General features: G+C 39.1%; 3 protein-coding genes and 2 long non-coding RNA genes across 13 annotated transcripts; 2 read left to right on the top strand and 3 right to left on the bottom strand.

The window, feature by feature from the left end:
• Positions 1–3,323: 3,323 nt before the first annotated feature.
• On the bottom strand, positions 3,324–9,613 carry LOC107205686 (ferritin light chain-like). The gene is made up of 3 exons (XM_015630379.2): positions 9,384–9,613; positions 6,545–6,691; positions 3,324–5,302 (listed from the first exon to the last, which is right to left on the bottom strand). The coding sequence occupies exons 1-3, from the start codon at positions 9,564–9,566 to the stop codon at positions 4,790–4,792; spliced, it is 843 nt and encodes a 280-aa protein (XP_015485865.1). The 5' UTR covers positions 9,567–9,613; the 3' UTR covers positions 3,324–4,789.
• Positions 6,717–23,063, top strand: LOC109022689. Of its 3 annotated transcripts, none has more exons than XR_004497882.1 (5): positions 6,717–8,548; positions 8,679–8,806; positions 18,269–18,480; positions 20,185–20,280; positions 21,966–23,063. It is a non-coding gene; the product is annotated as an uncharacterized LOC109022689 (long non-coding RNA). The 3 variants fall into 3 exon arrangements; XR_004497883.1 differs by having other exon boundaries at positions 6,719–8,548; positions 18,303–18,480; XR_004497881.1 differs by lacking the exons at positions 6,717–8,548; positions 8,679–8,806 and having other exon boundaries at positions 10,575–18,480.
• A 25,595-nt stretch (positions 23,064–48,658) lies between these two features.
• On the bottom strand, positions 48,659–51,870 carry LOC117244593. Of its 2 annotated transcripts, XR_004497989.1 has the most exons (5): positions 51,722–51,870; positions 51,417–51,532; positions 49,807–49,961; positions 49,571–49,648; positions 48,659–49,317 (listed from the first exon to the last, which is right to left on the bottom strand). It is a non-coding gene; the product is annotated as an uncharacterized LOC117244593 (long non-coding RNA). The 2 variants fall into 2 exon arrangements; XR_004497988.1 differs by having other exon boundaries at positions 51,417–51,870.
• Positions 51,871–98,808: 46,938 nt separating this feature from the next.
• Positions 98,809–184,653, bottom strand: OTOG (otogelin). Of its 4 annotated transcripts, none has more exons than XM_033515254.1 (50): positions 184,553–184,653; positions 183,985–184,190; positions 182,290–182,420; positions 181,310–181,416; positions 180,287–180,396; positions 179,363–179,488; positions 178,051–178,159; positions 177,169–177,215; positions 176,547–176,692; positions 170,942–171,074; positions 169,782–169,959; positions 167,926–168,050; positions 166,821–167,033; positions 165,072–165,237; positions 164,502–164,576; positions 162,017–162,060; positions 161,399–161,552; positions 152,579–152,686; positions 148,246–148,384; positions 147,865–147,999; positions 146,640–146,786; positions 145,921–146,040; positions 144,941–145,057; positions 143,946–144,102; positions 142,967–142,993; positions 140,406–140,573; positions 138,045–138,323; positions 130,822–130,939; positions 130,091–130,170; positions 125,963–129,705; positions 125,156–125,324; positions 124,141–124,223; positions 122,822–122,911; positions 122,270–122,453; positions 119,455–119,675; positions 118,448–118,586; positions 117,380–117,574; positions 116,334–116,546; positions 115,475–115,579; positions 115,017–115,127; positions 114,025–114,126; positions 113,486–113,584; positions 113,085–113,125; positions 112,489–112,564; positions 111,813–111,991; positions 110,915–111,019; positions 110,366–110,485; positions 109,503–109,548; positions 104,862–104,941; positions 98,809–103,563 (listed from the first exon to the last, which is right to left on the bottom strand). In XM_033515254.1, the coding sequence occupies exons 1-50, from the start codon at positions 184,582–184,584 to the stop codon at positions 103,363–103,365; spliced, it is 9,999 nt and encodes a 3,332-aa protein (XP_033371145.1). In that variant the 5' UTR covers positions 184,585–184,653; the 3' UTR covers positions 98,809–103,362. The 4 variants fall into 4 exon arrangements, 3 of the variants coding, with proteins under 3 accessions (XP_033371145.1, XP_033371146.1, XP_033371147.1); XR_004497928.1 differs by lacking the exons at positions 98,809–103,563; positions 104,862–104,941 and adding exons at positions 105,502–105,756; positions 106,365–106,474 and having other exon boundaries at positions 124,087–124,223; XM_033515255.1 differs by lacking the exons at positions 98,809–103,563; positions 104,862–104,941 and adding an exon at positions 106,365–108,847 and having other exon boundaries at positions 124,087–124,223.
• Positions 184,654–198,090: 13,437 nt separating this feature from the next.
• Positions 198,091–244,755, top strand: USH1C (USH1 protein network component harmonin). 3 transcript variants are annotated; one of them, XM_033515329.1, is made up of 27 exons: positions 198,091–198,194; positions 202,088–202,155; positions 204,096–204,239; positions 204,779–204,917; positions 210,463–210,571; positions 210,678–210,702; positions 211,396–211,453; positions 212,225–212,328; positions 213,513–213,597; positions 213,920–213,979; positions 214,221–214,277; positions 216,088–216,230; positions 216,876–216,941; positions 219,430–219,554; positions 221,845–221,894; positions 224,589–224,741; positions 225,085–225,201; positions 227,464–227,715; positions 229,592–229,648; positions 231,206–231,325; positions 235,445–235,507; positions 238,952–238,993; positions 239,307–239,360; positions 239,509–239,608; positions 240,794–240,903; positions 241,603–241,658; positions 242,554–243,407. In XM_033515329.1, exons 1-27 carry the CDS (start codon positions 198,159–198,161, stop codon positions 242,651–242,653), a joined length of 2,493 nt encoding a protein of 830 aa, XP_033371220.1. In that variant the 5' UTR covers positions 198,091–198,158; the 3' UTR covers positions 242,654–243,407. The 3 variants fall into 3 exon arrangements, with proteins under 3 accessions (XP_033371220.1, XP_033371219.1, XP_015487644.1); XM_033515328.1 differs by lacking the exons at positions 221,845–221,894; positions 224,589–224,741; positions 225,085–225,201; ... (3 more) ...; positions 235,445–235,507; positions 242,554–243,407 and adding exons at positions 221,026–221,099; positions 243,416–244,755 and having other exon boundaries at positions 198,092–198,194; XM_015632158.2 differs by lacking the exons at positions 221,845–221,894; positions 224,589–224,741; positions 225,085–225,201; ... (3 more) ...; positions 235,445–235,507; positions 242,554–243,407 and adding exons at positions 221,023–221,099; positions 243,416–244,755 and having other exon boundaries at positions 198,092–198,194.
• The last annotated feature ends 12,867 nt before the right edge of the window (positions 244,756–257,622 follow it).

Genomic DNA, 257,622 nt, shown 5'->3' with positions numbered 1-257,622 from the left:
AGGCGGAGAGCCGGGAGGTGCGGGGCAGAGGGGACAGGGGGAGAGCCGGGAGGTGCGGGGCAGAGGGGACAGGCGGAGGGAGAGGAGATAGGGAGCCCGGAGCGGCGGGACGGGGCAGGTGGCGGCCACCCGGTGGCGCTGCGGGCCTGTCCCAGCGGGAAGCTCCGCCGTGTGGCAGCCTTCCCTCGGGAATCCCCGCGAACGCTGGCATTCCGGGTTCCTCTTCCCTTTCACCTTCGCTCGGAAAACCTTTGTAGGGATGGATCTCACTCCGTGCCGTGGCGTTTTGCTGCGGTTGCGCTGCAGTTGGATGAATCGCGCGATAAGGATTTGTTTCCAGCAGTGGGAGAGTTTGGAGCACGGAGAAATGGATGGGTTTTGGTAACGTCTCTCAAGGGTGCCAGAGTTTTTACTTTGGTTTTTTGAGTATCATTTGAGATGAGAAATTAGATTCTTCTCAGAGGAATTCAGTAATTTAACTATATGGTTTCACTGACTTAATGATTAAAATACTAGTGCATATATTTAATGTCCCACAAACTAAAATTAATTTCTGTTCTGCAGTTATAAACATTGGCAAAATTTCAGCTCATTCAAAATCAGCAGCAAAACTCTGTCTTCAGTGGGACAAGGGGTGACTGACAGAATCTCAAAAGGTAAAAAACATCCATCAATGATCAATCCCCAGTTCCTGTGCCTGTGATTTCTCTGATGTCATGATGGTGGCTTCTTTTGTTTTTACATGATTTGGTTTTTTGGCAAAAATTCCTAATCTGCAGTCTTCATTTTCTACTTACCTAAATAGCTTTGAGTACAGACCAAGATAAGAACTGTAAGTCACATTCTGTCAGTATCTCTAAAAGATAAAAGTTTTATTTAAAAATAAAACTATATGTTTGGACTCTATAGAAATTCATTCTTTCACTGTACCCGATGCTGAAAAGCAATGTGTCCCAAGGAGGGAGATCAGCTACTGACCACTCCTGCACATTTAGAAATTTATCTCCCAGCTGTTTCTAAGAGGCAGAGTGGCAAATTTGTGGAGACACTTCAATGTTATTACAGACGTTCTTTGAACCAGAAGGAATAATGATAGTTGGTTTTAAATCTTTATTGAACAGCTAACAAAATAAAAATAATTTGTATTCAAAATAGTGCAAGGTATACAATAATGTAAAATACGTTTGAGTGAGAAAGGGTTTTATGCTGTAACAACTGAACATGTAAAATGGGCTTGGGCTGAGTGTGACTCACTCAAGACACTTAAACTTTCTACAGACCATTGGCTTAAGTTTTGAAAAAGGTAATTTTATCTAATATTTAGTCCATATTGTAGCCTATTCTGTCTCTGTGTGTTTCTGGCTTATACATGACCCCAGGAAAAGACACATAGGGACTTGAGTGTGAGTAGGGGAATACCTTGGGCAAAGTGGTAACAGTGGGGCATGCACTGGCTCACTACTGGGAGCCGGCCAACTATTGTCCATGAATGTGGGCTCAAGTGCATGAATTCCTCCAAGTGGAAAGGTTGAGAAAATGCTGTGACCACACAGTGAACACAGTGAATTCCACATAGTGATCTTCCAGTGACAGTGCCCTCGAGGATACCTTCCTTTGGGTTTGGACATGCCGATCTCCAGACCTCTCATCCAATCCTTACAATTCTGATTCTGTGATTCCCTGTGTCATGGTTAGTCACACCAGGACACCCTGCTGCTGCCACTGCTAACATCCACTTTTCAGTGTGATTCCCAAAAACAGGTTTGTCCAGAAAGATGTTGCCATGTACAGTGAGGCCTGAAAACACATCCTTGCAAAGAACAAACCTTGAGATGCTCTTCTTGGTTTTGTGTGGAGAGGATGAAGGACAGAACAATCTCCACTTGGAGACTTTTATGTGCATTCCTCACTTTGAGAGCAGGCAAACATAGGTAGTGCTTATGGCAAGCATTTACAAGGATTCCATTGTTAAACCTCTTTGGAAGCCTCTGGGGCTGTAACTCATAACTTCAGTAAAGATTAGGTCTCTCCTGAGCTTCCAGTTTGGCTGCTATGTTTAGGGTACTGGTGCTGCACTAGCTATTTAGAGATGTCCCAGATTTGGATTGTTTGGGCACTGCTTTGGAAGTGTAGATACAGAGAGTGTGGATCAACAAGCATTCAGCAGAGAAAGAGAATTTGCAATGTTTCTATAAGAGCTGTTGCCCTTAATCTATTTTACATTTGTCCTTGATATTTTTCAGGATGGGATTGAAAAGAAAGCTGGGAAGGCAGAAGCAGATTGTACTTCCTATGTTGAGAAACATGGATAGACTCAACCTATACACAACTGACAGGTATTGTTAAATCTGAGATCATATTCACAAGCATATGTACCCTCTCAGCAGAAGCAGCATGAGGACAAGAAGAGTTTATTATCTACAGTAACCAATTGATTTCTCTTTTTCAGAGGATAGAGGCTGAGGAAACAGCTGGTTGTGAGTTTATCTGAAATTAACAGAATTGTCTTTTCAGGCAGAGGGCCCAGAATATGTTCTGGCAAAGGAAAAGGGAGAGAAAAAGACTCAAATTCTTAGAGTCTGTGGATACATTTGCTTAGAAGATGAATGTGAAAAGTCTTGAGAAACAGACATGGCACTACTTCATGGAAAAATAAGAGGCAAGTAAGTCTTGCTCTCAAAATTTTTGAAGTTGGGTTGTTTGTTATGTTGGACATTGTTTAAGGTAAAACTTTAAGTGCTGTAAACCATGGAGGAGGCTGTAACTACGTTTCAGAAGGTCATCAGCTTTTAAAAGGTGAAGGTTGTTTTACAAGTAGGTCAAACATTACTAGTAGTATATGAAGTAGAAAACTAATACAACACTAGTTTAAAATTCAATTAGTAGCTTTGCTCTGCTCCAACTTAGTGGGCTGTATTTTAATACCGAGAGGGACAGATTCCATTGTTCTTATTCATGTTGAGTTGCAGTCAGTGGAACTAATTGTTGAATAAGGTATGCTCAGCATGAGGATGGGTGATGGAATCTAGCCCAGATGGAAATATCTTTTAAACTCCTTCTGTATTACAGAGCAGCAATCTCAACACAGGCAAATCTAGCATGTTTCTGAAAGTGCTTTGAGACATTCCTTTGGCACATGGCAGTATTTTTATAAATGAATGCAGAGATTGTTTTAAAGTAGTTGTGTTCCCCATCCCCACCCCAAAGCTGAACCACATTCACAGAAAAGATTGAGGAAGCATCTGCATTGTAATTTTCTGTCCCATGTTACACCACCAACAGAAGGTGGGCTTTGCAGCAATTGCTACTCAACTGCAGCTGGATCAGAGTTTATGAAAAATGTTTTATTGTGCAGTGCTTTTATAGTAATGCAGTTTTCTGGCATTTATTTTCACTCTGTCACATACTCTTCCATCATGCACAACTTCCTTAAATGTAGAAAAATATTGGCACAGTTTTGCGTACATATGCAAAATCTCTTGGGTAAGAATACCAGCATGCCTGAATTGAGGTGTGGTGGTGAATTGAGGAATGCACTGCAGATGCAGTCATGGAACTGAATTTATTTTCAAGCAAAACAGGAGCATTAGCTAAAGTATTACATGAAAGTGTGAGGCAGTCTTCCAATGAATCAAGCCCCAACTGCATAAAAGATGTATATATGACAAAAAATCCCTAACTGCAGGCAGCTGATCTGGCCAGTTGCTCTTAGGTGACCTTGGGAGCCAGGGTACAGAATGAGGCACTCTAGTAGGACACTAATGAGAGGAATTTGGACAATTCTGCCCTTGAACCAAGTTGGTTAACACTGCCCTAATTGAAAGACAAAACTAATGAGTAGCCATTCTCTCTGATGCAATTCTAGTTAAGTGTGCTGTTTTTTCACTAGGATCTCATGCCCCTGCTTGGGACCAAATAGGGAATATAAGAAATAGCAGGAGTGCCACAGTAATACCTTTAGTGAGCTAGTTGAGATTGGGCTCTATATCATAGCTAAAGTAATTATCCTGTGTTAAGTCTGGACACAGTCCTATAGCTACTGTCTTTGGTGACACAAAATATTCCCTAGAACCTCTAAAATTCTCACCTGATGAGAATTCCTAATTTCTCTCTCATGTGCTTTCTGAGGACAAGAAAAGCCAACAACTAGGCAATAACTATAGATAAATCAACACATTTTCTTATTCCCACTGTTGAGGAAATGTTTGCACCCTTCATCCTGAAGAAATATACTACTTGAAATAGCTGATCATAAATGCATTAGACTACTTATTTAAATTACTACTAAGATAAAAATATAAGACAAAAAACCTTTTTTTTAAAGTCTTTTTAAAAAGTTCATTATGTTACTACACTTGCTAGTAGTAATATAAAATATTCAGAAATATAAAACTAAATATTTGGATTTTCTGTCATGTAAAAGTTTCCTTGGCACTAAAGGTGCAGCAGTTTCTTTTTTATTTATTTTAATAAAAATTATATATATTCTTAGAATTATTTGCACTAACTAATCCTGGTAATCATTTGAGAGAGAAGTAGCTTAAGAACTTTCGGCTTCTAGGAAGAATTGCATGGATAAATGTAAAAATCTAGCTGGCAAATCTTGCTATCATTTTAAGCAAAAAGTGGTACTGGCTAGATTTTGAGCTGTGACTCAGCAGTGGATGAGGGGATGGGGTGTAAAGCAGCAGGAATTACAGAGCATTGTGTCTCCTGAGTTCTGGTCCCAGCTCCACCCTTGGGACAAGTTTGCCTGAGGAGCTGCCCCTTAGCTGCAGGAGCCTCGGCACTAAAGGCCCTCCCTGCCCTGCTTCACCTTTGCTCCTGTGCCATCATTACACTGTGGCAGCATCGTGGTGCAGTGTATGGTTGCATATATTGGCCCTATGCCATTTCTGTGCTGGGAGCATTCTCTCTGGGGTCGCTTCAGACCTTCTGAAGCTCCTGTGCACTGCTGGAGAGGTGGGCAGGGGCTGCAGTGATCAGTGTGATCACTAGACTCTGGCTCTATGCTGGTCCTGAACTCTTTCTGCAGCCGGTCCATAAAGTAATCCCCAAGACTATTTCTGCCATCCTGGGAACAGTCAAGCCTGCGAGCATTGGTCAGCAGATCTCCCATCAGCTTGATCTTCCGGATTTTGGGCCCAATAAATTGTTTCTTGATAGTGCTTGCGCTATGAGGGTCTGCATTTTCAACACTCAGGGCATAAAGCTCTTCAAAATACCGTAGCATAGTTTTCCATTGTACCATTGCTAGTTCCAGGGCTTTCATCAGACCAACTGCATAATCACAGTTTGGTTTCTGAAAACAAAAACAGAATTGCATTTACTCAAAAGAACAGCTCATGTATCTGTATTCATCAATGGATTCCTGCAACTTAACCTGGTGTTCTTAACAAGTTGTACTAGGATTTTGCAACAACTGCTTCTAGTTTCAAGCATCTATTGCTTTTTTTCAAGCTGTAAATACAAATGGCAGAATCCAAGCACCTCTTCAAGGAACAGATTTACATAGCAGCAGCTATGCCTAAAGAGGACTCTTACACCAGGAAATCCAATCACAGAATGATTGGGGCTGGAAGGGACCTTAAAATCATCTTGTCCTAACCCTCTGCCATATTCCACTAGACCAGGCTGCTCAAAGGCCCATCCAACCTGGCCTTGAATGCTCCCAGGAATAGGGCATCCTTTACTACTCTGGACAATTTTTCCTAGTCTCACTACCCTCACAGTAAAGAGGGGCTTCCTACTATCTAACCTAAATCTGCCCTCCTTCATTTAAAAATCGTTATCCCTCATCCTAACACTGCATTCCCTGACAAAGAGTCCCTCTCCCTCTTTCCTGTAGAACCCCTTTAAGTACTGGAAGTCCTAAGTTCCTCCTTGATGCAAACTGATTATTACGAAAGATTTTTACAATAGCGTTTTTACTTTCTGCAGCTTAAAAACTGCTATGATGGACCAAAGAGGAGCATTCTGTATTAACTAATTTTGTACAGGAGATTCAGCCCCTTGGTCTTAAACAAATGAGGTGGGTTATTTTTTCCCTGAGAACTTTTGAGTTCTTCCTTTGTACCTGTGCAAGCCCAAGTTAGATCTTAGTTCAAATTCTGTCATGAGCTGTGCTTTAGGAAATCAACTACTGCCCCAAGCTGGATGGTTCTCCTTCCTTACCACTCTTTTTAGGTGCTAGTTATGTCTAAGCTTCCACTTAGTTCAGTGTGAAGGAGACAAGTGGGCTCTTTCAGCACAATTTAAGAAGTCATAACCCATTACAGCATACTGGAAATAGCAGTGTCCAGCTGAGTAAAAGGAAAGGGGAATACTGTCCATATTCTTTTGGGCTGGAAAGCAACCTCATAGAGTTAGGACTGCATGTCTGATAGTTCCTAGGCATCACAATCAAGAACAAAACCGTGTACACAAGTATGCCAGATAAATTGTATCTGTAAATCTAATAGTGCAGGGATCTGAAGTACCAACAATATAATTCAGTAAGTTAAATGGATCTCAGCTGCTTGAAAACTTGTTGACTACTACGCACCTGGATGGTTTTAGAGCAGTAATGGCCTCCTCTTTCTTGCTGATACTTCATCAACGCCTCCGTGGCTTTTCTCTCTTCCAGAGCTTGATGCAGGAAGAACTTTGAAATATTTGGTAGAGCCACATGTGACTGATCAAAATATTCACCCTAAGCACACAAAACAGGAGGGTTAAGATTTCCTGGAGATGGGACTCAACTGCAGCAGAACGTGGCTTTAACAGAACTTGCGAGACCTTTCCAATAGAAGGTGTTTTGTTCACAAAACACGATCACTTTAGAGCCCTTGATCTAATTTCTACAGTAAATTGAGTAGTTACAGTATGACATGAAAAATCTGTACTTCTACTAGAACTCCTTCTGTTCTTTAATATTGGTCAGGCAGAAGTAGTACTGATGTTAGTCTTGCAGTAGCAGTTAAGAGATCTTCAGAATATTTTATTTATGAGTGGTTAGCATGTGTGTGTTTTGTAATTATGGAGGGTTTTTGTTTTGTTTTTTAAACATACTCCCAGAACAGGGAACATAAAATTTATCCCTGCAGGCCTGCATTCCAGTCAAAAGTTAGTGTTCAAAGATATGAGAAAGATGAAGCAAATACCAAAAAGAGAACAAACACAACTTTGCATCTGTTTATCAGCTTTATTATAGACAATGGTATTCCAAAATAATGGATACTGCTACTGAACTATACACCTTCAATATTAGATGTAGCTCATGGCTGGGAAGGCCTGTCAGGAAGAACATAAATCTGTTGGAGTGAGTCCAAACAAGGGACACAAAGTTATCAGAGGGATGGAGCACCTCTTTTATGAGGAAAGAGAGGTGCTCCTCTCTTTTGTTCAGCCTGGAAAAGAAAAGGTAACCTAACTGTGTCCTTCCAGTACCTGGAGGGAACCTACAAGAAAGATGGAGAGGGACTTTTTCAAGAGCATGCAGTGGTAGGACAAGGGGAAATGGCTTAAAACTCAAAGAGTGTGTTTGGATTAGGTATTTGGAAAATACTCTTTATTATAAGAGGGTGGTGAGACACCAGAACAGGTTGTCCAGAGAAGCTGGGGATGCCCCACCCTGGAAGTTTTCAAAGCCAGGCTGGCTATGAGCAGCCTGGTCTTGAAAAAGGTATCCCTGCACATTGCAGGGGGTTTGGAACCTGATGATTTTGAAGGTCCTTTCCAACCCAGGCCATTCTATAATTTCAGAAGTATTACAAGCCTAAATCCTCTGCAGGCCTTGTTCTGTTCTGTATGGGAAAGTAACAACTTAAACCACTGCCATATTTAACCATGCTGACAGCTCTAATAACTTATATTTAGAATATTTTATCCATGGTCTGGCTGTCTCATAAAGAGAAGTATTACAGGCAGGTAGCAATGACACCCAATGTGTTAGACTGGTTTGAACACTGCTCTGATGTCAAAAAGAATGAGAGGCACCAGATGGAACTATGCCAAGAACCAAACTGAGGGAGCTACAGCATCCTCATCTGCTGCTGCCCTGACCATGTGTTTGCAACACAGCACAGCTTCTGTCTCTTGGACATGCTCTGCACCAGAGTACACATAACTTCATATCGAGCTGTTGGCTTGTAGCCTGCCCAGGAGGGACAAACAACAAGTGTATGTGCATTTCCTAAGTTCTGCTTCTGATTGTCTTTCCTGCTTTCCTCTATTCCCCTGCTTAAACAGGAAATACTTTCATTCCACCCATGCTCAGAAAGAAAATGAAAACATGTCAAACACACAAGTTTATGTTTTTCTCTTACAGTTTAAGAAGCATCTTGGGATAACCCAAACTTGTGACACACATACACACATGCGACCATAAACCATTGAAAAGAAAACACATACTGGATTGCTTTATTTGCAGAATCCTTTTCAAGTCACTCATTCCTGTTTCTGCTGACAGCACAGCCAAGGTTGAGTGTTTTATAATCAGTTCCTCAGTGCAAGTGTGTGGCAGAACTTCAAGCGGAGCCCAAGTTAACACATGTACTTAATTGTTAAGGTAAATATTTTATGTCAATCTTTCACTATTTAGGATGTTCACATTTTTAGGTTTGATTTATCCACAGGCAATTTCTGAGTTTTCTCCATCCCATCCAGCTGCCAATTGCTACAACTTTTTTCTTCCACAGGTTTAACAGGTTTTACTGCATACTTAAATTTTCATTGAATGAAACTGACACCAAACTCAGTTGAAGGATCTTGGGGATATGCTGGATATAGTTTGTGTTGCTTCCCAGTGGATGCTCGGCATCAGAAGGTATGGCATGGATAATTTTAATCTTTAATTTTAACGTCTCTGTTAAGTTATATCTTTGCCTTAACACTTGATATGTAGCCAGATGCAGTTTGGCATGAGTTTGACATGGTACCAGTGATACCTTTTATAATTTCATGTCCAAAATTCATGCCTGTAGAGCAAGAAACCCATAGCCATCTGAGACGTTCAGACTATAGTTAACCACACGTAATTATTCAACATAGTTTGGGGAAAAACCCACTCAAGCGTTATACTCCAAAGCTGTTAGCATTCCCTGTTCCTGTCCCTTTTCCCCAGGCCAAAGATCCTCTGTGAATTACCCAAAACACACGAGCGCTCGTTTCGTAGGCACGGCCGCGGCCCGGCTCTGGTAGGAGCGGCAAAGAGAGGAGGGGGGTGGAGAGAGAGAGAGAGAGTGAGAGAGAGTGAGAGAGACTCCAAACCCCCTGGGCGCCGCTGTGCCGTCTCTGCCCGACTCTAAACCCTCCACAGCCTGCACCTCCTTTCCCCTCCGCCGGTGGCTGCCGGCGCAGGGCGGTGGGGGCACACGCCGTGCCCTCCCGTGGCCGTGCCTTACCAGCGCCTGCAGGCAGTAGTGCAGCTCCAGCTGGGCGCCGGTGACGCCGCAGAGCGCCTCCTCCACGGCGGGCGGGAAGCCGTGGCGGACGCGGCTGGCGGGCAGCGGGCGGTGCGCGGGGCAGGCGGGCAGCGTCACCCGGGGCCGCTTGGAGCGCGGCTCGGCCATGGCCGGCGCCGCCATGGAGCCGCCGCGCCGCCGCCGCGCCGCCTGATATAGCCCGGCACCTGGGACACACCTTGCGCTCTGCCGCCCGCCCTCCGAGGGAGGAGGAGGAGGAGGATGTGGGTGTGCGTGCGGATGTGGATGCGGGGGGGCCGGCGGGGACAGACATGGCGTGCGTGGCCCTGGGCAGGCGCGGCGGGAGCGGGGAGAGCTCCGGCCATCGGCAGGTGCCAGTAAACACCCCAAAGACTGAATGACTGACATAAAGGATTTACCCTAACAGTTAAGTAGATGTGTTAACTTGGGCTCCACTTAAGTTACCGCACACTTGTGCTGAAGAAGTGGTTATAAAACAGTGAATCTTGGCAATGAATGACTTGAGGAAAAGGATTCTGCAACGAGTGTTCTTAATAAAACACTCCAGTATGTGCTTTCTCTTCAGTGATCCCTCATTACACGTGTATATGTGTCACAGGTTTGGGTTATCCCAAGATGGTCCTACAAACGTTAGAGAAAAACATAAACTTGTGTGTTTGACATGTTTTCATTTTCTTTCTGAGCATGGGTGGAATGAAAGTATTTCCTGTTTAAGCAGGGGAATAGAGGAAAGCAGGAAAGACAATCAGAAGCAGAACTTAGGAAATGCACATACACTTGTTGTTTGTCCCTCCTGGGCAGGCTACAAGCCAACAGCTCGATATGAAGTTATGTGTACTCTGGTGCAGAGCATGTCCAAGAGACAGAAGCTGTGCTGTGTTGCAAACACATGGTCAGGGCAGCAGCAGATGAGGATGCTGTAGCTCCCTCAGTTTGGTTCTTGGCATAGTTCCATCTGGTGCCTCTCATTCTTTTTGACATCAGAGCAGTGTTCAAACCAGTCTAACACGTTGGCTCTCCTTTGTTTTCTGTCTCTAATACATTGTCTTTATGGAACAGCAGTACCATGGATAAAACTCTTCTAATGTAGGAGCTTAGCCCTTTTCCAGGTAGTCACATTCCTGTGACACGCTCCTGTTCCAGCAGCAGCGTCTGAGAGTATGACCAGACTGGCTGAGGCTGGAGTGGCTGGTGAGAACATGCAGGCAGAGGCAATCCTGAGAGGGAGTGAGCTCTGAAAAGTCCTGGAAATTTAGCAGTGTGTGTATATGTCTTGGCTACAGGGTAAATTCTTTAGGTTTTTTGGTTTGGTGCTAAAAATGTTGGTGTTGAACTGGTCCTAACTATGCTTGTTAAACTCTCTTCAGTATTTTAGTAACCAGTAATCCCCAACTCGTACAGTAACTTCAAAATACACATTACTGATTTTTGAAAGTGTTCTACCACAGCTGAATGGAGCTTGGCATTTCTTGTGCATTTCTTTAACAGATTCAGAGCAGTGGAGTGGAAATATGAGTAATTTCAACACCCTTCAAAAGCAATAATTTTCTGTTCAGTGACTTTGTTTAGTAAGCTCAGTGTTATGTGCTGTTTTGGGGAATATTTTTCTAGCAGATCACTCCCCCACCAACCCAGGATGCTAAGGGCAGAATCGTTTTCCGTTGCCTGTTTTAATTGTTATTGGATCTGACTGCCTAGAGCCCAGCATGCATCATCTAAGAGAAGTCACGTAGAGATGTGAGAACATTCCTCATGAAAAACTTAAATAATTCTTGTTCAGTGCCTCCATCTCATGTTATTTAGCCCTCTTTGTTTGCTCTAATGATCCATTTTTTAGTTTTGATTCTTCATGTTTTAGTAAATTAGAAGTTTAGCTTAAAAAAATCAAACAGCATTTAAGCATTTGGGTAAAATTTCATGTGAGTAAAGTATAACTAATGTTTGCAAGGCTAAAGTAAGTATCCAAAGTCATTAAATCTCAATATATTGACAAGACACGTGAACAGCGTACAACCTTATTCTGAAGTACTCAGTAAGCATCCTCTTCTTCACTGTAGCACTAAGGACTTTTGCTGGAAGGATGTACCTTTATCAAGGAGCTACCTTTTAGCTCCTTCCATTCCAACTGTCCTTGTTTTGGCCTGTAAGTAGTTGATAGTGTCTTATTATTCCAGAATAATCCCTTGATTCCCGCAGAGGAGGAGGAAGAGAAGCAAGTGTGATGCCTCTGTGTTTGTATGCATTGACATCCCAACCTAAATAAATACTTGATGATCTCCTTTCTTGGCCAATCTGAATAATTTGAAGTGTGAAATGGCAATAGAAAGCAATTTAGCCAGTGTCCCCATGGAAAAGTTTGCAGTTGTATTTTGTTAATTGGGCATTTATTGTGATAATTTCTGAGCATATCAGCTCATGGAGGCTTGTCTCTGCATTAGTGAACTTTGGAGTCTTGGAAAGCAATATTAAGTTATCCCATTTCAGTGATGGATACCTAAGAGACAAGGACAGTTCTTAAGGCCATCTGTGATGCCTGGAGCTGATCTGAAAACTGACCCTAAAATTCTTTATACTTACTCCATGTGTTCCTTTTATGAGAACACCATTCAATTTACTTTGCTTTGTGCTTCATGGAACTAAAGGAAATACACACCATTTACACTGTTATCAATTGTATTATGGAAAAATTCCATGACAAAGTAATATAGGGATTCTTGCTACATAGCATGAAGAGGTGGTATTACGTGCTCTTTGTATCTGGACTGGGGAAGGTATCATCTGCTCCTAAAGCTTGTGACCTCATGAAATGCAGCATTCCAGGGAGCAGGCACTTTGTTCAGTTTCTTAGTTAAAACTTTTCAGCACAGAATATTCTGTGATTCTGTAGGGACCTACAAGGATCATCAAAGGGTCAGTTACAGGCACATAACTTGATAAAAGGTATCTTTTAATTTTTGTAATTTTGCATGATTTTGGTACAACACATTTTAAAGTGTGTTTGAAAGTATATGGCAGAGTGGGAATCCAAACCACCACAGTGTGGTGTACAGAACTACAATTAAAATTCCATCAAAATAAGCTCTCTTACACACAAACCCATACCTTCAAAGTAGAGAAGGTCCCCACTACTTTTTTTTTTATTCTTTGGCAGAGTGCAATAGAGAGGATTGTTTATGTCAGTGGGCTTTAACAACGCTCTCAAAATATTCTTTCTCCTGAGCCTACTTAGCAAACATTTAGTTATATCTGGCCATTTTCTACCCTGATTCTCTCTCATTTAAAGCTACTAGACTCTTAAGGCTGCACTTTGTGATCTGGTGTTAGTATTGTTTATTCTTTCTCTACAGGTAGTGAGAGTTGTGGCTGTTGGTTCTCTCCAGCCACCATCTGTTTGTTTCTTTCTGGCTGTGATGGGTTTTTCATGAGCTTTGCAAATAGTCTATCTAATGCTGACAGACTTTTCTCTCATTCAGTGCCCATCAATGCCTATGATGAAAACAGAGGGTTGTCTGAAAAAAAGTAATAAGCAAATACAAGTATGATATGTGTGCTTGTGAATTGGTCTTCTTCATTCATCATTTTGTTTTGTAATTAAGTGAAACCAAAGCTGTCTGGCAGGAAATTAAGAATGATTCATATGAACACCTGTGAACTCACAATTGCTTTTATTGGACTTGAAGTCCCTTAACCCATTTTCTTATGCTTTTCTAGTCTCAACAGGTGCTTCATCTCACTATTTTATCCAGTCCCACTCTTTTTTACTTCCTTTATCCATGGAGGAAAAGCCAGCAAGATTGAGTTGTTTTGTTGTTTTTTTTGCACTGTATGACTCATAAAGTTAAAAAAGAAGCCTGAAATTTGGGATGTTACTACTTAAATAAGCATAGCAAAATAACCTTTTTTAACTGACTTTCAGTAAAAGTGTTCATCAGCAAAACACAAGATGGCTCTGGGGAGGCAGCAGTGTTGTGACCAGGCTGTGACATGGACATTCTGGAAATTACTTTTTGTCTCTTTGTCACTGAGCAAATGGCAAAGGCTAGCTTGCTGTAGTGCTCTGAAATCAGCATATTTTAGTGGTACAAGAGAAGGATTGCTCAAAAATAAAGCCTAATCCCTTTGAAGTCAGTCTTGTTGCTGTCAAACGGAGCAGACAGAAGCCTCTATTTTGGGTTTATAGGTACTGAAAATTACTATACTGTGCCAGATTTGCATGTATTTTGCATATATTCAGTTTAATAAAATGAGGTACCATAATGAAATTCTGTTTGAAAAATACTTGGATTAACCTTTAATTTTGGAAGTAATTTTTTAAATGCCTTTTTTTGGCGCTCTCCTCAAATACTCCAAATCTTAGTTTTCAATTTCTTTCTTTTTCTAGAGTCTCAAAGATTTCTTCCTGTCATTGAGATGTTTGTGTTTGCCAAACATCCATTACTGCAGTTTTTGAAGCCAGATGAGATGTTTAAGGATGTTCCCATCCCTGGAAACAGACATGTCTTTTTTGCCTCCATTGAGTTTTCCCACGTTGTTTCAGTAGCTTGATAAAGTTGTAACACTTTTTATTTCTGTAGTATCTTTTTATTTCAGGCAGTTTGTTTCCATAGGCTTGGCACAAGTCTGCATGGCACAGATATGAAAGTTGGCTTATTGCCTCTCTTCTTTCACAATGAAGTTCTTCCTTAAGGAACTTTCCAAATGTTGGATAACATAAAACACTGTGATGTATATAGAATTATTTGAAACTTTACTGATTGAAATCTGTCTTTCAAACAGAATCTGCACACAGTCCACAGGCATATCTCTGCTGTGTCTAAAGCTAACATAGGAGACAAACTTGTAAGAGTTTCTGAAATGCAAGCAAAGCTTATCTTTTACCTTGTGTCACAGAATACATATAGGAGGGTTTTCTAATCAGTGCTATTTTCTTCTCTTCAATATTTAAATTAGATTATCTGTAATTAATGCTTGCTCCTACCATGGAGACCCTTTTAGGAGCAGAGTTTGGAGATGGACAGCCTTCACTGCTTCTCAGTTGGGAGCTGCTCTGGGGCTATGGTGTACAGGACACATCCTGCTTTGTATCACCAGCCCTTACCCTCCTACTGGTCCCCAGGCCCCCCTCCCTTCTCTCTCTCCCTGGGGGGCTCTTTCCCACTGCTGGACAACCACAGTGCTCAGGCACACTCTTCCTCTCCCTTTGCTCCACTCTCCCTTCTCTGGAGCCCAGGAAAAGCTCCATGCTAACAGGGTCTGTGTGTAGCTCTGCAGTCAAACCTAGAAGATGTAAGTGCATCTCAAGTGCATTGACAGACTCGTGCTGTCACTTGTTGTGCCCCAGCCTGGTTTGCATTTGCCGCCTTCATCTTTCCCGTAGTGTCTCAAGTCCAGCTGCACGTGGCTGTGTTTTTGTGACTGCCTACATGTGTGGGGCTGCAGGTCAAGCTGGGCTGTGGCCACTTTCGACATATGTCTAGAAGCTGTATCTCACTACTTTCTCTTAAGCTCTTACCAATCTCTCTGAAATTTAAATGTTGACAGATCACCTACACTGAGTTGTTCACTGTTGTCTTTTCTCCTTGTATTTACAGAGTCATTATATATCCTGACTCAGTTTATCAGCTCACCCATGTCTGTAGGAGCCCAGGCTCTGGCAGCACTGAGGAAGGCCATGGCTGGGATTGGGCAGAGGCAGAAGGGAGAGCTGGAGCCCAGGGGCATTCTGTGCTCCCAGCCTGGTGGCTGCAGAGGACTAGCAGCCTGGCTAAGTAAGCTCCAGTCTGGCCAGCAACATTGGCCCTTCCATCTCCATTTTTGCTCTTATAAATACACTTGAGTTTTAAGTGGACTGTTCATTTCAAGTGCATTTCACTGGGTAGTACTACCCTTTTGATTTTTCTAAAGAGGCTATGCGTAGGAGTAAATTTCCATAAATTGGCAGGGTTCATCTGCCTCTGAGATTTTGCAATTGTTATTTCAGGTCACATTTAAAAAAGCATGGGCCAGTAAATGTAAGGCTCATCCATGTAATCTGTCTGTGGTATATCACAATTCCAGTCAGTAATTGCAGGTGGAAGGCATAGGGCCTCAGCACTGAAGTATATTTAAGGGGATTCTGTGGAATTTCTGAAAACATGAGGCTTGCCCCAGGCAATGTGTTGCATAAGGGAGTTGTGCAATGCCCAACTGCCTAAAGTCAGTCATAATTTGTATACTTTGTGTACTTGCCTTTCTATCCTACCTTCCTTTCCACAGCTGTGGGTTAGAATCTGTACTTACTCTAAGACAAATGAGAAAAATAAGACTTGACATATTGAAAAAGGCAGAGCCTTTTTTTTGTGTGTGTGCAGCCTGTGCCATCTGAATTCAGTGACCAGGTAATGCCTTCCAGGCAGTGTAAACTTCAGGAGGTGCACTCAGTGTTCCAGGTGGCCCTTGAGGGGACATCAGACCTCTTTGAGGTCTGCATGAGCAGGTGCACTTTGTACATACTCAGAATATCTGGGCTAGCAGAAGTAAAGTGTGGGCAAGGAATGAAGGTCCACAAACCATTTATTGTCTTACTCCTGTATGCTACTGATAATGTTCACAGAGTCCCTGATAGTACCAGAAGAACCTTATTCTGGAGTACAGGGACTCCTGGGAGTTAACTGGTTTGACTGATGCCATTTTCTACTTGGCTTGAAAGAGAGGAAATTAAAGCTACAGTTGTGGTAAGAGGAGTGTGAAATGTTTGCAGATGAAGAGGAAATTATTCTAAATGTTTTGGCTTTCATAGTCACCAAAAATAACAAATCATAATTTTTGTAAAAGAATCTTTTCAAAGTCCAGGTGAAACTGCTTGAGAAAAAAGATTTGAAATTTTAATGTGAACATTCATCAGCTAGATGTTTGTTTTAAATTTTGTATAAAGATGGAGCCCATGATGGTAAGTAAACAAAGCAGAAGTGGATAATTTCACTCAAACATCATGGACCTTAAAGGCAATGCTTAATTCCAATGAAGTAATTCTTGTTCTAGTTCCAGTCACAAATGACCCTTTATTGCTGCTTTCTGGTCAAAGCACCTCTTTTCGGCCATCTTTATTGTCTAAGTGTTGTAAATCCCTGTTATCTCCTTCCCTATCATCTTCTGCCTAGTTGTATTTTAATATCTTTAAATATATTTTAAAAATCTTGCTTTGATAGGTGTTAGATTGTATTAAGTTTGTGGCAGTATGTCCCAGGCAAAGTCTTCTCTGCCACTTTGCAAGGATCAAACAATTTGTTTTTTCAATTTCAGTGTATTTATGCAGGGCTGTTGTTGAATTGAGCATTCTCCTGATTTCACTGGAATTATGAGGTAGAACTCAGAGTGTGTTTGGCTCCTATCACTTAAAGCAGTCAGCACCATTAATTGGTAATCTTGGGAAATTATTTATTCTGATCTTTAGGACACAGTGGCATTACCCACAGTGATGCAGTGAAATGCTTTAATTTTTGATTTTTAAACCACTCCAGTTGCTATCTCTTTTTTTTTTTTTTTTTTTTTTTAAGAATTTATAATTTACTGGACTGAGTATTTACAAATTTCACAGAACATTTTGTTCTCTGATTTAAATCCTGCATACCAAGTGCCTGCCTGGGGCAAAGACAAAAAAAAGAAGTTAGCTTTGATACTCCAAAACTGGCTGAATAAATCCTGTGCAGCTGGCCTGCGTGAAATGTGCCCAGTGACAGCAAGCAGCAGCAAGGATTCAGAGGGATAGGGAGAGCTCTGTGCTGTCAGATGTTACAGTGTTTTATTGCTTTGGCTGGGAAGGGCAGGAATGTGTAGGTATCTCTACTATTCAGTATAAGGGTGCAAAGTGGTTCCCTCAGGCATGTATGTGGACAAAACTGCTGCACAAATGTGCAGTGTTGTCTTCTGCATGTATTTGTACATGCTCTGATGTTTTCCAGCTTTGGAAATGTAGTTAAAGCCTCAAAGTGAATGTGTGAGTCTGCAGCAGCTGAGAATACATTTCCAGAATTGGAGGTTCTCGTGTGGATGAGTGTCTGTCCCATCCTTGGTGTGGAATTGTCTAACCTGTACTGTGGTATTTGTTAAGGGAAGTTCTTGGAGACTTATTGAAATGTTCAAGCCAACACAGTACAGGTTGCACTTGTCTATACTCTAGGGCGAGATGTCAAGAACTGTTACAGATTGGAAACTGGTGTTTCTGCCTGTGCTGTTCTCTGTTCATCCAACTGTCTCTCATCACTTTGTTTCTCTGTGTAATATAACCCAACTGAGACGTGGTCCTGAGGGAAAAGTGGCTTAAATCTGAATCCTGGAAAGTCAAGAATTAAAAGATTCATAGTTTAGGAAAATAAATTCTGAAATATGAAGTTATGAAGGCTGTGACTGGTTCACATGAGCAACTTGCAACAAGGTCATATTTTCCTCTGCCAGTGCATCAACAGGAATTTGGAAATCCTGCTCTTACCTGGGTGGTGTGAGCAGAGTGCTTTTGGCCATGCTCTGTAGTGCCATCTCTGTGAATCCAGCTCTATTCTCAGGCTCCAGAGAGTTTCCAGGTTATCTAGAAAGAAGCACAAGGGTAACTGCAGTGGGACCAGATTTACAGAACTGGCCTCTGCAGCTCAGAATGGCAGGACTCAGAAAAGAAAAAAACATAGAGGCTTTCATTAGTTCAGGTTTTTATCAGAAATACACTACGAGGGACTTAAAAAGATATTTATATATATTGGATGGTAAACAAATTTTCAGCAAAATGAGGTGAGAATCAAACTTCCCTTGGAGACAGTTTGGCCAATAGTTTCTGACAGGGTTTTGTTTTTTATTTCCTATGTCATTTGTAGGGATCATACATTGAAATCCTGCTCTGTCCTACAGGGACCACTGGCTTGAACAAGTGCATGACAAGTCTTAGGATGCTTGTGCTGAAAGACTTCTCTTAATGGACCCTGATGGGATTTAGTTTGATTTGTTCCAGAATGGAATTGCCCTTGTTCCTGCTGCTGCAGGCTCATGATCTGGAACCCGGGACTTGAGCAGGACTGAGGGATGCATGGTAAGATTGTGTTACCTGTTCACAGGACAGTGGTGAAACCTGGGACATGTCACTTGTGACTTTGGGCTGTCTGGTCTGAAGCAAGGGACAGGAAAGTTTCTTTATTGATGGAAGATAAATGCAGAGCAAGGAGAAAAATTCTTAGGAAAACCAAAACCAGAAGAGAAGTAGTACTGAGTGGACAAAATCTTTTGCTTGTATGTGAGCATTACTCATATAACTTCAAGAGGGTACATGCTTTAACTGAGCATGTACCAGCTGAGGACTTGGCCCATAATGTCCTTTATAAAGCTCTGGTTCCTCCTCAGATAGTTTTTCCCTCCCTCTTCAAAGGGCACCTGTTGTTGGTGGAGTTGGTGATGATACTGGATTAGAGCACATGCGGTCAGCCTGCTTGGCCTCGGCCCTTTGGACCTAAAAGGAACTCCAGCTGCTGTTGCCCAGAGCAGGTGCTTCATCCAGCCTGAGCAGCTGTTTGAATGCTGTTTGAATGTTTGCTGTCACAGCCATGGGGTGGGGGGAAGTTCCCTGAAGGACCCAGAGGAACAACTGATCAGCAGCAAGGAAGGAAGGGAAATGTGCCATGGAGACCTAGTTTTTATACCCAGCAGACAAAAGTTGTTCTAGCATTTCCTTGTAGAAATAGGGAACAGTGGCTGTCACTCTGCATCCACTGAGCCTGCCCAGTACCATGATGGATTATGGTTCCCAAAAAGAGGCTGAGGGACCGCTAAAGACCAGCAGAGCTGGTTGTAGTCACTGGTTTAAAGCTTCAGTGAGTGGCCCAGCAAAACTGAGATTGTGTATAGAGCAGTGCACAGGCTAATGGCCTGCTGCCTATGGTATCTTGGGCTTCACACTCACACTGCTAGAGGGAGGAAAACAAAAGCAGAGATAATCTGGGTGCTAAGCAGCTACAGGGAACAGTGCCAGGTAATGGAGGCAGAGAGGATGACCTGGGACTATATAGAGATGTGATGGTTGGGAGTTTGAGGTCAGAGTTTGAGGAGGGGGCACAGATAGTTTGTGTCAGAGATAAAGCAGCAGCAACAGACACACCTGGTTGTGTCTACATATGTCGCTGTTGGCATTAACACCAAGTTCATTATGACTCCTTAGGGTCCCATCCTCTTACCTGTATTCATTAAAGTTAGCAGAGTCCTTCCACTTTCTCTGATAGGCTCACTTTGTGTCCCTGTCCTGTGCATGGCTTTTATCATATCCCATCAGCCAGACTTCTCGTTCTGTGTATCTTTGCTGATTGCTCAACCAGGTTTCCACTGAACCTCCATAAGGATGGTAATGCTAAGCAAGGATACTTCCTCATTCAGCTATAAAAGGATTATTCAGGCCAGATTTCATTACAGCATTGCCTAAGAGTAGGAGAAAACATGAATATCGGAGGCCTCTCTTTGTCAGGAAATGGGATTTCCGCAGGTGCTCAGTTGTAAATGCCTTGCATGCTTCTAAGGCTTGGTACATGGCATTGCTGAATCCTGATTCAGGATGCAAGAATGTCTCATGACCCCTGCCATGAAAACTGGTGTCTGGCCATGTTTGGAAATCAGCCGTCGATGATGACAGTAGATGAGTATGGGTGAAATGAGCAGCTTGGCTTCAACACTAAACAAGACTTGTTAAACGTTGTAAGTACAGATGTCCAATTCATATTTTGAATAATGAATATTATGAACTTTTCTGTAGCAAGTGGTAAGAAGCTGGATCATCTTTCTTCATCTGCTCACTGCCTTCACAGAATTTGCAAGTGTGACAAAGTATTTCATCCCTTTACAGGATTAGGTAAGATTGGTAACCATAATTCATGTATAGAATTACACAGAAATAGTCTAGATAGCCAAATATATTGATTTAAAATTACCTGTGTGGTGGGAGGGAAATTGTTTCCATTTTGGTTTATTTGTTTCTTGGGTTGGTCAGGTTATTCAGCTAACTTCAGCTGTTTATTCTTTTGGATGAAAATCTGCAGCTGTACAGGCCTGTAAAATTTCTGTCCCAGTGTAGGTCTTCCATCCTGCTTCATTCCTGCAATTTGGTTTGCTTCTTTATGAAAATTAAGGAATTGGAAAAATAGTACCAGAAACTGCAGGAATTAAATTCTCAAGGCTGTTAAAGAAAGAGATGTGTTAGGAGTAGGGTGTTTCTGTGCTTCTTCTGTTCTCACATCCATTGGACTGTTGCATGTGGAAAGAAACACCACACACAGCTGTTACCAGTGTGTGATGTAGCTCTGTGCGAGGGGAGACATCCTCTGACTTGGTACCGTGGATGTACCAGCAGTAGCTCTGTGCTGCCTCCTTATCTGCCTGATAGCATGGCACTGATCAAGTGGCAGCTGCTGCCCTGCCTCCTTCCTCTGCCCTTCTCTTCCTCAGCTTCCTTGAACTCAGGATGAATGAAAGTACAGCTTTTCAAATCTTGATGGAGTAGTAAATTCTTGCTAGAAACTAAACCAAATACCATTTTCAGAATGGCCCTGTATTTATGTGTGGCAGCACATTTAATTTGGTATTCCAGAGATTTTTGACCTACATGTGGATAAGAATTTTTTGAAGCATCTGTCTTTTGCTGATTAAAACATAATTAGATACCAAATATTTAAACCATCTTAAAAGATGTGTGGCAACGTCCAATGCCCTGTCTGGTGAAGAAAAATAGAGTGAAACAGTTTGGGTGTGGTAGAATAATTTACTAACTGCTGGATTAAGACTAAGGGAATAAAGAGTTTATTAGCAGTCTTTCACGTTTAGGGGATCTGGAGAGCAAAGGGATTTACTTTATATGAGGCCCATGTTATGCTGTGCAGGAATTCCCAGTTCAGGGTCAAAAATACTAAGAGTGCCCTTTCACCAGAGAGCCGACAATTAGCTTGCTGCCAGTAGGAAAAACAGCGTTTAAGTGGTGAGTGAACAGAGTGTCAGCAATGGACCTGGAGAGAGGGGCAGCACACAGTCAGAGCCAGTGACATTCTTCACACCTGCTGCGGGGCGTAACAGTAGCTGGCTGCCTCAGCCCGTGGCACTACAAGCAGAGCATTGTGCTGTGACACAGCCTGGACAGCGATTGAATTACACACCAGTTAGGTCTTCAGCTTCTCCCTGTCACTGTGGACAATGGAGAATCAGAGAACTGGACATGAGAGCTTTAGCAGGCCTTGTGCTCTCCAGCAGAGGAGGATTAGTTTGTAAATGGTAAATTGTGTTGGGGCCAAGAGTCGTAAAACTGAACTCTTGCCCTGCTGCTGCCTCAAAGGCAAAGGCTCTATAGAAAAGCCCTTCTGCCCCCCTTCTACTAAATGCTGTGGTCAGGGGAGGGGTGGGAATATGTAATCTGCTCCTCCTTTCCTCTGCCAAAGAAGGAAAAAGAAACTGGTACATTTGTGTAATTTTCACTCCTCACCATCTCTTACTATCTTTTCTAAGGAAGCACATGGGATTAAATTAATCAGTCTTCTGCCCTTTCCACAGGGATGCGGATTTGCCTCTCACCAAAGTGCTGCTGGCTGCCTGCTGGAGGGTGTCTCTAAGACCTGATTTAACCTGAAACATGCACTTCCTCAGGAGGTCTGCAGCAGGGCTGGAGGACTGCAAACACTGCATCCCTTCCCTCCTGTCACCCGCTTCCACACAACTGTGCAGTGCCTGTACTGTGCTGTCAGCTCCCTCACTCTGAAATGTTCCTCATGATGGTTTGTACGGAGGTGCCTTGGAGCAGGCTTTAGTTTTGGTGGCAGTCCCCCTTGTTGCCATGTCATTCAGGAAGATGGCTTTATCCTTGCCTTTATTCCACTGGGACCAGCTGCTCTACCCACAGGCACCAAAAGTGGCAAATCTTCCATAACCTTTTTTTAATTTTCTGCTGAAGCTCTACATCACATGAACTTCTTTAGTTTTTTTGAGAGGTAAAGACTTTTTTTCCTTTTTTTTTTTTGAAACCACACCAAATAAAAACCCAAACAGCAAAACCCAACAAAGCCAAAACTGTCAGAAAAAAAATAAATCAAAACCCACACGTTCAACCCAAGTTGGAGAAATAACTGCATTGTGTGACTGATACAGTCCATGGGAGTACAAAGCATTCGCAGTCTGGTCTTGCACATCCACTCCCTAAACCTATTAATAGATTTTAGGCATGAGCATAGACATGGAGACGGGCAGGAGCAGTTTGCCATGCAAACATTTATCTGTGAGCCCCAACCTATTTTCTAGAACTGAAAATCTTAGTGTGATAAAGTGGACATTTTAAAGCACTGGTGGAGATAGAGGGGATGTAACTGCACTTAAACGGAGGGTGGATTAGGTATTCTCATATCTTGGAGTCTGCCAGTAAATAGCAAAGTATATAAGCAATGGGAGGAAATATGTCCTTCTTAATCTGTAAAAAGAAAAGGACAGTTTTGAAAATCCATCAGTGTTTCAAATCATCTTATGGCATATTGATTTTGAATCATCACAGGGGTGTTCTTGTTAGTGATCTAAAAATATAAATGTAGTTGAATACATGAAAAACTGTATCTTATTCCAGTTGCCTGTATTACTGCAATAAATGATACTAGCTCTCTCTTCCTACAGACTTTATCTCATCTCTTTATAGTGCTGGCATTTATTTTGTTTTAAGCTGAAAAACAATGCATACCTAGGTACTGTAAGGTTATAGAGGCTTTATGAACATACCATTTGAAAGAAATAGTTTCTGCTCTGGTTACTAGTTTGAACTGAGAAAAGATACTCATATTTCATAATTCCAAAAGAAATAGCATAATTACCACATAACTGCTGTGATACAGCAGTTCTGTGTAATCTGCTCGTAAACGATCCATTCCAGAAAACTCCCAAATCTCTCCCACCTATTTTTTCTAATAGGTGTCAAATCCTTCATAGCTCTCAAAAATGCTCACAAGTCTGCAGGGCATGAAGGCTTTGCTTTGGTTTATTTTTTGTAAAGCTTGGTAAAAAAAAATAATGAATGAGAAATTCAGCTGTTGTTCAACATAGTACTGATAACTGAGAATCCATTTTCAAAACTGCAAAATAAATGATATTAGAAGTTGTAATAAACTAAAAGCTATTCTATGTAATAAAAGCTATTCACTGGTGGTTTTACTTCTATGGAGTATTTCAGAGGTAAGTTTTAAAGAAAAAAAAAAATAAGGAAAAGCAGTCATTCACGAGTGCTGATACAGGAATGACAGAGGTTAATACTACTGACATCATGTTGGAACTGTATAGCATTTTGTTAATGGTTATTAATGCCCTGCTGCTGGGAGACAGACAGTGCCAGCTGCCTTTAGTGTGGTGCCTCTGCGGGTATGCCTGGGCCTCTGCTTGGGAAGGAGAGGGCCCTGAGGAAGGCTCAAATCTGCTCCTTCCACTGTAACAGGAGGAGAGGAGACACTGAAAGAAGGCACTTGCAGTGTCTTGCTCAGAACAGGGCTTGGAAGGTGAAGCAGGAGCAGCAGACACCTACAAAGCCACATCCAGGAGATACTGAGACCTTCTGTTTGATTAAGATCTCCAGGACTAAACCAAAGATATACATCCTTTGGAAGAAAACAGCAAGAGATTCAGATAAACATGCAAGGAAATTATACCATTAAGCCTGGGGATGAAGCCTAGGTTCATGTAAGAGAACTCAGAGTTTGTACATCTGTGGAAAGGAGTCAGAAATGTTGTAGACTGAAGGAGAAAAGCCCTTGAGAGGAAGGGAAATGAACTTTGTAATGGCAGAATGGTGATGGATATGGAATAATTAATTAGTTTTGACTACATCATATTCACTGTACATCTAGATTTGTGGGTTTAGCTGTCTCACTTGTGGCTAGCTATTACTTTGTGTAATACCTTTCAATTTCATCCACCATAAGGGAATGAAAAAGATACAAAAAAGTGCAATATGTCAGTATAGCATATCAAATTGTGACAGGCATTTTTAGCAATCTGTACTGAACAGAGGTTTGAGCCTGCATTAGATTATTCCTTAAGTGTATTGTTGTTATGACAAATTTGAAAGGAGCTAAAAGCATTTCAATAGATCAGAAAAGGAAACTTTGATTTCCTTTCCCACAGTCTGGACCCAAAATGGGATTGCCAGCCAGTCTGACATGGCCTGGCCATGTACCACTGGAGAATGGGAGCAGAACAACTGGAGATGAGTTGTGAGTCCTGTGGGAGTAACTGGCTCACCAGGCCTCTCCAGATTGTTCAGCTTCTAGATCTCCTTAAAAGCTGGTGCTCTGTAACCTGAATAATGCACAGACAGTGTTTATCCAAGAAATGCCTGATGGCCCAAGGACATTTTAATGATGACTGCTACCTGATGGGCCACACAGACTATTGTACTCTCTTCCACGTCAGTTAAAAACTAGTCTATCGCTATTTATGTCTTCTAAAAGGGTAAATATGAGTTTGATCCCATGAACCTCAGGTCTGGGGACACAATTTAATTTTAAACCCCATTAATTTTGCATACCCATTAATTATTAGAAATAAATGGAAACATCCATGCAATACTGTATATGTAGTCCCCAATTATGCAGCCTAATTCAAACACAATGATTTATACAGCATTTATTTTCTCTGGTAAGTTTTACAAATAGAATTACCCATACAAATAGTTTGCAGTCAGTTTCCCTCAGTGCAAGGTGTAAGCAGCAGGAGCAGCAGGTCAAGGGGAGCAGTTTTTCCTTTTTGCATGGCATTCAGTGTCATCATTACTGCAGGTAAATTGTTTGTCTGGTTTTAAGTACTTTCTTTGTTATTTTTTCTTTTTTTTTCTTTTCTTTAGCTACCTAAAATGGTTCATGTTACTCTTCCAGTAGCTCAGACTTCTATAAAAACATTTGCAAGGAAAAAAAATAGTGTAACACACTGCCTATTTTGAAGAACGTCAAATTGGAAGAAACATTGGAATTCTGTATTTCTTCAAGAAAATAGACTCTTACTAATTAACTTCTGGTTTTTGATTACTCTCACTTTTTTGGTAGATAATATTTAGAAGAATTTAGAATGGCTGGGACTCAAACTTCACTTTTCATTTGCATTTCAAACTGGAGCAAATGAAATAAAACAGAATGAAGCTAGGGAAGCTTTTACTCACCTCAATTGGTGTGAGATAGCTCCTGCAATCTGATGTATTTCTAGGCTTTGCCTCTTGACATTTTTATTCTAGGGGTGAGGAAAGAGGAGAAATTGTCTTAAGTTAACAGAGCAGCAATGAGCCTCTAAAAGGTACTTTTATCTTAAAGTAATAAGCAATCAATACAAGGTCATTTCTGATGGATATGTTTGGCTGGGGTGCGGTTTTTTTTGTGGGTTTGGGTTTCTTTGCATATAAGGAAATATGGTAACTGGTGCCTCTTAACTATGCCTATAATGTAACTGACTCTGGAAGCTTGATTTACTGTTTTGGATTTGTAGCTGGTGAAAAGGAAGTTAAAAACAATTTCCAAAACCTGTTCTCTAGCAGATGAAAGTCTTGCAGAAAAACAGTCAGGTATGTTCCAATGCACCAAGATCTGGGTCTTGCATTATGAGTCTGTTTAAAATACTTAGTTTCTTTCAGGTTTTGACTATGCTAGCATTTCCCTATAGTTGCCTGAGTAGTGCCTGTCTGGATATTAATCATCCTGTATTTGTGTAAATATGAAGTGCTTGTCTGGAAACCTGGGTGGAATGGTTGAATGTTCCATGGGCTAGTTATTAGTGTGTATGACAGCTATATACAGAACATCGAGCTGTCTCAGGCTGTGTTTGGGGGACTTTGAGCTGAATTCTGGGTCTGTTTATTGACCCTAATGTGTGTGTGGAAATTCTCTCCATGGAAAGAGAATAGGACTTTTGAATTGGTAAAGGCAACAGTCAAAGACTTCGATGTATCACTTGTACGCTGACTGTTGAGAAAAGTAACTCCCTAACTTGAAATCATGTGTGCCAAGTTACCTTCACTGGCATTGTGAGAGCAGCAGCAAAAGGTTGGTCAGAGCCCCATCCAACCTGGCATTGAAACACTTCTATGGATGGGCCATCCACACTTCTCTAGGCAACCTCTGCCAGTGCCTCATCACTCTCACAATGAAGAGTTTCTTCATATCTAATCTAAACCTATTTTCTTTCATTTTAAAACCATTCCTCCCATGCCATTGCATGATGAGAAGTCCCTTTCCAGGTCTTGTAAGCCCTCTTTAGGTACTGGAAGATGCTGTAAAATCTCCTCAGAGCCTTCTCTTCTCCAGGCTGAACAGTCCCAACTCTCTCAGCCTGTCAAATTTCTTCAGTGTTTGAAAAATGCTGAGGAGCACTTGTTTTTCTGCCTTTCTTCCCCTCCTCCTTAAGAAGTTGAGAGACTTGCACTCCTGTTACTTCATGGGAGATATGTTAATTCAGTGTAGGCTTTTCTATATGAAGAGATTTACAGATTGTGTCACCAAATTGATAATACCAGAGTAAGGTGTAACAGCGTAAGGGAAACATGAAACTGAGTGTCTTAATTAAAGGTGCAAACTGCAGATGTGAGCAAACTGCAATAGTAAAAAGCTATTCAAACTGTGAAGGAAATGAGGGGAACTGATTTAATTGAGAGCTGAAGATGTTAAATAAGCACCTTGAGTAGAAAGGATGCCAGCAAACACTGGGGATGGAGTTTGGCTGCTGGGGAACCACGTGATGCTCCAAAGCTAGTGTTTTTAAGGGGCACAGTGTAGAGTTGAATGGGCTTGTAAATATGAGCACTTCAGTCATGTGCCTCAAAAGAACATCTCTTCAGCCTGTAGCTACTATAAATAAAGGAGATTAAAAGGGAGAAAACTGAAGAACTTTGTTCAAGTGCTTAAGTATCTGGAAAAACAACCAAGTGAATCAGACTTGTCTTGCAGAAATAATGGTGTAGTAAGTCAGTCTTGTAGGCTACCATAAACATCTCTCTCTGAATCTGCATATATTCATCATTTGTGCATATATGCCATCATATTGCAAAGAATCTGGGTTTGTAAGAATAGTCAAAGATTTTGGTTAGTAGGGCTTAAGGTTGAAGCTAAAGCTCCTTGTCTTTAGAGCCTGCTTTATTTTTAAAAACATGGCTTAGCTCCCCCTGCCACAACCCTGTGGCGATGGGCAGCACCTCAGCCTGATCTATGAACTTAAAACACATTTGATCTATATGCTGGTGCTTACTGCCAGGTCCTGCCACTCCACCTGAATAACTATAACATGCTCATAAATCAGGGGAGAGCATTCCTTGCTGACACCATCCCAAATGCCCTACTGAGCTGAAGCCTGTGTTAGCCATCAATGCCTCTTACATAAACATGTCATACTTTAAAGTGGGTTCTTGCAAAAAGCACAAACAATATGCTGGTATGGAGGGGCCACACAAAGTCAAGAGCTGTTAAGTGGGGGGAAGAGGAGGAGAAGAATCTCTTGATGATATATCTATCTACCAGACACATATGGAAAGAAAATAGTTAAGTCTAGCTTACATTTCTTTCGAAGTGAAACTGTCAGATGTGGAAATGGTTGTCATATTCCCTGGGGAACTTGGAAGCTAGGAGCCACAGGAAAATAATGATGCACGATACTTTGGCTTTTGTTGTATTCCCTTCAGCCTGTTATTCATCCTACACCTCATGCATCAGATACCCAGCAGTCTGTGTGTCTGATTAGGTAGTGAGAAAACCTCAGCTGCATTCGGTTTGCTATAGAAAACTGAGTAAGAGCAATGGCTCAGTCTTGTGTGTGCATTCAAAACCACTGCCTAATCCTAAAAGTCACCCAGCAATATTGTGGCTGGTAGTTCCTGTCTCCTGGAACTTAATCCTCACACTGATGCCAATGTTTGGCATGGTGAGAGAAATGGTGAGGAGCATCCCAGGCACACCTTTGTCACAGTACACAGCTGAGTGACTTGTAAAACTCATGTGTTTGTGTCTGTAGAGGCTTTGATGTGAATTGGTAAGGAAAGTGCTCTGCAGCACAGCAGCTGGAACACACACAGCCAGAAGTGACACCAGGCTGTAAAGAGCGTCTCTGGCCGCCCCTGTCAGATGGGTCACAAATCACAGGGCTGACAGGTGCCTTGCTGGATCCTGGCCAGGGTGTGCCTTGGTGTGCAGCAGCAGGTAGGAAACCTGCGTGGTGGGTGGCCAGATAGTACAAATGACTCAAATTCTCTGCTCAGGGGCAGCCTGTTGCACAGCTTGGTGCAGAATTAGGAACATTTGCTTTTCCTTATATTGGGCTGAGTCCTGTTTATGCTCTGACTTCAGGTTGGGTTTACTTCCACACTCTTTAAAAGTCATGATAACCTTGAGGTTAATTTGTAGTGTTAAGGCAAGAGGTTTTTGTGAAAAAACACAGGCACAGAACTGGGCCTGCAGTTCCCCAACTGCTCCTATTGAAAGGGTTGGGCCTTCAGCACCCATGTTGCTTTCCTAAGGAGGGAGATCCAGCATGCAAGAGGAAGGTTTAAGTACTCACATCCTGGAAGGGCTTCAGGGTGTTTGGGCATGGACTTTTCTTACAGAATTTCTAATCTCTCTCTGTGAGTAATTTCTAACTGATGAGGATGATTGATGAGTATTACTCTGCTGTGGGAGCCTTAACCATAGTTAGCATTTGTGATGGTGATGACCTTCCAAAAATGCATGTCGGAGACATGGCACAATTTTTTTCCACTGCCTACTTAGAATTGTTTTTTACTGCCTTAGCCTCTACCCATATATATTAATTCCTGAGCTGCCCTTACCCCCTCACCACCTTCTTAAAATAATTTAAGATCTTTAGGAATTGATACAAAGCAACCAGCCTGCAGTGGATTGCTGTTTTCATCCTAACACCTTGTTGGTGTTAACTGGCACCAGCTTTCACCTTATGTAGTGCCATGTGGCAGGTCTGTGCTTTTACATGCCAATGCTCAGAGAAGCAGACAAGCTTTTGGTCAGAGGCAATAGCTTTAACATGACTTTTTTTAGAACCAGAAGGCAAAGGCTGAGGCAGCAGCTCTGAACATGCACTGGCCTCAGGAGAGGCTCCTTGGTGCTGTGCAGCTGTTGTGAGAGCTGGGGAGGACATGGGGCTCCAAAGCCGGGTGCCACATGTGCTTAGGCAGCCCCTGGCAATTGGCAACCCTGCCTGAAGGCAACTTCTGTTAGGCGATGGTGGTTTTTTTTCTTTTTCCAAGGAGTTACTTGATAGGGTATAATCCTGTAAGATACTCAGCAAAGAAGTTGATATAGGAAAGTATTTCTGCAGATGCTTAATTTTCAGCGAATAAGTGGTCCTTTTATGTGGGTGGGAGCACTCATGTGCTTAAAGTTAAGCACATGCTTAAGTGCTTTCTTGGATTTGGGCCAGATAACTAATGTGATGGAGGTTCCCTTTCTCAAGTAACTGCAGTGTTCAGGACTTCAGGACTTCATGTGGGCCTGCAGAATAAACCTGTGACTGGCAAATATTGGACACTGGTTCTTAAACTTTTCATTTTCAACAAAGCTTTCATGCAATGTCGCTATATTATGACTTTTACACTTTGCATGCAAAGAATAGTTCTTTACTGAGCTTGTGGCAGACTTGAAGGAAAACCCTATTGCTGACATCAAATTGTTTTTTTTAAGATGATATTTTAGTTTTCTATTTGAGTACTCTGACCCCACTGCTTTACCTTTAAATTGTTCCTACAATACTTCTGGAAGAAAAGCAGCCTTTGACGGGCACCACTAAGATGTTGAGTTCCAGCTGCTGGGAGTCTCTTGTGTGATGTTGCACTTGCCGACGGTAGTCTGCTTTGATGACAGCAGTGGTAACAAGCCCAGAGCACACATGTGTGGGATGTGACAGGGGTGTGCACCTGTCTCGGGCAGGGGGCACCAGGTCTTCCCCGTGGCAGCCTCCTCGGTGGTTGTGCTAATCACCGGCAGTGACACGGGAGTGACACTCGCCGTGCCCGGCAGGCAGGAACAAACAGGGTGTTGAGCCTCTAAGTACACAGCTGCTTCTCAAATTATGATGCACAGGGTCAGAGGTGACAGTAGCAAAAGCAGATAAAATTATGCTTCCTACTGCTACCATGCCACATCAAAATGGTAAATTGTTTATTTTATAGTGGGTCTGTCAAGCTGTTCTGCTGTAGCAGACACATGAATTTTCAGCTCCCTTGTAGCCCTTTAAAAATAAAGGGGTTTGTTTTCTAAATATTTGTGGGACATTTCTTTCTGTTAACTGTTCTTCTTTGATTGCTGCTACAAAATAGAAGTTTTTAGACATTTTTAGTGTTTGTTCAGTGGTGGGGGCCAGCAGTGCTGCAGGATTTGTCTGCTTTGGCCGTGTTGTGTGTGGGCATGTCAGCTTGTGGACTTCCCTTGGATACCTGGGACGTGGGATAAGCTGTGGGCAGATGGTTGTGCACAGGATGAGCCATCTAGGTTAATGATCTGGGCATTGCTATCTGCCTTTCTGTTCATGGCTACTGCTTTTGTTCCTGTTTCAGAAGTAGGGCAGGTCTTTATCCTGTGTGTAGCATCCACTCACTTTTCTCAGAGTTGACACCTCTCTGCTGTCCTTTCTACTTGAATTTGTATTGAACAAGGGATAGTGCTTACAAGAAGCTTGTGGAATCAAGAGTGAGAACCAGGCTGGAAAAACTGTAAGAGTTCAAATATGCAGGGTATGTGATGCTTTCTCCAGCTTTGGCTTTTTTTGAGTTCCTTTTTATTGTGAATGGCTTGTTAATTTTTTTTTTAAATTCTTCTACCATAACTGTGACCAAAGAGAGGAATGCATTTGACAAGTGCAATAAAGCAACTGTTCCATGTTTATGGCAAGTGCTATACTTTTATGCTATTAATTCAAATTGCCTGGATTTTTATAAAACTGGGACAGTATAGGATTACCTACCTTGCTAAAACAGTTGAAATGGATCACACTACAAAGTAGTCCACATCTCCCTATCAAATTTTAGAGGAAATAATCTTGGAGTCATAGGGGAGGTGTATGTCTCTGGAGCATGGCTTTTAGATGAATTTTTGTATCCAGCAAATGTTGGGAGTCCCAATAAGAAATAACAGGAAAATGCCATTAAGTAAAACAGAATAGTTTGGTGCAAAAAGAAAAACAGTTACACTGCATGTGAGGTAATGACACTTAAGAGGACACACGTAACTTCAGAAATGAGTTTTGCTACACTATCATAACTAAGCAGAGAAGGTGACTGCAGTATTCAGTCCTCTTCCAAGAGGAAAAGTGGTGGGATCTATACATGGGGACAATTTCCTTGAGCAGACTTGTGCTGAAAACCAGAGGTGTGCAAATAATTGGTTATTTTTCTTCAGTTTGATGGTTCTACAGGCAAGGAAAAATCATTTGGGACCAGAAAAGTCTTTAGAGAATGAAGAAAGCATAATGTGTTCCAAGACCAATACACTGCTTCAATTCCAGGTTTGTTTGGTTTTTTTTTCTAAGCAACACAAGGAAATCTGGGATCTTGTTTGTTTGTTTTTGATTTTGTTTTTGTTTGATTGTCTGGGGGATTTTGGGTTTTTAATTAAGAAGATAAAATTCAGAAGCTATGTGCAGCTCCAAGAGAGAGGGAGTGTTGGCATCCAGCAGCATTCATGTCCAAAGCTGTTGATGCTCTCTTGTGAGCCTGGCAGAGCAGAAGGAGGGTCTGAATTCAAGTTTCTGCATTCAAAAATAGTTCTGACCACTGAACGAAGGATAGGAAGTGGAAAACCTGTACATGAATTCCCATGCATGTATAACTTGTTACGCTGAAAAGGAATGATGGGGTTGAGGCAGGATGGACACCCCCAAATAAGCTGGGAAGGTTCTCTCTCCTAGTCAAACCTGGCCCAACATTACTTGAGTTTAGGGTAAGTGCAAATAAGTCATTAAATGCCCTTAAGTGCACTCAGACTTTCTCTGAAGCCAAGATTTTTGGTACAGAGATAAGCTGTTTTTCTGCCAGTGCCCGCTTCCAGGGAAGAATTGGATGTTTCTCCCTGCTGGATTTCATGTTCATGGCACTCTCAGTCACTTCTGGTCAGTGACTGCAACCCAATAGCCAGTGCTAAATCCCCAGTGTCTTCTTGAAGGGACTCCATGGAAAAGGGATAGTCAACGTGGCAAGAACAACTTGTATTTGTATTAGGGCCTGAATGGAACCAAGGCATTTGGATTTTGGAGGTGGCTGCTCATGTGCCAAAGAAGCTAACCCCTGTTTTTGTCAGCTCCTCATCTTGATGGGATAATGTCAGCTCTCAGTGCCTACTAAGCAGTTGGTGTGCAAATGGTGGCTTTTTGTATTGCAGTATTTGTTTGAGCCTCAAGTGTCACCTCACCGTTCATCTTGGAAAAATTCTTCTTATACTGTCAGGCTTCTGTTCTGGAAATGAAGTTACCATCCTTGCTGTCATCTCATGTGTGACAAATATAAAGCAGCAAAAAAGGACTTACCACTAATCCTGCAAATTTAAGTATGTAACAAAGTTGATCACTGAACAAGAAAATAGAGCTGGAAAGCCAGCATCAAGATATCCCCATTTGGTTGGAGCCAACTTTTTCCTGATTAACAAATGTAATATATCTTCTTTATAATACCATTCTTGAACTCTTACATTTTATACCACTATCTTAATCACTTCAAAGGTACAGTGTTTGCTCAGGTCCTTAAGGTGACTTCTAACACTAGTAGAGGAAAGAAGGATCCACTGATTCTTTGTGAGTATAATGCTGAAGTCTGTGGTATGTCATCAACAGAGTGTGTCATTCCCTGTCCATTATGTTGATTTTTTTCTTGTACATGAGAAGCAAGCTTGTATTTGAGGTTTTCACTTTAGACCTGTGTCCTCTGTTCTGAAAACAATGGTATTCAACATTTCTATTCCCTAAGAAGTTCCTGAAGAAGCTTTTCCTCAAAGGTTTGGGTGGGTAGAACTAGAAAAGTGAAATTGTCTCCTTCTAGGGCAGACTTTTATTTCATATGCTTCTTTCTTGGAGTCCACTGTTAAATGCACTGTGGAGTCTGGGATGAACAGGTCATCCCATGCTATGTGTTACCCTACAGCTAATGCCAACTGCAATTTCAAGTGCTGCCTCCTAATCTCTCCCTCTCATGCATTATTTCCTTGCGCAGCATTAACACACCACATGCTGATCCACTGTTGCTTCATGGATTTAGAAAATAATCTACAGGCCTGCAGTGATGTAAAACATTAAATATTGTTTTAAATATCGGAGGCGCCATCCTGCCTACACGGTACTTAGGGTGGGCAGCACGCCAGCGCCTTTGCTGGCATGTGCCTGAGAACTGGAGCATGCCTGCTCCCAGCGAACAAAGCAAAGCCCAGGACAATAAGGCAGGAACGATGACAGACAGGGAAGGGCTGGCTTATGGCTTGTGCTGCTTGACCATAATATCAGCTTTGGAGACTATACTGTCTGGAGGGCTAAGAGTTTCTTTCTACACTCCTGCCTTACTGCCTGCACCTGCCCATTCGAGGGCAGGCAAGAATGAAAGGACACTTTATAGAGCTTCCAGGGGCTCGTCACTCAGTTATTGCACAGTGGGATTTCAGTGGATGCTTCATACTTGTTCTCTCTCTCAGCATTGCCAGATAACACTGGGCTGAGTGCATTTCTTCTTTCTTTGCTTCCCTCTTTCTATTTGCAACAGCAAAAAACTGGTTTGTGTCTGGGAGGGGAAGGGCTGGGGAAGCCTGTGTGCTGTGCTGTGCTGTGCTCTGTGTGTGGAGGGAGAAGAGGTAGTGCAGAATGCCTGCTGCACTGTTTTGTGATACCTCTGAGCTGTGCCTTTCTTTTCAGCTCCAGAGAAGTAAATTCCATCTACAGCCCTGCCTGTGGATTGACTGTCTTTCAGCCTCAGGTGTTCAGTGATGTATCCACACCCATGCTCACTATTTGTACAGGGGCAACTAGAATAGAGCGTGTTTTTTCCTTGCATTTACTTGGACAGTAACCATCAGGAGTTATCCTGCTTCCACACTGAAAAGCTGCAGTTGCATGATGTCAGCCTAAAAGCTGCAGATGCTCAGAGCAGTGTGTGCAGCTGCTCAGCCCTCTGGACGCAGTCTGCCCCTCTGCCTGCATTGGGCAGGCATAAACTGGGACATGGTTTTAGGCTGTGTTCACTGCCTGAGGATCTTGTCTTTACCTGGAATGTTCCCGATGTTGGGAAAATGTCAGACACCTTTAACTTTCCCATCAGCACATCAGCTCCTGTCTTTGTGCCCATGGATCCCAAATTCCTTGTGAGGGAGACAGCTCAGCCTTTGCAAGGTGGTCCTTGGCACAGTGAATGACATTTTGGAAGGTAAAGCCTCAGATACTGTTAGAAACACCTCCCCTTGAGCTGCTTAAGATAGTCCATTATATTGGAGTGTCTGCATGAAAGAGGCAGGAGAAAAGGGTTGCCCACAAATATTATCAGTACAAATCAGCATGGTATCAATGCAGCCAAAGGTATGGTCTGTTTATACACCCGCTGTTTCATGATGTAGATGTATATTTCACATGCATGTGAATGTGCTTAGTTCTGTGAGAACTTGCAAAGCCAGGAACTATATGAACTTCGCTGCCACACACTTCTTAAAGCACTATTTCTCCTTTTGCCCGCAGATCCCTCTAGTGCCAAATGGCCCAAGAACTTCAAAGACATACCACATTAAATCTGTCCTTCATGCTTTTGCTTCCTTTAGCATCTAGCTGTGGCAAAGCCAGCCTCTCACTGGCTCTAGAGGCTCTCTCTTCAGATTTTTAAATGTAAGTGAATTATAACAGTTCATGTTACCTGGTCCAGCTGCACTAGAAATAGGCACCTTGACTCATTAGAAAAGCAGGCATCTCTCTTCCACTGGACCCAAACTCCTGATTTAGCTTTGAAATATTTCAATCTGCTCCCATGCCTCGACTTACAGCTTCTTTGGCCAAGTTTACTAGTTCTTATTTCCAGAAACTGCTGTATCTCAGAGGGCTTCTGAACTGATTGCAAGGTGACTAATACAGGTAAGGTGCCTGACCTAATTTTCATGTAATTGGCATAGATTACTTTCTGAAGCTGCTTTTTTCTGCGAGAGATGGAAGCACAGAGTATTGATGTGCCATCTTGGAGCATTTATAGGATGAGAGTCCTGAATTTTCTCTCTGCTCGCTTAAGTCTTTGTAAGCTTAGCTTCTTTTGTTTGAAGAAATGCTGTAACTACCAACTTAACTACTGTAGTTACACTGGAACACAAAATTATTGAAAAACAGAAATGCAATTTAGGTAAAAAACCCTAAATGCAGTATTCTCATGTTTTAACCCAGCTGACTGGTTAAGAGAGCAGGTGTGGCAGCAACACATCCCACTCCTGGCTGTCCCAGTGTGCTGTTCCATCCCTTGCTGGCCAGCAGCAGGCAATAGTGTTCTGTCATGTTCAGGTGTTAGTGGGTCTCTAACCTGGACTGCTAATGGATGGGATTAGCTCTGAATGTGTTCAATAAACTCAACAAATGGAAAGGAAGACATTACTATAAGACTATACATGTTTTTGAGATATGTGTATATCTTTTCTTTCACTGGGCTGTGGTTAATCGTAAGATTCATGCAGGGTTATTTCTGAAGAGACTCCCTCATTTAATGTCCAGCATAGCTTGTTGTTTCAGCCTGAGCATGTGTGCTTTAATTCTGGTGTCTTGGAAAAATGTGATTATGTCTAAACCAGAAAATGGTGTGGGAAAGACACAAAGATGCACAAAATGATGAAAATCCATGGGTAGAAGGATCTTGTTAAGTGGATTTAGGAGATTCTCATAAATATAATTTTAATGTGATGTTGTTCACATGATAACAAGATATTTTGTTCCACCAGCAAAATGGAGCCTTAGCTTAGAGGACTGGATTACTCATGCCACAAACATGGCTGTTATGTGCAATCTTTCGATGTTCTGCCAAGGTCAGTTTGTGGGGGTTGAGATGAAACTGTTTCCTAAACTGTGAAAGTGATCCTGGGTACCCAGCCTGCTGGAATGCCAGGAGGTTTTATGGATTCTTTCCCTTTTAAACCCACTAACAGGGTATCTGCTAATGCAGGCTCCCTTTTCCTGTCTGCATCGCTCTAGTGAGGCTGGCCTTAGGAAAAACATTGCTCTGACTCCTTTTGTTTTCTGACTTCTTGTTTGCCTGCAGAAGGAGCATTTACAGCAGCCTTTTCTGTAGGTAACCAAGGCAAAATGAAGACCTCAGGCACTGGAAAAGATGAATGTACCACTCATGTTTGAATATGACACCAGACCCATGATAGGAGTAGGAAGATGTCAAGTTATAGTCAGATCTACTCTCACAGCACCTCAGATGAGAACAATTGTTAGGGAAGGGCTGCTGAAAGGTCTCATGTCATGCAGGTGAAGGAAACAAAAGGTAGGAAAACAGATTTTGGCCTGGAGCTGAGATCTGCAGTGGGCTTGCTCTTCACACCCCCTTAGAGGTGGTGTGCACTTGCAGGTCCCATTATCACGCAGGTCTTGGCCGTGCCCAAAGCTTGCTGGAAAGACCACTCCTGAGGGTGCCTAGCAGAGCACCAGCTATGTTTGCCCCTGTGTCAGGCTGGCTTTGTGCCATCCCCTTGCAGTTCACAGGCTGTTGCTGGTCTAGGTGTGCTTGCCCATTGCTCCAGAGCCTCAGCCACAGCTTCTGATGAATTTCTGATGAGATTTCTGATGGCCCAGAGCAGAGCATCTCTGCTGATGCTCTCTGAATTTCTTCATCTTAGAAGCATGCACTGAAATGGAGGTGTCAGATTGGTCGCTAGCTGCTTGAAGTGGTGCAGTTGCAAACTGTGTCTGTTTAAGAACATGTTATGGAAGGGTGTGGAAGACTAATGGAGTGAAGCTGATAAGCAACAAACAAAGTTGGAAGTAAGTGTTCAGGGTGAAGACGGGGGATCAAACACAGATTATATTCCCAAATCTTTGCTTAACTGCATTCAGATGTTATAATTCATTCATTTTTAGCCTGTGCTATACACAATGCTAATTCAGGAGATAAAAACCTAAGGGACACTTGACTTTGTGGGGATTTCCAGGCTTCCACAATGTCACTGTCAGACTTGGATCCTGGGAAGCTTTTTCTTAGGGCAGGACTTGAGAATGAAGGTTCTGTATAAGAAAGTGGAATTAAATTCCAATCTAACCCAGAAAGAAAGAATAGAGGGCTGAAAGATATCTTCCCTCAGCTGAGGTAGTTACTGTCTTCATACCTGTAAAGAGGACCTTGCCCAAATTCCCTTAATTTGCTTTAAAGTACATCTAAGGCCTCAAGTACATCTCAGCTCCAGTGTATTTACTGTCCGAACAGAAGCAATGCACTACAACCTCACCCTAATTTTACTGGAATCAGCTGCCACTACTCTGGAGCAGAAGCAAGAAAAAACAAGTATCTAGATAAGCAGCCTATTAATTTGATGACAACTGTTGTTCTCCGTTTCAGGGTCCAGGGAGCAGCCTGGGCAGTGAGCTAATGAGAACACCAGAGCCGTGCAGCCTTGGGGGAGTTCGGGGGTAGAGAGGAAAACAGAACAAACGCTCCTTTTGTAGCTTGGAGCTAAGGGGATTCAGCCAAAGGTTAATTGCTTTCTACCCTAAAATGCTGTGAAGTGTTGCTGCGTGGTGTCATACAGCTGCTTCATCCCAGCCTAAGGGTGTCTGTTTCAGTGGTGGGTGGCATGAGCCAAGATCCTTTTTTTAACCGCACGGGGGTGTTGCGAGGCCTCTTGAGTTAATGCTTCCAAAAATCTGGTAGAGCTTGGTTGGTATTGTTCAGAAGATCACTGCATCATGGGAGCAGTTAGCAAAAACACCAAATGAGCACCAAAAGAACTGATTACTCTTCACTACTAATTTTTTCAGGGGATCCAAGTTCATTGTTTCCTCTAATTCTTCGTTAGACAATCAAATTCTACAGGAATTGAAAGATAAGGACAAAAATGAGTGTAATAGTAAACTTCACTTTACTGTCACCTTTGCCTCTTAGCCAGTGTTTCTTTATGAACTTGAATAAACTTTAATTTTAGTACACAAATCTGTTATTCCTAAGACTTTTTTTTTTCCCCATGCACAATTCTGCTCATGCAACTTCTGCACTGTGAAGAACTTAAAGCAATAAAATAACTTTCTGTTAGAATGGGGCTGTTGTGACAGCTTGGAAGTCTCCTTCTGGTTGGTGTGACATCAAAAATTTTAAAAACCAGAAAGTTATAAGTGGGGAAAATCATCCTGTGATGTTGTGCAGCCTCGTGACAGTGTCCAGGTTCCCTTGTCTGGGGATCATCACCGTGGAAGAGAATTAGAGTAGGGTATTTAAGTTGGAAGGGACCTACAGTGATCATCTAGTCCAATTCCAATTGCTACTTGTGAGATTAAATGGAACTAAATAGAAATGTGATGTCTGATTTTCCTGTAGAGTGGGTAAGGGTAAATTTCTAATTCTAGCATTTGTATGTGAAGTCTCAATATTGCAAATAATTCTGCTAATATCACTTCTCTGACTTGTTTGTCTCAGTTTCTCCTGTCTGGTCATTCTGCCCATTTCTTTGGGAACATTTCTGTCCTTTACTTTACTTGTTCTTTCAACACTTACTGTAGTTCATGACTACACAACTGGAGTTTATCATATTTAGGGTTTAAATTCATGACCAGAAAGGTTGGGCAAGTGCGTGCTCATTGAATATTGGAGCCTGAGTATTTTCAATGCCCAGTTCAGGTAAGGAGGAGCTGTTTCCTCTGTGATTCTTATACCAAATGACAGGATGGTCTGAGAAAACCCTGAACGTTTCATTAGTGTCTCTTCCTATCTCAGTCATGTGTGCATGGCTGTGTGCCCAATCTGGTTCCACCCATACACCAAAAGGCAAAGTGTGGGGTCACAGCACTGTCCCAAATAACCAAGCTTTCCCCAGACTTAGTTCCCCTCAGAAAGGAGATGATGCAGGCAATAAGGGAATTGGAGATATGAGTGCTCTGGGCTCTTGTTTGCCTCCCATGTAGGTCCCTCCCTGTGTCTTTCTGATAATGAAAGAACAGCTCCTAGTTCTTCTGCTTCCAGGGAATGGTGTTAAGTCTCATGCTGCTCGGGCAGCTAATGGTCAAATTGGGAGCACAGACAACCCTTAGTGCAGTTTTACAATATGTGAGATGTTTAAAAAACTTTTTCAACAAGGTTTTGGGCTGTTCTGCTTTTGAAGTTTCCTATTCCAAATAGGGTGATGTATGTACCTCTGCTTTTGTTGGAGCTGAGTCTCACAAACAGGATGAGGCTCTCTTTCAGCATGTCAGTACTATAGAAAACCATTATTTTTTTAGGAGAAGCTTGTCTGACTCAGCAGGATTGCCTAAACTTTCAGAGACAACTGCAATCCAAACTACCAATGGTAGAGTTGCATGGTATCACTTCTCTCTATTATTTCTATTATTTCTGCTCCTTTCTTGTTCTCGCCTAATTGAAGGTGCTGACTTGGTAGTTTGCAACATGAATGGTCACTGAGCCCAGTGGGACTGGGGAGAGGGCTTGCAATACTGCTTGCGTGACTCTATTAGCATTTATATATACTCATTTTTGTGAGTAATTTGGTAGAATAGTTATGAGCCATCTGACTGCATCTGCAGTTACTCAGCAGCCTGAAAGTGAACTTTGAAGTCAGCTTTACTGGAGCTGACTTCAGTAAGTTCTTGCTTTTCATTCCTAGAACTCTCACACAAAGTTAACATCAAATGCTGTCTTGTAATCCTGGATCTTTCCAATGAAGCAAATAGGAATTCTGAAAGGTTCTGCAGTGTCTGAGAGCTCTCCAGCATAGCTTTAGACTTTTGTGACTATTTCATGGGAAACAAATCTTTCCTTGTTTTCTTTTTTTCTTTTTTTTCCGCTTGATAATAGCATTAAACTCATTTTCTGCAAATCTGCTTTCAACGGTCTAGCTAATTTATACTGGAAGTAATTGGACACACCTAATGAAAAGCACAGTGGAATTTTGCTATGAACTGCAATGTTCTCTTCAAGTCACTGGTCTCTTCCATTTGATAATTGTCATAACAGCAGTTAAGTAATCTGACTTCTCCTCTTTCCTGCCAGTGATGAAAGCTTAAAATGAGTCTTCAAAACTTCACTCTCCTCTAAAGTTTCCTCAACAAAATGGCATTTTCTCCTCTCTTAATATTTTTCTATCTAACATTAGGCTGCTGTTCAGCCTTCAGAGAGCTCTGACTGGAATAGTTAACCAGGCAAGGGTTTTAGATACTCTAGGTCTACTGCTTACCTTGAGGAGTCCAAGGGGATCATGGTGATGCTGCTTGTGTCCTCTTGTTGTGTAGAGGCCATGTTCATCTACTCTCAAATCCATAGTAAATTAATGTTACATGCTTACTACTCATTCCATAGTGGGATTCTTGTCCATACCCAGAGCTGTGGTGTTTCTGGGCAATAGCAGCACTTGTTGTGGTTGCTGCTTTTCCTGGTGTGCCCCTGGCATGGCAGGTGCCATACAGGGTGTTGAGCTGTTCCCTCAGCTCTTGTGTAGGATTAACCAGACACTGCCTTTCTTGTGCTTTGTGGGGATTCTCAATCACTTAGCCTTCTTCAGCCTTCAGAGAGGCAGTGGAGGTAGGTACAGAAGGCACCCCAGAGCTGTTAATGAGCTGTAAATTGCTGCCGTCTACCAGCTCATGAAGGGGGGTTCCCACCTGGTGTGGTGGGTGCTGGGATCTATGCTCTAGCTCCAAATCCTGGCTCCTACGATTTGTCTTTGACTGGGCTGTCCTCAAACACTTAAAGGAAGTGGATGCCTGGTCTTATCTCTTCACAGACAAACCAACCTTGTCTGTAGGTGCATGCAAAAACAACCCTAAAAGACCCAAATCCAAGAAAAACCAACAACCAAATAACCCAAGCCCATGAGCAACCCCCCAAGCAATCAAACAAAAACTGAAAAAGCAATGTGGAGGTAAGGTTTTTTAGCAGTCACTGTCAAGCCTAACTTCTGTGGGACTTCTTTATGTTACAGATTGCTGTCCCAGAGGGTTTTTTAGCAGTCAAGAGAGTTGGAAGGTATTTGAGCTGCTACAGCATATCGTGTTCTCAGCAAGAGCTTCTGCTCTCTGTTCAGCCCAGAGAGGGTCTTAGCCCATCTCTGTGAGCATAACTGTAATGCTATGAATTATTCCTTGTGGAAACTTTAGCTATTGTGCTTAGTGGGTTTACAGGAGCTTTTTCAGTCTGCTTTTAATGTATTTGTGTTGGTGGGGATTCTGAGTAGAATTACATGCCCAGGCTTTCAGATAACTGCTGTAAATACACAGATCCACTCTAGTCCCTTACTTCACAGTAGCAGCTGCTGCGGTGTTACAGAAACTTCATAGCTTTGACTGCATCTTATTAGTTCAGCACACTATTAATATCCCAGAAGCTTTTTGTATTAGTTTCCACACTTAATATTGGTTCTCCTTCCTTCTTCCCTGCAACCAACCCCCCCCCCCCCTTTCACTTTCAGTCATTAAATTCATCTTGGGGCTTTTTCATTTAAGATGTCTTTATTGCCCACACAAAAGAGGGGAGCCAGATTGGAAGCAAACCAATTGTGCTAACAGTCACCTGGTATATTTAGTGGCAATGTCATCTAACATGCATTTATGCTCAGAAGCAGTGCCTTTCTGCTTCTATATGGAGCATTTGTAGTGCTGGCAAAATCTTTCCAGAGAAACAGCTGCTGATTGGCTCCTCTTGTCTATTTGAGGAAGGATCTGTCCTTAAATACGTAGTTATTCTGCTTTCTAAAAATGGCAGCAAGCACTTGGCACTATCAGGATTGGATTCAAAACTTTTACTGAGATGAATTGGGTGCATAGTACCAAAACCTGGTAAATCCTTGTCTCCCTCAGAGAAATAACTACACAAGTACCAGCAAGCGAATGGAGGTACCTCTAGGGCAAGTCAGTGCATGGCACTCAAAAATGCAAATAACAGTCTTCCTCTGGAAGGCTTTAAAACCCAGTGTCACATTATTATGGTTAAGTGGCTCAGGTTACAGGACTGAGATGCATCTCAGGTAATATTTCTTCTGAATGTAAAGAAATCCTGTCCCAAATGGCAGCAGTGTTTCTCCTTTGAGGTGTTGTGTCTCAGTAAGATAGAGAGTACAGGCTGTCTTCTGAGTAGGGATTGAGAGCCAACATGTCTTTGCCAGTCTGCTGCTGACCAGAAGCAGGGCAAGGAGGAAGGCTCCCCCAGCATTTGGCATGGCTGCCCCAGCCTCCAAGTGCATAGACCATCTGACTGACACCTAACTCTGACTGAGGAGCAGGCTCTAGGGCGAGCAGCTCACCAAGAACAGAAGTGTTTTATCCCTTTGGTTACCGTAGGTGCTTCCCACTGTTCCTCAGAGCTTACAAGGTCAGGAAAACTTGACATCCAGAGAGCTGGTAGAATACCAAGGGAAGGGTTTTACCCCAGAGCCCAGGGCCTTTGCTTACCTCTGAGCTCTTGCTGTGACACCTCACCCAAGGGAGAGCAGTGAGTGAATCATGTAATAATACTCCTTTGAAACAGAGGCTAGTTTAGGACAGCTTGAGGGTCAAGAACACTGAAATATCTTCCTGTCCAAAATAGTTTGAATTAGTTGATCTTCATAGCATGAAGCCAAGCTTCAAGGAGAACTGGGGAGGCCTGGCTACTGGTCAGCGGGCTGGACTGGGTGGTAGGAAGTTATTAATAGCTGCTCTTCCATGGAAAGAATGAGTTTGGCTTAGATGTGAAGCTGCTAGCTAGTACAGCAAACTAATGCTGGAAGTCTTGTCCATTATCACTTGAATGAGCTCTTTATGACTTATGGAGAGCCTTGAGCCTCATGGCCTCAGGTCTCCGGGTATTGGCTCTGAATCTGAGCTGTGTGGTTGGGCAGCACAGGTGCAGGTCTGAAGAAAAGAAGTTTGCTCTTGGCCAGCCTCAGGGAGTGGTGGGTGTTTCTTATGTTCCTTAGCAAGGTTAGGTTCCTTCAAGTTCCCTCATGCTCCAGTTCCCACGTGTAAGAGTCAACTCTTTGTTTCTGAAGCAATTTAATTTAAAGTCAGAGAAGTAAGAAAGTTGCTTTTCCACACATTAAAAGTTTTGGAAAGAATATCTCAAAAACTCAGACAAGACCAGTTTGGAACAAAGAGTGGAGGAGATTGGGTGAAATAAACAGATAAAATTCTCTTTAGTGGAATGTCAATGAGGAATTTTTTGGGGGGGATTTAGCCGGATCAAAGGTTACAGTAAAGCACGAGTAATAGATTTGCTTTAAACTATACCAGCTGGTCCTCTCCTTTTAAAGGCTTGTGGGCAGAGTGTCTTTAATGATGTTATTGTGGGTATCTGTTGGACTTGTTCTTGAGCACTTGATTAGAGCTTGACATTTTTAAGGTAAAGACTAGAAAAATCAAGTGGTATTACATTCAGTCTGAAGCTTGTATTTCCTTTTGTATCCTTCAGTTCCCTTCAGGAACTTATTCATTTCTTTGCAGGTGACTAATATAAGGCTCTGGGTTAACACACAGAGGTCTCCAAGCCAAGCCCTGTTTCAGTGGGACTCGCATTATTCATCCCTTGTAACAACTGGTGCTTCTTAAGAGAGCTGCTAGCTCCCAGAATAACTACATGGATCAAGTTTTGTCATCTCCCTCATCTTAAAGTTCACACTTCTGATTGTCCTGCTTAGAAAGAGGGGGAATGAACAAGAGTCAATGGAATATCCATTTCTCATTAAAAATAGTTCTTGTCCTGACTATTGTAGGGACGCTGTATTTCCTTGGTGGCTTGTTGCTGATCTCTGCTCTTGTCTGTTTGATTTCCGCCCTGGAAAACAGGTGTAGAGATGCTATAAGTAGAAAGAAGTCTGATGCATGCAGTGAGTTCCTTGCAGACTCTAAATTACAGTTTTCCTTCCTGTGCTACAACCTCAGGTCCCTGACCTGCAACTGCAGCATATTTTCTGTGACTAACAGCTGTAATTCCCTAATTATCATGCTCTGTTCTCCTGCTGTGCTGTAGATTTTGTTACCAAGGAAGCAAACCAAGTTTCTTCGTTTCTACCCTTGCTCTGTATGCTCCCAACTGTTTTAAATCCACCATTTGATGCAGCCCATAAAGACAAATGACTATCTCTTGTTTCAAATATTCAAAGTTTCCAGAACATATTACATAGCTGCATGTTGGGGACAAAGAAGGCAAAATGAGGCCTTTCTGGCCTTTCTTATAGTGAAGGCAGCCAGTCCAAAGCTATTGCTAGGTTAGAAAAAGTACCTTTATTAGCTGTAACCATCCTGTGTGGAGTGCTGGACTAGAGGTAGTCTCAAACAGTGGGCCCAAGCAAATAGTAGTGTTGCAATGTGACTGAAAAAACTTCTGCAAACCCCTGGAAAATGAAGGTGTGCATTAAACCCTGATGACAGGTTGTATGTGTGCCATAATTTCCATACAAGCCTCATCATTTGAGGATGACTAACAAGGGGTCCGTTCCTTTTTTGCTTTTGAGGTTGGGGATAAATGATTGTGTTCCACATGGAAATGAGAATAAACCTATGCTAATCTAGATGATTAGATCAATATAGCCAGACTGTATTGTGACAGATAAGCAGCTGGTTAAAATATCACAGAAACATGTTAGGAAGCAGAAAAAAGTTCTAGTTCCCTAAAAACCCACAACCTAATGTTTACCCTTCTAAGTATGCAAAGGTATATTTGACTACTGCATGTACTGAAGCTTTACTGTGATGCCTTAAGTTTTAGCTTTCATATTTTTCGTATTCTGTGCTGCCTAGGTTTGTAGTTTTGAGCTTCATATTAAGTGCTAGTGAGCTCTCTTCACAGAGTAGGTAGACAAAACAATTTCTTTTCTAGCTTGATACCAAGGACAATCGTTACATGTTTCAGGCCCAAAAGCATAAATAGTGGTGGACTCAAGAGGAAACAAGAAGAATGGGACTTCAAAACTTGAAGCTGTGATTGGACAATTAACCCCAATATGCAGATGGACCAAAACTTATAAACATGTGAGAGCTTGTGACCAGTCATCCATTTTTGTAACCATTTTTAGGTCCATCTTGGGTGTAGCCCTGGCCAGGCTCTTGTACTGCCCCAGGTGTATCCTTTAAGGCCTTTCAATAAATACCTACTTTATACTTATTCTGTCTAGCCTCTGTTTCAGGTCAGCCTTCTCAAGGCATCAACTGGTTGATGACCATGATTCTCCTGCAGGATGCACAAAGGCAGGTTTAGTTCTTTAGGCAGTTGTCAGTTTGGGCTCCATCAGTCCAACACGACTGTGTCCACGACATTTACAAGTCCCTGTTGCTCTTGGTGGCAGTCGGTGACAAACAGGAATGCTTTTCGTGGGCCCAGCCTCCAGGCATTAATTCATGTCTTGCTCCAGAAATATCATCCAAGTTGCAACATGAATGATGTCCCCTGGGTCACAGGATAAAAGTTACTGACTCCATATGGGGGATTTTCTGCTTGGCTCCTCTGAACTAAGAGAGAGGAGGCTGGTCCTTCCTCTGGATTACTGGAATTAAATCCACAACTGGGTCTAGAAAATGTGACACCCAGGGTGGGGGGGCAACGAAGGAAATTATCTGCTTGGCCTGAATCAGAGAAGGAAAGATGAAATACAACCACCAAAGAAAAAGAGTAAGTTTAGACAAAATAAATACAAAATACAATACAAAAGATGTCCCTAGAACCAAGATTATCCAGCATTGCTTTATTTACAGACTTCACAAGGGGCTTCATAGAGTGCTTTATGTGGCTGGCAAGCATGGATCAGGTATGGATGCACATAAATCTACGGGGAGCATTGTGGATGTATTTCTCACTACAGAATAATGGTGGGATAAACTAGATAACCTATGAAGACACTTTTTTAGTTTCTGGAACTCTGCTCTTGTGCCTGTTTAAGTACTGTATACCTTAGCATACACATAGTGTAACATGGAAACTTGCCTCTAAGATGCATTAAACTCAAGGTTAGAGATAGAAACGTTAGTACTTCATACAAACTCAAGCTTTTAGTGGTGGTAGTTCAGCAGATGCTTTGACACTTTGACATCATGCCACCATGACCTGGTATTATGCTATGCTAGATTGTACCTATAATAATCTAAATTTTTTATTATTATTATTATTTTTTGTGAGAACTTACTGTTTGATGTGATTGTACCTGATTTAGGTTTCTCTGTTTGCTTGCTGAGTGTACCTGGGAGGTTACTTGTGTGTGTACTTGTGAGGCTTCCTGTGATGGTCAGCAGGCTGCAGTGTATTTACCTGAGTCTCAGGGTGAAAGGAGTCACCAGCACACCTGGTGTTACCTGTCAAACACTGTGTGACCCTTCACCAGCAAGGCATGCAGGTCCCCTTCACCCCTACCACCAACAGCATTCTTTCTCATTGGTGTCAAAATCCATTCTAAAATAGGAGCTGGATGTGTAATTTAAAACCTTTATTCAGAAATATCGAAGGATCCCCAGTGTCCTTTCCCTTTGACAAGGCCAGGGAAAAGCTACCTAGTGCCAATCTGTTGTTAACAAACTTGAAATGGGTACCTCAGAAGGATATTGGTGAGGGTAGTTTTCATACTTCAGTTTTACTGAAGATGTGCACTCCTTTTGTGCCAATTCTGAGCTGCTCAGCGCTTCCAAATTTCATAAACTCTGCAGGTAAAGTTGTTTTTTCCCCAGTGAACTCTGAGGACATGTGCTGCTGGTGGCCTCAAGCTGGGAGTGACTTTTGTTGGGTGGCTCTTGGTGAATAGAGCAAGTGACACTCAGATGCTGAAGGACTCCAGAGAGCAGGAGAGTGCCCTCACCTGTTTCTGACTCAATACATAAACCTACAATTAAAAAAACCCAAAGCAGTAGGTTCTGGTCTCCTCAGCCCCAGCACAGGCTTGCACCCTGAGATAGAACATGCAGCAGACTATTATGTTAATTTTTTTTTTTTTAAGGTCCAGGCTTCAACCACAGCAAACTTGGTGAGTCACTCTGTCCAGGACCAGTAAAAATACAGCTCTTGCTCCAGGCTTGCTTTATTTACAGCACCAGGAGCAGTTATGTGAGCAAGGCAGGTCTCTGCCTGCTGGGCATGCAAGTCCCTCCAGCAAGAATGGATATGTGTGACCCTCAAAGCTGTGCTTAGCAGTCAGGAGCACTGTCCTGCAACATTCCTGCTGAGGCACACTCAGCTGAAACACTCAAGCTGTGGCACGGGGGAGTTGGGTTACACAGGGGAGCAGGCTGACTCTTTCCTAGCTGAGCATCTGCTGTGCCACAGCACAGGCAGAGAGAGTTGTCTGGGGGCTCCCTCTGACATGCTTCTACATGTGGAGGTAATGCTTGCTGAGAGTGTTGGAGGGTGCATCTGCTTCTCCTGGGAGGGGAGAGAGGGTGTGTTGTTAACCACCTTAATGAGATGGAATGTTTTACTCGGGAAAAAGTGCATATACTTGGCAATAAAATGGAGCTTTGACCAGACAGCTGTGACTTAAATCAACCAGCTTGAAGCCCACACTGCAGAGGGATGGGTGCTGTACCATAATGATAAGGTATAAAAGCTTTTCTGTCGGTGGTGGTGGCTTTCATTACTTGGCTTCAAACAAGTGACTCAGGTAGGACATTGAAATTAACCATGGTTATTAAATATTTGGGGGAAATGAGTGTCATTCTCCAGCCAATAACAGCCTTCTGCTCCTGGGCTATCCAGCTGTGTCTTTAGCACTGTGCATGGCTTAGTGTGTACCACCAGGCACAGCATTGCCTCAAGCAACACTTGAATGCATCCTGATATTACTGAGGGTCAACAGGATAAGTGCTTTGGGAAGGCTGAGATGGTTTAAGACAAATATGGATGTTTTTTGGTGTTTATTTAAAAGTGAAGGGCAGAGAAAAGAATGGAGATAGTGAATGCTGTTTTTTCTGCTCTACTACCCAGGGGGGATGTGCTATGCTCTGCTTTTGCTTACTGTCAATCCCACTGGTGTAAGAAAGGCAGTGGCTGGGAAACCTGAACTGGGAAAGCAGGAGTAGCACGCAGATCCTGCCTCCATCGAGTGTGGCTGATGTGGCTTGCACCCCGCGTCTGCAGAACACACCTCCTTTGCTTTCCATTTATGCAGTGTGTAAGTGCTGTGCAGCAGAGGGTGTTGTGTCTTTTAGGAGTGTAGGGATGTGTGTTTTGTGTCTCCAGTGTGGTGTGCACTTGGAGCATGCCAGGGGTTTGTGTCTCACATGTACATCACGAGTGGTTTGTGCTGTGCAAGAAGCAGTACCCCTGGGTGCCACTGCATTCCCCCCATAGCTGCCCTGCAGCCTGCCCCAACACGGCCCAGCATGGCTGTTGTCATGGCCAGCTGCAGCTGTCTGGGGATGAAGTGCCCTGTTGGGGTGCCAGCCAGTCTGGCTGCTGTGCAACAGGATTCTGCCTGCAGTCCCGCTGGGTTTTCAAGGCTGTAAGGGTTTTCTGTGTCCCACTTCCCCCTCACAGCACAGCCCTGGCTCTGTGTGAGCTGAAGCCTTGTCAAGAGTGGCCTAACACTCCCCCTGCACACAGGAGCAGGTGTCTGTGGCTGCAAGAGGCACACATCAGAGACAGCCCCGCAGGTGAAGGTGCATGGCAGACTGCTCTCATGCAAACACCTCCACAGCAGTAGGAGAGATGCTGTAGGTGCAGGGGCTTGTCCAGCTGGGATGGGACACAACTGTAGCTCCTGGAGCAAAGGCATCTGCTCTTCCTCCTCTGGGAAGCACATCTGCAAAAAAACTAAACCCAAAGCAAGGTTATTAATAGAGGCATTTTTCATTGCAACAACCTGGGTTTATAACTCTAAGGGAGGGTCAGTCTGCCAGCCTGCTAGGGGAGAGGTCTTACAAGCATCTACACTAGACAGTGAGCCAAAAACTCAGTAAAGCTTGGGCTCTGGAGATGTTTTTTACTGTTTACCCTGTTTTCAGTTGCCCTAAACACAGAGGAACAGTGCAGGGAGTCAATAAGTGTTTGATTTCAGCCCACTCACCTTAGTGCCCCAACTCTTGATTTATACCGCCTCATCAGCTGGACCACAGTTGTTCTCTGGTTTTGCATTTTAACTTATCTGAAAGAAAACCATATGTACATCATGCCATGCAAACAGTTAGAATTATTTATTTTTGATTTACAAAGCAGCTCCTTCAATCTGTTGCTAGCAATGTGTCCATAAAATACACTTTAACAACAAATAGATGAAGCAGGGACAAGGGGTGCTGTACATACCTCACAGCCAGACAAACCCCATGGTAGCAATTTCCTTCAAAGGTCTTCCACTGTTTCACCATCCACCAGAAAAGGCTGATTCAGGCTGTTGGCCACGTGCAGAGGGGATTTCTTCAGCAAATTTCTTGCACAGAGCCTGTGGGCTCAGCTGCTGCCTGAAACAAGAAACACACAATAGAATAGCTGCAAAGATTTGACCTGACAGCTGCTTCATCTTCTGCACTGATTTAAAGCACCAGAGCCCTTTCTCAACCTGGCAATAAAGTCAGGCATTTATATTTTTTTTTTTAACATGTACATAAATGATCTATTTATACACACACACACACAGAGCTACACGTATGTACATAAATATTTGCATATGTGTACATATATATTTATATCTATACAAGGGGGAAGATGGACATATAGTTGACTAAAAAAGACACTTGGGGCAGCCAATTAAGACTTTATTATCCAGTTCAGCATGGGGTGCTATCCTGTGCACCTCACAGGCCCACCTAGTAAATTAAAATGCAAGCTTTTCAAGTTTTATCGTGTGTGACAAATGGCACGAGTGCAGCCTAGGGTACAGCAACCACCTGCCTGCCACTGAGGGCCAGTCAGAAACCCATTTCTACCTCAGCATCTGAAACTGTGCCTAGTATCTTTCTAAAGCCTCCATGTCACAATTTTTAAACAGTCAACAAAGTGAGGTTGAGGGGGAAGCGACAGCAGGAGTAGGGAAAACTGCATTTCCAGAGATATGATCATTCCTGAAGTCAGACAAGAGGTTACCAGTCCCTGCTTTGGGATGAGGATTCCAGGTGCCCATGAGGAGATGGCTTCTGCCACTCAGGTGAAACCCATCATTTCTTCCTGTGGTTTATCCTATTCCAACGTCTTCCTTCCCCTGCCTCAATCTTAGGAACTTAGTTCTTGGTTAAGACACGAGCATTAGGTCAGCGCCTGTGCATTTGTAGCTGAAGTGTATTCAGCACTTACTGAAACAGTTACAGCCCTTTATATATATGTATAAATATGTATAATGTTATATTTTTAGATAAATAATAATATGTCTATTGATATTTGTAGATATACATAAAAGATATAAAAGGTCTTTTATAAAAAGACCTGTACAAAAACATCTGGCATATCTAGGTGACCATCAGACACTGTCCCAACACCTCTGTCACCTGCAAATGGTGCAGAAACTTGTCACCAAAACTAAGGCAACTGAAAGCCCAGGCACAAATAGTGCAGTGTATGGTCACACTCCAGGGCTGTGATGGTTGGCCTGTTCCTTGGAAGTGAAAGCCTAGGGTAAGTTACTCCACAACATATGTTTTTTTCAAGAGAGGAAAGCATTTGCAAAACTTGCAAGACGATTCTATAGCTGTAACAGGAGCTTGTATCGTACGTGCTTCTGATGGTGCCTTGTTACCTCATGCTCATGCTATAGAGCCCTCTCTGTTATCTGCAGAAAACTTGGTCTCACTGGGCATTTTCTGCACCACACTTTGCATTCCTCCTCCTTTCCCCAATCGTCCTCTCCCAACAAAGGCTCTTTTTTCCAGAATTAAGGCGCAAATTGTCGTATCTGGTCCAAGGGCAGAGTGTGTTGGGCTTACTTTCTCTATGAGGAGTATTGGCAGTCATGGGACTCCAACAGCTGGATCTGAGCATTTCCTTTAATTGAACAGGTTTGCAGTCTCTGTGCTGAAGCAATTCTCCACATCACACAAGCCTGCATACCAGAATAAAATGAAAATTTAAGAGTGCTGGCTAACAAGACCGAGAAGCTCATTGTTTAAACAAGAGGCTGATTGTCTGGGTGCTCAAGTGCCCCATTCCTCCAACATTAAACCCACACGAGGGACAGCAGCCTAATCCACAGCTTGCTGCCAGGTGGTATAGAAATTAATCTTCTACTTACCGGGGCTATTAGTTGCGGTGTTCATAAAGGTTTACAACCCAATGAGGCGAGCGACGAAAATTTTCTCCCTGTCAGAGACAGGCATGGTGACGTGGTGATATGAAATGTCAGCCTCCAGGAGCCTCCCCTGTGGTGAGGAAAGTGTGGATGGTGTGTACCAGGGAGGGGAAGGGCATCCCAGCACTTTCTATTTTAACACATGAGCCCCAGGCTGTCCAACTGCACAGAACATGTGTTGGAGCATGAGGGATGGATTGGAAAGCCCAGGCTCACCAAGGACCTGAGCACAGGCCAGCATAACGTGCAGGGCTGAGCCAGTTTGGTGTTCATGAAGACAGGAAATATTTATTTTTTTTCCCTCACATTTAACAACACCAAAACTCCCGTTTCTAGTCAGACAAGCCCCCTGAGAGTACTGCACACACAACACAGAGACCCTCATTAGGTCTCCCAAAAGCTTAGGGACCTGCTTCAGATCTGCTTGCTGGGACATTTCACTTATCTTCCAAGCAGGGTATGAGAAGAGAGGAGGAAGAGAACTCCTGCCCTTTATTAGTCTTCTGCTCCCTTAAAATCCAAGGAGGAAAGGGAAAATACTCAGCTGCAAGCAGGTGATCAAAACAGGAGCCACATAAACATAAACATTTGGAAGGGTAAAGCCTCAGGAGTGTTTAGCATGATTGCTTCCAGTTTTCATCTGCTCACATTTCACTGCAGACGTAATTCGCTGCAAAGCACTGCCAAAGCTTTTCACAACACCAAGGCATGCTGAACTCCATGCAGATAATAATATTTACAAGTACTGCAGCTTTCCCCACATCCTTCCTTAATGTTTTCCCAGCAGCTTGCAGTCCCATCTGGCTTTGGCTATTCTCACTGCCGTGTCAAAGACTTTTCTTGCCTCATAAGCTCATGGTTGTGCCACAGGGAGGTGGCAGCCTCTTGCTTTGCCTGCATGGTTGACCAACCCATCTTGCTGTGCAAATGGAAAAGCAAATGGTCAGGGCCAAGTGAAAGTCGGTTCTTTGCCATGTGTTTGTGCATGACTGACTTGGTGTCCAGGTATGTCTCTAGGGCATCCCAGGTTATTCCCTATTTCATAGAAATGTTTTGCAAAACAACGGATTTCCCCAAAGAGAAACACCACAGTCCCACTTTGCTCCATATATTCCTCCTGCTTGTGTCCCCATGTGGCAACAATAAACAGTTTATGCACCAGCTTCTTCCATGTCTGCTTATCAAATGTTCAGCCAGACCAAATGATTATTTTCCAAGAGTTTAATTTGAAGTTCCAAATTTTTGCAAAGCAAAAGAAGAATTGAAAAAATCTAAAAGACTGTAATGCAGATTTTTAGTGGATCCCATGAATAGCAGCAGAGTAAATGCACAGCTTGGACTTAAAAGAATTTGAATCCAAATTATTTTTGTTCCTCATCTGGCTTGCTTTTTAAAACATACAGCCAATAATTCCACAGCCTTTGTAAAACTCCTTTCTATAAATAACAATTTAGCATTGAAAATAAATGTAAAGTGTTAGAGATACGCACAGAGATTCACTCATCACTTACAAAAGGAGCTTCTGAGTGAGCTGGACACAGGCAGAAAAGTCAGTTTACCAAATATGTGAAGAACTGAGCAAATAAGGTATTTAATTTATTCTTGTCCCATCCCATACTTTTACTTAATCTGGTATTAATTGCACCTGCAAGCACTGTCCCAGGATGAGTACCTAGGCAACACAATCCCAGCAAAGAGCAGAAGGAAGTCTGCATCCTTCATCCTTAGCTTTCACTAGATCCAGACTGGCACCTCCTGGAATCAAAGCTGGCAAGCTGACCCCAGGGTCCAGGTGGGGTCCTGGTAGTGGGAGCTGCAAGGCTGGCTCTGTTTAGCAAGATGGCTTTATCCCTGACCAATGCTGGATGGGATAAAGCATTCTCCTTTTCCTCATCCAACTTTATCTGAAGTGCAAGGGTCCAAGAACCAAATCAACAGCCTCAGCTTTCCTGAGCTAGAGCCTCCATCTCAGCACTAACCACTGCTTTAAACCTTACAAAAGTAATTTAAGTTCCTGCAGGTGTCAGCTCTCATCCTACCCATGAAGGGGTATGCCTCCACAACAAATGTGTGTTTGAACCCTTCGGGTGACAGCCTTAAAGCTAGTTCCAATTCCACTCATAAACAAAGCTAGAATCGGCAGAATCTAGTCACAATCAGCCAGCGTCTTTCTGGCAAATGATGAGCAGAAATGTGTTTGTTAAAACTGGTCTTTATCTTGTAGCTGCAGATGTTTAAAGGTCCATGAGTTATACTACCTCAGCTACCTCTATTTTTCTGAAACTGCTCTATTTCCCAGGTTTGGTACTAATCCTAAAATCAACAGCAGACAAGGGAGCAGCCTGTGGATGGGACAGCAACTGTCTGCCCTGAAACTGACTGACCAAGACTGGCATAATGTAGCAGACTTAGGACCAACCTTCATCTGGAGCACCCAGAAAACACACCACCCTGGGTCCTTACAAGTGAAGAGAGACAGTCAATTGTCCATGACCATTTTTAAAGAATAAGGCAGCATTTAGCAATTCCAACACTAGCTGTAGCTTTTCAAACTTTAGGATGTTTTACTAATGTCTAACTGAAACAAGTGCTTAAATTCCAAGCTTAGTATCATCCCCACACAGCAGCCACAAAAGTGCTGCTCTTTCTATTCCTCTTGGTTGAAGAGATGGGAAATGATGCTCAGCTCTGCTGTCCCATCTCCCTATAATTAATGTGAGCTGTTAATAATGAGGCTTCTCCTTTTCTCAAATCAGACAAGCAAACCTTGAACTCTAGACTTAACCTTAGCAAAAGCAATTAACAAGCTTCAATGATTATTTCTTCATAAAAGGATTATATAAAGTATTATATATACTTTATTATATAAAGTATTATATTAAAACAATACCAGTGTTCACACTTATAACTTGACACCTCAAACCTTCTCTTTAAAGCTAATTTGAATTGTTAGTATTACAACACTCAAATTATAGTTACAAACATGCAATTATGTCCCAGAGCATTGCTAAAAGTCTTAATTTACAATAAAGCCAGCGCAGACTCCCAATTTGAAACATCAGTCATCTTAAGAGGACACCCTTCTGCCTTGATGAACCACCTTCTAATTGTACTTTCCAATGTTTTTCATCACTATTTTAATAAACATTTACTACCTGAGGTATGATAAGAGAGTCTTTGTAGTAACAGACCATGGAAACAGTATTGTTTCCATTTGAGAGGGTACCAATATTTCTCTTATATATCTTACTGTAGGTTGGGGCTGTAACATCATTACAATCTGTTTTCTCCTAAAAATGTTTGTTACTCAGCATGAGAAAATCATTCTATTTGATACTGAACTTTCAAGTAAAGTATATTTGTGTTTAATAAACACTGAGAAGTTAAATAAATTGTCTTTCTATGCACCATAAATATAAAAAAATTACAGCCAGGTCCATTGTCTGGTCACCTCTGCCACCTCCTTTGTGTTGAAACCCATAACTTATTTGTTTCCCACCAGTGATTTCCTACTCTTCATACCTAAAACCTACTTTCTAGGAGCACTTTAAAATACTTACACACTTCCACCAGTCCTAGATGGCCTTCCTACAGTCCTAGATGAGCCCTGTGCTACTCTGCGCAGAAGGAAATGAGGGTGGAAGTGTGTGTGTGGTTTACATTATATATTATATATGGTTTACCATATATATTATATACGATGACAGTTTTTATGATAAAAACCCCAAACCAACCCACTCTAAAATTAGCTGGTCACAGGTTTTGTGCAGTCATTGCTATTGAATACAAGTGGTCAGAGGAGTATTTGCTTTACACAGGCAGCATTTTTCACCCTGTGGTTAAAACACTGACTGCTGCAGGCACCACAACCTCGGAGAAATACTTTGAGTCAAATTCTGCCCTTTCAGGAATCCTTTTCCACAACCACGAAAGTTTTGTGGCCATCTGCTCTGCACAAACCCAGTTTGGTGGGTACACCACCTCAGCACTCTGGAAGTTCCAGCCTGGTGAGCATCTCCATCATCACTTGAGAGCCATGATAAGATTTTTTTCTTTCAATCTTATACAGCTCTCACACTGGCACCTCTGGCCCCATCTTCTAAAATATGCCTTGAAAATGGGAATTCCTGCCCGCACTTGCTTGGTCCAAGTGGGATGAGTTCAGCAGAGCTTTTCACAGAGTTCCCTGGTCCCAACACAGAGCCCCCCCTTCTTTTTAAATCAATTTTGAAAGTGCAACAACATCTGCCACAAAAGCTGTCCTCTACCAAGGACAAATCAAAAAAGCATCTCAAATTGGTACCATTGCTTTTATGTTCAAAAGGAACAAGGAACACTAAATGGCCCATAAGCCAGCATCTATCCAAAGACATAAGGACATCTGCCACTAACCCACTTAGGGACACTGCAACACATCACACAGGGACTGTGGCAGCGCCTCAGGGGAGACAAAGAGTTACATTGTCCCACCCCAAACCCCTTGTGAAGGGTGGCCCAGGGGCTCTGATTGGGATTCAGTCCCTGGAGGTTCTCCCGTGCTGTGTTTCTGATGGTTCCTGACCCTGAACTCCACCCTCAAAGGTGGGGACCCTCAAGAGTTCTGTCCCTCAAAAACCCCTGCTGTGCCTCTGTCCAGAGCTCTCTCTTCTGGACCTGACTTTGTTCCCATGCTGAATAAATGGTTTCATGAATGGGGGCCCGTCTCGTTGGTGTTTGATGCTGGTCCCCAGAATCCTGCTGCTTCCCTGGACGAGATCCTGAGGTTGCTGACTACAAGGGACCAAGGGCATTAGGGGCCCATGAGGCGAAGCCTGGGAGCACTAATGAGCTGGTCCAATCACCTCCCCACAGCTCAGCTCCTGGTCAGTAACTTGGAGCCCTGCTCTTGGGATGGGTATTCATGTGTTGGACTTTCAGGCTGCAAGATCATAAGAAAGAAATATGCAAAAATGCATTTTTGCATTTTTTAAAATTTTTAAGTGAATTTTAAAAAAAAAATTTAAATTTATTTTGCATCTTTTTAAAGACTCGGTATTTCTTCTTCCAGTTGCTCTCCATTTCAGAATATTCTTTATGTCCTTCATCAGTCTTGTACTTGGTTACAGATGGAAAATATTAGCTCTGGTTTACAAAACATGGCCCTGTTTCCTGTAACACAGCACAGGTTGGACAAATCTGTCATTTGAGTAGTGTGTCTATTCTGTGGCCAATTCTGTAATCTACAAGCAATGTGATCCTAAACGAGGAATCTCATGTTAGCAGCCAAGATTGGAAAATCCCTGTTTAGTGTGATTGCTGCCAAAACTACCTCACTTGCTAAGGACAAGCTAATTTTCAATCTGAAGTTTAGAAGCTGTTGCTTTTCCTCTTATTTTAATTTTTTTTAAAAAAATAAATAAATTAAACATAGCTAATTTTTTAAGATGAAAGAAATACACAGTTTTAAAAAATGCAAAATGGATTTAGAAGAGAGTTTAGGGTATATGAAAAATACCCCATTGTCTACTAAAAAAAAATATCTATTTTTGAATATATTTTAAATGCAACTTGAACAAGTGCTATTTTACAAATTGAAGAATTGCCATTCAGAACAAACAGCAACAAGACTGTTGTGTACAAATAAGAGGAGAAGAGCAAAGAAGCAAATAAAAAGAATTGTTATATGATAGAAATAGGAGATAAATCAAGGATGATGTAGATATAGCTGTAAATGAGAACTTGACATCATTTTGCAAGATGGATCAAGGCAATATAAATAATGGCAACGGGGATATGAGATTATCAAAACTAAGCTGGAAGCAAAGCTCAAGAAATTTAATATATCCAGGTTGGCAGGCACAGAGATGAATGGCAGAAGAAGCTACATTAATTATTAATGATAAGCTTTCCAATTCACAGATACTTCTAGCTGATAAAAAAGAAAAAGCCACTACACAAGTGCCAACAGTATCCTTAAGTAAGTATGCTTCAACTCAGTATTTAGGAAAGGGGAATTTCATCTGGAATATGATGAAGAGTCACAAAAACTCCATCTTGATGCAGAAGTGGCCTCATTTGCTATCACATGCACTTTTTTTCAGTGTTAGAATTCTTCCTTCTTTACCCTTTTAAATGCTTCTGTAGTTTCCTACATGAAGTGATTCTTTCTGTTTTAAGAAAGTTGGGATGGGTGGTTGTGGGGTTTTCATTTTGTTTGAGGTTTGTTTTTTAAAGCTAAATATTAGTAATGTTAATTTCTTTTGCCTTTTCACTCCTTATAAACATTTAAATTCATACACATTATAGCATCTCCCACTTTGCCAGCCCACTCAGGGGGTTGATGGTTTATCTTAGGACATGGGTGGCAAAATAGGAGAAGGAGGTTGCAATGTCAGAGCAATCCATGTCTGGAACAGTTTCTCACAGAGAGATGTCTGAGCAAGACTCAAGGCTGTAAGGGTGAGCTTGGTAAGGTTGGGAGAGGGGCTGGCCCCCATTTCCCATGCAGAGAGCTATAAAGGACAGGAACCATGATTTTCCATGTGCTACTGACGTTGGAATCCAGGTGCTTTTGTCAGTGTCTGCCCATCACTGTCTGCAAAGTGAAGGGTTGTCTTGGTCCTTCCCAATTTGATAATGCAACACTCAGAAGAAATTTCAGCTTTAATTCCCCAAACTGCTACAGCTCGTGACTTTTTAATTTCTTATTCAGCACACTCAATTACAGTAAAGTCCCTCTTAGCAGGAATATGCTGCTAGTGTTGGACTCAGTTATGTGATTGTCCAGCACCTCTCTGCATCTGTGGCCCCTCATTTTTGTGTGGCACAGTCTGGTCCAGACTCTACGCATCACTCCCACTGGGAAACACCAGTTCTTAAAGCCTCAGGGAAATTTGTCTGGCCTCCCAAAGAGCTTCGCTCATCCCAAGCATCATCTCTAGCAGAGTGCAGGAGCTAATAATATACCTCTGCTTCTGTAATATAGCATTTCCTCGTCTTTAACTTTTACTGGTTCCATTACCAGCTGCTCCTTTGCCTCTGCCACATGACCGAGTGTCAAAAGAAGACATAAATCAGCTTATGGCATTCATTGAACAGTGAAATTGGTGCCTTCTCCCCTTCTGAGGGACTGGAATCTCAAATGCGGCTTCTAAATATACTTTAAAATTTAATTATTTTAGTTAACATTTAAAAGATTTTTTCAAGAGACAAGACAAACACATCTGTTCTTGGAGAAGGCTTGTACTGAGATTTCCTCAAGAAAGTCACAGCCACTGGCTGGCACAAGAAGGACAAAGCCACAGTTCCAAACCAGGGATGTGCTGGCAACCACAGACTTGGCCATGACAACCAAAACCCTTCCCTGGTGCTGCTGTGCTCATGCAAACATGCTTGCTGAAGAGCTGGAGCTTCCTGCAATTTCTTCCTTCAATTGCTATTAGTAACAAAACATGAAATATCAGTGTTAGTGTTTATGGCTTCTTAATAAAGATGCAGAAACTGCACATGAAAAATGAACAAAGTGTATGATTATGAATGTATGATATGTGAGTTATTCTTATCAAACTGACAAAAAGTTTGTCTCTTAATATTTACATTAAAATGCTTTGTCGAGATAGCTTCCTGAAATATTTTCTCAGCAATGGTGATTAGGTTTCAAGCATTACATGGAAATAATGAACAATTGATCAAGGGGAAGCAAAATAGAGCTAAATATTTTTTTTTAATTCAGCTGCTAATTTAGAACAACTGAAATTTAAGCTGCTTGCATTAATATAGGAAATACTAACAGGAGTAACTATTTGCTCTCTGCTAGCACCCTGTCTTTGGTTTCGCATGGATGATAATCCAGGCTGCTTTGCCTTAGGAGCCAGGAGTTATATTTCCCACTGACCTTCCACAGAGCCTTCCAAAAATAGGGAACTGGGAAAGGGATGGCACCAAGCACCCATGGCGTGCTGATGGCACTTCCTGCTTTGCACCAGGGATACAGAAGATTTCAGCTTTCATTTTCTTAAATACTTTTCCACCATTTCTCTACAAAGATGACCATGAGAACACTAATTAACTGAAGTCAAATGCCTTTTTTCCCTTTTGCTGTTAAATGACTTATTTTAAATTTCTCTTCTAAAGAAATAATTTTAATATACTGCCACAAACACTCGTGAATGGCATTTTGGAGCTGTCAGCTGAAGGAGTCTTCTTTTTAGGTATTTGCTTCCTCAGGGTACATACAAAATTTTTTCCATGTGATGACTTAAAGTCTGATGACATTCATAGAATGCACAAAGTGTAAAAATGTAGTGATCGATATACTGCAGTTTTCCTGCCCTCTCAAGAAATACAGAGTGAACACCTACACAGCAAGGCCAGGACACAATAAACTAATATTTAATATAAAAACTTGTGTGGTATCCCCCCTTTTAGAGTTCTTTTCAGATAGAAGATGAGTAGAAATACAGACAAGTTGTTCACTTTTAAGATGACTTTTAAGATGACTCTACTACTTGTTTTCAGTTCTTGGCCAAAAGACCAAATGGCACCACACTTTTGTTTTTAGAAGAACAAATGTCCTCAAATAGTCCCCTGTCACAATTCTTGAAAAGCAAAAGCCTTTCTCATGGAATACAGCAATAAGTCAATCTTGTCAAGTGACACTAGTTCACAAAGTTATCAATATCTACTTTTGGGAATGAAAAAATACGTCAAGATCTTTGACAGCACATTTTCCATTTATCACACATTGTTTTATCACATTTTTACAAGTCTCAAAATATGCTTCTTTGCTAAGGCACAACAGACTTTTTTCAGGAGAAAACATTAAATGTTTTAATTGTTTGGAATTTCATATCCTGTGCAGGTGTGAAAGGCTCCTCTAAGTGGTGTACATTTCAGTGGTAAAACACCACTAATTATCTCGGCATAAATTACACTTTTCCCTTATTCTTAAAAAAAAACTAAAACAAACCCCTAACATACACAGTCCTGCAGGAGTTTTATGTAGCATTGCCAGTTTTATATGGTGAATTTCGTATTCTTATTCCCACAAAGGAATCTTCACAAGCAATTTTATTCAGAGAGCTGCTGTGTTAAGACATTTTCAGATTAGAGACCCATTCCACTCCAAATATAATGGATTTACATAACATAACCATTAAGAGCATGAAAATAAGATTCAAGGCACTAATAACTACTCAGAAGTGATAGGACAGCTCCAGCACAGCAGTCTGTGGGAAATCTAGGTTTTTAAATCCTCATCAAAGTGTGCTTATATCTTACCCTAGAGACTCACACAATGAAGTCTTGAACAATGCTGAAATCATCCCCACTTCAGGTTGACTTGGCACAACAGATGAGCTACCTAAAAGAAACCTTGCCTGGAGATAGGGAGGCACATTCCCATCCCAAACTGGGGGGGAGACATTTTTACCCTGCTGCACATCACAGAATTCCTAGAGCTGAATTTACATTATTACAGTGATGGATTTCTCTGCAGAGGTGTACACCAATCTACAGCTGATAAGCATTTAGACCCCCGTGTAAAGAAAAATAATGTTCTGAATACTGTTCTAAATGCCACCCAAGGATAGAGGAGTTGAAATGGTAACTTGGTGTGTGAGCTTTACCAAGAACCCCACAAGTGCCACAATGTGAACAAGAGGAGATGTCTTTGCACTGAAAAGCCACAAACAGAAGAGCTGACAAGAGATGATTTTCTGGGGCTCACTTGAGCATTGTCTCTGTTCACTCTTAGCAAATGCAGATATCAGAGTTCCCTTTGTTAATGTCATGGTGGCAGTAGGTGACAGCAGGTATTTATTATTGCTACACCAGGCTTTTTTTGTGCTCATAAGCAAAAATATCAGATAAGCATAATGTATAGCACTTTTCATCCCCCCTACCCTCCTACCCCAAACTGTGAGCACAGAATTTGTAAAGATCTAGAGACTCAAGCTCATTTAATATATAATATGCTATATAACATAGCCAGTTTCCATCCTGTTCATCTACTCCAAAGAAAATGTTTGAAACTTTTTATTTTGTGGAGGAATTGAAATGAAAGAATTTTAATTTTTTTTCCTCAAATACTCATTATATAACAAATATTTTGGGTAACTGAAGCCATAGTTTGGACATGTAGGTACAAGATCAGAAAAGCTAAGGCAGAGATGGAATAGGACTTGCCAAGAATAACAAGAAGGGATTCTATAAGTACGTAGGTCAGAAGGGAAAGGCCAAGGAGGGTGTACAGGATGGGTATGAGAAGAGAGAAATACTGACAGCAGATATGGAGAAGGCTGAGTACTCAATGAATTCTTTGCCTCAGTCTTCACTGGCAGGCAGGCTTCTCAGTCTCTCAGGGGATTCTGTCCCCCTACTCTGCCTCCTGCAACCCCACCTGGAGAAAGAGGTGGACCTGTTACATCTAGAGGAGAGCCACCAAGGTGACCAGAGGGTTGGAGCACTGCTGATATGAAACTGGGCTGAAGCTGTTCAGCCTGGAGAAGAGACAGCTCCAGGGAGACCTCGTTGTGGCCTTCCAGTACTCAAAGGGAGCTTATGAAAGAAAGGAAGAGCAGCTGTTACGTGGGGAAATAATGACAAGACAAAGGGAAATGGTTTTAAACTGAAAGAGGGCAGATTTAGGTTAGATTTTAGGAAGAAGCTCTTTACTGTGAGGGTGGTGAGATACTGGAAGACATTGCCCAGAGAAGTTGTGGGTGCCCCATTCCTGGAAGTGTTCAAGACCAGCCAGGAGAGGGCTTTGAGCAGCCTGGTCTAGTGGAAGGTGTTCCTGACCAGGGGGGTTGGAATGAGATGATTTTTAAGGTCCCTTCCAACCCAAATTGTTCTGTGATTTTCCTTTCAAATTCCCCTAAAACTATTGCTACTTTTGGGGGTATATGGAATAAAAGTTTTTCTGTCATTTATGGAAATTATTTCTTATCTGCCTCAATCAGCTTATGTGAGCTACCAATGTACAAGTTTTCCACTAAAAATATATATGCAGAATACCAGCTGTCTCTCAGTTCTACCAAGCAAGAGGTGCTGATTAGACACAGGGCTAAAGGTACCAGCCTGGGTGAGCAACAGAGGCTGTCAGCAGGAAAAAAGTATTAAAAAGTATTAAAAAGATGACAAGAAAGGCCTGGTTCTTTGCTAATTTGTTTACAAGAAAATGCATAGATTCCTGTTATAGATAAATTTGCATTTAAATTGCTATTTAGCAATTTACGTCCTTGCTGAGCATTTATCAAAATTTTACATAAGCCTTCTTCTTGTTCTGAGGAAAAAAAACCCCAAAAACTAAAAAAATATTTTCATAACATTTTGGCAAAGCAATTTTCTGTGTTTTCCTGAGACTTTTTGTACAAGGATTGTACCAATTCCTGTTACCCAGATGTGGAAAGAATTGGTATCAAGTTGCATATAAACATTGGGGCCCACAAAGGTATTTTAAGGTAATGAAAAAGCACCTTACCTGAAAAAAGTTGCATAGTTTTTATTAAGTATGCAGAGCTAACAGAAGTCCAGCTCCTGTCCACCCAGTAGGAATGATTCCACCAAAATAAGTCACCTTTTCAATTTCCCAAGGTTGGTGCAATTACCTGAGTTTCCATCACCATATTATGCTTTCACAGAGTTTCATCAACTTTTGTCTCCCCGTTACAGTATTATAAAAACAGTTGCAAATACTGACGTCATTTTTAAAAATGGTCATCATTTTGCATAAATAGGTGCAGCACTTAAGAAAACTCCACAATGACAGAGTGGGTTCAGACCAGATTTTCTTCCAGGTCTTCTCAAGCCCTGGAGCACCACACTGGGCCAAGCCCTGCCCTGCACCTCCAGCCATGGATTCAGCACATCGGTCCTGGAGCCGGGGGACCTCGCAAGCTGCAAACCATCACGATCTGTCAGCAGCGTCCACAAATCTCACAGACATCTGTGGCTTATCAAGCCAGCAGCATTTTTCCTACATTAATCTCCACTAGGCCTGCCCCAGCTTTCATTTCAAAAGACTTGGCATGGTATCTTAAAAAAAAAAAAAAAACACACCAAAAAAAAACCACCAAAAATTTTTTAAAATTGCTCAATTTCTTGAGATGCAGCTGGTTAGGAGCACTGCCTTTGAAATGTGAGCACGTTGCAGAGATGTGGACATGCTCATTGCAGGCAGCTTGCAGCACAGGGGACAGCACTAATGCCTGCAAAAGGCTTTTAGAAGCTGCTTTTGGGTGATCTTTTCCCTTCTTTTGGGGGAGTTTGGGGAGTGCTTTAAGTAGCTGCTGTGCTTGGCAGCTCATCTGTATGCAGTGCACTTGTGTTGAACACCCTCCACCAGCCATTGGTTCTCCCAGCAGCTCTCAAAAACCTGCTGGAGGGCTGCAGCACCCTCCTGCTGACCATGTTGGTGTTCTCCAGCACTGGCTTTGCAGATAGTGGCCAGGTTAAGGCAACAGCCTTCACTGCTGTTGTGATGGGCACCCAGGAAACTGCTCCACCACATTGCACATGTCCAGTTTGGACCCCTCACCACACAGGTCATCCTCCTTCCCACAAATTGAATGATCTCTTATAACCTTTTCATAAAAATCTTAGGGCACAAGCACTAATTAACATTCATTTTCTTTGCACAGCCAAGAAATATTAGCACAACAAAAGCCCAGCCACCAGTGTCTCAGTTTACCTGAGCATGCCTTTCAATGCTCCTATAGAGTGCAGGTGGGGCAGACAAATTGTCATCCTTATAGGTCTAAAAGCACAGGAGTAGGGGTGGCTGTGCTCCACACAGATGAAAAAAAAAAAAAAAAAAGGACTAATGGTGTTTATAGTTACGGCCCATTTTCAGCTCCAGCTGTCTCAAAGCAGAGTGACATAAAACACATAAGTTCATTGTATTTCACAAGAGGATATCCATATCCTTTCATATCACATTAAAAATGTCAAAATATCTTTCTGTTCAGAGTGTGCATGCCAGGAAAAGGTCAGAGCAGCATTTTCAGTACTGAGCACGTGGTGCTCATCACCAGACCAACTCTTCTCTGCCATGAACATCCCAAACTGAGTTATCAAGTCAGTTATCCTTCCTTCTACAGCAGAGTGATGCATTTAAAAGCAGAAAACTTAACACTTCCCAAGTCAAGAGAATGTTAAAATTTAATTTAATTTCTATTTTCTCCAGAAATTTAGCTAAGCAAGTTCATTGTTACCATTTTCAAGAAAAAGAACTGGTTGCTCCCTTGCTTCTTTACAGTGGTCTATATATGTTTTAGGAAAGACTTATTGTATTGTGAATTTGAAATTATTCATTTGAAGAAGCTTAGGAACAGCTTTCAATATCACTGAATGTCCAATGGCTCCATTAAATGGATGGGGCACCAAGATGCTTGAGTCTTCATGTAGGGAGGGAAAATTGTGACTAAAAGTAAAATATTTTCAAATGAAACGTCACAGTCAATTCATCCTAGTCCTGAAAAAGCTGAGAATTTATAGCTCACTTACTATCTTGAGGTAAGGTTGTAGCTGGAAGATGTTGGAGTCCCATCAACTTTGACATAGGACGCTGTTACAGTCAGAGACCAGGAATTTAATAAAAACGGGATTTCATTAAGAGGACTGCCAGGAACACCTATCCAGTGTCTCAGGGAAACTCTGGTCCTGCCCTACTAATCTTTAGCAGTCACAAAATATAACTCCACACCAATTAACTGATGAGCAATCTGAAAAAATTCTTTCTGCCAGTCACATTTCTTTAAAAATGAGATTTTTTTAATGTAACCAATGTGATAAAGACTCAAAAAGACATGAACTCTCATACATCTACCTCTACACTGAGTTTGGAATGTCCCATCACTGGGTGACTTTTACAACACAGAAGATGGCCTGGGGACACTGGGATGAGTGTCCCAGGGATCACAGAACCATTTAGGTTGGAAAAGACCCCTAAGATAATGAAGTCCAACCTTTGACTCATCACCACCTTGTCAACTAGAGACTAAATTCCACATCCATTGGCACTGAACACCTCCAGGGATGGTGATTCCACCACCTACCTGGAGAGTCCATTCCAATGCCATACAACCCATGAAGAAATTCTTCCTGATTGTCAAGATCATACATTATTCTCCAAGCTCCATACCACAAACCTGGGTTTTCAGATCTAATGTTAATTCTTATATTTCACTTTCCATCACAAGAAAAAGAAGATATTTCTTAATTAAAGATGTTTTCCCCCTCAGCTAAGTTGGTAATTCTCCAGAGATAAACCCCAACAGACATCTTAACCTTAAGAGAAAAATTTGAAAGAAATACACCAAAGTCAGTACAGTTACATTAATACAAACACTAACCTCAATATTTTCACTCCACTTTTAAAGTTTTCCTTTCTCTGATCTACTGTAAATCTCTTTGGTGCTACAGAGATCCATCTCTCCATGTCCAGATTTCCAGCCTGTAGTGGAAATTTAATACCAGCCTGTATCTATAGACAAAACACCACTGAGGCCACCTTTACAATTCCAGGGACAAAGCCTTGAACGATCAATCATTTTTCTGGCTTCATCTTTAAAGGAAGTTGGGAACATCAAAGAACATACAATTTCCTATTTAATGTGAAGCAAAAAGCATCTCCAAAGGAAGACACTTGACTGTTCTTATCTGAAAGATAAGATTTTTCTTTACTTTTAAGTGTTGCCCCCATGCTACCTCATCTTGACCTGTTTCTTTATCTCAAGTACTGTTATTCCTAATGTTTTGGTCAACTAGAGATGAGACAGCCTTCTTATTTTAAATATCCATGCAAAAAGGGGAACATTGCTTGTCTTGTTCTTGTTGCAATCGATTTATAGAAACATAGAATTTGCTGAGTTGGAAGGGACCCAGCAGAATCATCAAGTCCAACTCTTGACCCTGGTCAGGACACCCTGAGAATCCCACCATGTGTCCCAGAACATTGTCCAAATGCTTCTTGAGCTCTGTCAGGCTAGTGCTGTGACTACTTTCCTGGGGAGCCTGTTCTACTGCCCAAACACCCTCTGGATGAAGAACCTTTTCCTGATATCCTGCCTGAACATTCCCTGACCATTTCATGACATTTCCTCAAGTTCCTTTGCATATACACACATATTGTATACATAAAATACATATTTGGATGATGCATTAGTTAGATTTTATTTCATCAAGTTCTCACGAAATTTGAGCATTTCAAGCTGAAATGGTACTGAGCACCCAGGGCTTATAAGCCTTCCCATTTACCAGCAGCTTCTGTCTCCCAGCACTCAGACCCCTGAGGCCTAGTGTGGCTTTTCAGTTTTCCTTGGCTCTGGATCTACCTGCCAGCAGCTAAACCACAGAAAAACAGAACACATTTCATTTACATCTCATCTGTTCTCAGGCTTGGGTTTAAGTCATGTTTTTAGGAGCTCTGCTTCTTCTTTGAAGTAGCTTTTGCATATAACTCAGAAGGGTTGTTAAGCTGTTAGGCTTGTGCTTCCCCCAGGTTTCAATTGAAATTACGGCAGTTTTGGGTGTAATACAAGTGTTTGCTTCCCTTTAATTAAGGCATGAATTAATTAAGACATTCTCCTTAATGCCTCTTTGCAGTCCAGTCATGGCCTGGTTTGGAAGGGACCTTAAAGATCATGTAGCTCCAAAGCCCTGTTGTGGGAAGAGACACCTTCCACTAGACCAGATTGCTCAGAGCCCCATCCAACCTGACCTTGAGCACTTCCAGGGATGGGGCACCCTCAGCCAGCTTCTCTGGGCAGTGTCTCACCACTCTCACAGCAAGGAATTTCTTTCTTGTATCTAATCTAAGCCTGCTCTCTTTCAGCTGAAGTCGTTACCCTTCTCCTGTCACTACAGTCTCAAGTCTATCATTTTTCTGCTTTTATTTTTTGTGTCTACTATGTGTCGCATCCTTTTTCTCACTAAACCTTTTATTCAATTAAAACCAGTGAAGAACACTTTCACTGCTAGCTGCTTCCCACCCCAAACAGTTCTCTTTCCCCAAATCCTATTGCAAGAGACAGGGTATACCCAGCACCACCAAGAACACTGTGGGTCAACTTCAAAGCAGGCTCCTATTGACACACTAATTCGCTGTCACCTCAGAGATCCCGTGTGCCAATTTCTTCAATAAGTAGGCTCTGCCAGCAAAGAGGTGAAATTATTGTTTTAATATTAGCCTTCCTTTTATCTTTGAAAAGGAGCATTTGTTTTGGCACTATCAAGACAAACCTTAATAAACTGACTGGCAAACAGTGTGTTTAGCAATGAAAATGATACCCGGACAGGGATTATAATGTAAGCAATAAAAGGGAATAGAAAGATTTAGGAAAGGATGTGATTTATAATGACTTTAAGGAGGATAAGCTTCTACATCTGTGATTGCTTGATTCTATAATAATTTAATTGATTATCAGAGCTAGCAGGTTTATTTTTTCATGTGAATAAAAGCTGTTTTACTTCAGCTTTTTTTGCGTTTATTTTACAGCCTATATTAACATGGATATTTTTTCATAAATCTTGGCTCCATCATGTTATACTCATTCCATAGGCTTAGAAACCTAAATTAGCTTGGGCTGGGGGAGGGAGCTAGGAAAGCTTGTGGTTACACCTGTTGTTCTGCATAGTAGTGGAGGGGGTTTTTGGGATTTTAGATGAAAAAGAGTATCGCTGTGCACTGACTCACCATCCTTTTCTTTACTCTCTGCTGACAGGTCCCCCAGAAATTACCACTCTCCCCTTCAGTCTGGTTTTCAGCCCTGCTGACAAATTCAACACAAACCCAAACAATTCTGGGAGGCACCTGAAGCTATCCAATGTACATTTTTTGCACCCCACTGAGGGCAGTAGGTACTACTTCAGTACCTACTAAGTACTTCAGTACCTACTAAGCTAGTAACTCCCCCTCCATGTCTTTTCTGAAACAAGTTAGGGATGGTTGTTATTTATTTCTCTATAAACTAATCATCTTCTCACCAACTCAAAATTCAGGGAAGTTTTTATGTACTGGTAAACATGTACGTTTTTTTAAACAGGTACAGGAACTCAAAGTGCTGCTCTTATTGGGTTGCTTTCATGCTGTGTTTTTAACTCACATTTACAAAAGAGGTGGGATTTGACAATATTTTAATAGAAATTCTGTATTTTATAGAATACATTATTGATAGTTATTTGCTTACAGGGTGCAGGAGTGAGCATACCCTGAGCTGTACCTGCTTGTGAATATTAGGCTTTCAAGGAAATTTTTAGCTTTTGTACACTCCCCCAGCCTCATTCAACATTTGGGGGTGGATACAATATATCAGAACAGTTATGTTTGGACTTTATGATCTTTAAGGTCTTTTCCAATCTAAATGACTACATGACTCTATAGAGGTTCCTGAAGGTACCAGTCAAGAAAATATAAAACAAACCCTTGGACAGCTCCTAGGGAAGAGGCAGAAACAAGGAAAAGCTCAATGGCTTTAAGCAAAAATAGTAGAAGGAAGACTTTTCTGTCACTCAAACAAAAAAAAAATCAAACAAAGAAACAAACAAAAAACCAAAAAAACCCCAAAAAACACTACCAGAAAGCTTTTAAATCTAAACAGCAATGACATTTTGAAAAACTGACATTTAAAAGCTCTTACCTCTTTTTACAAAAATTAAATTCTTCATAGCACAGCATTTGCGTGAAAATCAGCTTATACTACATCAATCCTGTTTATTTCCTAGCTAGAATTTCCAACTAAGATTTTAATAAATTCTTTATTTTCTTATGAAATTTCAATAAAAATTCAGTGTAGTTTCTCCACAGAAGGCCCTAGAAGCTAAAAACTGACTGAAATTTACTTCATTTGATTCAAGTGGCTGTGTAAGAGTGGACACGTTTTGGGAAAAAAACAGCATAAAAATCAAAGTCTACTTGCAGATGGTAAACTTACTATGTAGATGGTAAACTTTGTCTAAGCAGCAAGCAGAGCAGATATCCTAAATGAGTAAGTAAAATATAGGAAAAATTTCAGGTCATAAGGGTTCGAATTTCACTGTGAAAGTAAGAAAGCCTAAATACCTAAGCCTTAAAATTATTTCAGTGACATTTGTACATGCAGACCAGCCTTTATATCTATCAACATTTAACAGAATAATTAAATACACTCTTAAAATGCAAGATAAAACAAATGCTTAGTTTTCTCTCCCTACAAATTTTTCAACAATTATTGTTCCGTTTCAAAGGAAAGCAAGTAAAACTTTACTTTTGGAGCGTGCATTTGATGTGCATATATGCAAAACATTTGCTTTTATCAGAATTGTTGGAGAAGAAAAAAAAAAAGATCAGCTTTTAACTGGTCACTGCAGTGGATATTTTAAGAGATTAAACATCAAATTAAAATGAATGCCCCGGTGGTGCAGCTCAGAGGGGAATCTGGCCCTTTGAAGCTCAGTAGGGATTTTTCATGTTTGGTCTGTACTGGACATGTGTAGATCACCTTGCTTCTGGCCCAAGGCAGACCTGTATTTTTAGCCTCCTGCAGTGCCAGTTTTACCTTTCAACACTTGATGGAGCAGTTTCCCTGGATTTCCGTTTTGCCTGGCTCCTGCTCCAAGCTACCTTCCTTCTACCTCAATACATCGGGAGCATTTCCTACCAGCCGGGAGCTGTGAAAAATAAACGGCCCAAGCTGAGGACTGTAGAAAAGCATCCTACCAAGTCTAACATTACACAGAAAAAAAGAAAGTCAGTAGCTTAACATTCAATTCCTTACATTCATATTGCTAATTTAAAAAAAAAAAATGCTGCAATCCTCTGTTGGTTAAGTGAAGCCATTACAATATATTCTGACACAAGGAGAACTAAAAAGTGTTTGGATTATTCCCTCAGGCACACAGTGCAATTCTTGGGGTGTTCTGTGCAAGGTCAGGGGGTGGACTTAATCCTGATGGGTCCCTTCCAACTCAGCCTATTCTGTGATTAAGCAGGGATTTGCAGAACAGGCCTTAGGGCTTTGTTCTGGAACATCTTCCAGAAAATAAATTGGCTGGCTGGCAGACAGTATCAGGTATGGCCAGCATCCTCCGAAGGAGACTGAAGTTTCCTCTTGTCTCAGGGTAAGACCAGACCTCAGCATGGGTTTCCCTGCTTGTGTCAACATCGTCAAAAATCTGCTTCTCTTTCACAGAAGAATTCATAGAACAAAAAAGAAAATAAAAACCCCAAAGCTACACAGACAGCCAAAGGAATGGGCCAAACTGATTCAGACACCTCATGCTTACCTTATGAATAAGTTCTCCACTTCATTAAAGATACACTGTTACAAGCTAACATAGAAATAAGGATACAGGACATTGTTCGGAAGGCTTTAAAAATCCTCTGTAATCAATATACTGGCAAAATACAACTTCAGCAGCAGCAGTTCAGTATCTGGCTTGCTTACTAATCCTTTAATCTTGTCTGCTGCAGCCAAGCTGAGAGTGCCAACAAATGCCATGCCATAAAAGGTGGGTATTCTCACATACTTCCCTATGCTTTGCATGATTAGAGCTTAATTCTATTAATCACAAACTTCCTGAATGAAAATGGGGTTTGGGCAAATTGTCAAGATTCCATGATGACACTTGGGAATTGTAGTCTTTGGCTGAGAAGCATCCTTTTAAGCATAACAGAAGTCAAAGTTGCTTTCTCCCTTTTCTGTTTGCAAATTTCAGCAGTTTCCCTTTGTGAAAAGTGATTCTTGCTCTGTATTTTTAATGTAAGATTTTGTACAGTCCTAATGATAAAAGATGATAGAGATAGGGCATGGGTGAGCCCCAGCTTGCAACCAAGTAGTCCAAGAACTGGGGACACATGCATACAAGACTGCAGACTGCTCAGTGAGTTCTATTTTAAAGAAAGCGGCTGCAAGTTTCTCATAGTCTTGAGAGACTAGTCTAAAGAGAAAGACATCCTAAGAACAGACTACTGTCAGTTCACACCTCAGTGGTCAAGCCAAAACTTCTTATAAGAAGTTTTTATAAGGTCTCCACTGGAGTAGACACTCAAAAGGTAGAGAAGGTCAGGGACAAAAAAAAACCCAAAAAACCAACAGCAGCAGATCCTGAACAAACAAATATCAAGAAAACCCACCAAACCAAACCCCAAAACCACTGCTTTGATCCCATTTGATACAACGTAAAGGTCAAACAAAAATGTACAGGACCAGCAGGATGGAGGGGGGAAGATAGAGGCAACCCTAACATGAATGCAGAGCTGTTGAAATTAGAGAATTTGAAAATAAAAGTCAGAGAGACTTCCTTGTATCAGTGTTTTAGCCTGGCCCCTGGACCAGGTCCCCAACTGGCATAAATCACATCAGCTCTGCTGAAGCTGCCTGTATTTATAGCCTGGCACTGCAGTCGTGCAGAACCTCAGGTTTGTACATGTGCAATTCCTAACAAGTGCATGGCAAGCAGGGTACAGCAGCAAACCTCACGTACTATCCCAGTGGCAAAAGTTGCTCCCTGCTTCTTCCTAAACCACTGTAGTAAACTGGTCAGGCTAATCTGGAGAAAACATAACACTTCTTCCTTTGCCTGTTTCTCCTACAGCTCTGGCACTGCAGGCTTGCAAGGACACCTTCTGAGCATTAGAAATTAGTCCTTCATGGTGTGACTAAGACAACAGGAACATTTGATCCCCATCATTCCAGGGCTTGGCTTGGCACAATGTGATCCACTCTACTCCTGTTAAACTGGAACTCACCCTATAAACTTGGATAGCCCATATGCTTTATCATTTAGCATTAAAAAAACCCCAAACAATCCCCACTCTGTGTGGGAAACAGATGAGTGAAGATTAAAGCAAGCAAAAGTGAGTCTTTCCTCAGGGTTCTCCAAACCCCGTCAGGACACCAGCCAATGCAGACCTTTGAAACTACTTGGCTTAAAGGGTTGTAGTGAAACTAAAGCCTGAGGCCACACTCTGGGAGTACACCCTGTCCCAGCCTGGTGGCAGGAGGGCACCAGTGCACAAGCTCCCCTCATACTCTGCATCCTAAAATTCCTGCTGTCATAACCCAAAGTGAAGTGCTCCCAGGTTCACATCCTGACTTTTTATGGTACTTTTCCTATGGTGTTCATAGATGTTCTCCTTTCCAAGTAGAAACAGCTTTCAAGATCATTATTGAGCAGACCTTATCTGAAAGGAGCTGCTGTCCCTCAGGAACGTAGTGGAAAATATGAAACCACAATGAAAGTTATATCTGGAAACTTCCCATGTGATGAGCTTAAACTTTGTTATGGTAAATATGCTGCTTCTATTCAGCAACAACCTTGGCAGAGTTACAGTTTTTTTCCCAGAAATCAAGTCTTGTATTGCTATGTGACAAAAGTAAATAATGACTCATTAAATGATCCTAAGAAGAAAAACTGAAGGCTTGCTCCTCTCAAAGGTATTTGCACTGGGAAATTTGATAATGTCACCAACCACAGCAGCAAACATTACTTGAAGGTTTTCTCCCTTCGTTGAGCCAGCCAGGAGCATGCTGAAACCACGGCTCACTGTGGTTGTGCAGTCACCTTCACGACAAGGCTTTGTTTTTCCATCCTCAAAGACTGATACAGAAAAAGTTATATGTCAAAAGGGCAGTGTGAAGAATTAGAAGCAGTGTCACAGCTGGTGTTCTTGGTGCCAGGCACACTGTGTTTCAGAGACCAACTCTGTTACTGGAATGCTTATTTCAATTCTACTTGAGTTTAGCTGCGTACTCCAAACCTACCTCCTTTCAGACTCTTTCACAGCCTTTGAGTGAATGTAGCCCTTTAACTAAAAACTCCTGCAAGACTCCCAAAGGCAAGAGGCAGGTTCATTTAACGAAAGCAGGAAACCACAATTCAGATAGTGTAATATGGAAAGTCGATGTGAAACCCCTGATACTCCACCATGCAGCAGGGACTTGAAGCCAACTCCAGAAGCATAATTGGATTTAAATCAGTTATTCTTCCTCTCCATTTCACAGCAACGAAGGCATCAGCACTGGCACAGGCAATTTGTTTGTGCCTCTTAAGTTGCCTATCCATAGAACACTGTCTTGGCTGGGGTTTTAATGGGGGAGAGGGAAGAATGAGCTGTCTTTCCTTTGCAACCACCACCTTGGCATTGTAAGGCCTCTGCAATACTCTTCTTAGCAACCTCTTTAGCACCTACAGAAATGGTGCTTTGATCTTTGATAGAGACTAGAGAAGCAAAAGTCATATCTGTTGGATTGAAAACTACGTAAATTCCATCTAAGAACAAATGAAACCCTTTTATGCATTTGTACAGCAAAAAATTGTAGTAAATTCACACCTGGAACTTTAGATTATTAGATGTAATTGTCTACAGTAACGAGGATATTTGTTCATATTTGCAGCTTGACTCTCATTTGTTTTAATACTTTTTCATCCAAGGACATAAAATTAAATGAGATACAATCTTTCTAGAATAATTTCTTCAGAGTGTAGGTTTATAGGTACATTCCTCTTTCTTTTAATAGTCATATCTTTCCATGTGCACTCCTTGGGTACCTCTGGGATCACTACGTGCTCCTCAGCACTGGCTGCGACGGCCAGGAGTTCCCAGCACACCCCTGGCCACATTCAGTCACAAGCCTGGGTGCTATTCCTACTCCAGCTTGTACTACTGGAAAAAAGCTGGAATGCATCAGCTTTAGGGCAGCACTCATCATCCTTTCCAGTCTTCACCTGACGAGAAGCTGTGGGTGGATCTGTTTTAGAGGAAAAATGCCCACTGAAGAGGAGGATCTATTTGCCCAGCGAGGGATGATGCTTCATGTGCAACACTGGGCTAGTGGTCATCCTGAAATCAGTAGAAACAGATGGATCATCTTTAACTGCTTGCCACACACTGCTCTGATTCTGGATAACTTTCACCAGGTGTAAAACCTCTGCCTTTATCCAGCTTCCACAGAATATACTGGAAATGCTGTGCCATTTTCAGTGGGTTAAGGAGTTAATTTCGTGGCAGTTCCACAGACTCAGCAATTTAAAAAAAACAAAAATCTGCATTAAAAATACTCAGATATTTTAGTCCCCTTTAAGATGAATAAAACCAATACCTTTTTTTCTCAGTTATTTGCTCAGGGTTTAAATACAATATTCTGCTTAGTACTGCTCAGCTCTGAAATGTCTCTAACTTCACTTTTATCTTCTCTCTTCTCCTCCCCACCTTCCCCACAGACCACATCCTGCTTTCTCGTATCTGTATTTGACAATACACAGAACATTCTGGAAGGGGAAAAGAAAGCAGTAAAATTTTGAGACATGCTAATAGTCAGAGTGGAATTCTCTCAATGTCTCCAAAGTCAATACATTTTGTGAGTTGGATATAGATGTCAAAACTACCAGGCTGTGCCCACATCCACATTCATGTCTCATTTCTAACTCATTTCATCCAGCCAGGTTAGCACAAGCTGGAGGATGCTGTGCTTCCATCCCTGCACATGGAAAGTAACGCCACTTATCTCCAGCTTGCTCTCTTTACTGCAACCAGTTTGGACCCAGTGCTGAAAATGACCCATGTTTGTTAAGTGACAGTGTGTCCAGGGGAATGGAGCAGCTCTCTCCTGTGAGGACAGCAGGTACAGCCACCCCTGCTTAGCACAGGGTGTGCAGGACACCTTCCCCTAAAGCAACACCACAGCAGTACGGCAAAGCCTCCCTCTGCAGAAATTACTCAAGCTCTGCTGAGGTGCATGGAATGGTGGCAGCTCTGACATCAGCCATCTGACAGCCTGCTCTGGGGACATCCTGTTGTATCAAATCTTGTCAGCACATGCGTTGGAACCTCTGGCAATGTGTTCTCACAGCCCAGAAAGCCAAACATGTCCTGGGCTGCATCCATAGCAGCGTGGCCAGCAGGGCAAGGGAGGAGGTTCTGTCCCTCTACTCCTTCTGTCCCTCTGTTCCTGACATCCCACCTGCAGTGCTGCATCCAGCTCTGGGGTTCCCAGCACAGGAAGGACATGGACCTGCTGGAGCATGTCTGGTGGAGGCCACCAAGGTGATCAGAGGGATGAAGCACCTTTCATGTGACAAAAGACTGACAGTGCTCAAGGCCGAGTTGGATGGGGCACTGAGCAACCTGACCTGGTGTAAGGGTCCCTGCCCATGGCAAGGGGTTGGAACGTGATGACCTTTAAAGCCCTTTCCAATAGAAGCCATTCTATGATGACTGTGAATTATTTAAGGAAAAACCTGAAAGAGCAACCCAAAATCTTATCAGAGACTGCTCTGGCTAAAAATACCTCATCAGGAAAGGCTAGCCAAAAGCATAGGTCTTTCTCTGACACAGACCCTACCAGAATTGCTGTTAAATGTTATCAACTGATCCTTCTGGTGATTAATATCTAAATTTCACCTGCAATCCCTAACTTTCATCTGCAGATGGCTGTGTGCATGGATTTTTCCTGAGCAGCTCGGGTGTGCCCCTGCACTGCCCTTCTCCTGGTGAGCTGCTGTCCACTGCTGCATAAGGGAAACTGGCTCAGCCCACAGTGAGCTGGATCTATTTTAGGTAGTAATGTCTGATACTAGAGGAGCATGAAATTCAGTCCTATCATAGCTGAAATGCCTTAATGCCCCCCCTAAGAGAAACAAAAAATAAAAAGCTATTGCAAAACCCTCCTAGAGGCTTAAAAACTGGACTCAAGAAGTTGCTCTCAAGTTGTAAGCTGGTAAAAACTGTGTATCTTACAATGTGCTATCACACAATACATCAACCCAATGCACAGTCACACAGAATTTTATCTGTTTTTCAAAGGCTGAGCTGTAGAGATGAGTTTTCAGGCCTGCATTCTCAGACCTGTTGTGCACACAAAAGCAGCCCACTCAACAACAACATGCAATTGGCAGCACTGCCAGAGGGTTTTCACATGGCAGAGAAGACACTGAGGAGAAAATTCACTGTCACAAATGCCTGTAAGCATACATCCCTTCCCTTCCAACACAAAAACTAGGTCCAAGGAGTCTCATTGATCTGGCTTTAGCCAAATGCTGAAACATACGGGGTTCCATCTCGAGAAGTTAAACACAACTGTTTATTCCATGGAGAATGGAAGAATAAGATCTGCAATTGCTCTTCATGTTACATTCATCACCCCACAAAAAAGTGAAAAAACCCTGTACTGTGGAATGCTTAAAGCTTTTGTCTGCTGAGTTTCCCACTAACAACTTTCCCTTCACCAAGAAAGCCACAGACAATGCAATCAGGGGAAGCCTGGGTTAGGCACACCAGGACCAAGGAAAAATTGATTTGCTCAGTGATGACAAACTCCCACTCAAGTGTCCCAAAACAACAGACTTTGAATCCCTCTGTCAATAGCGTTTCCACAGTGCCTGGAGAGTGGGAGGTCTGCCTGAAGACAGAGACAGCTGAAAGGGAGGTGACCAAGGCCCTGACACCCCAAAGGATCCCTTTTCCCTGGTGCAGAGACAGAGAGGCACCTCTTCCCTAAGCTCCACTGCACTTAGCTTATGATACAAGCTTTAGGAAGAGACCAACTCAAGCCCAAGGCAGGTACAAAGTCAGACTGGGTAGGTCTGTTGGGTTTTGATTGTTCATTTGATTTCAGGTTTTGTTTGGTTTTTGCGGGTTTTTTAGTCCTTTTCTCCAGATTCTCGAATCATTTTTCTAGATTTAATACAAAATTTTAGTACTTTGTGTCATGAGTTATTAGTACATTCAACGCTTGCATAACAGCATAAGCAATCTTTACATCAGCCAATAATTTTCTTAATGGGTGTACTAAAATACCTGATTAACTGCATTTCTTTTTCACTGTAGATAAGTAATTAAAATATAACTGAAGCCTTTTTTCAGAGCTGGTATTCAGCTGATGTTACTAATTGTAATTTGCTGCACCTTTCTGTTGCATGCAGAATGCTTGGTCAATGAAACTCGATAGTTGTGGAGGAAAGGGCAGGCCCTTCACTGGGGTAAGTCGTCACAATCCACTGGAAAATGAAAAACTGCAGCAAGACACAGCTGAGGGTTTTCCTTTAGATGCAACTGCAGCCATAAGATGCAAAAGTAATTTTTTTGGATTTTACCTTTGCATTCCCCATCTTAAAAATAATAATGCCAAAACCCAAAACAAACAAACAAAAAAAAGTGGACTAGGTAAATTTTGGTATGTTGTTGAGAAACAGTGACATTGCCATGTCTCAGCAGATATTTGGCAAATATATTCAGGTACAATTCAGAATAAGAGAGAAAGCTAGTTCCTAAGTACAGACTTTTGCTCCCATTTAGAACCTGTGTTGTGAACTAATGAAAGAACCGGCCTGAACATTATACACTCACTTCAGCAGTGAGGAACATCACTTCCTGGAGTGCTAATTCTCCTTCTGAAAAGCTTAAATGATGTCTAACCCATCAGGAGACACATTCACAAAGACAATGACAGAGGACAAAAGCATTTTTGTAATTCCAGGTTGCTAAAACACTTGTATACTAAAATGAAGATGTGAAAAAGTTGTCATATACATGTAACACTGCCTGTCCTGCTCAAATCCAAAATATCTCAGTTTAAAACTTATATTCCTCTTGGAGATAATTCAGAAAGGAAAAAATACAAGCAATAACCAAGGGAAAAGGATTTTTCTCTAAATATTACTGTCAACTGAGTTGAAGTCTTTTGCTATTTTGCTCATGAAAATAGCTACACTATCATTACTGGCTATAACTGAGGCATGAATTAAAACCAGGTTAAGGCTGTGACACACTATGCTGTGTTTTTAAAACCTTTTGGTCTTGTTTGTCATTTCCTCCCATTTCTCTCGTAAGTGCTCAAAGCCTGAACCTGCAAGCAGCTCATTCCTCTAGTGCCCAGCATTTACCCTCCTTACCACATCCAGGTATCAAAGGCAAATGCACAGACGCTGCCAGCAGAAAAGCCAAGTGCACAGCTCCAAGGCCAAATGTTTTGCACAACAGGAACTGGTCATTCTGCTGCCCATGTGCTGTGTGTGGTACTTTTGGGACTTTCAAATACCCAGTGTTTCATGGAGGAACAATATAAAACTGTTCTTCAAAAAGGACAGAACAAAGTGTATCTAAATACTGGTGGCACCTACCTATCCAGTAAGAGGCCAGGGGAATACTTTGTCAGATGCTATACTGACACACTCCTCTTACGTTACTTATGAATGAAGAAGCCCTGGTTTAAAAAAGCAAGAGCAGCTGTTAAGCTGAACACTGGGGTCTTTGAAAGTTATGTGACATCTTTAGAAGGGGAAAAAAAAATAGCTCTAATCACAAAAATGTGTTGCTCATATAAGTGATGAAATAGAGGAAAGAGTTGAAGGATCATTACTTTATTTTTTTTAAATGACCGTGACTAATGCAAGTCCTCTTTGGTTACTTGCCACTGAAACATCAGAGTGTAAAAATATTAACCCACCTATTTTGTGCCTGTTGAAATAAGTCACTTTGCTTGTGCCACACTATAAATAATGGTATTAGTGGCAGGGAGTCAAACCATCTAATACAAGCAGATCCCCAGCACTTTACTTGTCTGGACAAGCAAATGCTTCAACTCCACACATCTCTTAAAAGAGCAACTGCTGGCCACTAAATCTTACAGTCATACTTTTAGACTGTGCTTTGTCTGGGGATATTTATTTATTTATTTATTATGTATTTATTTATTTATGTATTGCAGTTTCTGCTTTTCAGGAATGCACAGGGAAGAACAATCTCCTTTTAGAGTTAGGGTTTTCTTAGCCATTCCCTGTAGGCTCCATCTTGGCTTTCTACATGTGTTTTCTTTCATAATATCCTTGTAACTGGATCATAGGTAGAAATAATATAATTAGAAATAATTTACTATGCCACCTCCATAATAAGAAAACCTTTAGGGGCTTGTCACTATAAGCACAACATAAGGTCAAGATCTACAAACCCGGGAAATGTTGAAAACCCCACTTTAGAAACTGTCTCTGTTGCTTCCCAGTTCTTTGGCAGTAGGAAGATGAAGTTTTAAAGGTGTCCTGCACAGCCTATATTTAACTTGGCAGCACGTTTAACAGAGAAATTGCCTAAATTGAAATTGGTAACATTTTAACCATTTGCAATGTTAACGTGACAATGTTTTTGCCAAGAGCCACAGAAAAATCCTTCTCTCCATCTGGGAAGATATGTTCAGTGAAGGCTTTTTGGCCCCTTAGGGAACTGCTGTACTGCCCTAAAACACAGAACACATCCAGAAACTATGGAGCACTTGGTAGCAGTGACAGCACATGCATAAAACTCATTTTAATGGCACACTGCATCACTTCTTGGGTGAAGCTGGATTGTCATGGGCCAGAAAAGCACCCTACAGCCATATGTGTTTTATGGAGTTTCTCCTCTAGTCCTGCAAGGAATTTTTCTAACTGCACATCGAGTACAGACTCAGTAAAACCAGGACCTTTGATGACTTTTGAGTCTGTATTTTATCTGCCCCGCCTCCACGTCAAGAAGCTGTAGGACATAAGACACCACTTTAGTCAAAAACCTAAACAAAACACAAACCCAAACAAACATTTGCACCATGTTGTCTGTTAACTGCTCTTTGGATTGCTTAATCTGGTGCAATGATCTTTGTCTGAGATCTGTTCAGGAGGGATAATGTAATAGAGTTTTACCATCTGAAGTTTTAATTAAAGAAAAAAATCAGCAACTTCTTCTTGTTTCACGTTTTTCCTTCTTATGGTGTAAGTTGCCTTGGATTGTTTCCAACCCCGTTCTTACACAACCAGGTTTCACTCTGAAGCCTTGCTCCAGTGCAAAGACTTCACCCTCCCAGTCATCAGCTCCTCACGCAGCAGCACTGATGGGTTTCTTTTTGGCTCAGACCTTTAGAAATGCTTTGGCCTATAGCACTGCCTCAAGTAGCACTGCATGGAGCATGTAATATCCAAGTACCAAGGGGATTTTCAAGGATCTAACAAATATGGCAGCTGCAAGGAGCTGTTTCTGGGTTCATACCATTGTTTGTTCTCTCATTAACACCTAGAAATAGAAGTGTTTGAAGATATGATAAAGCATGTGAAGGGAATTCTTCTCATCCATGTGCTGGATCTGCTATGCCATAGAGTCATTTTGGGTGGAAGGGACTATTAAAGGTCATCTATCCCAATTCCACTGTAATAAGCAGGGACATTTTCAACTAGATCAGGTTGCTCAGAGCGCCATCCAACCTGACCTTGAATGTTTCCAGGGATGAGGCATCTACCACCTCTCTGGGAAACATGTTCCAGTGCTTCATCATCGTAAAAAATGTCCTGCTTATATCCAGTCTGAGTCTATTCTTATTTCAGTTTAAAACCATTTCTCCTTGTCCTTACCTTAATTTTATCTCTTCATTCCAGCACAACAAGCCAAAAGCATGCAAAGTGTCAGTTCATGCAGAAACACCACCATGGCAACAAATATTGTAACTTCCCATAAGCCACATAGAAATTCCAGTATTGTTAAGCAGCTAGTCTTCACAAGCAGTGTGGAACATTTTGCATGATCAGGATAGTCATAGTCATAGAAAACCACCAGTTGCTCATTCAGCAGCCATATGGCACAAGTCAGAATATAAGTGGGAGTAAATGGGAGAAGTCACCAAATGTCAGGTATTCCTATCACAAAAAAAATAATGCAAGGTCTTGCTGGCATTAGAAAAGAAACCATAGCCAACTTGTATTTAATCAAGAATATATACTAGGGACATACAGGTGAAGCCTTTTGCCTTATTGAAAGGCAATGTTTCTAACAGCATTTTAATTTTACAGAAATATTTATTTATTTTGAGTTAAGAGTTGATTTTACCTAAACTCTTTTGGATTAAAAGCCTTCAACTGCTCATTTTTCAACTGAACAAGAAGCAACAGGTTTGATTAGTCTAATTTATACTCTCCTCTCTGCTGTGGGCAAGGATGAACTTGAATTTCAAAGTCTTGAAATTGTCAACACTCATAGAATAAAGGATAATAGTTTCTTTTTCAGGCTTCACTGTTAAGAGTTATTTTTATGTCAGCAAGGATTTACTTTTCTTTTTAATACAGCAACTTCACTATCTAAAAAGCTATAAAATGGTATGAGTAACATGCTTGAATGATGCATGCATCAGCTCCATCCTTACCTACCCCACCAGACTCATGTAAACAAGGCATCCAGGGAAGACTCCACTCTGCCTCAAATCACTTCCCCTCTACAAGTCCCTGCATTTGGCTCTGAATTCCTTGCTGAAGAAACTGCCTTGTAATGCAAGATAATTAGCATTTCACCTCAACCATTGCTCACTATGACAGCAAAAACACACCACAGAACACAGAGAAACAAACTTCTAACCAAAAAAGTGACCTAAACTTAGCAGTGATTTACTCAAAGCCTCATAATTTTTGGGTCTTGAGATCAGCTTTATAGGTTCGTCATTTTAGTTACTATTAGTATTTTTTAAAAAAACCAAACCAAACCAAACCAAAATGAAAACAGATAAAGAAACTTCATTCACTTTCTTCCACAAGTGGAAAGTCAGTTGTGGGAGAAGATTAAAAAGAAATCTGAGTAAGATTCAGTTTGAAACCCAGTTTCAGTTTTCATATTGAATTCAATATGATGTGTCTGTTGTATAAGCATAATTTATGAAAATTTGAGAAGCTCTTTAAAAGACAAACTTAAGGTGAATTTATCCATTACAAACTATTATTACCATTAATTTTCACAAATGTACATTAACTTTTCCACTGCTGAGATTTTAAGCCTGTTGCTCTCTGATGTCCTTAACAATGTAGTAATATTTATAAAGAAATTGAACACTTTTTTTAACTCAGAGGTTGCTTTAAATATCTAAAGGATCATGCAAAAACATTTTGAAAAATAGAATGAGAAAATAAATTAGGTTTCTTCTGCCTACTACCAGAAAACAATCTGGAGTGCCTCCATGCCCACAGGATAAATTGGAAATAAATCTATTGGTTTCAGCCTACAGCCATACATCTTCTGCAGTTTAGAAGTGACTCCCCTTAGTCAAGAGTTATTAAGCATTTGTGGGGGAGAAGGGGTGTCAGCTCAGCCCCATCTATCTAGCAAAGTGCAACATCAGTCCATCATCCTCTGGAAATGTAACCAGATACCTTCACTAGGGCAAGGAGAGATTGTGTTTCATGGTCCTTGGCTTGTGGAAATGCTGGTCTTACAGCTGAAGGAGGCTGGCCAGTGTTGAACACCTTATCAAATACGAATGTCTTCTCCCTGCCCCACATGGGTGGAGCCGCAGCAAGCGCTCACCTCTCTGTCTGCTCCAAGGCTGCAGCTCCTTCACAAGGCTGGTGTCGAGGTGGGGGAAGGACCAAAGTTTTCCCTGCAACCAGTGCTGCCCTATGCACCTTCCCAGGAAAAGCAATTCAAGAATATTATTTCAGGTCCCTTTTTTCCCCCCTCCTTACCACTCGTATGAGCTTTAGCAGTACGGACGGCATTCAGAATCACAGCACCTTCCCTAGTTTGATTTCACAGCAAGAAGACTTACTTCTCCCTTGCTACAGGACAAGGGAGATTGAAGAGAACAGATAAATAATATAAGAATGAGACCATGTGATGCTACTGTTGATTTCCCCTGGTTGCTGCCATCACTCATTCAGGGCAAAGTCACTGCAGGAGCCACGGCTGCATTTACACAACCCCAAGTAACATCTTGTGAAGGAGAGTGCTGAGAGCTGGGAACTCTCCAGTCACTCACAAATCATTTCCATCCCTGAACTCTCCAGTCACTCACAAATCATTTCCACCCCTGAACTCTACCAGTGAACTCTCAAGTCACTCACAAATCATTTCCACTCTTCCGCGCTACCATGAGCCCCAGGCTGTGAGATGCTGCCACCCTGGAAGCAGTGTGGGTGTTAATTAGTTTTGTCAGTGTGGGTGTTAATTAGTTCTCCCCATAGCCAGAGAGCACCAACAGCTCAGTCTGGCCCTCCTGCTCTGGGACCTCCAGCTGCTTTCTATGCGATGTCCATCAGTACTGTCAACTAAGTAAAGGCTTCTTCCACAGACTAGTTTTTAAAAATTTATGCCTCTTTCAAGTGGAAGTTCCAGTAAAACACTGAAGGTGGGGACAGCTTTTAATTATATTACTGTCAGGCAGACCAAGAACCATCACACAGTCACGTTCTTTCTTGCATTCATGAGTTTGATGTTTCAACAAAGCTCTGGAATGCAGCTCTCACATAGCTGGAGACATATAAAGAGAGCAATGATCAAATAGGTGAATTTAAAAAAAATGTTTGAAGAGTTTAAATTTCAGCCTTGGGACCAATAGGAGCCTGAGACATGCCCTTGTGTAGACAGCATAACTTTCTGTGCTCAACTCTTCACATCTTTTAATCATGCTGGAAGAAATTCTGACAGAGGCATATTCCAGGAGCTAAAGGGATACAGTGCCAATATTCCTCGGTGTGCTTTTAACCAAGTGAAGGACACACTAGTATTTCTAAATAAATAGTCAAGAAAAGTACAAAATTCTAAAATTAATAAACTGATTTCAACAGGTGAAAAATATTACCACTACATTATGACTTCTCTTGGCAGATTAACCTTGAGTCTCAAGGGACCAGAGAGGTCAACATCAGCTTTCATTCATGCACAAAGCTGTAAAGGTTACTCTCAACCTACCTGAAAATTTTTATATAAATATTGAGCTACTTTACATCCCATTTTGGCATGAGAATAATAATAGTAATAGTAATAGTAATAGTAATAGTAATAATAATAATAATAATAATAATAATAATAATAATAATAATAGTAGCATAAAAAGAAGCACATTATTTTGGCAATTACCTAGAGTAGGCTTGAAGCAAGAAAGGAAGTTGATGTGAAGGCTTAGGAACCTATTACATCCTTCAGTTTAAAATACTGCAGGCAGGTAAGTCTGAATATTTGCTATTACGACAATAATGATCTATCATTACTTAAATAAGAACAAGAAAGTAGTTACATGTCAAATAAATACTACTGACAACACCAATTTGCTTCTAATGTATATCTTATTCTCAATACTAAGTAAATCTGTAGGTGTTTACAGAGGAAAAATAAACCCCACAACCAAAACTTGTTCCCTCCTACCTCTAAATCTAGAGCACTGATCATGCTAAGGGCATCAGTGCTTCATCTGTTCCTGATCCAAGAAACATCATCTGACCTGAAATAATGAAAAAGTCAAAAGGCATAACAATGTGATTTCCCCTGTCCACCATTTGTTGTTTAAGTTTATCAGGAGCAGAAAAAGGGAAAGTGTAACTTTCCAAATACAGAGCACCTCTAGTTATTTCTCTAACTTGTATGCTATAAATAATTAGATTTGCTTCTCTATTGATGTTAATCCTTATAATATTGACTACCGTGTGCTAATTAAAAATTAAGAAAGTATATTAAATATTAGTTAAGTATTCATTTTCCAACATTAAACTCTGTATTACCGTTAATTTAATTTACCTAAAATAATAAATACTAGAGAGCCTTATTTTGGCAGTATATTGTACTTTGGAATAATTTAATTAATCTGGTCTTAGTAAAATTTGGAATCAAAGTACAGCTGTTGGGCTGTAATGATTCCTGAATCCCTGGTATCATGCTGGAAATGTTTCCTTTCTCACATTACCACAGGATGGTCTAACATTTGGGAAGTTTAGAAAGATAGTTTTGTAGTCAATTAATATTTTTCAGAAGTCCCATTTCTTCTAAAAGTATTGATAATCAGGGCTGAAATCAGTGCTGCCTTTGCACACTGTGGTAATTGAAGCAGTCCCTGACTTCAGTGTGAGCCCAGATGGTGATTTCCATGGCAAAGGTAAGCATTGAAGGGGTGTTTCAGTCATCAGTCTGGGGCGCTTTCCCCCTCCTGTCCAACATGCCCAGTATCCATGTTTGGATATCCATGTTTGTGTCGCTGTCTGCTCCTGCCCGGGGGACTTTGACCACAACAAGGCACAGTGGAAGCTGAAGGCCACCCAAAACACACCCCACCACTGCCCACCTTGGCTTCACACTTCAGCTCTCTCTGCACAGCCCCTGCACTACAACTGCAGGCAGAAATGCATTTCCTTCCTCTGCAGCAGCTTTGAAACTGCCTTCACAGTTTATCTTTCCGCTTAATTCTGCGCAGCTGTCGGGGCTGGTGGCCTGTCCCAGCCGCACGCGGACCCCTCGGCAGAGGCGTTCTGTCATCCCTGCCTTTCTGCCCCTAATCCCCCGTGCTGGCTGCAGTCCCACCAACGCCTCATGAAAAAACAGATGGCAGTAACCGATACGGTCCGTAATTGTGGCCAGTTAATAGCAGAGGATAAGAGTGAGATAAGGACCAAGCGCTGGTGGCCAGCTGCTGCCGAGTTAACCCTTCCCAGCATCACCTCAGTGGCTTGAGCTGCTTGCATAAACCCAGGGTTGCATTATGGCTCTTTCCAGTTACCCTTCTCTGCTTTTTTTTTTTTTTTTTTTTTTTTTTTTTTTTTTTTTCCAATTTCATTCATTTCAGGGCTTTTGTACCTTTCAGANGGACCAAGCGCTGGTGGCCAGCTGCTGCCGAGTTAACCCTTCCCAGCATCACCTCAGTGGCTTGAGCTGCTTGCATAAACCCAGGGTTGCATTATTGTTCTTGCTTTTGGTTTTATTTTATTTTATTTTTTTTTTTTTTTTTTTTTTTTTTTTTTTTTTCCATTTCATTCATTTCAGGGCTTTTGTACCTTTCAGAATAATTAATTTGAAGCCTGATTGTTCTCTTCCACCTTCTAGTCAAGGATCTCAATAGCCACTGTCATGATGGAAATACATAGTGGAGCAGGTACCCTGGCTCCATTTTAATGAGAGGTCAAAGAAGAGGAGAGAAGTCAAGTGACTTCTCCAAAAGCTCAGGTCCAGATTTATGCTGGTATTCATCCAGCACAACCTAGTTTAAACAAAGGAGTTGCTCTCTGTTTCAATCAAATTCAGCCTTCAAAGTAAATATTAAAAGAAGCTCCTTATTCCAAGCTACAAGTGCCAAATCGAAAAAAAAACCCAGAAAAATAAGCTTCAAAATAAGATACACGAAGCACAATCCATTAATGCAAAAGCAAGCTCTATCCTAAATCAAATGACTGAGATATTATAGCTTTATCTTCAACTTGTATTCCCACACCATAAAACCCAAAACAACACATACATCACTCCATGAGGTACTTGTCATGCACCTCTCATGTTGTCAGTTTCTCACTCCAGGAAAAAAAATCAACTGTTGCTAAAATTTATTCAAAATAAGTTCATCTTGTCTATCTCCATTTGAACTCAGGGATATTTTAAAGTCAAGGCTTTTAGGGAAAAAACTACGTCTGACAACACAGATTTGTGTTAAGATGCTGAAAGTTGATTCACATCAAAATATCTTATTTTAATTTCCTAAGAAGGAGGAACACCTAATTTTAATTTGAAATTATATTGGACCTTTCAGTGTTCCTGATCCAGACAGTATGAATAGAAGAAGGGAAACTCAAGGATAAATATTTTGAATTTTTTTTCCAAGAACAAAATGCTTTAATAACTTAAAGGTTTTCTCAATAGAAAGCTTAATTAATTTTTTCCACTCTAAACTGAAAGAGTGACTTTCCAAACTCTTAAAATCCTATGCAAAACCCCAGTATTTTCACTCTTCACAAGATCTATGACAGCCCTAGCTTACTTATGTAAAAGGCAAGTATTGGCCACATTCAACAGAAAGGCCTCATATGTACAGCTCAGGGTAGAAATAAACACACACCAGCCTTATGGATTTGGTAATCTCGTTAAAAATAATCCTGTTTTATAAAAAAGGAAAAAGTAGATATTAAGTAATTTCACTGTATATAAAATATGTCACTATTCCAATCTAAAGCCTGAGGTTTATCAAACTCCTCTGCCTTTTTTTAGCAAAAAAAAACCCCCCAAAAACATTGAATCACCACTGTCAGTCTCTGAGCAGGTGCAGGCTGTATTCCAACAGCACATTCCCAATCCCACATCAGGTAGTACTTCAGTGTAGATGCAATCCTTAGGTAGTAAGTGTCCTTTCCACAGGTATCTCAGCTGTAAGTGTAAAACAGAAAGGAATTAGGAATTTCCTTTCCCCTCTTTTATGGACATTAACAGAGGAACCACTTCACATCCTCTCATGCAGTCTGTGTCTCCCTACAAACAAACACTTGCATCAAGAGTAAGAAAAACCCAGATGTCAACCAGTATGGACTTTCCATTGCTGTTCTCCAGCAGGTATCAGGTAGTATCCCATCAGTAGTGTATACAGAGACTTGTTCTATCCTCTTAATATCACCAGCATTCAGAAAGAAAACCAGCCACAGCTCAATGACTTTATGTCATTATGACTTTTTACAAGACTTTATGTTGTGTTACAATATGAAGACATCATCAAAACAACATCAGTAAATGCAGCAGCAAGAAGTCATCATCAGGTCAAACCCTGTATGACACCACAGTGTACATACAGCAAGAAGCATCAACTTCTGTTATATCCATCATGTATCTACTCCAATATTTCATCAAACATTTTTATTCATCTCAAAAAAAAACCATCTGAAACTATTTTAGAGACTTAGTAGGAAATTCTTTGAGGGTTTCTCTCCATTGTGTCTGCTTGGGAGGAAGAAATGTGATTTGTGCTGGTGTAGACCTCTGCATCCTGTGCACATCCTGGGCAAAGAGAGTCAATCAGACTCACAGTTCATCCACCAAGGCAAGTAAAATATTTATATTTTACTTATTTAGGACAGCATATAACCCAAATACAGAAGTTTTGTATCTCTTAAGAGGTGTCAAAAAATGCAGCACACTTGGGTATCTCCATTGTTTTGTCTGTCAGTTATTAAGGGATTGAAGGTGTGGCTGCATATATAATTTACCCCCCAACCTTTTTCAGGCCACTCAAGCTTCTGAAAAATGCAACTTTTTCCTTCGGCACAGTTTGATCAAGAGCAAGTTTGGCCTCTAACTATTAATGACATTCATATGTTTTAACTTTCACTTCTTTGTAGATAAAAGGTAACTTTTCCATAGAACTGCATTCTTCTTCTCTTGATTAGCCAGATTTTTTTTAACAGTTCAAGTTAAACTTGCCACTTGCAGTGTGGGGGTGTCTGCAGCAACACAACAGAGAAAGCATCTCCTTGGAAATACTGAGCTAAATTCTGCAGTGCCATAGAGACATTTCTTGGCTAAAACACAGGAAAGGCTATGGCTTGAACCACATGGAGCATAAGAAGATTTCACCCAAGTACAGACTTCAGTGGGATTAAGCCAAGTATGAGCCACACCAGCAATGGGAGAGCAACCGTCACTTGATGCTGTACAGTGCAGGGATTGTAATGATTATACATTTTCTAATCCTGCTTCCTTCTGGCAAAACAATAGATTTACTATGACTTTATGGCCACTGTATGTCAATCAGTTGGGTTTCCATCACCAGCATTCCTCCCTCACCACTGACACGTTGCTCCCACTTGGCCATAAGCCGCACACTAAACCCTTTCGTGCTGTGGAGTTTGATTCCGGCAGGAGGAACAGCCCAGCTCACGTGCCCCTCTTGGAAGTGCAGAAGGCTGCGGTTGAACATCTTGTTTTTTCATTTGCTATAGACATTTGTTCTTGCAGCTGACCATGTGCAGGAGAATTTGCTCATGTTCCAGGAAAGGACAGCTGCACCACAAATTACCTTAAACCTCCTTGCTCCAGGGATTATCTGGGTACAGTGAAGTGTGTGTATCCTAGGGCAGGGGTCTTTTCTTATTATAAACACTGTTATTAACCTCTTATTTACCAAAAGTGTTTATAAACTCAGTAATGGAGACAGTTTAGATATCAGTAGTGACTTCTTCTTAGTAATAATATCTTGGAAGGTCCATCCATTTGCACTCACAGGCTGATTTTCTTGACTACTTTTTTTCCACTAATTACATCTGCCACTAGCTACCTGCCCTTAGGAGACAACATGCACCTGATGGGGATGACTGCATGCAGAACTGATGGCTCCAGCCTCTCTTTGCCATGTTCCCTTCTTGGATCCTGTTGCAGTAAGCTCCCAGAAGTCTTCCAGCAGCCTTATTGAGCTAACTACAGTAATTATGCCAAGCATGTCTTGGCTGTCATCATACTTATCTTGACATTTACAGGAGATGAAGGAGCATCATTAAAGCCAAAGACAATCCAAAGAAACAGTTCCACCTCTAAATTTGTAAGCATCACTCCAGCAACACTGCAGCTACAAAAATGAATCTAAGTGCAGGCAGCAAGCACTGTCATCAGCTGACTGCTGACTGTTCAGCACCAGGTGAGAAACTCACCAAGGGAAAGGCAAAGACAAAGCTGTGGATACAGGTCCACTGAGATTACCAGCTTTTCACAAATCTAAGTTATACTGAAGTGATAGCTCTATGGACCTTCAAGACCTACATTCCAAGACCTACATACCTATTTGAAATCAACTCCTTTTGTCTTCTGTTTTTCTCCTTTTAAGTTTTTCTTTAATGCAGATATTTTCAATGTGAAAAGGCTTTTTAAATGTACCTCATGTAAAACTGCTTTGCCTGCCTCTGTCTGACAGCCATGCACTACCTTTTCACTCCTGCTCTAAACCCAGTTCCTGCACTTTGACACTGCAGCAAATCCTCTGCTACTACAAACAGCCCTATCCATTTTCAAGAGCAGAGGTCTTGGCTCACTCCCCTCTAAGTTCTTCTCCTCTCTATTTAAAGCATCACAATAAATGAGAGTTGACACATCTAACTCATGCACAAACATACTCATTATACAAAACATGAATCTACAAGTAATGAAGCTAAACCAGGAATTAAAATAATAGAAAGGGACCTTAATGGGACTCTGCCAGAGAGTTAAAACAGAGGTTTTAACATCAACAATTCGTTTGTGCAACTAAAATATGCATCTTCAGTCTAACTTCAAATAGGACTTGAGGGGAAATTTCATGCATTCTCCAGCCTTTCATTTGTAACTGGATGCCAATACAAGGGTCTGGAAAAAACACATGTCAGTTGAAAACCTGAACCATAAGAGATACTGTGCAAATAAAAACAAAATGTACTAAACTGAACATACCTTCATATCTCTTCATAAACATCCCTCTTAGTGAGCCTACTAATCAGTCTCATAATTTTTTTAACGCAGCTAAAATCTCATCTGTAGATATCAACAGACAGCAAAATACAGGATAGATTTAGGAAGACACTTTTTAAATGCAGAAAGCACACTATCATTACCCTCCTCAAAGTTAGAAATTAGATTCCAGGTGTGAGGACAAAAACTGATGACAGCTTCTTTTTAAAAAAAAACAAACAAGCAAACAGACAAAAAACCACAATCTATAAAACAAACCCCAAGACAATCCTCAGCTTCTTACCAATGGAAAAAGCCTTCTATAGTGGTTTTCAACATTTTTAATCATAAGCTGCCCTGATAAAAGTACTTATGATCTTACATGTTCAGGGCCACAATGTGATTTGGCAACACATTGACTGTCCTGTGTGGAGCCAAATACTTCCTACACACAGGTAATCCTGTATTTAATATTTAGGCCACTCATCCATTCATAATACTCATTAGCCTTCACTTTTTAAGCTATTTGCATACATCTTATAGTTCCAAGATCTTACCTAACAAAAGTAGGGATATCACTACACATTAATTCATCGAAGCTTTTACATACAGCATACAGCAAGTACAAGCTGTAGCATCTTTCTAGGAAGTGTTTCCATTTTTTCCATAACTTTCACTCTGATTCCAAGTTGCATTATCGCTGTGATGTTTTTATCTAGAATGTATATTGTATTACACTCCTAGGAGTCAAGGGTTAGATATTGCTGGGAAAACTATGCAACACAAATTCCTGAAGTGTACTGGCAGCCCACAGCCACATCAAAACCAGTCTAAAAATAAGTCAATTTGCTTTGGTCCAGAAAGCAAAATACCAACACCAGCTTCTTGAAACAATAGTCTTCCCATAATACCAAACAAGACAGAATCACTACCTGCCAAAGAAGAGAGCACAAATCCTTGCTCTCTGGCATAGTAGTAACTTATGAACTTGAAAACATCTTTGAAAATAAAATGCCAGTTGTGCCTCTGATGTTAGAGTCTCAGTCAGTTTTTATGTCACCACAGAGGGCTGCCTCTCAGTGTCTGAGACTGTCTGTAGGCTACATACAAACTTCTCTCTTACGAGATCACAAAAACCAATCTGGAAACCAGTAGACCAGACCATTTCTTGGTCTCTTAAAAGAATCCCAAGCAAAACCAAAACCAAAACAGACCTCAAAAAATACCCCAAAAAACCAAAACCAACCAACACCACAACAAAACACATTTGTACTAGTATCCTTTTGTACCCTATGAGCTAGAGAAAATTCTTCCATTTTTCTCATCACTGCTTTCCACTACAGCATTTCAAGAAATCCAAAACACTGAGAGGCACCAACCTGTTAGCAGCATTGCTCTGAAACAGTTTCCTTTTCACTGGGAAGTATGGAACAGGGAATATCTTCTGACCTGGAGCAGATGTTCCTACAGCCCTTGCAAAACTTCCAACTCCATTCTTCTATCACCAGAACAGAACATCTGTAAGGACACCCATCTGTATCTATTCTGAATTTTACCCTTTAAAGCCTTTCTCCTCAGTTAAGGTGCATTGGACTAATAGGGATCAGCCAGCGTTTTTCAAAAAAAACCCAATTTTATCCTTACTGATTCAATACACACCATCATCTGGGGATGAACTATCTGCAATCTGGCAGTCCTTTCACGGTGGATCAGATAATTCAGAAAAGAAGTAGTATCTTATACTAGAATGGATATATTTTGAATTGGAATCAATCTTTGTACAATCTTCATGTACTTTAACAATACGTTCTCAGATGAAGTTTTTCTGGATACTGCACTGTCACTCTATTGGGAACGGTGAAAGAACGACACAGACTCCCTTGTGGAGTCAAACTGAAGAATTCTCTCCCCAGTTTATTACCTCAGCTCTTTTTTATAGACCAATACGTGAAAAGTACAGAAAAGAAAACTCTTCTTGGTTAGTAAACTAACACATCACCATCATTGGTCAGTGGGTTCACCACCCCTTAACCTTCTCTTGCAAGAAAACAAGGAACAGACAAACAGCACCTGCAAGGCTGTTTTCTATCTCTGAGGATTGTTTTAATTCCTCCTTATGAATTCCCAGGCCACTTTCCCAGGCAAGACTGAGAAAGCTATGTGGCCTGCTATTTTACAGGCACCGTGCTCTCTGCTTCACAGCTAGCATTCATACTGCACTTGTGAAAATACATGTTTCCACTTGTGCTGAAAATATTCATTGATCAGTCCACAGTTTACCAGAAGCCTCCATGCTATAAAAAGCCTACATCTCTCATTCTGTCAGTCTCAGCTTCCCTTTCCCTCTGTGCAAGAAAGGGCCCCCAAACAGCTGGCAGACTCCCATTTCTAGATACCCTATTTCCACACAAGGTCCCAAAAGCAGGGGGAGGGACAGAATGTCCTCAAGCTCCTGCAGGAAAGGGAAAGGCTGTATTTCACCAAGGAGCACATCATGTCCTCCACCCAAGGCAGAAAGGGACGTAAGATTTCAGCAGTAGAGGGGAAATCTGAATGAGACTGGAAACCTAATGGAAAGGGTTTCATTTCCTAAGAAAGTCTTCTGGAGTGAGGAGGAGATGGAGATTTTTTGTTCCTTTGTTTTTTTCCTCCACTAGAGACTTTAGAGTTAAGAAGAAAACAACTGAGATGACAAAGAGACTGAAGTTCATGCTTTTGGTGCATTTGTTCCATTAATAGGCAGTTTCATACTTAAGCAGCATATGCTATAGAATGTATCCTGACTTTTATTCCCAGGAAGGAGCATCAGGATATTGATGACCTTCACAGACAGTTCTGGTGGAAAGCAGTGGGAGAGGCTCCTCACAAGCACACCCGCAGGGAGCAGGGCTCCCACTCTCTACCTGGGGTGGCCAAGGGCAGAATTCACCTTTCTGATATCCCTGTGGCTATCTCATGCATGTGATGCAGCAAAGCGGAAAAGGTGCCCCTTATAAATTCCAGAAGAATCATTTGAGGATGGCCTGAAGCACGTCCCAGAGCCCATTTTGAAATATTCACCTTTGGATTCACCAGTATCTGACAGGAACCTCGTAACCAGGGGAGCTCTGTGCAGAGCACATGAGATGCCACCGGGCTGTTCAATGACAACGCTGATCTGAACAGCAGATCTAAATCTTCACAGCACATCCAATACATTTCAGCAAGACAGATTGACTGGGGCTGTTTCTCTGCTACTCTTGAAGAGTTGAACAACTCAAAGCTCAACAGTTCCATAGTGTTAATTATCTTGTTTTCTACTAAAACAATAGAATGTGTTCCACTTGGTTTTTACTTCCTTTTAGTCTTGCACAACATGCATTAGTTAAGGAAAGAAGGGACTGTCTCACTACAAAGCATCTGAAACCACAAAAGAAATTCCTATCAAAATGTTATCTCTCAGCTTTCATCTTCTTGCCATCACTAGGTCTAAAACAAAGATCCATTTTTAAGTGTTTAGACTCTCTGAAGAGAAAAAAAAATAGGGCTGAAAGAGTTAAAGAGTTTATTGTGCTTTTACACATTTTAAGATATCATCTTTCTACAATGGCAGTAAAATCAGCATGTAGCCTTAATTTTCTATGGTTGAACCCAGAACGTGAATCATTATATTACAATGTACTTATTGATTTCAACAGGAAGAGGATTAAGCCCAGAAAATCAGGTTAGGAACCTGAAACTGGACTGAGGAAAATGGAATTTTTCTGGTACTAAAAACTTCTTATGTTATGTAAAATACATTAGAATTTTAAATATGAGATTCGGCCATTTGGAAAATATTCTTAACATCTTGAACTCAGCAGAGATGTGACAAGGTCAGTGAACTGAAAATCCAATTAGTAACCAGTGCTTTGAATAAATAACTTATTACTACACATATTAGATGTCAATATCTGATTTTACCTACTTGCACAAACATACGTATATAAAATGAATGGTGCTTAAATGGAATATTGAACAGGTATAAAGAGAAAATATTTGTGAACACTGAATGCTGTTTGTTGGCTACCAGTATCACAAATACCATTGGATGCATGTATATAATATGGTGTAATATATATAATATACATATACATAATATATATAATATACATGCACACGGAATGCACATAGTATATAGTACAACCAGGGCATCAAATTTAAATTTATTTTTTCAGTTTCCCTGTTTTCAGGAGTCTTTTATGTTACCTGTTTATTGGAAGTACCGAACTAACTTAGCCATAGGTGCTTAATTTATAGGAGAGCAAGTAACACAAATTTCAGCTGCACATCCATTAGCCCTCCATGCATTATTATTTGCTAAAGCTGGTGGCAGCAGCCCACCCCTCACATAGTTCACCCAGAAGCCTGCCTTGTAAAAAATATTTTTTTGAAAGTTTACAGTTTAGACAAGCAAATAATTTGGGCAGAAATTTTCTGTAATTTACATTGTCTTCCCTAAGTTTGCAGTGTGTACTACAGAAGATTCCACATTCAAAAAACATTTCTCGGTTGCTCTGGCTAAGGTTTTTCTTGCACAGAGAACAGCAGTATCTCAAAGACTGCCACAAGGATCTTCAAGTGCTATGAACTTCAAATGACCTGGTAACAAAAACAAGTTCTGTAAGCACTGAGCAAGTCACATACTTTGGTGAGTAAGGACACAACTCACTGAAATTTCCAACTTATTACAAATACTTAAATCAGAATAAGCTGTGCCACAGAAGAGGAAAAATAATTTGCTAAACTTTAGCAGGAAAACTGGGATGCTGGTAGCACATTGATGCCAATCACTCCTGGTGTACTTTATCATTCTTATTCAAAGCAGTTTGGGGCAAACATAAAAGGCTAATAAAATATTTTGAGCTATACAAGGAGATTTGAACTAGAATATGAAAGTACTGGCAGTGGCAAACCTTTCATCAAGAAAGAGAAAAAAATGCAACAAGGATAGGAAATTAATCTGAATTCACAGTCACAGGGCATTTCTCCCTATGCTTCCATTCCCAGACAGCCCCTTGCTACCTGAGCACTGGTTGCTACCATCAGTGAATCAATCATAGAATCACAGAATGGTTTGGGTTGTTAGGGATCATCTCATTCCAACCTCCCTGCCATGGAACACCTTTCACTAGACCAAGCTGCTCAAAACCCCATCCCACCTGGCCTTGAACACTTCCAGGGATGGGGCATCCACAGCTTCTCAGAGAAACCTGTGCCAGTGTGTCATCACCTTCACACTAAGCAATTTCTTTCTAATATCTGAGCTAAACTTATTCTCTTTCAGTTTGAAGACATTACCCCTTGTTTTGTCACTATATTCTCTTGTCCTACAAGAGAATGTCTCCATCTGCTTTGTAGGCTCCCTTCAGGTACTGAAAGATCACAATTAGGTCACCTCAGATATGTCTCTTTTCCAGGCTGAACACACCAAGTTCTCTCCACCTTTCCTTGTAGAATAGGTGCTCCATCCCCATGATCATCTTTGTGGCCTCCTCTGGACTCTTCCCAACAGTTCCATGTTCTTCCTGTGCTGGGACCCCAGAGCTGATGCAGCACTGCAGGTGGGGTCTCACCAGAGCAGAGCAGAGGGGCAGAATCCCCTCCTTGCCCTGCTGCCCACGGGGCTCTGGATGCAGCCCAGGGCACATTTGGCTCTCTGGGCTGGGAGTGTCCATGGCTGGGTCATGTCCAGCCTCTCACCCACAGCACCTCCAAGCCCTTCTGGGCAGGGCTGCTCTCCTTCATCCCCAGCCTCTGTTGATACCAGGGATTGTCCTGACCTAGGTCCAGCACCAGCACCTGGTCTTATTAAACCTCATGAGTTTCCCATGGACCAGCTTCTTGAGGTCATCCAGGTCCCTCTGGATGGTCTTCCGTCCTTCATGTGTGTCGACCACACACTCAGCTTGATGTCACCTGCAGATATGCTGAGGGTGCCTGTGGGTCACAGGCTCTTCTTTGTCACCACCGTGACACATGTCCAGCTACCTGTCTCTCTACCATTCCTCACATAGAGGCAGAAACTATTCTCTTAATTTCCAGCCCAGCAGCGCTTTGAGAGATCAAGGGAAATAGAGCTATGGGATTCATACTGCTTTAAAAAATACACAATGAGGGGTTGTGCAAGCCTGAGGAAAGTGATACTACCACAGTACTCCAAGCCACAAGACAGAAGGAAGATTCCTTGTTAAGCTGCTAAACTTGTCTTGTAAAAGAGCAGATGGCACGAAGTTAGCACAGATGGCATGAAATTGTTTAGGGTAAATAGCAGTCTAAGGTAAATCTGAACAAATACTTTCATTCTGTCTCTAATAATTCCCCTGTTAATAGAGTTAATCATAAGGTCGCTTGGGAATAAGCCATTTGCACTGAATTCAAAAGTTTAAAATTGCCATATGGAAAAAAGCAAACAATTCCACTACCCACTTCCACCAGGCAATTTCCAAGCCTTTTCAAAATTAAGTTTACAATGTAACCAACAACTAACTCACAATTTTATTTGCAATTTGCCTCTCCAAACTTAACATGACATGTTTCCAAACCTCTAAGGCACCATATTTCACCTGGGAGCAGGCATAGCATAGTTCTGGAGGAACACCAGAGAAGGCAAGAGCCATGAGCATCCCAGCACCTCTGCTAGCTCCAATGTAGCCAGAAAGAAGCAGGGTGTGGATCAGGAATGTTGACACCTAATTTGGGGTACCTATTATCAAAATGAAGCTTGATAAAGAGAGCAGACTATCCAAGCTCCACAAGGTGACACTAAGGGCATCTCATCTTTGGGCACAACCACCATGCCCTCCCACCAGCAGCAAGGCTTCTGCTCAAGGTAAGAGGCAGCAATAACGGAGTTTGCAACCCATTACTCAGTCATGCATGAAGTGGAGCATCTGAAAAATGTTGCTGCATTCTGGAAACACGCTGCTCTTATTTGATATTGCTGTATAAGCATCAAACTATTTTGTTTTAAAAGCCATGGTAAATTTATGAATGAAACTGTGCAAGAGGGATTTAATGAGAGATCCATAGCAAGTGTTCAGTGGTCTGGATGTTGCCTGCCACCAGGGTAGCATGAAATCATTTGATAATTAGACCATGGCCATGCAGGATTAGCATACCTTAAAAATATAGGGCTGCATTATTTTTATTTATATAACAGATGGATATTTTAAAAGGTCGTGCATTTTTTAATGAATGCAACATCATGCCAGTGTTGACAGAAGATTTGGAAGTGCTACAATATGACCAAACCTAAAGCCTAAAAATGATACCTTCCCTTCCCCTTGTGTTCCAGTCTTGAAGCCAACAAAAAAATGTGCAAATGCTGTAAATTTCCTTCCAGAGATCAGCTTAAATACAGTATTTATAGGGCACTAGGTTATATTTTCTTTCATTTCATGTCAATTATAGGTAATTACAAGACTCGTTATTAGAGCTATCTGAAGGCCTGACACTCCTCCTTTAGCCTTATGACACATGAATAAGATAGGAGAGAAACTTCCATTACCTGCAGTAATCCTACACAAGGGCTGCAATCCAGCCCATTGCCATCAGTAACCACAGAACATGTCCATTTTCCTTCATTACCAAGGGAAGGACTTTTTCCCCCTCTAATGCTGAAAATCCCACGAGGTTCCCTTAGGTACTGACTCCAACTTTCCCCTGGGTAACAACCTCATGACAATTGGGCTTGCCAGTCCAATCTGAAGAGAAAAACTTCTAAATGTTTTCATTAAAAACATGATCCCTCATCTCCTTTCTATTCCTCTTCCAGAGCAGAAATGAAAAAGGATGAGAGTCAGGATCTAAGATATTTCAACTAAATATTTGAAAATAACAAAGTTTTCAGACAACCATTTTAAACATTTTAGGGATTTTAATCAAACATGGGTTATTTTGGTTGTTTTTTTTTTTCCATTCAAAGTTGTCCCAAGTAGATACAATAAGCATTTATTTATATCTCCTAGAGGAGTTTCACTATTTTCTGAAGAATCATAATACCTTAAATATCTTGGAAGCCAAAAGCTTAGAAAGGAAGATCACAAATCACCTTCAGCTCTCAAGCCAACATCTACACAACGAAAAGTCTATAAAACAGAAATATATTAAAATTCACCCACCTTATAGATCTTTTCCAGCTAACAGAAGACACTGTCATAGAAATAAACACATGATATCTTTTCAAATTCAGCTGTGCTTTTCCATCTTGAAGGTTTGGCTGATGATGATGTCTGTGTTCAGTTCTAGAGATACAGGGATAGTTTTATAGGTGTTATACAAAATAGGTATACTTGAAAACACCAAACAGATATACAGGAAACACCAAATAAGACAAATGACAAATGACACTCAACTCAGCTTCATACAAATAAAATATTACCATTAATCACGTCATAGGAGGAGGTCAGATAAGACATGCCGTAATCACTATCAGCTTAGCTGATTTTTGAGCTTGTTGAGTTCTCTTTAGCCATTAAAGATAATTCCATTAATTCCAACTAATTTTAATAGTTCAAAAGCAAATTACCTAGCCATATTTTACCTTCCAGGTTCTTTCCACAGTGAAAAAGAAAGATGGTACATCTGGAGGATAAATCACCATATCAATCATAGACACTTAATTTAGGACGGGTTGAGTCACTCTCTGGATGTATCTCTTTTTGGTGACAGATGAAGCCTGGACACCTGAGTTAATTCAGATATCTATGTTATAAACAGCTGATGTGAAGTGACATGATCAAAGCCTTGGTCAGAAGTCTAGGCAGAAAGCAGATCTGAGGGGATGGCAGTCTGTCAGGTACTATTTCTAAAGAGGTTAGATGTCTCCATCACACTAGGAGGGGACTTTTGCAAAAAGCCACCATCTGCATAGCAGCTGTTACCTCATTTTAATTATTCATAACTAGCCACTTGTACGGGGGAGAGACATGGTGGTGTGGGCAGAGATAAGAGTGAGGGCAAAATTTTTTGAATGATTTTGGTCTGACTTCATGGGCTGCATACTTGAGAGCTGTCTGAGGGGGTGTAAGCTATTTAACTTGTGACTAACAATTCACATTAAACTGGAGCCCAGCAGATGCCAATATATCAGATTAATTTACCAAACCACCAGGCAGCCCTATCACTAATTAGAGGAAGCATTACTCAAGAGGCCATTATCCCAACTCCAGGTCATGTACTAACAACCCCAGAGAGTGAACATTTAGAAAACCCAATTTATATCATTGTATTTCTTCTTAAAGGCCTTCCTTGAGGGTCAATATCCACAATATTCAAGAGTCCAGCTGCCAAATCTCATATTTTCCTGTGAATCAAGGCTGGGTAACCTTACTGGCAGTAATGCAAATAATTTTTTTTTTTTAATGAGATGGAAATGGGCAATCAGAACTCTAACAACCAACCAACCAATGTTTCCACACTCAAATACAAAACATTCTATTCAAAGATGGAAAAGCACCTAGGATTAGAAAGATTTTAATTCCTAGATTTAATGAAACACAAGCCTGTGATGTTTCCCTCCCAACACTAGGAATCAGTCCTGTGAAGAAACTTCACTCATGCAAACGCCTCTGAGGAGAACAGAGTTATTGGGGTGGAATAAAGTTCTGAGACTTCCAAAGAAATGTTCCAAAGAAGCCTCAGTTTCAAGCAGGTCAGTTTCAAGAAAAGGACTTAATAAAAAGAAAATAAAATTGTTTTAGGTCTCGGTCCTTGTTTACACAGCCCAAGCACTTCCAGCATGGAAGGGACAGATGAAACTCACACTGAGGTCCCTTTGGTTTCCAAAGATGTGGAAGTACAAATAGGGCAGATCTTTTTCCAGCTGAGCTGCTTTGTAAGGTAAATACATGGTAAGGACCTGGGTTGCTTTGAACAAACACAGGCTGAGGAAGTGTGAAGGAATTTAACATGGAGGCAGGAATAAGGCAGCTTTCCCTGCCACGTCAGAGGCAGTCTGAATCTTTGCCCTTGTTTCTCCTGGCATAAGCCTAATGTTTGCAAGAGCAGAAGTAGGGACTTAGCATGATGTTTATTATTTCACTGCTGAAGTAGCAGCAGCAGCAGCATTTGATTATGGTTACCAGACATAATGCCAGCTTTCTGCGCTTGCTGCCTGCACTAACTTTTCTCTTTAACCAACAGCTGAAAGTTTGGATCTCAAATGTTTTTCAGACTTACTGCCTTAAGCTGCTAGAAACTTCTGCTTAAGTGGCCAGAAGAGGGACCACACTCAGCAGAAGGAAAAATGTTAGTTGGCCTAATTCCTGCTCTAGTTCTGTCCCTCGTGGTGGTGTTTGTAACTTCACAACAAATCTCATCTTGGTTGAGAGCAAAAGAAATATCTCTTCTTATTAATTCCATCCCTCTAGAATGGCATCGACCAGCTGGTAAACTAAGGAAGGCTGAACTTCTCCTTTGAAAATGCCAAAGCATGGATTTTACGCACATGGTGTCAAGGACTTAACTCTACTCAATGCTTTATAAACAGCATTTTTTCCCCCTGGATTTCCAAAGGATGGACTTCTCCCAGATTACCCCTTCTTGCTAATTAGAAGACAGATTTGAAAAACAAATGTGATCTACAAAGTGAGCAGGGACCACACAAACAACAAGTAGAGCTTAAAGACACATTTGGCCCTAGTTTCTGAAGGACAATCATCACCACACAACAATTACTCAAAACATAGTCTACACAGTGCAGTCAAACTGAAGATTAATCTAGGAAAAAATATGAAAAGAGAATGTGCAGAAATTCACCTTCTTTTTCCCTTCTTTTTCCAGGACAAAGAGTATGACAGTGTCAGAGTTGTGTTGTTGCAGTTTGATGAATAAGTGTTTTCCAAATTTTTGTTTGAATAAAATTACATAGATAAATTTTGCATTTCTGAGGCTGAAGAATGTGATGTGATGAAATCAGAAAAACTTAGATTTTAAAAATCCATAAGCAAGTCTCCTTGATGTACTACTTGTGATATCAGCAAACTCTAAATTTACCTATGTGCATCACTGAAGAAAAATATTAGTAAATATAGTGTGTTCCATCACATGGCAGTAAGCTACTCTAGCAATGATAGCAAAATTAATTGTAACAAAATAAGACTTCCTGTTGTTTATTAGATATTGTAAGAATGAAATGCACAGTATACAAAATTCATATCAAAAACGTTCAAGATTGATTTTAACAATGCATTTTCCTTTGGATTTACGTAGAGAAGCAGCTTCCAAAGAGGGTATACTGAGATCTATTTATTCTTGCACATCTCAAGCATATCACTGCATGCTATTTATGATTTTAATCTACAAAACAAAAGGTACTGAATTTTTTGCTTAATGTCAGTGGCATTTGTTGAAGGAGAACAAAATATAACATTAGCTCAGAAACAAAAAAATCAGCTCATTACAAAAGAAAATGTAATTTTTCAAGTTCATAAAAAAATTGCTTTTGAAATTTCAAACCTTACAATTGTACATTTTGAATTTCAAGAACTTAGCATAAGAAGTTGCATCTACTATACAGGTGATAAAGATTTTCAATGTTCTTTTCCTTTGAGGCAAACATATAATCCTCATTTTCTTTTCCTAATGAACTTTCACATCTTTAAAATCAGCGTTAAACAATGTTCATTCTCCTAAAGAGATAATTTAAGTACAGTTCATTTCATAAGGTGAAAGTTTTCATTTAAGTGATATCTATACAAAGGAATATAAAATGATTTTCCTTTTTTAAATCTGCATTTTCAGTTTATGTCATATTGTTTAGCAGAAAGATAAAGTGCCTAATGGCTAATCTAGATGGCCTAGAGACAGCAGATCTGTTCCATAAACACATGCTTATCATAATGCTTTTCACTACAATATAAAATACACTAGAAAAACTGAAATGATTCCCAGGGAATATTACATACAGTTATAAGTATGAATAATATTTCCTTGACTGAAAAAATAATAAATCCTAAATTTAATTTCTTATACGTGCTTTATCTAGCAACAGGAATATGATTTAAACTGAAAATTATTCTCATGTTGTCCAAAGAATTTTTCTTAATAGACACTAAACATACTTGCACAATCACAATTTTCAAAACAGTGATCTGTCCCCAGGTAAGTCGGGCAATGATGTAAAACTGGAATAGGGGCTTGACAAAGAGTGGATCAGCCTTCCAAAACAAAACAGATGGTGCCCCCTCTCTTTAGATGTCACCAATGTAAATCACCTTTTATGTTGGCACATACCACAAGAACCCCTAAAACAACCCCTGTGAATGAAAATGAAGACAAATTACAACACAAATGATGCAAAGCCACTTTTCAGAAATTGAGGAGAGTCCAAATGTATTCGTGGTCTTTTGCAGTAAACCAGTGAAATTCAGAGGATTGGCTATTATATTTTTAATAGATAAACTATCACATAATTATGCTGTGAACATCTGGGCTTGCTGTTTTATTTCTATTTTTTTTAAGACCATTGGCAAGAGCAATCTGTAGGCTCTTGGATGGAGTAGCTGACCCAGGTGGAATTGCTGGTGCAGTACAACTGCACAGTCCTTCTCTGCAGCCCGAGCTCCCTGCAGCACTTGCAGAACCTGGCGTAGGTGTTGATGTTGTAGTTGTAAATGCTGGCAGACGGGCACTTCCCGTCACAAGAAACGATGTTCACCTGGCAACACACACAGGCAATAATTAACAAATGGGAGCAAGTAGGATAATTAGGGGTTCTTAAGGAATTCTGAAGACATTAGGCACCCCAATCCAATAGCCAAGCAGTGAAAAACATATTTCCTCTACCCCCTTATGAAATCCCACTACATCTGGAAATAACCTCTTAAGTGCACTGCTCAGACAGGTCTCAATTTTAATGTTAATGATGAAATTTCTGTCAATTTCAGTAACAGATTTGCACTATTTTAACAGACACAAAGAAGCAATTTCAGTTTTGAGTTTTAAAGTATTCGTAACAACCTTGGCTTGAACACAGCACCAAATGTTCTTTCCACAACTCCCGACAGTATTCATTTCAGTGATACACTGATGCAGTTTTGCTATACTGCGTTTCAGCAAGGAGGAATAAAAGAAGCAATCCTTTGGAAAGCCGAAGGGTATTACTACTAACAATACCAAATGCGTAATATAGACTGTAAGGCAAATAGGCTTAAGAAACTGATAATTTTTTTTCAAATTTAATAGTCAGGATTTGTGTTTCTGTTCAATGAAACACTGAGAATAAATTTCCTGGCTGCTCAAAAGCTTACTCTGCTAAATGTACTCTTGGAGTCATTTTAGAGGCTACAGCTGTTTCCCTACTCTCTTTTATTACAGCTTTTCCAGGCGCTCTTACACATCTCACACAAGACGTCTGTCTGCACCCTTGCTGCTGCCCTCAGCCTCACTGCTCAGCAGGACATGGTTGGTGTCCTCCAACACTAAATCCTCTGATAGACACACAGATAGTGCCTCATTCTTCCTTCACATTTTACAGCATGCTCATGCTGCTGCCTAAAGAAAGCTTTCAGGTCCCAGGATTCCTTTCTTCATGAAATTGGCATTTAAACAGTCCCTAGGCAGATGAAAAATTACACACATCTGCAGCCATTTTAGCTGTAGAGTATGAGGGCAAGGTTCAGTTATAACAGTTAATTATATTATTATAATTATTCTATGCATATATATATATATATTATATATGCATAGAATAATTGCAGTATAGGGTGAAATAAGACTAAATTGATATGCACCTAAATACACACAAAAAGAAGTCACAGCCTCCTTTTTTTATTACTGAGATGACTGCTGAGAAAGTAGGGATAAAACAGCTCTGTGAAACACAGACACCTCTGTCTCTGTGACAGATATAGAGACAATGGCCTTGTGGAATCCCAGTTCCTTTTCTTGCTTCTTTTTAATATCTCATATTTTTTCCTCTTCTAAGGAAAGAAATTGCCATGGCTATCTACTTACTGGTGTGTTACTCCTGCAGTCATTCTTGCGGATGGTCATCCTAACAGTCACCTTCTTACAGAATTTACCATCTTCCTTACCTGACAAATGGGCACAGATTTAAAAATATCAGCTCAAAGTTTTAACATTTCAGAGACAAGAACATTCCCAACTACTTAATGGGTTCAAGAGACGCAAAGAGGAAAACACCCACCATATCACTGCACATACAAAACTCTGCTGAAGTGACAGCAGCTGCACATCAAATCACTTTTAAAATTATTTCGTTCATCAAAGTGTCTGCCTCTTTTTATCTTTAATAAATATAAAAGGTTTATTACTCACTCAGAAGCCTTTTATGAATGAGTCCAATATTTTCAAAAACTTTTGTAAAACTGATCAAACTCCCATGTGAGAAGACTTGTTAGTTAATTCAACTTGTTAATGACACCAAATGGTATCATTATCAAAAGGTAAATTTTTAATAAAATTAAAAGTGCATTTTCCACAAAATAAATGCAACAAACTTTAATAGCAGCACTCATGTTCCAGTGGTATAAACAAAATTTTAAATAAATACATAACAGAACCTGATGAAGAACAGGGTTTCATGGGGCTTTACATTTCTGTACATTTTTATTAAATCAAAGAACACCAGTGAACACATGAAACTTTTTATTTCCATTAACATTATTTCCACAATTTTTCTCATAGAAGTATGTACAAGGCACATGGATCAAATAAAGGTGGTCACAAGAAATAATGAAATTAAACAAGGAATTAAATTTAATTTAACAAGGAAATGACAAACACTGGAAGAAAAACAAAGATGTTCAGTATAACATTCAGTTGTAAGAGAACAGTATCTTCTGAGGATGATGCTCTCTGTGCTGATAAACCACACCACGTTGCAGATCTGTAAGAGAATGAACAGCCCATCCCATCAGAAGAGTTTCCACTGTTTCACACACCATGATGCAGCCCCCAACAACTCTCCCCTTACAGAGCTGCCTTTACTTTGAGCCAAGAAATTCAAAGATTTTGACAAAAGGGGAATACTGTTAGCTCCAGAAAAGCAAGGGCAATAAAGGATTAATTGGTTTGAACAATACACAATACTGACCTGCGACACAATGTGATTACATCTTGATGCACAATGTCCAGTTCCCTGCTCTAATCACTATCAAACTAGTAAAAATGCTTCTTAGAGAGACACTTTTTAAATGTTGTTTGTTTGAGGGATTTTATTTAGATTTTTTTTGTTGTTATTGCTGCTTGAGGGTTTTCTTCCCTTTTTTTTTTTAACTTTTTTTTTATTATTATATAAGCCTGGTACTCTTTCTAGACATAGAAGAGTTTTCTACATGGCAGAAAGAACAACAATAAATCTTGGAAACAAATAAAAACCTGCAGACAGAAATGTCTGGCTACTGCTTGACTGTCACTGAATTATGTTTGCTTAGGGAAAAATGAAAATGATAAATGAAGAAGAAAATAAAGTTTTTTAAAAAAAACCCAACTCACCGTTATTTCACGTTTTTCACAGTTCTTTTCATGGCTCTTTCTTCTTTTACATTATACATGGTGTGTAGGGTGGAGAATTCAGTGCAGCTGTGACTATGACTTCATGCAGGCTATGGTGAAAGTACATCGTATCCCATACAAAATAAATATATAATGTATTTCCATGCATGTATTTTAGTATCCAATGCTTTTAAAATGAGCTTTACAACAAATATACATTTACATGAAGAACCTTATAAAACATGGGAGCATTTTGTATGTGTCATAATATAATGAGATTCTTTTGCACCATCTGTATGGTTGAAAATCCTTGCTTGGTTTTTGGGTTGACTCATAACATTGTGGTCAATTAAAGCGACAGCAGTATGAAAGAGAAATACAGATTTTGATTTAGTAGTCCTGGAGTCTTAAATGTGTAGGAAGTACATAATGTAGGATGTATCACTCAGTGGTGTACAAAATCACAGCCAACGTAATTTTCACAAAATAAATGCCAAGACCAGCATGTTACAATTCAAAGAATTAACATGCTTTATGAAAAAGAACAAAGATAATCTCCAATTTTCACAGACTAAACACAGGCTTGCTGTTTTCAGTATATTGTCCTAGCTATGGATGGGAAAACAATTACTTGTTTCTACTGTACATGGCACTGGAAGCAAAACTGTATGACACATCATCTGCAAAAATGTGGCTGACTAAACAAGCTTTAACAAGCAAAGCAATTAGTCTCTATGTTCTAGTGCACTGTAAACATGATGGAATTAGTTTACCCTTTTAAACACAGCAATTTTACACATGCAGCAAGCTAAAGACTATGCAAGTGCTTACTACCAACAGTACATTGTTGGCTGACAACAATGCACCGCCCACACAGTGCAAAGTGAAAAACAAACCAAAATGGGAGCCACTGTGAACAGCCACGAGCAGTTGTGCTACACTGCAGCTTTGGAAATAATTGGGTAACGAGAGGTCTGGCGCTCCTATCAGGGAGTACATTGTTGGAAATCAACAATGATGCTGTTTGGGTTGGTCCTACTGATTTCAGGAAAAGGTACCTGTGTGACAGCCAACATAGGCTGTAGGAGTGACTGGGCTAACAAGGAATGGGAGGAGCACTGACACTGAAGAACCTGGTAAGAATATTGCACATTGAACAGAGCACGTGTTACAGAGGATTTCTGGTAGTATGAAAACATTTGGGAGTTGCTAGATTCTGGAAAACAGAATTCAACTTTAAAATATCTGTATATTACAGGATCACAGAATGGCTGAGGCTAGAAGAAATCTCTGGAGGTCATCTGGTCCTGCTTCCCTGCTCAGGCAGGGCTCATGGTTCCAGCAGCTGAGAACCACATCCAGACATTACTTGAATGCTAAATCTCATGTGCAAACCAGGAGGAAGCTGGTCTATGTTGCTATAACCAAGCCAATCTGGTATCCTGAGTTCAATATGTCCTTTGGGGCCACAACAGAGAAATACTGTCATTTCCTCTCTAGGTTTTGATTGAGCTCCCGGTTCTTAATTTTCATGACCAATTAAAACTGAAAATAAAAAAAATCACAATTGTTTCTAATGGCAAAGTACTTCAAAAGAAAACAAAACACTGATAATCCTTCTCATAAAACGTCTCCCACAATTACAACTGACTGACAGCTCTCATGGCAGGTTTGCTTGGAGGCAGAATGAACTACATGATTCACAGAGGTTCTGTGTTGTGCACAAACATGTGAAATCAAAACTCTAGGAATGTACTTGTAAATGAATCTCAGAAGTCACTGAGGTCTTCAACGGTTTAATTATACTGTGTGAGGCACGCCCCTGGTTATTTCACTTTTGTCTTTAACTATTAAGGAGTGTGGTTATAATCTTTCTCTAAGCATAGCAGCAAGATCTTCTGCCCCATTGAAAAGTAGCCTAATGCACATTTAACTGTCTTACTAATTTGTTCAGAAGCTGGTTTATTTGGCTGCTAGGGCATTGAAAGGCAATGTCTGATAATCAAAAACTGATCTCAGAGTGCCTATGGAGAACTTGCCACAGAGCTAGGTAGGACAAGTGCTTGAAACACAAGTCCATCAGAGGGAAAAAACTTGGATATTATCATTCCCTTATGGTGGGAGCAGACAAAAAAATGAAAAACCAGATAAATCTTGCACAGTTTTCATAAACCTTTTACTAGAAAATGTAATGCAAGTCAGTAACACCAAAAGGTACCTCCCAGCTGGCAGCCCATAACCCAGTGCAGTAGCTGTGCACGTGTGAGGTAGTCACAGCTGTGCAAGCTCCAGCCCACCCAGCAGGAAATACCTGTGCATTTCTCCAGCTCTCTCCCACACTTCCAGGTCTATGTTTCAGCCTCTTATGCAAATTTAGTCAGATTTCTGCATTTTTAAATATTATTATACTGTCCAGTAGAAAAATCTCCTTTTCAGTTGCTTCTAATAGTATCAGCTTCAGCCTAAGGCCTTCATGAAATGAGCTAAAATGCACCAATATATTAAGAAATAAAAATTATTTCTATTTTCTTGATTTCTATTAAGACATAATAACTTTCAAACCTATTCTGTAGAGAATTTTTATTCTGTTTTTTTTTTTCTGCCAGAGAATCTTTATTAGCTCTCACAGATAATCAAGAAAGGGGGAATTTTAAAATTATAGAATCTTTTAAAAGATACTGCCTGAAGGTTTCTTAAGTGTCTATTAATTACTATATTCATTATTTTCAAAATTAATTTACAAACCTCAGAGGTCAATCTTCATTTTTAGAAAATATGAACACATTAATGTAAATAAAGCATTGTTTTAAGGTACCCTCTAAAAACAGTACCTTTTATTTTACTAAATGCAGTACCTAAAATTTTGAGGAGTTTTACACAAGAACTACAAAATACTCGAGATAGGAATTTCAGTGACCGGATCAGCTACAATCACTATCAGTGGAGTAAATGCTTCCATGTCAAAGTGTTTTCTTTTGATTTAACTCCACTATTTTCAGTGTTATTTACAGTGTAAACTTGTGAAAAGCACAGCCTTTGAGATGTGAATCAAGCTTTCATATGGGAAATAATCCACTTTATTTATAAGGTAGCAGATTAGAGAGACTTTTGAGGCAGGAATTGTCAATAATCACTTACATGTTTTGCAGCATCCCTCCAAAAATGGCACAACATAGCCTCCAACCTGACCAAGAGATAAAATAAAGAGGAAAAACTTGATTTTTTTCAAGCATTCATTCCCATGTATCTGCACTATTAGGAATCTTTCAGATAAAATTCTGCATCATTGTTCAGGCAACACTGGTGAAGGTTTGGCTATGAAACCAAGACAGCTCTGAAGGACCAGCCCACTGCTATTTGTGAGGAAGGACTAGAGCCCCTCAGTTCTTTCAGGACTGCTCCCTGCTTGTGTAACATCAGCCACCAAGGAAAGTATCTTTCTATCCACATGTAAATGTAGAATTACAGAGAGCAGCAAGAGAATTCTCCTTGCCTCCATTTCCTGGCACTTAGTATAATCTCATTTTGCAAATTCAAATAGAACTTTTGTTCTTGCTCCAAAACTAGCTTATAAAACTTTATGTCACTGTAGAAAAGATGCTCTTGATTTTAAGAAAGTCTTGCCTTTTTTTCAGCATTTTTGATCATTGTGCTGAATCACATTGCTATATACAGAAAATGTTAGAAAGGGTCCAGAAAAGCATGTATGAAGATTATTTGATGTTACAAACCCCATTTTTTTTTTAAAAAAAAATATATATAGTCTAAGAATCAGAAGAGGTGTGTCCAGCTGTCTAATTCAGTAGCCTGGTGGCACAGTAGTCTGGTGTGTAGTTATACCTTTTACCTTTAAATGTCTGGGAAAAAATACCGTCACTTTTCATTTTTGCAAAATGAATGATTTTCCCCTTCTTGAGGAAAAAGCATCTTTTGTCAGAGTTTAATCTTTTCATGCAAACATAAATCACAGCTGGAATGCAAACAGTGCACTGTACACTGACCTTCACACATTCAGTTTCATTAAAGGGTGGGCATCCAACTGCAGAGGAAACCAGAACTGGTCCTATTGCTGTGCTGGTGCATTCGTATCTGATGCAGTTTGAGATCCAAACAGCACCAGGCTGTCAAAAAATTTTTAAACAGAAACTTTACTCAGCAAAAATAGTATTTCAAGTATTGTTTAAATAATACTTGAAATACTGAATTGAATGAGATCTCACTTGAATCAACAGTAATACAGCAAAATATAATTTAGTCAAGTCCTGTTTAAGCACTGCATTTGAAAATCCAATAAAAAATACATAATGTTAAGCAGGTTCTAAAACAGTTGACAGTAATTCTCTCATAGAGGATCAGAATACTTTCATTTTTGTTGACAGTTATATGGTTGACTCTCCAAGAAATTAATGTTGTGTACATGCAAAACTATTCCTAGTATTTGGCCAAATAAAGCTCTTTTCTGGACATCTCATATGGCATGATAGGTACAGTATTTCCTAATTTTTTGTTTACTTCTAAATATTTTGAGGGAACAAAATACAGAAACTTACTTTAAAACTGGTAACTGTGCCATTGCTGAAAGTGTGGAGACAAGACAAGTTCTTGCAGCTACCACAGCAAGTTGTTAAGTCTTTTGGAGGCTGATAGACTTGGTTCTGCCAAAAGGAAATAGATTATTCCTTGTATGAGACCCTCTTGCAGTCCCATGCTTTACTACTGTAACAGGCAGATTTTTTTTCAGGTATCTGATTTTAGGGATATTTTTTAAATAACTTTCAAAACCACATAGCCTACATTTACAAACACTTCAACTCACAAGGCTTTTATAAAATACCTTTGACCTTAATTGAAGTGAAAGGGGAGGAGCTCCAAATCTGAATTAACTGGTCTTTCTACCATTTTCAAATGTGACATCTTACTTCAAAAACCACTGAAATTTTAACTTTTTACACATTAGACATCAAGTAATTATAAAATTATTTTTAAAATGTGTATAATATTCCCCTGGTAATGTATCATATCTTGTAAAAACACAATGTAACATTTGCTTATTTTATAAAGTTGTTTTCACCACATTTAGAATTATTCTTTTATTTATAATAATTCTTTCTGATTCTTATTCTGCTAATGTCTCTCAGGAATTTGTACCAGTTTGCACATAATGCAGCTGAAGCTCTGCATGGATGCAAGGAGGCAGCACGCTATTAATGCAAGGAGGCATTCACTATATACCTTAGTTTGTGTAAGATTTACACAGCAGAGAAAATAGTGGAGAGAGGGAGACTTTTATAAACTTCCATCAGAATTGTGGTAGCACATCATCAGAGGGAGATATCCTAATTTCTCTTTCCAACTTGCTCTATACTGTCATCTGCTCAACAAAACCCATCACAAAGTATTTCAGGCCACCATACACAACATAGAGGTCTAAATTTCTGAATTTCTTACAGCTTTGCACTTGACAGTGCAGTCTATTGAAGATGTGTTTATTCTGTAGTATTTAGTGGAGGGATCAATCACATTTGTACAATAGGAAATATGGCAAATTCCATCTGCACTGTGTTCCACAATTCTCTGCCCAGGAAGCAGCACACCTCTCTCATTACTCAGGCAAACTTTGTCTCTCACTGCAAGAAAACACAAACAGCATTCTCAGGCCGATCAGCTTGGCATCAAAACTCCACTAAAAATGTTTCAAACAATGAAACAGGAGTAGAAACAGCTACTACACTTATTCTAGAATTATGGGCCACATCTTCCAACAAATCATTAATAGTAATCTAGTGTTTCATTGCATTCACCAATTTTTTTCTAATATAGCCTTGTATGAAATCTAAATAAATATGTAATATTTTATTAGCTGCACCCAAGTGACAGTGCAGACTTCTTCAACTGTTTTATTTTGGAAGACTACTTCAGGATAAGAAATGTACCTGAGAAGTGTCTATTTCTTCTCACTAATTACAGAGGACACAGAGAAGAACTAGCACTATTTGTGAATTTAGTAAATTAATCCTGTCCCCTCTTCAGTGCCATGTTCAAAGTGAACACCTGATTTTTAATTCCTAATTTCCCTTAGCACTTGGAAGGCTATTTCTTTGAATTAAATTATTTTCTGACTTACCACATTTGTACTTCACACAGTTACAGACATTTTCTGTACTGTTCTGAAACAGTTCATCTATCTCAAGTTTCTGCCCCTATGGGTATAAAAACAGAAAAAAAAATACACAGGAAACAACAATGAGTTTTCTTATTTATACAATCCTTCTCCTTTAAACAACTTTCCTTCAGAATCTGGGTTGCACTATCTCTTAAGGTTCTGCTCAGTCTGAGTGCATGATGTATGTTAACATATTCACCAGAACAAAGAATACTAACAGTGATGCTTGAAAGCATTTATTTCAACACTTTAAACCCAAACTGTTATCCTTACTTATCCTGTGTGCATGAAAGCAGTCTTATTCTACCAATATATTGGGGCAGAATATGGTAATAAAAAGTTCTGAAAATATCAGAGCTGTAGAGTTACTTTATTCTGCAAGGCATTTAGACTTAAGTGGCTCCTTAAAACTGTGTATATCTTACTTTAAAGTAATTTTTTTGAAAAGAGGTGATGTGCCATTTCATATTTCACTGATAAAACTATTATTCAAATACTGACATATCGATTTGTTAAGAAATGAATAAAAAAAAACAGTGGCAAGATAAATTTCATACCAGTTTGCACTGAGGTTTGGGGATTGTTTCACATGCACATTCTGAAACAAAATACAACACCAGAAACAGTAGTTGAGCAATTTATATGCTGTTTGCTTACAACAGATTCAACAGAGAGAATTAAAATTCCAGATATAAAAGTCATCAAACCAAATACAGTAACTCTTACAACACTTTTAAGAGGGTATACAACCCAGTTTGGACAGACAAATTCTACAGGATGCAAGAAAAGCAGAACAGGAGGATTAGGAACTTCTGTAGCATAAAATTACTTTTCTGTATCATTTGCTCATGAGCAGATCACAATGGTGTAGTTGTCTGAAACCAGGCTTAAAACCAAGGGGCCAAAGCTGTCATCTCTCATTGTCTAAGGCAACTATAGTGGAAATCAGTGATTTTACCACAAGTCTGGAAGGGGCAGCACTTCTCCGGGCTCCACACCTCCACCAGAGACATGCCAAGCATGCATTTGAATTCAGGACAACGATGTATTTCACAGACTAAAGTTAAATGAGAGAAAGTACAATAAACACAATGTTGTCATTTTTGGATGAGTGGAAATATTAATCAAGGTACAGTAATTGACCTACAAGAAATACTTTTGGATAACAGTTTACAAGACTAATAGTAAAAAACTGACTACTGAGTAATAACAGTATGGAGTACAAAATACCCTAGAAAAGTATTTAAATAATTTTAAATATCCAGAAGTTTAGGTCTGAAACTACTCACTCTTCTCCATGATACAGATATCAGAAAATGCTTTACACACATGAAATTTTAAAAGTAAAGACCATTTGTTCAGGACTACAGATGATAGATTGCTTATACAGCAAGAGGAGCTGTATTTCTAATCAACCACTTTGACACTGAACATCCAAAACCACAAAATTTCCTATGTTCTCTGCTATTTAAAATATTAAAATCAAGTTAAACTTACTGCACTGGTATGTAGGGCAACACCTCTCCGTAGTGTTGCCATCCACAATGAGAACTTCTCCTTCTTGACATCTGGGGATTTGATCTGAGCAAGCCCCACATGCTGGAGAAAACAATTATTTAAATCTAAAGCATTGGAAAAAAATTTACTACTGCCTAGAAAATCTGCTGATTGTCCCAGACTCATATAAGAGAGCAAAGGTACTCTGCATTCTCTGCTTATAGCCCCCACACAAAAGGCTAATTTTCAGTCCAGCTTGTCGCTTTTTTCCTTTTGCTATAAAGAATTAATACATTTAATACATTAATACATTTTTTGAGAGCAAACATTATTTTACCCTCCTCCTCCTGTTATTAAAAATTTTGCTAGGTCTTCTCCCTAGTAAGTCATGCTGGTTTTTTTCCAGGAATCTTTGATCCTCAATAAGATGCATCCCCTGTGATCCCAGTGTTACCCTCCCACTTGAACCCATATGACAATCACAGCAGGAACTTTTCAGTATGTACAGACTCATGTTACTAATATGTAAAGACTCATTTTATCAAAAAAGAGTCACACAGTGAGAAGAGCCAAATACTGCCCATTGCTAACACACAATCAAAGCAATCTGATTACTGTAAATAACAGAATTGTAATTCACATTTCCAATTAACACTCAAATTTTTGCATGTGGAAGGGCCTTTCCTTCCCAGATATCTGTTCAAAAATAAAATAACTCAATAACACCTTATTATCCAATTATTATCAAATACTTACTGCATGGTAAAATTGGTGCTCATATTTTAATGGCAAAAGGGCAATTTTATTATTGAATGAAGTCATTAAAGAGTAAACCCCAAAACAACTGAATAATGCCAATTTTTTAACCACTTTTAAGCTTTCTATGTTGGGAGACCTAATGGAAATGCAAGGAGTCTTAACTGGCAAGATAATAACAGACACAACTGCATATGCAAAACCACACTCAATCTCAACCAGTGAGGCTACTGTACCACATATATAGGAAAAGCAGCAGGTATTCTCCACCCGAGCAGCTATCAGTGTTTGATCATCGTGACAGCTTGGCATCTGCTCCAATGGTTCACATTTTTCTGGATCACATTCTGAAAAAGGGACAATAGATATATTCCTTTAGATGAAGCTCAGCATTCCTCCTTTGTTATGCTATATCCCAAGGAAAGGCAGTGCGGAGTAGAGAGTACAGGCTGCTTTAGAAAAGCTTTCACCTTGTATCCCAAGATCTTGCCTGATCATTTAACACAAGATTGTATCACATCTGCTCAAACTGAGGCACAGACCAACCCCGAGCTATAGACACAACCTTGCAAAATTTTGTAAACAGCCATACTAGCAATGGTACCTACACTACCATTATCCTTCTGAGTTGATCTATTTAGTTTACTCAATGTCTTTTAAACAGTGCACATTTTATCTTTCAAAAGAAACCTACCACAAACATAGCTGGGACAACAGGATTCTTCACTGTAGTAGGTGACCAACTTTTCCAAGCTGCTGCACTCGGGGATTAGGAGTTCACAGAGACTCTGATTACAGACTGTCACATAAAGGGAAGAAAAAGAGAAAAAGCACCTTCTAAACTATGTGTTTATAAGTTGAGTGGAGCAGTGGCAAGCAGTATTTGCAGTTAGATATCTCAAAACTCCAAACTACAGGGGTATGGAAAACACAATGGAGCAGCAAAACCTCCCATGAGGCAGGATTCAGAAATGCTCATCACTTGCGACACTCTCCATGGAGGCAATGTTAAACTAGAGATGAGTGCTTGTGAGAGTTAAAAAAACCAAAGCTCCTCTGGAAAGCTCACTGCAACACCATACCAGGTGGTCAAAACATTAAAATTGCTTGCGGTTTCTTTTTGAAACTTTATAAGCTAAGCAAGAATTAAGTGGGAAAAAAAAAAAAAAGTTTTTTCTGTAATTTCTTAGTGCTCACTTTATAAATTAGATAAACAATAATCTGATTCCTTTTTCCTCAGAATTATCCATATCATTTGTTTGTATTTTGATATTAAAAATAGAACAGTAATCTATAAACTTGAGGGAAACACAACTCATATTCAAATAAACACAGCACTATTTCAGTCCTCCTCATATCCGCTACCTCTACCCCAAAACCTATTGGATATTGAGCCTAACATTTTCTACAGTTTTCTATGTAATCTGTAAATTCAAACCAAAGTAATTTCCATTTTCTTCAAAAGTAGCATGTGTAACAGGAAAGCAAACCTCAGAGAAAGGACATCTGCATATTCCAGTGAGCAGTATTCACAGCTATGAAGGAACACTTACTACAGATCTTCTGAGGGCAGCATGTCTGATCATCAGGGACAAGCAAAGCCACTTCTGCAAATCGCTGACACTCCAAACTGGGGATCTCTGAACAGCTGTACTCCACTGGAATAATGGTCTCACTGTCAACACATTTTTGCATGCAGCATCCACTCAAAGAAGTTCTCCAGATCTCACCCAAGGCATGAGGTGCTCCTGAGCTGTCGGTACAAGCTAGATCAGGACAACAGAAAACAGAAGTAACTCCTTTTAAATTCCAGTTTTGATCACCATTTTTTCCATAGTGGATGTGGATCTATGAAGCATAAAAATCCCAGTTTTAAAGGCTTAATTATGTTAATGAGAAGAGCATGTTACTGAATTTGTATAAGAAAGTGAGACACTTGAGAAGACCTTTAAGAAGATCCAGACCTCAAATTTGTTGCATGTCTCCACTGCAAAGCCAGTCACTTAAAATCCAATCCTTCAATTTTTGACGTAATGACTTGAAAATAAGCTATTTTTCTATTTTACAAATTTCAAAACTATTATTTACAGTGCTTTAGTACTCTGATTTATCATAAACTGAATCTTTAAGGTTCATGTTTTTAGAGAGAAGAATTGGTCCATTATTTGGTGTGGTAAGGCAGAATTGCTATGAAAATAAACACGAATGCTGGCAGGACACATGCATGTATTATTGAAAATATGTAATGAACTGCTGCTGCATGTCATTTGAATGCCATTGGGTATCAAAAGGTTGGACCCTTGGCAAAGGGCTTGGGTGAAAAGGAGGCCAAGATTAACACACTTAAAATAATTGAATACATAAACTTAAGCAAAGACTTTGAAGAGCATCCTCCAGCCAAGAGAAAGTGAGCAATATTGTGCATCACAAGGTCATCCCCTACTTGCTCACCTGCACAGTTAATGTTTACTAAATATCTAGAATCCTCAAATGAATGACAGAACTCACAGAACACCAAGCCAGAACTCAACTTATGAGTAATGAAGTATCTGACCACCAGCTTGCAGATAATAAAGAAGAAAATCACATCCAAATATACCACATTTTTCTTCAGGAATACAGACAGCAGTATGAGTCCGGTGAAGGATGGTCCCTCCAGCACAGACACAGCCTTCTGTTAGCACTGAGCAGGAGTCTGAGTCCAGAGGAGCAACCTTGTTATTCTGACAGCTCTCTGGAACCTCACAGGCAGCTATGCAAGGCTGGTAGGAGAAGTTTTCAGAGCAGGGGAAGGCTAGGAAGGAAATAAATAAATCAGACATTGTTCAAGTTTTAATCTCATGAAGCAACACCTAAGAGAACACATTATTGTCTTCTTGTCAACTTCCTGTGCTTGCCAATTGAGTTGGATCTACCAGCCTGAAACACCAACACAGACCAGTTACTCACGTAACAAATTCAAACATAAAGAACCTGCAAGCACTTCACTTCTTGTAATAACATTTTCATCAAGCTTCAGTTTGCATTTTGGCAGCAGAGATATCAAACCATGCAACAGTGTTGACACAAATTAATTCAAACTTCAAAACCATTTTCAAATACTACACAGATCAGTCATAGAGTGTTCTGAATAACTTGCAGTGGCCAAAGAAATTGCATCACTGTGGTATAAAAATAAGCGTGATGCGTTCCTTCACAATGGATAGAATATGTATTTACAGCTATATAAAATATTTACATATTTTATAAGATCTCCTTTTAACAGTTACTTGCTAATAAAATCCATACAAACTGAAGAATTAAAAAAAATTGTCTCAAAATCACAGATGAAGGTCGTTTATGTTATCACTGAAGGGGGCTTTTCCTAGGTGATCATGGACAGCATAAGGAGATGCTGTGATCCAGCTACAAATCCCATTTGGCCTTAGAGTTGCTATGGGAGAATCCTGCTGCCAGGACACACTCAGATCTCAGGTTTTACTCCTTACAGTCCATCTAATCTCAGAAGTATTTCATTTCTCTAATCCCTTCTCCAAAGGCACAGCTTTCTACAGCAGCATCATGAAGACTCAAGAAACATTGGTATTTTCAACATATAATAACTCTTAAATTAGGCAAATTTTGTCTCTGTGAACACTAGAGGTGGGCATACATCCAGAATACTTACGGCAGTAACCAGAGCTCCTCCACTCTATGCAAATATTGAACTTGTTGCACATTGCCACATAGGCAGCTAGTGAAACACATGGATTTAGAATGTACTCAGTGTCTCGAGCCCATATATCACAGAATTGCTCAGGTGGAACCTAAAAAAGGAAAAAAAAATGAGATGGCACACCTTCATAGAGGCTATGCTAGGTAGGAAAGACTGACCTTTAAAAATATCCACTACAGAGAAGCCAAGAGTGCTTGGTTCATGGTAAGCCTTCATTGGTGTACAAATATAATCTACTAGTGTTTAAAAGTAAGACTTCCTGAACACTGACAAGATTATACTCCTTAGTTTCATCTTTAATAAGTGCCAAGATAAGATGTAATACAGTTTTTCTAGTAGAAGGCACTATTACTTTGTTCCTTCTTACCTCTACATTTTTACCTATTTTTGGTCTCCTCACCATCAAAACCAGCTATATACAAAAGGCCAGATGGTAAATGCACTCCTATGACCACAAATAATTTATTTGCACACCAAGAGTTTGTTTCTTGCTTTAGGCTTTCTGTCTGTTCTGTCCTCTCACATCTCCAACCTAGAACTCTGTCTCTAGAGCTTTTGAGAATGCAGGTTCTCAGATTACCTACTGCAATTTGGGAGTTGTTAAATTACTGAAGGCTTAAGGATTAATTAAATACTAAAACTATTTTTTTTAATGTTTTTTTCTGCATCTTATTGATACAGTTGAATTATCTTGACTGTTTTATGAATTATTTGGTATTTCAAAACTAATCGGTGAAATTCAGTTGAAACAGGTGAAAGTTGCTTATTGCAACTTTCCTATCAAGCTGCCATACTCTTCAATTACTTTTACCTTGCAAATATAAGCACACACAAAAATATACATCTCATTCAACAGATATGGTTACATGTAGCCTCAAATTAGTGAAATTACCAAGTGAACAAAATTCTATCTGAGCTGCAGCTCTCTCAAAATGTAAGGTTTGAAATAGTTAACATACATAAGGGTGACAGCTGCTGAAGGTCTGGTTCAACACCATTCTTAAGCACTCTGAGCAGTCCATGACTGAGCAATTAGTTTCCTGATGCCTGTCTTCTCCAACATACTTTAACGTGTCTGGCACTTGCCAGCTGTCTATAAAAGTTGAGGGTGAACTGCTTTGGCTTAAAAATGTCCTGTTGGGTAGCATCAAGTCATTTTCCAAGATTCTATCACAAAACCCTATAAATTAGCAGAAGGAAGAGAAAAAGAAAAAGAAAAAAAAAAAGGCAGGTTAACACATCTAATATATGTTTGAAGTAGCATACTCAAGAAAGTAAATAGCTTTTCAAAATTTTATACGACATGACAGTATCACAACCTACAACAGATGTAAGAAGTCTTCATTAGGTTCAAAATAGACAAAATTCAGAAAAACAAAGGAAAGCAAAAGTAAAGATGCATCTCTGAAAGGAAATCTACTGCATATCAAAGAGCTGCTCAGAGAGCCCTGCTAAGAAACTGGAAGTTTGCTCCTCAGCTACACAAACACTGAACAAAAATGTGTTTTAAAAAAGGTTGCAAAGCACCTCCATGAAAAGCAACAAATTAAAATTGTGTATGTTATCAGAAAAGGGAACCACCATAAAATGCCAGGATGCTTATTTGATACCAGAAGGCAGCATCACATTTTTCTGTTTTAACGAAGATAGTCAGAAATTTTGAAACACTTTGAAGCAAAAGGAGCAATGTAACATGGACAGTGACTGTGGTCAGCAAAGAACATTCAATTATTTCAGGTCTCCTCAGACAATCCTTTAAATCCAGCAGGTAGAAAAAAGCAGAATGATGGATCAGTCCCCCACTCTTTCTTCCTAATCAGTTTCTGAGACTTTTGTATCAGGCTACTAGATTGTTTTCTTCTGTTGTCTCTACAAGCACAATCCTAATTCTTTATCTGTTTCAATAGAAAAAAGTATTTGTGGATTCCACCCCTTTCTAAAGAACTGGTCTGTTTTACCATTTTTAGCAATTCCTGATGACAATCAGTGATACAGCAATAGGCATTCAGAGATTAAAACTGCTTTCTGCACTGTGTCAGACTGAACCTTTTGAGTCTGTATTTGTAACAGAGATAGGAAGTACGTGATGATTCTGAAAAACTTCAAAGGATTGCTATCATGTCAAGGACATCTTTTCTCAGTTCTCTTAAACTTTGACGAGGAGGTTTAAAACAGCAAAACGAAAACTTCACATTTTTCTTGGCAGGATTCGGATGCAACAAGAACTGACATGCTTTAAATCCTCTTCACCGGTTTTGCTATGGAGATGCCCATGTTCCCCTCCCACATCCCTCATCTCCCATCCCTGCTCTTCACCAGCTGCCACATTTGCCCAATCCTTGCACTGTAAAACACACAGTTGTTTCTGAATCCTTCCAAAGGATGCTTGTGCTACAAATCTGTAATGGTCTTTTCGGTTTTAGCATTCCCATGAAGAAATGCTAAATGCTTTTCCATGAGAAATCAAGACCTGCCCATGCTGCAGTTCAGCTAAAAGCTATGGAGAAAGTATGCTGCTTGAATTTGCTATAACACAGAAAGCACAGAAAGGAGTTTAGGCTGGCGTAATTCACCCTGAAAAGATAAAGTACAACAAGCTCATTTGAGGCAGGCTCTACATGGCACCAGGCAGCACTGTGCAGGCAGACTTATGCAGAGAACCTCCCAGTCACAGAAATGCACAGCACATTCCCTGAAGAAGTTGTACACACAACACCATCCACAGAAGTGTGTTGTCATTTAGTCAAAATGCCTTGCAAACCAGGAATGTAATGTTCCAGATCCTCCCTACCACAGTAATCAAACAGGTAAAGGGAAAAGAGATTCACTGGATAACTTGAATCAGTCTTATTATAAATATCCACTGCCCTTATTGTCTTGTTTCTGTTTGATTCAGTTACAATAACAATTAGCCAAACAGAGTGAGAACAATACTGAAAACTAAGAAATTTGGACAAATAAGAGATTTGTCAAATTTCAAAATGGTGTAAATTCAAACTCTCTTTGTGAGAAGCACAAATCTGTCAGCAGGACTGGAAACTGGACTGAGCTATTCCTGGTATTTGATACTGAGCTACAGGCATTTGCCCTTTCTGAAACTGGAAAGTTATCCACTGTAATTATATGATCTCCTTAATCCTGATTTCCAGCTCCAATTTACAGCATAAATTTACAGATGCAGCTACCACAGTGGGGATTTACATCAGCAAGTACATGCTTATAAAAGATGTAACACCACCAGCTTATTCAAGGCTGTACTTTTTAGAAAAAAAGAAAGCAGGGGAAACTATTGAACAGGCCTAACAGAGTGCAATATTACTAAGAAATTCCCTCAAAATATTTTCTCCAACAGTTAAACTAAGATTAGTTCTCTAAAGTTACATTTCCTGGGAATTCTGACCTTTAGAAACTGAAAATAGCAGGTACCACTTCTTCTCAGAGGGATATCAAATCTGTAAATGACCATATTTTAAATTATGGATTTAGACCTGTCTTACTTATTTGGGTTTGATAACTGCAATCATGCCTGTGGTTCAAACAGCTTACAGAAAGAAGCAACACGGTGGGAAAAGAGTGATGACATGAATAAATACCAAATATAATTTCAACAATAAGCAAAATTAGTAATATATTAATTTTAGTAGCATTTTAAAATTTCAAGTGATCTGCAATAATTTTTTGGGACAGACCCTGCAATAAACAATTTATATAATTAGGAAAATATGTCTCCCTAGCATCTGAAAGCCTTTATTTCTTGCACTACTGTATACTTACCACATAGTCCCAAAGCTCCTGGTTCTCTGGTACTATTCAACTCAATAATCATTACACCTGTGTTGTGAAACCACTGAATTCTGATTTTTGTTGGTGTCTCAACCACATACTTGAAACCTGAATCTTCAACTTTGTATCCATATTTTCTAACAGTAGGCCAAGCAGATCTTGAGTTTACTGTTATCTAAAAGACATACAGAAGAGAGGTTAATTGTCAGGTAGAAGAACTAAGGCCAGATTTTTGGCAGCTTAGGAATCTAAATCATAAGTCATTTCAGAAGCAGACAGTCTTTCCTCCATAAAGATAATACAGCTACCAAAGGTACTAACAATTAATGTGCCTGGCTCTGAGATTTACCTTGTTAATCTCCCTTGGATCGGAGTTTGGCTCTTTGAATTTACCAGGAGAAATTGACTTAATTATAAAATTGGAACAATGAATCACATAACCTATGGTGTCCTACTCTATTCTTCAGTATCCACCTAAGGAGGCAGCTGGCTGAAGAAATAAGGTGTCACCTAAAGGAAAATAAAACCCCTCAAAATACTTACTTTTCTGCTTAAACGATTGATAATAATTTGATTTGATAAGTAAGTTAGGTTCAACATTGCCAGGCACAAAGAAGTTGAACTCGAATTACTCTGTGGAGAAAGCAAAAATACATCACCCATCACCATGATGTGCAAAATCTGAATACATTGGCTGCTTACTGGTTTTAGGTACTGGGACATTAAGGAAGTTTCGGCATTATACTATTAAAAGAGGAAAACCATTGCTGATTACAGTTTCAAGTCAAGACTACAGAGTTTATCTGGATAAACAAACAAAACACTATGACCTCATTGTTTACAACAACTATGCTATATCATACAATCTTGGAATTAAAACAGAAATATAGGTTTTTGGGAGAAAAAATATGGTGGACTAGCTGTTTGGACAAAAAAATAAGAACTACATATCTGAAGGTCAGCAAGAGTGAGACTGGGAATGACAAATCTGTATGACATGTACAGCACAGAAGTAATGGATCAGGAATAAATGCATACTTCCTGAGCTACATAAGGGTAAATAAAACAGAAAATATTGAATACAAGAAGAAAAAAAATCTGAAAGTCACAAACATGTTGTCTTCATATCAGTCATACTGAGCTTCTGAAATTAACTTCCATTACATGAAACCTGGGACCAATATTTGTAATGGACATAAAGACATCAAATTGCCTAGCTTTCACAGGAGAGGTTGGAGTTAAAAGGAATTTTGAAAAGGCTCACAAGAAATGATCTTTTCATGACAAAACACAACCCATACTACCCATTAGACAGGATCCCCATTAGGCATTCTTACTCCTGTGTCAGAAACTTGGAATGCACAGGGTGGTCCCATCCAGTCTGGCATTCCTACAGTCTTTTATGGCTCTAAAGATGGGTGTTTCCAGTCGTTTGCCCATATGAACATAGATAAAAATCCTGCATTGAAAGAGACTGGTGGTATACTGGTACAACTGTGGTGGTATTTGTTAAAAGACAGCACTCACACAAGTGAGTAATGATGTAAATCCACTTAATCTCTCACCACCTTGTCTTTATTACACATACCACAGGATAACATGGACCTACCTCTCATCTTCCAGCTACGTCTATACAGGTATTAGACTGTAATACAGTTCATAAGTACTGTGAAATGCAAGCACAATTCATAGATATTGCACAGAAGTGAATAATAACCACAATATAAAGTATTATTATGCTCTTGCCTTTAAGATACATCTTATTAGCAGTACCAAACACCTTTTGTTAGCTGATAAATATTAGTTACCATTCTACAGTCAAGGACATGGATGGTTATAGTTTCATCTGGAGTTTGACTAACAATGTAGGATGCTTCTTTGAATAAAGCCAAATGATTTCCATCATAGGTTACAATACTCAGATCAGAGAAAATGGTGCAACGACCTAAGGAAAAAAAAAAGAAAATGTATAGAATAACTCTAGAATTCCGGTAAATCTTACAAAATATGAAGACAAAACAATAAATTTTATAAGATGAACTAGCTTACCAAGAGGTTCATATATGCACCACATATTTGATACTGGTGCATCTTTGTAAACGGACAGCAGAATCAAATCCTGCATATTTTCAGAGGGACAACCTACAGACCTTTGCAATCAGCTATTTCCTTACAGCTCTTGCCAACAAAGGTTTGCAATTTTTAGAAACCCCAAACTAAGAAAAACCATGAGTGACAGCAGATCATGCCAGATTCACAGTTCCCCTGTAGTCTTATTCCTCAGGTGAAAAGTTTATTTTTTCCTCAGTCTTATTGCTAAAGCTTTTGTGTTTCAGCGGGCTTGGAGTTCTACTCCAAGTCATTTCAAACTCTAAAGCCTAAGCAGAAGTTCCAATTGCTTATCTCTGCATACTTTATTTGCTATGATGAAATTGAATTTTCTTAAAGGTTTGGACTTTTTCTGCCCAATTCTAGGTAATTGATGGGAGTGAGTACAATACAGAGTCCCCAGACTGCTAACAGAAGTAGTTAACAGTCTAGGGAATCTTTTCATCCTGAAGTAGTTAAAAAATGAACCAAAAAAATCTATATTGATTAGGTATCCCCTGATTAGAGAGATGACAAGATGCATCTAAGTCAGACCTAAACATATCCACTGCAGATACCTAACGCTGAGTATGTTAAAGGAGCATTTTTGTTTTATTTCCCTGGATGTAAAACCACAATTATAAATTTCCTTAGAGAATGAGTAACCCAAAAAATGTGCATCTTCTACTTCTAAGCTATGTTATAGAAGTATCAGTTCTTATGCTTCTTACACATGCATTAAATTTTTACCTGAATGCACTTCAAAACTGCTGCAGAACTAAAACTTACATGCACATTCCCACTTTGGGCAGCATTTGTCGCCATTTGTTTGAGTAGCAAATCCTAAAACTCCACAGCTGGGCTGAGTAGCATTATATGGGCAGTTCTGTGACTTATTAACCTGGATCAGTTGTCCATCCAAACAAATGTGTTTTATGCACTCACTCTCTGTGATTGTCTAAGGGAGATTCAACAAAAGACAGTGGTTACCATTCATACCAAGTTAGTATCACAATACTGTATAGTTTTTGCTGAAAAAGGGGTTCACATCCTTCAGGCACAGAATACTTATTGATCCCCATGATGCCGATGGAAGCTACAAGCAAAGAGCACCTTTGTAAACCTGACCATTCTGACCACAGATTAACACTGTTGTCCTATAGTAAAGATGAGAGCAGCACTGAATTTATAACTATACAATGAAAAAAGTTGGGAAGGGAAAATTTGGAAGGAAACAAGGAAGAATAATAATAGGGGTGTCTGGAAAGATGTGCTTTAAAGAGGGCAACATGACAAAACACTGACACTGGACATTATGAAACACCATATTTTGCCAAAAAACCCATTTTTGTAACAGTCACACTCAGAAAACTGAGGCCTAAAATCCAGTGTAGCATAACATTTGGAAAAAAGATGATACACATACTGAAGTCCTCCAAGGTTTCAGATGGATAACATGATCAGGCTCCCTTATTTGATACAGATACTTTAAATCCTAAAGATCAAGGCATGGCTCAAAATCTAATTTTTTAATCAGTGCATAAAAGTAACTAAGGCGTATTCCAAAGCAGGCAGTAATTATTTATATCTACTCACTGTACAAGTTTGAAGAGGTGCTGTTTCTCGAGACAACATAAAAGGTGATGCTGCAGGTCCTGCCATGGATTCAGCTACTGCCAGCCCATCAGAAAATGCAGTAGTAAAGCCATGAAGTGGTTTGGTAGATAAAGAAGTAAATGAGGAAACTGATGGAGCTGCAGTGTCCTTTGGACGATCAGATATCATTAGCACTGAACTCACAGAAGGTGTTTGTATCTCAGATGTTACTTCAAATTTTGCAGTTTGTTTAGTACTGACAGATGATGGAGGTATAGAAGAAAGTGGTTTTGATTCAGCAGGTGAATATACAGTGGACATAAGTGAAGCTGTGTTTGTGAAATAAGGAGGGTAAAATGTCTGAGGTGTAACAGTAACACCCTGAGTAAGGACAGATTGGAATCCTGTTGCTAATTCTGACTCTTCAGACTTCACTGTGTCCAGGGGCATGGCTCCTTTTGCTTCTGAAGTAACAGAAAGAGAGCTGGAGATGGGCTCTGTGACTACTGCTGCTGCTTTCTCTGAAGCTGCTGATGCAATACTGACGTTTTTCCCAGCACTGCTCATCGCTGGAGAGGCTGCAGCTGCAACTGATGGATGGTCCCCAGTCGACAAGGCTGTCCTTGCTAGGATCATGGAACTGTAGGTGGTGGCTGAAGGCATGACCAGCTTAGGCGACACCACAGTTTTCTCTGTACCACTTCTCCTTTGTGTGGATCCCAATGCAACAGGAATTTCTGTCCTTTCTGGTAGCAAAACCATTGAAGAGGTTGACTCGGAGTCTGGTGAAAGTGATGCTTCAAGTGTTTGTCTTGAATCAAGGGATTTAGTAAAGGAGCCCTGATGTGTGAATTTTAGATCTGTAGCTGCCTTTTGCGTGGGAAACAAAGGAGACGGTTCTTTTGTAACTGTAGTTAAAGAGGAAGTGGCAAGCAGTTCTGGTGAGAAAGGGGGAAATTTGGTGCCAAAAATCAAGTCAGCTGTTGTTCTAGCTGGGACCGTAGACTGCAAAACAGAAGTTCTTGATACAAGTGTCTGTGTGACTGAATCAGTTAAATGCAAGTATTTTTGAGTTGGTAAAATAATTTTGGTAGGACCTACCAAGGTAGGTAACATACTTGAATGAATGCCTTCAGGTAGTGAGGTCTTTAAGGGGTAAAAGGAAGTCAATTCTACTGTAGCTTCAGTTGTGCTGAAGACAGGTTGTGGCTGACCAGGGGATTTGGTTAGAGATTCTGCATGATGCTGGTGAACTTGGCTCGTCAATGAAGGTTCAGAGGCCTGACGACCAAGTTCTGTAGTCTTCTGAGTGGAATCAGGTGGTATAACAGTGGTCCTTGTGGCCTGTACTGAAAGTTTAGCTCCTGAAGATGTCTGCAAGGAGAAGGGGCCTGCTGAAGATAGAGGCAGGGACTGTTGAGCTCCAGCTGCTGTAAGTTTCACTGCTTCTGTTAGGCTTTGGACTGCAGGTTTTAATGCTGTAGAAACCATTTTAGTTTCTACTGAATATTTTGTTAACTCTGGTACCAGTTGTGTTAAAGAAGGTGAAGAAACTAATTTATCTCCTAGATACAGAGAGGTGGAGAAAGCGTAAGAAGACTTTGTTACTGGAAGTGCAACAGAAGGGGACAGAGAGGACTTTTCTTTGCTCGACATTATTTTTTTGGTTGTTATGAACTGACTGCTGAATTCAGAGGCTGGGGAGAATGTGGCATCAGTGATATTCACTAGTGATTTTTCATCTGGTACTGTTGTTATTGAACTTGAATGTTCTAATATATTAGATAAAATGGAGAAAGTTGGGACTGGAGAGGTCTTTTCTGTTGTTAACATAGATTTTGATACAGTTGTTCTTGGGTATAAAGAGGTCATTCCAGGGGTTGTGTGCATGGGACTGGGGGTTGTCAGTGATGCTTCTTTTCCATCTGAGGGTAGGGAAGAAAGAGAAACATTTAAAGAGATTAGAGAACTTGATGGTGAAAAAGTCAAAGCAGATTGCTTTCCAGTAGAGATGGTAGTAATACTTTCTACTTGTGATTCATCAGGCTGTGTTGACAGCAATGTGGTTTCAGTCACACTAAGGAGAGAATGTGGAGATCCAGTGATGGATGTTCTTTGAGGTGATTCTCTTTCTGTAGCTACAAAAGGAGCTGTGGTGCTTTCTTTGGTTTTAATTGCAGTTGTGGCAACACTACCTGAATATGCTGGAGTGCTTGTCTTCACTGTACTTGAAACCAGAGCTGACTTGTACTCAGTAGATATTTTTCCAGAAAACAAAGTTGACTTTGTTGCTAATTCAAGAGGAGATGTTATTTTGGACGTTACCTTAACAGACAAAGGTGTCACACTGATAGTCTCAGCCATGACAGGATATTTAGTGTATGATGCAGTCAGGAAGTCGGTTGTGTTTAGAACTGTGTGTAAGGGATATCCTGTAGTTGAAACAGTTTTAAATGTTTTTTTTAGTTCACCTGAAGCTGGAGAAGCAGGAGTATGAGCAGACACTGCAGGTCTCTTTGTAGAAAGAATGAAGGATTTTTCAGTACTAGAACTAGGATGTGGTGAATAGGGAGGGAAATAGGAACTTGATGTATGCTCCACATGAGGTGTTATTTTTGGGATTTCCTTTTTATGAGTTGTAAATGATAAAGTTGTTTCTGATGATCTCTCTTGGGTTTGTAGAGTTGCCATCTTTGGACCTAGAGTCGTAGTGAAAAGAACCTCTGGAGTACCAGTCAGGTGTTGAACCATTCCAAGAGGAGGTTCTGTAGTTGTCTTTCCTAATGAAATAGGTGGCATGGATGTTGGTGAAAATGTAGTCTTCACAGTCTGTTTGGTTAAAACAGCTGCTGCTTCTGTTGTTGCTGAAAACGCTGGCTTTAACACAGATGAAGTAGTGAGTATAGGAGAAAATGATGTCACTGTAACATTAGCTACTGCAGTAAAAAACTGTTCTACACTTATTTTTGTCCCTTCTGAAGTTCCTGTTAGGTTTACTGGTGGTGTATATGAAGGCACATCCAGAGGTGATGTAGAAAATTGTGGCACATATACAGTAGTTTTTTCTGTTACTGACTCAAATGAACTGGGAGTAAACATTGTAAGTCCTTCTGGTTTTACTTGTGCTTCTTTTGTGGGAAGTGTTCTTGTGGCCATTTCCAACAACTCCATTACTTTAGTTTTAACTGGCATTTCTGTTGTTCTAAGTACAAGTGGTGTCCCAGTAAAAACAGAAGTAGCAATTGGTTTGCTCTCTGATTCTGTTCTTGTAGTCACTGCACTTGTAGCAGTTGCTGTCTGAGGTTCTGTAGCCCTCAGCAGCTTAGTGGGGTCACTACTGATCAGCTGTATCCTTGTGGAAGTTTCTGAACTGACAGTAGATGGAAACACAGGAGAAACATCAACAGAAGCAGACAAGCTTACATTAGATTCTGTTGTCCCAGTCATTGCTGTAGTGCTTCTCCCAGATGTCACTTCTGTCGACTGCAAAGAAATACTTGGCAATAAAGTTATGGCTGGAAGTGTTTCATTTGATGCAACAGCCAAAAATTCTGGTTTCTCTGTAGTTGAAGTGAGTTGCAATTTTGTAGCAAGTGTTGTTTCTGTGTCCTTTGCTTCAGGTACAGGAAATGAAGTTACCTGTGCACTGATAATTGCCAAACTTGCACTTGGTGTTAAAAGTGGAACTGCTGGGGTCTGAATGCTAAGAAGCAAAGGTGGACTGTCATCTGCAGGTTCAATGCCTGAAATCAAACACAAGAAAACAGCCTGAAATTCATGAATAGTTATAGTGATGGAGCCAGCAGACTGATCTTTTCAATTGCCTTTGAACTTCTAAAACTCACAGACACATTAAAAAATAAATTTGTTAAATCATTTGCTTGACATCTAATGTTACTGAAATGTTTTATGAAGAAAGGACATAAAGAACATCTTTCTTAATTTAAAATTTGTCTCATGTTTGAGGAATTAAATTGTTTTAACTAAAATGTATGTTTAGTGAGCTCAAGGTTCACATTACTAAGGTCACAAATGTAGGCATTGATACTGAAATTATGACTAAAGAACTAATTAATTAAGCTAAGTCTAATATATGAGATATATATATATACAAGTTTTCAGACATACAGTCTTCAAAATACACGCATCTTTGAGTGATTTCATCCAGCAACATGTTGAGAGGACACGCAGGGATGCAACCTTCCACTCTAAAAGAAAAACAGTTAGTATTAACTAGTTGAATAGTATCTTCTGGATCAAGCATTCAGCTTCAGGAATAAAAATCTATATATAACATATGTTTAAGCAGTCTGGTTTGCCTCAGTGTACTCCTTCAAAATGCCATTGCATGACTTCTATTCCAACTCAGATCTAAGAGAAAGCATGGACGCTGTGACACTCAGCTTTTGAAATGAAGTCACAGGTTCAAGAGTGAAAACTATTGCTATAAGAAACACCCAATATTTTTACATGTCAAAATCTGAGTGTCAGTTTTACCAGATTTAGCACAGATTCCACTTTGCAGGAAAAAGCAAGGCCAGATATAGCTGTTGCAATGACATAATGGAAAAGCAAGGGCACAACTGTTTGAAACAAAGTTGTGATAACCCCTCTTTATTAATACTCTATAATACTCCCAAAATTAAAGTTACAAATATAGCAGTTATTCCAGAACCTGACAGTACACTAAAGGCTGAAATGTCATGTTAATGTGGCTGCAGCAGCAGGTTTTATTCCATTTCTTTCCTCTTTCACTTACCTCCTTACCCAAAACCACAGTCCTGATACATTACGTGTACTATCCTGCTTAAGTGCCTCGCCTAAATTACACACTTTTCCATAAAAATACAGACACTTACTTTGGTACTGTCTGACAGTTTTTTCCCAAAGGGTCCCTGCATGTCCTGAAACAAGGGCTTGTGCAGGCATCATAACGCCACTCACACGTAGAACGGGACAGAAGCTTAAATTTGACATCTGAAAAACAACAAAGATCTGTTATTTCTTACATTTCTTGAAACCCACACAGACACATACTACTAAGAGGCATGCCTTACATTCACTGTAGCATCTACACACAGTGTTTATTGAAAGCCTTTCAAGTCACAGAATAGCAACACAAATTCAAACGCACTCCAGCCCTCCCCTGTCTCCACGCAGAGCAGTTTCCTGCACAATGCTGGATTAGCCCAGTGGTTCTTCCAACACTTGCAAGATCTACATGATATGTCTGGACTTCAGTCCTGCACTGTGACAGCCCAGCCCAGCTCTTCTAGAAGCAGGCAGGAGGGCAGTGACATTTCCTGTTCAATTATGCTTGCCAAAGACACCCATCATCATATCTGAATCCTCTCTAAACTGGTCAACCTGAGCTCAGAGCAATGTTGTGCAGAGCCTATAAAGAGTAACTGCTCTTAAACAATGTTTACATTAAACACCAGAAGGAAAATGCTAACTACTTAAAAATAATTTCAATTTTTAATTTTTTTAAGTATTTTTAAAGTTTTCCTGATATTTGCTTGACTGAGGTGCAAGGAGTAGCTCTTCTACATCTTCCTGAAGACAGTCAAATTTTCCATGAAGGTACTGAGAATTTTTTTTTTCTGCAGTTTAGGGAATCTGCACTTACAAGTAATTATCTCCATCATAATTAACCATTAATGACTTGTCTTAAAATACAAATAATTCTCTTAAACATAGAAATCAAACTCAGACAAAAGGGTGTGTATGTTGCCATCTAGTGTTACCCCTTTCACATTTAATTTTATCCAGGAATGTAATCTGTTACTGCTTTAAAAATGTAATTCTTATGACAGTAGAATATGCATTTATTATGTTCTTATAAGAAATCAAGTACACGTAATTGAATTTTTCTGTGACCCCTTCTAGTGACACCATAAGCTACATAAATCTAATGGAGGAAGGGAATTTTTTCCATACATTTTGGTGACTGATGTATGAGGTTTTGTATGCATGGACTGGTTGAGCAGTAAGGTTTAAGGACCAAAGAAAATACATAGCAGAAATAGAAGGTTTAAGGATAAAAAGAAGACATATGGCAACAAGACAAAGCATATCAGAGACCTGTTGGCACAGGCAATCACCAAAAACAGCAATAACAGTAAATAAATCCAAGCTGAATCTAGAGAATCTCATTCATTAGACTACCCTAGATTAAGTATGAAGACAAATCCATAGCTCTTAGCTCCAGCCATAGAACTCACCTTTAATCACAGAGTAATTTTCAAACACAATAACAGTACAAGCTTGCAGAAGACAGTCTGTAACCTGATGAAGAATGATAGTTTCTCAATTTAGCAGAACGGTGGTCATGAATTAACACTTCCAAGTGCTGGGATTAACGTACCATCTCCCATTCCCCTAATGAACCTAGACTTTCATGAAATGACAGACACATTTTCCTCAAGCTTTCCTAGAGACTAAGCTCATGGAGTTTGGTGGTGTTGCATGCCTTGGCAGGATTTAGGGTGAATCTCCATGTAAATGCACTTGTTGAGTGTTTCATAAATGCAGCTTTCAGTCAAGAATGAAGTCATGCTTGTTTGCAAATTTTGTCTCTACTGCTACAAAATGAACTATGGATAACAGAAGAATTTGTGAACCTGGTCATAAAAAATTGCTTCCAATGAGGTGTAGAACCAATGGACATTTAATTTGCTAGTCAAGGGATTTTAGAGAATTGACTATGCCTGGCCAGGCTGTACCAGTGCTTTTAGTGTGCAAACTACACTAAAGAGCACATCAAATCACCACAGCAAGAGTTGAGTATTTGTATGAATTGGTTTCCTTTTTCTCAGAAAGTTTTCAGGATGCCTCTGTAAACCCATAAGGGATGATGACACCTGTGCTTTGTTATGAATTGTGGGAAAATTCTTTAGAATATTAAAAAAACATCAGTTCAGTAACTCATCACATTTAAAGTTTTCACTATTGGCAAGCTAAGTTCTGGAATGCCTCAGCATCCCAAGGATCAATCCACTGTAAAACAAGACAAAAAGCAGCACAAAAACACCTGCTCTGCAGTGGTGCAGCCTCACCTCAAGTTCTTTGTGCAGTTCTGGTCACCACGTTTTAAAAAAGGACATTCAGCTGTTAGAGAGCACCCAAAGGAGCAATGAAGATGGTGAAGGGCCTTGAGGGGAAGCCACATGAGGCTGAGGTCACTTGGTCTGTTCAGCCACCTCCACCACATGCTTCCCATTTTTTTAATACTTAAATTCCCCCTCCAGCAACCAGTAACATGAGCTTACAGTAGCCTGTGCAACAGCAGAGTTCCCTCACCACAAAACAATGATACACAGTTTACAGACAATGAATCAAGCTTCTGGTACCAGGCATGTGTTCCTCAAAAGGACTCCTCATGGCATTTGGAATGACCATGTGCCTCCTTGTCAAGTCTACCAGCATTTGTCTCCTGTTTGGTGACACAGCAAATCCTTTCCAAAATGGTGACTTATGTCCTGGGTGACAGTGGCTCCAGCTGATGTGCCAGCTGAGCCCACAGTTCTCTCACCCAACTGGGACTGAGCACATCAACACACTACAATACAGCAGAAACCCCTTATAGGAGCACAGGTAATACACTGCCAAAGACAATATATTAAGAGATATTTCCCACCTCCAATGTGTTACACTTTCTTGAACATCAAAGAAGCATTTTCTTCCCTGCCATTTTTTTTTTTCCTTCATGGTTTTCAAAAATGAAACTAGGATAACAACAGTAGTTGGTACCATTTAATGAAGATTTTTACTATTTTATCACTGACAGACCACGAGGTTCTGCTGAGCCACAACCACTTTTCTTAGTAACTTGTCCACTTCTTTTTGACAGCTCCTAATGTTCACAAGTTCACCTGACCTTAATTTTCTATGCTGACTTTTATGTCATTTGCTGTTATTAGAATCTCTGTAATATGAATCATTCCAAGTTATGCTCAAAAAAAATGGCTGTTTACTTAAAAACAAACCCTAAAATTTGAAATGTTCCAGTGTTAATAAAAGGTTGTATTTAAAATAAAGATATAAAATAAAATTTTTAAAAGTATTTGGATTTTCATTCTTACCTGATTTTTTTTGTTTTTTTTTTTTTTAAAAATAAAAATCTAACAGGCACAAATACTGCTTTAGAATTAGTTCTATTTATAATGGAGGCAAAACTCTGCTTGGTAACTTAGATTGCGCCTGTCTCCTCAGTTACAAGTTTAGAAACATGAAATCCTATCTACCCACTTAACACACAAACTAGTAACAAACCCTGCTCATGACTTCTAAGTTTCTGCCATGAGTAATGTAAGCAAATATCACTGGAAAAATTAAACTTTGTGCCCAGCCAAAACATCACTGGAAGCAAAGTGTAATTACCTACCTCTCATCTACTTACGGTTCAGTTTACTATTACAATGTTAACACAACTCTTTAATCTCCTCCTATTTATTCAGCCAAAAATGGTAGATCAAACGTTTGTGTTTGTAGCATAAAAAGGAAAGATGTTATTGTACAGTAACCTCAGTCTGACTGTAGGAGCTACCAAGCAGATGCATTCAGTGGCACACATGGGATTTGAAGGTACAGCAGCAGTTGCTCAGCATTTTCCAGCCCCAGGGCCCATGTCATGATCTTTCAGGCCAGCAAAGCACATGAGCTCAAATTCAACTCAACAGCAACTCATTATGAGTGAATCGGGACACTCCAGAAAATTAATTCTACTGATGGAAATGGATTAGAGTAAATTGATGTCAAAATAGTCTGTAGTATCATGTGCAAAACTGACTTAAGGTAAAAAGATGGTTTTGTAAAAAACTTTTTCATAAAAATGAATTTAATTTGCAGTTTCGCACCATGTTTCTGAATGTGATTCAGTTAATTAAAATGCCAAGATTAAAAAGAACTGAAAGTGCTCTGTATCAAACTTAGAAACTAAAAAATACCTCTATGCAGTGTGCCTATACTTATACATCTTGATATTTTAGTTTTAGCTAAAAATTCTCTCTAAAACAGGCCTTGTATTTACAGCAAGTTAGCTATTACAGCACATAACTAGCATTATTAAATACTTTTTTGTAGGATTTATAGAGGGCACGTCACATTTCATAACATACATAAAAATAACTGAGTGGTCCTAAATGGGTGACAATTATATGGATGATAAAAGGTAACTAGTTTGAGCAAATTAGTTTTAAAAAGGGTAAGAAAACAGCAGCTATATCCATCAATTCCCTACAAACACTGATTTCCCAGCAACCTCAAAAGGGAATTGATTGCTCTTACCAGTCACCTTTGTGCTTGTCCATCTATTAAGAGTCTTTCTTTTGACTGAATGCATACCAATTAATTTGCCAGTAAAAAAAAAAAATCCTTAATAGAATACACAAACGTATTTTCTTGTGAATAAGTACACACTACATCTCAAAATTCGGTCTTCTACTCAATTTCCTCAAATGTTTATAGGAATGGGACAGCAGAAAAAGCAAAGTATAATGAAAATAACCCAATTTTAAAGCTGAAGTGACTTCTCATGGCAAATACTTCACAGCCTTTGTGTATCCCAATGTGACAATATTTATTGAGGTGAAACTGGAAAAAGTGACCCATCAGCTGACTTTTGAACAGATATCTGTCTACTGCTGTGGCGATCAGGTCGCATAAAATTCTTCCTTTTGAATGTGCGTCACAGAGCATGAAGAAGTCTCATGAGGAACTTTCTGGCCAAGGGGATTTACTGGGCCTATTATTCTGCTCCTGATATTTATCCTCTGATTCCGCAGGAATAGCTGTTCCCGGTTCAAGAGTTTCTGATCTAATATGCAAAGCATTTACAATAGTCAGCAGGAAACCCAATACTCTTTTGCCTGCGCACTCTGGAGCTGGTGTAACTTTTCCATTAACTTAAACAAATGCTGCTGTATTTTTAGACCATGTAATTACCCTACATCAGCAGGCTGGCCCTTGTGAAAGTACACTGGAGAAAGATTGGAGCCCTATGCTCCTCTGCTTATAAAACTCTGAAACCCAAGCCCTCGGATGTGGTGATTAATGAAATACCTCTTGATCATTTGATCCGATCTCGCTTGCTGAGGTAAATTGTTTTAGTTTTCCATTGGCATAAATAGGATTTCTGGTATAATGACTGGAGGGTAAAGACTTCGCACTTGAAAAGACATACCATTCTGTGTTAATGGACGACCACTGAGAACTGGAACATGCTTTAAACTTCTTCATTCCTTCCTCAAAGATAAAAGACTGAAATTTTTGGTATGTCCCAAAAAAGTTCCTTGCTTGAAATGTTGTACGAAGATCCTGATAGTAACATTAGCCCTCTAATTCTGCTGTTCAAAAACCTCAACAGCACTGTGATTACAAGCATTTGTCAAGAGGCAACAGGCATTTGGCAATGACAAAATCTGTCATTTTTCCGAAGTTGGAGTGTGCCAGTCAACAGCTGCATTAGGCTGTCAGCGTAATGTACTGCAAAACATCGGCAGATTCACAATGACACCATTAACACTTTAATTCGGTGTTTTGATAACAAGAAGCTCCACAAGGCATACAGTTGGCCTCTTCTGTCACAGAAATCAGAGGTTGCTTCAGGTTTGTCTGTGTCACAATTCAACACGGTCACTGTAAAACATGGGCAGGCCATGCTTGACTTGATACAGTATTTCATTTTCTTTCTTTGCTTGTAAAACACATTTCAGTTCCAGAGAACAGACAACTGATTTTCAAACATTGCCAGGAACATTTAGTAAAATCTGCTAAATAAATATATAAATAACTAATGCATTTAAAACTACAGTACATAAAGTTTTAGAACATAATCACTTGCAGTTATTTTGGATTTATATACACTACGCTTGGTTTAAGCAAGTAATTGCTGTCAATGAATTTCATAAATGAGTATGTTTGTTGTATCTAATGTGTTAAGGCAAGTAAAAGCTAAAGCAAAGGGCAGTTACATGAATAATCTGCTTTGCTTTATTTTATATGCCAATATTACTTCTCGCATGTTTTTCCTGACCTCCAAGACCACCTTCATTTCAGTCTATGGTTCCTCTGGTTTGAACCAGATATGTGAAAACTGTAATTCTTAGTATTTCTTTTCCTTACTAATCTAAAAAAACAAACAAAAAAAGCCACAAAAACAACAAAACAGAAATAGCTTAACTGACTTTTTTTTTATGTGTGTTTTTGTCATCAGCTCTTGGAGGAGCAACATCTGCAGCCAGCTCCTATGAAGGGATCCTCAGAGTGAATATCTTCTTCATTTCTGGTCCTAATGTCCCAGTGGAACTATGGAACTGTTATGGGAATGTCAGTCTCACAGGTAGGCAGAAACACACTCACAGCAATCCGGTTTTTATTCAAAGGCTGTGTCTGTTCAAGGAACATTAGGGAAATGAACACCTGGATCCCCAAGAAGGGGTGAATACCCCCCACTAGATAACAAAACTAGCAGTTAACAACCCAACCAGCACAGCATCTCTGAGTAGGTAGTGGATAAAAGCCAAGGTGTTTTTCAGGAGAAAATGAGGTTTGAAAGCTGTAAGCTTCCGGCCATGTCCTTAGCATTGGATGGCATTACTCCTGAGGAGTACAGAAGATTACAGAAAATTCACTGGAGAGAAATCCCTCTCTTGGCAGCAGGCAAAGGAGAGAAAATGTTGTCCACACACCTTAAGTTTTAGAGATATTTTCTTTTCCCTTTCTGAATCCATTATTTATGAGTATGAATGCTCTACTCCTGAAGAATTTTCTTACCACCTCCACAGCAAGCATTGCCCAGAAACTATACAGTAGGATACACATTTCCAAACCCATTCGGTAAATAAAACAAAACTGTGTGTTAAGTTATTAAACAGCCTCTCACAAGAAAATAGGATCTCATCTTCACTACAATGCTCAGGGAAAAATATTTTGAGCCTGGATGTCCTGGAGTTCCCACAGCTCCCAGTAAGGTAGAGGAGAAGTAAACAGTCCCATCACCTCTGAAAATAACAGCACCATTTAGCCTGGATTTGCACAGGTAGAAAACTGCTGTTCATAATATTCTAGTACAAATACCTACCTACAAGTTTAAAAAGAGTTGACAGTCTGAACTCCTCTGAATGATGGTACTTCAAAAGCTCAACTGAAGAGGCTGAAGTGTGGATAAAATATCCTGGTTTTGCAAATGACTCAAAGGAACTGTACCCAGAAAGCCACGTATTTTTGTGAATGACAAATGTAGATCTGTTGTGAAAATCTTCTGATTTTTTCCATTTAGAAACAACAAGGGTATTATTGGAGGCCAGCTGAAGAAAATAATTTGGTCTCTCAGCTGTCTCAAATGAAATCAAGCTGGAATCTGAAAAAAAAACCAAAACAGAGGAAAGCACACAGAACTTATTTATCTGCTGATATGTGCATAATAAACCAAGTTCATTCGGATGTACCACTACTGATACTAGTAGCATGAGGAATGGAAATTGACTTTGGCCTTACCAGTGAAAACAGCCTTAATCTTGTAAGAAAATATATGAATTACAGAGTGCTAGACTGTGATGGTTATTTAGTTTTCTAAATGCTCTATAGATTTCAACAAGAATACAAAGAGATTGAGACATTTGCCCACACGAGGATAAAGGAATATAGCCCTGCAGTCACACAGAACTTAATTTACAGTCTTTACTAAGCCATTTATTTAATAAAAACTTTAACTCCATCTAACTAGCTTTAAAAGTAACATTTTCCATCAGGAATTGATAGCTTAAAAGCTCAGCCTTTCATTAAAAATAAATTAAAAACCTGTAGTTTGCATTCAGCTTTCTAGCTCTCCCTCTAAGAGCATTACAGGAAAGTTTTTTTTTTCTGGCAAATGTTCCCTCACGATACCTTACCCTGCATTACTTCTGATATCAAGCAGCCTCTGTACAGCTAATTGAGGGGCAACCCATCTTGAGCCTACTACAGGCATCTGTTGCTCACAGAATTACTTCATTCTATTTTGCTGTAAACTCTGCTAGTCTCTTGAAAACAGCCATTAATCAACTGTAAAATCAACTAATTTTCCAGAACTGGGTAGCATTTCTTAAAAAAAAAAAAAAAAGATAAAAAAAGCTTAGAAAAAAAATGCTCTCTATTAAAAGGATACATTATCACATTCTGCTATAGCACTTCTGGAAGACCACCTTGTTTTCTGAGCATAAAAGCTTCAGATAATCTGAAAAAACCTAGTAGTACTAATGAATGCCTTTTTATGAAGTGTCTGTAGCAAATAGCCCTTTGATAAGTAACAAAGGACAGTCAGCATGATTTTTAACACCTGTTATATAACCAATCAGTGCATTAATGCCCCAAACTCTCCATTGCCCAGGAATTGCCTGAAATTGGTAAGATATGCATTTTGCTGAGGTAACAAAGAGTCAAGAATGTCCTACAATGATACATCATATTGATTGTACAAATTCCTCATGACCAAATGATGAAATGCCATTTCCTCAAACTGAACCAAAAGGCAAAATTCTATTTGCCAGGTTAAATTCTGAGCAAGAGATTTTTATAGGGGAAGAGAACAGTAGGATTGACCTTCCCTTTCTAAACATAAATTGAACACAATGTACAAGTGCCTGAAAACTATGACTAATAAAAGAAATCTGTCCCCAGCTATTCTGTTACATGAGCTCCTGTGTCAGTTCTACAGACAGCAGTATTAGTAATCAAATGCTTATCACTTTTTTAAGTGACCCATACCCCTCCTTTGATTACAGAAAGACAGCAACCTTCAGGCTGTCCTAAGAGCTCATCAGAGGACTCCGGCCAGTAAAGCCATGGATACTCAGGGGCTCAGTGGGCACTAAAGCTGTGCATGCAGACAGCTTCAGCATTTAATTAATGTCACAAATGCTGGATATACTCTGGTAGGCTTTCTGCACATGTCTGAAGGTGTGCAACACACTTTTTAACTGATGAAGAAGGAAGTTTCCTTCAGGGGAAACTTAATTTGGGACCCACAGGCAACAAATTTTCAGCACTCACCCTTAGAGAGCTCAGTTAGTGCCAAAGGGAATCTCTGTGTGTGTGGGCAGACAATGCGTGATGGTGGCAGAGTGAGGGAAGGGGGGGAGCACTTTTCCTGTAACCTTTCTCTCCCATTCTTTCCCACTTCCACCAGAAGGGTAAAGACAGCAACACACATGGAGTACTGGGCTGCAGTAGTAGTTTGGTGCTTCTGAAGGCTGGAGTGTGGGGAGGCAGTTGCTTTTCAAAGATTTACAAAGCTACAATCTAAAACCCACCAAAGAAAATTTTGGCAGACATTTAAGCGCACGTTCAACTGACTGATCTAGCAAAGATTTTTTTAATTTTTTTTTTTAATCCAGGTCTATTCTTAAAGACAAGGGCAGAGCTTGCTCTGTCTTTTTAAGATGCTATGTTATTATGACTTTACCATGTGCTTTGGGTTTATAAAGTCCTGAAGTCAGCATAAAGCTCACTACGTGCCCAGGGACAACATCATCTTCTTTCACGGGGAAAACAACACCATCCACCAATTTTGCTGCTATTACAAATTTTCCATCCAAATAGCTGACAAGTTTGTATGGACCTTTTCCCAGAGCTGTGGAGAAAAAACCAATTATTTTTCATGTCAAGTGTCACAAATGCTCTAGCTCTAAACATTAGGGCAGAGCATGCGAAGAAAAACACATCTCACCACTCTGAAAATAAATCTAAGTGCCATGCAGTAAACGTGAATAAAAACAAAAAACTTTTTTTAGAAAACGAATGTTCTGAAAACGATCAAGAATACCTCCTTTCAATTTTCATGATTAGCTTCTCATTTTAGTCCCTCTCATATGCTTTGGTTTCATAATCACTTTATTGAAGTTAGCTGACCCCTCGGTTATTTGATTTAGGATCCTTCTAAACTATTTATTTGTATGGTTGAACTGATTATACTCTTCTCACTATTCTTTAAAACCTATTTTATTAATGTCCAAAGCATGAGGCATATTGCAGAGAATAAAATTTTGTTGTCAACGAGCATCAAAAAACTCCTTGAACAGTAAAGATACAAACATAACCAGTGTAAAGTAAGACAGGAAGAAATCAGCATCATAAGCAAAGAATGGTCATATTTTATCTATAAGTAAAAAAAAAGCCAAAAACATGCAGTTATTTTACAAACCTTAAAATGCCACACCTTCTTATTTAGATCAAATTTTACTGCAGAAAAATAGTTTAGAGTTTATTTTTAAATGTTCAATCTATTTTTGTTAAGTTCTCTGTTAAAATTAGGCATTTTCTGCTTCACCTCAGCAGTTCACCTCATTACTGTTTAAGCCACAAGCCAGGACATGGCAAGCATATAGCTGAGATAACTTCAGCTATCAGCTGGGGAGGCAATAACACTGACTTTTAAAATAAGTTCCAACAGGTTAGAAGTTTGGACTGCAATTTGCAGCCTGCCTTCGTTCATTCTCTGTTTCTCCAAAACCTTAAAATTTATTAAGTTTTGAAATCCTAAGGATGCTGCATTAGAAGAAGAGCTTTAGATTCTAACAGCATGCAAAAGGTAGCCAGTTAGGACACAAGTCCATGCCCACCTCCTTACCTTCAATGCAGGGAGTTGGAAAAACATGTTTTAAATTCCTACTTAAAACATCCAGTGCTCTGGAAATATCCTTATATGTTTAAGTGTCCCACCTCAAGCCCATCCAAAAGTTGAGACCACAGCGACCAGCTGACGATTTCCCTTGGCCAAAGACAAAAGGCTTCTGCTTCTGGTAGGACTCTAACTATTTTGCTCTGGATTCATCACAAAGTTACATAGAGAAAACCTTTTTCTGGTCAATTTCTTAACCTTCCTTTCTCCAAAACTAAGTAATTTGGGGTCATCCTACTCTAAGTTATGTAGACAAGATTATATTCAGCATGGAGATGGTTCAAACGAACCAAAAAGAAAACTGAAAACCTTCAATCACTTCTTACATTCAACCGTCCTTTATTTAAATTAATTTAGATTCTTAAATGATTATTTAGATAAAATTCCCATGCATCAGTGATTTGACACCTCTCAAAATTTTTTCAGGAGACAGTGTATGAGAAAAGGCAAATATCTTGGACATAATTTTTGGGCCTGGCACAGTGCATACATCTGTCCTAACTTAAACTTAATCCCTTTCCGAGACTTTTCCAGGGGTGAGCTGCTGCAATATCAATCAGAAGACCAAAATACTCCATGCCATGTGAACAGACAGGCTTCTACATGAGCTTGATAAAAAGTCACAGCATAAATATCTGACCCTTCCTCACACCAGGCTGGCTTGTGTGCCACATCTGACTGTGCAGACATGGGCAGGGTAGTTTGGAAAGCATCTGAATATGGATTCCAGGGCTAGCACAGCACTACAGCACCCAGTGCAGGTTCAAGGTATGGTGCAGCACCTTCTCCAAGGTTTGCACCTCTCACTGACAGCCACTCCACCGCAGCAGCAGTGCTGGCTGCTGAGGAACTTGAGGCTAGGTCAGACAGACCTAAAAGGAATGTTACTCCTCATCTGGGCACAAAAAGTTGTCATAGCTTAGCAGCTACCTCCCTCTGGAGGCTGCACAGGAGCCTGTGAGTGATTTAACAACCCCCTGGGGTCTGTTCAGCTTTGAACTGCACTGTGCCTTAAGCCAAGTAGTGCCACTTGTGCTTTTCAGCTGATATTCTACTAATTACTTAATGATTTAATTGTTTAATCAGCCTCCATCACTGCAAAGAAAATTAGTTAGACACATGTTCTTGGGAGAGGTCCAAGAATAGAAAGTATTATGAAATTAAAAGCAGTTGAAAAAGCAAAATAAAGCAGCAAAACAGAATCTTGGCTAGTTGAACGACATAACATTCACAAACATTTTTATTAATACAATTGTTTTTACTCAAAGATTCTAAGACTTAAATAATAATAAAAAAATAAACTGCCAAGAGTCTATTGATATTTTGTAACTTCCTTTAGAACTTACCTTTGTTAAAATATTCACAATCATAAGCTAAAAAAAAGAAGAAAAAATGCAGTTACAGGAATTCTATAGAAAACAGATTTTTTTATTCTCCTTTACGTTTAAGATGTGAGCCAAATACTCATCCAAATCAGATCAGAGATGATACACAAATATTTATTAAAAAGTTACTGCCAAATATTTACTGTACTTTAGATAAAATACTAATTTTAACTACACAGATTCAAAGAAAGCATTGCTTCCCAGCTGGAAATAGTAATCTTACACACTGAGCTGTCTTTTTGTGACCTCTAGTGGTTATGACTGAGCTTCACGCTAAAACACAGCCTTTCCATCCAAAATTAAGAGTAACCCCCTCACTCAGTGGCCATTTTCCTGTGTGACCCTGAGCAAGCTGCATACTCACACTGTGCAACTGCAAAGTTAGAAAAATGCTTGTTTCCTTCCATCCTTTGCATCTCCCCTTCTTTTATTACCTTTGGGCAAATGACAGCCTCCTGTTAGGCATTTCCAGTAGGTGTCAGAGAAAAAAGCCTCAGATTTTTTTTGTAAATTCTTAGGATTGCTGGAGAGGAATTGTAAGGGAATGCTTAAAACCTTATTTGTTTTTCTTCAGGTCTTTGTATTTCACACTTGCTCTGGGGACTCTAATAACGGCATGTATGTTTACTAGATATTATTAAGAAGTAAAATTCTCCTGAAGATTGAAATCATTGAGCTGTTACCCTAATACAGACTTCCCATAACTTCTCCTTTCACATCATAGGACGAGGAAGCAGAAAAATATCACTCACAGAGAAAGCACATCATCCAGCTAGACCAGAATGAAATTGGAGTGAGAGACATCGACTCATCTTCCTACCAGCAAGGCTTAGATTCAGTTCACGTCCCCAGGTAACCTGGTGTGGCTGATTTTTGAGGTCTGGCTCCCATGAACGCAGGGCAGTGGCAGCCCTTGGCAATACTGGCTAAACAAACTTACGACACACTCTGGGAGACCTCCAGTCCACGGCAACTCCGTGCTGGCAGCACTGATGGGCATAGGCTGAGACACTCGTGCAGAAACACTCACAGTCACCGCCCTGGTTACAGCCACAAGTATCTGTCAAGCAGTTGGAGTAAAACCAGGTGACGTCAATCTGGAAATGAAAATATTCGCTGATCAATAATGCTCCTACAGAACCTGCCAAAAACACAAATCCGTGGCTCTTTCAAAAGGCAATATATCAAATTTGGAGGTATTAAAGGTTTCAATGCTCTGATTGACTGAAATTTCTCTGGAACATGAGAAAAAAGATGTTCATTGGAACAAACCATAACACAAATAAATGGCCCATTAAGAACAGGCATGTTGAGATGTTGACATCGGCTTGTGTTTTGTATTGTTTTGTAACGTTTAAGCCCTAATAAAATGTGAAAAACTCATTAAATAAAAGAGTAAGCTGACCACAAATCAGTGAAACTCAGAAATTTTAAGAAAGTCATACACATAAAATGTAAGAAATCAAAGTAAATGGGAAGCTTTTCTTTACATGTGAGTAGTTCACATTCTCTTCATATTATCAGACAATTTCACACAAGAATTTTTTCATTTTTCCTTACAGTATCTTCAAGTCTTGTCTTAAGTGATAAAATTTTGAAGAAAACTGTCAATGCCACTTTACTTATTGAAATATTACACGTTATAAACAGATTTACATTTGAATTTTCTAAGAATGAGTTCTTCCCATCTGACACTGCCCCTTTAATACATTTATTTATATATGCCAGAGAAATGTGTGTGCCATGTAACACATTTCATGAAAAGCAAGCAACTGGTTATGCTTACACAAATAGCACTTGTGATTAAAAAGAAAATATCTGAAATTGGGTGTATTTTTGTCTTCATTAATTACAAAGTGCTTCGTGTTGAGGAGTATCATTTCTCTCTGGTGCTGTGTTCGCTTTCACTTGCTTATATAGAGGACTACAACTCACCACTGGGTGGCAAGCTTCAAATGCTTCACTTAGCAGTATCCCACATTCCTTCTTGGCAAATGGCTCTCTGAGGGGGTTCAAGCTGCATGGATTTCGAATGTCAGAGCTGTCAACACACTAAACCGGGAAGCAAAATGAGGGTGAGAAATTTTTTTTTATGACCACCATGTGCTTTGAACTTGCAAAGTTTGCTTGGTTTTTTGGGTTTTTTTTTGCTTGTTAGTTTTTTAGGGAAATGCAAAAGGTGAAATAAATGCATCATTTATGAAACTAAAGCAGGACTAAGATATAGAATTAAAAGCTAATGCTAATGAAGAAGAAAAGGGAAATTACACAATTTGAAGAAACGTTTCACTGGCCTGAAAGCAGCAGAAAAACACACACATACTTACAGGTCTAAGAAGAGGTACCAGAGAGGCCCAACCTGCAGTACTTACACCGGAGCAGTCTCACAGAAAGATCACTCAGACAATGTGTGTTAGGAGTGTCAGAAATCAGATCTTTTTATCCTAACTACTGGGAAGGTACATTTCTGTGAACACCACTAGAAACATTACCTTAGAAAAAGTTATATTTCTAACTTTAAAGCATACGAAATGTTTTTTCCTTTCCATTGCTATGGCTGCACAGTTAAATGTTTCCCAGCTACGAAAAATCAGTTAAACTGTCAACACACTCTAAAGTGAATTCAAAATTCTTCCATTATACAAAAAAACCACTACTTTACTCTTCAAATGTAATAAAAAACATTCAAAATAACACTCTACAGAAAAAAAAAAAAAAGAAGAAAAAAAGGTGATTATTTTCTTTAACAGATTATGACATCTTTAAAAACCACTGATATTGTCATTTGTATTGCTGCCTGACTGGTTCTTCCAGGAATGAACTTCTGGTTTCATTTGAGATCAATTTTATGATATAAGTGCAAAAAATCTACTAGCAAAATATACTAGCAAGCACATACTCTTTTTGCCATGTACCTCTACAGCTGTCCAACTGTTTCCAAACTCTTGTGAGTTTGTTAATTCAAAATTATCTGGTGTCCTCAGTTCATTTACTGTCTTCAAATCAAAATTTCCACATAATCCAGTCAATTCTCCCTGAGAAAAAAATTATATTCACACACATATATATACACATATATAAAAATATATTTTCACAAGATTAAATATTATCAGTCATGATCATTTTCAAAACTTGCATCTTCAGCTGCTTAATTATAAATTTGTCACATTCTGATCCTTTCTCAGCTAAATTTCAGTCAAAAGAATTCAAACAAAGCTATGGAGGATATTCTATTTTGGCAATGTCACTATTACAACCCCAAGTTATGCATCCCCAAGCCTTTAAAGCAGGAGATGATCTTTTTGTTCAGAGAAGGGAGCTGTAAGCCAGTTATGTGGGCTTTTTTAAGCCTCAGCAAAATAACATCTGCTTCAGTCATGTAAGGAATGAGTACTGAAGGAGAGCTTTGACCCTAAGATATCTGTCTCCGGTGCTACTGAAGTTATACAGAAAAGAGTAACTAAAAATAAAGATAAATGAGAATGAATATTTTCATTGACAAGGTAGCTGAATGCTTCTTTCAGTTATTTCTGACCGTCTATTCTCTAAAAAATTACATTTTATTTAGCAAGATTTACATGATTTACATAAATACCTCAAAGAAATGGCAGTAAGAGTGTTGATTTGCGCCTACCTGCCACTGATGACCCATCTGCACATGAACTGTTGTTCTCTGATCCCAAAGAATGGTGATATGTTCATCAGGAAAATGAACAACAGTGAAAAATCCAGCTTTCCATAACTGCATTTTTTGTAGGCCATCTATGTAACTAGATAAGCTCTGTTCAAAATAAAACAAGGGAGATTATAATGGAAATAATATCTTTATAAAATGTTCACTTGACAAGAAATTAAACACCAAAATAAAATTAACAACATGGTTCTCAGATACATCCAAAAACAAACAGAAGGCCACAGAGAGAGAAATGCTTAAGCAATAGGGGCATGGATTTTGAATGTGAACTGTATTGTATTTTTGTGATTTTACAACTTTAAAAGTTGATTTTATATCAAATTTACAGGATGGGTAATGGACTGAAGATTAAGGTGTTAATGATTCATCTGGGAGTAAGATGAATAGTCCTAAGGCTCCTAATTATAATTTTCACTTAGTTATCTAAGTAATTCTATCTCAGTCACATGCTTTTTGAATATGGATAGGTAAAAAAGATGCATGAAGCAGCCTCTGGAAATAAGGAATTGTCCACATATGTCCCTAGATTACAGTCTTATTTACATAAAGCATTTTCCTCTCAATCCACTAACAATCAGACTGTACCTGATTTGTAGCATGGACTAAGATGCCTGGTTTAGCTACACAGTATCTCATACTTCCTCTCTACCGTCAGTCTATAAACTATAAATAGTACTATTTATACCATAATTACTTATATACTAAAATACTGAACATTTACAGAATAGAGTTTGCAGTTTGGCCGGAACAAAAATGAAATTTAGGCTGTGGAAGATATACCAGGAGCTGTAATTTGTTGGGATTTTTTAACTGTACAGAAATATTCCTCCTATACATTCCAGACCTGACTACACTCTCAGTTCTAGTGGAATTAATAGCAAAACTCCCACTGACTTCAAAACACCCGCATTTCTCCTAAGATATTAAACAGGAATTAAGTCTAAACAGAAGAGTTACAATTATCTCATTTAATATTTTTGTCAAATACAGACAAGATTTTGTTTAAGGTTTCCATTGAACAATCCAGATGTGATCAGCATTCACTGTAAAGATATTTACACTTCTCCTACTGAAGTGGCACAGTAAGTTTTCGGTTATGAAAGGAAGAAACACTCAGAGAAGTACATATGCTGCTTTTTGATCATCAGCAAGAACTGAAACTTACTGGATTCCCAGTTTCATCATCAAATACTAAAAATGATTTTCCAACATTAATGAAAATGTTTTTTCTGCAAATGATTCCAGTATTAAAGCAGTCAATATTCTCTACAATGACAGAAAGACTGGTTGAAGAAGTACCCTGAAGGGGGAAAAAAAAAAGTCCATTTAAAAATATACTAATACACATATGCACAGCTATACAACTCAGTTAGCAGAAACCTCAGTGTTTTATGTTATGTACGATTCCAAGTCTAAACAGTAGCAAAAATGAAAAAATAGGATGTAGGACTCAATAAAATGCACAGACAGGAAGTAAGTACAACAGTAGATTTTAACAGGTAGTTTTAAATCCTGTTTTAGAGTGGTTTTACAAAAAAAGCCTCACCTTAACTAGGTAAACTTTACAAGTTCCAACAAAGTCAAAGGTGAGTCCATCGAAGGTCCTGTAGTGCCGGTCGCCATAGGCCGTGCACATCGATGGGCAAGGCTGGAAGGTGCACTGAAACGATCCGTGCTGGCAAATGCTGAAAAATGCACAACCAATAATGGCAATATCAGCTGCAAGCCCAGACAAATGATTACAGCTATTGCACTGAGAAGCAAAGAAACAGAAGCTGTGCAAGTGTGAGGAGTACAGAGGCATTTTGAAATGTTGTCTAGAAGCAGAACTAATTCTCTGGGGGAAAAAAGTACATATTCCCTGGGAAAAAAATTTTACATCATACCATGTAATTTTCTTCTTCCATGAGAATTTAAAGGCTCCAGAATATACAGACACCACAACAAGTCTCAAAACCCCCAAAAAATATAACCAAGAAAACCAACAAAACAAAAAACATGGTGCAAAGTAATACAATTAATTCTCTAGTGCACACCAGTAACATGCCACAAGGAGAAAGCCTTCTTTTTCAGCTTCTCATCAAACATTTTTTCCTGTACAAGCTGAATCTTAGAGTCAAAAAGTAGCATGTCGTGTTACTAGAGTCTTCATCCATTCTCTTCTTGAATGAGAATTTCACAGAATTATCAAGGAAACATTTCAGTAGTATTATTTTGGTGCTTAGGTTCCTTAAAAGAACCATTCTGTTGGACTTACTCTTTTTGCAGATGTCTAGATGTCATCACCCACTGACCCCAGTCTAACAGTTTAGGAGTTTCCAGAACAGTTCAAGTTATGTCTATGGCCACCTTAAGCATCAAAGAGTTTCCACCACACATCTACTGAATGACTGTTAAACCTCGCTGACTTCCTTTTGCAGCATAAGAGAATCAGTGGATTCTAGTAAGAGGCTTTGCAACATTGGATATTATGCCTCTTTCTGAATCACCCTCTTGCAATCTAAACATTTTCAAAAATGACATAAGTTTTATAAATAATGGATATAATTTGATTTCCTGCATCCACAATCAATCATTAAAAGATCATTTTCATGTTCCCAAATGATCCAAACATTTAAACTTTCCTTGATAATGACAGCAAAGCTGGTGCCCTGGCATAGCTTGAGTATCGCTATCTTGGTAAATGTGGTTAAATTAAATACAGCATGTGATATAATTTTGGTACATGCCAAAGTTTACTTTTTTAAAAAAAAATTTTTTTCAATTTCCTTGTTAAATGAATGTTGAATATTTCACAATTAAAGCCTTAATCTGACTTATGGAAATACTGGATAAATCTCTGACATTTGACATCTCATAGAGTGAAGCAGCAGGCAGTATGAAGTTTTTTCTCAGCATAAATTTTTGTCAGTGTTACTTTTCCTTCATATTTCTGTATGAAACAGTGCCAGTACACCATTGTTTTTGAGAGGGCAGAAAATCTAGGCTATAGGCTGTATTTCTAGGCAGAAAATCCAGCTACTGGTAGAATCAGATTTCCTCCAGTTCACTTAGCAATTAACTTGCACCTACATGGAGCCACTGTCCAGATTTTCCAAGACACTGCTTATCCCATCACTGATTTGGTCCACTGCTTGCGTTTTGCATCACCACATGTATCAATACACTAAGATATGGGTAAAGTAAGTTAAAAATAAAATATATGAGAAGTGTTTGCTCTACCAAAAGCACAAGGAAATGGCAGTAGAACTTGCTAACTTCAGTCACCTCAGAACACTACCAAAGGAAGGAACTCCATCAAGCAGAGGGGAGAGAGAGGCAAACAGAAATTATGTTTAGACTGGAAGACTAAGTTCTGCTTCTCATGTTCTTCTGAGACATCAGGATTAATTTTGCTCTTGGCCAATTCAAATCCTGTGCCTAATCCAGTCTCTGTATGCTGATCTCTTAAGGGCTTGTGCAGAAACATTTCTTAACATGTTTAAGGAAAACCCCTAACCTAAGGAGATCCTTTTATTTATTTCAGGAACACATTTATAGTCAGAAGGAAGGGATTTTAAGAGGTACACAAGGTCTTCGAAGTCCTCTACACCAGGCTTGTTCCATGCTAAGTGAACTAACATTTAGTTATGAGAATCTAGAGAGCCCTAGCTGGAAAAGCTGAGCTATCAGAATCTTCTAAACTTCAAACTGGTTTTTATAAAGCATATTTCTAAGAATTATTTATTAAAGAATACAGGAGGCCCAATTCAGCAGCCCACAGAGAGTGACCAGGAGTTGCTCAATGGTCTCAGCTCAAAGGATCTCATGATGACAGCAGAACAGCACACCTAGTTGCACAAACCCACCTTACCTGTCCCAGCACCCCATCAAAATGTTGCTCTGACAGCCCCAGCAATAGAACACTTTGTGTTTAATGTTGCCACTACATGCTAAATATTTCAGGTACTTGCACTGAAAACAAAACTTGGGAAACATAAAACCACAGGTCAGTCAGACCCCAGAGCTTGGGTTGAAAGTTGCTGTCAGTTCACAGGTAGTCTTGCCAATTTCTGAAATTATTGTATTTGTCATGTTACTGTTCAATAGATAGATCAATATTTATGTTGCCAACACTACATTAAATATGAGAAAGATGGTATTTAGTATCAACACACACTAATTCAATGCAGCAACCCCACTGTATGATAGCTTCTATGAGTGCCTAAGTGTGTTTGTTGGAACAGATCACTCTCATGACTGCACCTTTCCCTGAGCATATCAGATACACCCCTGCATACACATTCAGCAGACTCACAGATTTTATATGTTTGGTGTCAAGCAGGACTTGTTGCAGACTCCCCTCTATTTGTGAACAACTGATTGTCAAAAAGCCATTATCACTTAATCTGTCTTTGCTTCTGGACATGGAAGACTACAAAAGCCATGACAGCAGTAAGGATTTGTGCATGAATTAACGAGCCTGGCGTCAGGGGAAGAAGAAAAAAAAAAGTAAAAAACAAAAAAGAGAAAAAAAAAGAGAAGGCTAAATATCCAGTGTCTTTCTGCCTGCACTGCTGCTGCCTTTGGTGAAGTCTCCTACAGATCAGATGGGATAAATTAATTCTCTCTGATGCAAGCAATCCCACACCAGGTCCAAATGGAGAGGCCTTTGGAAACAAGGGGGTGAATTACCCGGGTCGCTTTACCTGCCTGCCCAGTGGAGATGGCTTGTAAGTCGCTTCACCAGTCGACCAAAGGGCTACAAATCTCTTCTAGAGCAGCTACTGAGGACCTGACGAGAGGCAGAGGAAGGCAGTCAGCACAAGGCTGGAGGGGGCACGACATCCAGACAGGGCAGAGCCTGGTGCTGACGGGACGAGCCTTCCCTGGGCTGGGCCATGCTGAGCAGGCCAGGAGCATCAGCTCATCAGGGGACACCAGTTAAATCCTCCTGGTGAGCTACAACAAAGGCACAGAAAAGGGGAACTGCTCTGCTGGGAATCTGGAGGCTACACCTCTGCCACAGCCTCATGGTGCTTGGCAGTACAGCTGATTTTTCTGAGGCTCTGGTAAGACAAATAGCACTGCTTAGTGCCAGCCTGCAACATTCAGCCATGGTCAGAGAGGAAAACAGGCAGAGATTGTCAAGAAACGAGCTTGTTTCAGGATCAGGGCGTGGGGTATATTTTCACACTCCTGTGAAACGCATCCTACTGAGAAAGGAAACCTTTCTGCTAGGAAAGCTGGCAGGGAACAGTAGGAAAGCTGCAGTTACAACACTGGATAGTAAAAGGAGTAGCTGTGTGTGTGTGTTTAAATGACCCTATCAGCCTGTGCCTATTGGAGTTCTCCCTCTGAACACTTGAACCACTCATCAGTTATCCACATACACAAAATCAGTGACCAACTTGTCTGTTTCCTTGCCCGGCACATGATGTTGTTCACTACTCCCCTTAATTTAACATAGTAGTGGATGCATATTTAAGGACACAGGGTTATGTTCTGGTCTCTAGACTGCTCAGATTCAGTGCTAAATGTGAAAATGAATAAGTAAAATCTTTTAAAAAATGTCACTCAGGTGTAATTTTTAAGGGGTTTTACCTGTGCTTTAGGAATATTAGCCATGACCTTGAAAATAAAAAAAAATATCATTTTCTAAATCAAGATTTTTTAAAAACAGAAAAGAACCCAAATTGCTATTTTTGTCACGCAAAGCGCTTTGAAACAACAGAACCTGACCAGTTTTAATATTCCTCTGAAGAAATGTAAATATGAAAGTCAAGGTAGATGATTTAGATAATCTGCTGTGAAATTTACGCTTAAAACACATAAAAAAGAAAAACAATCAACCTACAAATACACAAATAAATGCATCACTTAAATAGATCTCCACTTACCATGTATGACAGGAAGAAGTTACTTTGTCACCTGGGAAATATTCCTTTCCTTTCCATAAGCATGGACATTCATCTGCATCCAAGCACGTGTCCCCATGTTTCACAAGACTATCAAATAAAGAACCAAAATTACGCATTCAGCAGCAGTATAGCTGGTACCCAGATACAAAACTATTTTCCTCATCTTTAAAGTTACTACCAGTTTTATTATTGAGACCCAAATAATATTTAAAGTCTTCTGAAACTGGAAAGACAATTTTATTAATAATTGTGCATGAGCAATTTGGTATCTTCCTTTCCACAGGTACCTGAATATAGCACTTTGGGTATTCACCCTTCAATCACTAACCCTCTGAAGATTGACTCGTTAATATACAAACGTAAACATCAGGGAAACTAAGAATTTCTAGGAGTCCCCCAAATTTCTTGAAACTCAGACAAGTAAATTGCATTTAACTGAAGCCAAGAGATAATCCATGAGATGTGGGAGCCATCACAGCCCTTTGTTCTAGTGGTATGTACTCTTACTGTCCAAAATTAGTGGCATATTTAGCCAAATGATTTTTAAATGAAAATTTCTTCTTGCCCTCTTCTTTCTTTCCCTGATTTAATGAGTTTTATTTTGTTGCAGTTTTTCTATAGATGTAGTTATGCCTCCTTCTCCATGTATAATTTAATCAGTACCAAAAGAGCTATCCTAGCTGCATGGAATTACTGTATCAATTAATTAATATTTATTTCTGCATGGCAGGCAATTTCATGCAAGCAATTACAAATATACTCAAGTTTAGTGGTATCCTCACAGTCTTCAAAGGAGATTTTCATCATAACACAACTAACCATATGCATAGCTACTTACAGTCCAAGACTAGTGGTGTTTATACACAACTCTGAGACAATCAGATAAAAATGGGAAGTCATTAAAAAAAAGTGAAAAAGATTCATTTTCATAGAGAAAGAACAGAGGAATTCTTGCCCAGCAAGACTAAACGGAGCAACTAGTCCTAGTTTTAAAGTAAAATGTTTGTGGCTTCTTGATAATATTCATAAAATCTGAAATTAGATAAAGAGATAGAAATAGAAAGAGATCTCAAGCAGATCCTACAAATAAATGCCAGGAAATATACCAGAAGCATTGAGTCACTTTATTAAATAAGCTATCATTTCACTGACCCCAGAAAAGTTGCATTTCTTCCAAAAACCAATTCATTTTTTTTACAAATATTGTAATGCTATTGGATAAGCAAAGTGACACCAAAAATGGGACCTGGGTGTCCAATAACAGAACAGCTGTGATGACAAATCCATCTCAAACAAAAGCTGTGAAACCTGAACTCTAGACAAGCTGCAGCAGTGTCTTTCACTCTGATTGCTACATCTCCAAGCTGTTTTGATCCTGCCCCTTACCATGCAACGTAAGAATCTAGAGCAGCTGACACACCAGTTCCTAGAAAAAGGATTCCTTACAGGCACCTCACAGTCAAGGATTATCCCTGTTTCTAATGTTTGAAACGTACTTGTATTGAGACATAAACAGTCTCTTCAAATGATACCTTTTGGCAGATAATTATTTATTTTTTTTTCAAGGTAAGTTGGTTTGGAATCCCAATACCTCTCTGTAGTAATACAAATTTTGTTCAGGTTTTCCTGTGTTCCTAATAGACTCATTGTTCCTCATGGTTGGCACCGTCATTTGGGCGAGATACAGCACCATGGACAAGATGTGGTAAGTGTGAGGCACATCCATGACAAACAGGGCAACAAAAATATTTTTTTCCCTGCTATCCAAAAGGAAACATTTCATCATCGAATTTATCACAAGACATTTTATTTGCTTGTATTAATGAGCTGGTAACTTGTATTTGACAAATTACACAGTACAAATATGTAATTTGTATTTCACTTAGACTCTTCTTCAGTGTGTTATAAATCACACAGAAATTTACAGCTCAGTAAGGCTTATGAATGGGAAAGTGCAGAACACCATAAACCCTCCTCCCCCATTAGACTGAAAAACTGTAATTTTCCTCCAGGGTAGGTGAAGTGTTCTTTGTAATCCACACTTATTTCAAGCATTGTGTCACTCGAAGACAATCAGCTGTGAGACTGAAATTCCCACTGGTTTAAAGCTGCTCAGAACTGAACAGGGCACATTCAGACACAAAGAGATCACACTGACAAGGTAACACTAAATGCAGTTTTTTCCTCACATTATTCCACTGGATTAAAAAAAAAAAAAAAGTGATAACAGCTTTCTCTCTTGTAAAGCCAAGCAAATGGATAGATTTCAGTGATCTAAGAATTCACTACAAACACTTTACAGAGAGGCCTTGCACAGCTCCTCTTTGAAGTATCAGACATTTTTCTTGATGCTTATGCTTACTGTCCAGCCTACAATGAACTGCAAAGATGCAGGGACAACTATCCCACCTCACCCTGCTGAACATTCCCTTTTCATTATTATCTATAGCTTTTTGCATTCACACACAGAAATATGTAAATAGTCTTGGTAAAGGCACCATTAGAAGTAATGTCACCTTTGATTCATCAAACACTCCTTTGCTTCTGCAAAGATCACAAATCTGCACCAAAACAATAAAAAAATTGCTCTCCCAGATTCCAGCAGAGCAGCTTTCAACAGTTTGTGCCTTGTACAAGCTCTTTCCCCTCTCCTGCAGCAGCCTACCATCAATGTGCAGCCACAAGTACTTTTGCCACAACATTAAATTTGCTCTTTGAACGTTTCACAGACTGTCCTACAAAAGTAATTGAGTAATTGTAATAGAGCTTAGGGGAAGCAAAAAATGAACAAAATAAGCAGCAGGGAGCATTTGGCTTGTCTAACCAGAAAACAAGATAAATTTTGAGAGAAAACAGCAACATTACTGTAGCACCTAATGCCCTCATGACAGTTCACTCACTGTCTAGACAGGCAGAGTTAATATATTCTGGCTGACTTTTTGTTTTGGAAGCTTCTTTTAATCTCTTCTTCCTCTTTCCCCTGGTTTATTATACCAAAATATTAAGTAATTTCATAGAATGCTTAGAAGGTTTCCATCATCCTCACTACACCCTTCCATCTTTCTGTGTTAACAAACAATTTTGATGCTTTAACTGAGATAGTCACCTCCTTTTGCAGCTTCACCCTGGACTGGAAACCTTCCTGCAATCAGCTCCAGAATTTCAGAAAGTAACTCTGAGCATAATGGAAGTCTTCCTTTGAACTAAGTCACAGAGTTTAATATTTCTCTCCTTAAAAACTAGTCAAAGCAGAAGGTCATATGAAAAGGTGCTCAAGAATCTGAATTATCCTGGTGCAGTTTTACGAGTACAGGGGAATAAAAAATATTTATTTGCAGCTGGTGTAAGGGAGAAAGTAGGAGACCAAGAGGGTTTGTAAGTATTGCAAGAGGAAATAAGGAACTCTTAAAATAGATCAAGGAAAGCTGCAAGTCTGCAAAGCAGAAGAGGATGGAAAAGACCTGGATTGTCTTGCAAGAGAACTGCAACAGATGTTTTCTTTGGAGATGAGCTCCTGCACTTTCAGCACATTGTGTCTATTGCCATCAGAAATAGAAACCGGCATAAAATCTGGTGTGGATTAATACTGGTTCCTGAAACACCTGAAAAGAGGAACACTGATGCAGTCTTTGTAAGATAATTTTATTTTCCTGAGGAAATAGTGAAGTGCATAGCCATGATGGTATGTATCCCCATGGGGGTTAACCCTTATTTGCCTGGAAAACATCAAATCTTGACAGATCTCTCTAAAGCTCTGCCTAAACCAGACGTAAAAGATTAAAAATACTTAGCCTGATAACAGCAACAGGGCCATCCAGAGGAGTGAGGTTTGGACAGAACCGAGTTTTTATTTTCATGCTAATAATAACAACAGTAAATTCTGAGTTTAAACTGAGAATCAGCAGGTCTTCTGAAAAATGATACTAAACATATACCAAAAGCACAAGACTTTGATTTACTCTAAGGAGACTAATTTTAAGAAATAACATGGTCAATGTAATCACATTAATAAAGATTTGTTTTTTAAAAATGTTTGAAACTCATCTGTATTCTTCTCATCTTAATTCCTCATTAATAGAGGTTTGTCCATAGGCACATTTATAAGATGACAACACTCATTGTTTAGTTTTTGAAAATTACAAAGTGACAAGTTTTCCTTTTTTTTAAATAAAACCTTCCAATAATATGTTTTAGCTTGTTATGTGTCACTTGATACATATCACAGAAATACAATGATAATTTAGAAAATTTTAGACGGAAAATCTGGCATGATATTACTTAGTTACAAAACTTCACTACAATCACAGGATAATACAGCTTTGAATTCAGTAATTCTTCATTCATCTATTTTATGAGAGCAGTAAGTGATGAAAAAAAGAGAAAGCCATAAAAATTCTAATTATGTTAAATTTTCTCAAATTTAGTAGAGACAAGTTTTAGCACAAAAGATATTCTTCTGTGTCATAAATAGTAAGTTGTCTCCACGGTGTGGGGGTAGGAGAAAGAAGGGCAGTTTTTGTTTTTCCTGAATGTACGTAAGAAAAAATTTGTCAGACGTTTCCTTTAAAACATAGTTGTAAATAATTAAAAACATAGTGCAAGGAAAAAAAAACTTCAATACCACTGCCTTGTGTTCTTGAGGTTCGAACAGACTGACAGGCCATGAAAATAAATGCACGTACTTGGAATTATGGAGCACTATGTTCTTCGTTATTCTAGAATGATGTTGCCTTCTTTTTAAGATCAGTCTGTTGACACTCAATAAAATATCAAGTCAGGATGAACAGTAAGAAATTAAGTGACTTGCATGTACAGATAACATCTGCTAGCAGCCAACTGAGAATTAATTTTTATTCCCTTGCAGTACTAACACTGAGAGGGAAATTAAAAAGCCACTGAAACAAGCAGAAAATAACAGTCAGTTTTATAAGCGTGATTAGGAAGAGAAGTTTGGCTATGATTTAGAGTTAAAAAAATAAGTTTATCATGAAATTTTGGAAAATACTGCTAAGTTAGCAGAGACTTTGACCTAGGTTAATTGTACAGTGGTTGGTTTAACATAGCTTTATAGAGGGGAAAAAATTATGAAGATCCAATAAGCAGATATAACAGAAGCAATAAAAATACTATTTGCATTTGGGACAATATGTATTTCAAGCTATTGACATAACACTCAGAATTTTTATTTATTACTCATATTTAGAGGCTGGTGAGCCTTCGTTTCTCCAGCAAGATGGAATTATTATGCAATAGACATAGAAATTGCTAAATATTACAGCTAATTGAAATATGAATTGATAACACAATCTAAAATAAATACTGATGTGTTACTAAACAATCTGAATCAGTCCAAATGAAAGCACCCATCTTCAAAAATCCGACAGGACTCTTGTTGGAATCACAGGACCATTTAGGCTGGAAAATATCTCTCAGCTAATCAACTCCAACCATTATAATTCCCCCACAAAACTACATATATTGCAAATACAGCACCAATTTAATGCAGTACACTCTCTAAAGTATAGATCAGTTAAATACAGCTCATGCTGCAGTCAAAGGGTAAAATCTTGTCAATGGGGAAAGTGAGAAAACACGAGTAATTCCTTCAGGAAAGTGACTGATTTTTTTGACAGCAACACTAAGAGCAGGCTGTAAGCAACAATGAACAGAAGCTGCTTTGGAGATCATTACTGGTCTGACTGGAGACCATGGAAAACCAGTGAAACAAGACAGGCACAAACCTGTCCATTTGGAGCAAACATGTCACATAGCATCCAGAAACTACTGTTTATTCCCTTCCTTTTCCTGTACTCCATCGTTTCTCCTTGTTCCTTCTGTAGTCTGATTAAGGATTCTGTCTCCTTGTCAAATCATGCACATTTGGTACAGTTAGGGAGGAAAAATAATTTGATTCACAGAAACCCAGAACCAGAAAATGTAATTCAAATATTGTACTTGACAAATTATGCACTGAGAGAGCATTACTTCTTTTTTTTTTAAAATGCAACACAGAAATATAGAACATTTCCCTTTAAATGGTGACAGATGAAAACCAGTAAGAAAAAAATATAAACAGAGTCATAAAAATTACTTAGTATGTCAGGCAAAGTAGGGTCAAATCAACCTTAGAAAGTGAGTCCCAGGAGAATTAGTGTTTGATTTCAGCAGCTTCTAAAATAGACGGAAAGTATATCATCAATTTTTGTACCTTAAAAACTGTAATCCATAGAATGATCTCCTGTAAATTTAGATATTTACTTAAGCATGGTTACTTGCATCTGATTTATTCTCTGCAGAGGAAAAGGAATGAAGCACAGCTGCACTGTAAGCACAAAAAAAGGAAGGCTAGAAGTAGTGAAGTATTTGAAAATATTTCAGACCCCAGATACTAGAAAAAAAGACTGTGAAACAAAAATATTGCCCCCTTGAAATCTTCACACCACTTCTATGAAAAGAGATTCTTTCCTTTCCTTCTGTGAAAACAGGTTCTTTTTGTTAAGTATCTTTCTTTAAGTATCATTGAGGAATAATCACACCACTAAACAAATCAGAAAGGTCCTTCCTCTCTTGAAAAAAAATGTAGCTTCCTAAGCAGGCTTCTCAGTTGTGATATATTCACTTTACTTCACTCATTTTTAAAATTATTTTACCTAAATCAACTAATCAAACACATTAAACTGATTTCATTGCTACTTAAATCAGCTTTGCTTACATGTGATGAACCAAGATTAACTGATGCAAGGTCTCAAACAGGAACAAAAGCATGCATAAAGGAACGAAAATTATTTCAGGTGAAGGAAGCGTTAAGAGCAAAGAAATTCCATGGCTGTTGTACCCTTTCAAAGCAGACAATGTCACCTCAGTTTTCTATTTCACCAGTAAGAACTGATAGCCGAGAAAAGGAGTTTCAGTTACATAAATTCACAGTGCATCTGAATCCTGCACTACTTGAAATGACACGAACACAGGATGGGGTACTGTATAAAGGTCATGGTATTTTACTCATTTTTCTCTTCCAAAAATTTAATTTCAATTTTTTCATTACTGTGCTGTACTGGCTCTGACTCTAAGTTGTTCAATCTGCAGCATGAATCATTGTAGTGTGAAATCAGTTACTGACCTAAAATATCAGGGCTCTTCATATCCAACTTCTATCCAGCTTCTATCAAAAGCCTCTCTTAGGAAAATTCCTAAACAATTAAGATTTATTACCTAAATAAAAAACCTGCATAGTTAATACACAGCATAAGCCTCTTGTTTTTCCAAAAGCACACCAAAAAAACCATACACCTTTAGGATCAGATTAGCTTTTCCTAAAGCAACTTCAAATAAAAGCATAAATATATAAGCAACATAGGACCACTAGAGCTCAATCTTTTTTGACAAATTTGTATGTGACTTTATTTTCTAATTCATCAGTACAGACTGACACTACTAATTCAAACCCTAGGCTTGTAATACTGTTTCCTAGTTCTGCCCTAAGCAGCACTGAGGGTAAAATCCTGAAACACAAAGAAGCCTCTCCCTCTGCACACCCTCAAAAAAAAAACAAAACAAAACCCCCAAGCACCCCCCAACAAACAAAAAAACCCAACAAAACAAAACCAAATAATTTTGTGCCTGTTTCTCTACAGACAATATACTGTAGAAGAGTTTGCCATAGTTATAATAAAGAAAAATCCTAATTTTGTAGTTTTGTCCCTAGGAAATCATAACACTTTGCCTCTTACAACCATAAAACCATATTATCAGAGCTTTGGGATCACCAGCACTTGACACTGAGTCTTCCAATGCTAAAAAAAATAAATTTTAATTGCTTATGTTCCAGACCTAAATTACAACAGGAAGCAGTAGAGATCACAAGCTCAGAGGTCATGCACAGCAAAATAGCAGAGAATAAAAAGTTAGTATGATCTGAGTTGCCAGCCATACAGTGCTGCTGAAGGTAGCTTTGAAGAACGTCAGCCTGGTCCAAGAGGGTGAATTTTCACTATTCCAAAAATGTCTGCCTCCAGTTAATTTCAAAGGCTACCTTAGCACTGCACTATTTCAACACTGTACCATACTGTGAGTTCCACTAATTACAATTTCCATTTCAGATTAACCATTACACATTTCATGTTTCTGAGTATTAAAGTAAAATCCAAAAATCCTGAGTAGCAATATTTTATCATGAGACAGAAATATCTAGACATCATTCAGTATGAGTGCACAGACCTCAACTGAGCTATTTCAACAGTTCAAATGATTTCAGAGTTATAACACTAAAAAACTTCAGGCTATGTGCTTAAGAAATCAAATTCCATCAAGACTAGCATAACTTAAACACTTTAGTGTTATTTTTATGATCAAAATTCTCTCAATACAGCGTTTGATTCCACAACAGCTCACTGTTACATTATCAGCATAAATCCCCAAGACTTAAGAGATCCTTTTGAGGGAAAAAATACTGAAAACTATGCCTATGAATAAATAAACTTGACTCCTTCAGCCAAATATTGAAATAAGCAGTTAGATATTTGAAAAAACAAATCAAGATAAACAAGATTCTGCTGTAACACACAGATTGAATAAAATTATTGCAATGCCATTTCCATACTCTTGTTTTTTTGATATTATTATGAAGTATTTAACTCCACTTGTCCTATGGTTTAGCATTTATTATGACTTTAACAGCCAGTAGTGTGGGGTAAGCCTTCTAATTTTTATGCTCAGCCTTTGATATCTCAAATTTTCCAAGTAGAATTAATTACTCAATCATGTTTGTTCACCAAAAGATGCAAATCTGTCTGTACTCACCCTGGTGGGCAGACACAACCTGACACACAAGGAGGGTGTGCAGAGAAAGTGAGGTTTAGCAGCTGATTCTCACAAGTCCTCTCTCTGCTGAGCTCAGGATCCACTTGTGGATTACTGCAGTTAATATAAATCTGTCCAACTGGGCAGCTGTGTGCTGGGGGTGGAAAATTGACAAATGCTTTAATCTTCATACCTGAAATTTTGTATTCTGTAAATGTGTGCAATAAAGATTTGTAACACAGAAATTATAACATCCAGCAATACTAGTAACATTCAGTTGCCTCTCCTCATATTATTTGGGGCAAGGCTAACCTTTGTTTGCCCTACTGAAGGTATGTTGTTTATCATATAGCTAAACTTATCTGTGTTAGCAATCAAAAAACTATTATTTTAAAGTAGTGGGGGGAAAAAGTTGTTCAGATTTAACAGTATTTTGAACAGTTAGGCTGGTACAAAGCAAGAGCATTACTTTCAAATACACAAATATATAGTTATGGATGCCCTCCCAGAAGATAATTTCACACACTGAAGTATTTTCTAGTTCAGACAAAGGAGTCCACAGAGACTGGAGGAAATATATTCACTGACCCTGTATCTTTTCCCTCTCTCTTCACTCACCTATTACGTTGTTATCACAGTTCATTATGCCATCCCTGCAATGGCTGCAATAGAAATACACAAAGATGTACTGAGAGACAGGAAGATCTAAAATATTTATATATTCTATTTAGTAATGCAGAATAAGTCAATAGAAAATAACTTCATAAATGTTTGCACAGAACATTATAACTGGATAAAGTGTGCATTGCCTTAACACACGAACATTTGTTAAACTTCAACCTTCTCCTTTATACATAACATTTCTATGAGTAAAGGTGCGGGGCTGACAAAAAAATATGTACAGGAATATGGCCTCATGCTGCTCCCCAAAACACATCTGCCCTGCATGAAACAGTTCAAAACTGCATAAAACTCAGCCTAACAAGATCCTGTATGCAGGGAAGCACTGAGAAACCTAATACTGTCTGTTTCTTTCCAATTTGAGCCAAAATAGTCCAGTACTTTTCTAAAATGGCAGCAGCTCCTATTGCAACTCATTGTCAGGGAAAACTGGAGCAGTGCTGGCTGAGTTTCAGGTCCTGGTCTGCACTAGAGAACCTGAGGCCATGAAATCCAGCACAATTTTCCTATTCTTTTGCAATGGCTAAAGCATTCCCAGGACTCCTATAGCTGGTCAGCAGATTCAGAATCAAACTGTATACATGCTACAGCCTCTCTGTGAAAGCATTTGGAGTTGTGTATGGACCCCAAAGCACTGCAGGAAAAGTGCTCAAGGACTGCAGAGTATCGCTCAGGCAGGAGGAAAAGGAGCACCAAAGGGAACAGAGGGAGGCAACTCAAAGGCTGATACAACATCAATAAAAATATTTTAAAGAACTTTTTGAAAGCAACAGAGTAGAATAGCCATTCTATAGAGAAGAAATTCCAGTTTGAAAGTGGGAAGTTCCAAAGATGAAGCAATTGAGAGGAATAAAGGATAGGGAGAATAGAATAAAGATCATAATTGTTTGTAACAGAAAGTGACAGATAAAATACTTGATCACATAGTATTTTTTTCCAGTTCATCCACACATGTAGTCCTGCATGATTCCTGATGTATTGCTTATCACAAGGCAATTCACAAGAGCTGACAGTCTGTACTGTATATAGCCTTTTTTTAAAAACACCCCAAGTAAAAATCATGACTTAATAGAAAAAACAGATCTTTAATTCTAGGTAAAATTCTAATAGTTATAAAACAGTAGATTTTAATTTAATTAACATAAGCTGCCAGATCCCAAACAATTCCACTGAAAACAACATAAAGAGGACTTGTTGTCTACAGCAATTTAAAAAAACTACATTTGTGGATGATCTGCATTCAACCAAATATCCATCCCATGGGTCAGCAAAATTAGCTGACCTGGACCTTGGAGGAGAAGGATTAAGGATTTACCAGGAGAAGCCCCTTGTCTTGACTTCCAGGACTGTTTGGCACATTTTGTAAACAAAAACACCTTGGGGGGGCAGGCAGCAGTGCACCCAGCCTTGGCAGGGCCCCATATGCATAATGTGCTGCCTGGCACACTCCAGCAAATCTGTCCTAAGGTAAAAATGTAAGCTAACTCAATGAGTAAGATATCAATTCATAATAATCAGTATTTATGGCCTGCTGACAAGCAAGAAGGAGTTTGTGTGTGCTTGCTAAGTGCCCCCATTGCAACAGCAGTCTGACAACACCAACCTCTAATGTGGCCTTTGTAGCAAACCCAAGTACCACACTGATGTACCACAGACATGAATGATTTGGTCTGCTCTGCTTTTAATTAAGTGCTGCAGCAACTGATACAGGCAGTGAGAGCTCAGATATTATTTCTCAAGGCTTGTTATTTACAGAACTTGTCACCCACATTACTTAACCTTCTCCAGACAGAAATAACTGTTGAAAAGGATGCATCTGGCAGGAGCCAGGATCATCTAACAACCTTTCTTCCTTAATGGCATGGCTGCGATGATGCAAATGGAAGAGCAAGAGGACAAGAACAAATGCCAAATGTAAGGAACAATAACAGAGATGCTTATTTACCACTGGCTACAGCTGACAGTTTTTTGTGTTATTTCTTAGCTGATAAAAGCCACATTGCTCTTTTACAATGATTCTATACTAGTGGAAGACAGATTCTTAATAATTCTTCATAAATGGACTTAGAATCTGATAAAGGGAAGGAGAGTACCAATGAAGATCTATGGACAGTCAGGAAATGTCTGTGCTTTTCTCAAGCTCTCCACATTAGTATGATTAGATATGAGAAATTATTATGGTTTTCTTTCTGTTTTTCACTTCAATATATTGCATTACAAAGCACAGCAGCCTGAAAAGCCTAAATTCTAAAGGACCTTTGTCAAACGCAGAGAAAACTGATGCAGGTTTATTCGGTAGGTTTCATTAAAAAATAAGTAAAACAACAAAAAGAAAACCCAAGAAACTAGCCAAAATTATTTAACAGAGCTCTTAAAAAAGTGACACAATTCAGCTATGTGAAAATTCAATTTTGTATCTTACCATTTGCCTAAAGATGTCATGACATTTTCTCCAGGGGGATAGTCAATTCCTTGAAAATAACACGGGCATTCATTTCTGGAACAGGGGGAAAACATGTAACAGATTAACCCAAACTGAAAAAAGAAGATTAAATTCCCATTGATTTAACTGCTGTTCAAATTTCAGTTCCTTTCTTGGTTTTGGTGAGATTTTTTTGGTTAGCTGGTTATTTTGTGGTTGTTTGGAGGTTTTTTTTCGAATGCAAGAAATTGAACTCAATAATGCTGTATAACTCAAGCATATTTTCAACCAAATCAGCAGGAAAATGGAAGCTTATGTTTTGTATCTCTTATGTGCCAAAAACCAGACAGAACGTAACAATTAACACTGATGATGTTGGATGAGCAGCCATGTTACAGAAAAGCCATTTTTGATCAACACAGACATCGGTTCTGTATAATTCTAAGAGACCCTGTCAAGTTTACAGATGTGTATCATCTACAAGGGTTACAAGTTAATTAGCTTTCCACTCTGACTTGCAAATGTGGTGGTCAGAAACAGCATGACTATCAGAACTGCAACTTTACCCACCTCTGCAGGCATCGCTCAGTCCTGGTATCCAAATACATTCCAGAGGGACAAGCACAGCCTTCAACACAATCACTGCTGCATTTCTCTGGCACAGACAGTGCTTGGCAGGTTCTGCCACAGGTAGATACACAAGTACTGTACTCCTTTGTGTCTTCACATGAAAGAGCTGTCCAAACGAAACAAATCTCTCAAATTACAGTGCAAGAGACTCAAGTACCTCCCAACAGCTTTCTGATAAACATCTCCATTCTTTCGTTCCCAATCACATTAAATTCCACTAAAATTGCTACCTTGGCACTATGCTGTGTAAACTACACAGATGTAAATCCACAGTAATAACAAGTGCAATGAGTCTCAGCAGTTAATCCAGATTTACACTGTGGAAACCAAACAGCTAAAGCCTTTCTGCCTCTAACTCTGAAAATACTTTTCATTTGTGCATGGGTTTTTGGAAATGCATAGCACCTTAAAAAAAAAAACAACAAACCCTTAAAATCTTTAAAAAAACCACATGTACTTTGCAGATGTTGCACAACACCATATTAAATTTTCTTTTTTATATATATGTCTGTCTCTTATAAAGGACTACCAAAAAAGACTGAAGCTCTTGAAATACCAATAGATTCACCTATTTTAAATGCTACAAGCATGACTTTTTAAATATACTATAAGAAAACTATACTTGTTACCAGAAAATCAAATCAGATCAAATGGCTTGAATGACTCATTCAGTCGTAAGTGGACAGAGCCATTTATGCAATAATAAATACAAACAAGGCAGTCTTGTCAGATACACATACAGATACTCCAGCTTGAGATGCTAAAGCTGGACCAACTTAATCCTCTTTATCATGCATTACAACATGGATAATTACATGATGTGATGAAACCCGTTAAATATTAAGCTCTTGAATGTTCCTTAGAAAAGATTTTCAGAGTTGTTAATAGAGCCAGACATCAGAAGTATCAGTTTCAGGTTGTTTTATTGTGTTTACAATTATATGCTTTTTAAAAAATGAGAGCCAAACATGTCCTATCAATATCTTTCACATCACTAAAAATGAATATAAACTCAAAAATGAACTATTATCCTTTGCTTGTGAGGCTTTATGGAGTGGATAATACATGTCACCTGTATCTATAAATATACATATATTCTATATTTTTCTATTCATTTTAAACTAAGTAACAACAATACCAAGTTTCAACACTTTCCTGAGCACTTTGTGTATTTCAGTGTCACTGACAGTAAGAGAATAAACTAAGAGATTGTCAGACAGCAGAAGTTGAGAGTAATCCAGCTAAAACTGCTGAATACCATAATTTTTCATCTCATTCATTTAAAGAATTAGGTAAACCTAGCATCTACAAGGAAAATAAATCTATGCAGTTCACGAATAATATCTATATGGTATGAGTTATGCAATGCCATATAATAAGGACAGACACATTTTGAATTCTGTACACATTCAAAGCCCTCCAACTACTTAAAAAAATATTTGCAATGCTTCATATATCAAGGAGCTACAGAAAGTAAACTATAAAGAAAGAATACTCTAAAAACACTGGTACAAATTCTGTCTTGACAGAAAATTCTTTAAAAAAAGAACCTTGTCCTGTGCGCAAAAGGTCACACTAGAACTAATCCTTTTCTCATTTAAAAGATTGTATTGATTAATTTTATTTTCTGATCGTCTCTAAAGCTCTCAGGCAGTAATTATTTAAGTCTAGAAGTGAAAGGAAACTCACCACAGTCCGGGACAGCTCCTCTGAAATCTACTACAACTCCAAACTTTCGGCAATGATGAGCATAATGGGCCAGAGCAGAGCATAAACAAGTCTGTCCACATTTGCAAGTGTCTCTTCTGCACTGCTCAAAATAGGGAACAGGACTCAAATAGGGGTAGCATGGAGCAAAAAGATCTCTCGTAAGGATGCTACAAGCTTCCGCTGCGTAAGAGGCTACACAAATAACAGATTAAAAACCATTTCAGTGATGGAGCTCAAAAAGAACAAAATGTGTCTTCTATACAATGCAGCCAACCATGGTTATATACTGTTGCCACATAAATACTTTTATCTTTGACGTCTATACAGCTGTACAGAAGAACTAACATTCATGTCCCAATCTGTTACCTAGAATGCAGCTTTTTAGCACTGAACATTGTAAAAATGCTCAAAAGACAGCAGGAGACATGACAATTCCCTAGCACTGATAAAATTACTGGGGAAACTTTCATATTCTACCTCTATCTTTACAAATGTTTAGTGTCCAATACAAGAAGTGGTAGGAACTGTGAAATAGATGTAACAGTTGATCTACAAAGTTCATCATTATTAAAGGATGACTTAGTGAGCATCAGTGGTCCTCATGGCATCAGCCACCTGTGTATTATCTCAACTGGACCCTTTCAGCTAAATCTATAGGCTGGCAGTGTGTAAGCATCTTTCTCCTTACTCACTCTCTTCCATAGTAGACAACTAAATCAAGTTTTTCAGCATTCTCAGAAATGAATATTGCAATAGTTTAGAGTCACCATCTTAACTAGCAGCATCACCAATATAAGACCTCGTACCAAAATTTAATGCATGTCTAACTTGACACAGTGTAACTGCAAACCAGAAATAAAAATTATGTATTTCAAATGCTTCTCCAAGTATTACAAAATCATCAGACAATACACAATGTGATTTTTTAAGGGATTGAACTCAGGTGCCTCTACACTACCCCTAGGTACTAATTCCTTTAATGGGTAGGACTGGTTATTACTGTACCTGATCCAACCAGGAAAACAGGCACAGATGTTCTAAGTAGAAATGCATTTGTCAATAAGAACTTTCCCTCACTGCCCACCTGCCTGCAGATGAACATCACACGGATCCACCTGTGAACTGTCATGCACAAGAACGCACGCCGATGAAGTTTTCCATGCGTTTCCAAACAGCTCTGGAGTGCTTTCTGTTACTCCAACTGGAGATCTTTTACAAAACAGAAGTCAGTCAGGAAAAGTACAGTGAATTTGAAGAATGGTTTCAGTTCTTACACCCTCTGATTCAAGCTCTTCTTTCACTATTCCATATTCTCATTCACCTGCCCATAAAACTGCAATTTTAAGTTTCAGGACCCCTTTTTTTCACAGGTAGAGGCCCAGAAACAGAAGAGATGCCCTCTACAGACTTTTTAAGGAGGAAAATATAAAATTCCACTTCTATAAGAGAGAAGGGAACATCACTGTCCTGATAGTTTCAGCTCTCTTATCTGTCCTTTCAGTTCCTTAGCGATATCCAACCCGTTTTTCATCTCTCCTATACATATACTTTCCTGTCTGTTGCTGACTTCCTAGGCTCTTTATTCCTTGCAGGAAAGAGAAAAGAAACCCAAGCTTCCAGAAATATAACTGCAAGAGCAATTGAACAAGTACTTTGAGGCCTAGGTAATAGAAGCTGAACAATAAAGACTTTGATCAAAATAACCAAGGCACAGTAATGTTGTACAGAGAGAATGATCAGACGTGTGCATTTAAATATGGAGTGTTATACTCGAGGGAAAAGACTGCATTAGGCACACAGTCAGGAGTATTGCCACTGGTAAAGCAGCAGGGAGAGAAGGCACTGCAGAAGATACCACTGCCTATGGCAAGTCTCCCAAACATGCTGTGGATCAGGTTGTTTGCATACGTATCAAGGTGCCTTGATACCAAATCTCTGTCATGTCTCAGAACAATTTCTAAGACCTCAGGTTTAAGGGCATTTTTTTACAAATATCAACTATTGTACAGCTTCTCATCTGTGTGAGAGGAATCCAAAGGCTGTTGTCAAAAATACACTACAAAACTACCTGTCAAACAGAGAAATATTTTAAGAAGTTTTATATAAATAGTGTCTCTTCATTAAGATGCTGTCTATGTGTTTCCTAGTCTCATTATAAATAATAGTCTGCTAATACTTTTTAATCTGTAACACAGAAACTGTTCAAAATTCCACTGGTATATTTTTAAATGGGAACTATAATGAAAAGCTTTTACATTTTTCAATTAATTTTGAGTTAGAAAAATTCCAGCTGTTCTGAAAACACAAAATTCTTCTATTATTTCCCTTTTTTATCCTGTTGTGTCCTAAACTTGTGTTCTCCCAGGACCATTAGGCTACTCTAATCCACTGGAAGCTAATTTTTTCTTTAGTGTCTGTGAGAAATATGTTGCAAGCTGGGAAAACAGCAGCTTTGACTATGGAGCTCTGACCACCTCTCCCTGCATCACAATGAAGGGAAGCTCAGGCAGCAGCCAGTTCCTTTTGCTGGTCTGCAGGCACCAAACAATGAAGGCTCTGTCAGAGACAATAGATTAGGGTTTACAGGAGAAAATAGGAGCTGGAAAGAGATAGAGTACTGCAGAGAGGCAGAAAGTTCTTTATATAGGCCACTCTGCATTTTGGACAGCATTTTTCTGGTAAAATAGCCCTTGTGCATTGTATGTATTTCACCAGATTTTTATATTGAATATTTTGAGTGAAACCTGGCTTGATATCCTGTAGCTGAAGCTACAGATTTTCTGTTAGCAAACTGAACCCTACTATCTATCTCACTAATGAAAAACTTCAAAATACATTATTCTTGGTATCTATCCTTTCAGCTTCAGTACACACTTGATCTACCACTCTAGCTATGGATATTCATATACTGGTAGATAGAAATCTTGCAGCTCTGCATACAAAAAATCATCCTCTGTATTTCCATTGAAGGTTCCACACAGGCCCACAGTGTCGTCCTTCCAGCGTTCATCCACTTGAAGGTAAAGCCTCAGTCCTGCTCTGTCGTAGAGGATCTGTAATCCAATCTGTGTCTTTACTTGCAGAAATACAGAGGAAAGTTTCCGTATTTCAAATAACTCTGGGGAGTAAAAACAGAACTTGTTGAAAGGCAAAGGAAACCTGCTTGAAATTTACGTTTTGTTTCTTGACATTTCACTGGTGTTGGTTGATATCACTTTTTTGTAAGGTTTTTTCCTGTTAAGGCCGTATTTTCCTCTAAACATGATTCTCATTAAAGGTTATACAGATTCAATCTTTATGAACGAAACAGAAAAATTGTGAGACTCGCCACACTTTTTAAAATGCATTGAGAGTTCACTGAAATATCCACAGAGGTAAACCAAATGAAATCAATGTAAAAATACAAACATTGCAGACCATTTTTTGTAGACAAACTCATCCTAAAACCAGGAACATGATTCCGATGTTAAAACCTCTTTTGTGAAATTCTCGAAGAGCCAAGGCCTTGCAGACATCAAATGTACTAATTATTAGCATATAAAACTCTCATTAAAGGCAACACTAAACCTCACATTCAAGTATTCCTATGCAGAATGCTAGACACCTTCACACCTTCAAGACAGAGAGGCTTAAAAAACTCAAAGCAAAAACAAACAAAATAAATTTCTGGTCTGAAAATCTGTAGCTCATCTCTAAGGGCCAGTAGGGTTCTTTCTGCTTAAATTTATGTGAGCTGTTCACAAAAATGGAAGAATAAATTATTCTATTCAAGAATCAGAGGAAAGAATTTCCCTCGGGCAAGAACTAAAAAGCCTTGGAAATGTGAGGGATGGCGTTTGGACTTGTTATAATAAACAAAACCTTAAAGTAAGAGACAACTAGCCTGATGCAGCCACTGCACAACTCCTACCATTAGAGTAAAAACTACATCAAAAGTTAATTTGTAAAGCATTTCATATGAAATAACAACATTGGCACTAAAGTATGTCTTTTAACTTCAGTATGTTAGCAATGTTGACAGTGTCACAACACACATGAATGTCATTGAAACATCACTCTAGTGTTTGATAAGAGTTATATGCTTATGTATTACTCCTTACCATCTGCATAAGGGAGGTTAATTTTGTACTGGTCATAGATCAAAACATCTCCTGAATGAGTCAGAGTCACTTGCCTCTTGGGGTCCTGCTTAAGAATAAGGCTGACAGATTGGATACATGATCCATCCTGGTTCTGCAAGTGAGAGCAAAGCAAACAAGAAAAGTTATACTTAGTGGGGATTGAAAATTTTAAGATATACCCCCTGCTTCTTGGCAGAGTGCACCTATGAAACATGCAGCTTTGCAGCTAAGAAAAATCAGTATTTTGAACGATTTTCCACATGTGTTTAATAATAGCATTTAACCTTCTATGCAAATACAGTGTAGAAGTGGGATTTGGAAAGAGAAATTTGAACAATTCTCACATAGCTTAGTACCAAGACACACACAATTCATGAGACACCCTGATTAAAGACCTGCTGAGGCTGAACTGATGCTCACTAACAATGCTGCACTATCTACAGAGCAGTGCACCAAACTCCAGATCTGTACTTCAATGCATTCTGATATAACAGGTTCTTTTAAAGCATATTTTAAGATATAAGATTCTTTCAAAGGCAAACATTAATGAAAGACAGAAATGTCTTAAGAATCATTATTTAAAACAGCACTTAAGTTCATTATTTCTGAGGGGAGTTGTAGAGTAGTAGAGCATAAGCTCTGTGGATGAATACTGATATAAGAAAGGCAACATGATGCCAGCATATATCACAACATCCACTTGACCCAGCTTGCTCGTTGCTGCTACTATTGCTTATTCTTATTTGGTTTTCACTTCTCCAAGACAAAATGTCACATAGGAAAACACATGAGTAGGAATACTGCATTGCAGTCTGGATGAAACATTCTTAACAAAAAAAAAAAATCCTAGACCAATCCTATTTACTTTTCTTACACCCACAGTCTTCAGCGAAACTCAATTCTACAAGAAATGCGCCTCTATTAAGGAACATGGAAATAAGTCAGAGAGGTGACTAACAAAAGTCAGTTACAATAAGTTTTCAGGACAGGACTTCCACTTTCCAGAGTAACTCACGTACTTCAGCTTCCAATGTTATTATGGAAAGGCTTCTTGTTAAAGCAAGTCTATTAATTAGAATAGATTAACAGATTTTTCTTAACAGGATGAATTTGATCACTATTCAATTTTTTAAGGAGAGGAATGTTCCACCAAAGAGAATCAGGCACAGAGGTAGATCAACAGATGACTTGAACTTCCCCATGTCAGCACAGACCTTGCTACATGCTAAAAGATGAGAACCCCAGTCTACATTTTACTCTCTCATTGCTCTAGAAGGAAATTAGGTTTCTGACACACCTACTACGTGCAAATCCCTTTACCATAGCTTGAGACACAAACTTTTTACACTGGCTAAGTGAGGCTGGATTAAATTAAGAGACTGCCCATTCCCTGTCATCTACAGATGAAAAGGAGAAGCACTCAACTCCTGTTTCTTCTGTTCAGCCTCCTTTACTTCAAGTCCTTGTAACCATTTAACAGCTTTTCCAGAACAATGTAATTTGTTCATTTTACTCTCATCTCGATTAAGCATCTTCAATGTCTCAATGTCACAACAAAACTATCTCCCTTATCAACACCATTTTGAGCACAAATTCAAAAAAGTCTTATATACCAGAACATACACAGACATGTCTGAAATCATTCGGTCAAAAAGCAGTCTAGGCTTCCCTGCAGAAAATTCCACATTGTTTGGATCTGGACATGTGCTGCAGCAGAGGTATAACCACCAAAGTTGTTGGAGGCTGCATTCTTCAGCCTCACTGCCTCCAGTGAAGGCATGGATAATGATGAAACAGTAAAGTTTTAAGCATCTTCAGTGCTGAAAAAGCCACTGAAAAAATATAGTCAAGATAACTTTTGGACAGTTGCACAAACATCAAAATTATGTAGTGAATAGCATCATTCATGGTGTAAAAGAGACCAGAATGTCCAGCTCAAATATTTACATTTTATTCAGCTCTTTCTGACTTTCACTGGTACTTGTCTAATAAAGGGCAAGTGTTGTCCTGCTTGTTGAAAACCATTCCTAGAGCTACAAGGATCTCTGGACAGTACCATGTGGCTCTGACAGATGCTGAACTAGCTGCAGAGCAGGTCATGTGTCAGCTCTTCTAACACCATGGACTCAAAGTACACACAGTGGTGTGTGAAGATAAAGAACTACATGCAGAATTTCCCTGTCTCTACATAATAATGCAACAGTGATCTTACACCAGCAGATGAAATGATAAAATGAAACTTGAAAATAGGATATCATAAAAATAACTGGAGATATTTCATCAGCTCAACCAGCTCTCCTGGAGTGACACTGAAGACAGATGTCTGCCTTGTGAAGCCATATGCTTGTACCTTATCTTGCTGTCTTGCCTCTTTACTAAGAAATTAGGTTTATGTGCAGTTCATTCAGCAATAATGGCTACATATTGACAACACTGTATGTCTTTTAAAAAGCTGAAAATAAAAAAATGGCAGGTGGCATAAAGAGCAGAGGAGAACCAAGAAATCAATCCTCCATAGTATATGTACACAGTATTGACAAAAGCTTTATTATTCCTTCAGGCTTAAACTGAAGGAGAAATTCTGCCTGACAATTGTTCTCTGTTCCAATAGACTGTTTCTTTCACGGCACTCCCCCTGCCAGCTTTTGGCAGGTGTTTTCACAGGAATGGCCATTTCTCTCACTAGACACTTTAAAAAAATCTATACTCAGAAGACCTTCTCATCATAAAAACTACACAGCCAGTGAGGCTGTCACCTGAAACTCAGATAAGGTTAAGCTGTGCTGATCACTTGACTGGTTCTCCTTCCAGAAAGTGCTTAAACAAAATTTCACATCGTTTTGAAATAACTTGTTGCCTGATGACTGTTTATGTCACCAACTCTAAGGCTCAGGATGACTGGATTCTTTGTGATTCAAAAAGCTAAAATCTCCCCAGGTATTTTCTTTCCAAATTTTCTAGTCTGCCTGAATGAGATGGGAGTGATAAGGCTGTTTTAAAGAAGCACATAAAATCTCAAACCATCAAGAAATATGAGACTCCACATTACAAATCTTTTAGCTTCCCATTTCAATCCATTAATTTTAATAAATAGGAAAAAAAGATAATGGAGGGTGCCTGGGGAACTGAAAAGCAGGTCTTCTGCCAAGTGGTACCAGCTGGTTGATAATTAGACACTTGAATAGCTGTACTGAAGCCCCACATTCTTGCATTATAGTACAAAAACTCTTCTCACTACCCCCTTACCACCTCTATACTGACAATTAACTTAGCAGCACGTAGCCCTAGGACATAACCCATAATCCTCTGATTACCCACCTGATTGTTAACATCCAGAACGCTTTACTCAGACCTCCATAAAATCTATACTTGTTAGAGACTGCCCAGGTGACCTTTGTCAAAAGCTAGGTGAAGCACAAAGCCCCACATGCAGTAAAAGCCAAGAGAATCTGGGGCTTTTTTCACCTACAAACCACCTGGACACATTAAGCAAAGTCACTAAGGCTGACGAAGAATGCAAGAGTAACTGAAAGGCACTTTGCAACCTCACCAGCAAGGCAGAAAGCCAACTAGTTTGGTTATCACTTTCCCCAACAAAAATTAACCACAGCAGCTAAACCAAAAAGCACAATTCAGTCTGTTTTGTACACAGAGAGAAGTGCTCCTAACACAAGGGAATGAGGCACACGCACATACTCTGCCCATTACCACAGCAGATATTTGCTCTATTTATTGATGGGCTTTTCAACAGGTCAGGCTGCAAGGTACCTTGCTGTGAGCTTCTGCAAGAAGTCATTGTGGCCTCAACTCCCCTTTGATAAAAAAAGCTGTGTAGACAGTTTCTTTGGGGATTTCTTTTGCTCTTCCCCCATGATATAGCCCAGCTATACTATACACAACGACCTTTCTCAAGCTTCTTGAACATTGCAAAATTGTGACACTGACACTGACTGAATAGATGAATGCCTATGCTTACGTTTTGCTCACAGCTATTCCTTTTATTTTTTTTTCTCATTGAGATGATACTAATTTTATCAATTCCTCAGGATTCAAAGTTTAGTACAGAATGAAGCCAGGATAGCTTGCTAAAATTAAACCAAGCTAACTACATCTTGAAACAACCTCAATCTTCCTATAAATTGGAAATACTAGCAGGATCACAAGAATAATGCACATAGAGGTTAAAGCCTAGAAGTTTTTAAAACATGCACATCCTTGCCAACATTTCATTTCCCAGCCCTCGCTGTAACACCTCTATCTCAAAGAGCAAAAGGCTGTTAAGAGTGTTATACAACAGTTTTATTTGCTACCCAGGAATTCACTTTTTCAATACTGTTAACTTCTAGCTCTGTCACATATCTCACCTGGTATCCTGATATGATTCTCCTAGGAACCATAGGAGAGGCTTTATTTGTGGATCATCAAGTTTTAAAATACGTTTGGCCTCCATCCAGTTAAGCTATTTTTCTTACCTCCCAACTTCTACCACTGAGATGAGGGGACTCAGTCTCCTATCTCTTACCTGGATTGCAAATAAATAATTTCTACTACAATAAACTTGTCACCGCAACTCTATTCTAACTTTCTACTTGAGTATTTTCTGTTATCCAGAGAAGTGGGTTAAAATGCAAAAATAGAAAATGACTACTGAAGTACACCTTTAGAAAGTGTAGCATGACAACTTATATAACTAATTCATTTCCCCAGGGAAATCTCAAGTGCATGAACAATAGAAGCTGCAAGGAGTGATTTCAATCATTAATGTAAAATGACTTTTAGCATCATACATTTATTTAGAACACAAAAGAAAACTAACGTAGCTACCTCCACAGAAGTACAAAGCAATGGCACCAAATCAGATTTTATGTGAATTATGTAATAATGTGGGCCTAACATATACAGATGGTCTAGAATTACAGCAAAGTCATATTTAAGGCTATATATGCTTCAAATGCCTTACAGTTGCTTCTAAATAAAAATTATTACAGAAGACCATTGGAGACAGAACATAAGTCTGGCCAAGACACAAACACTTTCTCCTGCTGCAAGTCCAGCAGCTTGGTAATCCTGACTTTAATATAAATGTGGGCCAAATCCTGCCCTTAACATGCACATTCAGAAATCAGTGAGAAAAGCCTTATTCCAGAAGACAGCTAAGCTCAGTCACCTGCACGTCCCATGCCAAGTATGTATTTTCAAGATCCATTCTATCTTGACATAACATCCTGAAAATTATAAGCCCTATTAAGACTGTGAAAAAAATGAAACTCTGTAGTCAAAAACCTTGCCAGTGTTCCATACCTCACACATTTATAATACATGCTCAGAAATACACTACAAAATAAAGGAAAGAATGGGTCTTGGACATAAGGCAGAAAAAATATTTAGTGATGCCTGTGCACAGCATCACAAACTTTGAAATATAAAATAGGATCACCCTTAGAATCACCTTTAATAGCACCCTTAGTATCAGCTATACACATGCACAGGCTTGGAGCTTGCTTTTCTTCTTACATGCTTTTTTCCCCTCTCAATTAATAAACCCTTCAGGATATAAACGTTACAAGAAGGCTGCAAGTCCTACCTGTCCACAAGGAGCATTTTGCAAGGATACGGTGAACATTCCAGATGTGCGGCTCTTTGCCAGAACATACTGGCAGGTGGCTTGGAAAGTGTATTTGCGCCCATCAAAGGTCATGAAGTGAGTGTCTCCTGAAACTGAGCATTCAGCTGAAAAACATAAGAAATAACACACGTAAATATGTCAGAAAGACAGCGTACTCTCCACAGCTATTACTGCTCTAGAGCTCATATACTTTGATACATTCTATAACTTATAAAGTTGCATTTATATCACAACCAGGTATTAGGAACACAGGAACTGATACTTTTCCTCGCTTTTGTTATGGAGCTCCTAGCTGATGTCAGGCCAGGATACCTGAACAGCTCCTCCGCAGGAGGAGGCAATAATATCTGTCATCCTTGTATTATGGGCATTTGATTTGTAGCTCTTAAAATACATTTTCAGAAACATTAACACATTTAACTGATAAGCCAGGCCATTTTAATATTTAATCTTCTGAATGTGTAGATTGAAATAAAAACACAAATCACACGACGAAATGTCATACTAACATCTAAAAGTAATATTTACTGAAGTAAGAATTGAGTTATCAAACAGTTAAGTATTTGAGACTTTCACCTACCTGGACATGTAAGATTTGTACAGATCCACTTTCCTCCAATGCAGGTACTGAAATCAAAACAAAGATTTCATATTTTACTCTGTGAATTATACACAGCTGCGCCTCAGTTGTTCTTCCTGGATTCTTTCTCTATGGAATGAGCACCAATTGTCTTGAGTCTTACAAAAGGTTACAACAGAGTCTGTACAACACTGTCTTTAGAATGGCTGGAAGCTTGTCGTGAGGACATGATCATATGAAATTTCATCCATGCATCCAGTGTCACTATCATTTCTTTTTAGCTCCTTAATAACCATTAGAAAATCTAAGGATTAATAACGCTGAGGAGAATAAAGCAATTTGAATCTTACGACTTTTAAAGACAAGAATTGGTGGGAGGGGAAAAAAGTTGCACATCTGCAAACTCATCCATTTTCTTCAGTTAAGGTGATCCAATAAAAAGCACTCTCTTCCTACAAATTTTTATTTCCAATTTATAAAATTAATTTAGAAATTCCAAAGCAGCAGCTTAATGTCACAGTTACATTAGGCTCTTTATGTCCAAGTGACACAATAAAAGCAGGAGATAAAGTCAGCATAGTTCTCCTGTTAAGATTTTGAATTCTAGATTTTTATTTTTAAGGGAGAGTTTAAAGTGAAAAAAATCACTAAATATTACAGCATTCTCTGCAGTATTTGTCATTTTCTCTTCTTCCACATTAATAGCTTAATCATTTATCTATTCCTTAATTGCAAAATGTATACAGAGTAACAACTTTTTATGTAGGAACAGTGAGTATTTATCAAGTTTATCTAATTTCTATCTGAAATAGGCCTTGAAGAAGCTGTTTCTTATGATCATTAAAGGATTTGGTTCACAGTGTAATAAGAAAAATTACTCACCAGTTATTACATTCTTCATAAACCACAGAACCCATTTCAAAAAAACTTCCATGGTAGTCACAAGGACAGTCCATAGGCTTGACACACAATTCATTTTCATAAATTAAGCCTAAAAGAAATAAAAAACCAAGAAAAAAAGTGGCATATTCATGACAATGGCTGACAGAGAATTAACTATTATATCCAAGAACACCAATGTTCTTGGATTTATTATCATACATAAATGGTCATTTATGTATGATAATAAATCTCTATTTGCTAGTCATTTTCACCAAAAGAAGTGCATTTTAACTATATTAAATAAATTATATTATAGGGATCAATTCACTAAATTTCTTGAGATACAGTAAACAAAGTGCAAGTAACAAATATTTAATTACTGGGTAAGACGGAGAGGAAACCACACACACAAAATAACAAAACCAAACATAGAAGTCAGGCTGCTTTGAGTACCTTTGGCTTATTTTTTAACACATTTACAAATCTTTGCCTCTATGGTCCTCATTTTACTGGTTTGTAGGTTTTTTTTGCCTTTTTTTTTCCGTATTATTATAATTATTATTATATTTTTCTGACCAGAAGACCAGAATTAAAAAAGGTCTTACCAAACCATAAAAAGCATAATTTATGACAACAAGTATGATTCAAGTTATAAATAATCAGGGTATATATAAGAGGCAAAACTTGAAGATCCATAGCATAACTTTCTCTGTCCTCTTTTAGACAGAATTCTGTACTCAACAGAAGCCAATAACTAGGGGAAAGCTGGATATCAAATCTATTTTGGTGGTGAAGGCAAAGTTTTGCTACAGACCACACTGCTAAATACCTCACTTGCCAGAATCATACAACAGTCTACAAACCTCAGTACCAAAATCTGTTTCTCGCCATGGGAATGAGTTTTATTTATTACATGGTTTTGAGCTTTTCTAAGCACCCTAACTAGGAAAAAAACATAGGACAAAAAAACCCCTGAAACCACCAAAATAATTCTCCCTCTACCAACAAAAACCAATCAGCAACCACCACAATCACGAGGATCCCTGCCCTGCAACAACAGAGCAAACCCTGTTTTTCACTGAAATTGTGTAGCTAGAATGTGGATCTGAGCTGAAACATATTCCTACTTTTTATAGGAAGGAAAAGGCTCTTGTTAGTAAGGAAAACAGGGTTAGATACCCACGCTGCTGGCAATCAGTTGATAAAGAGCTCCTGATTTTAATCTAGACAGGTCATAGAGGGATGTAAACTTGGGGAAAAATAATCAGAATGTTGTGTGGAATCAGGTATGTATCTGAGATGCCAAACTCACCCTCTGGGCAGTAGCAGCCATCAATGCAGTGAAGCTCACTGCCAATGCACTGTGAGTGCTGGTGACACGAAACGGGGCAGCAGTTGATACATTCACTGTAGGTCAAGGGGTCAGCACAGGTAATGACTGAAATACAGAAACAGAAAAGGTGTGGAGCTACTGTCACAGGGCTTACATGGATTGCACATTGTTTCTTTCAGGTGTGCATTTTCTGGCATGTCAATTCTCTATCTGTTCTCTAGAAAAACTGTGCAAAACAATGGCTTCCCTAACACACACAGAATTCGTACATATTTACATATTCCCATTCTCTCCATTAAAGGTGCATTAAGAAGGAATAATCTTAAATTGTACTTTCTCACAGAGCTATTTAGATTCTCAGACCATCATCAGAAGCAGTCAGGATACCCATTAACAGAGATTTTTTGTAACCACACTGGAAATCCTCTGTCATGGATGACAAAGCAGTTTTGGTCCTGTGTTCCAGGCAGGTGAACAAATTAGATAACCTCTTTCAAACTTACATTATGTGACTTGCAAGATGAAGTCTTATGCAAGTGCAAAAGTGCAATTTAAGTTTATTTTTAACACTCGAGACACACATTTTACATATCACAAAGCCATGAAGACTTTGGCAATATTTGAAAGAGTAGCTCTGTGAAAATAAAAATGGTTAACCACCTTAAAGAAACACACTGTAATAAGCTTAGTGCTTTAAATAAATTCAGTATAAATTGCACATATTAAAGAGAAAATCTACTGCATTTATGTAGCCTTGAAGTAAGTTTGACTCACTTAATAGCTTCATTAAGAATTATACAAGTCCAGAACTGGAGAAAAGCAAAGAAGTAAAACTATGAAGGGCACCCTTTTCAAAATACAAGGGCCAAGCAGTATTTCCAAGTACAAGAGCATGGGCATTACCACACTGCTGGAAGTGCGCACGCCATCCATGGAGTGGCTTTCCTGCTTGGGCACATGCTCTGGCATACTCAGTGAGCGCTCGACACCAAGTTGCATCATCAGCTGCTGACCTTACACAAATAAAAGGTGAGATATTATTTTGTACCTCTATTCAAACACACACTCATAACCCCATGAATGCTCCTGCATTGAATTCAACCACGCTGTTTGAATCTACTTTAACAATGTTCTACAGTACTGTGCTGTTGGACTAGGTTAAAAGTCATAAAAGGACAAAAACTTTCTGCCACCCTTGCAAAGAGGTCATCAATATAAGTATCAATATATTTGAGACCTGATGCTATTTTTCTGAATAAATCCACAAAAGCCAGAAATACAGCAATATAAGGAGACTTCAATAAAGGTCTTGATTTTTACAGAAGGAATAACATCCTACAGAAAACTCACAAGAAGAAAGTATAAAATTCCTACCCGTGAGCCACCAGGGTACAAGAAATGGAAATTATCTTCTGACCTGCCTTAATTTTTTTTTTTTTAATTTAGCTAGTCAAAACTGCTCAGACCAGGAGTATAGCAGATTATGAAATGTTAGCACAAGTTCAACTGGTTATCAAACTCCTCTTTCCAGTATTACTAGTATTACCATACAGATTGCAGAAGCCGAACTGACCATTGACTTTTCATTATAGTAAGGCTTTAGAATGGCAGAAAGCACCTAAGGATGTTGCATGCTCAGAATCAAAAGAGATGACATATTCAAGGGAGACAGACTAACACAGCTGGAAAATATCTGGGCCTGACTTCGGTCATTCTTATAACAAACAAGAACAACTCCAGAGCATTCCACAGCAGTAAAACTAGAACAAGTGAGAAAAGCAAGATAACAGTAACAATGTTAGATAGAATCTTACATGTAGAGAAAGTCACAAATCAGTTCATTTAACATTTATAATTCATTCTTGTGACAGAAGGGCCATGGGTTTTTTATAATAGCTTTAGAATTAGCCAAAAACATTCACTTACATGCAGAGATCATTTGTGCAGCTTGCCATAAAAGAAAGAGGACTCACATACTCATGACATTGTTTAAATGGGGGATGTAACAGGATATTACACAGAGCATATGCCCTCTGAAATGAAAGAGACAGCTGTTGTAATGAGGTTTTCAAAAATAAACATAAGCAGAATAAAAGAGAATGCTGTGGAAAATCAGAACAGACATCTGTCTGTGTCTAGGAATCACTTTCCCCTCACCAAATAGAAGCAGTGTTTAGCAACACATTGCTCTCCATGCCAGAGCTTGCATAACATTGAATCCTTTATCCAAGGTCATACCAGTGGTAGTAAAACATATCCCTTCCCCAAAAAGAACACAGATAATTTTGCAACTAAACCAAGATGACCTGAAAAAAGCCTTCAATTTAATTAAATTACACAGTAAAAGGCAAGAGAAATAAACCATAGCTGGCACCAGCTTTAGTTTCAAAGCACTTTAATTTATGGGTTATATCCCGAAAATACTAATTAAAAGGAAAAATTACTTCAATGTCAAGGACAGAAGCAAGAATAATTCTCTTTTTAAACACTGACAAATGAACTGTGTCTGGTCTTGCTTCCCTGCTTCTTTTTATCCTCCCTAAGGAAAGGAATGGCTATTAATTCTTGAACACTCTGCTATTTTACAACTTGTCACTCATTCAGCTTCATAGTCAAACATTTCTACTGGCTGCTATGCAGACAGTGTATTTGAAAAGATCAAGAATTAAATTTGGAAGACTAGAGGGGTGGTAGGGCAGGGGGAGGAAGTGACGAGAGGACAAGCGAAGATCTGATACAGTAAACATTTTAATTAATCTCTCCCAAAAAAAGGTGCAAATATTTCCAGTCTCCTTCAAAGCATTAAAAAGTTGTCAAATTATTGTTTGAAAATTTAAATTAAGTCAAATTCTTGCTCCAATTAGAGTCACCAGCTATGCCAATAATCCTTTTGTGTTGATCCAAACCTGCAGAGATTCATGGCTTTGTGTCAGGCATGGTGGTTCACTGAGAAGAGATTTATCCCAGTCAGGTGTTCCTTGTGGAGGATTTTCCTGCCAGCTCTCTACAAATTCTGTTACATCATCTGTCAGTTTTCCTAGACAAGACACACAGAGTCACACAGTGACTTCGAAGAACAGCAGTGCTTCTATAGGAATTCCCAAGGAAACGTTTCAACAACCAGAGCACATCAGAAGAGAACACCTGACCCTTCCTACTACTAGATGAATCAGCTGGAATCAATCTGGTCCTTTCAAGAAGCAAAAAGTACTTTTAAAAGGAACTACAGAAATGGGCTTTTGGATGGCAGAAAGCAATTTACTGAGGCAACTGGGCAAGGAAGGGATTTAATGGAGAAAGACTGTGCCTGCCTTAGTCCATCAATGGAATAAAGAAAAAAAAAGTTTTATTAAAAAGCTTAAATAAATTAATAGATAATACATGGGTCTATCCTGCTGCTTTCTATGAAACTCCCAACAGGGAGTCTAAAACCTAAGAAAAATGAGGCATTCCTGGGTACAAAATGATTGTCTGAATTTGCTAAAAAAGGATATGACTTATTTAAGTAGAAAGGTCCATACTAAGCTTAAACCAACTATTCATCATTATTATTATCCACCTTGGACAGCTGGTGACATTGATTACTGCTTGTATGAGCCACAAATGCATATCTTGCCACATCTGTACTACTACTGTTCCCCAAGAGGATGAAGCTCATGCGCAGTGAATTCACTCACTTGTGCTAGAAATGCAGCTTTAAGGGACAGAGACACTGAGAAAGGTGAGAAGAGAGAAAAGTCTCTGGGGAGATGACCCCCTGATCTTGTATTAGTATAAACAACTTGATTTAGTGAGCAAAGTATCAGTGGGGGTAATGACTGTTACCAGGGCTGGTGCTTTCTGGAACTGAGAGGAATGCATGAACAACAGAGGAAACCACATCCACTGTGAGCTTTGAAGTAGGGCTATACAGAAATATCCTCAAGTTAAAGAGGAGGAGCCAACAGTTAAACAGCCCAAAACAATGATTTCCCAAAGTTTTTATGGCCTCACTCGAGATACTTGGCAGGGGACCTGATCTTTTACCCCTGTTGCTTTTTTTTTTTCTTACTCATTTTATAGATGTCTTCACTCACTATTTACTGAAAACCAAGCTTTTTGGAAGTGTCTGAAGTTGACAGATTACTGATTACTTCTGAAAGCATTAACACATATGAAATGCCAGATCAAACAGGAGTTGACAGTTTTTATTACTTTGATTTACTAATTATTGATTAATTTCCAATAGTGATAGGCTTCCACAGGCCACAAAATTTCTAAAAGGGCAGTGAACATTTAAAAACAGATTTTACTTTCAGGTCCCAGGAAACTGAAATACAAATACCACTGTAGGTAATTGAGTAAGACAACTTTAAGATCTTCATCCCTAGAGCCCCACCTACATTGAAATTGGTCCTCTTCACTAAATATCATTACACATTTAATAATTAATAAAAATTTAATAATTTTAGTATTTCCTTATCATACTTTCTATTTCAAAAGTCTCCTATCTTAAATTCAATCGGCATTACAACTGAAAGCTAAGCACAATAACATCTATTTCACCAGAAAAAAAACAAAGCCCACCATATTACACAACAGGATATATCTTAAATACTCACCATAACTAGTTTCCAGATCATCCTGAAGAATAGCATTATTGTTTCCACACAGTCCATGGGTTTTGCCCAGGTATTCTGGTGCCATTTTGATGTACACTGCAGATGTACCATCCCAAGCCAGGGTAAAGGCATACTGGTGCCTGACCAGGAAATATCCAGCTAGTTTCTGGATGTGTAAGTTGCCAATAACATAAGGTAACTGTACTCTGGAATGACACACAGAACCGAAAATAACATTATGTTAGAAAATGTAACCATTAAAAATAAATGACTTGCTAATGCCTTCCTCATACAACTGAAAATCCGTCATGTAAATATTGAATAATTCCACTAAACCAAATGAATTTGCAAATAACAGCAAAAATAATGAATGCCAATGATTATATTTAATTCTATATACCACTAATTTAGGTATCACCTTTCTCAGACACAACTCTGTAAACGGAGAGTAATTATTGCAGCTGTGGTCTGGATGCTTTTTCAGCCTACCAAGGAACAAGATTACATTTCTGCTATCGAAATGGTGCCATGATGTTAATTCCAGCATTAGAAACATGTCTGCAATTACCCAAATCCTTTATAGGTGACTTCACTGCTCATCTTTATCTGTTCATCTCCAGAAAAGAATAAACTAATGGACCTTTTGCAGGAATAAGGAGAAGAATGGCATTCAGGATCATTATTCACCTGCCAAATAAAATCAGAAAGTCAACATATTAATCAAATTCTTTGTAACAAACATGTAAAAGAACTAATACCCCCCAAATCTACACTCAGAATGGGAACAAGAAGTTTGGTCCCCCTCTTGTGGAAAAAACTGAGCAGTGTTCTCATAGCCATGGTCATGGAGTGGTCTTTTCACAGCTTTGAGTGAACAAAGCAGGCTTTGGAAGGACACACATCAGTCTTATTCCAGCTGTTTACATTCCATGTTATGGTAACTGATAGCCCACATCATGTTAAAATCACATCTAGATTACATTTTACAAACCCCTATTATCATCTCAAGTTATTTTTAATCTTTTAAAATTACTACATTATCAGCATGTTCAACAGCAGTTCAAAAGAATGCAGAAGCACCATTCCCTACCTGTATGGAAAAGCTCTGCTCATCTAATTCAGCGTGTCTCACAAGGGCATATGTGGATTTCCCAGAAAAGTAATAATAGAGTCCATCAAAAGTTTCAAAATTATATTGGCCCCATGTCCTGCATATATGATCTCTTTCAGCACCTGTGTTATACACTGCCAAAAGGAGAGTCACTTGAGACACAGTGTGGGTTTTTTGATACAAACAGGAGTTGAGATGGGGCAGTGCACGTGACATGCTGTGAAATATAATGACATGAAAGAAAGGAGGGAGAAAACGCTACAGCATGAAGGGAACCTTTAGACAGAGAGTAGTCACTGTAGCTGTGGGAAACAAGTGCAATCCCAGAAACCCAGTCAGATTTCTCTCTTTACACACCTGTCTGGCATCTTGGTCCTGTCGCATTAAATCGACTGCAATTGCACAGCTCTCTGTAGACACACTCACCTCCATTAAAACATGTAAGTGAATCTGAGTGGAACAAAACAAGGCATGTCAAAAAATAAATTCTGATATTTTTCTTTCTTAAGATACAGTTCTTTCACTGAATGTAACTCTGAGAATGACAGGAGTTCCTAACTTGACATTAAAGTGTCCTAGAGAACCTAACCAGCCCCAGAAAAATGAAACGGTGTGAAAGCTTCAACTCAAGTTATATGGCCAGATTAATAAATCTATTGCACCTTTACAGAAGCCAAATCAAAATGTCTGTGACATCTGTTAGTCTGACATGTTTTCAGTCCCCAAAGCAATGAAGAGAGGAAGAGAACAAGTACTGCACCACAAAGAAGCCCAGTGCCTACATCCACACACAGGTAACACCCTGCGGGTAGGCTCTGCCAGGATGAGAGCAGGCTACCTTAAAATGAGTATCTTCTGATCCCAGCTGTGTATCTTTACCTGCCTGCATTTCATCTTACAGCTTCCAAGTACACCAACCACAAGTACTTTCCTGACTTTCAATGACAGGTTTGGACTTGGGCTTGGGGGAGGAAGGTGATGGTTTTTGTTTGGTTGGGTTTTTTTTAGTTTCTATTTTCCCAAGGAAGACCCCTATCAAAATATGACAGATGTATTCATAGCCTGAAGAAAAATGCACACAAGCAGAAAAAAAGTTTCCTGTTACTAAATTTAAACTCTGTGATTAAATGTTTTTTAAAAATGGTGATCCATTTACTCATTTTCCTACTATTTACTCCTATAAAGTTTAAATAAGGAGTTTAAATTTTAATAATTTACTATTATACAATCATAGTACTTTTTGTACTTTAGAATAACAACTGAGATTGCTTTTGTTGCAGAAAGCTAACAAGTTACTCAGAAGAAACTGTTTCAGGAAGATACAAACTGAAGGCTCAGACATCTTTTCTTTATCTTTACAAATATATCATTCTTGAAAAATAATCCCAGAATGGTTTCTGTTGGAAGAGGCCTTAAGGATCACCTCATTCCAACCCCACTGGACCAGGTCTCTCAAAGTCCCATCCCGCCTGAACACTTCCAAGGATAGGGAATCCTCACTTCTCTGAGCAACCTATTCTAGTGTCTCACCACCCTTATAGCAAATAATTTTTTATTAATAACTTATCTAATTGTACTCCCTTTCAACTTCAAGCCATTACCATTTGCAATCACATTATAAATACTATAATTTATAATAATTACTAATTATTTGAAGATTTTCAAAATCTCCAAACAATTTTTGATTCTCTTGGTTTCAACAAGCAGTCTCCCACCCTACCAAAAAAAAAAAAAAAATTAAGAAAAAAAATCCATGCTCAAAAGAACAAGGCAGGTTGACAAAGTAAAAGGCTCTTTGCCTGCTAGCCCTACTCTCCTGCTCCTGTCCCTGCCTGACCAGCTCTGGTCACTAAAAAATAATACAAGCACCATGCAGAAAGGTCCCTACTTACTCTGACTGAGCCAGCTCATTTACATGCTCACAGTGACCAATCTTGTCAATAATGCAAAAGTCTGTTCCTCTTGTCAAGAGAGGCAGACATTGATCTCTTTCATCTTGAGTGTTGTGAGACCTGTGTAACCAGAGCTCTGGTCTCTGTTCTTTGCTTCTCTAGGATTATGCCCTGTTGCCTGTCCAGTTACAATAATGTGCAATTAGGCTGCAAGTCATGTTCCTCTGAGCTGCAGAGGAAGTTAGCCCCCTTTTGATGTTTCAGGTCGAATGATTCCACTCTAAGCATGGCTCAGGTAACCTTCTCCAAGCTGTGTTTGTTCAGACAGTGCAAACAGTCAGCTGACCTGGGGACCCTTGCTGTCACTGTGAAGGGTCTCCCTGGCTCTCTTTCAGAGAGAAAGGGTGTTAGTCAAACCTGAAACAAATAAATCAAATTACTCAATCACAAGCATTTTCTTTTGTATGAAGATCTCTTCTGTCTGTGTGTGTATGATTCTAAGAAAATATGATAATTTCAGCTGTTGTATTTGTTGTTATCCCCTTTTGTATCATTTTTAAGTGTCTTTCCTTACACTGCATAGACAGCTGTGTGTGCAAACATTAGTTATCCTCTAAGCAGGTAATGAGGAAAGCAGCATTGTTTCAGATCAGATTCAGTGCTCCTACTACTGTAAATGTGGCCTCCTTTAAACATCCCATTCTGCTCCATTAACACAGAAATACTTCCTAAAGTATTCAGAATAAATATCCTTTAACAAAGGGTTCATTCTAATCTTTGTCATTAAAGGAAAATGAGCTCTCCAAATAGGCTGACCCATATGACCACATCAAAATGTTCTCTCCCCCCTAGAAACGTGAGAAACATTTTAATACTTGCAGAAAGGGAAAAGACATCAGGACTAACTAACTGAAAGTTAAAATTAGGAAAACTTATGGGAGAATATTTTGTCCTCCATTAATCTGAAAGAGACACCTATTAAAACTCCTCAGCTCCTCTTTCCCCTTTGACATTATGCCAGTTGAGTGCACTGGGCTGGAATCTGAAACTGAAAACTGGTGAGACTTTTCTAGCAGAAGACAATAGGCCTAAGTAGCATGAGTTTTGACTCACATAAGTAATAATGGCATTTCTAACCAGTGTTGCCACTGGAACCTGCAGATCACCCTGATAATATCACTGTTGCTGTGATGAAGCAACCAGCCTCAAATTCCCTCCTTATCAAATAAGGTGAAGACTTGGGATCATCTTGTAACACAGGTCTGAATTCTTCTCTGCTGTTCTCAGCTTAAATACTCTAACCCCTTGTAATTACTGATTAGGCTGCAGCCCCATGGGTAGGGTTATTTTAGTCCCTTGAGCACATGGACCTCCTTTTCAGTTCACCCCCCTTCAAATTCTTCTATGAGCAGTAGCAGAACCTTGAGCCCATTATTACAGCTTTTGAAAAAGTATGACTGAAATCCAGCCCACATTACTGCAAGGCTTTTTGCAGAGCAGGGTCCAAGCTTCACACAGGGACATTCCTCAGAAGCATCATGACAGCTGTTCAAAGGCATCTTGCATCTTCATCAAAACCAACATTTATTTTGAAATATTATTATTGATGAAATATATTTGGTGGCTTTGCATCTCTGAGATGGATAATGCACACTTAGCATTATCTGCTTTCTTACACTACTGCTTCTCCAATGAATACTTAAAATCTCTTTAATTTATTTTAGTTCCAATTGAACTCTACGTCCTGACTTGCCCATCCATGATTTGGTTTCCTGATCCAACAAGCTCTTTGGGAATAAAATAAGTAATTTATATAGTGTGAAGCCCTTCAGCATGAAGTGAAATGGAGTCACTAAAGAAATGCTCTCCTCTTGGAGCACAAGGAGGTAACTGCAAGGAAATCTACAGTATGTATTCCACACAAAAGGTAAGACTCTAAATCAAAGAGACATCTAAATTAAAGTCTTTTCACTTTCATTCAAGAAAGCATCCATTTTGAAATACTTGATTTTTGCTTCAACTATCACATGAAGACAAATGCTTGAGCTCAGGTCTGACCTTACGGTAATACTCCATTACCACCAGTACACTACTGATTCTTGAAGATTTGTACCTAATGTGTACCAACCTGAGTATTTTTTTTGTAAAATATTATGCACTTCCTAGTGCCACTATTTAAGACACAGCAGGAAAAAAAAAACAACTTGCTTAATGCAAAATAATAGACACAGGTTTCCTTTCAGGGTATTTGTTACTGGATTCACTTGGACAGAAAAATTTAAGTATGAAAGATTAATTTAGAGATAATTTAGTTAATATAGAGATAACTTGGTGATAAAGTTTTGCTTAAGCTAGATAAATACAAGATCCAGCCCATGCCTTCAGTTCTTATGATTCTGCCTGGATCTCAACTTTGCCCTAAGCAGATCTAGAAATTTGGAGTCATTTACAGAAAGAGATGGGAATTATATTTTTTCTGAATTCTTTTAAAATTACACATTTTTAAAGTAGCTATGCAAGAGTTGAAGATTCTGAAGATAATCACAGTACTAAAATGACCAGTTATTGAAAATCAACAAATTTTATTCTTTAATGGAAAGGTAAAAAAAGCAAAGCAGATCAGGATAAGAATCTGCAAGAAACCTAAATTAGATCTAGAGCCACACATAAAAGAGTATGCTTTATAAGCTTAGAATGTAGTATTTCAATTTTTGCAGTCAACATCCTTGAAATTCTGTATTTTGTAACTCTGCATAACTTCCAGTGCACGTTTCTCTAGGTGCAAGCTTTCAGGTGTTCTTTCAGGTATGGGAAAATTAATACAAGTATTCCCTGCAATCTTTTCTACCCTTCAACTTCACAATGTTTGAAAGCACCTGCCTGCAGTGGCACAGGTTTTCCCTGGCATACAGGCTTCAGCAGGCTGCAACACAGCCCAGGGCCAACCTCCTTGCTCTAGGGTGAAAAACTTTCCCCTCTGGGGTTCTGAGGTGAATGAATGTCACACTGTATTAGGAATGGTGGAAGTAACAACGCGGACTCTCTTGTGGGTTGTACAGGATAGAAAGGTTTATCATCCCAGATCTTCTCTTGTAGACAAGTACGAGAAGGTCTGGAAAGGTAAAACACTTATTGGTTAGTGAACTAACACATCACCATCACTGGTCAGTGGGGTTCACCACCCCTCGACCTTCTCTTGCAAGAAAACAAGGAACTGACAAACAGCACCTGCAAGGCTGTCCTATGATTTCCCAGGCCACATTCTCAGGCTAGTCTGAGAAAGTTATGTGACTTGCTTTTCTACAGACACTGTGCTCCCTGCCTGCTACTTGCATTTAGCATCCACAAACAAAGTGAATGCAATTTTAATGCTTCAATTCCAAGAACCTTCCAGTTGGCTGCATATTTTCTCTTCTGGTACTTGTCCTAAAATCAGTCCTCAAGCACATGTTGTAAGGGACAAGTGTCTTCTATGACTTCCATGACTCGTGCCTGCTACAGCATTTCAACACAAGAAAATTTGTAGTCTTTAGAATGTCAGAGATTCTCAGTGGTAGCCTAAATACCTGCAGAAATAATTTGGTTTGTCTGTCCCAGGTTCTTAATATGCTTTAGCTCAGGAGTTTCCTGTTTGGGGCTTGGGGTTTTTTTAAACATTTGTTTGTTATTTTTTAATTTTGCATGAAAAGATCTGTGTGGAAAGAAGCTAAAAGTTTAACAGCTACATAAACTACACCTTAACTTCAGTTATTCTGATGCACATTTACAATCCTATGTTCCCTGGCTACAAGAAGTTAACACAGAACTTTTCTCTCGGCATTTGCTTGTGCTATAGCGAATTTTTTGTTCCATTGACAGATAAGAGATGACATCACTGTCTGAAATGCTTTCAATTGACTAAGACAACACAAAGGTAAAGAGATCTCTTGCAAAAGTCATGCAGTCATTCCATATGAAACATGGTTTATCTTTACGGAGTTACAGAATGCAAGAAAAACTGATATTGCACGAAAAATTGACTGTAATATAATTTCATTATAATCACAGTTCTACAAGTATTTCAACGAACAATTTTCTTAGAGACATTTCTAAAGTAAAGAAAGCATGTAACAGCCTACATTTCTGCTTTGGTTTGGGGTGTTTTGTCATTGATTTGGGTTTCCATAGTTCAGGTTTTTAAATAAAGAAGGCTTGTTATTTCTAATATCCCCAGATGTTTGCAAATCCCACTCCATAGGCAGAGTTATAGCAGCTTGCATCTCTCTTTAAATTGGAGAGACCAAAAGGAAAACTATTTTTTAAGTATTAGGAGTACTGTACAGAACACATCAGGTTATTATTTTATTTTCTAATTTGTCTTTCACATACAGACAACAATAGATTCCATTTGCCACACATGTTACTGTGATTTAAAAAGGAAACTTCCAAGCCTACGTATTCCACTGTTTAAAAGAGTTTAATAATGCTGATTTTATTTGCCTTCAATATGAGGCATTATTGATAATTTTTAATTCAACATCACTGCCTTTCCAAGATAAGTATATCAGAATGGAAAACCCTTCTGGAATATTTTTGCCTCACATAAATACAAATGAGAAAGAAAACAAGAACTGGAAAGGAACTGGAAAGGGCAATAAAACCTAATTCTTGCCATCATAACTACATCTCCCTTTAGAAGCTTAGCCATGTGATGAGCTAGCATGAGACATTTGTAAATATTTTGTTCTCCCTAGCTCCACATTTGTTCTTCCATTTCTTAACTATTAGGCCTCTTTAAGAAGCAATAAACTTGCACATAAACCCTTGACAAAAGCTCTTTAATAGAATTCTTACGAAGGGTTTATGTGTGTGGTTTTTTTATTGCACTTTTGAACAGTAGCACATCTTAGAGGTTTTTTCCCAGATCTGAAGCAAAAAATGAAACCTACTAGTCCTGATTAAAGAAATTTTTACTAGGGACAGACTAAATTCAGGGAAACAATTATTATGACGACAAATTTCTCAGCATGATCCACATATCTTCTCTTTGTAAGTTGCTTTGTTTAGTTGAAAAACAAAAGCATAACAACTTCTTGGTCAATAAAATGGTGCAACCCTCAAAAACAGAGGAACTTTTATTACAACAGACTGCTAGGTTTCTAAAGCAATTTAATCATACAAAATATATTATGATTTTTTTTTTCATATACTGGAGAGATACTCATAAGTAACAGTTTGTATTTGAACTATATTATGTTCTCTAAAGTCTTGTATCATTCCTCCATGTTCAGGTACACATTTCACAAAAACTCCTGAAAACGGTGTGTATTGAAAACATTAAAAGCTTTTGGAGATGACACAACCCCAGTCACAATTTATGAGTCCACTCCACACCAGCCTTGCCACTTTACAGCCTTTTGGGCTGTAAAGCTATGGGATGCAAATTCAGACTACTCACTATGAGGTAGGTCCCACAGTGAATGCCACCAGGCTGACTGAAAAGAAACCAGAGGGTTTGCATCACTAACTAAAATTACTATGAATGATTTTGCCTTGTTCTACTCCTTTGTTCAAGGCTAGCATGACACAGACCCTTCTCAGCGTTAACACAGACGATCTTTACACTTTAGCAAAGATATTTTAAGCCTGTCCACTCCACTTCTGAAAATAAGATGAACCAAAAAATCAAAGATGCACACTCCTTAAGCAAATGTCCACCTCTACAAGCTGGTGGCCAAAAGGACCTTATCCTCCTAACCCATAGATCACACACACAAAAATCATCTTCAGGTTACCTCAGCAAAAACAAACAACCTCAAAGCACAAAAAAGGTACAGGACATACAATTTAATGGTGCCTAAACATCAATCCACATTTTTAGGTATACCACTGTAAGATAATGTTTCCTTCCTGAAACATTTATTACAAAACTTGCAGTTAGTCTTTCAAATTATCATGCCAGAAGCAGGTGTAAACTTGGAGCTAGGTTAAACTCCATGACAAATTTCCATACTCCTGAGTACCTTTGAGACCAAACAAAGGGTCTGATAGGGCCTCATTAACATTAAGGGCTGTAATATCTATTTTAGGATTTTTCTTCTTCCCAAGAACGATTAAACAATGCAGAAAATAAGGGACAAGATAAGTTGCTTTATATAGAAACATAAATAACTTACTGGATGGTCCACATTTCATACTGTGTATTCTCCTGCTCCGAGACAAGGATGCCGTAGGTGAAGTGTTATAAACTGCCATTCCAGGCTCCTTTCAGAAAGAACAAAGAAATCAGCAGCTATAAACAAGACATCTAGAAGTCTCTTCAGTCTATCAGTAATTTTACCATTTTCAATAATATCTTTGCTTTGTATTGGCTTACTATAAAGTTCTTAAAAAACTCCATTGTAAAGTAAAAGGTATACTCAAGACTCCAATATATTTTATTCTTCCTTCCTCCTAAACATACTTCTTACTGAAGATTTCTGCTCAGTAGGCTAGCCCAGAAAGAAACGACAAAGTTATCACTATAATTCTTGGTGGGAGAACCTAAATCCAGGAGTATTCACAATAATTGCTGGTTTATTTGGTTTCTCCTTGCAGTTATGTGACGTTTTTTCTTTGCTGGGTTATTCCCAGAATGAGCAGGGAGAAAGCAGAGAGAAAGGTGAGTCCCTCTGAGGAGCCACGAACAAGGACTACAAAGCAATCCTTCCTTTTCCCACCCTCGAACAAGGGAGTGGGAACCACACACCCTAATTACATTTCAGCAGCGTGCCATGAGTGACACAGTCGAGTTGCCAAGATAAACCACATCCAAAATCCGAAGTGCTGAGCTGTAGTGACCCGATACTGCCATCTCGTTTACCTCTACCGAGGAGCAAAAAGGCCCCCACAAAGCAATTGTTGCTGATGAGCTCAGACCTCAGCTTTTCCTCGAGCCAGGATGCTTTGTACACCACATAACTTCTCGAACAAGCTGAAGCTCTAGATACAGCCACACAGTGTTCTCTCGCTACTTTAACACTGACTTTCGTTCAGGGTTGGCAGTCCTCGTGGCTGGGATAAAATAGACATTCGAGGGCAAGTCCTGTAGAATCACCAACGGTAGAACAGCCACCCAGGATACAGATGGTATCATAGCAGTGTATAGATACACGAGTGAGGCAAGATACGAGAAGCGCATTATCCTGATGGCAAGCAGAACACCCATCCCTCTGTCCCGCACGGCCAGCCCCGCTCCGAGGGGTCTCCCCGGGAGCGGCGCTAGGAAGCCTGGCACCTCCTGAACTCTGCAGCCTCACGAGCCCCGGAGGCAATGCCGTGGATGCTCTCTTTCCGGGGTCTGCCCGGCGGGAAGCTGCACATCCCAATGGCCCAGGGGTTTCCCCAGTGAGGTGCCCGGCCCCGCGGTGCCCGCCCGCCGCTCCTCAGCCCTGCCCGCATCCTCACCTGCATCGCCGCGGCGAGGCCGTCCCTGCTCCGGGATCCCGCGGTACTGCCTCGGCTGAGAAGGGAGAAAAAGGCAGGGTTGGCTCGGCCCGGGCAGCGGACCCAGCCAGCCAGCCCAGAAAGAGCCCCGCTGTACCCCGGCCGGCTCTTACCTGGGGAGCGACAGGTCCCCGGCGGCGGGGGGCTGCGCCCGGGTACCCCACGGAGACAGGGCTGGAAGGCAACGACGGCAGGTTAGCGATGGCCAGGACTGCCCTGCCCTGCCCTGCCCGCCCTCCCACGCCATGCCACGCTATGCCATGTCCTCCCATGGCTCGGCACGCCACGGTTCCCCGGGCGGCGGGATGCTCACCCGAGGGCAGCCAGGCGCACAGCAGCGCTCCGAGCAGGAGCCGGGTCCCCATGCGGGCGGCAGCGGCTTCCCGCGGAGCTCCGGCCGCCACCTGCACCCCGAGCTCATCCCGCCCTCCCGGGCGGGGCGGCCGGGGGGTTTATCCACCGCCCGCCCCCCAGCCCGGCCCTGCCCCGGCACCCAGCCCGGACACCGCCCCTCGCCGGACAGCGGGGTCCGGCCCCGGCCGCCCGCTCCCCCTCACCGCCGCTCCCGCCCCGGCCGTGCCGGGCGCTGACCGCACGTTCATTTCCACTTTTCCGCCCACCCTCAGAGGTTTTGGGAGACGGCTCGTGTGCCGGTGTCTGGGCAGCAGCAGCCGGGACCGCCGCTCTAAGCAGCCGCTCCGGGGCGAGTGGAGCCGGGGCTGCTCCCACAGCTCCTGCTGCGGATGGGCCGGAGCCGCCCGCTCCTGCTGGAAGCGGCGAGTCTTGTCCGTGCTCGGCACAGTGGCCCCACTGAAACACGTGTCAGGATACCACTAATACAGGACATGGAGTAGTACAGGCATAGATAGACAATAGGCAGCCATAAGGGAGACATACACTGAATGCAGCATGCAGCTAACGTGTATGGATGGTTTCCATAGCTTCTGGTAACTTTTTTACTATAAATTCGCACACTGGAGTTCTCTGTGGAGCCTTTTGCATGTTTATGCCTCTTCGTCTTTCTTTCTTTTTTTTCACCCCTTATGATTAAATTTGCTTCCTTCCATTATGTTTATCCCCTTTTCTCTCTTCCTATCACTGTTACCTTCCCTCTGTTATTTTCCCTTTCCCATCTGCTGCTGTCTCTCCCCCCATCATTCTTCAGGTTTGCATATCTTATGACAGAGCTTTAGAAGCTGCCCATACCAGGTGAGAAATTGTCTCAGATAAAAAGGGGCCTTTCTGACTGCTTTGAGAAGTCTGTTAACAGTAAGTCATTAAAAAGATCTCTTTTCTGCCTTTGTAATTTGTCCCTGTGGATTGTGTTTCTTGTGTTTCATTTCTAATGAAATGATGGAGAACTAGTGATGTTTTCACTGAGAATTCTGTTCCCTCCTGTAAGTGTTGGAGGGAGAACGTGCTTGAGAGAAAAGAACGTGAGGAATAAAAGATATCCTTTGACTCTGACACAGCCTTTTCCAAACAACCCCAAGAAGATTTTTAGAATTATGTGCTAGCCTCATATCTGTGCTATATATGTGCTAGCCTATATCTGCTCTGAGTGCAGCATGTGCTTGCCTTTGGTGCACTTTCACTGATCCAAGTTACATTAATCGAAGTAGAGAAAGCAGATAAAAGCAACCAGGATCAGGTTACACAACACACACTTTAATGTATTTCTTTGCCTACTAAATGACCTGCTCACTTTGTTCATTTTCCCATTATGCCACAAGTAGCAAACAAGAATTGGAAGCTAATTTAGAGACAATTAAGATGAAATTTGATTTCTTCCTAAGAAAGATTTCATTATCTAAAAATGCTAAGCAGTCATAATTGTACCATCTTTTAATATATGGTGCATTTGAATCAATGAAAACTTCAGAACAATCTCATAAATTTATTGATTATCCACCTTCCAGTTTTGGAGCATGAGTTAGCTTTGTGGACTTGTTTGCTTTGTATTTACACACAGTAGAGCACAGGAATTCGTGCAACAACAGACTAACAGCCCACCAAATTTGTCATCCTTTCTGCACCGTGTCCTTTACATGATGATTCGGAGCAGTTTTCACATCACCAAGCTGATTCCATTTATTACATGGAGGAATTTCTGAATCCTGGGAAGTTTATCTGTGTTGTTAAAATCAATTACTCTCTTTCAAATGTACATAACTTTGAGCTTGTATAAGATCTATTCCTGTAAAGCCTTCTAGAAATGATTGTTAGATATCAAATGATTGTTCTAGACTATATGTCAATTTAAAGGCGACATGCATGGGTTCTAATGCGTGCCTTGAATTTTTGTGTCTCCTTCTTTCTCTTTTCAAACACAAGATAGTTTTGTTTTGCATTACATGGAAAAAATTCTATATCTGTGTGGAGAGAAAAGCTTTTTGGTATTATGTGGTACTGGCACATAGGTAAAAATGATTTATGTATTAATAGTTGCCATTTTAAGAGAAAATTGTTTTCTGAAAACAACTGTATTTATTTGTATACAGGCTTAAAATGCATTCCTCTCATATTCCTGACACCTGATAAGAGAAATGGGTATTGTACATTCAGTAGAAATGTTCCAATACAGCAAAATCATCTGAAAGGGCTAAGAGTTTCTAAGGAGTTATCCTATAGAAATAATAAAATAGAATGCAGGGGGTTTTGTGACAGTATGGATTTCTTTTTTTTTCTTTTTTATTCAAGCTTTTATATGTATTCATACAAGTTTCCACTCTATTGGAAGGAGGAAAGGTAGGTTACCTGTTCTTAAGTAAACCTTGCTCTCTCTGGAGTTACGTGGTTACAGGTGATTCTGCATGGAGACAGAGACTTGGGTGAACAGGTGTCCTCCACTCGCTGCCATCCCGACTGAGGAAATCTATGATTTGGACTGCAGTAGGGAAAGTGGGAGAAGAACCAGCTCAAGACAAATTCGTATGAAAGAGATTAGCCCGAAATCGGTTCCTTTTCCGAACTTGATTCTTCTGCAGTTACACACAGCAGCCACGTCAGAGGCTCTGTTTGTAAGAAACAGCATTATGCTGGTGGGAAAGGCAGGGGAAATTGATTTAGACAGTGGTGCATCAGCTGCACTCTGCTTACCTAAAAATAAAGAAGCTGTGATTATTTGCCGTACAACAATTTATCAAAGCATTTTTTTTCTGTTTGTTTGGACTTCGGGGGGTTTTTTGTTTGGTGTTTTGTTTTCAACCCAGGCGTAAAAGTTCACATCTTCGTGCTTTCCTTAACTATTAGTGTTACTGACATGCATGTTACCTACAAATACAGGAGAGAATTTGGTATGGGAGCTGGGTGCCGTTTGAGGAGAGCCAGTTGTAAAAATCAGACCAGGGCAAAGCCCAGGTAGCACACCGCGGGGCGGGGGGTCGTGTATGGACGGATGTTTATTTTACTTTTACTTTGACTTTCTCCGCCGTTTCGGCTGCAAGCCCGAGGGCGGGTCGCGGTGCCCGGCCGCTCGTCCCCAGTCGTGTCGGGGATGCTGGAGGCGGCGGCGGGCGCACCTCCCACCGCCCCGGGGCGCGGCCTCGCCCGCGCAGCCGCCCCGCGCCGGGCCCGCACCCGCGCAGGGCCCGCATCGCTCTCGCACCCGCGCAGGGCCCGCACCCGCGCAGCGCCCGCCCCGCTCTCGCACCCGCCGCCGCCTCCATCAGCCCGCCCCGCTCCCCTCCCGGCCCGCAGCCCGCACCATGGAGCGCCGCGTCGCCCGCGAGTTCCGGCACAAGGTGAGGCAGCGGGGACAGCCGGGGCCGCCTCCCCGACTGGAGCGGAGGCTGCGGCCGTCACGGCGCCCCTGGCCGTGCACGGCTCTGCCCCGGTGAGCCGGGGGGAGGAAGCGAGAAGCTCGGGAACTTTGCACTGCCCTGCCAATGGCGCGGGTGGCAGCCTCCTGGGAGGGGATGGGTGTTAAAACCCTTAGAAAGAGAGGGAGAGAAGAGGAACGTTCCTCAGTGCGAGAGCTTTCCCAGGGCTCAGTTTTCCAGGATCAGTTCGTATTTTGTTTAATGCCCTGCGGGAGCTGGCGCCGCTCGGGGCGGGTGCAGTGCAGGCGCTGGCAGTGCCCGCTCGGCCCGCTGAGCTTCCACCTTAACGTTTGCGCCCATGTGCAAATGCACTTGATACGTGGAGCGGCTCGGGCTGCCTGGCACCGTCCTTTTGTCATTTTCCCGGTTAAATAAGTGCTCGGCAGAGCGCAAAATTGTATGAGCGAAGAACGCTCAAAAGGCTCTAATTAAGGAAAGGAGGAGGAAAATAGTTTCCATGTGTAAAAGATGGTTTTGCCAAGCCATTTAGGACTCTCGGAGTAAAGTTTTCTGTAGTGTTTTGTGGGGGTTTCGTTTCTTTTATGAAGGAAGTTGTAGTTGATTTTATTTAGTTTTTGGGGGTTTTTTGTCAGCTAGGACACACAATTTCTGCAAAGTAATGTCATGTTTTCTGGAAGTATCTGTCACTTGATAATAAACACATTAACTAAAGGATTGTTAGGATGAATTAGAAGAACAGCAAAAAAACTCTTACATCAAACTGCTGTTCAGAAACTGGATATTCCATAATGATGACTGTAACCATTACCTTAACATTGTTTCTGCCTTGCTTTCTATTACTGTATAACTCAGCAGTGGGTTGTGCAACATTTCTGTAAAGACTGGTTTCTAGGTGGGTGGTTACTGTCTTGAACTTTAAACCTTCTCCCTTTCATTGCTGCTATAATTCATAAATCATTCAAGCCCCACCCCTGATAACGTAAGATGTATTTTCGGTGTTGCTGCAAACAGCTGGGATGCAGATATCAGTGACAGCTTTATCTGAGTTAGAAGACATTTAAACAAGTATTTTCTTTTTTTATTTTGTATCTTCCTGCTTCTAGTGACCTCTGCGACATCCACTGTCTTGGATGCTTACTTTTTCTGTGACATACCAGTGAAGATGCTCATTACAAGATCTAAATTGCCTCAGTTACTGGCCATTTTATTTATTTTATTTTTTTCTTAATTTCTTTTATTTTTTTCTTAATTTCTTTTTTTCTTAGCAATTTTAATCAGTTTCCCTATCAAGCAATGTAAAATATGTAATACATACAAACCATATTGGCCAGTTTTTCCCTTTCCTTCAATAGTTTTCCAAAATCTGTGTAGCTTAAACAGCACTTCATATTTCTTCTTTGAAATCTGGCAGATTGGTATAGTGCTAGCATAGTGCATTATTGTCATCTGAATTTTTTCCACACCAAAAAGTGCTTTTTCCTCCCCACAGCTTCTACTCTACTGAATAAACTTAGGTAGACTTCTTGACAGACTTTGTGTTTTTTTGGTTGGTTTTTTGTTGGTTTTTTTTTTATGTATGAAGGTGCAGGTTGCATGAAGATTTTTTTTTATTAATTGCTATGAAAAACAGTACAATGTATGTAGTGAGAAATAGAGCATAAGCAACTCTTTATATTTTAGGATTATCAATGATACAGCTAATATGAAGACTCTTGAAATAATCACAGAAGGGTTGAGGATAGAAGAGACACCTGGAGGTTGTCTGTCCCTACCCCCAGTGCTCAGGGCCACCAAGAGCTGACTGTCCAGGGCTGTACCCAGATGTTTTTTCTTAAATATCCGTGGTTTAAAAGGTGTGAAATTACCTATCCCATTACTCTACAGTCATTTTCTTGAGAAAATTTTCTTCTGTGATCCAAGTTATGCCATGTCACCACTGATTTATTTTTTTTAAGATAGTGGGAGCATGACATTTTAGGATTTATGAAATGAGAGTCAGCTTTTAGAAGCTGGTAAGTCCAGGTAAAGCATATGTCTACAGTAATACTTTACCCCAAGAAAGTAAAAAGAATTAGGAAAATGGCAAGAGATGCAGGTGGCTATGAGGCAGTGATAACTGATGGAATAGAAGGCAGCAGGAGGAGAATAACCCATTAGTAGGGGTGGCCCAGGATGATGAACCCAGTTGTAGCATTCTATATATATTAGAAATCATGTGGATGCTGGGTTTTGTCAGAGGAAGAGGAAGTTGCTAGTGGAGGATGAGAAGTGCAGGAGTCAAACAGAAAGGCTGAACATTTTGACAGAAGAAATAGCAGAATTTAAATGTGGCCCTCCATTTTCTGAGAGGAAATGGCAATGTATCCACCAGCAAGCATATCAGGAGAGAAACAGCATGTTATCAATCTTTGCTTTCCCTGCCAGGAAAAAGAGATGATGATGGTTTTGCCATTTGCTGTGTAGGATTGATGCACTTAAACATAGAATGTTCTTTGTGGGAACTGCTCATACAGTATCTTTGCTAACACCGGGGATTGAGCTCTGTATTTTACCTGTCAGGGAAGTGAAAAATGGATGCTGGAATTAGTTTACCTTGAGTTTTGCCTTTACAGTTTTGAGTTTGCTTTTACAATTAGCCTTGTGTTGAGTCAAGTATTGCTGGAGTGCCCAGTATTGCTGAAGTTTTGATGGCAAACATTTTATTTCCTTTTAAGACAGACTTTATCCTGTGTATGTTGAAATTCACCGTGAATAAACGGGTTTACTCACTGGTGTAACTGTAAAGCAATCTTGACCTGCTTGTAGCTTTCTGGCCTTTAGGTGTTTTGAAAGTGTCTTTTTCCAGAGGAGACAAGTAACAGAAAACCACCTGTATGCAGAGTCTTGCCGGCTTTAGAGAGCCAGAAGGTACAAGTAATAGAAAACCACTGGTATGTGAAGTCTTACTGGCTTTAGGGAGCCAAGTGGGACAAAAGGAATATGAAGCATGTATTTAGTTTAGAACATAATACAAACCATTGCAAACCTAGAAAGAAAGGGCCTTTCTTTAAGTATGCAAATTGCTTCTCAGTCTTCACGTCACAGTAATATTACCCTTTAGGTCAGATGTAAATTGTTTTCCTAAACATCAGGCTTGTCCAGATGTAAAACCAGTGTGATGTGACCTCTCTTAACAAGTAAGATTAGTAGGGGTCTCAGTATCACTGAATATAAATTTAACTCCTCATGTAAGAATTCAGGTTTGGTTTTCTTTTGTTTTAATTTACTGTAATTATCCAAGAGCGGGCATAGTAATATGACACTGGTTTAAGTAAAGGTACTATTAGTGGGGGAGGAAAGAATAACTAGCTCTTAACATCAGTTAAGAGCTGGAGCAAGGAGGAACAGAGATGTAGCAGTTTGCATAATGCTACAAGTGAGCTCCTGAAATCAGTGGTTTGGACGACAGGACAGAGATTATATCTCGGCGTGGTGGTTTTATCTGTGACAGCATGTGCTACATTAACGAGTGGCCAAAAAGGTTTCTGAAGACATTTATTCAACAGTACAGTGATTATCAGGTAAGACAAATATGATACTACTGTAATAATACTACTGCTGAGGGGAAATCTAGCAGACAGAACACATCAGGATTCACCACCTTGTCTAATTGTTGTCATATTAACTTTAGAAAGTCTCATTTTAAGTGTGACATTGTGACGTTGTGCTCTGTTGAAAAAACATGTTTATCTTTAAAAATTCTTTTTCCTTGATGAAATCTTTGCTCTCTGGCTTAAGAATCTGTCAAAGTCTCTTATGTTAAGCATTTGTGGCTATTAAGTCAGGGTTTAATGATAATGTCTTTGGGTTTTCAGGTCAATCTATTAATTGACAATGAAGCAGAGAAGGATTACCTTTATGATGTGCTGCGGATGTACCACCAGTAAGATCTAGCTTTATACATGTTTGTGTAGAATTTTACTAATATTTTTAAATTTGAAGAATTAACATACACGATTTTAAATAGTCTTTCTATATGCTACTAGAAAAGTAGTTGAAATAAGAGGTTTTTATCCCATTTAATGATGTCTGTTGGTTTCACAGTATAACCTGCAGGCAGAGAAGGCGCATGTCTGTAATTACTTCTTAAGTTCCTTTGGTTTTATGACTTGGCAGTTTTTTAAAAGATTTTGGTGGATTCATACTTGGGGTGTAGGGGGGGAAGACTCCTGCATGATAAAACTGTTCTTAGGAAACAGGAAGAGAAGATTAATAAATTCATTCATAAAATTTCCAAATAAAGTTTGTTTATTTGATACAAAGTTTTCACTGACATTGCAATTCAAAGATTTTTTGCTAACTTGTCAAAGAAAAATTTTGCAACTATCCTTCAGAAAGCTGGAAAAATTTAGTCTTGGAATCTGTTTGGCATGTTTAGTGACTCTGGCTTATTACAACACAACAGTAAAAAATTGGGAAGGCGATATTACCAATCCTATTGCTGAACTGATTTAAACCACAGTTGCCTCAGACTTGTTTTGTTGCAAATGACAACCTATGATCCATTGCTTTTCAAAGAAGATGAGAATATATTTTCCACTAATCATAGCCAAGTGGCTCTGATGGACATTGTTTCCATTGGTATTGTAATTAAAAGCTGAGTGAAATGTAGACGTTTCCATCTGATGTTTGCACCGAGCTGTAGTTATGGGGGTATTCAGCTGCATATCTGATTCAGTTTCACTCAGGTCAGTCTAATTGCTTTTCCATTCATAAAGACTGTTTGGAAAGCCAGTTGGTTCAGCAGATCTGAATTATTTAAAATCTTCTTGCAGTTACAAAATTAACAATGCATTTGGCAACTTTTCTTCAATTTCCACAATTGCAATGACTTGGGCAACATTTTCAGTATTTCTGTGAACATATAATGATGATGTATCACTTCCTGGGAATACATTATGAAATATGTATGGCAAAAAAACATGCAATTGCTGATGGAGTTAGGACTTAATATCTGCTTCACTGTGAATAACATTTCCAGAAGTATTTGACCTCTAATCCTGTGTAGGTATTCCTGATCCGTATTTTCAATGCCCATGCCTCAGAAATATTGCAGCCAGGAAACATAAATTAAAAGGGAACATCAAATGATACAGAAAAAGTTTAGCTGACTGTTTTATAGGGATAACTCCACTGAGCCTTAGCTCCACTCCTGCAGCTGTAAAACAAAGTATATATTATAGACCTGTAACTATCACAGTGCTGACAATTTCAAGGAGACCACTTTGCTTAGCTCTCATAAAAGAGATGCTCACAGCAATTGAACTTCTGTAGGTTTTGTTAATTTGTTAATCACCCTTCAAATTTGATTTTGAGCAAAAATAAGGTCTTTGCTCTAGTTGCTGAGTATTATGATTATTTTTTTTTCTTAGATTGAAACAATTTGTCAGTCCTCTAAGCTCAGGAAAGGAAGGAGCTTGTAGCCTAGGTTTACTTAGAAATATCACTATTAAGGAAACAAAAATCCATTAGGTACTTATGTCTAATCTGAAAAGTTATTTTCAAACATTTCCATAAATCTAGTGGGTACTCTGAGAATGAAATTGGAGATGTCATCTATAAATGTGATGTGCATGACCTTAAAAGATCAAGTGAATGTATAGAAGACTTCAGATGTTTTGAAGCAAGTACTCTTTATTTACAGAAGGTTTGCTTTCCCAGGGGCTATTCTGCTTTTGTCAATCCAGTATCTGCATAAATATCTTTTTTGGTAGCTTGAAAGGACATGCAAATACTGAAGCCATGTGCACAGCAACTTACAAAGCACAGCTTTTTGTTGGTGTGTTGTTTACGTGTGTTGGTTTTGTCACTGTGTTTTTGCAGGTCTATGAATCTCCCAGTGCTTGTGGGGGACCTAAAACTCGTGATTAATGAACCAAGCAGGTTGCCTCTGTTTGATGCTATCCGCCCACTCATCCCATTAAAACACCAGGTGGAATACGATCAGCTTACACCCAAACGATCAAGGTAAGAGAATGCAGAACAAAAAAAAAAAAAAAACCAAACACAAAGAAACCCAAAAACCAAGCAAACAAATAAACAAAAGCGGCTAACTTAAATACAAGTAGGAAATACTGAGTTTCAGGGTAAATTCAGCATCAAATATTGTTCATCTGTGTAGAGTTGGGCATACTTATTTTAATTTTGCTATATTTGCTAGAAGTACAGCTACCTGTACTATACTTAAATTGTTTGCCAAGTGGTTTAGTCTAGTAAAAGCAGGGTAAAGGAGTAAAAAACAATCTTTTCTCATTTTTTCTGCATTTAATAATAAAACAACCTCACAGCTCTAACTCTCTAAAAGCAGTTTTCAATCATTGCAAATAACCTTTTATATGGATAAACTTGATGTTTTTAGTTAACACACATCCATCCAAACTTCAGTGAACTTGCTTTTTTTAATGCCTAAATTATATAAGAGAAAAACAATGTCTAAATTTCATATGAATCATTATTGAGACATGGTGTTTTGCAGCTGAACACTCAAGTGTTTTCCATTTTTTCAGAAAGCTGAAAGAGGTGAGATTGGATCGTTTGAATCCTGAAGGGCTTGGATTAAGTGTAAGAGGTGGAGTGGAATTCAGCTGTGGCCTCTTCATCTCCCAGTTAGTTAAAGGAGGACAGGCAGACAATGCTGGACTTCAGGTAAGAAAAGTCTATTCATGTTAGGTGCTAAGGTCTGTTCTTTCACATTTTGAAATTGCTTTTGCTAAAATGCTCTTTGTCTCTTTTAGTAAAATTCCTAATATATGTAAGGCAATGCCATGGTAAATACCATTATGCTAGTGGCGAATCAAGTTATTAAAAATGATCATTTTGCTGTTTTTAATAATATGTAAACCTTTTTTTTTTAATTTTGTTTGCGATATGTTAACTGTTGAAGGTTATAGGGTTTTCTGGAATGTTTACACTTCATGAAAGCAACAATTATATGTAAGAGATGGAAAGAAAGATCTCTAGACTGTGGAAGAATGCTTTAAGTTGCCAAGTTCTGATAAAATGTAGAACAGTGCATAGAAATACTAAAAGTGTTCATTCCATCTTGCACAGCTCTAATTTGTGTAATGAAATGTTTACTTGAACCTAATGTATAAGTTGTGAGGGTTTTGGTTTATGCAACAAAATAATGTATTTTTGACTGTTCCCAGTATCCTCTGTACTGCATGGAATTGCACTTTCTGTGATTGAATTTTGGATACATAAACTTACCAATAGGGTTAGCAAAAATAATTATGTGTAGAAACACTGCAATACTTATGCAATTTGCATGAATTAAGTTTTGTGTGTCTGATTTCTTTTTGAATGTGGCATTGCTTAGTGAAAAGAGAAGCAAGGAATTTCTGTGCCAAATGCCTGCATCTTGCAGTCAGACTTTGAATCTGATAAGGTGTGTTAAAGATCTGAGTTTCTGACTGGAAAGGCTAATATGCCTGGCTACTTTTAATCTGTCAAGTCTGAATATTTCCTGAAAGTATTGATGGCTAAGGATTATGTTTAACACTAGTCCAAAATATGTTAGACTAGCATGATTCATTACAGAGTTTAATTAAGCTAGCATGTTTTGTAGATACACTTCAGTATTACCTCACAAATATCTTAGATTAAAAAGTAAAAATACATATCTGTCAACAAGGTAGTTGAAGTTAGGTTTCCATGTTTGTGTCACTCAGACTGAAAGCTAACATTTAAACTGTTCCTCTTTCTGTTCGCATGCATGTGCCTGCCCTTCTGTTTGTGCATTCATACCTATATATCCCACTCAGAATCACCTTTGAATTAGTTCCATCTTCTGTGAGCCTGCTCTGCAGAGGTGCATGACTGGCCTGCATGACAGGTGCATCCAGGGGGATGCTTTAGAAACTCCTTGGAACAAAAGCACAAGTTCAGTATGTAGTTAGAGCTGAGAGGGTGTAACAGCTCGGCACAAACCTTATGCTCTGTGTGTTGTCAGCCCAGTTTAAGCATGGGATTTGCCAATGGGCAACTGCAGAAAAGGATATTGATGCACCCTCTCTGAGTTCACACTACAAAAGTTGATGTACCTCATTCTCTACGCTACACAGCAAGAATGGGAAGCGTAGACAAGGCCTTAAAGTAAGCCACTGCCTTAATTGCCATTTTTATACGTTTGTGTTAATGCTGTGTTGCAGCTCTGCTCCTCTGCTCATTTCAGACTAATGTTTTGACACAATCACTGGATAATAGTGATGCTCAGCTGTTGTGCCGCTATTAGGATGTCAGTTTTCCTACTTTCTCTGTTTGCAAAAAGGCCCTATGGCCTTCTGTGACCAAGGTCATCGTAGGACATGTTGGTGTCAGTGAGGGGGATTGTAAAGGATCTTTGGGCTGGAGTGTACAGACTCTATTGCAACTCAGAACATAGTTGGGCTTTAGCAAACAAAGTAGGGGGAAGAATTGAGACTTGACTCTGAATTTATTAGGGTTAGATTATATGAATTAATATGGGCAGATGGTGCTTTGAAGCTCCTGCAACTGCCTGGCTTCTGCTTTTTGATATGTGGTGTTAAAGCTCAGCCTAAAGTGCCTGAATAATAGGTGGCACTAGGCACTTTCTGAACCTCACTGAATAACAAGACCTGACAGGCAGCCCATTGTTCTAAATTGCTGTCTCACAGTAAAGCCAACTGCTTCTGAAATTTCACCCACCTGCTTTATTTAACAAAATCTCTACACATTTTCAATCCCAAAAATGCAGACTGAGAAAAGTATAATGATTTTCTATTATACCATCAGTTTTACATCCTGCTACTTTTAAAATTTCCAGTTCAAATGGCATGATTTCTCCTTGAAGTACTTTCCAAGTTAAAATGACCAAATAATAATGAAGGTTCTCTGTGACACTTGTAGTTTTGACCCTTTTTTGACTACAGCTTCTCTAAAAGGCACAAGTGTTTCGTCCTTCCATTAAGAAATGGACTTCATCTCACACCCCCACTGCTTTTTGATACTTGTGTATGAGGATTCTGCTGAATACAAAGAGTTTGGTGTGAATGATGAAAGTGGAAGCAGTATACAAAATGGGAAATTTGAAACAGTTGATGTTATTATATGAAGCCCTTCAATTTCCTAGAAGCACTAAATATTATATTTCTCATGTTAAAAGTTAGAAATAATAGGCATTTTACTTGAGAAAAGTTAGGTTTACATCTTTTTTCTAAAAAATCTGTCATCTCTCTGATTGATAGGGAAAGGGGAAACTGTGACATAATACCAAAATAATTGTTACTGTTCTACTCTGTCCCACGGACTTTTATCTCTACAGCTCTGATTCATTAGCTTGGTATACAGTGATACCTGTACAAAAGTAACAAAATACATGAAAACAGCTATTAATTACCCCAGTATTGTATGTCGTTGTTCAGAAAAAGCTGTTCAAGTGTCCTAAAGAGAAGCAGTTTGCTGTATGCCTATACATCTCCTGTAGTTCAGCCTAGTTTGGGTTATTTGTAAGGCAGCCTTAGTCATTGTCTGTCAGCAACACAAATGTCATTAGGTTGAGTGAAGAGTGTTGAGTTTCAGAAATAAGATTACACTCTACTGAAGGAGAGTATTAAAAATATCTGTATGGGAAAAGCTCATTCCTATCCTGGAGGGAAAAATCAAATATGCTCTTGTATGCATTTATAATTTTGCAAGTGCCTCTTGGGGAGATGAGAACAGATTTGACTCCGTGAATGCAGACATCCTCAGAACAACACGAATTCTGCTGATATAGAAACCCCGTGATGGAATTGTCATTTGCAGCCCTAAAACTGGGGCCTTCTGTGTGCTAAGGTATTTCAGGCAGTAACTGTATGACAGATTAGCCTTTTAAAGAGTCAGGTTTGTGCAAACCCAGGCTCCATGGTCTGTTACAGTCTGCATGACGTGGAAGATGTGAGTAAAATGGGAATCTTGAACTAAAAACCAAATAAAAAACCCAGCCCCGCCCCCCTTCACCACATATGTAAAATCAACAGAAAATGGGTAGCGTGGATGGATGTGGTTTTGAATCTTTGGAACAAGTCAGTTGAGTGACAGCAAGAGCTATCAGGGGTGTAACTATAAACAGCAGACCTCATGTGCTCTTCTTGTCTGATTCTGTATTTTTACCACAGGTTGTATGTTCAAAAGCCTTCATTACTGACCTATTTCTGCTCTTACTGAAGATCATTTTAAAAATCTGACTGTCAAGCTCTTAGGAGAGCAGGTCATTGCCCTGGATGAGATTCTTTTGGATGCCCAGCAGAGGGAGTGGATGTCCCACTGGTGAGGGACTAGGGACCACAGTCCTAGTGTGGTCCTCTTGCCTCTGCGAGTTCTGCAGGACAGTTTTCTTTGCTTTTGTAGCCTTTTGATGTGTTGTGTCAGACAAAAATCAGCTTCAGTGGAAAGTGTGACACGAGGAATGATGGTAGAGTGGGCATGTTGTTAATGTTTTGTGTTGTATTGCAGAGCATGAGACACTTCCCAGAAGTATTAGAAAAGCTTGTGAAAGAGATAAAGAGGTTATACTGGTTGCATTTTTGTTTTTTGGTTTGTGGTGGTTTTGTTTTTTTCAACTGGACAGATCACAGCAAGATTCAATAGTCATTATTACAATATCAAAAAAGGCAGAAGGTGTCAGCATGCCTAATGGCCTAATGGTCACCCAGTGTAGTGTTTCTGTGTGTGTTACAGTCTCCAGAACACAGGCTATATTGAGGAGTTTCTACTTCCAGTTCCACTCACTCCTCTCATATAAAATGAAAGCACAGAGCTTCTCAACATTGTCGATTTATTTTTATTAACGATCTTGATAATGCATTTCACCCATATTTTGTGAAATAAAAATACAGTTGCTTTAACTTTGCTGAAACTTGAAATCACCCTAATGCAGATACCAGCATGGAAAACTTAAGCCTAAAGTGAAATTCAGGAGCTTGACACTTGAGTCTTTAAATGGAACATTTTAGACAAGCATTAACTAGGGATAATGCTGCCATGGAACCAGACACATTTGTGAGAAGGCGCCCAAAGTTTCATTGACTAAGAACAAAAACCCATGCTGTTTATAGTAATGAAATAAGTCTCATCAAATACATTTTACATAACAAATATTCACAAGAATTCAGAGAAAATGCTACTGGAGAAGAGTAAACCCGAAGTATTTGGCTTTTTCCCTGTGGAGATCAGAGGTATAAGATGATACTGCTGATGGTTTGTTAAGGTAATTTCCTGGTAATCATTTGTATATTTTACTGTGCAGTGGATTGTTCTGCATTGATAATGGAAGAAATCATGCACTAAATTTTCATACAGCCATATCACATGGTTCACACCAAGTAAAAGTCTTTGTTTAGGGTGGTCTAGCCAGGGACTGGCATTTTTCAGTGTAATCTTGAGCAGGTAATAAGGCACTATCTTAAATGAGGTAGGCAATGTGTTCATCAAGAATTCCTTCTCAGCCTACCTGGATAAGAGGATCATTGGGCAGAGTTCATAAAACCTTGGAAAATTCTCTCTAGTCATCACAGCATATCAAATTTGGATTTATATTAGAGGAAGAAATATGTTTTGACTGTACTTTGATAAATAAGATTTGAAATTTTATGGAAGTGGCTGAAAGCACCCTGTCTGTTCCACACTGTTAATTTGAACACTGCCAGGAATGTCCTTGGGGTGCTGCTGTTGGATTGCCAATAGATGTTAGTGGGATTCCCCAAAGAAAGACAAAGAGGTAAAATCCCTTAAAATAATGCATTTTCTCATTGCCAGAATCAGGCAAGATAATAAGACCAAGTTTAGTTTCCTATTGATCAAATATATTAGGGAAAGTATCTCAGAAAGCATATGGTAAAAGCAAACTTTAACTTCTGAAGTATAAAAGAAGAAAATAACTCCAAAATTAATTTGAATTAAAACACAGACTCTTATTTTTAAGGTAATCTGTGGAGCACAAATCTGATGTATAGTAGACAGTATTTATAAAATTGTTATTTGGCCATTAATTTGCTCTTTTGGTATTTGGTATTAATTCAAAACAAATACAGATAAATCTGATCTGGACATTACCTGAAATTCAGAAAGTACTCATGAATCAACATTATCTAACCTTTGCATCAAAATGATTGCCAGACTGTATTCAATCTTAAAAACTTTAAAAATTATTAACTAACATTTGCTTTTTCTTCTCCCTTTGTTTTTTGAGGTTGGAGATGAGATAGTGCGCATAAATGGATATTCCATTTCATCATGCACACACGAAGAAGTCATAAACCTCATTCGTACCAAGAAAATCGTGTCCATAAAAGTTAGACGTAAGTAACACACACACACCAAAAAAATCCCGTCTGTCACCAAAGATTGCTATTAATAGATTGCTCATGGTCTGTAGAAACTGAACAAAATGTTTTTCCTTTTCAGATGTTGGCATGATACCTGTCAAAAGGTAATGGCTTTTCATTTGAAAACAGATTATTCATTTTCACACAGCCTCTTCTACCCAAAGAATCTGTGTTTAATTATGAAAATGTGTGAATGCTGATTAAAATGTCACATCCTTTTTAATGAACAAGCAGATGTCTTGTTTGATGAATCTGATTTTATATCAGTTTCCTACTTAAATGAACTAATTTCTGTCTCCTCATTTGTCACGGACAGCTGGAAATCTAATTATCAATATAACTAGCTTAACAGAGAGCTCCATTGCTTATTTGTGTATGTAGAATTTGATGATGGCTTCAGAGTTTAGAAATATTTAAAATTGTTTTGGTCTTCCAATTTTTGTTGGAAAGCTGGATCTTTAAGGGGGATATTTGAGAAATGTTAGTGACAGGAGGTGTTGCTCTGCATAGAAGTTGGCATAAGATGTTTGCATGGTTACAGTTCATTTTACAGTGTTCCTCTGAGGTTCCTAAAACTGTTTCACCTGAGAGGGTTTTATCAGTTTTATATTCAACCTTTACTAGCCCAAATAATTTTATGCTTCTTTGATGTTCTGTTTAAATTGCAAGAAAATAAACCAAATGTGAATGATATCCAAAGAAAGTTGTGGAAAACAGAAGGCTCCATTCCAAAACAGCTTCTGGAATACATTCATGTTTATTTTCTCCCATTATTTAAATTTATTTTTTCCTTTCAGTTCACCAGATGAACCCCTTAAATGGCAATATGTGGATCAGTTTGTGTCAGAGTGTGGGGTAAGAGATCAATATTTTGTTAAATGTCTTGTGAGGAATCTGTAATGGTTCTGAAACACTTTCTTCTCTGACCTTATCAGAGAAGCTATTGTATGCATTACTATAATGCAGTATCTTGTTGAAAGTGTTCTGTGAGGAATATCTTTTGTGATATGAAATGATTCTAGAGCTATTACATAAGGAAAGGGCAGGACACAAATGAAATTGCTTGTACTCATTAATTGCTTCTTCATTTTGCTTGAGCTTATTAATTTCCCAGGCTGGAGTTCTACTGCATAAATCCTTATTAGATTATTTGGCCTATTTTAGACGTATTAGTGGAGGAATTACAACTTTGAATACAAGTGACTTCTAAGGGTTGCAGAAGTGAAAAGAAACACCACAATTACTGTTCTTTTGCTTTCAGGAAGAAAGACTTAGTTAAATAGAGAGCCTTATCATGTATTTCTCCAGCCCTTTTGTCAGGGAACATCTAAATGATTATTTTTCCATATCACTTTCCTCTAATTTTCCTTCACCCTTTTCTGAAGACAAAGTTTGACTATTTAAGTAATCTTCTCCAAATAGATAAGTTCAGTTTTTCACCCCAGCCATGCAGATCCACTGAAATGACTCTGCTTCACATTCATTTCCACCAGGATAGTACCTTGGAGCCTTGAATCTTATCTTGATGCTGGCTGGGATTCATCTGGGTACATGAAATTTTATAGTAATCTTGATACGAATTTAAAGCAGAATTAACATCTGCAGCATTGTTTAATCCCTCTACAGGAAGGAAAGGGCAGTGTTGCTGGACTTGCTTCTTCTGGAGGGAGAGACAATAAAGAGAAGAAAGTCTTCATTAGCTTGATTGGTACAAAAGGCATGGGATGCAGGTACACATTTTTTTATTTAATGTCACTCAAGACACTCAAGGCATTTATTTCTATCCTTCTTGGATAGGAAGTCAGGAAAATAAAGATGCCTGCTGGATCAGGAAGGCAAGCTGCAACAGCAGGATATCTGTGGCACTTATGACATATTTTTAGGCAAAGCATAAGTACCTGTGTCAAAAGACCTATTTTAAAGAAAAAAACTTTAAAATTTAATAATAATAGCCTTAATACAAGTTGTAATGGAAGTGTGTCTATTAAATGCCTCTACATTTTTAAGTACTTAAAAATGCTGCTCAGTGATGTAGCAGATTTCAGCACTATCCACTCTCAAGTTCACTCCTTGCACTTTGCATGCTTTCTCTGACCCTTTTCAGAACTAAAACACCTTCACAAAGATATATCCAGCTCCTAAAATGAATGTTAATTTTGCAAGGCTTTTTAGATATATGACTCTGAGATTCTTGGACTCCTGTCCTTGCAATACTTAAGTTGGATTTGGAGTAGAATGGATATTGTAGAATTTCTTATATATTTAGAAGTATATGGTTGAAATTATCAGGTAATTTAGAGGATGTAAAGTTTTTTAAAAAATTATTTATAAACCTGGAGGGGTGGCTTGTCATCATTTGTTGCAATGTAGTTTCTGTGTTTGGGCCCAGATTAGGTGGCAGCTTAATGTTCCTGAGCTAGATGTTGGCCTCTGGTTGAAATATCCTTCTTGCTCCTAATAAATAGTCCAAATAAAATAACATTTATATATATATATATATATATAGCGTATGTTGCAGTTCAGTGAAAAATTAGTAATTCTTCATTGTGTTGCTTGCTTTCAAATATCATTAGTGTCCCAATCCTCTAGACAGTGTCGGTCAGCATATATATATAAATTTCAGCATGAAAGACAAAATATAGAAGCTTGAATATTTTTCTTTTAGGTTTTTCTTTAAAACCAGTTTTGTGGTATAAAGAATAAAACAGTAGGATGACAAATCTATAACACATTGATTGCACGCTGGTACATTTTGGTGTTTGTTTCAGTATTGGTTAATACCATAAATATTCTTTAAGCAAAAACAAATCATGAGGAAACAATCAAAAACACTCACTGTATTACACTGTATTCCTCATAAATATTATTCTATAAATATTATCCAATTAATGTTTGGTTTTTTTTACATTTCCAGTATTTCCAGTGGTCCAACACAAAAACCAGGAATTTTTATCAGCAATGTTAAGCCAGGCTCTCTTTCAGCAGAGGTGGGATTAGAGGTAAGTTTGCCACCTTCCAAGGTAGTTACCACAAAGAATTCTTTTTTTGTATTCACAGCTTCAAGGATTCATGGAGTTTTTTTCCCCATGAAAAAGAAATATCTGGTGGTTGCATTTCAAATAAAGCTTGTTTTCTAAAATTTTAAGAACATGAGTGACCTGGGTCAGACCAATATTCCTTCAGGCTCGGGATCTGATCCCGAACTCTGCCAGTACCTATGATTGTTGTGTGAAGTGTGTTAGAGAGCACATCTCTTTCTGTTTTCATTTAATGTATGTACTAACTTAGCATCTGTATTAAAATTTGCATTAATTTGTTTAGGTTGGTGATCAGATTGTTGAGGTGAATGGAGTGGACTTTTCTAATGTGGATCATAAAGAGGTAAAATCAAGTCTTCTTAATTCCCTGGATTTGTAGTTATCAACTTATCAAACACCTCTCCTGTTTTCCTGTCCACAGAAAGTATGTTTTGATACTGGGCTACTGACTCAAGGGGTTGTGTATTGAGATTTGCATACCTACCACTCTGTTTAGTTCTGGAAATTCCAGCCATGGCAACCAGCATTATTCTGGCCCTTTATCACTTCATTCACATTGATTCTTGTTTTGTTTTGATTTGCAGGCTGTCAGAGTGCTCAAGAGTAGCCGTACTTTGACTATCTCTGTGGTTGCAGGCGCTGTAAGTAGCATGTTCGTAAAAGCAGAACATTTGTAAGCAGAAAATTGCTATGTGGGTAAAAGAAATGGTAAAAATAAATGAAAAAAAGCAAAAGCTGCGTTTCTTTGTAAGATCTATACCTCTGTCAAACCAGGACAGTTTTGAGTGGCATGTGATTCTTTGATGCCACACAAAGTATTCTCAAATAAAACATGACGGTGGACCAACACAAAACCATTCCCTTGACAAGGAATGGAAATTAACTTTATTGTAATGGTCTCTCATGTTTGAGAGCTTCTGTTCTAATAGATACCTGCTCCTGCTGAAATATGAAAGGTGAATTGGATTGGAGACAAGTAATTTTTAATCCTGAATAGATGATGCCTTAGTCTTACTCCAAATGAGTTCCTTTTGTAACTGTTTATCTGATCTCATTAGTGTATTGACACACTGAAAATTACTCAGTTTTTCATTTCCACTGTTCTGTGCAGCAGAAGTATAAGCCTTTGGGGTCTAATCTAAAGCCAGCTGAAATTAATTAAATTTTCCCTCTGACTTCAGTGTGACTTTCAATAAATGTTTTAATGTTTTTACAGCTTTAATCCTTCTTATATAAAGTAAGTAGTTGTATACAAGAGGATAATCAAGTTCATAGACTAATCAAAGACAGTGTTTTCTAATTTCCTTGCAACTGAATGAAAAGATTTAATAAGTCACTTCAGCTGCTTCCAAAGGGCTCATGTACACCATGTAACTACCTTAAGGAGTGGTTTATTTGGTCTTCTCTTACAGTAACAAAATATGAAGATGTCCAAAGGCACTGTAGAAATTGTTTAAACGAATACTCTGGGCTAGTTGGTTAAGCTCCAGGAATTTGACATCCCAAGGACTTAGTTTCAGCTCCCAGTTATGTTAACAACATATGTTAAAAATGTGATCTCTACCTCAGCGTGCATCACTAGAGTGGTATCCTTAAAATGGCAAATTCTTGCTATAGAGCTCTTCTTTTCCTCACTCCTTCATCTTGTATGTCTCTTCTCAATAGACATCTTTGTCTGGAGAGGAGATAGCATAAGGAAGAAGTTTCCCTACTATGGTGCAAAGACATTCCTCGATGCCTGGTTTTGTTCAAGATGCCTACTTTGCGCTTTAAAGATAGGAATAATCCTACCTTCCTAATTAACATGGGATTTTCATTTCAGAAATGAAAATTAGATTAACGTTGTCAAAGTGTTCTAGCTATAGGAGTATGGAAATATCTTTCTTGAATAGAAAATAGTGCTGGTCTCTTAATTGTAAAGCAAATGATACAGGAACAAAACCAACTGAAACACATAAACTTTATGGTGTTTTGGGGATGTACATTCTCTGTATTTGGGTTCCTGAATGATGACACATTTCTGCAGCAGCCAGGCATTAAGAGCATTAAAACACAGTAACTGTGTAGTTGTCTTCACATTGGGAATCATTCAAGTGTTCTGTTCTCTGGCATTTCATTGCTCTGTGAGATTTCAAGAAAGTATGATGTGAAGTTTTTTCTGGGTGACACACTGAGCATGTATTTGGCATGACCCCTACAGTTTTGCTGACTTCAGTAGTGGCAAACCTCTTCTGAGGTGTTTGCACATAGTAACTTAGAGGCTGAAACTGGAATTGCTCCTTGGAGTAAGCGGTCAGATTTCTGAGGTTCTTTCAGGGTGTGTTCCTTAGGAAGCACAATGTGAGGAAATGGCAGATGTGCTACAATGTATTTGGGTTTCAATAATTTCCTAGAAGAACTGCATTCATGAAATATTTTCACAACTGATTGGGGTGGTGTTTTTGATTGTAGGGAAAGGAGCTGTTCATGACTGAAGAAGAAAGGCAAAGAGAAGCACGTATCCGTGAGCAGGAGCGCCAGGAGTTAATGCATCAGAAGCGGCTTGCACTGGAGACAAACAAAATCATCAAAGAGCAGCAAGAGAAAGAGAGATTGTGAGAACTCTCTATAGGACAATCTGAAAAATTTAGCTTGGATTTGGAGAGGGCATGAAAGACAGGAGCACTTAATTATTTCTGTGATGCTTCTCACAGAAGTGAGATTCTCAACTTAGATTAACTTTGTGTTGCTTTTGGAGAGTCTCTGTTCATAAAATATTTGTCCTATGATGCTCTTGATGGTTCTGGGCTTTAAAAGCTGTTGTCATTCAAAGCCATCTTGAGTAGAAGGGTCACTCATACCCCAGTCATACCCCAGTCATACCCCAGTGATTCAGTGTGATATTTGTTGTTTTCCTGATACTATATACTCATGCTTTATTTTTACCAAGGCCATGAGAAATCTTATACTCATACAAAAGCATGCTATATTCTTGCCTCAGGAGGAGGTAACGACTTAAAGAATTAAGTAGATGCTAAGTCCTTATTATCTAGATGGTCAGAAATGTCCTCAGGGCTCCTAGGAAACCATACTGAGCCTTTGGTATCTTACAGATGACTTCTAAAACAGAGCATTTTCCCCCAGTACAAATGTATTTACTGTCTGTATCTTTCACTAACTGTATGCTGAACACACTTTGTTCAGGTTCTTACTCAGAAAATACTATTTTTATCATGTTGTCCTAATTTCTCTTATTATAGAAGAAAACTGGAGATTTCCCAGAAGGCTGCAGAGGAAGAAGAGAGATATCGCAGGGAAATAGAGCAGTGAGTAAAAACCTTACACAGGCAATGTGCCACCTGGAAAAGGGTTCCTCGTGCATTAGATCTGGCTGAAAACATTCTGCATGTTGCTTTCAAATAAAATTGTGTAGTATTTCCTTCTAGCTAAATGTAGGATCCAGTATGTATCAGTAAGTAAACCACAGTTAAAGAACAGGAAACTGATCTGAAAATCAGCACCTGTAAACATGAGGTTTATGGCAATAATAAATTCAATGGAATTTATTGAAGTGGAAGTTGAGCACTTATTTTAAAAGTGTTATTAATATACAGAGAAGATTAAGGAAGTTCTGTATCCCAGAACTTGTTTACTCTATTGTCACTGAAATGCTACCTTTAATTCTAAGAGAAAAAAAGCAGTACTGCTAAGAAACAGATCAGTATTATATTTTTAAATTAAGCATTCTTTTACATTTGGAAGCTTGAAGTTAACCGGTTGTTATCACAGTAATTAACTTTCCTTCTAAATGATGCTGGGAAATTCCATGAAAATGCAAGTTGCATAATAATATCTGTTTTGATTCTGCCTTTTCCCTAAAAGATTGACCCTCAAGTCTTTAGCTTTGCCCCTTTGGCATATTAAGGGGGTTTTAATTCATTTAAGTCCTTTTTCATGTATCTGCATTAGCTCAAATTTTCTGATAGAAAAAGAACAGGGGTTTCTGAATTTGTAAGGTGCAATAAGAAATGTATTCCCCAGCTGTCACAACAGAAGAGTCTTCTGGGAGTCCTGCTGTGGGCTCTACAGCAGCACCTCAATGAATTCTTCAGCTTTTCTGATCCTGGGGAATTTATAATATCCTGTTCTTTATTGTGGCCTATTATAGAAATTCCTGCAGTAGCCAAACACTGCTATAAAAGCAGAGCATCGCAGTTAAAGGATGATTCTGTCCTCCAAATCTAGATTGCTTGTCTGTTATAATGGATGTCGGATGCTGTGTTGCTCTGCACTAAGAGCATCTTTATTCACTCAGGGAGGGCTTCCATGCCCTGAAGGCTGCTCAGTGCAAGGTCTAGCACATCTTTCTACTTCCTTGTATAATTTCTAAGTGTTGCTCAGGCACTTCTAAGCTTTTCTATATCACAATCCAAATTGTTAAGTTGATGTCAATCTCCTGGGTGAGGAAGAGGGAGAATGGTAATAGAGGAACCTAGATGAAATCTAAAGCTGAGATTTAAAGAGCAGTTGTGGCAGGCAATACAGTACTTTTATGTATTAATTGTTTGTGAGGATCATGCCTTGCCTTCTTTTAAGAATCCTTTCTGCAGAAATTCCTTGTGTAAATTTATTGTGCCCTTTTTTTGTATCTTACATTTGAAAAAAGTTTCAAATGTGCCTAAATGGCAGAGGTCCCTAATTCTATGTACTACAAGTTACATTGTGACACCAATTTTTAAACTAAAATTAAATGAAAAACATTCTGTCCATTGTTCCCTGACAATGCCTTTAAATTTAAGTAGTGAGTTAAGCTACAGATTTAAGAGTGTTTTGACTCCATGTGAATATTTTTTCAATTTACTTTAGCATATTTAGAGATGCAAAAGATAATCCAAATATAAATAGCACCATATATATCTAAGACCTGATAAATTTTGGCACCACATTATCAGTTCAAGGCAAGCTATAGTCAAGAATAGATATTGGATCATTTAAGGCAATGTATATGAAGCTGCATGTTGTTAGGTTATTCAGCACTTCTGCTGTGACATACTTAGTATTTGCTGAATTTTTGTTTGAAACATCTTTTTTCTTGGATCATGGTGACATACTAGGTGATTTACTCATTCTCCATGCTCTTTTCCTGAAGCGTGACACTCTCTGCACCACTCCCATCCTTTCTCTGTACACATCTGTTCCCCTCTCTTCTTTTTCTTTAATTTTTCCCTGTTTTTTTTCCTAGAACACAGCATTTGATATGGTTTCTCTTTCATCAATATTTATTTCTTTTTGGGAAAAGTCACTTTTTATGGAAACCTAGAACTATGTGTTTAGGAAGCAATCATCAAAATAGATTTAAAAGTATAGAGAGGGGGCACATATTTTTTAGGTATAATTTGCCATTGTGATATCTTATTTAGGTGTATTGTAGATGTTCTGTCCCTCAGTGTTTCAGTTAAAATTTGCAGTTTTACTAGTGTAATTTAAATCCTAAAAATGAAAAATTGCTAAGCGAGGGATGTATTTTTACTCATTTACTCATGGCTTAGTATCTGTGCAGGTGTTTATATAACAGGCCTTAGAAGCCTAAATATTAAATAAAAATATCTTACACTGTATTTTGCAAATTATCCCAGTAGCTCAGTAAATGAAACAGATTGATGAAAGGAATTCAGTTATGAGGACGAAGCAGTTTATTGTGCTTTATATTCAAGAGAAAAAAATAAATATGCTGAAAAATTATACTGTTAATGAATATATACTGATGTTGTTGGTTTTTTACTCAGAATGTCTAACTGCATTTGTTTGCTCCAGGATAACAGCAGAGGAAGAGAAATTTAAAAAGGAGTGGGAAGAAGACTGGGGTCCTAAAGAACCACCCAAGTCTCTAAAAACTGTAACTGCAGAAGTGCACTCTGCCCCTCGTTCCAAACACAAAAGTAAGTAATTGATGTCAACTTGCCTCCTCCTGTTTGTCTCAGACACATCACTGAGCTGTGTGGAATACACCATCAGTTTGTCTCCAAGTTAAGCTACCTATGAATTGGTTGTTTTCAGAAAGCTGGAAGCATATGATAAATCAATTAAATAACTCTTAGTTAACAGGTACCTATCTTGTAAAATCTACATCCATTCAAGTAGTCATGGTTTTTAACAATCATCAGCAGGAAAAATACAAAGAATAAGGCTTTATTAAGAAATGGTCTGAAGCATCAGCCTCTATAGCTTGGGGGTTTGGTGCACTGTTTTGCATGTTATTTCTGTTTAGTGTTTACCTGTCAACCTTTTCACGGTTTGGATTGCAAGGGATCTTACAGATCACCTTGTTCCAGCCCCCTGCCATGGGTGGGGACACCTTCCACTACACCAGGTTTCTCAGAGCCCCATCCAAAACTGCCCTTGAACTCTGTCAGGGATGGCACATCCACCACCTACCCTGGAAAACCTGTGCCAGTGCCTCACAGTAAAGAATTTCTTCCTAGTATCTGATCTAAATCTATCCTCTTTAATTTAAAGCCGTTCTCCCTTGTCCTGTCACTACATGCCCTTTAAGGACTTCCTTTTCAGTTTTCTGGTAGCCCCTTTTAGGTACCCAAAGGCTGACCTAAGGTCTCCCAACAAGAGAAGAGATGCCTTCTCTTCTCCAGGCTAAACAGCCCTCACTTCCTCAGCCTTCCCTCACAGCAGAGGTGCTCCAGCCTGATCATCTTCAGGGCCATCTGTTGGACCCATTCCAACAGCTCCACATCCATCTTATATTGGGAGCCCCAGATGTAGATGCAGCACTCCAGGAAGGGTCTCATGGAAGCAGAACAGAGGGGCAGAATTCCCTCCCTTGCCCTGCTGCCCATGCTTCTCTTGGTGCAGCCCAGGACGCTGCTGACTTTCTGACTTGTCCGGAGAGAATTAAGACAGTTGGAGCTTAGCTGGCAGTTAAGAATCTAAATTGGAAGCTGCAAATTGTATGTGGAGAGTGTACTAAAATTGTATTGTACAAAGAAAAATGTGGAAAGTGCTTGTTGCATAATTTACAGGAGACCTGGGCTGATTCTTCACCTAATGTTATTTTATTATATTATTTTGTGTGTGACTTTGGAAAAATCTGCTGATGGTTCCATTACAGGAAAAGCCACCAAACTCTTTAGGCTTCCCTTCATCACATAGCAGACTAATTGTCCACATGTAGATTCTAACAACTCTTCAGGACTGGAGGAGTTTGGAGATTGATTTAAGTAGGGTCTTCTTTTTTTAACCATTCTGTAGAAACACATCCCATCACTAACTACGTTTTTTTTTTATTTCACGGAAACTTCTAGTCACACATTACTGATCTGTTTTTCATTTCATGGGAACCTCTAGTTACTGTCGCTTCTGTCCCCTCACCCCTTTCCTCCTTTGTTTCTCTAGTAGATTTAAAGGGATTTGCCCATGACCAACTTGAAACTGATGACGTGGATGACATGAACATGAAGCAGGACCAACAGGTTTGCCACTCAGCCCTCACTTCCTATCTTTATTCAGATTCTTCCTGTGTCTCACCTCCTCCTGACAGTCAGTCTTGACATTGAACTGACCATTTGGTTTTCCTAGGTCAATATGTGTGGTCCTTTAGTAAATGATGAAAGATTTTGACACTGCTGCTGTCATCGCATCTAAAAATACGTTGATATGATAATCTAACCCTACAGAAACGTGGACTATATTGAGTGCTCTGTGTTAGCAGTGTTCCTTATATAAAGTTATGGTAATATATTCTTTTGTATGTTTTTACTTCAAAATATATTTTATAATATCTATGCACTTGGCTTGAAATATTTTGTCCTGGGAAATTGAGCTTTTTATGTCTCCTCAAAAGCCATGTTCTGCCACAAGCTTGAATGAGTTTGAATACCTGTTTAATTTTCGTAAGACTTGCAAAAACTACTGTAAAGTAGGAGTGTGACCATAGAAATCTTAACAATGCACATGCCTGTGTGGTTCTGTATTATTTGCTGCATTTTCTTTGTTTGGCATAAAATGTGTATCATTAAAACAAGGGAAACTTATGACTAAGTGTACTAGAACCATTTATCAAGAATTTAGCTAGGAACTTGTCATGTAATATCAAACCTCTGGTGTTGCACCTTCAAATAAATTTTAATCAGTTACACATGTCAGCACGGATTGGTCTGAGTACAAGCGTGTCCTTGGCTTTTTTTCAAAAAACAACTTTTCCTTTACCTTTTGTAGCCTTTGGATGGTTTTATCGCTATGATGGAAAATTTCCCACAATCCGTAAGGTACAAAGTTTGAAATGTCAGTTTGCTGTGTGTGAGTTTGAAATGGAATTCCTCATTTTTCTTCTTCTCTGTTGTTAGTAAACATTTTTTATAGTCAAACATTCCTTCTTTTAACGTGTGCACAAATTAAAATGCCTTTGTCTAGGCATTTTGTGTCTAGCACTTTGTCCTTTTGAGTCCTTCAGGCTCTGAGTTCCACCATGTGCAGAGGGAGTTGTATAACTTTACTTTGCAGAAAGTGTTCATTACAGGTGGGCAGTGCATGTCTTCACGTTCTCTGAAAGTCCTCAGAATCATGTGTATATAAAAACAGTACAGAGACAAAAATTACACAGTTACACGTTAGCAAATCTCCCTGTAGGACGAGTGAAGGAAAAAGTCTTTTAGGCATGCACATATGAGCAAAAAAAAGAAAAATTAACCATCTTTAAGCTGATAGAATATTTCTGTATCTGTAGAGATGCCGCTGAAGTAATGCAATTTCAATTTATGAGAGTTTCAAATAATATTCTATCCTTGCTGTTGCTTCCTTCTTTTTCTTTCTTGCAATGTATATTAGCCTTATTATAGGGGGATTGCTATAGTGTTGTGTGTTTTGGTGGTGGTTTTTTTGGTAATTAACTGTAGTAAAATTGCCATGAAAATTTTGTGCATGTATCTGTCAAGAACTCAAGGTTTCAGGATTGTTTCTGACAGATGAAGTATTTGTATCACTGTTTGGGAGTATTACTTTGACTTTCTGTGAGTCCAGGATATACCTGTTTTCCATAAAAGACATTAGGAGAAGATGGTTCATTCCAATACCTTTTTGTATTGCTAGTGACCGTAAATCATCGTGGATCTGTAACTGGTGTAAAAGGGAGGGAAGTTAGGATTTTTATCAGAAAATTATAAAAGCATGTTATGGAAGTCCTTCACACAAAGAGGGTAATAATTTGTGTTGCTGCAGACAACTATAATTTAGAGAATGCCCAAATACATCTTCTCATATTAATGATCTTACACAATTCCTACTGAACTTTAGCAAACAGTGTGCACTAGAAGCTCGAAAAGATTTATTTTTAATCATTTGCTTTTGGCAGTGATGCATTTTCATCCTACTCCCTATTGCTAATGATTTTTTTGTTTGTTTTAAAAACAAAATTTCACTCTTTTCTAAAAATGTCTATAATAGGAAGTAAACTGAATCCATGGGGAAAATTGTAGGAAAGGATGAATCATCCTGTTGTGTCTGAATGCTGTGAATGCAGCTAAGACACTCAGATACATGTTCATGTTCTAGAAGTCCTTCGCTTGTGTAGTGCTTAGTGTGCCTTTGAATTCCGTAATTCTTCAAATGTTGATACCTAGCAAGTTGACCTGCCTGATGTTACATTTAGCAGACAGTACTAAATGTATCTTGAATTTTTTAGAGGATGATAGAGGCAATTGTTGTTAAGATAAAAACTAATTATCCCTGAATAAAATACACCACAAATTAGGTTTATGTTGAAACATTAGTGTGAAAAGCTAGAATTTTTTTAGCTAAGCTTTATCTCCAATATTTTTGGGGTTCCTTTTCCCTCTGCTCTCCTCCCTACAACACCACCACAACGTAAGCATGAAGCAATAGACCACATCCCACTGAACTCAGCAGTACAGAGTTCCAGTTAACTGCTTGACTGGGGGAATTGGCTTGTAGCAGCCAGGGAAAATGCCTGTTTTCCAAGGTTTTGTTCTCAATATCAACAAGTAAAAGGTGAAAGGAAGACAAATAATGCTATTTAATGTGAAGCAGTTAATGGTAGTTTTGGGAATTCAAAGCATGAAATAGCTGATGATGATGATAAGAACAAAATTAAACCTGAAGCACAACGTTTCTGGCAGTGGCAGTAATTGTCAGTAGAGGCCACCTGCTCCTCTGTTTTACTTTTCATAAATGAAAGGAGAACATGGCATTTCCAATATGAGCTGAGTCCTATCTGTACAAATGTGAAAGGGTAGCAGAAATGGGACATCACTGAAGTAGAAACAAGGAGCAGTGTCTGTTTTGAAGACAACAGCAGCAGAGGCTTCCAAAAGAAGCCTATAGCTTTTCCCTGTTTGTATCCTACATCTAAAATTTTAGAGTCACTTTGTGCTTGTAGGAGCTACATGGTATTTGTGATGATGCAGTGTTCCTTCTTGGAAGAAACTCAGTTTCTGCACTGATCTAAACCTTTCCTTTATAATTAGTTCCTTATTTCAGTTTTATTAGAGGATGCAATGCTGATTTTAGGGCATATGCATGAAGCTGTTGGATGCATGGACTGTTCACATCTACCTGTACATGAGCATCTGTCACCTGAAAACAATCAGTCAGATATATATATAAATGCCAAAAAAAGAGAGATGACTAATCAAGACCAAACCAAAACTGTTTGAACATTCCAAGTTCTGTAGTGAGCTTGTGTGCCCTGAAGTTGTAACTCTGCAGAGGAACAGAAAGGTTGCTCTGATCTCATCCAGCTTATGTTAGGAGGCACAAGTCCTCCAAAAAGTTTGAATTTCCTGCAAGTTGCTGGGCAAATGGACTTTGGATTTTCCTTTTAAAAAAAAAATTACCATACTTGCATAGACTGTAATTAATTTTTCAAGACAGATACTCATGTACCAAGATTGAAGCTTGTGGTGCTTTTAGCTGATGTAAAAATTTTTGTTAAAAAACCTTCCCAGAAAGGGAAAGAACGAAAGAAGTCAAAAAGTGATAGTTTTTGTGAACAGAGGAAGAATAAAAAGGAAATGGAGTTTGAGCAAAAACTTGCCAAAGAGAAAGAAGGTATGCTGGAGAAAGAAAAACAACTGAAAATAAATCGTCTTGTGCAAGAGGTATGTTGTGATCCATCAAGTGCAAAGCTATATTGAAAGCAAATTAGATGGGTTTTTAGTGGAATTATTTTAGCAGGACACTTGTTTAATTCTGTCAGAAATAATGAAATTTTAAAAGCTGTTTAACTGCAAAATTCTGCCACCACATTTGCTTAAAAAGTCAGCTTTTTGCCCAAATGAGGATATCTCTGCAGTTGTGTCCATGTGTAGTGATGAATTTAATGAATAGGAAATCATTCTTAAAATTATTATTATTATTTTAAAAACTATTTTAGGTGGCATTTCATACTTGTATTATGACTATACCTATAACCTTTTCTAATGCATCAACGTTATGGTCAAGGTATCTGAGACAGAACGAGAAGACCTGGAAGAATCAGAAAAGGTGCAGCACTGGGTGGAAAGACTTTGTCAAACACGATTAGAACAGATTTCCTCTGTGGAGAATGAGTCTCCTGAGGTAAAATATTAGCTTTTCCATATATTGCATGATCTCTAAATAACTGCAAGTTGCCTCCTAAAAGCAACAGGTTTTACCAGTGAAAAAATCTGTCTTTGTCTTTCCCCCTCAATCTTCTTTCTAAGAGGTGGGGAAAAAAGTCAATAATTGATGACTTACAATCTACAGAATTTGCTTTTCCTATATTTTATGAAGATTTAAGCATTATTTTAATGAACTGATTTTATTTTGTCCTTTTTAACTATATAAATATAACATTATTATATCATATCTCATATCTCATACATCATATCTCATATCTCATATCATGTGATATATAATATCATATCATATATAATATATCATATATTATATCATCATATCATATCATATTATATGTAATATTATAATATTATATTGTTATTGTTGTCATAATAATAATACTATTATTTTAACTATATATTACCACTAAATTAACAGTTTTATTGTCTCATGAAATATTTGGACTAGGTGGGACATGCTACCAGTAACAAATACTAGATCCAGCTATATTTATTAGTATCATGTGAATATAAGAATATAATTGATGATTAGCTCTTGGAAGCTTTCTTCTATTGCGTGAAATAAAGGAACAGGATAAGAAAATTAGAAAAATATACAAAACTCACAAGGAATAGGGTTTGAGCTTGTACTTTAAGTACAAGTCCCCTTTAATCAGGGGAGCTGCAGATAGCGATTATTCCTTAGAGCCTGATGGTTCTACATGTGGAGTGAGGCTTTCCCACCATCCTGTTGCTCTGGCTGTCTTCCAAGGAAAGCCACTTCCAAGAGGAACACTGCAATCTAGTGAGCTCCCGTGGGATGCCCAAGAAACTGCAACCACAAAAGGGACCTTGGGGAGCACTCTTGCATGATTTTCCTTCAGGTCAGTGTGGAGCAGCTCTGAATAAAGCAGCTGATCTTTTGTTCCTTGTGGCCCTAGGCTCAGATCCATGTGGTTTGTCAGTACAGGTCTTTAGTGGAATGTTTATGCAGAATTTTTCTCTCACTATCCAAACTTGGCAGCTTGTGTTCTGCTAGAACTTTGTCCCCCTTACTTTGTAAAGTAAGTAGGAGCATTACAGATTACAATACCGTTGTATTTTCAGAGCTCTACCTGGATTTAAGACAAGCACTCTGTTGTGTTTGCTCCATTAGTTTTCCTATTACATTTTATATAATTGCTCTACTACAATTTTTGTACAAACCCACCCAAGCAGTTAGAACATGTAAAACACAAAACCTGAGTGTTCCTTAGGGGTAAATTCAGCTGAAAAATATTCAGGTGCTACAGGTTTGAGCTGTTTCTTGAGAACAAGAGCATTCAAGATCTCAAGCTCTGACAAAGAAATAGCTATTTTTCAGCACAAAGCGATGAGCATGTTAGATAAGAAGAATGTGAGAAGTGTTACCCACGTAAGGGAAGTGTTGCCATATTAGAGTAAGATGAATGTGTCTGTCAGCTTATCTATGTAAGGCTTCCTCAGCTGAGTCTACAAAATAGCAAAATGACTGAATTTTCTCAAATACTGCAGTTTGATCACTGATAAAAGAAATGTTAGCAACTCTAACAGCATATGTACACTCCTTCCTCATACACATCCTTATTTTTTTGGATGAGATGCTCATTGTGTTCTAACTCTGAAGTTGTTTAGTACCCAATAGATCTGGTGTGGATTAACATAAACTATAAAATCTCAAGCCCCTTGAGGTTCTGAATTTCATAGCACAGTGAACTTTTTGTTTTGTTAGCTGCTTAAGCTTTGTTTCCTTTCTTTTACTAATGTGTGATTATGTTTACACAATTTTAACCCCTTTCCCTTTTTTAATGACATAGAATCTCAGGGCCTGTCTTAGATTATTTTCATTCAAATAAGCACCTTTGCAAGGAATAATTCTTGCTTTCTCTTCATGAGAGCCAAAGAGGCAAAAGTTATGTTATCTTGGTTTGTGCTGTGGTTTTGCCTTATGAAAACTTCATGCTGTTGGGGTTTTGTGGGGTTTCTTTTGTCGACCCATTACCCCAACAGCTGATGTCACACCACTCCCATTTTTCTGCTTTTTAAATTGGAATATCAAGGAGTGCTTTTAGAAAAGCCTTCAGAGAAAACATTTGTGTATATTCTGTGTGGGAGAAGCAAAGATTTTCCTGTGGAGGAGCTGAATGGTGTTCTAGGGCTGGCCACCCTTCAGAGCTGTTGTAGGCAGAAGCGTTGAGGCAGATTTCTGTTCTGTCACACGTAGCTGGCGAGCGGACGTCCTCCTGCCTCCTCTCCCTCAGCCACCTCAATGCGACGCTTTGCCGGGGGCCTGCAGCTGCACACCACAGATCTTGATGACATAAACTTAGATGAAGTTGACAAACCCAAACAGCGCGCACCGCCACCTCCGCCACCGCCGCCGCCCCCCACTGTTACCCCAGCACCACCAGCTCACCCACTTCCCCCCTCAAATGCTCCACGAGGTCCCACCCTGTTGGTAACACCAGCTTCTCAGGTGACTTCGGGATCTGTTTGGATGCATGCGCCTTTATCGCTCCCTTTCGTGCCTCCCTGGCCTGATCCATCACCCTCTTTGTCCACTGGATCTACCCTTCTGCCCCTTGCAATGTTAAAGGAGGGAATGAGGTGATTTCTTCATTTTTTCAGTAGTGATTGCAGTCCAGAGGTAGTTTCATGTTAACATTTTTTAAATGCAAGTCAGAATGGGTTTGCTCTCCTGCTTACATAGCTCATAACTCTACTACCTGCAGATGTCCTAGGCAGAATGTATCAGCTAAAAAAAACATCATTTAGACTTGAGTCATTAAAGACAAAAAAAACCAAAAAACAACTGCAGGCAGAAGATGTAATTCATTGTTAAATTTGAGTATCCCTGTAGTGAAAACAACTTGTAAAAGTGCTTTAAATGTCTCATCAAATTGCTTTGTTAGGTGAGAAGAGTGGACAAAGAAAATTGGCTTAAACTCAGAAGGTCAAACTTTTAAAAGGTCAAAACTGTATAAAATAAAAAAGTAAGAGCTGATAACCTGGTTTGACTTTTTGCACTCTGAGAAAATATCAACTTTGTCCTTATTGCAATCTGAGTCCAAAAGAGGATGAAATAAAAGAAATCTTATGCCAAATCTTTCTTTAGAAGATAATTCATGGTAATTCCCTTTGTTTAGCACTGTAGTGAGAATCACGTACTTGTTGTTTTGGCAAAAGATGCTTACTTTTTTCAAGCAGCAGAAGAGGATCCCACATGGTTACTTCTTTCCTACACAATTTTCTGCATGGGTTGAGTGACTGCACTGTTGAGTTTTGGGGTTTTGCATGTTTACTAAATAGTCCTTGTTTCTGCATGATTCTCCTTGGGTAGGGAAAGATATGCAAATTTATTACTTTTTGGTGGAAACTAATAGATTCTCTCTCTGTGAGCAATTGCCCTGATGTGACCCATGAATCTCTTGTAAACTTATGTGGACCTCTGGTAATGCTTGATCTATGTGGTTCATACATTTGAAGTGCCAAGAGTGTGCTAGATCTACTGAAATGGAACTATCCTAGGTTGATATAGATAGCAGGTTTCCCAAGTTATTTCCAAAATAAAAATGACATGAAACATCATTGAACAAGTGTACAAAATACTTGTGCTGAGCAGAAGAAATACCCTCTTCTAAAGAGATCAGAGAATATTCAGATAGAAGGATTAATATAGGAACTGCCATACTGATCTGACCCCAAATCAATATATTATCTGTTTCTGGCAGTTTGTAACTGCTAGCTGTGTTAGAGAAAATGAATTAATAATTAAGAAAAATATGTTAGGTAACCACAAATAACCTAGCCTTTAAAATTAATGTCAGTTTTCACTGAATATAATTCATGTATATGAGGAAGTAACTAGGCTCTTAGTAAAATTAATTGAGCCAAAGCTGCTTTGTTTATTAACAGATAATTAAGTATTTCTGATGTAATTTCAGAAATGGAAGCAAAATTAAAGCTTGACAATTTATTCTTGCTACCTTTTACAAAGTCATTTTTAAACTCCACAGATAAGCAAAAGCAGTGCATTTGTGTAACTAAAGATCTCATGTTTATGCCAGCTAAAGCCAAAATATAAGACAACTGTAGTTGTCCCATAAGTTAATTTTTCTAATATTATTCAAGCTGGTAAATTTCTCTACATTGCTCCATTTTTGGTTTCAACCCAGATCATTTAATTTCCAATTCAGCTCGAACAAAACCTGACAAAAGGAATAAAAATCCTATCAGAGATATTCGTGAGAACTAGCTATTAAAATATCTGGTATAAATTGTCTGTTTCTGAAAAAAATTATTATTAGCTTTACACTTTGTATGAACCCAGTACTAAGTGTGTTGCTGTTTAGGTTGAAAGAAATACCTCCCACGTTGGCAAAGCGTCCCCTGTCTCAAGCAACCCACTGGTATGTCACGTCCTGTTTGTTTATCATGGCTGTAGTTTCATGAACTTCTCATGCAGTGCTAATGGCAAGGAGTTGTCAAGAGTTTCACTCTGCAGGGCTAATTTATTTAAAATTCGCCTCATGGAATGATCTGTGTGGATACATTGCTCTGCTGAAAGCACAGGTGGTGGGAGTGACTCCTAATGGTTCAAGGATTTTGTATTTCAACAGTTTAGCAAAATGCGGTCCGTATTTGCATGTTGCAAATGTCTGTATGTCCCAGCGCATGTGCTTTGTTCTTCCATCAAGGCAAAAGTTTCTAGGTTCAAACCATCTTTTAAATATAATGAGTGCTAAGAGGCAAGTTTCATCTCAGAGCCACCATTAGTTTGATATCTCTTTGCACTGATTTTCAGTCAGAATGATCAGACGTCCATTCTGCACTACAGAAGAGTCTGTTGCTAAATTGTGCAGCTCCAGGAGAAATCATCCCAGTGCAGTTCCAGTTCCAGTGCAGTTTAAGAAGTTGGTATCTGTGAATCTGTTGATTCTGATTCTTCTAAGCTCAGAATGCTTAATGATACAATGTATTTTGCAAACTAGAACAACATCAGTTGAGTGATATCCCTAGGGACTTTCAAATATCTGATTCAAACTTTTTTTAAAATTATTTAAGAAAGGTTGGGGGAAAACAAAACAAAACAAACCCACAGGGGAAAAAAACACACACACACATGCACAACAAAAAAAGAAACAAACAAAAAAACAAATCCAAAAGGTGTCTTAACCTGTTTGCTGGAAGCAGATAAATAATTTCAGAGGTTACAGCTTGTACCATAAGAACGATCTCTGGAATACATCACGTTTCCTATGAGAAACATTGAGAAAAGTGTCCCAAGAGTTGCTGGGGTTAAGTCAGAAACTGAACCCACAGGTTTCAGTTTTGAACTCTTGTCTTGAATAAAACTGTGCTTGATGTCAATGGGAGTTTTGGCTGAGTGAGAAATACAGGATTGGACTAAGACATGCTGAATGATTAGGTCTCAGATGCCTCTGGGAATCTCAACCTCATGGAGTCAAGGGCAAGGAATTAACCTAAAAAAACCCTTGCAGTTAAATCAAGATAATTTAACTTGAAATTCTTTATGGAAAGCTGTTTGCTGCAGTCCTGCTGAATTTCATATTAAAAGATTTATTTAGCCATGGATTAGTTACAATCTTATTTTGGGTTCACTTGTTCTTACACTAAACTTTAGCAGTTTGGGTTTTTTTCCTCTAACTTCTTATTCAGTTTGTTTCCTTTATGGGAAAAATGCCAAGAGCAGGGATAAGGTTTTTCCATAATCTTGCTAGTAAAACCAGAATTTAGGTGAAAAGCTACTGTTTGGATAAAAGAGAAATAGTGGTTTGGTTTGTTGGCTTTGTAAGCCTTAGTTAAAATAATTTTGTCAGCTCTTCTTTTGTATTAGTGTCTTAAAATTCATTATGATAAACCATTTGAATTGAGGAGTCTTGGTGAAATTATGGATTTGTACAAATTGGATTGTGAACTGTAATTTTCTTAAATTAACTCCATAGCAACTTGCTCCAAGTCCACCTACCCAGCGTCATCCCGGGGTACCAATAGTCTCTAAACCAGTTATGCTGCATCCTGACCCAAACTTCGTGGTCAGGCCAACAATCAAATCAGAGGCCCTGGTAAGCCTTTTAATATCCTTTTTCTGAGTACTGTGTGAGTTTGGTTTTGACATTGTTCTTTGAGATGGCCTCAAAAAAATCAATCTTTGTCCCATTTCCTGCTAACTAAAATTCCTTTGTATTTTCAAGCAGTCATTAATGGTAAGTACAAAATAGTATATTTCCATTTTTTTCTGTGGTGGAAAAGCCACTTTCAGTGACAATTTTTGTACAGAGTGCATAATTCCAGAGCAGCTTAAAGCCCTACAATTTTTACATCTTATTTTTCACTTATTCAGATGCTTGGTTTTAGTTTTATAATTTCTGAATTTGTCAGATATCAAATAATAAATATTAAGTCAACTGGATTAATCAGAAATGAAATAATAAAAATTAAGTCAGCTGTCTTTTACCTTTGTAAACAGTCATGAACATACTTGAAGATATATGCCTTATTATATAATTTATCATATATATATATATATATATATATATATATATATATATATATAATTTAAATGTATCTTTTAATTTCCAGTGGGAAAAAAGTGTGTTGTTATATCAGACCCCAATATACTAGTCATGCAGTGTTACTGCAAAGTTCACTCACACAATAAGCTTATTTTTCTTATTTCTTTTCCATTTCTGTGTCAAATGCAAGAGAAAAGTCAGAGGCTAAGCATTTTAGGACCAACCATGAAGTATCTTTGGGAATTGTAGTTTATGAGGGAAGGTGAGCCAAGGCTTACTGAGTAAAAAAAAAGAGAAATATTGCTCAGACAGTTGATAACTCTCAGCTGACAGTCCTTGAAATTCACCTGAAATAGCTGGTGGACTAATTAGTAGTATTTATTCTTGAGGGTCATCATGACTTAAGCTATTAGTGTCAGAGTTCTGTGTTTGTTGCACGCACATGTGTGGACACATGTATTTATGTATTTGTAAGACAGTAAGTGACAGAAAAAACATCCAATTTGTGTTGCATTTATTTAATTAGAAGCTATTTCTGGCAAAAAAAAATTATGTGCACAATATTCCTAGCTGTGTTTCATTAAAACACGATGGATTTGTCATTTTTCACTATAATAATTTAGATGTTCTTGTTCCTTTATTTTCCCAGTTAGACTTTGAACAAATTTAAGTGATACTTATTAACTGCTTTTCCCACAGCCAGAGTCATCTTGAAGCTTCTGTATTATAAATGAGCTGAATAGTAATTGGAAGCAGTTTTAATGAACTGCTTAAGAGAAGGCAGGCACACGAGTTAAAAATAAATTCAGATCCCTCCAATGGAGATGTTTCCTTCAGTTGGAGCTCTCATTTTGATTGTGTTCAGTAATTTAACGTCTCTAAGCAATATAAAGTCCCTTAGAGGAGGAATGAGCAAAGTCATAATCTGCAGTTAATATCATCTAGCTCTTGAAAAAGTGTGTGTATATGAACTAGTTTGAAAAATAGATGATACCTTTATGTGTGATCAAACAGCCTTGGTACAAATTTTAAAAGGTACTTGTTGTTTTTTTTTTAACTGATTACATACAATTAATTTAAGAAGCTGTTAATGAGATCCACCTCCATGGGAAATGTCTTATGATTTGTTATGCATGCATGCACATTTTCCAAATCACAAGTCTGCTGAAATCATTCAGATTCAATCATCTTCCTTCCCAAACTGCCTTATATAAGTTGGAAGATTAAAATTTCTATGGGAGCAATATTCTGGTAGGATTTGAGAGAAAGATCAGTCTATAAGTTATAGACCTTATACCTCTTACTTCCACTGATGACTTACTGCAGGAAAGGGTATTTACTCATCCTCTCTGCAAGGAAGTCACAAGTGGTATGTGAAGTAAAGCCTGCATGGATACTGAAGAGGGAAATGACTTCTATTAGTTAAAAAACAGAAAAGGCCAAACAGAAATGACAAAACAAACAAGACAGTACCTGCCTGTCTCCAGAAGTGTATAAGAATTGTAATAAGATTTCATGCAAAAGGGGAGTGGGGTATGGTTTTTTGGTTGGTTGCTGAGTGTGGTTGTGTGTGTGTGTGTGTGTGTGTGTGTGTGTGTGTGTGTGTGTGTAAGTTCATTGTTCGGATACAGGACCAGTTCCACTTCTCTTAGTGGAGGAAAGTATCACCAGACAACACACCATTTGCTGTCTGGTTTCTCATCTCCCTAGATTTCACACACCTTGTGGAACTCTGGCTTTTAATTTGACATAATGCACACCACTTTTTCTACCTTGTTTTTACCTGAATTTAACTGTCCTGAGTATCAGGCTCAAGAAACTGAGGATGATGGATTTAATTGATTGAAGTAGCTAATCCCGGTGGCCTATATTCAAGCAATTGACTAGTAAAGAAGGTGAAAAAGCATGCACTTAAGAATAAAATAGGCATGCAAGAATGGGTAAAATTCTCCTGTTACCTGGAAGGTAGTTGGGCCAGACAATCTCCATTACGACTCAAGTTAGCTTATTAACTAAATTCAGGTAAGAATTACCAGGTCTTTTAACAGTTGATGAATATGAAATTGTTTCCACTTATAAACAGGGAACTTATGGGCAATGTTTAAACCTTAAGTGCGGCCTTAAACCCTGAGGTCTGCTCTGAGTCAAAATCAGTTTGATCTGTACTAGAGTGAACTGGAATACACTCATGGCAAAGCCAATTAAATTTTGGCTCAGAACAGGAGTGGACTGTTAGGATTTAGTGGTGAGATTTTCACAGATGCAAAACCACCAGAAGCATTAGTCTCTGCTCTCCCTGATGATCAAAAACATCCTGTTGTGTGACTTAAAAGGCTCTGCTGCACTTGATGCTATAAAATATTTTTCCTCCCTTATTCCTTTGTGGCTGGCTGAAGAATATCTGAAGAGAAAAAAAATCATATTTAAGCTTTCCTCTAATTTTCAAGATTTGAAGCCTGATGCTGCAGGACTAAAGTCAAGACTTAGAGTCTTAAAGTAAAACTTAGATACTGTGTGGAAAGATGGGGAAGGACTAGAAATTTCAATTAGTATTGGTTATAAACATACCAAAAGAATCTGAATTGAAATTTTTTTCTCTGGGTTTTTTTTTTTTTTGCTTTTTTTTGTTGTTGTTTGTTTGTTTGTTTTGGTTTTTTTATGAGAGAGAGAGATTCTGAAGAGATTTGTGGAAAATCTTTCTAAACTTGCCCATAAGTCCTCCAAGACAAAAACTCATAGTTCATTTTAATAAAACACAAACTATATTCCATTATCTCTGGAATATATTTTTCCAAATAATGATAAAACTGTAGGACCCTGAGAGAAATGTTACTGAAACTGATACACAGTAATTTGTTTTAAAGCAAATTGACTGTGAAAAGGTAAATGCCAGAGTTGGGTCTGTAGAAATTTTTTTCTTGTTTCAGAAGACTCAAATACCTTACCTGATTTGCTGAAAGGTTTTGAGTGGAGGCTGGGGAAATGTCAGTAGTATTTTCTATAATAATATGGGGGTTAACCCATTTCATTTTTGAAAATTTTTGTAAATTAATAAGATATTCTGCATTTTAAGTGATTCCAAACTACAGCATGCTGTTCTGTTAGAATAGTGGAAGTGACAAAAAACCAGAATGAATATGGAATTTAAGACCATGAAGCCAAAAGCAATTCAATAAAATCCATTTAATAATAGAATTCACCTCTTCAGTATAGGATATCTCTGGTAGGAAAGCAAATCTTAAATGCATAAATATATATTTATCATTCGTTCTCAATATTTTGGAAATTATTGTCTACCATTTTGTCCATGTTTAGGGTTGGGGTTTTTTAATTTTTTTTTCTCATATATCATGGATGAGACATCCAGGAACTGTTTTATAGAGATGAGTTGTAAAAGCAGGCATGGAAAATATTTTAAAGAAATCTTGTGGTATGGAAATGTGCATTATTTATGTAGTTTCTATAGAATTCTATCCACTTTGCATTCAGTACTATTTCATTGTGTGTGTTCTCTCATTTTGAAATGATACAGGGAACAAGCACTAACAAGTGCAAGTGTTATTAAGTCCCTGGGAGAGCAAAATAAGCAGAAAAATAATTTATGAGTAGGTGATACTTATTTACAGCAAAAAGTTAATTCCTGGTTTGGCAATTTTCTTTCTTTTGCAGCCACAAGAGATGTTTAAAAGGATGGTGGTTTACAATTCATCATTTAGATCTAACAAAAAACAAGTAAAATAACATTTTCCATGTTTTGTGTGCTACTTCTGGTTTGACTGATCATAGATTTAAAACTTTCCTTTCCAATTCTGTTGCTCAGTTTCTAAAACAGAGGATGCAAGACAGCCCTAGTGCATGAGAACTGCTAGTATTTGTAAGCTTTAAGTGTGTGCTTGTGGCTCCTCCCAGTCTAGGCAGAAGAAGAATGAGAATAAATCCTTCAGGTTGAACCATCTGTAACTTATATGTTTAAGAGCAACCTTTAAGAAAGTTGAACACTGATAACTTGATCTGATACTGGTATTACCAAGATTTCCCTGTTTCTTTTAGTGTCCAGCTGCAGTGCTTCCAGTAATAAAATTATTTATCAGTTTTAAAAACAGAGCTATCATCATAACATAGTTACTGGCAGGACATCATAGGAACTGGTGGTGGAAATTCAGCCTTCCTGTATTGTGTAGGATTTTCCGACTGCATTTTTACTTCTGTTGCTTTTCTCTGTCATAAGGATGAAGTTTTTGTCTCTTCATCTTTGGTTGGCTGGTGGTCCAATGGATGGTTCCTTGAAGAAGTGAACTTTATGCTAAACTTCTCCACTGCTGTCAAATGTGCCAGTTTCTGTACAAAACCCCTTTGTCATTGCTAAGCCAAGTTAGATGCATTGTTGTTATATGAAAAGTTGGCAGACAATAGTGACCTCACAGTGTGAGCTTTTGAGCAGTAAAACATTAATAATTATTTTTCTCTTCCTTTAATCGGTTTCAATGTATATCTAGAAGGGAAAACTGACTGAAAAAGATACAGCTTTGAGATTATTTATTTGCCAGTAAATGCCAGCATGTTCTGAATATATAACAATTGTGTTCTCAAAAGGGGTGGTTTTTTTGAAAAGATTGTTTTTTCTGGTCATGACTTTCTCCTTCAGTTATTTTTTGTTGTTGTTGCTGCTTGGGTTTTGTTTGTTTTTTTGTGGTTTGTTGTTGTTATTTCAGGTCTCAATTGCTCTTGACTATAAGAAACCAGGGAAGCAGTATCATTAGTATAAGTGCTTGTGTTTCAGAGGTTGTTTCTTCTTTAAGTAGTAACTTCAGCTTTCACCTGGAAGTCCAGACAGAGTTGTTTCAGTGCAATCAAACATTTCAGTGTTCCGTTTTCAACTTGTGCTCAGTCCTCTCAACGTTTTTGTAAGTTAAGGAGGGATTTGAATGGTTTTAACTCTTTTACCTGAAATGTCCTGAGTGGTGGGAGGGTAGGATTAGGACTGTGCTTTCCAGTTCATCTTCCTTGGCTCATTAGTCCCTGCTTGGATATGGAGTGCACTCTCTGATCTCTGAATTTGTGGTGTCCATTTCAGGGGAGATTTATTACAGTTCAGTGCATGTCTTCTTTCTGTCTTATGTATCTCTGATACACAGTGGTATGAACCCAAGGGGACAACAGTTTAGGTTGAATATTAGGAAATGGTTTTTCACCCACAAGGTGGTTGGGCACTGGAAGAGGCTCGCAGAGGCATCAGCCTGACAGAGCTCAAGACATATTTGTATAGTGCCCTTGCATGCATGGTGTCACTGTGCAGGACCAGGATTTGGACTTCGTGATCCTTGTGGGTTCCTTCCAACTCAGGTTATTCTATGTTTCTATGAATTTTGCTTGCAGATTGGTTTTTTTGGTGATTTTTTTTTTAATTTTATTTTGTGTGTTTGTTTTTGTGAAGTTTTTTGGGTTTTTTCCTATTTAAAGATTATTTTCCCAGGAAAACTTCTTTCAAGGACAACATCTGTTTTTCATGAGGACAACCTGGGACAAAGAGTTCACTGACTTCCTTTAGATTACATAATGACTTAGTGACTTGGCTGAGGTTGGAGCTCTTTTCTCTAAATTACTTGCTCCAAACCCATAGATATCTACTTTAGCCATGATCCCAAAGGCACTACTAATTCAGTTATTCAAAGTATTAATTGTTTAGGTAACTTTCATTGTAAAATGTTTCTCTTACAGCTTTAGTTAAATGGTTCATAATATTAATACATTTTGTAAATGAATGAATGGTTGATTGAAGTTTTTCCCCCAGGATTAAATTTTACCCTTGCTGATGTCTATGATAAAATTCTCATTTATCTGGTTAACAAATGTAATGCAGTGTAACAAACCCAATGTAAGGCAGTGCTGTTATGGGTGAGATCAGAACCCAGAGGCAACCAAAAGAGGTGATAAAGAGTATAGCAGAGGAGGCATTAGTATTTTCTGCTGCAACTTTGCTATTTAACAACCAGCCCTTAAATATACCACAGGAATCTCAAGCTGTGTGTTTGGTTTACAAGTGGAAAAAGGCTTAGCTGAGTCTGACAGTGGAATAGTCTTTGTTGTCAAATGGATCCAGTAGAAAAGATGGCAATAATGAATATATCAAGCTTGATCATGCACTGAATCACTGGTCTGTGTAAGGTACTGGCTTGCCTGCTGTGTCTGCAAAAGGTTGTGTGGTTCTCTGTTCCCATATCACCCGGTTATTGCACCTTCAGGCCACAAGAGTGGGAGCTAGGTGCCTCAGTAAAGATTTTAAGCTCTGAAGTCCTTACTTTAGCATGAAGGTTAAGTGCAGAGCTTTCATAAATCCCCAGCATTGCCCATACAGTTTCACCTTGTAGCTATTAATCCTCCTCAAGAAACTGCAACTCAAACACCATTGACTCCTGACTGCTGATGCAGGAGCTCCCATACTTGCAGAAAAGGTAACTCTTGCTTTTCCCTGCAGTCTTGGTCTGACAAGGGTTAAGCCCCACATTTTGTAGATCCTCTCAAAGCTTAAATCTTGCTGTGCCTAACTGCAGTATCATCTGCATTTCAAACATTCCCTGACAAAATTTGTAAGTCCTCCACAGAACCACATGAAAACAAAAATCATATTGTTGTCCTGCAAATTGTCCAACAAATTGTTGTCATGCACTTCCTTGTATTATGGACCCAACTCCCTGAAACTCCACATGAAGGAGGAGAGAAGGGAGCTGAAAAAGAATCCTAAAACCCAGACAGTGTGGAGTAGTGTTGCTGAGAGGTGAATTGGAGCCTATCATTTCTACCTGTTACCATCCAACATGTTGACAATCCCAAGAAATGTTGCTATAAAGAGGTGGCAGAACACACCTGCCTGTGGTGCTTTCAAGATTTGTTTCTGTTCTGTCAGGTGTATAGAGGAACCATGGAGCTGACAGGTGGTAAATGCTTCCTCAGAAATGCTCCATGATATGACCAACACAAATTATTGATCTGGTTTTGAAATGTCTTCTGACTGTCGGGATGGACTCCTTGCTGTCTCTCTGGGCTTTTCTCCAGTTACTGTCTTCTTTCATAGCTTACAGAATTACATGCTCTTTCTCTCACTAATAAATAAGATGGAATTTGTGTGTTAAGTGTGTGAGTTGCTGTTTTTGCAATTAAATGTCATTTTATTCTCAGGGCTTCCAGAAGTATGTGGAAGATTTTGATCCATATTCAATGGTAAGGAGAGAATTTAAATATGCCTCACTGTTTAATATGAAATACTCTGGGAAAAAAAGCTAAATCTTTGATTTTGAGGGCTGGGAGTAGGTAAGATACTTGCTTGTTGCTTTTCTGGGTCTTATGTATTTGTCTTTTCTAGTCATGTAGAAAAGAAGCGTTCTTACAGGAAAAGGTGATGTGGCATTCTGATCTTCCTCTTACACTATTTTAGAGGAGGGAAAGATCCTTTTTCCCCCATATATTACATAGATCAGCCTAATTTTTTTGTGTTTACAAAGTGGAAATGATTAATCATTATGTCTTTTCACAGTTTACCCCAGACCAGATTATGGGAAAAGACGTACGACTATTAAGAATAAAAAAGGTAAATATTGTGTTGGTTGATGAATATTTAAAAGGTTCATGTAAGCATTTGATGTACAGCATCATTTAATGCGAAGAAGGAGAGATTAAGCTCCTGTTAATGGCAAAAATCAATAGACTTCTCAGAACTAGAACCATTTTTTTCATAGGAAGGATCACTGGACCTTGCAGTTGAGGGAGGAATTGATTCTCCAATTGGAAAGATTGTTGTGTCTGCCATCTATGAGGACGGTGCTGCAGACAAACATGGTGAGTAACAACAGGGAATTTGAATACTACTGCAAAGTGTCTCCTTACACTGGCTGACAATAGTTGGCTGATTTCATAGCCTGGTACTGAAAGGCTAACTTAGATTGCCCAAGGACCTAAGGGCAGTCCACATAAACTGCTTAAATTTTAGAAAAAACAACACCTGATTCTCTGGTGTATTAGCTACACTACACTGCTTAGTTTTGTTGGTTTTGCTACCTTGAATGGTAATTTGTCTAGTTAAGCAGCTGGGTGTATTCCCAAAACCCAACTAAAGGCCAGAGCCTCTGAAGCTTAGCTCTTGAAGGCACAAGAATATTCTCACCAACACATCTGGGCTTGGCACCTGGTGGGAAGTACCTGCCATCCATTTCTTGAGAACTCTTATGACCTGGTCAACAGCGAGGGCAGTATTCCCTTACACTGTCTTTGCTGTCCTTGTCCCAGCCTGCACCTAAATTCAAGTCACTCTTGCTGTGAAAACATCTCAGTCATTTTATCTCCTCAGTGCTCTTTTCACTCTTTTTAGGATCTCTCATAACTAAGGCTGTTCTCTTACCATCCTCTTCAAATCCAGTTCCAGTTAACTGGTCATGCTTCTTTCCAGATTGGAAGTCAAAATCAGCTCTAAGGAGCAAACACTATACATACATTTGCAAAGCAATGACCATATGCAAACCCTTGACAAACGCCATTTTATTCCTTCATGAATTTAATGAATTTTGCCATTTTTATAGAATCATGGAATTTTTGGTGTTGGAAGAGACCTTACATATCATCTAATTCCAAGCCTCTGCCATGGGCTGGGACACCTTGCCCTACACCATGTTGCTCAAACCTGGCCTTGAACACTTCCAGGGATGGGGCATAGAAGTAACATCCTACAGTCAGTCACAGTTTGTAAGCTGGATAGCTGGATTACCCAAGCAGACAAACAGTGGAAAATCATATTGAATTAGTTTCTTACTAGTCATGATCAATAAGAGTTTGGCTTTGCCATGCTTAAAAATTCCTTTTGTGTTTGCCTGTAGCAAACTTCCTAAGGTTTTTAGTGTAGACCTTCGCATCCAGTGAGAACACTTGTCATTATAGTCTTTACTGCACAAATATGGCACAGAAAACACTCCGAGGATTTTGTTTTTTGTTTTGCTTACATGTATGTATAACACATTTTTCTTTCCCCAGGAGGCATAGTGAAAGGGGATGAAATACTGGCTGTAAATGGCAAGATATTAATTGACAGCAAGCTGGCAGAAGCACAAGCAACTCTAGCAAAATCTTGGAACATGGGTGGGGTAAGTAACCTGGAATACTACTTCATTCTACCTACAGAGCTCACATGAGAGCTACTTTTCTGTCATGACATTGTCACGTCAACACAAACAAGATTACAAACATCAAAAGTAGTGGGTATGTCAGGTACTCTCAAAATCAGATAAAATCTGCAGAAGATGCTGGTATGTAGCATCCCTGAAACCATGTATGTAATTTAGTGGGAAATTTCATGGCATTTAGCCACATGTCAAGATTGGTATTTAAACACATTACATTCTGAGTGTTTATAGCACTTTTATATGTAGAATCACTCTTTGATATTGAAGATTACTTGCAAGCTGATTGGAATTTTCTGATAATAGCTTATCTTTAATTTCTTGATGTACAAGCAACATTGCCTTTCAGCTACAGTGAGTGTTTCCACAGCAGCAGCTGTAATCACTGCTCAAATGACCAATACAGGGTGATTCTTAGAATAACTTTTTTGTAAAAATCTTGTTGCAGCAGTAGATTTTTCTTTAAATTCAAGATACAAACCAAACAAGTAAATCAGGAATGGTCTTCCTATGGAAGTATTTAATAGAGACGTTGCTGCTGCTCCCTGTGTATTTCCAGGAACAGTTTATCTCCCTGATTATCTGACATTCCATGGTGGAGCACTGGCCACCTCTATAAGCAGTATTTAGCAGCAGATGTTTGCCTGTGCTTTTCTTTTTCAGGATTGGATTGACTTAGTCATTGCAGCATCACCTCCAAAAGAATATGATGATGAAATGTAAGTGCATCAGCTTTTTTCTCTGGGGATTAAAAGATGAGTAACAATAGCCAGTTTGCTTTCTTTTGTCACACATTTTTCAAGTATCTTCTTCCTCTTATGGACTGTATAACCTCCTGCTTTACATTGTTGCTAATTTGATAGTAATAAGTAGATGCCATGCATTACAGCAGTGGTTCCCAGACTGCAAAACTGTGATTCTCAGAATTGTATATGACAACACACTCATTCTTTCAGTTTAAAGTTTGAGGATTTGGGCTTTGGTTTTTTTTTAGAAGTTACACTTCAGTCTGAATCATTCACTCTAGATCATAATTTAGGGAAACAAATTCCCGTAAGCATTCTGTATCACAACCAGAGGTTTAATTCTGTGTTTTAGTTTGGTTTGGTTTTTCTTAATTAGATTGAAGTTACTGTTCTTGTCAAAGAATACTTACGTAAAATTTTCAGGAGATTAAGTGATTTGGGTGTCTTGGCAGTGTTCATAGAATCCTTGTTTTAAAGATAATCAGCATAGGTGTGAAACAGAAGAATCTACAGCTACAAGTGTGATAGGGTTATCAAATCTATGCAACTTGCTTTATGTTGGACAAACAGTTTCAAAAGCAAGACACAGATTTTCTAGTTTGATTGAAGGAGAAGATTTGAAGATATCCTTACTACCAAGTAAAATGGCAGAGCAAGGTTTTCTAGTCACTGTTAACCAGGGTTCCTGTTCTATGCAGAATACTAGATATTCTTAATATAATACAATTACAGTTGCTGTAAATCAGTTTTACTGGCTAATACCAACTGTAGATTGACATGAAATTTTGTTTAATACCTGTGCATAAACTAACAGGCAAGTAAATAACTCTATCATTGTTATTTTTGTTTTCATATCTTGTATATTTAGCCCTACCATTCCCTCATCAGCAGTCAGTCCCAACACACACAGAAAGGTTTTTGAAGGCAGTGCACCTGTGTACAGACAAGGGTATCTCCTGCAGCTGTAGCCACTGCAGTGTCCCTCATGGTGAATAGCACGCCTGGCTTAACATGACTGGCCACCGTGAGGCTGTGTTATTTTTTCAGCATGTGCCTGCCTGTGCATTGCTTGCCATCCTTCCTTTTGTTCTTGGCATGCTGGAGCTGGAGTGTTCTTTGGGCTTTTGCCATGCCTGTGCTATTAAAATATAAGTATTTAGTTTCTACTTCATAAAGTCCCTCAGAGATCCTCTGCAGAATTGGTTTTATCACCTGCCAGACTATTAAATAAATAGGCCCTGTCTAAACAAGGAGGATTAACCTAAGGTTTTTTCCTTATCTGTGGACCATTGCTGTGGCTTTGGGAGTTCATAAGTATATAAGCAACTACAAATTATTTTCTTGTGAAGGCTTGTCCAAAGAACAAGTTTCCATTTAGATTATTCACAGTGTGCCTGTAAACAAGTATTCATGAGTGTTTGGTTTTTACCGAAGTTCATTAATCTGTCATATACCTATACAGTGGGTTTGTTCTGATATTATCCTTGTCTCAGAAATTCAGTTTCCTCTGTATGGTTTCTCTGTGGCTGTAATCACTGTAAGTACAGTCATAGATCTCTAGAACTACCAAGGTAAGATTTCTTGTTGCATGTGGGTCTTCTCAATTATTAATTACAATACAAATCAAAACTACTTAAGATCCAGTTTAAAAACTGTGCTTACTAGAAAGATTAAAAATTGCACGAGAGCTAACAACACATTTCTCACTATTTGTTTCTTTTTTCCCACAGGACATTTTTTTAAGGAAGACTACAACTACTGAAATGGAATCTTTCCTCAGCAGAAACCTGCTGCTCAGTAAATTAATAGAGAATCAATAACCACATGAAATGCTTCTTTATTGACTGACCTGTAAATTGAACTAGAAACTTCAGATAATTTGAATAATTTATTATCATTTTATAAACATACAGCAAAACTTTTTTTCCAGCATGATTAAAAAGAACTGCTGACCAGCATAGTTCAGACTGTGAGCGCTCAATCTCTTTTTGCTATTTTGAGGGGCCAAATTTTGCAGATCATCTTTCATTTTTCCTGGAAATAGACTCTAAAATGACAAATGAAGATAGAACACAGATGTCTGTTCCCACATGCAGCACTTGTGAATACACATTCACAGGCCAGTTTGGGTGCGAAAAAAATTATATTTTTACTTCCTAGATAGTGATTTTCCTGGGAAAATAGGAAAGTACACAGGTAACTCCTGTTCTCATATTCGTATAGCTCTCTTAATGTCCATTTTTTTGTGTCAGTTTTGAGGTTTTTTTGAGCATAAAGACCTTACTGGTGGAAGAACTGGGATGCCAGGAATGTGAGCATTATAATGAATAATTTTGATTGTGTTGTCCACACAGTACAGAGAATCTTCTGTACCAGCAGGGTAAATATCTAGCAAGTAGCTCAGATAAAATCATTATGCATAGTCACACTCATACTCCTGAGTACTTGTATTGGTGGCAAAAATTCCTCCCTCATATAGTCATGGGTGGAAAATTTGGGTGTGATTCACAGTCTGCTGTTTTGTACTTTGTTCTCAGTGAGCCTATATATGTAACTAAAGTGTGCGGGAAGCCACTAAGTGTAACTTTCTTCTCTTGGTGATTCTGTGCCTTAGGTTTGAGTAAATTCCTCAAGACCATAAAATTGATACAAGCTTGGCTTTAAGTGGTATTACAGTCGTAGACTTAGTAATTATATTATAGAGATACCTCCTTAGAAATGTCATTGTCTTCTTCCTTTCTTGTACCTACCAGTTTGTGTTCTGTATTTTATGTTGTGTTTCAATTTTTCTCACCTATTCTACTGAGAGACAGTTCATTGGTATATCAAATTCCCACTGAAGTCTTGCCTTTTCAAGGTTTGGAAGCCCTCCTCTTCTTCAGCACATAAAAATAATAATTACATTCCTGAGAACTCTGTACTTATATGCAGATGTTTACTTATGTTGGTTCGCTTTCTTTATTTGCACTATTCTTCCAGTATGCCAATTAACGTGTGTGGCAGGGTATATGTGTTAGAATATTTAAAATGTTGAACTCTTACAACTAATCCAGAAATAAAATTGCATTTGCCAAATGGAAGAAGTCTAGTTTCTTATTTGTCTCTGGGTTTGTACATCATAGTAATAGTTAATCTGCTAAAGCACACAGATTTCTACGCTTTTCTTCAATAACAGACCTACTTGCAAGAGATTGCCACCCTTGTGGAATTCAGAATTCACTCTGCACCAAAAGCAATTTTCCCTTGGCTGAGCTGCAGTAATCTTTTACAGAGTTTTTTGGGGCAAATCTCATAATTCGATAGTTGGCAAGCTACCACAGTTGCTACAGTGTACTTTTTTGCTAGGTCTTAGCGTGCATCTACCCAGGCCAGTAGACTTCCTAAGCACAAACTAATCTAAATGCTGAATGCATCAAGATGAGCACCAGAAGGAAATTGCAGCAGGATGTACTTCTCCTGCTGCTTTGGTTCCCAGTTGCCTACATACTGCAACCATCTGGACCATATGACAATGCATCAGAGAGATAGATGGTGCTATCCAGTGTTCTCTCAAGGGCTGCTCAGATGTTTTGTACCAGCACATAGAGAGCCACAAAAATGCACCAGTAAAGAACTTCAGTGCTTGATTGTGCTAAACACTGTCTCAGCACTCTAAGAAACATAACACAGAACTATTTCTACTGCTGTTATTTGTTCAGACAGAAGGAGCACAGAAGATGGAGCTGGGAGATCTGTGGGAGTACCAGCAGTTGAGTTGTAGCCTTCTTAGTCACAGAATTGTCTTCTCCCCATCTACCCTGTTAACTTGATTTGCTTGGATACAGCTTAAAATGCATGAGAGGCAGTTGAGGAAATAGTTCCTGCTCAGTACTACAGGTATATTAAGAAAATGTTGCTTTGAGAGTTTAACCTGTGTTTCTCTAGGCAATGTAATGAGGTGGTGTCAGGAGAAAGGAGTCTGACATTTCTGAAATTTTAAAATTACCTTAAGCCATTAGCCAGGTAGTTTTTTAACTGTATTTCTGATTTTCAGTGCCCTAGAACTGCATCCCATCTTTCATTTTCCAGCTAGCTCAAGGGGCTGGAAAATGCTACAAGAAAATACACTTTTTAAGCAACTTCACTTTCAGTTACTTTGACATGTGTGAATGATGTCCCAGGTGTAAATAATTTAAACAGGGGTGCCCATTTCGAGTTTCTACTGCATTGTTCTTTGGTGGCTGTCAGTCATTACATCTGCTTATGCCTTACCCCTGTTCAACAAGGCCAGCTTTGAAAAGATAACAGTAAGAGTAAATGGGACTTTCTCTTGTTCAGCCAATGCTCAGTTTCCTTTGGGAGTATGGAAACTGTGACCTGATGCACAAAGCAGGAAGAAGTCCAAGTACTTCACTGATAGTATCATGACTGCTTCAAACCACTTTTAAGAGAAGATGGTTTTTTGTTTTTCATTTGCAGTAATCTCAGAGGGAATATGTGTAGTTTCTCATAGCTGTTTGTTTGGTTAAGATGGCCAAACCCTGCTATCTCTCTCTATGGGATAATAACCCAGAGGAAGACTTTCTCAGAACTGTTAACAACCATTCTTATTCTCTCAGGAATTTCTTGGCCACGTTGTCTTTAGCAAACCCCCCACAGCTGCTGAACTGGAGCATGAATTACATTAGAGACTTGTGACTTTCACATCTGCTCTGTGAGCCTGTGCGTGCCTGTGTGCAGGCAAAAAATGTGAGACCCTATGGATCAGAACCATGACATGCATTACAGGAAATGAAACCATGGTTTATTGCTCATAAGGACATTAGCATAGGGAGGTCTTTGATCTATTTATTACTGCCATTCTGCTAATTCATAATTTAGCAACTGTTTATCACATGGCCATTGCATCTTTTAGAAACTGTGCATACATTTCAGAGAAGCTGTGTTTTTTTTTAAAGAATGCTCTATTCACAAACAAATGTACAACATAAGGAGGGGTACATACAGCAGTAAGGGTTTTTAAAATCAACTTAATTTGAGGAGCACATATGTACAAATAATCTCAGCACTTCACAAATATGAGACATAATCTCTGAATATATGTAAATTGTTATAATCCCTCTCACCGTAAGAAAAAAAGAGTGGAAAATCATGGCTTTGTGTCAAAGGATGCATATCTGGTTGTATGGAGCTTGATATGCAGAAGTTCATAGAGGTCCTCCTGTTTGCTTCAGCTGTATGTTGACCCTGATAAAGTGTGGTGAGCTTTGTTGGGTAGCTGCTGTGGAATTCTTTGCCACCTTTTACCACAGAAATATCCCCCTGTGATCTCTGTTGATATGAACAGGTATCTTTATACTATCCAAGGACCAGGTCTAGTGTAGAAAAGCCAGTGTCTTAAATCTAAGAACCTGACCCCTAGGATTATAAATCAGATTAGTCCCTTGCAATCAATTTATGATAAGATAATAAGTATTTGGTCCTCATTCTGAGTTTGACCTTCAGTGTTTTTCTATTGTTTTCCAATTTTATCTTTTGCCCTTATCCTTGTTGTCAGGGGGTTTCTGTTTTTTTGACTGAAATTTCTGGAACTGATTTCAAAATTTCTTTTCTACAGACTTGAGATCTGATGTGGCTCCAGGTGGAGTCTCGTGTTCACAGGTCATGCAAACTTTTTTAAGGAGATTGACTAGGATGCTTTCTTTCCTTCTTCCTGGGGGAGGCATCTAGAGGTTTGCCTCTGCTGGAATACTGGGGGCCTCTGCTGGAATACTTCATCCTCTATCACTAGATCCACATTTGATGTGTCATTGAAGGATACACTTTGAAGAGAATCAGGCTCTACTTATATTTACAACAACATAACTTGAGCTATTTTTGCTCTCTACTGAAATTATTTAGGATGAAAGAGGAAGTGGAGACAGAGGAGACATAGGAAAAGCAATCAGTAAATTTTATGTTCTCTAGAAATTAAGTTTTTGACATGTGAAGCTTCAGAGGATCATGGCTTAAGTTAATAAAAAAAGTGTTCTCCAAGCTGTGATGATGGCTGCATACCATAATGGTGTAAAAGCCACTAGAAAGAAGTTTTAAGGAATTAAGTAATAAGTAAGTTGCAGACAGGCAGCTCTTGGATATGTAAAGCTGAATGGCTGATGTTGAACTTGGAATGTTTGTCTACATGGAAAAAACGTGGAGTCTGATGTCCTGCAGAGAGTCGCTTCATGGTTCACAGAACCTGCTACATGATTAGCAATGGGTATCCCTTGTACACCTGAATTGTGCTTGATACACGTTTGCCACTTAGAAAAAAATCATGGACTAGAACAAGCAAAGGACTTAAGCACATGCTTAAATTAAAGCATATGAGCAAACTCAACCCATTGACATAGGTTGAGTTCAATAATCTTACTCAGGCTTAAGTATTTTGCTGGATGGAGGCCTGAAGTCAAAATTTGAAGGCCATTGATACCTTAGTCTTGGACATGCTTAGTATGGAAACTTGTCAATGCTAAAGTTCTAGTATTCATACTGAATTTTAGTTCCTCCTCATTTTCTCAAATAATCTTTAAAAGTTATTTCTCCCACCAGCTCCCACTGCTCATTTTCTTGGTTTATCCTCATCTTATCTTTTCTCACCATTTCTCTTGCAAACATCAGTAAAACTCATTAGTCTTCAATAGCTATAACAGAGTTTGTTTATATGGTGCTTAGAGTAAAGTTTGGGAGAAAGAGACTGATATTTGTCCAACATAAATTGAGCAAGATAGAAATCAGACAGCCTTTTTGAGGACAAGGACTTTTCTAAACAGTAAGAAAGCGAGAGGGAAAGTTGTTAATGTTTATTCTTTATGCAGAGCTACACATACGCAGATAAAACCGAGAGAGTTTCAAACTACTTTTCCTGAATTTTTTTCTCTTGCCTTTGCCTTTCCCCCAAACAGCTCTGGATGCTTAAGTACTGAGACCCCATGTTCATGCTGGCACCGGCTTGAGGCTCTTGAGGATTAATGCCACTTAACAGAGTGCAAAGAACACTAGATATAAAACACTTTTAGAAGCACTCCAGAGAAAATGAAGCTTTAACTAAAATCTTCCATTAAGTATTTCCCTGGCAGGGTGAAATAACTTTTCAGAGTTACCCTTTGAAACTAAGTAGATTATAAGTTTGCAACTATCAGTACTTTTGTTATTCTTTCTCCCCCCCCAGTATAAAATATGGAATTTTCAGAGCAGAGACACCCATTAACAGATTTTAATTAGCAGCAATTCCAACCACAAGTAAGGACAGAGGGAAAGAGAGGAGAAATCTATGTTCCTGTTCTGATTATTCACAAAGAATTGTGGTGAAGCAGATCTCTGAAAGTTATTAACCTGCTAGGACAGAAGAAATTGCATACTCTTCCTCAGTGGAAATCAGGCAGCTCCATCTAATTGCAGAGGAGTGACATATATAGCAAGAATCCAGTTGGAGAGGACACACAAGTCTTTTCTCCAACTAACTTACAAATTTCTCATCAATCATTTCAGAATTTACAGGTGGGTGCAACATAATTTATAATGTTTTTCTTCTTGGAGAATTTGATTGCAATGAATTTCTGTTAACACTCATAGGGCTGATTGAAACAGAGGTAGTGGGCATATTTTGTGGTTGGATCATTCACAGGGAGAAGTTAACTAAGTGTATTAAATTGCCATTAAGTTGTAATGATTTGTCCCATATTGTACTGCTGCAGGAAAGTTGTGTTTGTTTGCAGTCAACTGTGGCAATATTCACATTTCTTTGCATCTAGCCAGAAAAACAAATGCAGAGATGATTTTTTTCTATTATGCTATTGATGTACATCAGAAATAGTATAACTTCTCATGGATAAAATTACCTTGTATTGCTTTTTCTAATGATGTCTTTAAACCTGTATGTACATGAACAGATGTTTAAAATACCATAGTAAATAGATGAGGGAAAGTGGCTAGATTTATAAATGACACAAAGGGACAAAATACTTAACCCTTCTTTGCACTAGGACAATGCAAGTGATTTTTATACAAGGGACATCACCATTTTCCTAGGAATTAGATAACACCTGAGTATGAAATCTCAAATGTGCTTTCTTTGATATTGATGTGGTTTATTAGTCACAGGGCAATGATCATTATAGTCAGCTGTGTTCCCAGTTGTAGAAGAGAGAGGAGTTTTTACCTAGTTGTAGCATGATCCTTTCTTTATCTTACAATATCTTGAGCCTTCACTGCCCAAACTATGAGCAAATGGGGAAATGGCAAGTGATTTTTTAGAATGTGGTGAAAAGAATGGTCAATTCAGAACTTAATTTCAGTTTGTTAAAGGAGCCACGGCCAGTTCCAGGACTGGGAATATGTAACAATCAATCTTACTTTTTCTGCCCAGTTACTGTGAGCATGTCCTGACTATGTGTCCCTGCTATACACGAGAGAATCATCCCTCGTCAGTGCTCTCCAGACGGATGTGGTTGTTCTTGTCTCCACTGTGTTGCTGTTAGCTGCAGATGAAAACAGACAGCTGAGAGTTGCACGTGAAAAACCTCCATGGCTGAGCACTTGACATCGCCCTTCACATTTGGGCTGCCAAAATGCAGACGTGCAGAACGTTTCCACTGGCTCGTATTGCTGCCTTATCACAGGAGACAAATATAGCCTGGGGAAAGCATGCTGAGAAAGGCTACCTACAGCCGTGAGAGAAAGAATCGGGAATAATTCCATGTGGGAGGGAAGATCAGAGTGTGGGAATTATGCCCTACCTAGATGGTTCTGACACATCCCCTTGTAGTGTCAGGTGGTAAGCCAAGGGTGTTTGTGCCAGCACATGGCTGCCCTGGTACCTACTGGGGGTCATGACTTGGGCTGAGAAGTACCTGAGACTGTTTTAGGATGAGTCTGCACCCAAAGAGACTCTGCAAACTCTGCAAACTAATTCCTGTAAAGAAAGGCATTTCCATCTGCTATGTTTTACAACCTGGTCACATAGGCTATTTATTCAAAAAACTACAAAACCTGGCACAGCATTCATTCACACTACTGGTCAATTCTCATTATATCCTCAGCAGGGTTTCAGCTCTATCAATCACACTTCTGTTTACAGTTTTTGCACACTACAACTTGACTGCTGCACTCACCAGTCAATATTGTTTCCTTATCTAATGCTACAGACTCAGAAAATGCAATATATGCTATTATGAAAGGAAAATATTCAGCTTTGAGAAAATATCTATTTTTTTTCAGGAAACCTACAACAAATCTCTTAAGAAGAGATTTACAGTATAAAACATTATCTTCAGCCTTGTGGTTTTGCCAGTCAGAAAAAACTAATACATGTGCTGAGAGAACTACTTCTGAAGGAAACAGGAATTATTCTCTTTGAAACCATTATAAGGAACACGAAGAACATTTCCAACTTTTTTTTCTTTACCACAACAATGTAGATTTTTTTTTTAATTATACAAATTTTCATAATAGGCACATCATATTCTTACCAATAGCTCATACTTTGTTCAGAGCAGCTCTTATAGAGAAATCTGCAACTGCTTTACATCCTGCACTGATACAGGTACCTAGAATTGTTGCTGCCACTTTTATCATAATAGTGCATGTAAGTGTGGCTCAGCATCAGATTCCTGATATGTCTTAAATATTCACTTCTAAATATTCTTGTTTGCAGAGAGAGAGTATTCCTACATAGGAATAAAAGCAGAATCACAGAATAGTTTAGTTTGAAAAAGATCTCTCAACTTATCAAGTCCAACCCTTGACCCAGCACTGCCAGGTTCACCACTAAATCATGTCCTGAAGCACCACATCTAAATGGCTTTTAAATAACCCCATGGATGCAGACTCAACCACTTCCTTGGACAGCATATTCCAGGGCCTGAAAACCCTTTTGGTGAAGAAATGTTGCCTAATATCCCATCTAAACTTTCCCTGGCACAACTTTCAGCCATTTTCTCTCATCCTATTACGTGTTACTGGGAAAAGATCAACCCCCACCTGGCTACAGCCTCCTTTCAGGCAGTTGTAGAGAGCAATGAGGTCTCCCCTGAGCCTCCTTTTCTCCAGGCCGAACACCCCCAGCTCCCTCAGCTGTTCCTCACAGGACTTGTGCTCCAGACCCTCCACCAGCTCCCATTTCCCTTCTCTGGACTCACTCCAGCCCCTCAATGTCCTCCTTGCAGTGAGGGGCCCAGAACTGGCCCCAGCACCAAGCCCTGGGGAGCACCACTGGTACCGGCTGCCAGCTGGACGGAATCCACTCACCCCCAGTCTGTGGGCTCAGCCATCCAGACAGTTTTTTTACCTGATGAAGAGTACCCCTGCCCACTCCATGAGAAGCCAGTTTCTCTAGGAAAATGCTGTAGGAAATGGTGTCGAAATTTTCCTGAAGTCTGTTGCCCTGAAAACTAAAACCTTCTGATAATGTTTTCATTGTTTTAGTTACTTGCCCATGAAAGTTCTATGAACAAAAGTTGTTTACACATTCCTTCTAAGAAACATCTTTTGATGGACGTTTCGCATGACCAGTGTGATTGGGAAGATAGTAATTTAATTATCCAATCCCTGGTCATTGTCAAGAATCTATAAATACTGGAGTCAGAAAATAAAGGTAAGTTCTTTCCTGTTCTAACGCTGAAAGGTGTCCATGTGAATCATTTTGTGTCCTTTACTGACAGAAGTCCAGATAGGAAAATCAACAACCTTTCCCTCACCTACTAAGCAGGTCATTTTGTCATAAAAGGAGATGAGGTTGGTCAAGCAGGACCCATCTTTTATGAACCCCTGTCTGATCCCCTGGTTGTCCCATTTGTGCCATATAATGGCACTCAAGATGATCTGCTCCATGACCTTCCTGGGCACTGACAGTAGGCTGACAGGTCTGTAGTTCCCTGGATCCTCCTTCCTGACCTTTTGTAGATGGGTGTCACAATTTTTAACCTCCAGTCAGCTGGGACCCTCCCGGTGAGTCCTGGTGAGCCAGGACTGCTGATAGCTCTAGTATTTTATTTTAAATATTTCTGGAGTGTAATCTGTCAATTATTTTCAACCTGTTCTCTACTACACTCAGTTTCAAGGGATGCTGTGGCTGTACAAAGCTCTTGTTTCTGTTATTTGCTCTTTGACAAGGCAACTTGTAATTGCACAGTGTAACACATTAAAATTATTCTGAATAATAATAATAATAAATAACTACTCCCACTCACCCATTACTTCAGCCACTTAAGGAATTCCTAATTGTAAGAGTGGAGTATGTTCAAAATCCAGGACACTATCAGTCGGTGAGGTGACTCCTCTGTACTATTCACAGTGTGAAGGACCTGTGACATTTGCATGAGCAGCTGAGACACTCCACGACCCTGAATCCTAAGGACAACCTATTTGTTGTCCAGAGGCTGGAAGCCTGGCCCGTGTCAGCAAAGCCTGTTTCCTGTGTGTTAATGTGACTGCCATGGTGGTATTTTCTGTTATTTGCATTTGCTGCTTCAGAGTAGGAGTTTAGAATTTTCCCTCTTTTCTTTGGCTAAAAGCACTAATTAAATGTGATCCAAACTAGTTTTAGAGCCCTTGACTCTGCATTATTTTTCCCAGCTTAAGGGGATTTTTGAAGGTTTGGTACTCAGTCTTACTTATTGTTGCTACAAATTTTTACCTTTCCTATACAAATTTATAGACTATGTTAAAAAATACTTTTCTCTTTCTATAGAGAGTGAAAAATAACATCGAATTCCAACACTGGAAGGAGTTGTACAGCTATCTCTTACTTTTTGACTTTTTACAAAAGCTACTTGATTCCTCCTAAAAGCCGACAATATAAAGAATAGTTACCCAGAGCAGAGGAACTCTGGCTGGTTTGAGGGCTGAGGCTGTGAACATCTGCTCTAAGTGAAGATATTCAGGAATTACTGCTGCCAGGTAAGACTGTTATAGAAAATTTAATTTCCTGCAGAGCTTCACACCTACAAATCCAAGTACAGCTCTTTGCTGTACAAAAAACAACACTGTACTACTCCCAGAGATAATGGGTTTCAGGTTCAAATCATCATGAAAATAGAAAAAAAAGATAGAAAAAAATACTACTGGCTGTAAGTTCAATTACTAAACTATTAAATTTATTTTCTTTATATTTTTTATGGGTATTGATTGTTTTAAATCCCTTGAGCCTCTGAAAATCCCAAATGTAGTCTGCATGTGGGCTGAACTCAAGAGGAATGTCTCCTGAAATAGACCTTTTAAAATTAATTAGGTATGTGATAAATCACTACAGGGAATTAAAAGTATTTGCTATACAGGAACATACCTTTTGGGCATACTTATGTTTTGGTTTCTTTAATGAATCCATAATATGATTTTTTGTCATTATTTTAGGAGACAGAATAAATGCCATATTGCAACCTACTAAAAATAAATAGAAGAAAATTTTGAAGTGCAAAACTTCATTAAGCTACAGCAACCATTTTGTTAATTTTCTGCATAATTTTTTTCAATAGTGGCACAAGATAAACACATTCCAAATCCAAATCAGAACTGATTGCTTTGTTTCTCTCTAATTGTTGTGTCAATTGAGAAATTGAGGATATCCTGGAACAATTCCTGCTGGTCAATAAATAAATCAACTAATTAAAACTCTGTATGCCTGAGCAGAAAACCATTTTATATTCTGAAAAGGAAAGGATGATATTTTTGGTTTGTTTCTAATAATCTTCAAAAAACAATTCAAATCTTAGTTTTCAGTCTAATTTGTAGTTTTGAAAGGGTTCCAAGAAAGGCCAGTGCCTTTTAGCCGTGTTATCTTTTGGAAATTAGTGCTGGATATTTGTTATGGTTATTTGTTAGTGTGTGTAATTCTTTTAGTATAAACAGGCAGAATAATCTTTTACATACAAGAGCCCATATACAAGGCAAGCATCATAATAGCATTGAACTGAATCAGTAACTAAAATAACATTTGCTGAAGAATACCACACTGGAGCCAATACGCGAGCTGTTTATTTGCACAGGTTAGTTCACAGCACTCAGCTTATTCCCCTGAGGAAAGCACAACACTTGTAGTACAAGTACTACACAGGGAGTACTCAAGACATTTAGATACTGGAGATGAAACTAAGGTGTGAGGTGATCAGTGAAATCATGCAGAGATTGTAAAAGTTCATCTGTGCACAAGGAGAGTCAGGAGTGAAAAGAAAGTTGGTTTAGCGTTGTTTCTGTTGTGGACAAACCTAGTGATTCAGGAGGGCACGGGAGCATCAGGAATATCCTTAGGTCAGGCTGGTAAGGGAAGTAGCCTGCAGCCCTTCAGGTGATTCACCCTGAGTTGTGCCAGGTAGCCCCAAATATGTCTGTGTTTGTTTAACACTGCAAAGGAGAGTGAATGAACAGAAAAGTGAGATTTTCCACTGGGTTTCAGGTGCCAAGTCAGCCCTGCTCTGGCTCTATTGAAACAAGAAGCTACTGTTAAATTCAGGAGCTAGTTCAAAGCAAGATTAATTAACTGAATGCTATATTGAATGTTGGAGAATGTGCTTCATAAAATGACTTAATGATAGAGGTCGTTGATGTGGCTGAAGCCACAAGATGTCTGAACACACTTAAAGCTTGAGCTGTTCCAATCTAAAACACTTGTGTGAGTGTTTGCCTGAAGATGATCGCCCAACAAAGAGTTTGCATTTTGTTTCCACTCAAAGATAGATCTGCTTACTCATAAGCTCTTTCTTCATTTTTAATGAGGGACAGTAATTAAATATTAATAAGGTTTATTTAGAGAAAAAAACAGCTATTTCTGTGAATGTCTGCACAATTATTAAACCAAAAAAAGGAAGGTTTTGTTTAGATGTCAAGAAATTCTTCACTATGAGGATGGTGAGGCACAGGTTGCCCAGAGAATTTGTGGATGCCCCATCCCTGGCAGTGCTCAAGGCCAGACCAGCTGTGGATGGACCTTTGGACAACCTGCTCTGGTGAAAGGTGTCCCTGCTCACAGCAGGGGAGTTGTAACTGGATGTTCTCTAAGATCTCTTCCATACCCAACATTCTAGGATTCTATGAGTATGCTTATGCTTATTCTATGAGTATGTGTATAATTATTGCATGAATTTTAATAGCAGCACCTTAGATTATTTTTCAAAGAAATTTTGTTGTTGTTGTTATTAAATGACTTCTTCTCTGAAATGATAGAATGGAACTCTTTGTTCCACAAGAATAAAATCACTCTTTTCTCTGGAGGTGATTTTCTCCCATTTTTTCCCTCAACCTTTCCCAATGTGCTTCAGAAAGGGATTGGTAGCTTCCTCCCACACATGTATATTGCTTTTTCTCTCTTCTTCTAAGAGCAGAATTTAATAGGAACCAGAAGTCATAGTTTAGTGCATATTGTTTAGCTAATTCCAAATCACAATGAGAATTTGCTTTGTTAGTATTTCTTCCCTAAGATTTCCTATTTATAATTTGTCCCATTAATGACTTTAAAATACGCAAGAAAGTGAATTTTTCCTGCGAGATGTCTAAATTTATATTCCTAATTATCATAGCTTTGAACAAGGGCCGTGGCTGTTTAGAATTTTCAAGACTTTGCGGGCTTTTCTATCTGTGTTTCTAGATGCAAACAAAAGCACAAAGCTGGAGAGTGATCTACAGTAGCAAACCATGATTTTTAGGAAGAGAGCATTTCCTTGATGAAAAAGAGAGGTCAGTGTGAAGCAGCTGAATAAGTGAGGAACAAATTACAAGAGCAGAAAGAAAAATTAAACCTCCCACATAAATGAATATCTGTGTCTCCAAAGTGTCGGTGCTTTGCCACAAAACCAAGACTTTTCTGTATCCTGTAGACAAAGTCAAATTCCAAGGCAAGCATAAAAAGTGGCTTTTCCTTGAGTTAAAAGTATTGTACTTGTCTCTCTGGAAATCAATTTTACATAATCAAAATGCTTTCAAAATATTTCCAGTCACCTACTGAATGTGCTAGTGGCTACCAGCATTTAACTTGATGTGTCATTTCTAATAGATACACTGAAATAATGAAGTAGGAAACTGACTTCTGGTGAGATGAAAATATTCAGAAGAAAGAGAAATAAGATGTAAAGGAACTTCAGTGGAAAATTAAGTTGCATTTGCAACATGCAGATAAACATGGCTGTCTACCTGTTGGTTTCATATTTCCTTTACCTTTTCTGTACTTTGAAAAGGAATTCTGCTTTCACAAAGCTTCATGAAATCACAGTTTTGAGAAAGAAACTATTCTATTCCTCTGTGACCTGCCCCAAAGCCCACAGGACCAGCAGAGATAGTATGGGGTTCAGTCCTTAGACACCACAGTGACATCTAAGCCTTTCCTAAGAAAAGAATCAAACTATGTCTTAGCATTATTTTGCAAAAGTCACAAAATGTCTGTTTCACCATGTGTGTGTGAAAAAGAAATTATTTGATGCTTTAGTAAGCAAGACCAGTATTTGTCCAGATTACTCACTTGATTTCATTGCAAAAGTAGGGACAAAATTGGAACATTGTTATTAGAAGTGTGAGTTATTTAAAGAGTTTGTGTCCCTATTTATTGCAGTGAATGCTCAATTTACCAATTTCAGTTAACCAACTGTTTTGATTTCTGTCAGGCTGGGGGTTTTTTTTGTATTTCATTAAGTCACTAATTCCCCATTTAAATCACCATCTTTCTGTTCAGGGTGCCAACACATTTCTGACTCAGCTTTAGCTCTGTGGCAGGTGCAGATCTCATGTAGGACCTGAACTGAGAACACTAATTTTAAGCCACCACATTAACCATGTAATCCAGGCTGTGCCTGAAAATCATTGAAAAGATAAATTTCAAATTCAAAACCATGGAGTTCCCTGATGTTTTGTTATTTGAGATACCGTTTTCTGTGATGTTGTGATTGACACCTTGTAGTAAAGGAAGATGGTCTAAAGGTTCAGAAAACATGCAGAG

Source organism: Parus major, chromosome 5, assembly GCF_001522545.3.
Source record: "Parus major isolate Abel chromosome 5, Parus_major1.1, whole genome shotgun sequence".
NCBI classification, from domain to species: domain Eukaryota; kingdom Metazoa; phylum Chordata; class Aves; order Passeriformes; family Paridae; genus Parus; species Parus major.
The sequence above is the reverse complement of the archived record's forward strand: the minus strand, read 5'-3'. Positions and strand labels throughout refer to the sequence as shown.

Excerpts from the sequence above, each read along its gene's own strand:
- OTOG (XM_033515254.1), bottom strand. The coding sequence starts at position 184,584 with ATGAGCAGTGAAGTCACCTATAAAGGATTTGG. Across the intron at positions 177,216-178,050 it reads TATGAAGAATGTAATAACTG|TACCTGCATTGGAGGAAAGT; the intron begins GTGAGTAATTTT and ends TTTTGATTTCAG. Across the intron at positions 115,128-115,474 it reads TTGTCCCAGCTATGTTTGTG|AATGTGATCCAGAAAAATGT; the intron begins GTAGGTTTCTTT and ends TCCCTTTTTCAG.
- USH1C (XM_033515329.1), top strand. The coding sequence starts at position 198,159 with ATGGAGCGCCGCGTCGCCCGCGAGTTCCGGCACAAG. Across the intron at positions 227,716-229,591 it reads TGGTAACACCAGCTTCTCAG|GTTGAAAGAAATACCTCCCA; the intron begins GTGACTTCGGGA and ends GTTGCTGTTTAG. Across the intron at positions 239,361-239,508 it reads GACTATTAAGAATAAAAAAG|GAAGGATCACTGGACCTTGC; the intron begins GTAAATATTGTG and ends TTTTTTTCATAG.
- LOC107205686 (XM_015630379.2), bottom strand. The coding sequence starts at position 9,566 with ATGGCGGCGCCGGCCATGGCCGAGCCGCGCTCCAAGCGGCCCCGGGTG. Across the intron at positions 6,692-9,383 it reads ACTACTGCCTGCAGGCGCTG|GGTGAATATTTTGATCAGTC; the intron begins GTAAGGCACGGC and ends TTGTGTGCTTAG. Across the intron at positions 5,303-6,544 it reads ACTGCTCTAAAACCATCCAG|AAACCAAACTGTGATTATGC; the intron begins GTGCGTAGTAGT and ends TTTTGTTTTCAG.